Here is a 288,358-nt window from a genome sequence, read left to right as displayed (position 1 = left end):
CTTTCTGCTCTCTCTAAAAATAAATAAATAAAATCTTTTAAAAAATTAAAACATGCAATGATGAATCTCATAAATATAATGTTAGCAAAAAATAGATACTATATGATTCCATTAATATACAGATCAAAAACAGGCAAAACTAATTTATATGTTAGAAATCAGAATAATAGTTTTTTCTTAGGAAAGGGATTAGAACTGGAATAGGGCTCACGGGTTTCTGGGATGCTGGTAATGCTTGGTCTTGATTTGGGTATAAAAATTCATCAAGTTGAAGAACTGTTAAAACCCAACAGTAAGCAAACACTTAATTAAAAAATGGGCCAAGCATCTTATAAAACATCTCACCAGCAAAGTTACATGGTTGGCAAATCAACATAGGAAAAGACATTCCGTGTCATATGTCATCACGGAATTGCAAATTAAAGCAACAACAAGATACCATTAAAACCTATTAGAATGCCCCAAATCCAGAGCAATGTGCCATGGCCACTTGGAAGATAGTTTGGAGATTTCTTACAAAACTAAATACATTTGGCAATTGTGCTTCTTGGTATTTACTCAAAGAAACTGAAAATATACCCACACAAAAACTAGCACAAAGATGTTTCGAGCAACTTTACTCATGATTACCAAAATTTGAAAGCAGTCAGGATGTATGTACCCCAGAATGTGAATAGATAAATATGTGTGGTAGAGAACCTGAATAGACATTTCTCTCAAGAGGACATGCAGATGGCCAACAGACGTATGAAAAGATGCTTAATATCACTAACCATTGTAGAAATACAAATCAAAACCACAATGCGCTATCACCTCACATCTGTCAAGAGGGCTATTATCAATAAACCAACAGACAATGAGTGCTGGTGAGGATGTGAAGAAAACACTGTTGCACACGTGCTGTTGGTGGGAATGTCAATTAGTGTGATCACTGTGGAAAACAGTATGGAGTTTTCTCAAAAAAACTGAACTAAACTAAAATTAGAGTTGCTGTCCAATCCAGCAGTTCCACTTCTGTGTATTTATCTGAAGAAAATAAAAAACATTAATTGTTTTGTTTATGTACCCTCTTGTTCACTGCAGCCTTACTAGTAATAGCCAAGATATGGAGGCAACCCAGATGTCCACCAATACTTAAATGGATAAAGAATATGTGGTATATGTCTAAAATGAAATATTATTCAACAATAAAAAGAATGACATCTTGCCACTTGGGAAAACATGAATGGACGTAGAAGATATTATGCCAAGTGAAATTAGCCCGACAGCACAAGACAAGTAACATATGACTTCACTTCCATGTGAAATATTAAAAAAAATAATAATAAATGAATAAACAAAATAAAACAGAAATAGATCCAACAAGCTAATCACTGCTAAAGGCGAGAGATGGAGATGGGAATAAGAAATTATTTTTAAAATGTTCTTCAATCACTGAATAAATACCCTGTGGTCTACCCAGACAATATAATATTCAGGGCTAAAATGAAATGAGTTATCAAATCATGAAAAGACATGGAGAAATCTTAAATGCAGATGACTAAGTGGAAGAAGCCAATCTAAAAATGCTCCATCTTGTATGATTCACTGTATGACATTCTGGGAAAGCCAAAACTGTGGAAACAATGAAAAGATCAGTGGTTGCTGGGTTGGGCCGACAAATAAGCAGAGCTCAGAGAAGTTTTAGGTCCATGGTAACAGTCTGTACAAGGTTATAATGATGGATATGTGTCACTGTACTTTGTCCAAACTCATAGGACATACAGGAATGAACCATGGATTTTAGGTTGTGATGTTGTAGAGGTGTGTGCACCACTCTGGTGAGTGGTGTTGATAATCGGGGAGGTGCACATGTGTGAGGACAGGCACATGGGAGAAGTCTCTGCACCTTCCTCTCCATTTTGTTTTAATCCTATGACTTCTCTAAAGTAATAGTCATTTGAAAAATCAAGTTGTATATTTATAATTTTGCACCTCAAAATCAAAAAAATTTTCAAGAATTTAGGAAACCCCTAAAAATAGAACTTACTGTATTATTAAAATGCAGACTTTTTTTATGGATGAAGATGAAGCCCAAAAATAAATTAAAGAAAACACCGGGGAATAAAAACAATGGCAAATACAGTACAAGCATGATATGAAAAAAATAAGTCCAAACTTCCTAACAATAAAAAAATTGAATGGTTTAAATATAGTACATGTTTAAATAATAAATACTAAGGCCATTTAAAGTAATCTTTTGGAAGGAACTTAGGTAACTAAAACTCGAAAGCTTTGAGTCATTATTTGATAGACACCGATATGTTTTCTGTTGAGTATAAAATTATATTTATTCATTAGATTAAAGTCTCTTCCTCTCTGCTTAATTTTTAAAGATTACCAGAAATACAAATGTCTTAAATTTACCTTTTTTAAAATTTATTTTAATTGTTCAGTTATAGTTTTCTGTCTTTTACTCCCATCCCAGCCACCCCCCTGTGCCCCCCACCTCCCTCCCATTTTCACCCCCCCTTAGTTGTTGTCCATGTGTCCTTTATACTAGTTCCTGTAAATCCTTCCTCTTTTCCCCTGAAATTCCCTCCCCTCTCCCCTCTGGTCACTGTCAGCCTGTTCTTTTTTGAGTGTCTTTGGTTATATTTTGCTTGCTTATTTATTTTGTTGTTTAGGTTTCTGTTAAAGATGAGATCATATGGTATTTGTCTTTCAACACCTGACTTATTTCACTCAGCATAATGCTCACCAGTTCCATCCATGCTGTTGTGAAGGGTAGGAGCTCCTTCTTTCTTTCTGCTGCACAGTATTTTATTGTGTAAATGTACTAAGGTTTTTTTGATCCATGGGTTTACTGATGGGTATCTAGGTTGCTTCCAACACTTGGCTATTGTAAATTGTGCTGCTATGAACATTGCGGTGCATAGGTTCTTTTGGATTGGTGTTTCAGGGTTCTTAGGATATACTCCTACCAGTGGAGTTGCTGGGTCAAAAGGCAGATCCATTTTTAGTTTTCTGAGGAAATTCCACACTATTTTCCACAGTGGTTGTACGAGTCTGCAATCCCACCAACAATGGACTAGGGTCCCCTCTTCTCCACAACCTCTCCAATACTTGTTGTTTGTTGCTTTGTTTATAATGGATATTCTGACCGGTGTAAAGTGGTATTTCATTGTGCTTTTAATTTGCATCTCTCTGATAGCTAGTGATATTGAGCATTTTTTCATTTGTCTCTGGATCCTCTGTATATCCTCCTTAGAGAAGTGTCTGTTCAAATCCTTTGCCCACTTTGAATTGGGTTGGTTGTCTTCTTAGAGGGGAGTTGTATAAGTTCTTTGTATATTTTGGAAATTAAACCCTAACTTTAAAAAGACAGAAATTTTCAGGTACAGTTCAGTTTTTTAAATTTAGATTATGGGACTTATATAAGACAAACAAAATGAAATAAAATATGAAAAATGAAAATGAAAAAATCTGTGACAGATAAATATTAACAAAAAGAAATATGATGTATTAACATTTAATAGCAAAATCTCCTTCCAAAAAATTAAAAAGGACAAAGGCTAATACTTTAGATTATAGGGAAGTAATTCACCAAGAAGGATAAACAGACAAGTTATCTATTCATAAATCAATAGAAAGATTGACAAGACCATAATCATGTGAGGAAATTTTAATATGGACTCTTTCAAGTAGAAAGTACATATACTAATGGAAAACAAATGGAAAATTTATAAAATGTTATTAGTTTAATTTCAAGTCTTGTAAAAATAAAATGAAAAAACACCATACTAAAGATGAATACCCAAATCATCACATAGAGATGTGTATATATTAGTCACGAATGAACAACCCATCACTATAGCAATTGCATGTTTTTCTGTCATAACTTCAATCTGGTTTATTAAAGAGTAAAATTAAACAAGACCACAATTAAGATCTTATTATTGTTTAGGGATGTCTGTGTGAAAGAAAATATGAATGAATAGAAATATGACCTAAGTCACACCTTTTTTTTAAAAGTAGCCTGTAAGAGAATATTGGACTACATTGGTTTGCATATCAATCTTAGAAATCTCTAAATTCAAGTTTTACCATGTGAACTCAGGCAGCAGAGAGGAATCTCCGTATTACACTATGAAGATTATTCAGGCACAATAGATGCTAATGTCAGTTCATTCACACATTATCCAGTCTCAGTGCACATAACTGCTCTGGCAGTACATATGTGAAACTTGTAGTACCACCACCAACATGGACTCTTTACCTTCTCAGTGTAAAGAGTAGATATGATAAACACTCTTGCAAATGGAAACAATATAAGCTACAGCATTTGGAACAGTGTGCCTTGAGGCTAACTCTATACTGACAGAATAGTACTATAATTCTCTTGCTTTGCCAAGAAACATTGCCTCGTATTAAATGGGAATTGAGTCTAAGTTTGGTCTCCTTTTTGAGGCAAGAGGCAAGAAAGAGTCTTATAAGAAATTTCCCCAACAAAAACCCAGTTGCTCATAAATGGAGCCCTTGTTTAAGATAATAAACCACGTATTCATTTTCACAGAACATGTTTTCAATTGGGGAGAAAATCTAGAACTGTATGTTCTAAAACCAGTTTATAAATTTCTGACAAGACATTCATCTTTGCCTAGCCTTTATCTTTTTCTCCCAAGAATACAGTATGTTTGATTCACAACCTTATAGGAATTTTAATAGCCAATTAATGATGAATCACTGAAATTTTCACCCCTACCCACACCACATCACCGAGTGTGTGTGCACATACACACAAGCAGTGGTATGAGGGTTAATGTCAGAGAGCACTCTCAGTGGAGGAAGAAAAAGCTCTGATTTGTGATGTTTTCTGATTTCCATGGTACAAATACTCCCTTCATAATTTCAAGCTACCAGCATGATTCCTAAGAATTTAACAATCCACTCTGACAAGCCAGTGCAAGCCAGTGCTCGCACTAGGTGGGGGGAAGGAAAGGCTCGTGAACCATCAAAATTTAATTGGTGGCAGTGTCTGTATCTTGCTATTCTGAGTACGTACTTTAGGATAAATGACTTACGGTCAGTGTAATCTTTGATGTTCTACTCAATTACATTTGTACTTAGGCAAAAATTCTGCAGCAGAGCCTCAGTGAAAAAATGGTTGAATATAATAGTGAGAGGGAAAAAATCATAGCAGCAGTAATAGGTAATCCTGCAGAATAAAAGCAGATTTTTAAAGAAATATGAAAGGGCTTTTTACAGCAAAGCCTAAAGACAATAAGTAAGTCTTTGTGTTGGTTTGTTTCTTCTTTTTAAATGTGAGGTAGGTAATAATCATTACCTTCATGCTCTGTTCAGCCCCGAGAAGAGCTTTTCAGGCTGTATTTCAGATATGCAACATTAAAGTCACGCTGAGAGCTTCCCCTTTTAAAGCAGACAACAGCCTTTATAGATGGGAGGAGATGGCATTCAGCTGTACGCTGGCCTGTGTGACTCCGAAAAGCTTTGTATGATTTTCAAATAGGAGAAATGATCTCACTGACATTTTCTTCCAACCTAGAAGTAGGCTCATTTTAATTGGGAAACTAGAGGCCATGAAGCCTTATTTTTCCCCTAAGTTATGGTGCCATCTAATTGCTATTCAGATGTTTGAAATAAGACATCATGTGTCCAAACAGTGGTAAATTTTGTTCGAATCAGTTTTACGCATTATACCAAACAGCAAACACACACATACATATGCACAGAAAATAGTATTTTTTTTACTCCCAACATTAACTCTCCAAAGAAGCTGTAGTTCTTAAATAAAGAATTTGAAGAATGAAAGGAATCCAGATGATGCATCAGACAGTGATCAACACTGGCAGTTCAACTGACACCCCACGGACTTCCGGTAATTAGCACAGGGTTGCACCTGTGAGAAGAGCACGCAGCAAGCTGGGGTGATAACCAATGAAACGACACCACTCACTGAACACCAACACATACGAATTCACCTGAGGTTTTTTAGATTGTGTTTTATAAAGTTAATTAATGAAGGTTACATATCACCAGTAAGAATATTTCACGCTGTTGGTAATATTAATTATCTAAATGAAAGAAAATAGCTTACAGGTAATGGGTGTCCATCTTTTGTTTCACTGGGCCCTTTCATTCAACTAGTTTGAATGGCAGGTCATTCATTTTGTTATTCAAACAAGAATATACAAGACTAAATATAGCATCATAATGTCAAATATATGAAAATATGAACATCATAATAATAGTGTCGCATTAAAAAATGGTATTTACTTAATACTCTCGAAACTGTTATCTTTTCCTAAGTAAATGTGGACTTTGTCTCTGGACTTTCAAAATTTAATGGATATTGACATGAACCTTTTTGACAGTCCAATTCTGACATGGTAAACTTCTAACATATATAAAATAGCTTGTTGTTTAATACATTTATTTCCTGTGATCAATAGAAGGAGAAATGAAGTCTAACCCTACTGTGCTGTATATAACCCAGCCTCAGCCCCAGAGTAACATCTGTCTGAGATGCACAATACAAACTTGCAAAAAGATACACCAATAAAATCCATTCCCTAGATAAGCCTCTGTAAAGACAGTAAACAAAATTCATTTCTACGCACTCAGCAAACATGACGGTTAACCTGTCTTGTTATATAAAACTTTACTACTTGAGGTACTTTCAGGCTAACACAGATCTTCTTTTAAAGTCCAAACAGTCTTAGAAATTTATATTTAAATCAGATTTAAAGTATTTTTTATTGATTCTAGGGAGAGGAGAAGGGAAAGAGAAGGAGAAGGAGAAAATAATCCACGTGGGGGAGAAACACAGATTGGATTGCTGGGGACTGATCCATAGCCCAAGTATGTGCCATCACCTGGAATTGAACCAACGACCTTTTGGGTTGCAGGATGGTGCCCAACCAAGTGATCCACATGCATCAGGGCTAAATCAGATTGTTTTCTACAAAAATGTGATTGGGAAGAGTTTCAGATAACAAAGATTTCGTTTGAGAGGTTTGAAGAGTCTGGCTAGGGAACAAATACTGAATAGTGGAGCCAAGATGCCTTCGATGGAAAAGGCAGGTAAAAAGTCTACAGACGACCCTTGAACAATGCAGGGGTTAGGTGTGTTGACCCCAGTGCAGTTGAAAAAGCATGAATATCTCTTGACTACCCATAAGCTTAGTTGTGCCCTACTATCTGCAGGAGATTGGTCCCAGGACCCCGTGGACACCAAAATCCATGAGTGTTTGAGTCCTCTACATGAAACGGCATAGATCAATTCACACATTCAGCCCTCTGCATCTCTGGATTCCCAACCATCGATCAAAAACATTTCTGTTATTTGTTGAAGAAGAAATAGAAGTGGGGGGATAATGGTGGCAGGAAGAGGAAGGGACTAGTCAAAGAACATGTATGAATGACCCATGGACATGGACGACAGTGTGGGGATTGGCTGTGGGACCGTGGGGGGTAAGGTGGTGGTGGGTGGAGGAGGGAAAGGGGGAAAATTGGGACAACTGTAATAGAATAACAATAAAAAGAAAAAAAATACATGTAGAAGAGGACCTGTGCAGTTCAAACTTGTGTTATTCGGAGGTCAACTGTATAGTTACAAACCTAAGAAAGTACTGGAGAGAGTCCCGAATATGTCGAAAAGAAGTATAAATAGGAAGGAAGGTAGGATACAAAAGATACTGGTGAGTAGAGTAGATTTGCCTAGGACCACTGTTTTACCCAGGAAAAGAGAAAAAATACCTCTCAAGAGTGAATATCACTCTCACTTTCTCTCTGTGGACTAGCCCTCCTCCTTCCAAACTTCTGTTCAGTTGTTCGCTTGTCTGTCATTTATGCAGAGTCCTGTGTTTATACATTACAGGAGAAGTTAAATGGCTTTTAGGGGGACTGGTTAAGCAGCAAATCATCATTTAGAGCTCTGCTATAAAGGAAAATGTATATCAAGTACCACAAAACATGAACTTGATGTGTTCTAAGAAATTCATGTGAGAAACATAGAATCTTTAAACATTATTTTCCTTTTTAAATCTGATATTTTTCCTTCTTGATTCTTACCTAATACTATTGCCAGAAAAGAATGGTTTTGGGGGGAGGGAGGGTGAAACTGAAGCAGGAAAAAATTATTTTGCAGCATGGATCACTTTTGGGGCTCTATGAGCTGAGATATAGAGATGCAGAGAAAAACAAAACAAATAAACAAAAAACTTGGTGTAGTATAAAATTCAAAGGTCTACTGAAGACCCAACAGGAACTCAATTATGTTTTTGGACAAACCTGATTAACTCAGGAGTTAAAGGTGAAGTAGTGATAGTCTCCCAGCTCTTCATTTGGGAGGCGCTGCTCTACAGAGAAGAGCAAAGAACATCTGCGGGGAGGGAGGAAGCTAGCTGGTGAGTCCAAGGAGGAGGTACTATGGGGAGGGGTGGGAAAGGTGCAGATTTCTGCCTGATGCGCTGACCTAGACAGGGCAATAGAATCACACAGAGCAGAGCAGAGGTGAGAGGATTTTTACACACATATTTCTTAAAGTAATTCAATACTAGCATTAGGACTTTAAAGAATCTTGTTCTTGCAGGGAATAAGAAACTGAATCATAAAAATATGCACTTCACACCCTGAGCTAGGCAGGACTCTTATTTTAGACCGATTGTATATCCCTGAGTTTATCTCCATTTATAGGCAGGAGAACATACTGAATTAAGTCATTACCAAGACACACCCACAGCAGCATAAAGCCATAAAAATTCCTTCTGAGGAAAGTAACCAGGTCCTTTGACATTTCTGTTGTTGGATGTTGTGCCGGATTAGATTGCAAAGATTACATAATCTCTCTGAGGGCTGCGGGCTTTCATCCTCTGAGCTGGCATAGAAACAGTTATGCACTGTCAAACAAAGCTGGAACAAATATGTGGGTATGTTCTATCACTTCATTTATACCACAAATCCTTGGCTTTTAAAAAATGAACTTGATTTATCCTTCCTCCAAGTAATGTCCTCCAAGGAGTGTTCTCTCATGACCTGAGACTGGGGGAAGTAGGCTCTGATTTCAAAAATGTTTAATCTCTTGAAAGAAGAATTCTTCAACAAGATCGGAATTGTAGAATATCAGAGTTCAATAGGTCTTGGGAGTTTTTTCAGTACAAGCCCCACTGTTTACATGTGAACCTACTGAAAACCAGAAAATTACTTCTCCAAGATCAAATGTGTAGCCAGTGGAAGAGTATAAACTAGATCTACTCCTTTTGCATCTTCGGTTTAGAAATATTTGTATACTAAAATTAAAATAGTTAAGCTCAAGCAATGGTGTTATAATGTCAAACCTGGCTATGCAATAGAATTGCCAAAAGGATATTTTTACAGTGCAATTCCCAGATCATATCCTAGACAATTCAATCGAAATCTCTAGGTGGAGAGACCTGGCTTCTAAAATATTTTTAAAGTCTCCCAGGAAAATACAAGGTGGAATCAGTTTGAAAACTACTAGTTTAGAGAAAGAGACAGTACCATCTTTGGCTAGAATGCCCATATAGCCTTCTGCTCCCAGCATGCCCTTGTAACCTGATGTCCCAGGTCTGATTAACGGAGGCCCTTTTCACTCTCAAATGTGTCCCAGTGTATATGACAAGCTACACACTCTCTCTAATCAATGTGACTTGTAAGCACTGAAATAACATCTCTGGTGGCAAAGGCAAAATTCCCACAAAGTGTTAATAAGCGAAAGCCAGGGCTCATGATGCCTTGCAAGAACAGACCTGTTCAACTTCTCTGGAGCTCTCCCCTGAAAAAAGAGACATTTTCATATCCACAATGACTTTTGGCTTCCAGATCTTAAGGTGACAGTGTGTCCAGTTTGTGAAGGAACTTGGGAAGAAATTTGCTTCACCTTAGTGGGTTCCCTATTTCCCTGGTCAAGAAATAGCAATTTACTAATGTTGTATGTGTGAGGGGCAAACATTCCAGATACAAAACAAGTTTTAGAGGAAAATGACACGGCCAGTAATGTAACCAACAAACTCATGTACACAAGCAAAGGGGTTACTCAGTTCCGGAACATTTCACATTTCCATCGCGGGTTTTTGCTGCTGTGGTTGTTGTTCCTTATTTTCGTCCAGACATTTTTAGTTGCAAATAGCAAAAAAAATTAACTAGCTTAGGTAAAACAGGAAAAAAAATTATTGGCTTGTATAGCTGGGAAGGGAAAGAGTGGCCCCTGCATCAAGTTTAAATATGGCCAGGACCAGATCACTAAGACCCTTTGTCTCATGTTATCAGCTATGTCTCCAATCTGAGCAGGCATAGCTGCCCCCATTTTCTCTTAACATTGGCAGACTCCATTCACATAATGAGAAGGGTAGTTGCCAGTGGCCTCAGATTCATATCCTTCCAGCAACAGGATAACAAAGCAAGAGAAAAAAGTTTTCTCTTGTTTCAATAGAAATATCCTAAGGAGTCTGATTGGCTGGCTGATGTCATAAAGTCACTTCAGAACTAAATGGTATATCCAGGGAAATGGACACTCCTATTGGACAAAACTTCAGTCTCTTTTTTTGTCCACGAATATTGGGGTGGGTAGAGAAAGGGCCCATTGCCTGAAGTTGGGAGGAGCACCTGGGACCACTCGCTATGGGGCTAAAAATAGTAACTGTCACATGACTATGTCAATATCCTTGTAGATCCTCACAAAGTACATGCTTCATTTCAATAGGTCAGCAGAAAATCTCACAAAAGCTTTTGGGGAAGATTTGCTTGCTTTAAAATGGAAAGTAAGAGGGTATGCTGTGTGTAAAGTGTAAAGTTATTCTCCTAACTGCATTATTCCAAGTTCACGATGTAATGACCTTTTTATCCTATAAGCACCTACACTTCCATTGGGAAGGTGCTTTTAGAAACAGTTACCAGTGAAAGAAAACTATTGGAGTCTGTCTCTTATTCTACTAGAACCCTGAGTGCAGATGGAGGGCAGGAAAATTGCACAGGAAGTTCAGAAAAGAATGAAACCCAGACTCAGAATGCTCTATCTAACCCTTCCCTGACCCCTAAAAATAAACACTTGCCAATTGACACTTCAGTGCTTTATATTCAAGTATCAAGTGATAGCAAGAGTTTGTGGATTATTGAAATGGAGCCTGAAGAAAATGGAAGAGGCATGAGTTTCGGTAGTTAATTATCTGATTCATTTTGCAATATATTTCTTAGCGCTTTGTCTTCAAGTCAGGACTACATTCAAATGTGAAAAGAAATAAATATTGATTCAACACAGATGGTGAGCATTTTAATATTACAGGTCCAATGCAAGCCCATGAGCTCCCCCACTCCAGTATAATCTCTATTTATACCAAATGTTTTAATGCATTCAGTCCTGCTCCAGAAATGCACTTTCAGCACATTGGAAATATGAAATAGTGTGAGTCCATAATTAATTCACAGAGAAGGAAACTGGAGCATTAAGAAGCCAGGCTTTTTCTGGGAATTCCAGTAAATTATTATGGAAGTTATAAACTGAAGACGGCTATGTACCGGTCAGTGTAATCACAACAGTCAGAGAAGGACTCAACTACTAATTACTCATTCCCATGCTTTGGGGGCAGACAGTGATTCTTTAGACCAAGATTTCTCCAAGCTGAGATGTTAGTGAAAATGTACTTTACTGAGCATCACTGCATCCTTGCTGACTTAGAATCTCTCGAGAAAGAGACTGTCCAGAAACCTTTATTTTGTTATGTACACTAGGTAATTCTTAAACAAGCTAAACTTTAATAACTACTTGCTTTAATATTTGTTAATTATAAGTATAATATTTACTAGCTCCACAAGAACTGTTTTCCCTTTGCACTTGAATGTTATTGACATATAATATATAATTCTAACCAAGAACGCATAACCAGAATATATTAAAAGCTTCTGCAAACCAATATGAAAGAAAGATGACTACAGAAGAAAAATGGACAAAAGACTTGAACAGGAAATTTAATTTTAAAAAATACGTCCAAATGGTCAGTAAACAGAAAAAAGGGAGATTCTCAACCTCATTAGTAATCTGGGAAATACAAACTGAAGGCGCAATGAGTTCTCACTGGGTACTTATCACAATAGCTAAAATAAAAACAAAGTTCGCATGCTTTGCTGATATGAATATAAATTTGTCAGCAGTTTGCAAAAATCACTTGGCATTAACTAGCAAAGTTGAACATATACATACATATCCTGTTATGAGCAATTTCACTCTGGTCTAGGTCTGTCTTGAACATATGCTTCAGGATACAAGTTCCATTATTCACAATAGTCAAATACTGAAAACAGCTCAAGCATCAGTTAGAAGTAAATGGATGGGTAGGTCAGATTGTCTTCATTCAAATGAATATCAAAAAGTAAGGAATATGAAAAGCTATAGAAACAATTAAGATTACATGTACTAAAACTCCAAAGACAGAAGCGTCCTTTCTAGGGAAGATTTGATCGTGGCCACTGGCTATTTTCTTCTTGGGGGGCATTTGCCAGCTCCTGGTAGGAGCGGAGAATGAAGCCTGATTCAGAGAGACTCTCTGAGAAAAGACACAAACAGAGAAAGAAACCAGGAAAGGCTTGGTTGTCCCATGTGGCTCCTGCAACAGGTTGAAGACCACAGACGTCCGAGTTTTAGGAGAGGATATTGACTGTTAGGATCTATCCAACCTGAACATGTTTTTGTATTTTTGCACGATGTTTTTTGCTTTGTCAGACTCTGTTCGCTAATATTTTTTAATGTTTTTGAATGCATGCTTTTGAATGAGATTGTCCTGTAATTTTCTTTCATTATAATATCCTAGTCTGGTTTTAGTTTCAAAATTCACGAGTCTCATAAAACAAATTGGAGAGCGTTCACTCTTGTTATGGTCTCTGGAAAAGTTTTAAAGCATTGCAATTGAACTCCTTCATGAAGCCTTTTTTACTCAGTAGTAAAAGTGGCAATGCCTACTATTTTCTTTGTGAAGATATTTTAAACTACTGCTTTAATGTTTTCATAGTTATGTGAGTACTGAGATTTATTATTCCTGATTGAATTTTGCCAAGTTCTATTTTCTGGGAAATTTTTCCTTTCATCTATGGTTCTCCATTCATGGAATTAGATTTGTTCACAGAAATCTCTTTTTGTGTTTTAAAATACTTATCATTCCTCCACTGATAGCCCTTTTCTCTGACTTGCCTTTTTATTATAGATGTTTATAAACATAGACAAAAGTGTAAGACATTAGTATGTCTTGGAGACATTTGCCTAAACCAGGATAGTCAGTCACCTTAGAACATTTCTTTTGCTTTGATCTTCTTCAGTCTCTTTGCTCCTGAAATCCCTTGGAGAGGGCACACGCTGGGCCCCCTTTTTTCACCCAAGATGACAGCGTCTGTCTTCCAAGGGACTTTGGTCTCTTCCCTCTTTCTTCTTTTGCAAGTTTAACTTTGTAATTCCAGTTTTTCTTTGTACAGTTTTTAAAAGTACATATGCTATTTTAAGTCATTTAATTGTTCATCTTAAGATTTCAACATGCAAAATTTTTCTGTATTTTAAACCTCTTCCAAAATATTTTACCTTTAATGCCTATCATTTTCCCTTCATCTTACACATTACTTTTACTGAATATTTATGTTCTATCTTAATTTAACTACACAAATCAAGTATTATTTATACCATCAAATTATTTCTTCTGGGCTTACCCATAGAGTTCCAAAGTCCCTTGTTCATCAGTCCTTGCTTCCAAGAATTTCTTCTTGGACAATCTAGTCTCTCCTTCAAGAGTATCATACCCAGAACTTCGGCTTTAGTGAGACATACTTTGGGTGTTGTATTCATTTTCTAGGGCTGTTGTAACAAATCACCACAAATGTGTTGACTTAAAACACTGGAAATGTACACTCTCACAGTTGCTGAGGCCACAAGTTTAAAATCAAGGTGTCGGCAGGGCCAAACTCTCTTCAAAGACGAAAGGGGAGAATCTTTATTTGCCTGTCCCAATCTCCAAAGGCTTGTGGCATCCCCTGGTTTGCAGCAACATAACTGATTCCCAGCCTCCATCCTTAGATATCATCTCCCTAAGTCTGTGTTTCTCTTCTTATGAGGACACCAGTCATTGGATTTGAAGCCTATCTGAAATCCAGGATACTTTCTTCTTGAGATCCTCATCTAGTTACATGCAGAAAGACCTATTTTTAAATAAGGTCACATTTTGAGGTTCCAGGTGGACATGAATTTCAGGGAGACGGTATTCAATCCTCTACACACACCATACGATTCACTCTTTTGTAGGCAATAAAATGTAAAATACAATGGTTTTAGGATATTCAGAATTTTATGACCATGACAATTAATTTTATAACATTTTATCACCCCCCTATTCTCAAGCATGTTGTCTAAGTTTTCCTTCAGTGAGTACCTAGTAGCTGCACATTTTTCAGGTTTTTACATCTGAAAGCATCTTTATCTTGTATTTATTCCTAAGAATTTCGCAAAGGTTACAATTCTGGAGTAACTATTTTTCCCCCTCAATAATTAAATAAATTATCCCACCATTCTCTGGATCTGTTATTAAGTCTGCTATTCATCTAACTGCCATTTTTATAGCACCTGTCTTTCTGTTTTTAAAATCTTCTTTTTACTTTCATATTTCTGTAGAGCCAACATGATGTATCCAAGTATGATTGGAATTTGTTATAATTAATTACTGGATCTTTAAATTTCTGTATTTCATCACATCTAGGAAATGATCAGCCATTATCTTTTTCCATGTGACTTCTTTTCATTATTTCTACTCTGTCCTTCAGGAGATTAACATCGGGGGGAAATTGACATCTGGTTAGCTTAGGAGATTTCTGTGTCTGGTCCCTGTTTTAGTGGAGGTGCTCTCTGGGACACCACTATGACCAGCAGTCAGCCAACTGACAGACACATACAATTAGACGCCAGGGAGGCTGTGGCAAAACAATTTCCTCAGTAAGAAGCCTTTTCCATGCCACTGAGGGAAATCTCAAAGCCCATGCTTTACTGAGAGTGGTGGATACGTTAGGCTATCATTTCAGATTAGGGACTGCATTGCTATATCATAAATAAAGAGAAGTGTATTCATTATTAAAGATGACTGCATATAATTGTTCAGCCTCTAGATAAATATTAGGGTTTGGCAACTGATCTGTATTGATTATTCCCCTAAACATTTTAGAGACAAATTGCTACAGAAATCTGATCAATCATACTTTGCTCTTTTCAAAGAAAACACACAATATTAATTGAGCAATTACTGTAGCCAATATCCCAGTAAATAATTCCAGTTAATTGCTGCCAGTTAATTATGGTTTTGACAATATTTCTCTTTCAGTGAGCAAAACCCAGGCTCAGATAAGAAATTATCATATTCATGATGCCAGAAATGAATGCCTAAAATAGATGATTAAAATAAACGACTGCAAATCCAACTGTCTAAATGGAAGTTATGTCTTTGTCATAAACCTTACTCAGGATATTTGGAAACTATAATTTGAAAAGCAGAAATCAAATGCACCCCAGGACAATGGTCCATTCATCAGAATGTTTCTTTAATTTGTTCTCCCAAAGTAATAAAAGATATTTACATATGTTTGGCAGAGGTTAGTGCTGTATTAACGTGTTTTTTTCTTCTGTATTTCCCTTCCCCCTTTCCAAGAAGGTAGACAGGCTCTTTCTAATATCTTTCCCTCAGTGCGGCGGTCATTGCCAGGCCTGACCACAGAAAGTCCTAAAGTGGACTTAAATGGGAAACTCAGATAAAGAGAGAAAGTCACCATGCTGGCAAAGCAATAATTTCAAGGCCTGAAACACAGACTTTATCTGGTTCACATGGCTTCCTAAAGGGGTTGAAGTATTGCCTTTCATAGTTACATGTTATTTCTGGGTGCCAATGTGGCTGGAAATATAAAAGGCCGTGTCCCTACCACCAAACTAGAGAACACTTCCCTTTTCAGGGGTTGTTGAGACCCCAGAGACTAGCTGTGCATCTGTCAGATATGAGGGAGGCCGTGAGGAGCTGATCCTACACCTGTATCCTTGTCTTTGTGTGTTTATGCTTTGCTTTTATTGTTCTTCAGAGTGAACAGAGTTCAAGTTATAGTTCTTATCTGTCCTCAAACCTGAACCAGAGTCCATGGGGGTATTTGTAGGGCTCTAAGCAAAAGCTGTTCAAAGATCACCTTTCATTAAAGTCTGTAACTCATCAGATAGGCTAGTTCTGGAGTCCCATTGAAGGTGTGCGTGTGAGTCTGTCTGTGTTAAGGAGTGGGAAATGGATTTGGTGGGGTAGTTTGGAAGGAGAGCAATATCTAAAAGATTTACTTTCTGCTCCCTGGAAAAGCCCCAGGGCCAGTAGCAAACCCACAGAACAGTTGTGTTCAACACGTGGCACTAAAGCACAGAACAACTGACTTTCAAGGCTCCTTGGGCGCTGGGGTCACGAGGGTATCAGCAGCAACTACAATGGTGACCAGACATTCGAAACTCTGCCTTTGTTTCCTAAACACTAAATACAGCTCTGGATTTGTGTGCAAGGGGAGAGAGTGACAGTCAGGACTGATACCACATTTCTCAAAATGGAGAAACCAGGCTAGGGGCTAAGTTGATTTAAAGTACACAAAGTATTCCCCTGACTGGCGTGGCTCAGTTGCTTGTCATCCTGCAAACCAAGAGGTCTCCAGTTCAACCCCTGGTTGCGGGCGCTGTGCTCCCCACCCCCATTTGGGACAGTTCAGGAGGCAGTTGGTCACATTGATATTTCTTTCCCTCTCTTTCTCCCTCCCTTCTACTCTCTCCAAAATAAAATAAAAATATTTTAAAATAATAATAAAGAAAATAAAGTATTGTATTATTTCTTACAGACCTGTGTGGCTTAAGAATACTTACTGTATACTATAAATATTTATAATTCATCTTTCAAAAGGACAAAAGTTCAAAAATATTATTTGTATACACACAAGGATATATTTCCCTACATATATGTGTGTGTGGGTATGTGGACTATTTTTACATTTTTTTTCAGGGCATCAGATCAAGTATGATCTTCACCTCTATGATTTTAATTCTCTTATCTGCCTACCTTTTCCTCTTTCTTTGAAGTGGAATCTTTACAAACTCCTTGCAGATGTGCTTTATCCACCCTGCCCTTCACCTCCACCTCCTTCACCTCAAGAACCGTGGCCAGCTGGCCCCACTGTCCTCATCTTTGCTGAGGGACAAGTCAGATCGCTATGTCTCCTCCTCTGTGTGATTTTCTTTTCTTTTGAAGGGCTATACTTTCTTTTTCTGCCTTAAAACTTTAAATATTTAACTTGAGGGTTGAAAAAATGTTCCTTTTGCAGGAAGCTTAGTAATAAAAATTATAAAATAAAAATGTACAGTTTGTTGTATTTGTACATAGAGGGATAAAAATGTTTTCAGCACAGTAGAGCTGTGAAACTGCTTCTCGGAAGAAGGCGGGAGAGTAGGAACTGCTGAAGGTGTGAAAAAGAAATGGATGATTGAAGAGCCAGTTCCTTCAGGAAGCCAGAGGAAAGGGCACCAAAGGTACCTGGAAGAAGAAAAGACATTTAAATTTGGAATGAGGAAGAGATAATTACTAAATACACAGACAATGTGATGTAAAGTTGAAAGAAGTTAATGAATTCCTATCACTTGCTTCATTGTTCTTGGTAGAGTCAGGGATATTGTCGCTGGCTGAAAATAAGATTGCACAATAGCTGAGAGAGCGGGAAAAGTTTGAAATAACTGCCCTTGGAAATTACAGAGAAGTAACAATAATCATAATAATAACCACAACGATAAAAGTAATAATGGCAATGTAATGTATTTGTAATGTTCTCTTTTGTGTCTCCAATAAACCTCAGCTGTCACAGACTCCCACTTCCCCCAGTTGGGTTCCCATGTAGGCTCTTTGTTCTCTCTGCCACAAGCCTGTCGGCCTTATTTGTTTTGGTCTTCCATGCGTTGGTTCCTCTGTACTGTCCCCCACTCTTACTTTTCTCCTCCGCTCACAGAGCTAAGTTCCACTGTTTCTTTTTGACCACAAGAGCTTCCTTTTTGTTTTCCACTACACCTCACATGTGATTCACCTTCACTTTCTCCCACATGCATTCCAAAGTCTGTCATTAATCTTTATTAATCCTTGAAGCTGAAACTACTGTTTGACCTCTCCTTTTCAAGACTCAAGTAGCTTCTCTCTACTCATGGGGTAGCTGTTAGCATCTCAGTTCTTTCATGTTACCTTGTATTTTACATTCCTAAAGCCAAACCAGACCTTCCCACTGCCTCCTCTCTTCCCAGGGTCACCATGAGCATTTACAAAACTAGACCTCTTTTCTCAGAAGCTACCACCATCTCACCCCTTAAAGACGACACTGGAATATAACTTTCAGCTATCCCAAAGGCTCAGTACTTGACAGCTATGTAATTTCTTAAGCCACAGTAAAAGAACATGTAACCTTAAACCTTTTCTGCCCTAAAATGATCTCTCTCTTGCTCTTCTGCCCTTGACCCAGTTATGTTATTCAAACTGGTCTCCCACTTTTTCTGAGACTAGTGATTTCTTTAAACAGACTCTAGCAGCGCCCATATTCAGCCTTCCCTTCCCAAGATAAAGAACAATCTTCACCCTTGGATGACTAAATGAATTGCCTCACAAATGCTCTAGCATATTGTAATTCCATCACTCCCTAGACCAGAAGGGGAAAATATGAATCCAGACTGCAGCCCATCGTGTTGGCTGCCTGCTGCCTTTGCCGACAGACTTCTTTCCCAGAGCCTGTGGCAGATTAAAGATAGCCTCACATTCTCTGGCATTCCCCTTGTCAAAAGGTTGGATTTATATCCTTGTCCCTTGAATGTGGGAGGGTCTGTGACAGCTGCAACTGTGGCAGGAGCGGCACTGTGTCTGTTTCTGGGTCTAGGCTTCAGAGACTCACGGCTTCCACTTTCTCTCCTAGAAGACTCACGCTTGGCCCCCTGCACCACTGGGTACAAAAGGCGGTCAGCCTGGCAGAGAGATGGAGTGGAAAGGCTGGAGGCTGCACTGAGGAGAAGGACCCAAGGCAGACCTGTCAGTAAAGCCTGTAGTCTGGATCAGGCACCAGCTGCATCACGCCAAGTCCCCAACTCAAGACCAAGTGCAACAGAAGAGTCACCTAGCTGCGGCTTGCCCAAATTCCCAAACCACAAAGTCGTGTGACATATGATGATGGTATTACATATGACACAGAGTTTGGGGGTAATCTGTGATGCAGTAATAAAGCAACAAGATCTGTCTGGGCACACCCAGTGGACCACTGCTCATGTGCAAAGAGATAAAGCTCATATGTTTTCCAGTGACCTTAGATTATGGTATTTTCCCCATTGCACAGATAGAAAACATAGGAATGACACTGCTGAGTCAGTGTGGAGTGAGGTATGGAGTCAGTATGGGCTGTGGAGGCAGACGGCCTGGCACCGAAGCCCACCTTTGTCCTCACCAGGTATGTCATCTTTTCGCTGACTTCCTCCAAACGAGTGTCTCACACTGAGTTGCAGAACATTCAAAGAAGGGATCTGGGGACCACCGAGCCCAGCGCTTGTCGAACCAAGCTCTTGGGAGCCCCGTCAAAGGGAGGGAGGAAGGGAAGTGGGTGGAGCCCAACCTGCCCCTCACTCTGTTGATCAGAGCAACCAGCCCTTTCGGTGTTTGGCGTATGAGGCTTCCAGACAAAATTTCCTTTTAAAAACAAATGCTGCTAAAACAAAATAAAAGCGCTAAAGTATATACACATATGCTAAACTAGTCCCCAAATCCCATGCATCAAAGATAGGAAAATGTCAAGGAAAGTGACTTTTCTGCCTGGAACCATCTTTCCCACGCTCTTCAGAAGCTCCTGCCCCCTTTCGGTTCTCAGAGGAGACCTCGCTTCCTTTAGAAAGGCTTCTTCCACTTGGAGCATCGGTGCCCACGACTGTCACCGTGTCTTTCCCAACGTCTTTATCGAAGCGCTTGCTGCTGTGGTTCATAAAGTCCAAGATGACCATTTTCCATATTTTAATATTTTTGAAATGAAGACGTGTCATATCATTCATAGCGTCATACAGTTGTTGCCAGCCAGGTGGCAGTCATGACACAGTTGTGTGAAAACGTCCTGCTGGGAGCTCCTGGGACGACCAAAAAGCATCAAAGCCTCAGGAGTCATTGAAATGCAGGTACTTTGTAATGTAACTGCGTGTTTATATGTTTGTTTTCTCTACTGGATGAGAAGCTACAGAGTCATCACCCATGTCTTTCTCATCCATCATTATAACTCCAATCCCTAACTACATTCTTAGTGTATGTTTGTGGAATTGTCCAAGTAGGTTTTACACCTCATTCTAAGAACGCAGAAAAAAAAAAGATAGAATGTTTAAATAGAAACAACAATAACAATTTTCTCTTTTTACAATTTAGTCTTACATTTGCAGAGAACCAAAATTTTTATAAATTAAATATAATTACTTTAAGATTAGTTTAGTATTTGACATAAAAATTTGCAATCAAGTACAGAAAAACTGGCATCTAAAAACAGTGCTAGTGATTTTCAAAATTGGTGCCAACTTTCATAAAAGAATTTTGCAAACTTGATTAATAAGAATCATTTGGACTGCAACTATTAAAAACTGATTCTAATCAATTAAGCAAAAAAAAGACAGAATAATTGTTGAGGAAATAGCTGAACTACAGGACTGAGGATGTATATATGCCAGAGTCGAGGGGAAACAGACTGTGGAGCATAGAGCTAGTCACAGAGAGGGGCAGGGGAGGAAGAGTCCTTCTGTGATACTCAGAAAAGGATGTTCTTTAGTGAATGGCAGCTAATAGAGAAGCAACGCTAGACTTAGAAAAGCACAATTTTGTAACCCACAGGTTTTAAATTCATTCAGGCAAGGCTCATGAGTTGTTACTAAAACCATTTTTAATAATCCTGTTGGAGGAGACTATAGTCATCAATCTCAAGTAATATTCCCACAAACTATTTAGTAACAACAGAAACACAAATATTTTTACAATGGAGAAATCTGGCAGACAACAATTTAAGCAGGTAATCAAATTTAGCTTCACTAATAATAGCACAGGACATTTTCGTTCAAGTGTGATAGAATAAGAAATATAAAATATTACCTATGCAGTATTCTCGACAAAAATGTTATTTTGCTTTTATAGTTGAAAATTTTTAAGTAGGAAAAAGACATAGTTCTTTTTTTTTTACTTTAAAGTGTCACCAGTTGGTCACAACAACAATATAAACTATTTCAATAATTTTATATAACCCTTCCCTGAAAATATATTAACACATCTGAAAATATTTGTCTTTTTATAGCTCCTTTCCTCTAAATTACTTTATTCATCATCATCTGCATATATGCTTTGGAAAAATGTTTGCAAAATAACAAACCCAGTTGGCACTGAACTAGCCATTTTTACTTTAATAAAAAAATTACCAAATAGTAATAAATAAGTATTTCTCTCAAATTATAGTATTTATTTTGAAATGATGCATGTGTCCTTTGTGGAGTCACAGTCTGAACAATTTAATAAAAGTGTTCTTTTTAAAGTTCTATATCCAAGCAATGATTAACCAAGTTGTTTTGGACAAACCTACCCACTGAGAACAGCTAGAAAAACTAAATTAAATAAAAAAATCTATTTTTGAGGCACCAAATAACTAACAAGGCAATAAGAAACTTAAGAACTGAGATCTGGATTAAAAGAAAGTCCAGGAAAAAATCTGGCATCTAAGTTTGCTTTTTCCTTACAGGAGACTGATGATTTTTAAAGTGCCAGCTAAGAGTCTGAGAAACTGAGCATGCCTTTGGACCAATTCCAGGGACCATGGGGACAGAAAAAAATGACATTCTGGACCTCACCAGGGAAAAGAGGCCTTGAAAAATACCCAGGGTGTTGACTGGGATATGGAAGGGCAGCATCCTAGGAGTCAGTGTGGACAAGAAATAGACCAGTCCTCCCAAGGACCGAAGCCCGGTTTTGAATCATGACTGTCCCTGATGGAATAAACATTTATCTGGGGCTGTGAATGCCCCTGCCAGAGCTGCCTGGCAGAAGCAAAGGTGAACTTCTCTAGAAGAAGATAACATTACCCATAAACTTAAAATAGCTCCAAAAGTTTTTACATATACCACTTGGCACTCAAAAAACATAATAATAGTAGAAAACAAGAAGTGACCATAAGAAATCAAGAAGAAAAATAAGAGACAGACCTAAGGTGACAGAGTTATCTGATGTAATTTTATTTAAGTGTCAGTTTTTCAAGGAATGAGAAGACAGTTTAAGAATTTAGAGATTTGAAAACTATCAAAAAGAATTTAATGGGTAGATTTAAGAGCAAATTAGACAAAGGTAAAAAGATAATTACTGAACTGAAAGGCAAGTAACATGTTACATATATACATAAAATGTCATTCATATATACACATTATATACCACATATACATATGTGATGTGTACATATCACATATACATATATGTTATGTCCTATATACATATGTGTACATATGCATATCCTATATATACATATATGTACATTTTCCAAAATATAGGGGAAAAGTTTGAGAAATAAAGAGATATATGGGATAGGAATTCCAGAAAGAAAAAAAATAAGTAATTCAGCAGAAGCAACACTTGAAAACATAATAACTAAGAATTTTCCAAAGTTGACAAAACACATAAGGCCACAGACTTAAGAATCCCTGCAAATCTCAAGAAGACAAAAATAAAAAGAAAACCACACAAAATACAGCACTATAAAGCTACTAAAATATATACATGACATGAAAATCTTAAAATCAGTGAGAAAAACCCTACTATCTTCAACAGAGCAACATGAGACTGATGATAACTGACTTCTCTATGAAAACAATGGTAACTTGGAGGCAATAAAACTATATCTTCAAAAAGATTTTTAACTAACAACTTAGAATTCTATAGCCAAACAAAAATCCTTCAAAAATGAAAAGGAAATAGGGCTTTTCAAACAAAAAATAAGATAATTTTTACCAACAAAATCATCCAAAAGGAAATACCAAAGAAACCTTAAAGATACATAATTCCAGATGAAAGCTGAAAATGCAGGAAGAAATAAAGAATAACAGAGAGAGTAAATAAAATCTGTGGATATATCTAAAATATTAATTGACTAAAGTAAAATTAATTTTACTTTAAAATTAATTTTTAAATTAATAATATAATAATTATAATACTTATTCACTCATAATTAATAATAAAATTAATATTTTGCATGGTTCAAAATATATAGGGAATTAAAATACATGAAAACAATAGCATATAAATTATGAGTGAAGTAAATGACATTCAAGAGTATTCTAAGGTTTTTGGATTACCCGGAAAGTGTCAAAAATACTAATTTTAATAAATTTTAATAACTCAAGACTGTCAGCTGATTTCTCAAAAGAGACCTTACAGGCAAGAAGGGGCTGGAAAGAGGTATTCCAAGTCATGAAATCCAGAGACCTACAACCAAGATTGCTCTATCCAGCAAAACTTTCATTTAGAATGGAAGGACAGATAAAGTGCTTCTCAGATAAGATCAAATTCAAGGAGTTCATCATCACCAAGCCCTTATTATATGAAATGTTAAAGGGACTTATCTAAGAAAAAGAAGTTAAAAAAACATGAACAGTGAAAGGACAGCAAACTCACAGTTATTAACAACCACACCTAAAACAAAAGCAAACTAAAAGGACAGCTAGATCAGGAGTGGAAACATAGAAATGAAGATCTCAAGGAGGGTTAGCAACAGGGGAGTGGGAGGAGGAGAAGGGGGGAGAAGGTACAGAAAATAAGTAGCATAGACAGTAGATAGAAAATTGATGGGGGGGGGCAAGAATAGTATGGGAAATATAGAATCTAAAGAACCTGAGACACATGGTCATAAACTAAAGGGGGAGTAATGGTGGGGACGGGGGGGGCGGTAGGGTGGAGGGGACTGAAGGGGGAATAGAACAACTGTAATGGCATAATCAATAAAAAATAAATTAAAAAATAGAATCTTAAAAAATGATTCAAAAGATCAATAAATTGAATAGCTGTTTTATTTTTAAAAAGATTAAAAAAAGAATGCATGTTGAAATCTTTTTTTTGTTGTAACTACAAAAAATAATAAATGATTTATAACTACAAAGATTACACAGAAGGAAATAGATGAATATAAAACAACTGATAAAAGATAAGACAAGAAAATGAAAAGAAAGATGGAATGGAGAGGAGATAAGACAAAAACAAGGCATACTGAAAGGTGGTAAATTCAGTCAGTAAATTCCACCCCAAATGCATCGATAGTTATAGGAAATGTAAACAATCTACATAGTTCAATTTAGAGACAAAAGTGGTCAGAGTCAATTAAAAAGGGGAAAATCATTGTAAGCTACCTACAATAAACTCACTTTCCACATGAAGACACAGAAAGATGAGATGTGAAAGGAGAGGAAACTGTGTACCATGCAGACACTGACCAGAAGGAAAACCCAGTGTCCAGTGGGGCCTTCAAGGCAAAACCCATCACCAGAGATAAAAAGGAAATTTTGTAACAACAAAGGTTGCAATGACAAAAGGTAGTGATCTCACTCACAGGCACCTAAAAAGACTTTAAGAGACAAAACATATAAATCATATTTAAAATATAAAATATATAAAACCATTGAAAAATGAAACTTTTGAGAAAACTCAGTTTATTAAAATTGGTCAAAAATGAATACTTTCTACATTTTATTGCTTTAGTAACTATAAACCACTGAGGGGAAATCTCATTTAAATTATTAAAAAGAGGACAGCCAACTTCAAGATTTTGCATCTTAAATTTGAAGTTATATTTCAATCTGTGCCCATTATACTGGTGCCTTCATAGAAAAAAACCCCCACAATTTGTCAAAATAATAAATGGATGGAAAACATTTACTTGCCTTATTATAATAACACACTCGAAGCCATATTTACCTTCTTCATGAAGAAATTTTAAGAACAAATACATGTTTATAGCCCATAATATGTGGAATGAGGCCATCCCCATAAACTGAAAGAAAGTGTATCTTGAGTCTCCTACTTGATATTTTTTAAGCTTTGGCTGAAGGTCTTCAGGCAATAACTTATGTTAATTTGTTTATAAGCTTTATGCATATAGGGATCATGTCCATAAGTGAGGATAATAGAACCATATGTCAACTATTATCAATAATCATGTTTATTCATCTGCTTTAATGTGCTGATGTACCGTTCAATTTCATCCAAAACTCAGTGTCTTTCCGTGATGTCATACGGTCTCGCCAGTGCCATACAGGATGTGTCCAGGGTCAGGACTGGTTATGAAGGGTCCATACTGAGAACTTCAACAAATTAGAGTGGACATGATTGGGTTTGGGGTAGATGAGTAACAGAATCTAGCTAGAGTGTCTCAGCTAATGCAGAGCTGTCAGGAAGCAGACACCAGGGCAGAGTGGAATTCAGGCCATGGGTGAGCAAGAATGGAAGCAGGATGGGAATTTCCGATCCAGATCTACAGACTGTGTTCCCCCTCTCTTTCTAGGTGGCCTTGGGCCCACAGGCTTTCGCCATAATAAGAAGCCCTGACGACATAAAATTTACTAGGGCTGAAGAATTTGGCATTGGAATCATTCAGATTTGACTTCTAATCTTGTCTTAAGCTTTTTCTGCACCTTTGCTAGTTAAAACTCCTTTGTATGTGTCTAAATTTTGGTCTTGAAATCACCCACATGGTTCTAAAACAGTTAAACTCCTGTGTTTCCGCATTCAGGAAAGTTGTTTAACAGACTGAAACAGGAATTGCTGGGGCATTACTGTTCTTACCCAATGGGGGATCTTTTTTCAGCTCAGACTCACACTGCAAATTACTTTCCCATTACAAAATAAGTGAAATAAATCCCCTCACATTGCAATGTGCAGATAGAAAACAAGGCAATAGACAGTATTCAAAAAGAGGCTAAAAGTTGCAATCCAGCAAATGAGAAGGGAAGCCATTTCCAGGGGAATACATAGAATTAGCAGAAGGTATTTAGCAGAAAGCCCTGAATAGAAGGCATCTCCCTTTAAAGACAGTTAATAGTGTTTCTATACTTAAAGTGAACTCAGAGCAATAATAATTTTTAAACCTTCTGTAATTAGTAATTAAGGCACAGATTCAAAAACATCATATGGTAGAAGGTGCCAAGGAACTCTCCGAAATATTTTTTTATAAGAGGACTAATCCCCTTCCTGAGAGTCTCGTCCTCATGACCGAATCACCTCTCAAAGGCACCACCAGCAAACACTGGGGTTTAAGCTTTAACAAATGAATTTGGGGGGACATAAACAATAAATCTATAACAGTGACCAGCGGACGTATTTGTTAAGTGACAGTATGGGTGGACAACTGGATAAGTGAATAAATAAATGAAAGGAAGTAGTCAATGCTCACCCTGCAGCTGGGAGGTCTAGGGTGGAGGCTAATAAATAATAAAGACAAAGACGTGCAGTAGAATATAGAAACTGAATTTTTAATGATCTCAAGATTTGTGAAAATTAGAAAGTCTATTCAAGCAATCCCTTGTGGGGACTCTTGTCCCAAGGCATCCTGGGACCTCTGCACCCCAGGTCAGTAGTAAAGGGGAGGAACCCAGGGCCTGAGAGAATCTTGCCTGCCTACAGAGACCAGTAGTGCAGGGCCTGCTGGAGCTGAGGAGCTCAGGAAAACAGTCCACGCTGCTTCAGATCAATGCTTGAGTCCTCGAAGTTGACAGAGAGGTTAACATGGAGCTCAGTTTCTATTACAAAGAGCTTTCCTGCAGGGGGTTGCCATACCTGTCCATCTGTTGCAAAAATTTTCCAATCAGATAATGCACATGAGAGCCTGCACAGGTGAAGAAAAAAGAAACTGGCCAAACTGGCTGCCTTTACATGGCCGAGTGCCCTGGTGCCAAGGAACCATCCTGTGCATGTTAATGTTCCCACATGAATGCCAGCACTTTCTTCCCACTTCCAAAGCATTTGGGACCTGCCCTGTAAACCCAGCCTGTAATTCACAATAATCAGCAAAATCGTTTTGGGAAAGAAAACGCTCTGCTCATTATTTAGTCTAAAGTGAATAAAATTAATTAAGAAATGTACCCTGGCTGTTGCAGCTCAGTTGGTTGGAGCATAGCCCTGCACACCGAAAGGTCGCAGGTGGATTCCGGTTAGGGCACGTGCCTGGTTGCAGGTTCAGTCCTTGACCAGGTGTATGTGAGAAGCAACAGATCAATATTTCTCTCCCTTCCTCTCCCTCTAGAATCAATAAATACATCATCGAGTGAGGATTAAAAATAAAAGTAAATAAAATAAAATAAAAATAATTAAGAAACATGTTTTAGAACCAGTATATCTCTTCTGTATCAAAATATAACATAGTACCATGGTAAGAGACAAACTCACAGCTATAAACTATAATATAAAGGGTTGAACTGTTAGCCTGAGGCGATCCCAAGTATATGTAGAATTAGAAATCAACTTAATTGTCATGACAGCTGGTATTCTCCAACATCAGATACATTGTGTTTTATCTATCATCAGGAAATATCAAGTCGAAAACTCTCTGGCAAGTTGGTATTGTTTGTTGGATGTTTGTTTAACCCTTAAAGCTTCTCTCCATTTGTTAATGTGAGTGGTATTCCCCCTGATGCAGCCAATCTCAGTTACTCGCAGAGCCAACTGGACACATGCAGCATGCATACAGAGTGACGGAAAGAAAGAGCAGACCCAAGAAGTGCTTCCCCCACCCCCGAGCCAGGATAATGCCAAGGCTCAGACCTGACTGCAGTTTTCCAAACTTGTCTCTGTTTCCAAGGGCAACTGTGAAATACAACTAGCAGTGTGTTTCACATTTAGATTGCTTTTGTCAGTAGGTTGCATAATTAGATTGAATGTGCTTAATCTCCCTTAGAGCTAAAACATGGAAAGATTTCACTTGCTGAAGAAAGAAAAAAGGGGGGTGAGCATTTGAACCTGAAGCATTTGTGGATTTCTAACGTCAATACATAATATCCTTTCCGGCTTTGGTTTCAGAGGTTGCAGCCTGGAACTGCTACATCTCAATGGTGAGGTTTATAGAAAAATTTGTTGTGGTTGCTTGTTATAATCAGAGCCAGAATGGAAAAGGATTGCCTCATAATACCTTTCATCATAGGGCTAGGGAAAGAAAACAAAGGTACCCCATTCTACAAACCCTTTATTTTTATTAAATGTGTCGGGGTGCCATTGGTTAATAAGATCATATAAGTTAAGAAAGAATGTACATCTCTATGACATGTGATTTGTATATTGCATTGTGTGCCCACTACCCACAAATTGTCTTTTGTCACCATATATTTGGCCCCCTTTACCCTTTACTGCCCATCCAACCCCCTTCCCTCCGGTAATCACCGTACTCTTGTCTGTGTCTATGAGTTTCCGTTCTATATCCCACATGTGAGTGAAATCATATGGTTCTTGGCTTTTTCTGCTGGACTTCACTTAGCCTACTATTCCCAAGGTCCATCCTTATTGTCACAAACAGCAGCGGTGTTTTTTTTGTTTCACAGCTGAGTGGTTAGTATACCATAGTACACAAGAATATGCACCACATTCTCGTTATCCAATCCTCTGCCACAGAGAACCGATGCTGCTGCTGAGGCTTCGTGTTTAACCTGGCGTGGGGGACATGGGCCAGACAAAGTCCTGCCTCTGTGAGTTTGCAACAAATTAAGGAGAATTTTACCATCGAAATAATAATCACTACAACGCAAAGTGACCACATTACACGTCTTAAGATCGTTAAATTCCTTTCTGTTGACAGGATCCAAGAAGACTTCTTAGGAGAAAATGTATGTTCAGCTGAGCCTTAAAAGAAACGAGCAAAGGCACAGAAGCAACAAGCACAAAATGCTGCCATTCAGCTGCTGCCCCAGGATGAAGTCTCACTGAAGCAACCATCTGAGTACCCACTTTGAACACAGCGAGTGCTGAGCAGGTTCCAACGTGTGATGGTTGGCACTAGGGACTATGGACACAGCAAGTGGCTTTTCTGAGTGTTTGTACCCCTCAGGTTTGCCTCCAAGGACTTTATTTATTTGTTTGTTTGTTTATTCCTTCTTTCTTTTCTTTTCTTTATTTACTTATTTAGTATTTCCAAGTAATTTTAAATACCAGGATTGGTTCTAACAGAAAAAAACCCTGGAAAGCACCTCAGCTAATGTGGAGATTCCCATCCTTCAAAATGAGTAGAGAGATTGTACTTTTAAATTTCAGTATGTGGTATATATTTTTTACCCAGATAAGACTTAGATTTAGCTCAAAAATGTTAGTTTTAACAGCTTGACTAGTCAAACTTTTATCTAACTCCACCATCCCAACACCTCAAATGCTTCCTCTTCTAATATCTAATATGTAGCTACTTACTGCCTACTAGGTAGCATTTCTGCCAAGAAATTAAGAGGCTCTTACTCTTTTTTATTTATCCTTCCCCCTATATGGACTTTACTGCACACATACACACTCACACACAGATATTGTGGGAGAAAGAATAAAATTCTGTCCCCACATATGTCCTCATTGTCATAAAACTTCCTCAAAAGCCCAAAGAAAAGTGCATTATCAAGAGAAAGTGTGTGTTCAGTTCAGACACTTATAATAAGTTCAGACTTATAAAATCAACCCCTGGTGATGGACTCCAAAAAGAAAAGAAAACACATACAATCAGACATAATAACAGTTGCCCAATTCTCTTCGACTGCCTTGGCCACAAAGAAATAAATGCATTTCAAATGAGCCTTTTTGCGAGGACTAATTTATATAATCTTTTTATTTTTTATACTTATATTGTTTTTATTCATATATTATTTTTTACTGCTACTACTTTAGCACAAGTTTATTGGATATTTCAGAAGATACAGCTAAGAAAAGAAGAATAGAAGTCTACAATTCAGCCATCACTCTCTGTTCTATAATAGTTTGTTAGCGCCTTTTTTCTTTTGGGTTATAATTTCTCTGGAGCTAGAGAACATATTTTGTTTATCTTTTCAGGCTTCAAATATATGCACATAATTAGAAGTTTATAAATATTTAAAACATGAATTTCCACCTGGCTGGTGATAGGGTGTAGAAAAGTATATGAGAAATTCTTCTAAACCACAGAGCCTGCCACAGATCCTTCATCCATATGATACCCTTTGCTGGGAAATTCTAGAACAGTGATTTGCAAACTTAGCTGCACACTAAAATCAGCAGGCCAAATCTTAGACTGGCGTCTCAGCCTCGGCACTACTGTCAATTTGCACTGGATGATTCTTTGTTGTGGGGGCTGGGCTGGGCATTGTTTAGCAGCATCCCTGACTTCTATCCACCAGATGCCAGAGGCACCCCTCTCCCCAGCTGTGATATTCAGAAATGTCTCCAGATGCTTTGCCTCTGGGGGATATAGTTTCATTTGAGAACCATGGTTCTAAATCACTTATATCAGATTCTCTGGGGGTGGGGTCCAAAGGCATCAATATTTTAAAAGTCCCAGGGAGACTCTAATGTGTAACCCAGGAAGCTCCAAGAGAATGACATTATATCTGCCACCAGGTCCCAGCACAATGCCTGGTCATGATTGGCTCTTTAAAAAGCAACAATTAACTAATTCAACAAATGGTAATTAATTGAAATGGGACATGATTAATTAATAGTAATTAATCAATTAATGTGATGGAAAAAATCTCAGTGGGGTAGGAACAATCATTTATAAAGTCTCATAATCTAATTCTCATAACACAATCAATTCACACTCCCTTACAGATGCAGCTGAAAATCACTGGGTTGGACTCCACAGTGAAAGAACTGAAAGAGACTTACAGATGACTTAGTCATTGGCCTTTAGACTGTGCTCTGCCAGGTCCTAGATTTTCTTGGTAGGACCTCAAGGGTGGCTCAGAGGGATGAAAAGAACGCCATGCAAGTGGGGGTCCAAACTTCATGTTATCATCCCAACACAAGCATTCTGCTGTTATTAATTCAGCAACTATTTCCTGAGTACATACATTTGCCAGGTTTGTGGTAGTGCTAAGGATATAGAAATAAGGAAAACGATTACCTTTCTTATAATTCATAATTATATGTATTTTATTTTGGGGGGTTCAGCATAAGATTTCTTCTGAATAAGGGTTCTGCTTCAATAGATAGATAGATAGATGGATAAACCCACTAAATGCCCCTTCTCCATTTTATAGATAGAGAAATTGAGATGACATGAATTACATAATTTATTTCATCAAAAAAAGTAAGATTATTTTGGCGGAGTCTATAGGGTTTTCTATGTACACTATCATGTCATCTGCAAACAATGACCATTTTACTTTTTCCTTTCCAATTTGGATGCCTTTTATTTCTTTTTCTTTTCTAATAGCTGTGAGCTTCCAATACTATGTTGAATAGAACTGGTGAAAGTGGACAGCCCACTCTTCGCAACAGCATGGATGGAATTGGTGGATGGAACTGGAGAGCATTATTCTAAGTGAAATAAGCCAGGTGGGGAAAGACAAATACCATACGATCTCACCTATAAGCAGAACCTCATCAACAAAACAAACAAACAAGCAAAACATAACCAGAGACATGAAAATAAAAAACAAACTGATGGTGACCAGCAGGGAGGGGGAAGGGGGATAACAGCAGAAAGAAGGGGAAGGATCAAGTCCAGGAACATGTATAAAGGACCCATGAACAAACCAGAACAGAGTCGGGGTGGGGAGGATTGAAGGTGGGAGGTAAGGGTGGGCAGGGCAGGGGAGAGTAATGGGGGAAAAATGGGGACTACTGTATTTGAACAATAAAAATGATTAAATTTAAAAAATAAATTTAAAAAATAGAAATAGGAACCACCCACCCCCAAAAAATGTAAGAGCCAAAACCAAAGCCTCTTTCTTCTAAAACCAAGCATAGTGGTCTGTCCACATAACATTCTACATTTTAAAGCAGTGTTCCATGCAAAAGCTGAGACTACACGCGGAAACAGGAAATCCAGTCATCCCAACTCTCTCATGCAGCTGAGAGTCATGTGCAAATGAAATTGCACACATCTTGGTATATTGGTCGAGACGACTTTGGTTACAAGTAACAGTAAATCCATCTTAAACTGCATTAAACAATACAAAAAACTTAAAGACTGAAATAACTAAAAAGTCCAAAGGAGGTTTTGTTTCTGAAGACTGATCCAGTGAATAAAACACTGTGACTGAAATGTAGCTACTACCCCGCATTCCTCAGCAGTATTTCCTTAGTCATTGCTTCATTCCCAGTAGCCATTCTTCTTGAAGTTCTAAGAATATCAAAACTTCCTGCAAGAAGTAAGTCTTAAGTTTTATAGATTCTTCCTTCCTTCAAGGAGTAGTAAGTTTTAAGTGTTTTAAAACTTCTTCCATCCTTTCTCCAACTAGTAATAAATTTTAACTGTTTTAAAATTTCTACCTACCTTGAAGTAGTAAGTTGTGTTTTAAAACTTCATCCTTCCTTCAAGTAGCAGTAAGTTTTAAGTGTCTTTCAACTTCTTTCCTTCAAGAAGTAGTAAGTTTTGAGTATTTTAAAACATCTTCCTTCCTTGCTTCAAGTAATAACTTTTAAGTGTTTTTGAAATGTCTTCCTTCCTTCAAGAAGTAGTAAGTTTTAAAACTTCTTCCTTCCTTCAAAAGACTTAAAACTTACTTCAAGAAGAAGTTTAAAGATATCTCCAGGCTACATATTTCCAGCAGAAAAAAAGAAACTCTTTGGAACCCCAGAACACAGACTCATTGATCCTAATTGGCTTAGTTATCAGCAATCATCTGGGCAAATATGATAATTGGCTTAAGGTGACTAAGCACCACAAGAATCCATATATGGATGGGAAATTTGAAGTATCTTTTATAAAATAGGAAGGGAGGGAGGGAGGCAACCAACAACGAACGTACTAATCTGGTTATTCTAAGGTATTGTATCTGTATCTGAGTAGCCCAGTAAGCCAGTGAGAATGGCAATGAGTCAATGAGAATGATAATGAGAGATATCAACTTCTAGAGTTTATTAAACATTCAGATATGAACACCAAACATTAATGGCAGTGGGGTTCCTGGTTATGTCTATCTTTGTTACAATGTTATGTATATTTCAAATTATTTATAAATATACAAATTATTTGAGTAAAACAAAGCACTTTTGACTCTTGCATATTCAGTGGTACTTTGTTCTGTTATGCAGTAGGTAGCAAATAAAAATTGTAGACTTATAATTTTTCCTCAAAAGTAAAATACACTTCATTTGTTTGTTTGTCCCTGAATGCTGAATAACAACAAACAAGATATGCTATTTTTTGCTTTAAATATAATTGACACCATGGCATATTGGTGTGGATGCTGGTTGTCCTTCTAATTATAAATATTCGTACTTTAGGTTAGATTTCTCGGTGTGTTGATTTGATGTAAAAACAATGTTTTCATGAAGCCAAAATTCAGCCTACACAGACACCACTAACAGTACCTGTCATGTCTTCTTCACTTCTGAACTTATAATGGATCTGAAATTGTATAAATTAATAGAAATTATTCTACATGTATAATGCAATAGTAAGGGATCTTTCCATTTTATTTCTTCCATCTTATTTCTTAGAAAATTAAGAAAGATATTTCTTAAGCAATGTGGTGATTGACTGATGGATTTTTAGTTATTTGATTTGTGGGTAAGGTCTGGCTCTTTGAATGGCTCCTTCAAGCTCTCCCATTCACTCCCGCTGGCCTTGCAGAAAAGCTGGCCTTTGATCCTCTCGCTGTTTACACATTTTAACACTCATTCTCTTGATCTTAGTTCTTCCCAACCCCTTCCTGTTGTGCTATCAAACTCACTTCCTGCTTACTGCCCTGACCTCCTCCAGACCTGATGCGCAGCTCCACTATGACCTCCCCGTCTCTTCCTGTTACTTGTGCTGTCTCTCCAGCTCACTGCCTTCAGTTGCCCCTGGTAAACATTGCTCCCACTTCCTGACCTCTGTCGCAGCCTATCCATGGACAGTGTTTACCTGGGATCAACATTCTCCTGGCAGTGGGACTGCAATTCAAAAGGTAAAGTCTCAGCTTTCCCATCGTCCCAGGTGACAGTTCTGAGGCATGTTCCACGTGGTTGCTCTGAAGGCCCCCAATGGAACTGCACTCCTGTTGCCTATAATGGTAGCTCTTCCTGGTTCTCCTTTGCCTGCCTCACTTTCCTGCTCCCTTACTTGGCGGTCTTAGTTCACATCCCAAATATCCACCTTTACCCAAGTCTTTATCACAGGATCAGCTTTAGGAGGAGCCCACAGGCAGATAACCAGGATATGTATTCGATTTGCCAAACAGTTGCACTAGATACTGAGAATGTAACAATATATGGAATAGATACAGTCTCTCTGGGAGAAGATAGCTAAGACTTTTAACCTCTAATTGTAATTGCCATCATCATATTATTACGTGCATTTTTGTGCCAATTAAAATAGACAATAGTAACATAAATTTGCCTCACTTATTGGGATAGATGTTGGCTGTAAAGAAAACTTACTTTTAAATATTTATTTAATTAATTTATTTATGGTATTTATGTTTTCCTTTGTGCTACCTTATAAAATTAGGGTTTAGGTCCTACTCAAAAACTTTGTCCCAATTCCAAGAAAAAAAAATTAAAGTTAGGAGTGCTATAAATAGACTCAGGCACAGCCTGTTTCTTAGCTGACCTTCCCCTGTCAAATGCGTTGCTCATCTACAGGCTCAAGATTGGCCTGAAATTCCAGAACCAATCCTAAAATTTGACAAAAGAAATATAAATAGCTCTTGCCCAGAACCTTAAGGTTCAATATTAGGTCACCTTTTACCTCAAGTCACCCCAAATTATAACACAATTTTTTGTCCTATTCCTGAGACTTGGTGCCCACACCATGAATTGTCTTCTAAAAACTGAACTTCTTCCTTATTCTTGGTCAACATCTAATGTATCAGATGGTTTCGATCCCAAGTGACAAAAAAAGCAACTCAAATAACTGTAATAAGAAAAGAATGCATTGCTTCAAGTAACTAAAAGGTCCGGGCGCAAGGCTGTCTTTAGGCATTACAAGATCCGAGGTTTAGTGTATACTTAGGGCTTTGTCTTCATTTCCCTACCGATGTCCAGCTCTGCCCATCTCCTTAAATCAGCGTTTTCTTCAGTACGGCTCCCTTTATGACATTATAACTGGCTGCCACAGCACCAAAGAAAGAAGACAGCATATGCATTGCTGCAGTCTTAGTAGAAGTCCTGACACTCGCTATGATTGACCCATTTTAGTCATGAGCAATATGCTGCTTGGCTTGTCATCCACCGTTCACCCAAGGAGCTGGCGGGGTCAATTCCAAGCTCACCATAGGGCTGTGGAAGGAGATCTGTGGAAGAATAAAGGGAATGGAGGCTGGGCCCCATGGGCAAGTGTCTGCTACACTTACATTGCAGTTCTGTGACTCAGTGTTTCCCACACTGATTCCTAGACCTTAGTCTTTTAGTCTATGTCACCCGCCTTCTTGCACATGCTATTTAGCACTGGTTCTTGCCTTGTTCTTTCCCACAACCCTCCTGGGAATCTGGGCATGGAGGTCTACTAACATCATGGAAGTTGAATGTCTGGGCTCCTGACCAATAAGCATCACTTTGTTTCTTCTTACTCTGCCCCACTAATATTCCAGAATGCTCTTCTGAAATCCCAACACTTCGGTTTCCTTACACCATCCCATTCTGACTACCGTAACTTGCTCATTAGGTTGATACCACTGAGCATCTGTGACGAGCTCTGTTCACAGGCCAACTGCCAGGTCTGTCTCTAATTTCATACTGGACTCCCCAGTTTGTGCTGTAGTTTGTCAGGGCACTGCTGGGCCAGACCCAAGGTATGTTATTTAAAGATAAATAAATAAATTTTTAACCCTAAAATTATATATTAGAAAGTGAGAAAATCTAATGAAAACACAAATAAGGCTATTCAAAATATTGTTTTGAAAAACATTGATTTAGACTCTTCTGAAAAGAAGAGTGGAGATTACAGAGTGCTTCAAGAAAAGTAATTTTATTGCTTACCAGTGACATTTTAAGCAAAGTATTTTCAAATAAAGATTTCTACAGTGGTGAAACTAGAATGCCACTGAATAATCTTTTCAGTTCCTTCCAAATATGACAGGATTTAGAATAGGTTTTAATAATTTGTACATGGCTCATCTGTTTACTTAAATACATATTTCTAAAGTGTTTGAGAATAGTCTACCCTTTTTTCATCATCCTAAACTTCTCATCTGCAGACTTACTGATAACATTAAGATGCTCTAAAATGTTTTTGTCCTCTTTTAAATGGTTCAGAAACAAATTTTACCCCATGTCTCATCTGGTTTATTAAATTATTAATTAGCCAAATCCTGAATTTCCAATATTTTATGGTACCAGGAACTAGCCCTTAGAACCAGAATTCTGTGAGTGGCCAAGGCACATAAGACAGTTTCCAGTCCTGAAGATTGTCTCTCCCCATCAGGTAACTATTCCCATCTCACACATCACTGGTACATCTCTTACTGAGAGAAAGAAAGAAAAATAAACAGAATTTAAAATAATATGCTGTATTTTATTTTAGAAGGATTCCAAAGAATGCAATCCTTTCATTTCAAATCCTTCATATTGCTCACGTTCGTGATTAATTAAATGCTAATTAAACTAATTTAGCAAGATGGATTATACGTGTATTCAGGTTTCCTTTTAATGGAACATACACGTATCAAGAATAAACTTTGCACCCTGGCCAGTGTGGCTCATCTGGTTGGAGCACAGTCCTGTAACCAAAAGTTGTGGATTCATTTCCCAGTGGGTTAGATTTCTAGGCACTAGATTACGGGTCCAGTCCCTGGTCTGGGCATATACGGGGAGGCAGCCAATCAGTGTGTCTCTCTCACATTCATTTTTCTCAATCTCCCTTCCTTCTTCTCTCTCTGAAAAGGAATAAAAAGAAAAATGCCCTCAGGTGAGGAGATATAGATATAGATATAGATAGAGATAGAGATAGAGATAGAGATAGAGATAGAGATAGAGATAGAGATAGAGATAGAGATAGAGATATAGAGATAGATACACATATGCGTGTACATATATATATATATATATATATGTGTGTGTGTGTGTGTGTATGTGTGTGTGTGTATGTGTGTGTGTGTGTATGTGTTTGTGTAAATGAAATGGTCTGTCCAAAAAGGTCCAGCCATTGTTATATAACAAGAGCAGTTTTCATGACATTGATGTAACCTGGCAGCCAAAGAGAGTGGACTGCAATGCACGTGTGTGAACAATAACAACTTCACTGCACCGGTCAGTGGGGAAGATTGATGTTCTTGAGGGAGCTTGTGTACAGTGTGGCTGTCGCATTCAAAATGACCGAGTGAGTAGAACAATGAATCTGCATCAAATTCTGCATTAAGCTTCAATATTCCTCTGGGGAAACTATCTGGATGATTCAAAAGGGACATCCTTCTGAACATCCTTTGAAAGGGTGTTCCTTGCACCCATCCTTTCAGGGACAATTCAAGGAGTGTAGTGCAAATAAAAATGTGGCACAAATGTTTCAAAGATGATTGAGAAGGTCTGTAAAAAGCAGGACACCTGAGAATGTTGAACATGTACAGCTGCAGTCAATGAAGATCAGCGACTGACAGTGTGAGAAATACAAGCCAATCCGGGGATTCCCAAAACTACTGTGATGCAGGATCTTGGCGTGAAACATGTCGTAGCAAAATATGTTCTGTGGCTTCTGCTACTAAAGCAGAGGAAACATCGTGCTGCAGCTCCTAATGATGCTGGGAGAACTGTGTGAGGTCCCAAGGTGCCCACTGTGAAGGGGACTGAGGTGTCATTGTCTTATGTACACTTCTTGTATCTTCATTAAATGTCTCTATTTTTCATATTACATGGCTGGACATCTTCTGAACAGACTATTACTCATAAAAAATAGAATTTAAGATTTCAAAAAGATCTTAAAAATCTTCAAATACAATCATACACCTAGGTAATTTTCAAGGGTATTTCTAAAAAATTTAGTTATTTCACTGCTAAACTATACATACAAAAGTTCTCTATTGTCTCCTGAAGATAAAATCTGTGTCTCTCAGGAAAGAAAAGTCAGTCTTATCTGATGATAAGATGAAGGCCCACTGCCTTTTCCGAGTCTGAGAAGTACCTAAGAGAATAAATACAATGTTGATCCTCTTTAATGTTAGCATAACAGGAATTATTATAATTTTGAAATGATTTTTCCTGTCAGAAGACATAGTTATTTCCTAAGGAAATAAAATATTTCTTCATTTGGCATTTTCTTTTGCTTCCCCAAACATTTTCTCTCCTCTGTGAAAATATTAATGCATTTATTGTTTTCCATAGCATGAAGCTCAATGAGGTAGACAAATTACTAAGTGATAATTAAAACAATTATTGACCAAAAATATGTCTAACCTTCTTAGGTTTTTTTTATTACTATTTAACAGTCTTATGTCATCTCCTTCCAAGAAGTCTTGTTGGAATTAGGCTTCCTTAACTAACTGTCTTACCTCTGATAATACCTTGGACACATCTCTGTCATTGTATTTGTCACGCTGTATTGTAACTAAGTGCTCCTGTGTCTGTCTCCTGCCTGGACTGTCAGGGAAGGATTATCTTACTGACGCCTGTGCCGGGAGGTACTGTAAATGCTGTACATACATACATCAGTATTGTTAATAATTCACATACAGATATCAGTACTGTTAATGCCACACGTACGGACATCAGTACTGTTAATGCTGCACATACAGACATCAGTATTGTTAATGCCGCATGTACGGACATCGGTACTGTTAATGCCGCACATAGACATCAGTACTGTTAATGCTGCACACACAGACATCGGTACTGTTGATGCCGCACACACAGACATCGGTACTGTTGATGCCGCACATACAGACATCAGTACTGTTAATGCCGCAGGTACGGACATCGGTACTGTTAATGCTGCACACAGACATCGGTACTGTTAATGTTGCACGTATGGACATCGGTACTGTTAATGCTGCACATACAGACATCAGTACTGTTAATGCCACACGTACGGACATCAGTACTGTTAATGCCACACAAACAGACATCGGTACTGTTAATGCTGCACATAGACATCAGTACTGTTAATGCTGCACCTAGACAGCGGTACTGTTAATGCTGCACCTAGACATCAGTACTGTTAATGCTGCACCTAGACAGCGGTACTGTTAATGCTGCACATAGACATCAGTACTGTTAATGCTGCACCTAGACAGCGGTACTGTTAATGCCGCACCTAGACATCGGTACTGTTAATGCTGCACATACAGACATCAGTACCATACGGGTCCTGCGCTCTGGGAGGTCACAGGGTTATAATCTGGCTTCTGTGCCCTCCCCACTAGGCACAGAGATTGCAGATGAACAACTAAGGCTTACGAAAAGCCTATGGATAGTTTTCTTTGACTCATAATATTTTAGAAAACTTTGAACCAACACGTAAAATGTGAGTAATTTTATACAGATCTCAAAATTTCAGCTACTCTGTAAATAGCAGAAGACCTGGCAGCACTCAGTCTGATTTCTCAAATGACCTGAATTAACGGCTGCCAAGCGATCATGACCCCTTCACATGCGGTCTGTACTCTCCAGGTGCCCGCAGACCCCGCTGCTCCTCATTTCTCCTTGATAACAAGACAGGGATCAGTCGCCTGATGTTCTTTTGGTATAAATTTTCCTGTGCACATTTTTTTTAATTAAAAAAAATAGATCTAGAAGAGCAAATGATTTTTTAAAAATCTACTGACCTGTTTTATTTATCTGCTCAACTGAACTCTTTCAACAGTGTTCTGATGAATGCATTCAATATACTCAAATGTGTGCTCCTGGATCTCACTGGTTTCCTTATCTCCACTTTCTCCCCCATTCTAACCCCCATAGGTGTACCCCCATAGGTACACCTATGTACCTCCATGGTGTCATTACTCTTTTCTAAGACCTTTAATAGTAGTAGTACCAGTGGTGGGAGTAGCAGTAGTAACAAAAAAACAGTTAATACTACCAAATTCTAACTAGTTGTCCCACACTGTTCTGTGTACCTTACTTGCACTAACATTTAATACTTGTATTGACCATGTGAGGTGGGTTCCATTATTATGAACTCTGCATGGACTCAGGTCGATGGCACACAGACACAACTCAGTGGCGTCTCACTTCATGCCTGCACCACACACTTTGCTTCTCCTGCCCGAGGCTTCTCTGTGGTTGCTCATATTGTGGAAAACTACGTGGTGCAACTCAGAAGAGAATCAATGCCTCATCAGGCAAACTTTTGACCATTAGGAGGTAAGAGTCAGTGGATAAATCCCCCCCTCCAGAAGTTAGAGGGATCATGTGTACTTAATACTAGTGGTGGCCAGCTCAGTAACACATGTGTATTATGTCCACCCCCCTCTCCTGTCTCAGTCCCCTTTCTGTCATCCTGCCCCCTAGGACTGTGTGGATAAAGTCCTAGCATGGTCACATCTGCCTCAGGCTCTGCTCTCTGGGAAACCCAGACTGAGAGAATCTTCGCTATTTCTTCCTTCTTTCCTCTGTCTCTCTCTCTCTCCTTTGGGGGGGAATGTTGTTGTTGTTGTTAGTAAGTGATGGAAAAACCAACTTGAACTAAATCAAGGGAATGAAAGGATCCTGTAGTATTTCCCATAGCATGGTAAGACAGGGGAATAGCGATACGGTTGGGCCTTGGGAAAACTGGAAACAACTCTCTCTCCCCCACCCGTTTTCTTTCTCTCTCTCTTTCTCCCCCTGCCCAACACACCTCCCTCCCTCATGTATACACATTCTCATTCTCATTTCTGCTCTTACTGGCATTTCAACATCATTTTCTCTACTATGGCCTAGCTTCTTCACACGGTGGGGAACATGCCCAGAGAGGGTTCCCAGTGCACACACATCTCCCACAGCTCCTACACACCAAGTCTGATTGCTTCTGTTTCTTACCATCCAGCTTCAGATTCTCAAGAAAGGATTCTAGCTGACCTGGCTTAGGCCGGCTCGGCCAGGAGGGAAGGAAGGCCCCGGAGCACTGATAGGACGGGAAACTCTACCGCACAGGACCCCTGCTCGGAACACAGTGTGTGAAGCCGAGCACCAACGTCACCCTCCCCAGAAACCTCCTGTGATTCTGAAAGCTGTCATGTGGTCACTAAAAGAGCTCCAGGAATCCAAGCACCAAGTGACAGCTCTGACTTCCTCACATGTGTGTCTTTCCGAGCCTTCATTTCATCATCTGTGAGGCAGGTGTAATCATAGTTTTTCAAGTGCCTGGCATGTAATAGGTATGTAATAAACTTAATAAATTCCATCAACCAAAATTAGTATCTTCTTTGAACATTGACAAAACATAACAAAAACATAGGAAAACTTTACATCACTCTTTGTCTTGGTCACTATTTGCTGTGTTTATTTTAGTCTTTCCTAAGGGCAAGGAGGGTCTTATTTCTCTTCTTGGCTATGTTAGCCCAAGTACATTATCCAGCCCGCTGGAGTCATAGAATAAACCTTTGTTCAAAGAGCAATTTCAACTGTACTCAATAAAATGATCTGGTTTTTATTTGGGGATTTTACCACTTTTTAAAAATGATTAGATCTTCCTCTGATTCAAGCAAAGCAGCCTTTCCACAACTGTTTCATGAAGAAAAACAACTTTTTTTCTTAAAATGTACCAAATGCCTTTTGGATAGCAAGTGTGGTTGGAAGTACTAAGAATTAAAAAATGAATGAGACTATCACGTTCCTGAAAGAGCTAAATGTTAACTTATTCATGTAGTTATTTAATTCTCAGATGTATATTTCTATATAGTTAGTTCCATATGTTCTTCATATGCTGAAAAATACAAACATCTTTAAAGTTGGCTCCTTCTCTATTCCATGTTGTCTTCAAATCCATGTCCATGATGCAAGTGGAAACTGTTCATGTGTGTTTGATTACATGAAAATAACTTATGTATTTCCTTCTATTAATTACAATGACTCTAAACTTCATAAACTATTTCCTTCTCCACCCCATTTGCCATATTCTCACAATATTGGTTACATATCCTCGATGGAACATAGCACAAAAATATTTGGGATGCGGGGCTAAAGACAGGGCTTCAGTCACACTCACTTGGGATTTTATGCCTAAAACTGATTTCTCCAAATTAAAAAACAGATTTGTTTAAATGAACAACTTAAAGAACTCACTTTAAGTAAAGAGCATCAAAGCTAAGTCTTTCCATCAAACTAAATGAAACAGGTCATTCGGTTCCATTCTTTTGCTCTTTAAAGCCTAGACATGTTTTTTGTTGGATTCTATTGCGGTGGATTCGCTGCTGTTCAGCCAATTGTGTGATTGAAGGAGCTGCATGAAGTAACAAGCCCCACTCACTCTGAACACCTTAAACCAAATGGGCCTCATGCCACTCACCAAAATACAGAGTCTGCTCGAAGCTGGGACCAGCACACCAGCGTCTTGTTTTCTCCTCTCTTTTGTCAAGACGGTCTTTATCGTTTCTGATTGTCAGCGCTGGTACTGAGAAGACATGCCCAGCAGCTGGCCAATGAGAATGACCGAGCTGTTGGAAGGTCTCCCGTTAGTGGAATGTTCGTTTCTCCTCTGTTAGTGGAATATTCATTCTGCTCACTTTTCCCTCGTGAGGAGCCAATTCAAGGATGCAGCCTAGAGAGAGTAATGTGTTCTTGAGACCATCTGGACTGCATATATGACTGAACCTCATTAAGGTTTCTATATTAACTCTTAAAATTTTGGCAGGCAGGTGTGAAGATCTGCTTGTCTTTTACAGCCCAAGACAAGCCTTGTTTGTAAGTTCCCTTGGTTATTGTAACAGCCACCTACCAATCTGGAGTGCTCTGCTTTTCACTTTGGTCTCTTCTTGCCCTCTGTGTGAGGCGGGGGAAGTTTTGAATTTCATCTGTGGAACTTCTGAGGTTGCAAACTAAAAGTGCTAAACAATCATTCCAAACATCCGGTCTGGACGTCACAGGAGTCCCCCGGATGCCATCTAGAAACACATACCTACAGAGCTGGAAGAAATCGTAGAGATCGAGAAGTTCAGGGCCTTTACTTTGTAGATGAAAATAAAGTTCTGGCAAGATGGACATGCAAATGAACTGAGTGACTTGACAAGGTGTGCGTACAAGTTAGTGAAGGGGCCTGGATGAATGACCGCATCCTCTGCTCTAGGAGAAGTACCTACAAACCTGTCTTTGGTTCACACTCACTCCCCACTCAAGGCAAAATTGTGAAATAAAGAGAAGATGGCTTGGGGTCTCTGTTCTTGACGTCCCTGAGTGTTTTCATGCAGCCCCACACCGATGCAGGCCTGTTTTTCCAGGTAGTGCCCAACGATTTACATTCTGTTATTTCTATCATCAGAAGACCCTGCTTTTCTAGTCCTCCCAGCCATATCAATTAAACCAATCCATCCTTCACTGTACATCACTGATGGATCCTTACAAGAGAGTTTCTTGTTAAGACAGGAGTTGTGTTCACCCTGAGGAATGGCTCTAATGGCAGCACCAGGTCAAGATCGGTTTGGGACTTGGCAGCAGCTTTCTAGCTTCTGGGAGATGAGTTTTAGCTGCTGGCTGCTCCACAATTTTTATGCAGAAGGTGCTCAGAGGAGTCATTCTATTGGAAGGGGGTGCTGTGGGGCTTTTTGTGAACGCGCATCTGCCTGGTAAAGCCACTGCTTTTATATTTTATATCTACTTCACCAAAAAATGTACTTGGAGTGGCTTTGGAGACATTGATGGAAATATCAGCTTGGACACATCAATTGATACTTTTCAAAACTGGTCAGTATTAGGTCAACAGAGCTGATCCAAAATCTGATCTCACTTTCTCTCAAATTCTTGCCTTCCATATCCTGGTCACAGGTATCTTAACCTTTCCCTTAAATAAAAAACAGCATAAACCATGAGTACTGCCACAAATCACTCTATATACTTTTAACAGCACTTTTAACAGAAGTAGAGAGTATGGCCAGTAAATGCAGAGCTGCTAAATTATTTTCCACTTTGTGAACTGATTCAAAAACCAGAAATTTAATATTATAACTTACATGTATTTTGCACACTTTGGAAAGGAGTGAAAAACTTTGCTTAATACATGAGACTAGAGATGGACCATCAGCCCAGGATTCTGCCTGATTCCATCCTGACATAGGGCATATAGTATCAGGTAAATAGGGGGTGGTACTCTGGAGCAGTAGGTCATCCCACACTCAGGACATAGTGCACAAAGATGCTCTTAAACAAATCTATTACCATTCCCACCCAACTCCACTTCGGAACATATGTATGTGAGAATTACAGAATCACAAGATTTACAGTTGGAAGGAACCAAAAAACCCCATACCTCCAAACAGCCAAACTGACAGTCACCGTTGCCAGGCCTCTGATAGCTGGAGCAGATTATAAATTCTCACCTAGGTGGCAGCACAGAATAAGAGCTCAATAATGTTTCCTAGTGAAAAATAAAAGAGTTCTGAACTTAGTTTATTATCAGTTCTTCCAAAAACATGTCATAGCAGATAAGCCATTTCTTTAATCCCTAGTGCAATCAATCCAGATATTATAAAGGGTATCTTTTCCAATTTTATGTGTATATATGCTCCATTTACCTCTTATTGATGACATAATTTTCATAGTTTTCCATAACTATTTTTCTCATAAAAGGAATAAAGAAGAGGAGAAATTAAAATTATAATAATAAAGAAGAAAAATGCTTACATATATGTTTTTAAGGAAAATATGCCCCTTTTAGTTTCATATTTAAGCTTTTCCTTATTGGTCATCAAGATTGCGAACACTTATGTACATTTTCCTTATTCTGTTAAAATGTGTTATGTATATTTTAGATTCCATAGTTAATAAGCCAGCAATTTAAAGTAGTTCTTAAGCCCTCCCTGTAACTCCTTTGCCCAGTACACTCTGAATCATCTTGTCAAAACAACTTGCTCACCCTAGTTTGTAAACTTGATTTGATAGATATATAACAGCATCTCACCTCCTCGGCCCCCACTCTAACTCCTGAGCGCGGTGTTACAGCATCTTGGCAGAAGAAAAGGACTAGCACGTGTCTGACTTCACCATCCACCCTAAGCTGTCACTCTGGATTCCACTCTTCCCTTAATTCTTAAATTCTCTCAAAAGCCCTGCCTCTGTGCTTCATTGCACTGAGGGCTGCATTGGGTCTCTTTTTCCCAATAATTTAAAATCACAACAGCTACAGACTCTCACTCCTATGCCTAAAGTACCGGCATCATGATCATTTTCATCCCCTTCACGTCCACAAGGATAACACTGACCATCATCCTCCCATAGACCTAGAACCAACTCGCCTTTCTCTAAAATTCACTGACCTTCCCACTGAAGATCTCAGTGGCTTAGAAGCATTATCTGTAGAGTCAAAATGTTGAGTTCAAATCTTGGTATACCATTTAGTAGCCATATGACTTTGGGCAAATTAGCCTGTCTAGGCCTTTGTTTTTCACTTGTAACATAAAGATAATGATCTAAATAATATGGATGCCAAACCATTGTTTTAAAGATTAAGTGAGATAATATATGTGAAACACATCCTTCAGTGCACAGAAGGAACACTTAAACTTATCTATTATTATTACCCTTTTCCCCACATTTTTAAAGATATATATATATATATATATATATATATATATATATACATATATATGAATGAGAGTTACTGAATGACAAGATTTACAAATGGAAGAAACTAAAAAATCAAATAGTCTGGGGCTAAAAATATTTAAATGCCTACAGTAGGGCCCAGACAGACAATAAGGATTGATACGATTGATATGATTGATATGACTGAAGCAAATCTGAGCGATGGGGAGATGAGGAGGCAGGTGACCTTGCTAGAGAGACAGCTGCTACTCAGGGTGAAGCTCATGTGAGATCCGGAACCTGGTTTCACCAGATATTCCAGTTTTTAAAGAAAAGCTAGAAATCCAGATTTCTAGCTTTTGATATTCAAAGAATGTGAATGTGTGTTTGATATTCAAAGAATGGCAGTTAATTCAAATTTTTATTTAAAAGCTTTATTGTCTTTTTTAAATAAAAAAAAACGAACAAAGCACGGTGTCTTCTACTTTAGAGCCTCTACTCTAATTGCATTTCACTTGAAAAGTGAGCAAATGGTATTAAGAGGAGAAGTGTCCTTCGTAAAGGTGCACAAACTAGTTCATGGCAGAACTCTGATAAAGCTCACGTCTCCCAGGCCTGGTCCGGAGACCTCTGGCGTCCTTCCCAAAGGTGCTTTTGTCCTCTTTCCATCTGTCTGTGATCTGTCACTGAGCGCTGTTATGCTGCACTTTCTGGTCTATCCTCATGGCCACCATGCTCCCTGGGCCCCCACTGCCTCACAGTCTCCTCACTTGAGGCTCTCCTAATCTGACCCACCTGCCGGTTTGCTAAAATCATACTGATCTTAATATTTGATCATACCCCTGCTCTAAATTTTTCAGAAACTCTGCGTCAGAGCCAAGTGAAGTAGCCTGTCATTTAATCATCTAACCTTCAGCAGATTTCCTTTTGCTGGCCTGCCTCCCACCGTTCCTCCATGAACAAGCTGTACCGCCCATGGCGAGTTCATCCCTTTACCTCAGTCTTCCCAAAGCAAGAGAAAAATGATAGGAGAGCATGATAGTAACACTCACGCACAGTGCTGTTACAGATACGAAAGGAGTTAATCTGTGTAAAGCACTTCACACATAGCAAGCACTTTAAAATGCTTGTGATTTATGAATGTTACCTATGTTATCTCTCCTACCAGATTCTGAGTGTCTTTAGAAGAGAAACTATGTGTAACTGGTATGTTAGGCATGTATTATGCCTATATTAAGCATATATTGTAAGCTCATTAAATACAAAAAAAGTGAATGAATACGTGAGTAAATGAAGAATCTGTATAATCAGATAAACATGTCCATGGGCCACAAGTGGAGAAGAACTTAAAAGCAATGAGTGAATTCAAGGTCCTTTGAGCTCCTGTAATTGAAGCCGGCAGAGACCATAGGAAAATTATCTCCTGCCAGCTATGATCACTCAAAAACTTCATGTAAGTAATAAGTCAGGGTTCTCTTCTTGAATAAGTGCCATTGATAGAATTCCTTTACTCATAAAAGCAGGTTTTAAAAAGTTATTTTGCTGCCTAACATTATAGCTTAGCCGGAAGTAGAAAGGTGAGAGAATGCAGGCACAGCCTAATGGGTGGGGACAGAACCAAGCCACTTGCTATTTCTGTGGCTGGACCTCTGGGCTGCTCTAGAGCAGTGAAGAGCACAGTCCCAAAGCACCGTTAGAAAACCTAGCTCTGGACGAACACAAAAAAGCCATCGGAGATTTTCAATAGGAGAATCCCATCATCTGATCCCTAGATGGTTGAAGATAAGTAAAGATCAGTTCTTTGTCTTTTGTTTTCAAAAGTTTAATTATGGTGTGTCTTACAGTGGATGTCTTCGAATTTATCCTGTTTAAGTTTGATTCATCTTCTCGAATCTTTAAGTTCACATCTTTTGCCAGCTTGGGGAGTTTTAAGCCATTATTTCTTCACATGCTTTTCAGTCCCACGCTCTCCTCTCTCTGGGACTCCAGTGACATACCTGTTAGTTCTATTGTGACTGTCCCCGGGGCCTCTGAGGCTGTGTTTTTTCTTCCCTTTCCCCGTCAGTTTTCTCTTTGATGTTTAGATTTGGTAAATTCTATGACTCTGTCCTCAGTTTCACTGAGTTTATCCTCTGCCATTGCTAATTCACTGTTGACCCCATTCAAGGAGTTCCTTCTTTCAGTCGTATTTTTCATGTGTGTTTTCCATCTGGTTCTTTTGTTAAGACTTCTATTTCTTTGTTAATATTTTCTAAGTTTCCTTTGTTTTGAGAACATTTGCTATTGTTTGTTAAGACATTTCTGTGGTGGCTGTTGGGAAATGTGTGTCAGATAATCCTAATGTCTAATTCCTCTTGGGGTTCCCATCTGTCGACTTTCTTTTCCTGTTCAAGTTATGATTTGTTGTTATGACAAGTGACTCATTTTCAGGTATATCCTGGACATTTTGGACATTATATTATGAGACTCCAGATCCTACTTAATCCTCTTTTTCAGCAAGCAGTCACCCTGTTGAGACGTAGTGCCAAGGTTGAGTGCTTATGCATTCTCAGCTTTTCTCTGGGGCCTGAAAAAAGCACCCCCCCAAAAAAGTGGAGGACTGATTTACATGACCTTGTTGCAGATGAGTGAATACAAGTTCAACTCCCCCACTGAGTCCTGCTCACACCTTCCAGTTGAAAGCAAGGCACCAAAGTGCTGTCTCATTGCATCTGAGTGGAGGTGTAAACTCAGCTTCCCTTTAAGTCCTGCTGACACCAGGGAGCCAGGAGGCAGAGGACACAGTCACACTGCCTTGCTCCTCCAGGATCTGGGCAGAAAACTTGGCTCCCCTCTGAGCTCTGCTAATCCCTGGGGTGGGGGATAAGGAAATACTGACTCATTCAGTCTCCTGTCTGATGGGAGTAGAAGCTGGACACTAGCCTGGCAGGAGAATCAGAGCAGTGCCTGCTTCTGGTGGAAACATCAGCTCCTTTTTCAGTCCCGCCAGAACAATCCAGGCAGGAGAATCAGAGCACCAATGCTTCTGCTGAGCGGGAGATGGAAGGTCAGCTCCCCACTCGGTCTCGCTGACTTTATCCTGGCAAGAGAATTGGAGCACCTCTGTCTGCTTCTGTAGAGGTAGGGATAAAAGAGGGATCGAAGATTAGCTTCCTGTTTGTCCCCACTAACACTGCTAGGAGAGGGTAGCTTTTCTGTTAGTGTTTGACTGGAGTAAGGCAGATATTACCCAAAAGGTTTCCTGTTATTAGTCCATCTAATAACAGAAATTGGCTGATCCATTGGCTGTAGAAACAGACTTTTCTTGGTTTTGTTTATTTTTGTTCATTTGGTTTTTTGCCTGTTGGCAATTCCAGTTTGGAGGTTATGACCTGTCTGGAACATGTGAGAGGCAGTGAAGACACTCAAGGAACTCACGGCTGTGTTCCTCGAGTCCTGAGGTCCCGAGACCGTCTGCCTTCTTTCTACCACTCCACATCTTCCCATGCATTTTTTGTTCTGTTATCTCCAGGATTTTTTTAGTTGTAAGGGCAAGGACCTGGCAAGCAAGAATAGGGCTACTTCATCTTGGCTAGAATATGATCCATTATTGTAACAAAGTACCAGAAGACAGTTTTTGAGCTGTCTTTAGACAGCTCAAGCTGTCAAATTAAAGAAATTGAATGTGAACCGAGAATTAATTCATATCGAGAAATTATTAGTTTGATGTAACCATGGTATTATCACTATACAAGACCATATTCTTAGTCTTTATTCTTTATAGATTAAAGATTAATCTATAGATAAATCTGTAGATTAAAGAAAAATACAGATGTATTTAAAGTATTTAGAGGTAAAATTATGTGATGTCAGGAATTTTATAAAAAAATGCATCTACAAAAATAAAAGAGAGAGAGAGAGTGAGGAAAGTAGGAAAAATGAAAGGAAGAAGGAAGGGAGAAAAGGTGAGAGGGAGGGAAGATGCAGAAAAAGAAGGAACAGAATAGGCAACAAAATAACTATGGCAAGATGCTGATAATCATTGAATTTAGTGGCTGGATATATAGGGTCATTATAATATGTGTTCAATTTGAGGTATGGCTAAAAATCATAATAAAAAGTTCTTTGTTTATTTGTGCGTTTGTCTGTCTAAAAATCACCCTAGATATATGAAGAGTAGGTTGGAGAAGACAAAATAAGAATTGAGAATAGAAGTTAGGAGCAAATACAATCAATCAACCAAGTGAGAGATGGTGAAGTTCGTGACTAGGACGGTGGCAGCAGAAAGAGACGGAAGACTGCAAGAGTAAGCAGAAGATAACGTGATCTGTGGTGATGGTTTAGAAAGGACAGTTTGAAAAAAGATGAAATATCAGGTATGACTGGCAGGATTGACTTGAGCCATCTGTGATGAAAAACATGGGAGAAGGTCTCATTTTGAGTGGAGGTAGGTAAATAGTGGGGAATGAAAATTTGGTTTTGAATATATAAAACAACCAAGTAGAGATGTAACAGGCATGGAACAAGGTTCAGAATGGGGTGTCTGAGCTAGGGGTCTCCCCAAACTAGAGAAGCCCCCCATAACCCTAGGATTATTTAAATAACAAACTATCATGGCTTGGGGGATGGCAAAGCCAATTTTGCATCACTGTGGCACCTTGGCCTGCTTCCTAGTTATGCAGAAAAGCTGTGCTGCCAGGGAGATGGTGTGACTTTGACTGGAGCTGTAGCTGGGAAGCAGTTCCCCCATGGCTGTGACTGCATAGGAGGCTTGCAGGCAGTTCTTCCACATCACAAGGCCGTGCCTGCTCCGTCTAACAATGGCAGCTGGAGAAAGAAAGGCAGAATATACCGGAGGACTGGCAGATGTAGCCAATTGTGGGAGGAGTCAGAAATGGAGTTACAGAGGAAGCTTCGGGTAAGGATTTAAACTGAAGCATGGCAGCCATCCACTCTCTTGACCATGCGGCTTGAGAAGGAGAAGGGCCCTTGCTCCCAGGGGGAGTGGTAGTGAGAGAAGAGACAAGGTATCTATAGTAAGGGATTTTTGCCGTGTGATTTGACAGAGCAGTGAGAAGGGAGAAGTGAGCAAGCAGCTGTGCAGTTTACAGTGAGGAAGGAGCCTGGACCAATGAGAAAGGAGATGTTGCTGCTGTGATCCTGCCTGCTCTAGCCGACCCTGGAGCTTCCTTGCAAGATCCTGATTTGCTGCACCTGGATTTTACCTGGACTTTGAAGATTTGTGCCTTTCCTGCCATGATTCAGCATAACACGGCACATGGTTTTCTGGAGCATTAAATTAAAGGAGGCTGATGGCAGCATACCCCAGATCCTGAAGGACAGAGCTGCTGCATGAGGATGGTGACTTCAGTACATTCCAGGGGCACCGGAGAGCTGTTTGCGCAGCTGGATTAAGATAAGGACATGAGGAAGTTCTACTTTTTGGTGCTTCTGGTTTTTAGTATAGTGGGGAGCATGGGAAGTGCTGGGTCTTGTGGGAAAGGAGGGCACCAAGCTGAGGTGCTCTGAGCACCGCCCACCCCCCAAGGTTGGAATGTTGTAAATAAAGACCTGCTTCTTTCAGCATGAATTGTTGGGTCATTCACCAAAGCACCACGTCGATGGGCCCCAGTCTGCTTGGTAACAGAGATACATATGTAGCATGTGATATAAAACCTGAAGCTTAGGAGAGAGGTTTAGGTTAATATGGCACTAGAACTTGTTATAGAGATGTCACATGAAATCATGCAAATGCTTGAGAACATTAAAGATAAAGAAGAAAAGGTCTCAGCCCTGGCTGGTGTAGCTCAGTGGATTGAGTGCGGGCCTGTGAACTAAAGGATCGAGGTTCAATTCCCAGTCTGGGCACATGCCTGGGTTGCGGTCAGGTCCCAGCAGGGGATGCATGAAAGGCAACCACACATTGATGTTTCTCTCCCTCTCTCCTTCCCTTTCCCTCTAAAGATAAATAAATAAAATCTTTAAAAAGAAGAAGAAGAAGAAGAAAAGATCTCAAGACAGAGCCCTATGGAACCTCAGCAACTGACTACATGTCAGATAGAGGAGACTTTTTATAAAAGCGGCCAAATCACCAGATTTGTGTTTCTAACTACACTTCATTCATTCATTCACTCATTTGTTCATTCATTGATTAACTAGACACAATTAGTAAGTTGGTAAGTAGAGCTGGCCCTTACTCCATTATAAAGGGATTGTGAGAACGGAAGAAAAACACAGACACACAGAGTGAATGCCATGTGATGACAGAAACAGAGATTGGAGTTTTGCAACTGAAAGGCCATGATCATAAGCCAAGAAGAGGCAAGGAGGGACCCTGCCCCTCGGGCCTTCAGAAAGAGCAAGTTTTTGCTGACATCCTGATTTCAGACTTTTAGCCCCCAGAACTGTGAGACAGCACATTTCTCTTGCTTTACACCAGCCAGTATGTGGCAATTTGTTACAACGTTCCCAGGACACAGATACACCATTCATTCATTCATTCATTCATTCATTCATTCATTCAAACACATGTAAAGAACAAAAGAGAAAAGCTCCTCTTCCCTTTCTTTTCTTTCCTGAAATTTCAGTCCTACTGCTCTAGGGGCCATTACTGTCCCTCTTACCAACCACAGGATATAGGAGCCCAAGGAGTGGGAGGAGGACATCCCCTAGGAAGACCTTGGAAGAGGATGTGAGGGTCTGAGCAAAGTGAGCAGGGCTTGCACTTCAGGGGGCAACTCTCATGGGAAGCCAGAGTGCCACCCATGTGAAGAGGCTATCCATATACAGGGGCAGCCCTGCGCGGAGTGGCAGAGTGGGGTGAGGAAAGCAAACGTGCATAGGGCTGCTGGATGAAGAGCATCAACCTGTGTGCAGTGTCAGGGAAAGGTGCCTTGGTAACATTTAGGTAAACTGATCAGGTATGCTCAGGAGAACAAGGGCCAAGTTTCTGACTCTCGGGGAGAGAATTACAAAAAAAGAGAAAAGACAACTAGAATGAACTCTGTGAGGGACCAGAATTGGATGTATCAAGATGAACTCATGGTTTTGAATGAATATAGAGATAGAAATAAATATAAATGTAAATGTGTGTGTGTGTAAATACATCTACTTCCTAGCTGTTTTCTGAGAGGCCAGTGAGTGTCCAATGTCCAGACTTTGGTTTCTAAATGCTATTCTCTCCTGAAAGGATCCAGAAACTCTAGAAAAATGACTGATTTCCAGGGCTGGGTCTGGAACAGTATAAGGTGATCAACACTAAACTAACCCCTGCAAAAACCTCAAAACACAACAGAAACATGTCAGAAGAACAGAAAGGTCAATTTTCAGGGATTCCTATTGGCCAAACTGGAGAAACTTTGAACAAAATAAATGGTGATAACAGATCACTGAATAGAAGTAATTCAGTTGAAAATATCAGAATCATAAATATAAAGATATAAGTAAATGAATAAATTAAGAGTTTGATCAAAAACAGAATATTTACAGAGTCTAAAAGAACTCCCGACAAAGCACTTCTAAATTGCAAGTGAAAAGAGTAACTTTTACAGCAGAGAAAATTGACAGATGCTACTTTAATCAAGCGATGAGGGTGAAAATCATTAATAATGTGATCACTTGAAATCATGTGTCACCTGATAGAATATAGTTAGAAGAACAGAGCATCATTACTGTGATATTTCCATTAATAATGTATAACCTAAACCAAATTATCAGACAAAGTGAGGAATATTCTACAAGATAACTGGCTGGTAATCTTTTGAAGTTATCAAGAGCATGAAAATAAAATAAGACTGAAAACTATTCTAGAATGAAGGAGACCAAAGAGAAATGCAATGCAACAAGTGATCCCTTGCTATAAAAGAAATTATTGGGGTAATTGGCAAAACTTGAATGCGTTCTGAGGTTTGGGTTTATTAATATATTAATGCTGATTTTAATGATTGCAATTATGTAGGAGAATGTTATTTATTTGTAGGAAATACATTGAAATATTTAGCAGAGACTGGCATTTTATATGCAACTTCTTAAGTGGTTCAGAAAAAAAGTATTTGCAACTATTATGTAAATGTGGTTGTTTCAAAAAAATGTTTTAAACTTTTTGTATGCAAGGCTCACTTTAGATACAGTGCAAAATACCAAGCTCTGGAATTACAAGACCTACACACAAGGAATTTACAAGTGAGCAAAGCTGACACACGTACATATATATTTCTGGTAAATGAAATTGAGTCAAGTATCAAATTTGATGGAAAATTTCTCCACCCTGACAGAATTCTTTTCATACCACATATCACAACAAGTATTAAAGAAGGTTAATACCCCTTTAAAAAATGATTGTCCCAACCCGATACAGCTTATTCGCAACATTGGGTTTGTAAAGAACACTTTCAGCTTAAATGAAATTCCCTGGTAACTGGCCAGTGTGGAGTTTCACCAATGGTCCACATTTATAGAGGAATTTATAAGTGAAAAGAAATGGAGCTCCAGAGCACAAAAATAAAGAACTTCTTGTTTCACACACACTATATGTTTCCAGAGTAGCATTTGTCCACAAGTCACCCAGAGTCCATTTGTTTTGTTGTTTTTCAAGTCTCCTAGTAAATAGACAGGGCAGCAAGATCACTAGCAGGCACAACCGCTTTGTTCCAAGGCATGTGTGTACAGGGGATTTCTCCAATTTTATATTTAAAAAAGAGTAAATGCTATCACTTCATCTTTAAAACACAATCGCAAATGAGTTCATTTCCAAGTAGTTGCCTTGCCTGATGCAGATGATTGAGTGGCAAGAAAAAAAATGCTTGCTCTCACAAATTACAATACTCTCTCACTTCTGGATGATAGTATTATATAAGCTTTTCATATGTATTATGTTGCAGTATTTAAAATAAGATAATAGAGGAACAAGTATAAAGGACACAGGGACAACAACTAAGGGGGTGGAAATGGGAGGGAGGTGGGGAGCACGGGGCGGGGTGGGCCGGGATGGAAATAATAGACAAAAAAACTGTACTTGAAAAATAATTAAATAAAAAATTAAAAATAATAAAAAATAATAATGTAAAACAATGTGGTAAAGAAAAATAAATAAATAAAATAATGTGTCCCTTTGTTTTCCATAACTCTATTCCACACTGCGGTTAACCAGTTTCTTGTTGTTAACTGTCTATTTATTTTAGCTTTCAACGTTTTTACTGGGAATTAATATTGAAGGATTTTTGAAAGGCATTCCCCAGTCATTTATAGTAATAGCTTCTATGTCATTCTTGCTACTGGATAATATAGCTTTGAGATTTTAGTGCCTCATTTTAGGTAGAAGTTTCTCTTTTCAATTGGCTACTCCTGTCATGTTGAACAAGCAGCTGGGCACATAGTCTTCTCCATGGTTAGGACCAGGCTCAGCGGCCCGTGGTGTGTGGTAAGTTGAGTGGGCAGAGTGCATGCCCATTGTCAACGCTGTGGGGTCTCACCCCCACCTGCCCAGCACCTCTCCATCCCTGCCTCTGCACCCTCCTGGGCACAGCTTTCTTTGGTGCTTCTCCAAAAATAATCTAGCCAAAAACATTTGCTAAGCCTGTGAACAATGTATGGGAAGATAGAAAAAAATAATAAATCACGTGGTATGTAAGAACATTACTATCTAGCTAGAAGGACAAAGCATAAAACTAGGAAAAAATGTCAATGATACAAGATTATCTGACTATTAATGATTTAATAGCTGTGTACTCTAAATTCTCTAAAGCAGCATCAACTTAAAATATTCTTATGCAATGTCACTTTATGTTTTCAAATAGATCTTAGCATAGTTTAGCTGTAACACTGTTGAGCGATCTGAAGATGTGGATTAGAATATGAGTTGTGCCCTCCTCCACCCAGGACCCCCAACTCCCTCGGGCGATCCCCACACTATTGTTCATGTCCATGGGTCATGTACACAAGGGGCATGTGTACAAGTTCTTTGGCTACTCCATTGTTTATACTGTACTGGACATCCCCATGGCTATTCTGTAACTACCTCTTTGTACTTCTTAATCCCCTCACCTCTTCACCCATTCCCCCACCCCATTCCCATCTGTCAACAATCAAAACAGTCTCTGTATCCATGATTTTGTCTCCATTCTTCTTGTTTGCTTAGTTTGATTTTTAGATCCAATTGTTGATAAATCTGTATTATTGCCATTTTACTGATCATAAATTTGATTTTCTTTTTCTTAAATAAGTCCCTTTAACATTTCATATAACAATGGCATGGTGATGATGAACTCCTTCAGTTTTTTTCTTGTCTGGGAAGCTCTTTATCTGCCCTTCCATTCCAAATGATATCTTTGCTGGGTAGAGCAGTCTTGGCTGTAGGTCCCTGCTTCTCATGACTTTGAATATTTCTTGCCAATCCCTTCAAGACAATTTTTGCAATAGCATAATCAATAAGATATCATTTTTAAGAAAAGAATATGGGTTTTGCCACTTATCATCTATTTGAGTCATTCTTAATTCCCTTTAACTTCAGACTCCTCACCAGTAAAATGGGAAAAGTAGTGTCTACTTCTTAGAGTTAATATGTACTTACATTTTCTGGTATAATATACAGCAAGTGTCTAACTATAATGGATAATTATATCATCACGTGTGAAAGTGTATGTTCAAAATTTTTATTCTGTTGCCATAGCATGTATCAGGTTCTGTGCTAAGCACTAAATGAAGATGATACACAGCCATGTCCCCCAAGGGGTTGGCATTAATACTAACATTAGCATTATAAATATATAATAAGTATACTTATAGTGTAGCATATTAAGTATAAATAAATAAAAATTACATATAGAAGAGACTGCCCCGGTGTTTTGGACAATAGAGTGCATAACCAGCAAAATTTAGAGACATTGACAGATTCATTAACAAGTAATTATAATAGTTATTATAGAGTTATTATTATATTAAAGCAAGCCTGCAGTGCTGGTGAGAATTAAGTGTGCTGGGAGCCCAGAGACTCATGGTAAATCTTGACTGTCTTCAGTGTGGTTGGGGATTCTGCACTCAGGAAAAGACAGGAAGACAATTTCAGGCAGAGGCGATGAGCCCATGGGCTTTTGTAAGACAGAGCTGTGTTGAAACACTGACTCCATCGCTTTCTGACTGTGCCCTCAGTCTCCTGGTGTGTGTATGTGGAGATCCCACCCCCCACCCGAGGGTTGAGGACCAATACTTTTTAATTAAATGAGAAAATACTCACTAGTGTAATGCAGTTTTCTCATTCTGGGTCTCCTCTCTCCTCCTCGTCTCAGGAAGATGCTCCCGAGAAGACCTCTGCACACACCGGGCAGGTAAGGCATGGAAGGGTTACTGGAGTTCGGTACTCTTTTGTCACTGCTGCGCAAACATTTACCTGCCGTTCGTGCCTGGATTTTAGTCCCTCACGCCCACTCTCTTTCATGGGGTTCTGGGGCCTGCTGTCTGCCTATATGAACCTCTGCCCCCTGTCTGACTCTGAATTATTGCTAATTCTAATGGACATTTCTTGATTATTTTGTATACCCATGTCTTTCTCCTTACTACTGGTGGCAGTTCTCAGGTTTCCCTTGGCAACCCATCTATTTCTCATTTAGCCAATAGGATTCTGGGAATTCTGGCCAGTCATAGCAACTTGTGCCCCTGGCTGGAGCAGTTAGAACCAAGATGGAGCACAATGTGTGTCCAAGAAAGCCTGTCCCCTGACACCGGCATTTACTGGAACTTGGCGAGAGAGACCTTCTCTTTCTTCCAGTTGTGAAGCTTTAGTTGTCAGAGGCCACCATTAAAGGAATAGCTGGCTGAGGGTGAAGCCAGTATCATCAAGTATAACTGAAAGACAGAAATAAACAATTTTCTAGGACTCTGTTGAGCACCTGGATCCAGCAGTGCCTGAAGTCTAAGTAGATCTACTACTGAATCTTTCTGTATGCCCGTTAATTCTCCTTTCTTTTAGCCTAGTTCTGATTTTCAGTCACCTATAACTGGAAGTCTCAATACCTCTGAAGTTTGTCAGCCAATCCAGTCTTTTGACTCAGTTTTTCTGACTCAGTTTCTCTTTTAGTATTGACTGACTTCCAAGACCAAATTTCTATCTTTATTGATAGCATCCATATTTGAGTATACTATGAAGTACAGACTAAACCCACCTGCCTTCTTAGATCTGCTACATTAATAGTAATTTGGGCAATTTACCATGTGTTTGTAGACTACTTCCACACTCTAAAGCACATGGTAAAATCCAAGCAAGTTGAATCTGCCACTTCCTGATGGTTTTTGAAGGACACTGCCTTTAACCTCCTCTCCTCAAAGTCTCCATGCTGCTGCTGCCGCCACTACTACTGATAATGTTGATAATGTCAGCAGTAATATAACAGCCGTTTATTGAGCATCTACTAAGTACCAGGCACTACACTATTAGCGAGTTGTGTTTGGTAGGTTATAGCCATAAGAATAGAAAACCATGGAATAGAACCCAGTATATCAAAATAGAAAGAATCCAAATTGTACAGAAAAGAAAATATCAGAATGCATCCAAAGTGGTTTATCTCTCCCGACTGGGTACAGGCTTGTATGATTCAATTCAAGAAGTTAGAAAAAGAACAAAACAAATAAACAAAACCAAAAAAAGCTAAACAAAAGACATTACTAAATAAAAAGGAGAATTTAATAAATTAGAAAACAGAAAGTCAGAATTGAAAAAGAAATTGAGAAGCATTTGGAAAACAATGCCACAGTAAAATACACAAGCCTGTGTGGGCACGTTAAATAAAAAAGGCACCAATGCAGAATGTTAGAAGTGGGAGAGAACATATACCTGACCTAGAAACAGGAGATTAAGGCAGTTAAGAGAAAAATTACATGAATCTAGGAAAATGTAAAAACAAAACCAGACTCCGGAAAAACTACAAAACCCAAAGAGGTGAACAACCGTTAAAGAACTGCGCTCCCCCAAAGCCTCGTTCAGGCAGCTCCTCTGTTAACTTCTCCACCTTTCAAAATGCTGGTCGTGTGCTACTTAAACTGTTTCAAAGGATAGAGGAAAGGGGGAAAAAGCTATTCATTTTCAGACTCTCTAGTTCTCATAGGGAAGTACAGAAAACAATACCTGATGAGGTGGTAAGAGTTCATGGAACAGCTGGTTCAGGGATTTCTGCCCTGTGAGAGGAAAGGAGGGAAACAAACATGTGTTGAGGTCCCTGTTACTCGTGCCAAAACTCCCACTGTAAATCGTGCCTCTGGCTGTAAGTGTCCCAGAAGAAAATGTGGGTCACTTTTTAATAATTGTAAAACAAGATAGGCCTTTCTAAGTATGATGTCAAAGAAAATACTGAAACATTTTATTTAGATCCATATAGGGATGAACGCATAAACATAGTCAAAAGGCAATAAACTGGAAAAGTATTTGCAGAACATATAATCAACAAATTACTACTTTTCCACATATGCAAGGAGCTCAAATAAGAAAAGGACCAGCCACTCAATATAAAAATGCACAAAGGACATAAACAATTAGTTCATGAAAGAAATATATGTATATGTACATGCACACATATACACGTTAGAACTTTGGCTAGGAAAATCTCCTGTTTTTGCTTGTTTAAATTCTATTTATTGTGTCCCCAAGAAAGCTTTCCAGTCTTCCCAGAGAACTCCTTTTGCATCCCTAACTTGATACTCAATATTAATATCCCCTCTATTTATATGTAAATACCAAGGATTTCTCTTAACAAATAATACCTTCATTTGAAGCTCACATTTTCTCAAAGTGCGGTCTGAGGCCCACGTGTAGCAGAATCACCTGGATGTGTTCCAAAAGCAAATTCATGGCCTCTGTTGCAGACCAAGGAATGAAAATCTTCTGAAGACCAGAGGATAAGGGTGGCCTACACAGGAGCTGACTTGGAGTGCTTTGAAAATGCTTCTCAAATGAGTCAGACTTGCACTTGACTCTGAAAATGCTGCACCTATGAGTTGATAACAGAACACTTGCCTTTGTTTTCTATAGAACTTACAAGGTGTTTTCCACAAGCACTTTCTAATTCCTTGCTCCCCCTGAATCTGGGTGATTGTCAAGTCTAGTTTATCAGCCCCATTTAAAACAAAGGAAAGAAAACTCAAGGAGATTTAGGGACTTGCTCAGAGACTCACCTAGCTTGACTGAGTTCACATTTGATTGTCTTTGCACAACTAAAAACTCCGTCTCCATCCCACTCATGAAACCCCCTACAATTCACATGTCTTGCTCCAGAACTCAGGGCTCTTCAGAGAAGGAGCCAGTCTCGCAGATGTGGAAACGAACAGCTGGAGGTGCGTGATGGCACTGCTGTTCCTAAAAGAGGGCAGGGCCAGGAACAGGTAACAGGAGATGCCAACAGTGAGAGAAAAGCTTTGAGAAAATGAGCTAGCTGACTTGTAAAGAAAGGGAGGCACTGGCTAAAACACTCAGCCTGAACTGAGCACCAGTTCAAGGACAACCAGGCCACAGACACTCTGGCACAAACAGCAGCGGTTGTAAGAAGAGCAACTGTGACCCCAGGCCAGAGACAAGGAACCACACACATCACCCAGAGCCTGGGCCTCCCCAGATTCCTTCACCTGAAAGATCACAAACTTCTGCAGCCCCTTTCTGTCCACCTCCTTGAAAAATCTCTGCGGTAGCTGAACTTGCTCCCAGCTTAACGTGATTCACAGCCAGGCGTAGGAGTCTCAGCACAGAGACCCTGGAGACTTCTGGTAGCCTCAGCCTCAGACGTGCCCCATCATCTCTGTGTCAGGGACTTCATGCCACTGTCTGAATGTTTCCCTGGCTTCACAGTCTACCCGTTACCCGCGAAGCCTTTTAGTGACCCTATGTGCATCTGTCCCCACGAGTCCCCTACGCCTTGCCCCTCTGGTGTCTAGATGTGAACTATCCCAGGCCTGGGACATTTCCAAATGGCTGCAAGAGTCTGAAAGCCGAAATGACGTACAGATCACCTAGGGAAACCTTGCCAAAACCCTATTACATACGACTGGGTGTTGGTGAGATTCAGCCATATTTTTGTCTGAAGACATGGTTTGTTTGTTTTCACTGCTGGGTAGAATTCCATAGTGGGACTAGACCATAATTTTAAATTCATTCTTCTGTTGGTAGGTAATTGGTTAGTTTCTCATTTAGCCATGTTACAAATATTTCTGCTATGTTAATGAATTTCCATTGGATGCCTAGCAGTGAAATTGCTGGGTATTCCACTTTAGAAAATAATGCCAAGGACTTACCTACACTGGATTAACCATTGTACCACTCACAGACAGTATCAGAGAGTTCCTGTCATTCAGGGTCCTTATGAACATTTCAGCGAGGCTCCAACATTCTGCCCCTTTGTTGACTGTGTGGTTTTAATTTTCATTTCTCTTCTGACTATATGTGAGAGCACTTTTCATATGAAGTGTGTCTTCAAGTGTTTTGCCAGTTTTTCTCACTGATTGGAATGGGTTCTTCACATGTTTTAGATACCAATCCTTTGCCAGTTATACATATCATGAACATTTTCTCAAATTCGATTACGTGTCTCTCATTCTTTGTGGTATCATTTAACTAATTAAAGAGCATATGTACAATGAAACTTTTACTCTTCAGAAAATAAATGATTTTTTTTTCACTTTAAGAGACCAGAAAGTGATTGTTTGAAGGAAAAAGATTAAAGAAGATTACACATTCTGTATCATATTTTTCTGTAATGTTTGAATGTTTATAATAACCATGCATTCCTTTATTTAAAAAATACTTATTGAGGACCTAATATGTGCTAAGAACTGTTTTATATCCTAGGGGTCTATTACTGAACAAAAGAGACAAAGACTTCTGGTTCCACAAATTTTACAAGGTGAGATTCAATATTGCTTCAATTTAAAAATATACATAAGCCCTGGCTGGTGTAGCTCGATAGGGGGGGATGAAGTTATTTTCTCTCCCTCTCTCCTTCCCTTTCCTTAGATAAATTTAAAAAAAAAAAAAATACATACATAAAATATATTTTTATTTAGTTTCTATCAGACTTACATTTTGAGCCTTTCACTATCTGTATTTAAAATCAACACAGCCTAAAACTCACAGTAAAACCTTTTTGTCAAAGGTTACTATTGATTTGTCATTGATTTTAGCAGCAAATTTTCCAGAAAGCAAGCCAAAATGTCAGATCTCTCTTAGATACACATTATGTAAAACTATAGAAAGAAATGCATCGAAAAACACCTTAGTATAATGAGCCCTCTTAAATTAAAGATGTAAACAGTTTAAACATGAGTTAGATTCTGAACTGAACCTGACGCAGCTGTAATTGGAAAACATTTGTGTCAGTAATGCACACACAGCAAAAAAACCAGGGGTGCACAGTGTGTGCAAATAAGCACCCCTCTCTCTCATTCTGGACCAGCTCACTCTGGTCCTCTTCCCCCCAGGTAGCCACAGCTAGCGGCTTCTTGTGTGTTTTTCAGATGTTCATTCATGTGCAGACACATAGGAATGATGTGTGCCTTCTATGTTTTAAATATTTGGTGCTGCTAGGCAACATTAATAAGAAGGGACTGTAGGTTTCTGGCATGGGGATGAGGAGCAGCGATCTGCATCGAAGACAAAGTGACAGCCTCTCCCACACTCAGACCTAGGCCCTGGGAAGCTGCAAGGCAGGAGCGTGACAAAGTCTCGGCAGTCCCAGGAGGCTCTTCGTTCTGGAGCAAGCGACCTGAGCACTGTTTGGCAGGTGCAAGCCAGTGGCCAAGCCCTCCAGTGGAGAGCAGATTGCACCCCTCCCGCCTCAGCCCAAGCTTCGGAACAAACTTTTACGTATAGAGAGGGCTTCACTTCCCCTCCTTCTCCCTTTAAAAATAAAACTTCTGTGGATGTCATGCCACTCCACTTGCTCCCGGGTTTCTAGGCGCTTCCCTGTCCTCTCCACACATCATTACATTCTTGGGCAACCCCACTCCTTCCCCTGTCCTCGTCTCAATTCAGTTTTTCTGGGTGCAGCCTTTGGGTGATTTCGTACCCACTGCCATTAGCTCCTACCTGTCTACAGCTTTAGTTTTCTATGCTTCCGGCTCACTCCTAGGCTCACTAGCCAGTACTCTGGGGAAGGTATTTTAGATCCATAAAACCAGCAGCCTTGGAAAGATCAAGTTAACATACAAAATCTGTGGTACATATTTTGTAAATATTCCTCGGTTCTGCACTTCAAAAGTCTCTCTAAAATAGGGTTGCCAGATTTTGCAAATAAAAACACAGGATGCCCAGTTCAATTTGAATTTCAGATCATGAATAATTCATGAGTGTAGTATATCTGATGCAATCTTTAATCTGTATTTAATCTGCCAACCTTATTCCAAAACCAGTTGAGCAGTTAAATGAAACAATCCTTCAAATCTGCACGTGTTTGCCCTAAAAACAAAGTTCTAATCTTCCCTTTAATGACCGTGGCTCAAGCACAGCAAAGCCCTCCACCAATCTCTAAACTGATCATTTGGAGGAGTCTTGGGCCAGCGCAGGAGATATTTCAAAGTGGTTGCTAGGTGGCAGATCTCAACCCTGGGAAGCATTTTTAAAATTCTATCAGTACTGCTTGGTCAGAGTTGCTTGGTAAGGAGCCCAAACGTGCGTGATTTATAAAGATTTACTCTGTTACCGTTTTTTCTTTCAATTTAAAATCTATGGTAAAACAAGGTTTAAATAACATTTCTAAAAAGCTTTGTCTCTTGAGCCAAGTGCCAGAATGTCTAGGTAAACACAGAATTAAGTAATCGCAGGCCTAATTTATTTCAGCTATTTTTCCCTGCTGAATTTTTGAGATAGGTAAGCCTGGACCTTTTCCAAACCAATCCGGGCAGGGGAAAACTTGAACATATTGGCTAGTTGTAAGTATACCCACATGGTTCCTAATACGGTTTTAGCTGGAAAATGGAGTGTGACGCAGCAGAATATTTTATTTCTACTTCTTTTGCAATCAATCACCAGCTCTACAGACAAAAGAAACAGAGGGGCCTATTCAGATACATCTGTGTTCAAATTACTTATATTTTGTGAAGCGAGTTGTGATTCTACTCACTGTCCTCATAATCCAGAGAAAGAGCAGGATCCAGGAACTAACAAAAGAGAGGTGAATAGACACTGGAAAATAATCACCAAAGGACAGTGCTGAAAGTGCTGGTGGCCCCCCAATCCCACGTCTCCCCAGAGAAACAGAGTTCTCTTTAAAGCGTGTTCATGCATGATTTCACCATTAAGACTGTATTAAGAGCAGACTTAAATTCCACAGAATTAAACCACACCTGCACCTTTGTTCAAGAACATGTTCTCTTTTTACTACCTTACTTTTCCCAGGCATGAACGAATGGGAACACAGCAAAGAATTATAGAAATTGAGAGAGGAAAGGACCTCTTCTTATTAGTGCTCAGATTCTGCAAAAAAATTATTTTTAAACATGTATCAACAGGTAAATGGTTCCTAACTTATGTAATATTTTGCAAGGTAGAGGTGTATGAACTTGCCAGCATTTGGCTACTTTTGACTTCCATGATTTTACCTCATGCTATGAAGCCATTAACAACCACATGGTAGTTCTATGAATGTTGCCATGGAACGATATCCAACGAAAATCATCATGTACAGAAGACTGTCGCAGAATGCTAGAATATGGTTGTGTGTGTGTAGTATATGCGGGGATGTGTACGCTGTCTACACTCACCGTAAATCTGAAAATTTGTAAAACACAATGCACTGTTAACAATGGATGCCTCTAGGGGGCCAAGCAGGAAACTGGAGACATGTGTGGGCCATGCTTTTACTTTTGTACAACCCTAGTTCTTATGTCAAACTAGAACCTATCCCCAAAGAGTGGCAGCTTGATTGCTTTAACTCATCCCTACAATGCAAAGGACAATTGTGAACAGTAAGCTCCTGGACCTGACCAGTTCTGTGAGCCACTCCGCACACTGGTCTCATGGTTTACCTGGGATTGTCCTCACTCCAGCTGAATGAAGAACTTCCTGTCAAAATATGGTGTCCCTGGAGGTTCAGTGTATCAAACGTCAACCAGTACTGCCTCTCTTGTGGACCAGCAGATTGGATGTTGCCTGCAAGGACTGGGAGCAAGAAAGAAGCTCTTCCTTTCCTGAGCAAGGCTTCTTCTCATCTCCCTCGGTCCTGCCAAGGAGACTACTCTGAGCCATTTTCAACAAATTCTTACTCTTTCTAATTACATTCTTTTTTTTCACCCTAGAGTTAGAACCAAATTTTATTATAATTATTTGCTGTTCAAGATAGGGGAGAAGTTACTTAAAAATTCTCTCTCGATCTTTACCCCACTTCTGTGTCCTGTGTTTCTCCAACCAATGGACCAGCCGCATCAGATTATTCTAATGTCTGAGGGCTTCTCAGACTGTGCCGCGGAGGCGCAGCAACTTCACTTTGCAGTTGAAGAAACCGTGGTCTTACAGATTAAGTAGTTTGCCCTCATTCCCACAGTGAGAAAGAGGCAGGCCCAAACATTGAATGAAACCCGGTTTCCTGACTTCCAGCCAAGTGTCCCCAGTCTTGAAATAAAATTGCTTTCTTCCTCTCCCTCCAGGGACTGCCCTATTTTTCTCTTCCCTTTCACTGTCACAATTCCCACACTTGTACTTAACTGCCCAGACTGAGTTTTCACACTGCCTGCTTTCTCCGGAATCCTGAAAGTTGGATCCCATGCCAACCAACACTGAAGGTGCTGCTCGAAATGGCACTAAGTGAGCAACAGCATTAGCATTAGATGTCATAGAAGATTTGTGTTTAATGATGACTCTCAGCAGGACCATGGTCAGGATCCGGTCTACTCTCGTTACCACTACAGCGAGCCCTGGGACTGACACCAACCAGGAGCTAAATCAATATCAGCCGACTAACAGGATTGCTGAGTTGACTTTCCTTGCAGGAACCCTTCTTTTCTAAGGCTTTGTGCTTCTCTTCCCAGTTGGATGACCCATGCTTCTCTTCTTTCTGCTGTTAACTCAGGGAATGAGTTAACACCAATTGATCAATCTGTTCACGACTGAAACATTATAGGAGATAAAGAGCCAGTTTGACATTGGAGTTCTTAAGTTTGGCTTGCAAGAAATATGGATGCAAATTAATAAATAGTATACAAATAAATATCATAAATAGTATAACAATGGTGTTACAGTTATGAGCCAGACTGGAGCTAGATTACATGGGTCCTTAATCTGTGTTTAGTTTTCTCATCTGTAAAATGGAGACAATATTAGTTCCTACCTCATGAGGTTATTGTGAAGATTAAGTTCTTTAATACATTAGAAACATTTCAAAGAGAACTGATATATCCTAAGTGTTCCAAAAGTGTTTTAAAAAACACAGAATTATATATAAATCACTTTATAAGTGTTGTAGAAAGTCCCATTTTAAGACCGTTTTTTCCCAGTGAGAACTAATCAATTCTCAAACTTTTTTCCAACTATTTTTTTCCAGATTGCTCTGTCAGTTTGACTTATCACTTCATTATGCAGGGAATAGCAGGGATACTAAGTTTGTCCCGGGTGTTTAAGGCCTGAGAAAGGGAGAATTGCAGAGACCCGGGTAGCAGCCAGCACCAACCACCAGACACGTGAGTAAGGCCCTCTGCGCCCTTGTAATCCACCTGCGCCATAGCTGCCTACAGGAAGACCGGAAGAAGAACCGCTGCCACACCCCGACAATAAATAATAAGTTGCTGTTTTCGGCCATTAAGTGTTGGAGTGGTTCGTTTCATAGCAAAACATAACTGAAATGCCACCTTTAAGTTTGCTATGCAGAGGTAGATATGCTAACAATTCAAATATTTCAAATCTAGGTATTAAGTATATATACATAACTATTTGGATTTTTGAAAACTCAAAGAAGGACATTGTATATAATGTATTTAAATCAGGTTTTTAAAAAATCATTTAATATATTTTGAACTTTTGTATGATTATTTATATATTTACATTAATATTTTTGAAGGTTGCATTGTGCATCATAATTTATTTACTGGTCCCCTACCAATAAATTCTTAGTTTGCTTCTTAATTTTTTTGCCATGATAGGAAATGGTCTGATGTATATCCTTGAACATACTTCTTTGCACAAAACAAAGGTTTCCTCAGGATTATTTCCTGTGCATCAAATTACTACGTTGAAGATGTGCTTGTTTCCAAGGTTTTGCTATCATCTAATTGCTCTACAGAAAGGTGGTACCTTTTTATATCCTCACCAACAATGAGGATTCAGACTCTCTTTCCCTGCACTTTTACCAACAGTGGATACAAATCTCTTTCTCTCTTAAAAAAATAAAACTTTGTCAACCTAGTAGAGGAAAAATTATAATTTGAAAACTGTTCTAATTTTGTCTTTACTAATGAGGTTGAGTATATTTTTAAGTATAGTGGATACGTGTGTCTTTTCTAATACGTGTATTCTCATTTGTTGCTCCTTTTTTCCATTCTTAATCTTTTCTCTATTATTTTATGAACAATATAGATATTAATGCTATGTGGCTTTTGTTAATGCACAAAGATTACATGTTTTTTCGTTGCCACACCTGTTTTTTTTTTACATTTAAAAAAAAATTTCTAGCCCTGGCTGGTGTAGCTCAGTGGATTGAGCGTGGGCCTGCGAACCAGACAATTGCGGTTCGATTCCCAGTCAGGGCACATGCCGGGGTTGCAGGCCGGTTCCCTGTAGGCCAGTTCCCAGCAGGGGACCCACGAAAGGCAACCATACATTGATGTTTCTCTCCCTCTCTCCTTCCCTTCTCCTCTAAAGATAAATAAATAAATAAATAAAATCTTTAAAAAAAATTTCTGACACTGGTGTCATCAGATTCATTATTTTATTTTTTAAAAGATTTTATTTATCTTTAGAGAGGAAGGGAAGGAGAGAGGGAGAGAAATATCAATGTGTGGTTGCTTCTCATGCACCCCCTGCTGGGAACTAGCCTACAGGCATGTGCCCTAACTGGGAATTGAACCTCGATCCTTTGTTTCGAAGGCCCGTGCTCAATCCACTGAGCTACACCAGCCAGGGCAGATTCATTATTGTAAAAGATAAGAAAGTTTAAATATCTTGAAAGAGTGAGTGTCAGTTACCATCCAGGTAACATCCAGACCCCTCAGTCTATCACGCCCCCTGCTCTATTCTCACCATAGCAAGTCAAATTAACCCCCCACATCTTCCAAATGCAAACTTGGGTTTTGGTTTAGGAAGCACATGGGCTCTGGGGTTGTCAGACCTGAGTTGAGATGCTGACTCAACCACTGACCAACAGAAGAGCTTTGTGAGCCTCAGCTTCTTCATAGTTAAATTGAGACAGGATTAATGTGAGATTAAATTATGTGTAATGAATAATAGTGATTGCCACGTAATTGGCATTTAATAAATATCTCCAGCTACTCCCTTGTGTTTTTGCTCATGTTGGGAAATCTCTTACCTTTCTTTTCTTTTCCAGCTCACAACACCTACTCTTCTGGCCAAGTTCTATCAAAACTCCTTCATAAAGGCTTTCAGAGAATAGGGAGCTTACCATGTATCTTAGTTGGCTTGGGTGTCTTGTTATTATTTTAATGTTTCATATGTAGTTAATCAGCCAGGTTGTAAGTTTCAGGAAGGCCTAGCCCAGTGCTTGCCACTTAAATGCATCCAGTGAAAATTTGTGGAAATAAATAAGTAAATAAAGAATGCATTAGCTATAACTGCAAGGTAATAATACAAGTTAAATTGTACATGTGTATTAGCCCCATTATTATGACAGACACATAATTGTTGATAAGTGCAAATTTGTTTAGTGAATGTAGCAATAAATATCTCAGCCTCTGGTATGCTGCAAACTTAAAATTATAAGATAAGTAAGTTCTAGGGATGTAAGTTACAGCATGGTGATTATAGTTAACAATGCTGTATATTTGAAAGTTGTGAAGAGAAAATTATAAAAGTTCTCAGGGAAAATATAATTTATTACTATGTAAGGTAATGGATGGTAAACTTACTGTGGTAATTATTTTCCAATATATATGTACATCAAATCATTATGTTATGCACCTTAAACTAATACAATGTTACACGTTAATTATGTCTCAGAAACAGAAAAAAATTAAAAGTAAAAAATTAAACATAGGAAATACACATCATTGGAATATACCAATGGAATACTGTATATCATTCCTAATGGTTTAATATCCTATATTTCTTCAGCTCTAAGAAACACTTTGGTGCACATTTTAACATTTCTGAAGGTGGAATATGTTTTATTATCAAAGAAATAGCCCTTGGCCAGGCGGCAGTCATGACATAGTTGGCATCGCCTCTGTTTTTGTGAATGCAGTCATAACTATTTGAATTCTCGTCATTTCAATAAGATCAAAGCAATTTAGTACTATATGTGTAAAATTTATATGCCAAGAAATGCAAGCAAAGGCAGCTGAAATGGCCAGATCTGCCATATTAGGTGAAAGACATTCTAAAGCAAGAAGATGCTGACACAACCAATTCATGTATCATTCAGGACTAGAGTGAAAGTATTGAACTTCAATTTGTCAGAAACTTTTTGTTGACCATTAACAAAAACTTGCATAGTTTGTTCAACAGAACAAGAAAACTGTGCTCTTAGTCAAATAAGATAGTGCCAGCATCAAACTTGCAGAATGAGTGTCTGTGGCTGGGAAGCAAATCTCAGAGACAAGACAAGAATACTCTTTCAGGAAATGCTACCTTGGCTGGTGTGGCTCAGTGGATTGAGTGTTGCCCTACAAGCTGAAGGGTTGCTGGTTCTGGTTCCATTCCCCATCAGGGCACATGCCTGAGTTACGGGCCAGGTCCCCGGTTGTGTGCGAAAGGCAACCACATATTGATGTTCTGCTTCCTCTTTCTCTCTTTCTTCCCTTCTCTCTCTTAAAAAAAAAAAGGCTACACTATCATTGACAGTGTACAACATACAGAGATTGATGTTCTGGGTAAAAGGGATTAAGATGAATTAGACTCAGTGTACATAATTTTGAGAAACACTTTAATCAATTTATGTTGCTTATATTTTTTCTATACATGCGATTAGTGAAAAATCAATATCTAAGTCTAAAAACACCATTTCAATGAGTATAAAATGCAAATCCTTTGTGATTACACATATGTCATAGTTTAATTGGAAGCACTTTTCCTTTCTTGGTAGTACATGCAATCAAAGATGTTTTAGATTTCAACAGATATAATAAATTGAACAGAGGCCAAAATAGGCAGTATGTCTACGAATTTCCAAGTTACCCTTGGTGAAGGAACAGAACTTGGTGTTTTGTTTCTGTTGTTTTAGTGGGCATGTATGATGCTTCGGAATGAGGAAGGAAAAAACTGATTTCTTCATAATCATCATTTGCTTGTAGAAGCAACATGATTTGAAGTTAGTTTCTCACATCACCGTGTAAAACTTATCACATCACAGATTGCATTCTGTACTTCAGTAACATTTCATTTGTCATTAGTTAAGCATATTTTAACTTAAATTTGTTATATTTTCCCAATATCAAAATGAAATGTGTTAGCATGGACAATGTCCTATGGTAAAAATGGGATATGTGTGAGCATGTAATCAACCATATTGCTTCCAAATGAAATATTTGGTAAATTTCTTTCTAAAATTTTCTTATAAAATTTTGGTGACATTTCTTCTAGTTGACAAAACCATCTCAGATCAAAGTAATATATATTCGGTGTACAGCATTTGATAAGTACAAAAAAGTATAAATAAGCACAAAAAACAATGCTTCTTCTCACCACCCAGAGATTTTCTCTTAATATTTTTGGCCATTACACCCCATGTAGCCAGGGAAAAAACAAGCAGCCCAACTTGTATACAGTCGCTGCTCATTACATCCCTGCTGAATGCATGAATACTGAAAGAGAACTTGGAGAAATGCCCATTTGTTTTGCTAATAGATCATTTATAAAGATCTTATGGTCTAAAAATCATTTGTCTCCTCTAGTTTGCTCTATTCCTCTCACATAGCAGAAGCTTGGCCAGGACAGAACCAACTTTCTATTATTTGGCCACAGAGCACTCTGGTGGGGACCGTCATGGTCCTCACTTCATTCCTCAGTCATTCAACAAGTATTTATTAATTGCCCACTACCTGCCTGAAACACGGAGGGGCAAAAAATAAGTATGACCCCTGCCCTCTTGCAGCATTCAATTTAAAGAAGATAAAACAGACAAATATAAACACAAAAATATATGTATACATATACAGGGGTGGGTGAAAGTAGGTTTATAGGTGTGAGTACACAAAATAGAGTTTATTTTTGTATTATCATGTTTTATTGTATTGTTTATTTGTGTTACAACTGTAAACCAACTTTTGTCTACCCCAGCATGCGCAAACTGTGGTAAATGTAAAAAAGGAAGAGAACAGGTGTCTGGGAAAATGAGTAAGTGGGGCCAGTATCTGATGTAGGAGGAGTCCGGGAAGGCCTCTGATGGAGCGACAAGACGACAGAACAGGTCGAAGAGGAACAAAAGGGAAGATTCTCTGAGGCTGTAAAACTTTAAGTGGGTGTAGACTAAGATAAGTGAAGGAAAAGTGATGGGGAAAAGACTGGGCTGCAGAGGTAGGCAAGTCGTGCAAGGGGCCTCGTAAGTTAAGGAGAGAATTTTGAATTTTATTCTACGTATAATTGGAAACCAATCATTTTTTTTCGTATTCAATTGCGGTTATTTTTAATAGTAACTCTACCATCAAAGGATGCCAAATAACTCCCCCTCCCTCTCCTTTGCTAGCCACCCAGTTCTCCTTTCCGAGGCTGCCTGTGTATGCCTCCGGAAATACTCTAGGCACAAACCAGCGAATCTGTGAGTCTGTGCTATAAGACACAGTAAGTATTTTAAGCCGGGAAGCGAGGTCATCGGGTTTGTTTTAAGATCACCCGAACGCTGAGAGGGGACAGGCTCTTGGCATTTACAGCTACGCGCTCCAGCTCACCTATTTCATAAACCCCACTCTGCCTCTCATTCTCGATTTCTGCACAGGAGATTCCAAGGGGCCCAGGGCCTCGTAAACTGCATTTCAGCAACGCTCCCACGCTGTTTCCCACGCTGTGCTCCGGGCAACTACCCGGCGCTCCTGCAGTTCTTCTGCAGCCGCTGCCGTCTCCAGCCACATTTTCTATCCTCCAACTCCATAGCTCCGCACCCAGCCTTGGTGTTCTAGTTTGTTTTTAAACAGACACCCACACCCAGCCGGATCAATCGCACCCCGCGGCCGGAAGGTAGTGGCAGCGCCTGGCAGCGAAGGGGGCGGATCTGAGCCGGGCCAAGATGGGGGCGGGGACCAAGGCTGAGGGCGGGGTCAGGGTTGGGGGCGGAGCCGATGCTTCGGTCGGCTGCCGAGCTTTCCAGAGCTCCCGGAGCGGCCCCTCCGTGCGGTAACCCGGCCAGCCACTGGCCGGTGGTCCCTCCTAGATATCACCACTTCTGCAAAGCCCCGAAGGTAAATCCTCCCAGGATCCGGGCAGTTTGAGCGCGAGGGAACCAACGACAGAGGCGGGCGGCTGGATGGCGGCGGAGGGTAACGTCCCGCGGCAAGTTTCCCAAGAAAGCTGAACTTGCCCCAAGTTTCTTGTGCATCAGTTTGCACCCGGCGAATAGGTGGCGGACTTTTTCCGTGCGGGTGGTCGTTGGGTGCGGGAGAGACGAGGAGGTAATTGGGTTAATCCGTTTGGGCACAGCCCAGATTTCTGTGTCCGACTGCGCAGCGTGGTCCGCGCAGTTTTTGCCGGAGAAAGAGCGGGTAAGTGACACGCAGTTGTGTCCCGCGCAGCAGCGGGTGACCGCTGGCTCAGAGCGCCCGTGTCTGCAAGGCGTGCCGGGTGGCCTGGAGTCAAAGTTCCATGACTCCTTTCTTCTTTAAGCAAGTCTAACTGAGTACTGACCCTCGCGGGGCTCACCCCCGAGGCTTCGCTATGGACGGCGAGAGCGAATTGAATTTTTCCAGCAACAGTTTAACCCCTTTGTGGCGGAGGCGGTCGACCCCTCAACCCCAGCTGCTGGGCCGGAGCAAGCCGAGACCTCAGTCTTACCAGAGTCCCAGCGGGTTGCTTATCACAGATTTCCCGGTGGAGGACCTAGGAACGCTTCCCGCAGCGCAGACTCCCGACCGGGTGCCCACCGCTTCGGATGGTAGGACTGTCCAGAGGAGCCCCCTGCTTCTCTGCACCCATCGGAAGGCGGTGACCAATGGGAGGACGGTCTCCCCGGAGTACAGGGCTGTCTCTCCTCGGCTCCGACGGCCCAAGTCACCCCAGACTCCCAAAGGAGCGTCGGGCGGTTCCCCGAAACCCCCAGCGAATGGTACGGTGACTTCTCCCGCGCCTCAGCGGCTGCGCCCCCCGCGGACTCCTAACGCATCCGCCCCCTGCAGCCCAGAGGGAGACCGGCTCAAATTGATTGCCAGCCCCCTGCCTTCCCCCGCTGCAAATGGGCTTACTCCTAATATCGACTCCCCAGGCTCCCGTTTGCAATCCGGCCAGACAGCTAAGGACTCTGAGCGGGCATCCTCGCCCCAGAATACATCTTTGGAACAAAAACTCCCCCTCCAAAGGCTGCCCTCAAAGGAGAATGAGCTCCCGGAGAATCCTTCAGTGGTTTTGAGCACAAACAGCCCTGCTGCCCTCAAAGTGGGGAAGCAGCAGATTATTCCTAAGAGCCTGGCCTCGGAAATTAAAATAAGTAAAAGTAACAGTCAGAATGTGGAGCCCCACAAGAGACTCCTAAAGGTGCGCAGCATGGTGGAGGGCCTCGGGGCGCCCCTGGGCCCCTCAGAGGACGAAGGCGAGGTCGAGAACGACCTAGACAGCCCTGGGTCTCTGCGGAGGGGCTTGAGGTCCACGTCCTATCGCAGGGCGGTGGTTAGTGGCGTTGATTTTGACAGTCCTACCACCTCGAAGAAGAAGAACAGAATGTCCCAACCGGTTCTGAAAGCAGTGATGGAAGACAAGGAGAAGTTTTCCAGCCTTGGAAGGATAAAGGTAAGAGTGGTCAGGAGTGTCACATGTCACTGACTAAGCCAGGCATTCACTAATTCCAAGGTAAAGGTGTTGGGGGTGGAGAGGAAGGATGCAGAGAAAACCAGACGTTATTGTTCTTTTTAATTCTGCTGTTTGTTGACCAAGCCTGTGCTCATCTATCTCTTGGCCATTCTGTTGCTGGCAGGCAGAGCCCAGGTTAAGGCAGTTTTGTGGGAGGAAGTGAAATTCGTATGCCTGTGTTAACTTTCTAAGCTCAGGCAAAATCTGGGAACAAACGGGGGAAAAGGACAGCAAATTAGATATGGGCTGTGTTTGAGTCCTGAACACTATCAAACTGCAAAGTGTTTGCAACCAGTAAACTGCAAAGGAAGTGTAGGGCAGGTCTGGATTTGCACTCTTCACTGTGGTCAAGTTGTCTGGTGCTTGTTCAGAGGTGTCAGTTTGTGGTTGCTGGCTGATTCATCACAGCTGATTAGGGAAAATACTGCTATCATTTGCGCCTACTGATTATTTTAATTATTTATGTGAATTATTTAATTTTTTTGAGTGGTGATCGATCACTCACGAGATACGTGAATTTTAAAATTGGGTGACAGAATTACAAAAGGCACAAAGAGTCTGTCATCTTTGTTGTTTCTTGTTTTTGTCAACTTGACTTTTGGTTATATTTTATTTCCATTTTGTGACTATTTGTCCTTTAGTTTATTTAACAAATTGGTAGCTCAAAACTTAAGTTTCCAGCAAACTCGGTGTAAAGGCCTAAAAGCTGCACCTGGTAAAATATTGCCAAATATGACTTAAAGAACTCCGGGAAACTAGAGAAGGGTTTTTTGGAGTGTACATGGACTGCCTTCTCCACAAATACGACGGATCTCAGTAACAGGGCAGAAAGTCATTTTAGCAGCCACATCTAATCAAAGAACTGGAATCAGTCTATCTAAATGTCACATATGTAATACACAACCAAGCATTTTGTATTTTAGATCCTATTGCCTTAGAGAAATTACATAATATTTTATGTCTCCCCCCTCCCCACCCCAGTCTGGACGTAGAGCACAGTTCAATTTAACAGTGATGGTGAGTCAAAACTAGTGAACTGGCGGGGCATTTGAGGATCCTCAAACCCTTTGACAGGCTGTGAGGGACATTGTACATTTTATTTCACTGTTTTAGTGCGTTGTAGTAGTCGTATTAGTGAACCACTGCAGGGATCATCTGCTCTATGCTTTGGGGAATCTAATGAATGTAGCAACAAAATAAGTACTTTTTCTTAAAATAGTTGTATTTTCTGTTTGGCTCATTCATACATAGTTTGCTTTGCCTTTTCCTTTTTTGCTTTTCTTCTTTCTTAGAAAAAAATGCTGAAAGGACAAGGACCATTTGATGGGGAAGGTAAGCATTTGATTTTCCAGACTTTTATTGCTGTTTCAATGTGGAATATCAATTATAAGTTGCAATCCAATTGCAGTGACAAAAACACTTAAGACGGGAAAAATGTCCAACTTCTCCAAATTGTGCAGCACAAAACTCTTCACTGAGCTAAATTTTCATCTAGTAATACCAGTAGTGAATAAAGAGAATAGCTTTCTTTGTAAGCTGATAACTCTGTCAGCCAATGCTCTGGGATTTTTCATTCTTTTTCACTCTGGCTCCATCCCCACCTCCCTCAAAAAATGGAGAAAGACCAAGGGCAAGCCCTAGCTCTTTAGTTAAAAAATTCTGAGAGTTCGGCTGTTTAGATCTTAAGCCTTCCCCCCCCCCACAAAGACTTTAATACTCTTTCCCTGGCTTTAGTATCATTTTTGACTTCCTGTTCCCTTACCAGGTTTCAGTTTGGGGGCTCTCTAACCCTGATGGCCAATGGAAACATATTCCTAAGAATTTGTAACCCATACAGTATTTTTGTTAAGGGTCTTAAAAACAAAAGCAGCTTCAACCAGGTGTTCAAACCCTCATCAGATCAGTGGGCTCTGTGTAAATAGGTGGGTCAAGTGTCAGCCAACTGGAAAAGCATGAAAGGAGCAGCAGCCCCGGCTGCAACCTTTGCAGGGCTGCTAGAACGTGGTAGACGTGAGGGATGACTCTTAGGTTTTCCAACTTTTAAAGAATAAAGACGAAAGGTATGCCCCTCTATAAGTAATCTAATGTAAAACCATCTGGAGTTATAAAACATATAACTCCAGATGATTATAAATCATTTCTCTATCTAAAAGTCATCCCCACTGGAGCACTTAAACCTGACTGGTTTGTAAAAACTTATTCATTGCACCAATCATAGGAAACTTTCTGTATGGAAAAAAAACCCGGATGCAGTTTTTAGTTGGTTGGAATAAAGTCGTCTCCCCTGGAGCTCTGAGAGGTTCAGTACCTGTCTGCTGTCACGACACAGCCAGGATGGGCACAGAGGCTGGCTCTCGGGCCACTTTGCTTCCTCTTGTACCACTTTTTGACCATGAAGTGATCAGAGCATCCACTTAAGATGTATTTAGAGAGGTGTTTTGCATCTTCTGGAGTTTGACATTGACTCTGGGGCTTTTTCCTCAAACGGTTAAAAATGTGGAGCTTTTAAGCCAGAGGACAGGTCACCCCCCAGACTTGGTCACACTCTTCTGTAACTAGTTTTACATTGTTTCCTTTTTATAAGGAGCTGTTTCTGTGCACGCTCTCATCTCTTTTTGAATATGATGACCTAGAAATTCTTTTTCACATATACGTACAAGAGGATTGCAGGATTCCTATAGTTAATCATTCATTAACAAGAATGTAACTTGGGAAGCAGTGCTATCGAGTGGTGAGAACCTGTAAAGTTGGAGCCAGGGACCTGGGTTCCTATCCTACTGCTTTATTCATCATTTGACTGATACTGAGCACGTGTCTTAACCTCACCAAGGCCTGATTTTATCATGTGTAAAATGAAGGGAATACTACTATTGCCAATGTTGTGGGAAGTGAGTGAGCAATCATTTCAACAATGTATGCATGTGTTTTGTGCCAACCACTAACTACTTTAAAGGGTGCTAGAGATGGAGAAAACTCAGTCTTTACCCTTGCTATCTGTTGTACACATGTAAATCAATCAGGGACCAGTGGAATCTTGCATAGCCTTCAGTATTCCTTTATCATATTTATGTAGAACATGCAATAGTTGATGAGAGAAGAGGCAGATGTTATCTTGCTCCAGTAGATGGAAGGCATTTCAAACTCAGTGTGTCCCAAACCAGACTCCTAACCTCCCCTTCGAAAGCCAAATCTCTGCTGGTGTTCTCTTCCCCCGCTGTCTAGTTGTGGGCCTTGCAGACCTTGGAAGCACCCGAACCACCTCCCTTTCTCAGAGCCCATATTCTAGTCCGTGCCCAGTTCTTTCTAAGTTGCACAGCCCGAAATCCATTACCTTTCACTGACCACTTGGCAGCATCCTCATTAGTTTCCTAAGCAGTCAATGTCTTCCTCCTCGAATCTAGTCAAATCTTTGCTTTCAGTGAATCCCCATGGCAATCAGGATAAAATACAGTCTTTACAGTGTGGAAGAAAATCATTCCTTTTGTACTCAGGATGAAAATTCAGTTAACGTTGCTTGCAAAATTCTGCTTGATTTGGGCTGTTGGCTCATTTCCCTAAACTCACCCTGCACCCTTTGTTCTCAGACATCCGCACTCGGGCTCACTGACCTGCCTTTGCTCATCTGAGCCACTGTATTTCCACTCTGGGCTGTTGAATAGGCCTTTTCCTGTAGCTCTGTGCATCTGAGCTGGAAGATCTTAGATTTTCCTCACTGACACCTCCCTGACCCCTCCCTGACCCCTCCCACACCCTGCTGGTGGGCTGTTCCAGTGCACCTGTACATAAACTGTTCCGTGTGTAGATGTGTATTTGTGCAGGATCATTGTGTCCTCAGTCCTACATGACTTGCCCTCTCACTTGGAGAAAAAACAAACTTCTTTCAATGGCTTTGTGGCGAGGCCCTGTATGAGCTGCCCTTTATTCATCTCCAGTCTCCATCCCCTATACTTTCTCTCCCCTCCCTCGCTCTGTTCCGGCCACACAGGCCTCCATGCTGATTTGTACACATGGACATACCAAGCAGACTCCTGACCCAGGGTCTTTGTACTTACCGTTCGTTCTGATGGGATATTCTTTCCCCACTTGTACAGGTGGCTTACTTTTTCACCTTTTTCAGGTCTTTGAATGTCACCTCTGTGAAGCCTTCAGGAACTACAATGTTTAAAATCTGCACACCTCCTTTGTAACATTCCCCTCCTTTCCTTTCATTTTTTCCCATGACACTTATCAGCATCTGACACGTTTTTAGGTGATTTATTTATTATCACTGTCCCCTCATTCGGATGTCAGCTCCATGAAGGTGGAGATTTTAGTCTTTTTTGTTTATTGCTGTATCGCCAGTGCCTAGCAATTACTGGCTTCTGGTAGGCATTTTCTAAATATTAGTTGAATCACCTGGCTGGCATAGCTCAGTGGATTGAGCGCGGGCCTGCAAACCAGAGTATTGAGGTTCGATTCCCAGTCAGGGCACATGCCTGGGTTGCAGGCCAATTCCCAGCAGGGGACTCACCAGAGGCAACCATACATTGATGTTTCTCTCCCACTCTTTCTCCTTCCTTTTCCCCTCTCTCGAAAAATAAATAAATAAAATATTTTAAAAAATAAATAAATATTAGTTGAATCAATAAATGTATGAGTGGCTGACTATTTTTCTCATTTTAAAATTTAAAATTTTAAATTAAGTTTGAGTACACAAAGTGTCTTTTATTTTCTCTTTACTCCCATTCCTTGGCACATAGTAGATGTACAATAAATTTTGTTAAGCAGATAAATGAATGGCAATGGACTTTGAAGTAAAGGTAGGGTGTGGATTCAGTTTAATCTAAGAAACAGTTTAACAGCTATGATTGCTCTTCACGGGTGGCAGGCAGAGAGATGGGGATGTTGCTTTCATTGGCATTTCATGTATGGGCCCCTCTCCTTCCTCTGTGGGTGAATTTGGGACAGAGCTGTGTGAGTGAGAAAATCACTTTTTGGTCATTGGAATACACTTCAGTGACAAGATCCATTTGCCTCTGTGTTTATTAACCTGGGAACCAAACATCATCTACATATGGATGTTTGTTTAGAGCAGGTAGCTTAATGACGGGGTCAGTTACTGACATGTACGGTTTGTTTTTCTCGCAGAAAATGCTGTCCTATACCAGAACTACAAAGAAAAGGCCTTGGACATTGACTCTGATGAAGAGTCCGAGCCCAAAGAACAGAAGTCGGACGAAAAAATCGTGGTTCAGCACAAGCCGCTGCGATCCACATGGAGCCAGCTCTCTGCGGTGAGGGTTTACCTTCCTCTCTCTCTGCAGGGTGAAAACCCCAGGTTGGGACAATCGTGCTGGTGCAGTTTTAAATTTTCCTGCCAATGATCTTGCAACCCTAAGGTTTAAGACTCTATTTCTTCGAGTATGCAGTGTTTCTTGAAACTCCACAGGTGCATGTGAGAATAGGAACTTTGGTACTTCTGGTTAGGGAAAATAGGTTTTGGTAAAGTAAAGTGCCTTGTGACTGAGGGAGTATAAACTTTGGAAACTCTTCCTATCCAGCATCTTTTTCTTATTTTTTACATAGTGTACATGTAGTGATAACGTAATATATCGTGAACTTTGTCATAAGTATGCCTATACATACATATGTGTGTACGTATATATCTCTCTACACATTAGGGTGCTTATGGTTCTTCCTAGGAAATTTCATTTGATACAGGCACATTTGTGTTCTCTTGAGACTGATTAATGAATGGTGTTCTGTTCCATCTTTCTCTGCACATCTTTTGTGTACGAGTGTCTGACACTTTTGTCTTGAGTAATTTCTCCTCTTTGCAACAAACATCCTTTTTTTTTTAGCTGTAATTGCTTTTTCTCCTGGCTTAACAAACGTCACCGTATATGCTTCCTTCACTTGCTGTGGGTTTGGGCACAGCATTTGTAGGCATCTGATGCATTACCAAGTGGAAAGGAATTCCCATGGCTTGGGGGTTGTGAGCCTTGCAACAAGAGACAAGCCGGCACACCTCTGTGAGTCCTTGGGCAATGTGGGAGCAGAGGTGATTCCCTTTTTAGCTGCACTGAGCACTTGTCAGAGTCAGGGGCTGTAGGTATTCGGGGAACCCAGCAGCGTAAGAGAAGGAGTTGTGTGTGCTGAAGCTCAGAAACAAGACTGTTGAGATGGGTCCATGCCGATGGTAGGGGTAACTCCTGGTTTAGGCTCTTCTTCCCTCTTCCATCCTGCGTTGGAAGTCATAGTCCCAGACAGCAAGCCCTCTCTCCTTGTCTCCGCCCCACCCCCTAATTCAGTTCTAATGAGGATCTATTCATTTCCAGTGTCTCCAAGGCATGGCACTCTTAACATTAAGTCACAGGTTAACGTGTCTGCAGATGCAGGACCAATAGTGTGGATACATGATGGTGGCGTGTGGCTCGGGGAGCAGAGGAGTTGTGGCAAACACACTTGCACAAACTGAGCAGCTGCCACTTAGCTCACACCAGTCCAGTGTTGCCAGATCTTATGATACTGAGAAAAAGGAAATCCAGATTTTTATAATCTTTATCCTAATACAAGTTTTTTTTTTTAATGTATGAGCCCAACAAAGTATTTACGAGCCCAACTTGGCTCCTGTGCAAATGGTTTGCAACTTCTGTGGTGTTTGCCTGTGGTGAGGTGGTAACACCTAGCCACACAACTGGCATATGGTAGGCTTATTCCCCAATCTAATGATCGCATGGCAGGTATACACCAAAGTAGGGACCTAGAAAAACGGGACAAGGCTGCAGAGGCCACGTGGGCACTAAACGGCTGTCACTGCATTGCCCGTACAGACCATTTGGTAGCAGATCCTCGAGAAGACACCTGTGGATTTTCTTCAGTTCTCCCTCTGTGGCAGCACAGGCTTAACTCCTGCTGTTTTTCTCTGGACCCTAAACAGAAATGCGACACGTATGCTTTGATCCCACTTAGTGTCAGTACTAAAAAATAGACAGCCATATTTCAGCCTCCCTCAGTTTGGTTTCCATTTAGATTAAAAAGTGTGCATTAAACTAACGCTATTTAGTCCTTCAGTATAACTTCAAGTATGTGCAGGCATTTTATTGGGCAAAAGGTAAATGTAACAATGCTTCTTTTTAAATAATTTTATTTAGTTATTTTTCAAGTACAGTTTTTTGTCTATTTCTCCCCCCCCCACCCCATGCTCCCCACCTCCCTCCCATTTCCACCCCCCTTAGTTCTCGTCCCTGTGTCCTTCCTATTTGTTCCTCCAAATCCCTCCCCCTTTTGTCCCCTTAAATTCCCTTCCCTCTTCCTTCTGGTCACTGTCCCCTGGTTCTCTATTTCAGTGTCTTTGTTTTTATTCTTCTTGCTTGTTTGTTTTGTTCTTTAGCTTCCTGTTAAAGGCGAGATCATATGGTATTTGTCTTTCAACACCTGGCCTATTTCACTCAGCATAATGCTTTCCAGTTCCATCCATGTTTTTGCAAAGGGTAGTAGCTCCTTCTTTCTCTCTGCTGCATAGAATTCCATTGTGTATATGTACCACAATTTTTTGATCCATTCATTTACTGACGGGCACCTAGGTTGCTTCCAACTCTTGGCTATTGTAAATTGTGCTGCTATGAACATTGTGCTGCATAGGTTCTTTGAAATTGATGTTTTAGGATTCTTGGGATATAATCCTAGCAGTGGAATTGCTGCGTCAAAAGGCAGGTCGGTTTTTATTTTTCTGAGAAAATTCCATACTGTTTTCCATAATGGTTGTACCAGTCTGCAATCCCACCAACAGTGAACTAAGGACCCCTTTTCCCCACAACCTCTCCAACATTTGTTGTTTGTTGCTTTGTTTATGATAGCCATCCTGACTGGTGTAAAGTGGTATCTCATTGTGGTTTTAATTTGCATCGCTCTGATAGCTAACGATATTGAGCATCTCTTCATGTGTTTCTGAATATTCTGTATGTCCTCCTTGGAGAAGTGTCTGTTCAAGTCCTTTTCCCATTTTTTAATTGAGTTAGATGTCTTCTTAGAGTGGAGTCGTGTAAGTTCTTTGTATATTTTGGAGATTAAACCTTTGTCTGAGGTATCATTGGCAAATATGTTTTCCCATACAGTTGGTTGTCTTTTTATTTTAATACTGTTTTCTTTAGCCATGCAGAAGCTTTTTATTTTGATGAGATCCCATTTGTTTATTCTTTCCTTTATATTCCTTGCTCTAGGGGACATATCAGTAAAAATGTTGCTGCATGAAATATCTGAGATTTTCTTGCCGATGTTTTCCTCTAGGATTTTAATGGAGTCATGGCTTATATTTAAGTCTTTTATCCACCTTGAATTTATTTTAGTGTATGGTGTAAGTCTGTGCTCAAGTTTCATTTTTTTGCACATAGCTGTCCAGTTCTCCCAACACCATTTGTTGAAGAGGCTATCTTTACTCCATTTTATTTTACTGCCCCCCTTGTAGAATATTAATTGACTGTAGAGAGTTGGGTTGATTTCTGGGCTCTCTGTTCTGTTCCATTGGTCTATGTGCCTGTTTTTATGCCAGTACCAGGCTGTTTTGATTACAGTGGCCTTGTAATACAGTTTGATATCAGGTATTGTGATCCCTCCTACTTTGTTCTTCTTTCTCAAAAGTGCAGCTGCTATTCAGGGTCGTTTATGGTTCCACATAAATTTTTGAAGTGTTTGTTCTATGTCTGTGAAATATGCCATTGGTACTTTAATAGGTATTGCATTGAATCTGTATATTGCTTTGGGTAGTATGGACCTTTTGAAGATGTTAATTCTTCCAATCCATGAACAAGGTATATGTTTCCATTTGTTTGTGTCTTCCCTGATTTCTTTCTTCAGTGCTGTGTAGTTTTCTGCATACAGGTCTTTCCCTCCTTGGTTAGGTTTATTCCCAGATATTTTATTTTTCATTTTGCTATATCGAATGGGATTTTTTTTCTGGATTTCTGCTTCTGCTGATTCATTGTTAGTATACAAAAATGCCTTTGATTTCTGTATATTGACTTTGTATCCTGCTGTTTTGCCAAATTCATTAGTGAGTTCGAGCAGTTTTTTGGTAGAGTCCATAGGATTTTCCATGTACACTATCATGTCATGTGCAAAAAGTGACAGTTTTGTTTCCTCCTTTCCTGTTTGGATGCCTTTTATTTCCTTTTCTTGCCTAATCGCTGTGGCCAAAACTTCCAAAACTATATTGAATAGAAGTGGTGAAAGTAGACATTCTTGTCTTGTTCCTGATCTTCGTGGAAAAGCTTTTAATTTTTGCCCACTGAGTATGATATTGACTGTAGTTCTCTCATATGTGGCCTTTATTATATTGAGGAATGTTCCCTCTATTCCCATTTTGCTGAGTGTTTTTATCATAAATGCGTGTTGTACCTTATCAAAAGCTTTTTCTGCGTCTATTGATATGATCATGTGGTTTTTGTCTTTGCTTTTGTTTATGTGATGTATTAACATTTACTGATTTGCGAATTTTGAGCCATCCTTGCATCCCTGGGGTGAATCCCACTTGGTCATGGTGTATGATCTTTTAGATATATTGTTGGATGCGATTTGCCAATATTTTGTTGAGGATTTTAGCGTCTATGTTCATCAGCGATATTGGCCTGAAGTTCTCTTTCTTTGTTGTGTCTCTCTCTGGTTTTGGAATTAGGATGATGCTGGCTTCATAAAAAGAATTTGGGAGTTTTCCATCCTTCTGGATTTTTTGGAATAGTCTGTGAAGAATAGGGGTTAGCTCTTCCTTAAATGCTTTGTAGAATTCTCCTGTGAAACCATCTGGTCCAGGGCTTTTGTATGATGGGAGTTTTTTTATTACTGCTTCAATTTCTTTTGCTGTTATTGGTGTGTTCAGATTTTCTGCTTCTTTTTCATTAAGTTTTGGAAGATTATATTTTTCTAGAAATGTGTCCATTTCCCCCAGGTTTTCAAATTTCTTGGCATACAGTTCTTCATAGTAATTTCTTACAATCCTCTCTATTTCTGTGGTATCAGTTGTAATCTCTCCTCTTTCATTTCTGATTGTGTTTATTTGAGTCCTCTCTCTTCTTTTCTTGATGAGCCTACTTAAAGACTTATCTATTTTGTTTATCTTTTCAAAGAACCAACTCCTGAATTCATTGATCCTTAGGATTGTGCTTTTAGTCTCTATGTCATTTAATTCTGCTCTAATCTTGGTTACTTCCTTCCTCCTGCTTGCTCTGGGCTGTCTTTGTTGTTGTTCCTCGAGTTCTTGCAGGTGTAGGGTTAGGTTGTTTGTTTGAAATGTTTCTATCTTCTTTAGGTAGGCCTATATTGCTATAAACTTCCCTCTCAGGACTGCCTTTGCCGTGTCCCATACGTTTTGGGTTATTTTGAGTTCGTTTTCATTTGTTTCCAGAAACTTTTTGATTTCTTCCCTAATTTCATTCTTGACCCATTCATTGTTTAATAGCATACCATTCAGTCCCCATGATTTTGGGTGCTTTGGGTTTTTTCCTTTGGGGTTGGTTTCCAATTTCAGTCCCTTGTGGTCAGAGAAAATGCTTGGTATGATTTCAATTTTCTTGAATTTATTGAGGCTTGTTTTGTGTCCTATCATGTGGTCTGTTTTTGAAAATGTTCCATGTGCATTTGAAAAGAATGTGTATTTGGCTTCTTTGGGATGAAGGGTTCTCTATATATCAGTTAAGTACATTTCCTCTAGGGTATTGTTTAATGCCACAATATCTTTGTTGATATTTTGTTTGGAAGATCTGTCCATTTTTTTATAGTGGGGTGTTAAAATCCCCTACTATAATTGTGTTGCTGTCAATATCTTTCTTGAAGTCCTCTAAGATTTTCTTGGTGTATTTTGGTGCTCCTATGCTTGGTACATATATATTTACGATGTTAATGTCTTCTTGGTGGATTCTTCCCTTGAGTATTATGAAGTGACCTTCTGGGTCTCTCTTTATGGCCCTCTTTTTGAAGTCTATTTTGTCTGATATGAGAATTGCTACCTCAGCTTTTTTTTCTTGTTAGTTTGCTTGGTAAATTTGTTTCCAGCCTTTCACTTTTAGTCTGTGTAGGTCTTTTGTCCTGAGGTGGGTCTCTTGTAGGCAACATATGTGAGGGTCATGCTTTCTTATCCATTCAGCTATTCTATGTCTTTTGATTGGAGCATTTAATCCATTTACATTTAAGGTTATTATTGATAGGTACTTATTCGTTGCCATTTTTGTACCCGTCTTCCTCTCTGTCTCTCACTTTTCCTTCCTTTCCTTAAAGCAGTCCTTTTAGTATTTCTTGTAAGACTGGTTTGGTGGAGGCATATTCTTTTAGACTTCTTTTGTCTTCGAAGCTCTTTATTTGGCTTTCTATCTTGATTGAGAGCCTTGCTGGGTAAAGTAGCCTTGGTTGTAGGCCTCTGATTCTCATTACTTAGAATATTTCTTGCCATTCTCTTCTTGCTTGGAGTGTTTCCATTGAGAAGTCAGTAGCTAACCTTATTGGGGCTCCCTTGTATGTTACTTCTTTTTTCTCCCTTGCTGCCTTTAAGATTCTCTCTTTGTCTTGGAATTTTGCCATTTTGATGATGATGTGTCTTAAAATGGGCCTCCTTGGGTTCCTCTTGATTGGGACTCTCTGTGATTCCTGGATTTGTGAGACTTTTTCTCTCATCAAATTAGGGAAATTTTCTCTTATTACTCTTTCAAATATGTTTTCTATCCCTTGTTCTTCTTCTTCTCCTTCTGGTATCCCTATTATTTGGATATTATTACGTTTCATATTGTCTTGTATTTCTCTTAGTCCCTCTTCATTCTTTCTGACTTTCTTTTCATTTTCCTGCTCTTTCTGTGAGATGCTTTCTACTTTGTCCTCCAGCTCGGTAATCTGATCTTCTGTCTCATCAACTCTACTTTTAATATTTTCTACTGTGTTCTTTAATTCAGAAATTGTATTCTTCATTTCCTCTTGTCCCTTGCTGATAGTTTCTATTTCCTTTTTCATGTCGTATAGTTTGTGGTGAGATCATTGTAGCTCCCCTGTAGTTTCTGGTAGCTCATTGTGAGCTCTTTGAACTTCGTGATAACCAGTGCTTTGAATTCACTATCTGATAGTTGATTAGCCTCTATTTCATCTAACATTCTTTCTGAAATTTCTGCTTTTTCTTTCATTTGGGGATTGTTTCTTTGTCTTCCCATTGTTTGTGAGACTCTTCTTGTTAGCCTCAGCTTCTAAAATTGATCTGTTCTGACTCCCTGGGTTTATGTTGTGAACCTCTGTGGTATAATACCTGTGAATTTCAGTGGTGCAGACTCCTTCAGGTATCTTGATGTTCTCCATTTCCACCTACTCCTTTTATCATGTATGTGTAATCAGTTGGAGGGGGAAGTAAAATGGTTTATGACAGCAGAAGAGTTTTTTATGATATTTACAGTCACAGCCAGTAGAGAGGAGATAGGCGATCTTTAGACTATATATAGTGTTACCCGTATTCTTCAGCCCAACTTGCCACTTTTACGAGAGGATGGACAAAAGATAAGCCTCTTGTTGGGGAGGGAAGGCTTGTTAGTTGGAACTAGAAAGCAGTGAGGTTTCAGACGGTCAGATTTTGAGGTAAGTCGAGTGTAAGGAACAGTAAATAGATGTAGCGTGTGAGCAAATAGAGTTAATCACTACAGTGATAGAATTCAGGGACCTGTACAATGGGCTAAGATCTGTGAGATGTGTTGTGAAGTATTTACCGTTGTATAGATCAGCTATTATTTGCACTAATATTAGAGCAGCACTCGTATAACAAACTCTATGTGATCTGTCTGAGTAGGGGGTATAGAGCTTTAGATAGTGTGCTAAGGGAAAACAAGTGGAGTGGAGTTTAGAGGATTAGCAAAGCACTGTGGAGGAAAGGACAGGGAGAGCCTGTCTAATAATACAATATATCTACTCGAGACTAAGAAGCCTCTACAGAAAGAGGAGGAATACAGAGATATTATTAAAATATAAAAGAGGTGCAAATAATGAAAAAAATATACATCTCCTCGTGGCTTCTCTGCTATAGGAAGGTGAAGTTTGTTTCTCTGTCTCTACTGTTGAGATGCCCCCACTTAGGGTCCCATTCTGGTCCTTTCATAGTTCCTAGTTGTTTGTGTCTCTTGTGGGTAAAAGGAAACGAAGCAACAAACAAATAAACAATCAAACAAAAAGGCAGGAGAAGGGAGGCAAAAGTGATGAGTTTAAGAGGAAAGGAAGAAGGACTAAAACGGGAAAAGGAAGGAGAGGAACAAAGTATAGAAAGATAAAGCAGTGATAAAATTAAAAATATATAAGATTACTAAACAAACGCACAAAAAAGTTACTAAAAAAAGGAAAAAACCAAAAACAAACAAACAACAACAAAAAACAATAATAACAACAACAGAGAAACCCTGCCCTTGTTGGTTTCAAACTGTCCAGACTGGTTTTTCTGGTTGCAGCAGGATCTCTTTGTGGGCTGGGATGCCGGTGCAAGTGCACGCACCAGCCAGGCTACCAGATTGGGGTGTGGGTGCCCGCACACTCGCCAAGCTGCTTGGGACCCACAGGTTCTGGTAGTGTCCTTCCCAGTCCTGTGGTGGGACTCAACTGCTTCTGCACCTGTGCACACCGGCCAGTTGAAACCCGCAAGGCGCTTCCCAGTCCTGTGTGGGGGACTCAGAGGCTTCTGCGCCTGTGTGCACCCACCAAGCTGTCTGGGATCTGAGAAACCAGCAAGGTGCCTCCCAGCCCTGTGGTGGCGACCCCGAAGTCTCCTCGCCCGCGTGTGCCTGCTGGGCATTCCGGACCCTGGAAACCTGCAGGGCGCTTCCGAGTCCTGTGGCAAGTCCCCAAATGCCTCCGCTTTCCCCCTGGCTCGCTGCAAGGCCGGGTGGGAAGCAAGCCAAGCTGTCCTGGCTGGAGAACACCTCAGTCCACTTTCAAAAAAAATAAAACAAAACAAAACTCTCCAGACAGCCTGCCTCTCAGCCCAGCCCAGTTCCCAGCGAGACCAGTGAGGCCAATGCGTCTCTCCATTCTCCCAGGCTTGCGACCACAGAGTCTGCAGTGGAACAGGGCCCTGTGTCTTTGTAACCCTCCCTGATAATGCAAGCCGGCAAGCAGACAGGTCTCTGCCCGGTGTTGTCCAGTTTTGCTTATACGGGGAACGGGGGAGCTGCTGGCTCGAGCTGGTGGCCACTGGGGCTGCTGGGTGCCCAGGCTCCTGTGGCAGACACCTCTGGTGTTGGTCTCAGACTGATGGCTCTGGTTCCTGTCCGTAGAGGCAGCACCAGGGCCACCTGGCTGGGGGTGCTGGCCCCCGCCGCCGCTTTGTCTTTACTCCGGTCCCTGAGACCCCACTGACCTGCCGCTTTCTGGTGTTTCAGCGTCCGTCACAATCTCTGTTCTTTTAATTTCACAAATGCTGGATAACCGATGGCTTAGTGCCCTGCTTCTCTATAGATCTGCCAGGATTTTCCCCCACAAGTATGGGAGCTAGAATCCGCTCCGTCCTACTCCGTCGCCATCCTCCCAGCACCTCCAATGCTTCTTTTGTTAATAATATCAATATCAAAAGACTATTGGGTAATAAAGTGTAAAACTACAAAGAGGATTCTAACTTTATTACGTATCTTGGATTTGAGTGTTCTCAGGACGCCTGTGTGTGCCGGTATTTATTGTTTTGCTTGGCAGTTACATTTAATCAAAGAAGTGTGATTGGACTTTGACACCGTAGGGCTCAGGCACCAGCCTGCATTTTCTTTGTGCCTTCTGTGCCTCCTTCTCACATGTACAACATTTTATTTTCATTTGTGTATTGCAAAGCGTTGCAGACATGCAGGAAAATTAACAAAATATTTACATGTACTCGATGTCCAGGTACCCCCCTCACAGACTGAGCAAAGTTAACGTATTCACTTCAGGCTGTTCTGCTTGCGCACCCTCCTCTCCAGCTCTTTTTGTCCTTCTGCCTCCCCAGGGGTAATCACTGTCCTTGAGTGCTCTTCTGTTTGTCCCACGTGGGTTTTCTGTCCACCAAAAAGATGGGAGCAGCTTTGGCTTTTAGGAAAGTAGATATTTTAACAGGGAAGAGCTGCCGTTATTTGTTTAGAAGCCCAGCCGTTGGTTTGTTGAAGCTGCATTTAGGACCCTAGAGAAAGGAGGCTTCAGGAATTAGGAACAATGTCAGGATGTTTTCCATAAGGATTGGGACCTCCACTTCTCTGTCTGACATCGTGTCACCATCCCTCCCTGTGAAGGGGGTGGCATGTTTGTGGCAGGTCTTGGAACATGTGTTTTTCCCCTATATCTTTATATCACCTTTCCCTGCTTAGCTTTTACTGTACCACATTAGTAGGGTAACCCCAACTGATCTCACTAACTCTAAACTCTTCTTTAGTAAGGCCTCCCTCCCAGGAAGAGAGTGGCATGAAGGGTGTGCTGGCAAAGGGTTAGGTCTCAAGTTGGCATCTGCCTTGATTTTCTACTTGGGAGGGGTGTGTGGGAGTACTGGCTGCCGCTGATTGTTTTGTTTTCTAGAAATCTTTTATCTTTGTTGCAAACACCTGCCTGCCTCTTGGATGAAAGTTTTCTTATCAGTTGGCTGTAAGAAGAGTTCAGTATGTGAAAGGCTTGTTAGAAGTGGCGCAGTTGGCAGTCATTCGTGGCTGTTCCATAAGGTGTTTCGGCCTTCGGTCTGTAATGTCACTCGGATTACTGTGTTTGCTTAGGATACGTCTTCCTTGGCTTGATTGGATGGCCGCACGGTGACAGGCGGTTCTGCCCTACAGCCTTGGGGCGGGTTTAACCTGTCCTGTCGTGGTCATCTAGGAATAGGGGAGAATTAGAACTGCTTCTGAGAAGCCTTTAATGGGGCCACAGCAGAATCATGACAGTTTAGGCTGCCATGGACTTCTGTCAGATAAGTCAGTCATGATGAATTTCTGTAGCAGTGGTGGTTCTACCTGCAGGTTGTCCAGGTGGGGGGGGGGCGTTCTCTTAGAGTGAGGAACACGGCCTGGGCTCTTCAGAAGATGGGAACAGGCTTGCTCTTCCACCACTGGATTGTCAGAGAATGTAGATCTGTTCTTTTTTTAATCCTCACCCAAGGACACGCTTATTAATTTTAGAGGGGGAGGGTGGGAGAGAAACTTCGACATGAGAGAGAAACATCGATCAGGTGCCCCCTATACACGCCGCAACTGGGGGCTGAACCTGCAACCCAGCGTGTGCCCTGACTGGGAGTCTAACCTACAGCCTTTTTGTTTGTGGGACAATGCTGCAACCAACTGAGCCACACCAGCCAGGGCATAGATCTGATCTTAATTGGAACTGTGTACAGGAGTTCTTCATTCAACAAACTATAGCTTTGTGCTGCTCTTCAGGGTCTGGGAAACACTAACATATGAGAACTTATTTAAATGGTTATGGTTCCCAGGTTTTGGTTGGTCATAAGTGAACAGGATTTGAGGTTTTGAACTTGAAAAGGCTTTTTTGATCTTTAGAAATCTATAAACAGAGATGAGGAACCTGCCACACGGACAAATTTGCTCAGCAAGGCACCTAAAACAGCAGTGTGAATAATAAGCCCAGAGTTCCTGGATCTCTGCGAAAAGCCTGTGGATTTGAAGGAAGATATTGATTGTACTGTCTGTCTGGGGCGGAACGTGAAGTACTTGTTAGGGTCAGTGCCAGGTGTGTGGCAGCTGAGACCTGGATGCAGAGTGAGCGGCAGGTTTTTCAGGTTTCAGCCTTTTGTGGGGGCCTAGAAGCAGTTGAGTATTGCAGAAAATAAAAGATCTATCTTGACTGAAGTCTATTTTTCCTTTTCATCATAACTTACCCTGCCCCCCGTCATGCACTGTACATTCACCAAAAAATGACAGTTGCAAAACCAGTGTTTGTATTGTCAACTTGCGTCACAGCACCAAAACCGCACTCACCAGTCGTACCCTGACCCCATCTATTTGCCATGGTGCATGTTTGTGTAATTTCCATCACCTTGACATGCCTTGTGCTTCTGAAAAGGGCACTCAGGCTCCAGAGGCAAAAACAAGCACATGGGCAGACTTCCCACTGAATTCAACACCTAATATAGTCATCTTGGCTGGACTCTTCATTCGAGCTTGCTGACAGGTGGATTTATCTGTCATCTTAAATCACTCTGAGTATTTCTTCGGTTTGCTCAATGATTTCAAACTCTTTAGTCAGGAACTGGTTTTATATTTTCATCAAAGTATTTACCTAGTTGCGCTTAGTGTGGCTAAGACTTTAGTGGGAGACCCAGAATTAGGATGTGAGACTCTTCATGGCTGGGCTTGGCTCTTCAGGCCTGTAGTTTGCCCCTGGACAGCTTTCCCACCTGCTGAACGAGAAAGGGTGATTTGAAAAATGGCAATTTTATGATAAATGTAATTTCATTCATTTGACAGTAAACAGACGTGTTGGAGTCTTAGCAGTTCGACTGCTAGAACTTAATCTTTTTGAATTACACTGTTTAGTTGAATCATACCTTTTCTACTAAAAGAGCTCAACAGATGTAATAAACCTATATGTTACTTTGTTTGCAGAAATGCTTAATACATTTAGGGGTCATAGACAGTTTCACTCTTTTTTCCTTAAATTTTCACACTTGTCCGAAATAATTTTCAGTTGCTCAGTAACTTGCTGCCTAAATAATCTCTTGTGTCATAATTTTTCCATTTATGTTTTTGCAAGATATCAGTCTCATAAAATTACTTTTTACCTTAGATGGTGATCAATACCTTTTACCATTTTTATCCTTTGTGTTTAAAAGACAGAGAAGCATTCTCATTTTTCATTGTTGGCTTACTTATAGTATTCATAGTGTAAACAGTGAATGCTTTAGAAACATATTCATCCACACTGTTAAGGTGAACAGCTTTTTTATAAACAGAAGAAGAGCTCCATGTGCCCAGACTTGAAACCTAAGCAGAGGTCCTACTCCAGCTGCCGAGCTGGAGCTGGGGGCCTGCTCGGCCCAGGCCTGGGCCTGGGCTGTGTGCTCTTGCCATTTTAGTGCATGTAGATGATAGTGTTCTTGTAACACCTTCGAAAATTACCTTTGACTTATGTGAGCAATACATAACACATTCTCTGTGGGAAAAGGGATTTAAACATTTCAGATAAGACTAAGCCTTATGGAGATCGTATCTGCCACTTCAGCCCCTTCCCTCTTCTCTGGAGGCCGTGCTGTTCTCAGTCTGGTAACAGCCATCTCCAAATCCACATGTACACATTAAAAAAAAGATTGTGTGTGTGTTTATATGAATAATATGCTTTATAGATTTTATAACTTGCTTTTTAACCGAATGAGGTGTCTTACAAACCATGTTATGTCTGTGCATGACGACCTTTAGTGTTCTTCCTAACCGCTACGCTGTTCTTTAGGATGGGTGTGGGTTTTGCCGTCTTTCCTTCTGGGGTAGGGCTTTGAGAATCTGGTTAAATCTCTGAGCCCTGCACCTTCTCTTTAGAAAAATGCACACACAAGTGTTAGGTGTAAATATTTGTGTGCAGTTTTTGCTTTTTCATTTCAGTTTGCAGGCAGTTACTTTCTTGACTCCAAATATTGGGAGCACCTTATGTCTGTGCCAAGTACAGCTTTCACGTTGTTCATATTGTTTACAAGTTTCTCTGAACGTCTGCAGTGTTGAAACTTGAACTGTGTAACCCCATCTGAATAATGTATGTAGGTTGGGAACAAAACTACTCTGGTTGGAGCTGAGTAATTAAAGAGCAACAGTGATAGACAATATTTATGTTAACTGATTCTCCCCGGAGAACAATGGATGTGAAAATGCGGAGGTGTGGGCACCAGGCCCCGAAGGGAAGGCAGAGAGGAGAGGACTCAGGTGCTCCCAGAAAGTGGAGGAGGTGAGTGCAGGGATGTTGAATTTTGGTTGGCATAAGGACAAAAGGAACACTTCAACCAGACAGCTAGACATGGGACCTAGACAGAGAGGGCATTGTGTTCCATCGAGCAGAAAACTGAGGCGAGAGATTCCTTCATATATCTAGTCTTTACGGAGAGCCTGGCCAACGCCAGGCTCTGTCCTGGACACGGGACATGGAGCTAAAGCAGACTCCACTTTGCTTTCTTGCCCTTATAGCCATTCTGCATCATCTAGTAAATGCAGATTACTGCTGTGCTCGTGCCCTGAAGGACATGCTTGTGCTGCTCTGAGACCCTGTGGGGGAGGGTCCCTGTCTGGGCCAGGTGCTGTCGGTCTGTCATTTGAGGGAAGGTGGCAAAGGAGGTGACAAGAACTGCCATCTTGGGAGTGCTCAGATAGGTGTCTGGGCAAAGCTGGGGGACTGGGGGCTGGGAGCAGGGTGGAGGCACCCCAGGCAGAGAAAATGCCATGGACGTGGACCCTTTTGTACACTGTGGGGCGATAGTGGATGAGAGGAGTTAGAATGAAACCAGTGCCACTGGAACTTTTTGATCTGCTTTGTGGACTCCTCCACTTTCTTCTGATCTCTAAATGTTGGAGGGTCCCTCGGCTCCCTCCTTGGGCCATTTGTCTCATCTGTACTCACTTGGTGATGTCATCCGATCATGTGGCATTAAATACCTCGTATGCCCTGATGACTTCCAAGTTTCTCTCTCTAGATGAGAACTTTCCTTGAACTTGAGATAAGGACATCCAGCTTCTTTTCCAGCACCTAATCGGCATCCCAAGGTTAACCTGTCCAAAAGTGTACTTCTTCTGACCACTCCCTTCTCTCCCACCCAAACCTGCTTCTCCCACAATATCCTTTTTTCCTTCCTAGCAAATAACAGCTCCATTTCTCCAGTTGCAGAGATCAAAAACCTTGGAGTTCTGCCTCACTCTCCACTTTCTCCCATAACCTACTTACAATTGGGCCCAAAGCCTGTTGCCTTGACCTTCAGAACAGGACCACTCTGCCGCTTCCTCCCTGTCCAGCGCAGGAGTGGATGACCCCACTTGCTTCCCACATCACTCCTCTGTCTACCTGTGTGCCTTTTAGTCCCTTCTCTATATGGCAGCTACATAAGTATATTGTTGATTTGTGAGCCTGTTAAAATATACTGAGATACTGTCTCTTCGGTCTGAACCCCCAAGTGATTTCTCTCCACTCAAAGAGTAAAGGCCAAGGCTTGCAGGGGCCTGGGGGGCTGTGCCATTTGGCCCCTGGTTATCTTTCTGGACTTATTACCTGCTTTTCTGTCCTGCTTGTTGCTAGTCACACTGATGTTCCCCAAATGCAAGTTGTTTTCTGCTGCAGGGCCTTTGCATTTGCTTCTCCTCGGCTTATAATAGCTCTTCTTTCAGAGAGCCACGTGGCTTTCCCCCGACACCCCTCAGCATATCCCACCCTCTCTGTGCCATTTAGTCCTCCAACACACTACGGGAACTACTTTTTCTTTTTGTTCATCATCCATCTGCTCCCGCTGGAATGAAAGCTGCATGAAGGCAGAGATTTTTGTCCATTTTGTTTCTTGCTGTATCCCTGACACGCGACATAGTGCCTGACTTATAGGAGGCGTGCACTAAATATGCAGTGAACTTACAAAAGAATGCATGAGTGGGTGAATAAATGCAGAGACCTAATCTCACAGGTGAACATAACAGAAAGTTACCCAGCAGTAAAAGCAGCCAGGAAGTTTCCCATTTAGGGGCCATTTGGAGGCTATTCCTAATTTTTATTGTACAAGAATAATTCTCGATGTTCTTTGGCTATATCCTGGATTTAACAGGTGTCTTTGAAATGTTGGGGAACTTGGCATTGTCGTACTTTTGGACTATGTTGGCCCACTGCATACTATGAATACCCATTGCAGATATTTGCATACGATGAAATCAAATCAAGTGAAAACCTCCTTCCCCATCCGGGTCTCTTTTGGGCACGTGGATGGGTGCATTCAAGGGTAATAGCAATCAGTGGGAATACAGTGGAACTAGGTAAAAGGAGGGAAGGCTGAATTATTTGGAGGGGTTCTGAGTAACTGTGGGGAAAGGAAGGCTCTTTACTGCTGAGCTTTGGATTATGGAAATCATCAGTCAGATTCTGGTATTTGTCATTTTGACTTTAAGATGTCCCCTTGTGGCATCTCGTCCCTTAGTCCAGTGATGGGGCTGTTTCTCAGGGCCACATCCACACAGTGATTTGTTTTCACAATGACTAGACAAGTCGTCACCATCAAAATTACTGGCAAAGTTTTTCTATATGGAACTAAGGCTTAGAAATATGTTTCTCAAATTTTGTTCATCTATCCAGAGTACTTACAGCCTGCTGATTTTCTGCACCATTAGTCTGCACTCGAATGTCTGAAGATTATTAGGGTATTTATAATCTGTGTGTGTGTTATTTGAAGAGATAAGGCCGATAGACCCAGAGCACAGCATCTGCCGAAGGAAGTGTTGTTACCAGGGAAAGGAAATTGCAGATTATTTTTCCCTTTGGTGTAGGAGATAAACTGCCACCCCTCCAACTGCAATAACACAAACACTGGAGCCGTTCCCGTTCTGGGTGGCAGGAAACCCTGCTTCTGGCAGTGAGGTGCGGAGGAGCATGTTGTTGGCCTGTCGTTGTCTGTGGAACTTAGCAACAGAGTCCTGACACCCACCTGGAGGTATCAGGCAGGAGAGTGGGAGCTCTGGGACCTGCCATTGGGTCGTAGTGGTATTAATCTGTTTGCATGCGGGTAAATTATTGACCGAATATTTGCAGAGGCCTTACCAGGCACTCTGCTAGATTCTCTCACTGCAGTTTATATAGTTCTCGTGACAATAACACAAGAATGAACCCTGTTTTTCTACCTACTTTATATCTAGGCAGCTGACATTCTGAGATGTTCAATATGGTTACTCTTACTGTTTTTTTTAGAAAGGTCTTGATATTACCTGCAACAGAGCCTCTCAAATTTCCCCAAGTAGTGGATATAAGTGCCTAGGGCTTTGGAAGAGCAGGAACCATATTGCCCTCTGATACGCAGCCAGTATTGTGACTCAGTGACTGTCTGCCTTTGGCTCTCTTCTTCTCATGAATTGGCTTGTTTTTTCTCTTTACTCTGTCTGTCTTTTCTCCTGAAAGCTCCTGCGTACTCAGAGTTTCTGAGTTCTTGTAACTTAGACTTGGGGTTACCCAATACCGTCCTACCCCAACTCATGCTATCCTTTCGGTTTTTGTATGTAATTACCCTATTCAAATTATCAAGAGAATCACATTGGATCATATTGGCTCAGCCACTTTCCCTCCAATAAAGTTAATAGGTCACTTTATTGCCACTTGGCCCAGCGCCTAACTAGCTCTCTTCTGGTCAGCTTTGGCCTCCATGATGCATTATAGTGAGAAACGTGACCGTTCTGGGCTACTTCTTTGGCAGAAGCTGGGGGTGGAACAGCTTTTCTTGAGAAGCCTGTGAGGGTGTTAAACGATATGATGGGCACAGATGACGTAAACCTGCACGTGCTGGAGCTGAGATGGCGACCATGTGTCAGTGGCCTGAGACAATGAGCGATGCACTTCACCTTGGAGCTGTACAGTCTGTTTGGTGTGTGTGCATGTGCGTGAGTGTGTGTGTGTCTCTCGAACAAAAGCTCGACAAAGCAGAAGATAGCTCTAATACATTCAGTCCACTACGGTATTTTCTGTTTTATCCTCTCTGTTTTGCTACATTTAAATAGATGAAGATCGTAAATTTATGACTATCCTCCATTGACTTAAGAGCATAGAACTTGTAGTTTGAAAAGCTGGTAATCGGACTGCCAGTGCGCTTGTCCCTCACTGCATCACGGGGACGGGGCAGAGAAAACAAGCCCAACACCCACCACCGTCACTGCAGGTTTTCAATGCTGGTTTGGTGGACAATAGAAATGAAATGTCCACATGATGTTTTTTGGAAGAATGTAGGACACCATGTCAAAATGAGTGACACCAAAGTCAGAGAACCGTTAAGGTCAGGATATTTCTTTCTAGAAAGTGTGACCAAAACCTGATGGGCTAGATGGGCAAAAGAATAGGAAATAAAAGCAATAGACGTGTAACATGTGGCTTGAATGAAGTTTGGTATGTAGGGGAACGGAATGCTCGTTCTGTGCGTGGTTTTCAGACCTCCTCCATACAATAGGGTCATTCATGTCCACTGAAACTGCCACATGCTTTGTAAATCCCATAGAAAACATCAGTTCCCCTTATTGCTCATTTTTCCAGAACAGTTTTTGCACAGGTTAGATTCTTATTGCAAATCTAAGAAATTAACTTCAGGGTCAGTGTCGTTCTAAGGAACTTAGCTATTTTGGAGTTGACCATTCCTGTTCTCCTGCCACTTTGCAGAAATAACAAACAAAAATAACATAGCGTTCAACATCTGGGCATCCCCTTTACAAACCGGTGTTGTCCTCTGCAAGACGAGCCCCTCAGACCTGCCCTGTCGGCCCCGTCTTGACTCACGCCTTCACTCTGCCACAACGGCGTCCTTCTGCAGGACGCGGACACCAGCCCACCCTCCTCCTTGCACGCTCACGCTCGCCCACCTGCCTGTCAGCACTCATTTTCAACACTGCCTCGTAAGCGCTGCTTACTTTGGGCTTGACTGAAACCTTTCTTTCTCATTGCCTCCCCTTACCTCAGTCCCTTTCTTTCTCTCATCTGCTGTGGTCACGTGTCATTTCTCTAACTTTCCCTGTGGGCGATGAAGAAATGCCGGTCTTGTTGGCAGCCTTGACAATTTCATCTGTCTTCCCATATTACTTTATTTTATTTTTTTTTGAGAGAGGACATTGAAACCTATGTTAGTTTTTATTAAAAACAATGCTTTTATTACAAAACCAAGGCATGTTCATGTTAGAAAAACTAAAAAGTACCAATAGCAAAAGAGAGCAAAATAAAAATGAGTTGACTCCCTTCCCCTGTATCAACATTTTGGTATATAACTTTTTAGACCATTTGAAAAAATGTGTACATGCAAGTTTTCTTTTCTTTCGAGCAAAAGAAAATTAATAATAAAATAATATGGTCTTGTTACTCATATTTTCCCCTTAGGAGTGTTCCAAATATCTTTTCATGTCATTCAACCTGCTGTTTTGTAACCCATTTTTTCTCTTAACAATGCTGTGAATGACTTTCTGCATCATTAAACTTTCTTCCACAACAACCTTTTGAAGAGCCTGTATTGCATTTCATCAGGTAGGCGGGTCTTGGGTTCTTTTAACCAATTCCGCGTTGTTAGTTGGTCAGTTTGTTCCTAGTTTTTCAGTTTCCAAATTCAAAATTCACTGCAGTCGCCGTGTGTTGTATTGGTCGGGCTGCCGTCCTGCATGGGCTGTGTGCGTTCTGAGTTTATTAAAGTAGAAGTTGACCAGCACAGTCAAAAAAATTCAAAATATTCAACATGTAAAGCTGATTCAGTTCTTTAAAGCCATTGTTTTTTAATTACAGAGTAATACAGATGCACTCTTCTCATTACAGAGTTAAACATAAAAGTGTGGACCGCAGTCTGCTTTGATTTACCACTGTCCCCAGGCCCCTCCACTGCCATCCACTGTCAACGTGGGTCTGCTCCTCAGTGTTTGATTAAATATTCCTTTAAAACATGCTCATCTCATATTAAAGAATTCTGTAAAATCACACTTTCCCCCTGAAGTCATTTTCCCTTTCATCCTTTTGACTATTGTGCCATTAGCTCTGGATGTATTTTTTAACTTCATTTTCTCCCCTTATTTGTTGATCGGTGAAGGAGACCTCCTCTTGCCCAGGTGGAGGATAGAGAACAAGTAAGTTTGGGCCCAGGCTCAGTAGCCCACAGGGGAGTGATGGCCAGCTGGTAAGAGCTGCAAGTCAAAGACGGGCATTCCTTTAGCGAGAGAAATGTCAGGACTGATGAGTTCAGTCACCAGGCTGCCCCATTGACAGTTCGGCTTTCACTGCAGCAGAAGCAGGAATCCGGTGAGAGATGCGGTTTCTGGGGCATCCAGCCGGAGGATCTTGGTGAAGGGGAAGAGTAGCTGCAGGTTGCAACTCTGGGAGATTCAGGGGTGTTCAGGAAGGCAGTGTGCTGTGGGGTCGAGGCCTCAGCCTTTGAGGACAAGCAGGCAGGCCTGGGTTTGAATCCCAGCTTTGCCTCTTCATCAGGGCTAATGACTTAACTTGTCTGATTCTGTCTCCTTGCTTGTAGAGTTGTTGTGAGGTTTAGAAGTTACAAGGGTCTGGTGCATGGCAAGCGTTTGATACAGTAGTTTGGGAGATAAGTGAAGGATGAACAAGAACTTGGAATCGAGGGTTGACTGGATAAGGGTAGCTAGCTAGCGAGGCTGGCTTTGGTGAGGTAATGCACGCTTACCTCCTAAATTGTACAGAGCACAGCAGTTTATTTTTGTATGTTTAATTACCTGTTTGTGCTTTGTACTCTCAACCTCATATCTGTATTGAAATAATCTGAGTTCATTCAGGAATCTTGGCTCTGTCTGCAGCGGGTGACGCAGGCCACAGGGGAGCAAAGACCTCAAGCCCTGGCCTGCCCTCTTGAGTTTGCCACCCTTTTAGTAGACCTGAGATTCCCTGGAGGGAGGGCAGAGAGGAGAGCTGAGAGGCCTGCTGTTTCCTGAGATCCAAGAACCTTGGTTGGGATTATAGGATTAAGGTCAACCACAGTCGAGGAGAGGAGATCAGTTTTTTGAACAAATGAGTTGGGAGGTTCCTAGCATGTTACTTGATAATGTTTTCAAATTAAGCATATGATTTTATTAAATGGGCCATTATCTTCTACCTCTCATTTTTTAAAAAAAGTTTTCTATCTAGTTTCCCACCCTCCTTAAAATATGACCCCGTCTTGACCTTTATCTGACCCTTGGCCCTACATGTCTCTGGCTTTTGAGATGGGTGTTGTGTGGTGGCTCTTAGCTCAGTGACACCTCAGGACCTTTCTCCTGGACCAGGTGGGGAGAGAGCCTGCGGGGCCCGCTGCAGAGGACAAGATTTCTGGACCCTGGGAGATTTTTCAGCGTAGGAACTTCAAACATACTCTTTTTTTTAAAGATTTTGTTTTATTTTTTATTTTTAGAGGGGAAGGGAAGGAGAGAGGGAGAGAAATATCAATGTATGGTTGCTTCTCATGTGTCCCCTGCTAGGAACTGGCCTGCAACCCAGGCATGTGCCCTGACTGGGAATTGAACTGAGACCCTTTGGTTCCCAGGCTCGAACTCAGTCCACTGAGCTACACCAGCCAGGGCAGCAAACATACTCTTAAAGAGCTGCTATTCCCATGAATTTTCCGTGGAAGAACTCAGGCTCGTTTATAATTTGGGAACCACTGGGATTGTGTGAAGTCTGTAGGAAAGACCTGAGAGAGACTGTGTCCTGTGGTTTAATTTTGCTGTGTGATTCATACCCTTCCCACATGAGCTTTTAAGAACAGAAGCTGGTGAATAGGAAATGACCAAGAAGCATAGATAACCAGCTAATTTACAGCAAGCAGGTAAACTCTGGCAAAGTATATATATAAAAGGTCTTAGCTCAGGTGGGTAGTCAGTGTGCATTAGTACTTGATGGAGCTCAAGGGATCTTAGATTTTAAATTTCTGATCTAATGTTTCACTGGTTTATATTTTGGTCAGTCAGTCTTTGAGGGCCCTTCCATCTGGTCTCCCTGGCTGGTGGAAAAAAATGAAAGAAATGTGAGCCCATCTTTTCTAAAAATAATAGCAAGTCTTGGTGGACCTGAGAACTTAGCCTAGTTACCCCGGTTAACCAAGAGACCGGTGTTATTAATTGGCTGTCTCCACATGGTCTGCTCGGTCCTGCAGATAGGCTGTGCGTAAGTGGCAGTGTTGGGCTTCTGTTTGGGCCTTGGTGAACTTGGCTCATCCCTATTCCAGTCAGTGGAGTAAAGGCCAAGGAATGCAGCACAGAGTTTATAGATTTCCTGACATGTCCTGTGAAGATGCCCGTGACTTGTTGAGTGTAGGAGTGTCATCTGAGAAAGTCAGACTTGCAAGCTGTCAAGAAGAATATGGGCATGAATTTTAGATGAAGTATCTAACAGTTAGCTGCTGGGTTTCTAGGGGCTTTACTGTTTTCTAAATTTCAAAGACTTGGGTCTAAGTAGACATCTATGGAGTATCTTGTACTATTCTTTATTAGTCTCAGCTAATTGTTCATTTCTGTCTCGTTTGGACGCAGGACACGTATCAGTTACAAAGGTCATGGGTGAAGAATTTCAATACCTATACAGCAGTAAAAATCTAATTACGATTTAGAAACTATTATAATATTACTGAGTTCTCTGCCTTTGCTATCTTGTTAAGCCACATACATATATTCATATTTTTTAAACTTAGCTCAGGACTGTGGTCTTGAGCTATAATTCTGTTTTTTTATTTGAATTAATTTTTATCCACTTAAAATGTTGAAGACACTGACATGCATTCATGTTTTCTCCCTCAAGTCTAAAATCTGCCATGGTGAGATTGAAACAGTCCTGTGTGTTGCTTACAGCCCAAAACTGAATTCAGGGCTTAGTGTTTCATTAGACTACTTTTGCTCTTCTACTTACCGATGACATAGTTGAATAAAAAAATTAAACTAGGACGAGACAGTGAGGAATAAGAAAGTTCTAGCAAGGTCAGCAGAGGCCTCAAAGGAATGTTGCTTTGACCAAGTGTTTCTGTTTGTACTCAGCCAGAACTATCATTACAAAATATGTATTTTTAAAAAAGGAGCCTGGACAATTTTAATTATTCATGTAGATGGCAAAATGGCAATCAGCTCTAGAAGCTTGCAAATTATTTCTTTTTCTTTTCTACACATGGAAACGAGGGGAACACTTGAAAAGATGCTATGTACGTCATATTTTAGATTCTTTTAGCAAAAAATGTACAGACTGCAAAAAGCATGTAAGTTTTACATTATAGGTGTAAACATATCTTTTACCACATTTTTTTAAAATACAAAAAAAGCCTGGGCCTTCTAGTGGTTTTCCTTTCCTTCACTCATAAGGTCACTGTTTTTGAATTAGAAAATGTCCAGAGGTAGTTTCTATTGAACACTCGGTGCATTCTCTTTTTTCCTTCCTTGTTCCTTTCTGGTTGATGTTTGCTCCTGTTTTTCATTCTTCTGTTAACTTTCTCTCTTCTGCCTTTCGAGCCTTTGTGGGGCCCTCTTTTTATATCACTCTCTCCCCCTCTTCCTCTGGTTTAATTTCTCTGGGCTCCATAGTCTCTGCAGTCATCTTGCCCGCTCTTGACATTCCACCCGCGGGCACCTGCTGTCAGGTACTACTTACTTTAGAGTCGCATGGGGAAGGAGTCCTCAGGTGGACAAACGATCCTTCTCCACTGAGGAGGAGGAACCTGTTCAGCTGGCCCAGGAGGGTGCGAAGGGGCTGAGACGGAAGGCCAGGCCCTGGAGCAGTGGCGTGGCCGCCAGCCAGGAGGAACTGGTGTGTCATAATTCCCCCAGAGCAAAAGTTCATGCTCCCCGAACATATCGCACTTCGGTTTTCTTAGGACCCGATAATGTTTACTGCAATCTTTTTTTTTCCTCTGGCAGTAGTTTTGTTTTGGGCTGCTGGTTTCTTACTGATGACTTTTTGGTTAAAGGAATATTTCTTCATTTTTTGATTATTAGTAAGTAAAGAGGTAATTCTGTATGTTGGTACCTTGCCCTTTTCAAAACTACCTTCTCCTCCTCCATGAAAAGCAACTACTTTAGATAGGGATCTTTTTGTTTTGTTTTTATGATCAGATGAAGTACTCTTCATCCCTCAGTAAACTAGCCGTCACCTGTCTAGGTCTCTAAGCCCACGTTTCGTTCTCTTCCCCTGAAGATTTCCGGGTCTGAACTCATCAGTAGCTTTGGATGCAGATGGCAGTGGCGTGGAAACGCTTGCTGATGACCTCACCTGCGGAGATTGTGGGCACGGAGCCTGGGTATCCATCTGCCCGGACTCTGTGTCAGGCAGGAAATCCTGTGAAATTCTTGTTCAGGGTTAACCAAGTGGGAGAAGCTCTGAACGGTTTCCTTCTGACCGGTCTTCCCCCTTAGTCGTTTGTGTGAAGGAGCATTTTCAGCCATGCATTCTTGCTGACAGGCTGACCCAGGGTCGGGTGGTGGGTAAAGCTAAGAACATTCCATGATATGGGTGGATGAAATAAAACACACAGAGACTTGGTACAGAGAACTCACGTGAGAAGGAGTCTCCCCCAACCCTGGAAATGGGGGGGGCTGTCATAGAGGGCAGGGGAAAGGGGTCCCTAACCCATAATAGGCAATCATGATAAAGAGCATGAGCCCTGGAGTTGGACGGGCATGGACGCAGATTCTGTCTTTGCTGCCTACTTAGTCTGTGATCTTGGATCCTCAGCCTCAGTTGTGATCCTCCTCTGTGAAATGGGGATAAGAATAGTACCAACTTTCTCGAGATTTTATGAGGATTCAGTGAGAGAACAGGTGTAAAATGCTCAGCACATTTCCTGGCATACAGTAAATGTTCAGTAAATGATGGCTCACTTTAGTATTACTTCAGGACTCTATTCTTATACGGCTTGCTAACTTTTCCAAAAATTACGTTAAAGACAGTAACAAGTGATTGTCTTGGTTTCCATGACAGCACAATGTAGGGAACTCTGCGGAGCCGTCTTCACACTGGGGTGTCCGTGGTCGCCGTGAGCACCAACTGTGGCAGGTGGACAGGCATCCGTGGAGGCCTACCACTTCCCAGGTCCTCAACCTCAAGTTACTCTCCTTCGTAAAACGGACACTGCACCTGCAGTTAAACAGTTACTCCAGGTCTTTTTTCCAGTCTCCCCTTTCACAATTCCCCTTCGCCATGTCTTTAAAAGGATTGTATTTATTTATTTTTAGCAAGAGGGGGAGGAAGGGAGAAAGATGGGGAGAGAAACATTGATTGGTTGCCTCTTGCATGTCCCGCCCCCATCTAGGGACCTGGCCTACAACCCAGGCAGGTGTCTTGACTGGGAATTGAACCAATGACCTTTCTGATGATGCCCAACCCCCTGCGCCACACCAGTCAGGGCTGCTTTTTGCCATTTTAGTAAAGAAAGGCATCTCTCTTGCCCATCTCAACTCCCTCTATGGTGTATTGCCCGAAGGTGTCAGAGACCGCTGGGGCACAAAATGAAAGGGGGTCACTGTAGTATATTTTCAGTGAAGTCTTCTTTAATTAAGCCACCATAACCCAGCCACACTCATCTTTCCTAAAAGTTGCATTCTCAGTAACATTTTATTCTTAAGACTTAATTTACTAAACTTGGAAGTCATTATGTTGCTTTGATCATAGGTTATTAAGAATATTTGTGGTGGTTGTGTAGTCCATGAGAATCTCTTATCTTCAAAGCTCAATAGTCACAGGGAATTTCAGAAAATTACATTTAAAAACATTTTTGCTTCCAAGTATACTAGTAGGGCTTATAAGATACTCTAACATACAGAATTACATTACACTAGGAAATTTGGGGGTGCAACAGTGACATAGAAATGTGGTTTCCAGGAGAAAGGAGAATAGTGTAAAAGCACCAACTGCTAAGGGAAGCTTGTTTTTAAATGGATGGTGGTGGATATGAGATCATTATGGTTTTTATACTCCATCGAATGCATTTCAAAGACCCTGGTAGCACACATTTCAAATGTCTGGGTTGACTATTAGCAGGAAAACACATCTTTAAAGTTGTTTTTCTTGGGATGAACATCTGAGATGTGAGCTTAAAAACAGGTCTAGGAAAACATGGTGTCAAAAAAAATCACGAGTGATAGGAAAAACCTGCATTTGAGGACCTTTCTATTTTCTTGCTGTTAATATTGAACACAGTGTTTCGGGGGGACTGTTTTTCTTGCTGCTCTTCTTTTTCTTCAGGGCAGGGTTTCATTGGGAGGTATTTTTACGTATGCCTTATCTTTTGCTAAATTAATCTTTGACTGGAAAACATGAATGTCTTTCGCATGCTAGACTGAGTGCCAGGTGAAGAGGCACCAGGTCCCGCCTTCCTGGAGTTCAGAGTTCAGAGTTCAGAGTTCAGAGTTATGGCAGGAACTGCAACAACTGGATAGAAGTGCGTGGTAATTGAGGTAGCAATTGTACTGACTCCACCAGTGATACAGGTGCGTTGCTCCAAGTGTGGGGCTGATACTCTCGGTTCTCGTAGGTACTGTTGCTTCTCCAAATCAGGGCAGCGACCTTATGTATCAAAAGTAACTGTGCTGAAAAGACTGCTGAAATTGGGGCCGAGGGGACTTTGTTTTCTTCTTTGGGGTTTTATAAAGAGCATTGGTTTTCCTTGGAATCCATATGAAAAACGGTGTAAAAATTACTCTTTCGTTTTATGATCCTGGACAGTAAACTCTCAGAGCAGTGGCTTCGTTTCTTTCTCATGAGAGTTCTGCATTTGTGATTTGGGAGATCGATACGAGATGTATTTTCGGAATATCCAGAACTAAGAAAAGAACAGACTGACAACCTGGTAGGATAGTGTTTTACACAGTGGTCACTTCTTCAGTGTGGAACTTAGCTCGTTTGTTAATGGGATTAAATATTGAGGGGCTTGTGAGACAGAATTCAACATTTTTCATAAATTTCTCTGATTTGTGAATTGCAGAGTGTTATACCTTACATAATAAAGAAATTGTTAAAATGAATAATTTCAAAACTCTTCTTCCCCGCAGGTGAAAAGAAATGGATTATCTCAGGCAGTCAGCCAGGAGGAAAGAAAGAGGCAAGAGGTATGTTTTCTGCAAGCTGATGCGTTAGCGCTCTGAAGCATGTGTGTGCTTCACCTACTGTGTGCGCTTATTCCAGTGTTCTTTACGAATGTAAAAAGTAAATATGTGTATGAAAAGAATAAAATGAGTTTGTTACAAAAGACATATGTGATCATTGTCAAACAAAAGTACACATAAGCCCCCAGAAAAGACAAAAATTAAAATATCTCAGTGTTTACCTAAATAGCAAAGCACCTGGTCTGCATATTTAAACTGGAAGAAATATGTTGAAAAAATGAAACAGACATCTACTCTGAAACTGAAAAAGGATGTTCGTGGGAAAACTGGTGAGGTCTGAATGAAGTCCGTGTATTTGTCTGTAGACAAAATGCAATGTACTCTGGTTATAATCAGTACCCTGGTCGGGAGAGCTGGGCGAAGGAACACAGAACTCCTAACCCTCCTGGAGCGATTTTGGAAATCTAAAATTATGTCAAAATAAACCTTTGCTTAATAAAAAGTAAAACATAGCAATAGGGTTTCACAACTTGAAGTTCAAATAACTGCATTTTAAGAAAGTTGCTCAATATGATAATATTGTGAAAATAAAACATTTTCCTGTCTTATGTGTATTATTATATATAGACATATACAGACATATATACACACACACATATATAAGTTTGTATGTATACATGCGTATAAATTAAATCCACAAAGGTTATGAGGTATCCTTTTCTTATTTCATTATAAGAAATGGAATAATACAAAAATATGAGGGTATGTTATAGTGCCATTTTTTTAAGTTTAAATAAATGAATAGCATTTAACATTGGTATACCCATCACTGAGAACTAACAAATGTATTACATTTATACTTTTTTCCTCATATTTAAAAATTTATTTATTTACTTTTAGAGCGAGGGGAAAGGAGGGAGAGACAGACACATCAACGTGTGGTTGCCTCTCCAGCGCCTTCATCCGAGGTCCAGGCCCACAACCCAGGCATGTGCCCTGACTGGGAATTGAACCAGTGACCTTTTGGTTTGTAGTATGGTGCCCAGCCCATTGAGCCAACCAGTCAGGGCTCTTCATGTTTTTTAAAGTAAAGAAAATAAGACTTTCCGTCAAGTCCTATATTCTCTTTCTCAGTCCCATTCCCTTGTTCCTAACCCCAGAGGAAACTGTAGTTATGAATTAATATACATCTGTCCAATTTGTGTTTTTAAATCACATATTATGTATATTTATACATATGTATCTGTGTTTGTGTGTTAAAATGTATGTAAATGATATGATTCTGGACATATTTTTGGTTCCCTTTTACATGTAACATTGTTTTTAAGATTTATCCACGTTAATGCCCATTAATCTAGATTATTCATTCAGACTATGATACAGTGTTCCATTCTATAAATACCACCTTTTTAAAATCTGTTTCCCAAATCATGGACAGTAGGTGATATTTTTTTCCTATTTTGTTAACATTGTGGTGTAGACAACGTTTCTCGCTCTTTGTGGACAAATGTAAGAGCTTCTCCAGAGGCCTAATTACATTTGAACATTTCTGCTCCTTTAAACTTTTTCTATTTGAAGCTTTTTAATTTCCTTTATATTTTGAAAATGTTTATTCAGATTTATGGTATAAAACAGTAAATGACAGCAAAATATCTTACTTTATGGTTTCTTTTTATTCCTATGCAGCTATTTTAGCAGGTGCAACCTGATTTGCTTTTTAGACGTTGAGGGATTTTTGGCAATTATTACATTAAACCTGTTCATTAAAGTGCCACTTAATCCGTCTTTTTCTGTGATCTGTTCTGTGTTGTTCATTATATCTTTTAGTTCAAATCTTAGTATTTTAGATTTGATTGTAAAAGCCTTTTGAAAATATTTTAAGTCATTCCAAGTCACCATGTCCATCAATAACTTGAAATCCACTATTTTTGGCTAGGAAGTGACAGTTTTCTTTCGTGTGTATTGCATTTCCCCAGTATGATTGTACGGACTGATGATTGTGTAGTAGAAATACGCAAGATACAGTTTAAGTGAGATTCTGAATGGTCTTACTCTTTGGTTTTTAGAATGTTATGTGACTTAAATCCCTGAGTACAACCAAGGCTAGACTAACACATTTAAGTAAGACTCTCCTAAAAGCTTGTGGATGCTAAATTGGGAGGTGCATATTGAGATCAGCGTCACTGATCTGGCTTACAAATATGGCCCGCCCATCAGCCGCTGGGCGTCCACCTGCCTGGCCTGCTCTCCTCCCACCCAGCCTTCCTAGCGGCACAGGGAGTGGTGGGAAGCATCTTCTGAGCCGAGGGCTTGCTGGGAGGAGCCCTGGAGGACGGACGGGGTGATGATGGCAGAGTTACTGGGGAGGTCTCCAGGAAGGCTGTGAATCTCAGGCCTGCAAGGAAGTTCACCATCCCTCCCTGAGGAGGAATTTTCCCTGTGTTGCCTTTCTTGGGGGATCTGAAGTTGATTTTGTTACCGGGCTGGACGAATTCCTTACATAGCGCGTTGGTGTTCATCCACCTGTGTGTTGGCATTTCATCATTGATGAGCGCTTATCAGGAAAACCACTGTGTGCCTGACACCGAGCGTTTCTGCTGAGGGTCCTTCGCTCCTTCTTGAGACACTGACAAGAGCAGGGGTGGTGGTGTGTTGAACAAACAGAATTACTCTCAATTTGTTTATATGAAAGAATTCCTGTGGCTGGTAAGAGCCTTTTGAGGGTAGGTACAGTCAAGTCTCTTATTACACCCTGAATATTTGCCGTTATTGACTGCAGATTATTCAGATGAAAACACAGGGAGAGAAGGGGCCTGCAGAGCTGTAGTGAAGGGGTGTATTTGTGAGACATTTTCTCTGAATCCTCAGTGATGACTAAATCCGTACTGTCCCTGAGAAGCATGCTTCGAAAGCAGGGCCAGCGGAGTTGGCCCCTGAGATTAATTAGTGTCACACTGGGATTTTATCACATGCCCTGACTCTCTAACACAGATTCCCCCCACTTGGCAAAGTGTGACCTCCGATGCAATCATCCAGATGATTTCATTTTTTCATATTTACACTAAGGCCAGTAACTTTATATAAAGATACTAGTTTGGTGATGCAGTTTCCTTAATGCTTACCTTTTTGTACTTTTTTAAATTTTTTAAATTTTATTTGTTTATTTTTAAAAAGAGGGAAAGGGGAGGAGGAGGAGGAGAGAAACATCAGTGTGTGGTTGCCTCTCACACGCCCCCTACTGCAATCCAGGCAAGTGCCCTGACTGGGAACCAAACCAGCAGCCCTTTGGTTCACAGGCTGGCAGTCAGGCCCCTGAGCCACACTACCCAAGGCTGTACTTCTCAAGATATTACATCATCCATACAGCAGAATTATGGGAGCTATATTTAGTTCTTCAGTTAATAGAATTAACAATACATTTCTCTTTCCTCCTTACCAGGCTATCTTTGAAGTTATATCCTCAGAACATTCCTATTTACTCAGCTTGGAGATCTTGATACGGATGTTTAAAAATTCTAAAGAACTGAGTGATACGATGACGAAAACAGAGAGTCACCATCTCTTCTCCAACATCACAGACGTCTGCGAGGCGAGCAAAAAGTAAGTGCCCTTCAGTTTGCCTTTGGCTGCGCCAGGTCACCATTTACTAACCAACACCTGGGTTTTCTCAAATGGAAGATGTTGAGAGGCATGAAATCTCTCACTTGCTCATCATTGCGCCACACAAATGCAAAAATCATTTTGTTAATGTTTTCATATTCTTGTCTCTGTTCACGCGTTGTTATTTTTTCATATAAGTATTGTTATCGAGATGCAGTTTCAGGGACCGTAATGATTTCTGTAGGTTTTCCATATTGAACGTTCCACAAGCACGGTCAGGCGAGTTTTCATGATCCTCTTCCATGAGTGCAGGAGCTCAGCCTACACCGCAGCCGTGAGCTTTTAGTCCCTCCTAACGAACGGCACAGCCTGCACTGCTGCGGTGTGCCGGAAGTGTGCCGAAGCGAACCGTGTGAAGTTGCCATTTGGGGAGGTCAAGATGGATTGAATATGGCAGTTTTATGTGTTGGCTCAAAGGTGGGTTCACTATAGAACTAATAAAGTTTAAGCATCAAGGCTTCTTGCTTATAAGGGCACATTTTAAATATTTGCTTTGTGCCCAATTATTTTGTAGATAGAGGGCATTCAAACTGTACAGTCTTCAGCGTGCTCTGTTGCTGGTGTGAGAATCCCTTATGAATCTGGCCATTGCTCTTGCATCACTCGGGGCAGCGCCAAGGAGACAGCAGTGATACCGGGTTTGTGTATGTCTGCCGGCTCCATCTCTGTGTGCAGGTGCGCATTCCTTTTGAGCTCCAAGACTGAACATCCGTGCCACACAAATCAGCATGGGAGTCGAGGCAACCCCAGAGGGATCGAATTAGTGCTCAGATCACTGAGGTCTTCAAATATTTCACGATGGTGGCACAACTTCAGAAGCCAATTTTTGGCATGAGAAAAGATCCTGGCAATCTTGCTGTTGACATAAGTACTTAAAATGAATGTTCGGAGGAGCCACTGGGCTGGAGGGAATAGTGGGCCTGTGGTGGTGGTGGCCAGAGGCACCGCTGGGAAGTCCCCTTACAGAAGCTGCGTTGTTGCTTGTGGTCAACTCATTGGTCCTTTAGTACCAGTTTTGGCAGTTTTGGTAAGAGAAATGAAGATTTCTCCTCTCCCTTCAGTGAAGAGGGCAAAACAAGAGCTTTACATAGTGTCCCTGTTCAAAAGGTATTTAGACTTCAAAGTGAGTCTCTTTTAATTTGAACTTGTACTTCGGTTGAATGAAAACAAAGCTTAGAGTTAGCTACATCACTATAAATAATTATTACTGTTTTGATTACTGTACATTGTAAGCCATGATTTTAATTAGAATACATTTTCTGAAAACCCTGGCGGCGTGTTTTTATTCCACTGTGGAATTGCATTTTGAATCATGTGTCTGTGGGTCAGTGTCTTACAGTGCGTAAACGACCCAGGGAAAGCCTTTAGTAATAACTTCTGGTTGTGGAACAACAACGGTCCTTCTTGCCCTGAGGATGCTTCAGGTCCCCAAGTCTTTGGGTCTTGACAGCCTGCCCGTAACCAGCGTGGTCCAGAAGGAGCCTGGGCTCCCGCAGCCGTCCGTCCTCTCGGTGACTGGTTAACTTCGAGCAGGTTGCTGCCTCTTCTGGTCGTTTCTCATCTGTAAGAGGCAGATTAAAAAACCCATCATTGGTTAACCCTGACATAAGTCATCTCATTTAAGTTATAGATTTAAATTTTATTTTAATTTTAATCGTTAACAAAATTTAAATCATTTATGATTTTATTAAAAATGCTTTAGTTCTATGGTAGCTTACAAGAATGGGTTATTCTGGACCTTGGTTTTCTATTTTTTTAATTAAAATCAAAATTCAGAAACTTCTGAGCCTCCATTAAAGATAAAGAAAAATATCCTCTCCTTTACATTTGTTTTTTGGGTTTTTTTTTACTTGAAATGCAATGCTATAATTTGGATAGCTGCCTGTGTGATATCTGATGGGCATTATATTTCAACTAGAACCTGCTTCTTCGTGATAATCCTGTCTGTTTCATAATAACATAGTACATGAGTTTATTTAATTCAATTTGAAAACCCATTTATGTGTCTGAAACACTCAGATAGAGCCTTTTAAAAATTCAGAGTGCTCAGAATGTTTGCAAACATTTGTACATAATGCCTACTTGTTGAATTTCCAGCATTTGGTCTCCAAGAGTGACTCTCAAGTGGTAACTGTTTAATGTGTTACCCACCAAAGAGTCCCCAGTTCTAAGAAAACATACAACAGAATCTTGAATAAAACACATGGCCCGAGTCTGAGTCGGGTATTGTGGATTAAGCGTGGCATTGTTAAGTGTGGCCTAATCAAGACTGTCTTTGTTGTTTTACTTCCCCCTAATGAGAAATTGTAGCTCTGGGTGATACGATATTCAGTGTAGGCTGAGGCTAGTATGTGCTCAACATGCAGTTAAACAAGGTGGCGTCTGGTCTTCTTTATGGTGGTTCACAGTCTTCACTGCCCATAAATAACAGGTAGAAGCCCGTACATGGAAGATGGCATTATTTGAAAATAGATCATCCTGGTTCTGACAGTGTGGGTGTTTGTTAGTGACATGTCCCACCGAGTTCTTTTCTTCTTTATAAAAAGAATTGTTCATTTCAGTCAACAGTTTATGGAACTTTCTATGCTGCAAAGTGCCTGGGGTCTAGAGCACTTTAGCTAGTGGCGTCTGCCCAGCGTCTCTTGGTCACCAGGGACCAATGGAACGTCCACAGTGTGTGTGCAGAGGTGTCCTACTGCAGGGCACTTCTCTCGAAATGGGCAGATTTGGTTCTGGCTGGAGGTTGGGGCTGAAGGGGCCTGGTGGAAATGAAAGCCGAGGAAGCAAAGTCCTGCGTGTGCCCTGCTGAGGCATTTTCAGTTTCCTGGGGGCTGTGTGGAAACATCGAGCCATTAAGTAAGGGACTGAAGTGGTGACCTGGGAGGTAACTGTACCGTGCTTGCCTTGGAGAGGTTGGGAGGATGGTGGAAGATTTGGGGCCGTTCTAGTAACACAGCCAGAGGTTTTGGGGACCTGATAGGGGGCTGAAAAGAGAAGACCTGAGGGATATTTAAGCCTAGGATCCTGAGGGCCTGGTGAGAAAGAGGGAGGGGTCACGTCTGCCAGTCAGGTTTCTGTCTGGTTAGCTGTGGATGGCGGTTGTACTGGCTCGGAAGGAAGAGAAACAGGTTGGGGCTTAGTGAGGGAGATAAGGAATTCAAATTTGGCAGGTTGGAAGTGATTGTGAAGCCTCAGGGGATGCTGTTTAGTAAAGGAGAAAAACAGATTAGAACTAGAGAAAAATGTTGCTAGAGATGTCGATCTGAGTCCTAGGGGCGGCTCTCCACACTGCGGGTTTAAACAAGATAGGAGAGTTTGTAACAGTGGTTGATAAGTGGGGGCGGCTGTACGGGTTCCCGAGGGGCGTTGGGAAATGCATATTTGTTACTCCAGTAACGTTTGAGGGTTCTGTTGGAATTAGTAGGCGAGGGGTCGGAGATGCCAGATACCCTGCAGTTGGTGTGACAGTCGCAAACCAAACATGAATTGTCCCACTCAAAGACCATAAGGCCCTGCTCCCTGAGATGCACCCCTGTGGGCTGGGGCAGAAGTGAAGGGGCCCAGAGGAACTGCCCAGACTTTTCTCAAAGCTCCTTGGCCAGGGAAGCTTAGCTGTCTCCTTCAGGACCAGCCCCCCTAGCGGCAGTGCTTGGCAACTGTTTTCTTTGTAACCCTCGTTAACGGTGTACTTGGGGGGGTTGCCAGAATCCTGCAGGTTCTGTGTTTGTCCCCATCTTCTTTTTTCATGGAATGATTAGAACTAGATCCTTTAATTTGCGGCAGTGCCGGTATGCCTTTGGGTCAATGCCCGGCCAGGGCCTTTGACCTCCCAAATCTGGACCTACAGCTTAACTGTGTTAACTTCCTGAAGATTCAAACTCATGGAATCTCCCTGGATTCATGATCTTCCTGTCTCGGAAGGACCAAAGATGTGCTAAAAGCTTAAGCACCCCATGAAAGAGGAGTATTAGACATTTGGTTTAGAAATGAATGGGCTTAAATCATAACTAAACATCATACATAGTGTATGTTTTGCATATTTGTACGTATCCTTTGATGATTCTTTTTTGTGTCTTGCCTTCATTTAGAATAAGTTATAGATAATTCCATATTAATAGAAAGAGATTTAGAAATGATTATATGTTCATTTGTAAGAGAATATGACCTACTTCCCATTGTTTTTAAACTTAAGATATATTAATATAAAAGCCTGATACCATCAGGAAAGGAAATCATCTTTTCTATAAGGCTGAATATTAATGCCCCTTCTGTATTTAGAAACTCAAGGTTTTTTGTATTGAAAGTTTTCTACTTTCACATTTCTACAAAAAGAAAATTGGATGAGCTTTTGTTTTGATGTTTTATAAAATAATGTTTTAACCTCAACTCTTAGTTTTCACTCTAAATACGTAGGATATGCTATTTCAGTTAAATTTTTTTTCAAGAATATAATGTACTATTATTTGTACCCTACAAAAATTGCTGCAAAACAACCTTTCAAGATGCCTGCCTTTTTTCTCGTTTCAAAATTAACACACTCATATTTCTTTAGAAAGTAATACAAAGCTAAGACTATGCTTGTCTCCAGTTTCTACAGAGTAAAATAAAATTCCCATTGCTGTGCTTCTGTGTCCTGCAGAACTGATTTTTCCCTGTGCTTCTGTGTCCTGCAGAACTGAGTTTTCCCTGTACCTCTGTGTCCTGCAGAACTGATTTTTCCCTGTGCTTCTGTGTCCTGCAGAACTGAGTTTTCCCTGTGCTTCTGTGTCCTGCAGAACTGATTTTTCCCTGTGCTTCTGTGTCCTGCAGAACTGAATTCTTCCCTGTGCTTCTGTGTCCTGCAGAACTGAATTTTTCCCTGTGCCTGTGTGTCCTGCAGAACTGATATTTCCTTGTGCTTCTGTGTCCTGCAGAACTGAATTCTTCCCTGTGCTTCTGTGTCCTGCAGAACTGAATTTTTCCCTGTGCTTCTGTGTCCTGCAGAACTGATATTTCCTTGTGCTTCTGTGTCCTGCAGAACTGAATTTTTCCCTGTGCTTCTGTGTCCTGCAGAACTGAATTTTTCCCTGTGCTTCTATGTCCTGCAGAACTGATATTTCCTTGTGCTTCTGTGTCCTGCAGAACTGAATTTTTCCCTGTGCTTCTGTGTCCTGCAGAACTGAATTTTTCCCTGTGCTTCTGTGTCCTGCAGAACTGAATTTTTCCCTGTGCTTCTGTGTCCTGCAGAACTGAATTTTTCCCTGTGCTTCTATGTCCTGCAGAACTGATATTTCCTTGTGCTTCTGTGTCCTGCAGAACTGATTTTTCCCTGTGCTTCTGTGTCCTGCAGAACTGAATTTTTCCTCACGTTCCATGAGTAGCTAAGTTTCCGCTCTGTGTGGGGGAGTGAGTTACAGTAACACTGCACATGAGGGGGGAGGGGTCTCACCCAACATTTGCTTCTCCAGAAGAATTTCTCCCCTAATTTTAATCGGGTTATATTAAAATTGAAATATCATAGGATAATAAATACTACTTTAAATGCCCATGTTTTAATATTTCATGAAATGCCTTCATGTTACAAACTAATTACCTCTTCCTCAAATAATGACTCAGTATGGCTGCATTGTGAAGTGTTTTCTGATCATTAAAATTCTAAGTGTTAATGCCTTGATACTGAACCTTCAGAAGTTTTATAGTACTAATATTAGCATTTTATCCTTCCTAATTCTTAAAGCTAAATTTTGAAAAGAAAACCTATTACATTTAACTAGTCCAGACACTATGGATCTGTTTACATGGCAGGAGCCTGTTTAATTTTTGCCCTGAAGTAGGGGCTCTTGCCATAGTTTTTCATCAGTGAGTGCTCCTTCCTCACCCCTTACACAATATAAGTGTACCGCAGACTCTGTGATAAACAAAGCAATTAATTGCCGTGTTCCCCTTTATATAACAAAGAAGCTTTATTCTTTCTAAAACCGAACTTCTTCAGCTGACAGTTGAAAGACAGTGACTTTCCAAAGCTACTTTTTATGACATTCTGTGGCTTTTTCTTTTTGCTGAGAGGAGTGGACAGAGAAGTTCACATGAAATTCACCTCCAGTACTCAGCAATGACGCACATATTTTAGTCCACGTTGTTCAGCTTTTATCTATAACCTGTGTCTGAAGTAATAGTAAAAGAAATAAGGAAGTTCTTATTTATTTATGTATCATTTCAAATAAAGAAGTGAAGTCCACAGGTGTCTTAATAATAGGTGCATTCCTTTCAGTTAAGTTTGCAGAAAAGCAGCGGGGGAATCGGAGAGCTTGGCGAGGGAGATCCCACCAATTAAAGATCCCACTTGCATTCATTCCTGTGGGAAAGTTCATCAAAATGACAGGAAGGTCAATGCACTAACGCACAGGAGAGAAAGAGAGAGAGAATGACAGAGCAGCAACAACACGTGGGAACCTGAGAAACAGATGGACGCTCAGTGACTATTTCGGGCAAAGCCGAGAAAGTTTAAACTGGGAGTGAGGAGAGCAAGACAGAAGCAGATTTAAAGCCCACATTTCTGGGAGGTGCAGCGATTGCTAACGAAGTTGGGGCAAAGGGTGCCAGAAAGCAGGAGATCTGTGAGAGCCTGTGGGAGAAGGAGCCAGAGCCCAGGCCTTCCGGCAGGTTTCCACAGATGGATGACACTCCACGCCCTGCGACAGGGCGAAACAGGTGAGCTCTGGATGCGGACCCCCGGCCCCGGGGGAACTAGGTGTGCGGCACAGGACGTAGACATGGTTAGACATAGAAGCTTTCTGTCCCCACCCTCTTTTGGAACACTGGTAACCAGGTATATGTGTACCCTGCACCTTGTTTTTGTCAATGGTGATTGGGGTAATTTGAGTTAAGTGACACTTTATAATTTTTATCAATATAGTTATGCACAAATACGTTATTATCATCATTATTATTTTTTTCTTTTAACTTTAACAAATTTATTGGGGTAACATTGGTTAATAGGATCATACACTGTAGATTTCAAGTGTACACCTTCATGACACACGATCTGTATATTGCACTGGGTTCCTGCCACCCAAAGTCAGATTATCTTTCATCACCGTGTGTTTGCCCCCCTTTACTCTCCGCTACCCTCCCATCCCCTTCCCTCTGGTAACCACCATACTGTTGTCTGTGTCTATGAGTTTCAATTTTATATCCCACATGTGAGTGAAATGCTATGGTTCTTGGCTTTTACTGACTGGCATATTTTGCTTAGCATAATATCCTCAAGGTCCACCCATGTTGTCATAAATGGCAGTATTTCATCTCTTCCTACTCCTGAACAGTATTCCATAGTAGATATGAGGTCTATCCAGAAGGTATTCAGCCATATAATATGAAAAATAGACACATTATAATATGAAAAGGAGATACAAGCTACAAGAAACATTGTACATAGGACAATAATACCTCAGTCCCCTTCAAAGCAGGCACCTTGGGACCTCACACAATTCTCCCAGTCACCATCGGCTGCCCCATCGTATTTTCCTGAATCTCAGTGACGGCCTGAAATCTCTTCCTTTTCAAAGGTAATTTTAGTTTTGGGAAAAGCCAGAAGTCATAAAGCACTAAATCTGGGCTGTAGGGGGGACGAGTCACCTGGGATTTGATGTTTTGCCAGAAAACTCTGCATAAGATGTGGTACATGCGTGGGCATGTTATCATGATGAAGCTGTCAATCACAGGTTGTCCGTAGCTGCAGCCTCTGAATCATCCAAATGGTTTCTGAGGAGGAGTGTCCAAGCTTCACACAAAATTTGATGCAGATTCATTGCTCTACTCATTCAATCATTTTGAATGTGACGGCTGCACAGTACACATGCTCACTCAATGGCATCTACCACCCCCACTGACCAGTACAGTGAAGTCGTCATTGTTCACATGTGCACATTCCAGTCCACTCTCCTTGGCTGCCAGGTTACATCGATGTCGTGCAGACTGGTTGGACTTTTTCCAGACAAACCTTGTGTGTACCACATCACCTTTATCCAGTCATCTATCAAAGGGCACTTTTGTTGTCTCCACGTCTTGGCCACTGTGAATAATGCTGCAGTGAACTTGGGGGTGTATTTGTGCATCTTCATGAACAAATGGGTTCGAGTTTTTCAGATAGATTCCCAGGAGAGGGATAGCTGGGTCATGTGGATCCTTATCATTGAGTTCTGCAGGAAGCAACAAAATGAAGGTTATGGCATAAATATATAAAGCCTTAAATTAAAAAAAAATTTCTTTCAGTAAATGGCAGGCAAATACTTACTGATTCTAAATCTTCACTTCTTCCTCTGTCTAGTGGGGATGAGGTTATAGCTGGGTTGTTAGGAGAATGAAGTGAGATGATGAATATGGAGCAGCACATTTATTATCTATGCTTAGCGTAGCACTATGTAAGCCCTCAGATAGCAACGATTTTATTGGTACTGTTACTGTTGTTTTCATCATCTGATGAAATGTGTCTGATGTTCTGAAATGTGTCTGGGTTTGGTATTTATTGACTCTGTACATCCTCTCTGTCTCTGCCAGTCTTGGTCTAAGACTAAGTTATAGAACAGTCTTGTTTTGGATAAAATCCACAATGATTTGCATGAGTGTGTTTTACATCATGGCAGTGCCTCTATTTTGACATTGAATGAAGTCAAAAGAGACTGATCCTTCCCTACTCCTGCAGTGTGTTAGCTGTGTGTTAGGTTTGGACTAAAATCTGAGCTCTTCACTCCCTCCCTGCCTGGTGTTCACCTTGCGAGGGGTAGAATCCTTGGAACAGTGCTTCCCAAAAGGCTGTGACGTGCTTTAGTTGCCAATTACACTGTTCTGGTTATTTTTTTCCCCCAAACATTCAGGGAACTACACACTTTTTTTTGCCTTTTTGCATTGCTTTTGCAAGCTCTGAGAGTCTGTGGATTCTGAGTTGTTACATGGAGATTTAAACTTGGATAATGATCCCGGTTGGGACAGATGAAAGTGTTACCATGCGGAGTCATTAGATGTTATCAATCTTAAACTAGGGTAGAATTTGGTGGAAAAAGAAACAACGACTGGGGTTTAGTTGCAGTGTTTCATCTGCATTACATTTACAGCTGTGGATTTTGAACCATTACATGGGTTTTTGACGCTGCCAGTTGTGAGTTAAACAAGCCGGACCACACAGTTCTTCTGGCCCATGGAAGGGATTTTAATGTAAACTTTGTGATCCAGCCAAGTTAAATCTAGCACTTGATTTAAGCACAAGGAAAATTGATGAATTGAGTTTCAAAAGCAAGCTTTTTTAAAGCTTTTAGATTACTTGTTTACCATGGGCCGCTGCCTCTATTGTTATGCATTAATTATTAGCATCTGGGCCTCTATTTTGTCTTTTCCCAACACTTCTCATTTCATCTGATTTAATTCTTCATAGCATCTTGTGAAGTTCCAGCATTTTTGTTTTGCAGCTCAGGAGACTTAGACCTAAATTAATTATGTAAATTTGCTTAATTCATTCATTCCTTTAAATAGAATTGAAACTAGTGAATTTTTCGATTCTCCAGAACGCATTCCCCTAGACCACTGGTTCAAAAATAATGCATATATTTTAAGTGTAGTTAAGGGTTCCATCTGAAGAATTGAATTTCATTTTAGGCCTCTTCTGGGGGTTACCTGTGTGGAAAACTATTAGAAGTTTCTCTTCGTGGTACCCATCACCCGTGGAGTAGTCCTAGAGAGGGATGAGGTTTTCACCCTGTTTTGAATGTCATGACTGCATGAAGTGTGGAGACCTTAAAAGCAAAGAACGGCTGCTTTTCTGACGTAGCCCTGTGGCATGCCATAGACATCATCAGCTTGTCATTCCCCTGTGGCTCTCATTCCCTGAGTGGCTATTGCCCACTGTCTTTATCATGCACGGCCTCGGAATAGGTGCCTGGTTAAAGTGTTGCAGTAGCCTCTAGAAAGAAGCTCGTCTATTATAAAAGTGGCCTAGGCTTCCCATGTCATCAGATGCCCCAACATGCCACAATACAATGAAGTTAAAAAGACATCCAAGTAGCTTACGTGAAATTCCTTAAACTACTTTTACAGTGATTTGAGGAAGAAAAACTTTGGAAAATGCTGACTGAGTTTCAGATGATACTTTTCTGCTTCTTCGTCTGAAAAATCTAATGTTTCCAAACTAAACATTCATAGAAAATGAGTTTGCAAGTTTTTCTTAAGACTTAAATGAAAGAATTTTCCATCCCTTAGGTGGTAATGTAAATATTGAGCAGTCTAACAGCAAAATATTTTAATTTTTCAAAATGTCAGTTTTGTGTAAAACCTGTGAAAATATGATTTTCTTTAAAAAATTCTGAAAATATTTTCTGTATGCTAAGACAGGTGAATACTGTTTTAAATATTAATTCAGTATATTATTACTACATTCTTGGGTCTAATATTTTTTGAGCTTATGGATTAAATCATTACAAGCCTTGACGCTTTAGATTTTATGAGTATATTTATAGAAAAATGTCTTGAGAAAAATCATGCATGGTATTTGTTTAAGAACTTAGCTGATACTTTATCTATACAGAGTTTTCTTTGGATCTCAAAAAGGTTTCGGGAAATGATTTGAATTTGGAAAAAATTTGGTGGAAAGTTTCCATAAAAATGTCAAGATTGGCTAAGATTGACCTTGTCACTTGTGGGGGATTCAAACAAAGGTCCCTTTGTGCCAAGAAAACGGCCTCTGTATTGGGAGTGCATCGGAGTTCTTTCCTGGCAGAGAAGAGGGATGTGAACAGCCAGGGCACAATGGCCGCATTTGTGTTGGCGCCGAGCTCTCCTGAAGGAACGCCCACGTATGGTCTTGCATCTTGCGTGTATGTGGGGCCCGCCACTTAGTTCGGCATCTTTACGTGTTTGTGCACGTGTGTGGACATCTCAGAGAAATCTGCTAGAAATGAGATGTTTTCCAAGACATCTTCGATAGCCGTTCCCTCAAGTAGAAATTTTACTGGAATCTGTTCTATTGGAAAGGCGGCAGGAAGGATTAAGGCATAAAGTTATTCTCTTGGATTTCACTAAAGCAGCATTAAGTTAAAGATCTTTAGGCAGACTTTTTCAAAACTGTATAATGGATTTAGCTTTCTTTTCCTTAAGTTTAGAATGTCCAATAGAATCATTTGAGAATTCATGTTTTATGGGTTCTGAAACACGGTCTGTATGGGCGAAGGATTTGGTTCCCTTGTTTGTGCTCCGGACAGTCCAGGGTCGCTCTCATGAAGTGCCTGTTTGAACCTTCACTCACCTCTGTATTCCTTTTTCTCGTTCTGTCTTTCTGGCCAATATCCTGTTTACTTCCACAAGACAGCTTTTGGGGTCAGAATGTAATTTTATTATGTCAGAATATCAGAATGCCATTTCACCAACTTATTAATAAATTTAGAGATTACGATATCATTTTATAAACATTTCTGAGACGCACACACGAAGTGATGTGTATGTCTGAGTTTTTGCTCAGGAAGTATCCTTTCCAACTTAGAGTGGGGAAAATGTGTCATTACTGAGGCTCCAAACACTCTTCCCCTTCACACTGTTGAACAACACATATTCTTGTGGACTCTTTGAAGCACTTTCTACTTGGAAACTCAGATGTCCAAGCTGGAGAAACTTTGGCTTGCCTCTGCCTGTTTTATTGTAGACTTTCCTGGCATGAACTGATTCCTGACTTTGAAGACTAGTGTTTTATTGATCATTTCCCTGTCCTCTGAGACCGCAGCAAGGCATCCTGCTTCGTCTTAGGCAGATGGCGTCATTCCTCCTTATGTCACTGCTAAGTGAGGTTTCCATTAGCACGAGCTAACATTTATCAGAATAACTAAGGAATCTAAAACCAGGTGCTGACGTCCACTCCTGCTGCGACTGTTATCACTAGCTCACAGTGGAGAGTTACTTATTCCCGCCAGTGGTTTTTTTTTTATTATTTTTTAGAGAGTGTGCACTCCCATGGCATGTGGATCCGGGAAAGTTGGTCTCACAGAGGGTGGGCTTTGCAAACGTTACCTTAGGCTCAGAAGTCTGACTTCCATTAGGGCCTGGATGTGGCAAGAGCTCTTTAGGAATGATGGTATGAAAAATGAAAACACATTGGCAGTATTTTTTTAACATGAGAAAGATTGGCTACAGTAAGGATGTGAATAGCCTACTAATAGGAGGATAATATGTAAAAACGGTTTTCTGAGCGTGAACGTCTCAGCTATGCCAAACAGATGGATGGGGTTGCGGGCTCCAGGGGCGGAGCTGACCTCTCCTTTCCTCTACTACCAGGCAAACACCCTATTGGAGGAAAACGTGCCATCACGTTTTTATAATCGTAGTGGATGTGTTTCTTTCAACAAGCCTGGAATTGAGCTGTAGGCAAAGTTTGACATGGGAAAAGTGTGACTCGTCCAGAAACTGCTTTGGTCCAAGAGAAATGCCTGCCGTTTCCCTGGTAGGCCCAGTGCGTCCCCGTCAGGGCGTGGCCCACTGTTGATTCATCTCCAGGAGGCCACCGGGCTTTAATCCAAGAAACAGTGGGTGAGCGGGCCCGCCCACTACCGCCCAGGATCATACACAAGCCTGGCGAAAAATCCACATTCTGCCAAAGGCTCTGCAGTGAGAAGTCCCCAGTACAACTGGTTTGTGGTGTAGCTTCCCGAGGTTTGTTCTGCTTATATAGTATGATCTTTTAAATACAGTAATCTCCCAGACCACTGTTATGCACCACTGACTAGATACTTTTCTTTCACTCTGCAAATAGCCAGAGTCTTAAATGAAGAATAACACTGGGTATTTTTTTCTTAATCCTATACTCCCCAAGTAAGTCAGGGCTTCCTCTCTCTATATTTTTTCTATTCAAAAACTTTAAATAAAAGCTTTCACATGAGTTATGAAACTTATCTTTTTGGGGAGAGAGTCATTACTCTGAATATGAGATTTTTCTTGACTGTGGCACCTTATTCTTTGATAAATTATTTGGGGTAAGGGTTTTTTTTTAAAATTTACACAGCAGCTACTGTGTGCCAGGCAATGTTCTAGACATTGACAGGCAAGATATCAGGTAAACACACGTGCAGCAGGTGCCTGACCAGCAGGGTACAAGGTGAAGCCAGATTTCAGCTTGGCCCCTGGAACTGGGGAAGTGACCTTTCTCTAACCCTTAATTACTCTTCTTTCCTCAGAGGCTGCCCCTTCGGGTTAATCTCATGGACTAATTGTCTTTAATAGATGTTTTAATTCAAATATAATTAATCGAGTTTCTAACTATGTAGAGAGAAATACAATAATAGTCATATGTTATTGTTTTGTATTTGCAAGTAACTTTATTCAGTGGGCAATGGGGATATATGGAATTGAGCTTAATAAAACAACATTTCTGCAATGTGATTAAGTGATAATTTACAGCATGGAGATTTTTATTTGAAGATTAACAGCCTAGATTATGTCACTAAATCAAAATACTAAACATACTTCTAGTTCGAATGCATAATTCTTCAATTTCCTTTCCTCTGAACGTTTTATACATCTGGGAATGTGGATACTGTCTAGCTTAAGGAAATAGCATGTGATTTATGCTTCCAGTTCACTAGAAGGTCTTTTATATCATATTCTTAGGTAATATATAGTTTTGTTAAAATTTCTGAAACTCATGATTTTATTTTCCAAGCTTCCCGATGATTTTTTTGTAATTGGAAATAGAAGTTATAAAAGTTATCAGTCACATTAGAGCATTAGTTTGACTAAGATACAGCTATTAATTTGCTGTTAATTTGTTTCTCATAGTAAACACTGTATAGTACATCTGAGCTTGGTTTCCTCTTCTACTTTGTTTTTGTGATTAATAAACTATTTCCATGGAATTTGGGGATTGAGAGCCATCTGAGTTCGCATTCTGGAACTTGCAGACGGTACCCCGGGCCCTGTAGCTCGTTAGAGTCAGAGCTAAGCCTAGAGCCCAGGCCTTCTGACCTAGGCTCACTATTTTACAGGAAGGGGTATTCCACTGTGTTTTAGTAAGTTATTTATTTACATAGTTTAAAAGTGTAAACAGTGTCAGGCACTGACATGCCTTGCCTCTACTCCTACCTCCCTCACCTTCTGTTAATTCATTAGGTGTCTTGTTTCTCCTTCTAGAATGTCTTTATGCAAATACAGGCAAGCACAAATGGTATTCTTACTGCCCCTCTGTTTAAAAAAAGTAACATACTGCCCCGGCTGGTGTAGCTCAGTGGATTGAGCATGGGCCTGCGAACCAGACAATTGCGGTTCGATTCCCAGTCAGGGCACATACTGGGGTTGCAGGCCGGTTCCCTGCAGGCCAGTTCCCAGCAGGGGATGCACGAAAGCCAACCATACATTGATGTTTATCTCCCTCCCTCCTTCCCTTCCCCTCTAAAGATAAATAAATAAAAACTAAAAAAAGTAACATACTGATTATGTGCACTATTCTGCATCTCTTCTCTCTCACTGGAGTAAAAATTTAAACTCCTGAGAAGAGCCATTGTGTCTACGGATCCCACTGGATTTGCTCCTGTGGGGCTGGAACCAGGTCGCTCATCTTAGCCTTACTCCGTAGCATAGGAGAACGCTGGAAGCTTCACTGCATAAAGACTATGTTGTGAAAAACGGTTAGCAATGGAAAGCAAAACTCAGAGTGAAAAGTTACTGAAATTGCTGTTATTTGACCCAAAGAAGAGAAGGTTTGGGCATTATTACTGAATGGGTAAGAAAAGGAACACTCATTCAAAGGGGGAGTAAAGGGAGTTATGGTCCCCCAACCAGTGGGTGTCTGAGTGGGGACTTCACACTCCGGTGTCAAGGTCCCTATGCCCCTCCTGCTTGACATCGCTGTGAGTGCCATCTAGAGTTGATACTCAGCATCTATGGATGTAATATTTGCGAATTTCCCGACTGCGAAAATTGGCTGAAAAACCCTGAATCAATACTTGCTTGTGTTTGCATTCAGACACGTGCTTAATTTAAAGCCACGTTTTTTGCACTTTTTTGATGGTGCTTTTGCAGTTTATTTTAATTTTATTTAAAAAATATTTTATTGTCTATGTTCTTAGAGTTTTCCCATTTTTTCTCCCCTTGCCCCTGATTTTGCTGTTTGAAATAGCCCCCAGTGCAGCAGTGAGATGCTGCTGGGGTTCCAAAGAGCAGGACCTCTGGGCTGTGTCTGATGGAGAAAATGTGTATATCGGGTAGTGTTTCATCAGGCATGCGTTACAGTGTTGTTGGCCATGAGGTCCATGCTAAGGAATCAACCGTAGTATTAAATAAAGTGTCTTTAAACAGAAACACACATGAAACAAGGTTATGTATACCTGGATCAGTTGATGAAACTGCTGTGGCCAGAGGCTCGTGGGAACCTAATGCTGTATTTCCACTCTGAGCAGCGGTTCGGGGCCCGTGATTCAGGGTCAGCAGTAACTTTATAGAACACAACTGCCACAAATAACAGGAATGAACAATAAGTGCAAAACTCCTTGGTAGCTCTAGGTGGGTTGCTTTCTTCTTGTTCTACCCCAAGGTACAGCAGGAAAAACTTGGATTAGATGTAAGAGAAAAAAGTTCCCAGTAATGAAATAACTCAGGACTGTGAAAGACTACAATTAAGTTTTAATTGCTTGCTCTAAAATGCTGTAAAAATAGAAACTTTTAGAATGTTGCTCAGGGTGGTGTTACTGACGCTACAGCAGGTGATTGAGAGTGTCATCAGTTTGCCTGGGTTCCACCTGCTCTACCCCTTGTCCTGTGTGACCTTGGACAAGCTTCCTAACATGTTTGTGCCTTAGTATTCCTGCGTGCAAAATGGAGGTGGTAGAAGTAGCTGCTTCTTTGGGTTGTTGTGGAAATTAAATTAGTCAATACATGACAACCAGTTAGATTAGTCGCTATGTACCATTAGCGCTCTGGGTGTCATTAGGGTAATTGCACATCCTCATTTGTCCAGGATAACTTCAGTTTTAGGGGTATAATTAGTCGCCATCAACTAATACCTAATTAGTTGGCTACTCCTGAAAAGCTAACTTGGGGTGATTGATTAATTCATTTATTCTCTCCAAGTACCAAGTACCGCCCTCTCCCAGTTTTGAAGGACTGCTCAGAGAAAAGGAAATGAAGAGGAACCGGCTGAGAATTCGGATGTGGCGTGAAGCTGTGTGGCCTTCACTCCTTTTGGCTCCTCCTCCGTGGAAAGAGTAGGGCAGAGTCTAGGTCCGGTACAGACATAGAGAGGGCCTGCCGTTCCCACTGGTCAGCTCTCTCTCCAGTAAAGACTGGGAAACACCACGCAGGGAATCTAAGAAAGAGATCAGGTTTTGTTGAGAAAGTTCCCGAGAAACTCTCCTTCAGTTTCCGCCTCCTGAGAAGAGTCAGGGTACCTGTGGACTCCATGTGGTGTAAGCAAGTGTGAACTGGCGTTTGCTGTCACCGCCGCAGGCGGACGGCAGGGACCCTCCTATTTCCAGAGACCCTTAGGGAAAGCTTCATCCGTTTTTCTAGCTGGGAAGCAGTTTGTACACGTGGATCCAGAGGAACAGACATTGAGCAACCTACTCTTGTAGGTTTCCCTCTTCTCATTGTTCCTTCACTGGTGAGGTTTTCATTTGTTTAACGTACTTTATTTTCTAGAACAGTTTTAGGTTACAGCAGAAATGACTGGAATGTGCAGAGATTCCCCGTATGCTCCTTGACCCCCTGCAAGCGCGGCCTCTCTCACTGTCAGCACCCACACAGTGAATGAACCTGCCCCAACACGGTGTTATCCCCCGAAGTCCAAGTTCACAGTAGGGTTCACTCTGGGTGTCCTACACGCTGCGTTTCGACAGATGTGTGATTGGCAGGTACCCATCATTACAGTGACTTGCGGAACAGTTTCATTGCCCTGAAAGTCCTCCGTGTATTCTCTGTGTTCTGTGTCTGTGCGGTCTGTTCATCCCTCCCTCTCTCTAGGCTCCTGGCAGCCACTGATCTACCGTCTCCATGTCTGCATAGGGTTGGCTTTAACCAGTGTTGAGTTCTGAGTGGTCATTTGCCCCATATGCTCCGTACAACAGGAGATGGCTGTGGGACATTGAGGGACACTGCTGAGCAGGCACTTAGATGTGTGAGTCTGGATTCGGGCAGTTTGAAGGGTGAAGGATATTTGGGAGTAGCTGACTTATAGATGGAATTTTAAGCAATGGTACTGGGAGAAAGAATGGAGACAGAGAAGAAAATGCTGAGTGCCAAAGACAGGGACCTTCCAACACTGTGGGCTTGGGAAGATTACGGGGAGGGGGCAAGAAAGGAGTCTCAGAAGGAGCAGCACGTGGGGCTACAGGAAACCAGGAGAATGGTGTGCTCTAGAAGCTTTCTTTTTATTTGTGTAGTTACAAAGGGAAAAATCAACATACCTTAAGAATGACTTTAATCTTGACGGAACGCTTTGAAGGACTTGTGTTTTGTACAATGCCTGTGAGATCCGGAGTTCTACTGGAGATGCACGAGGGTCCCTTCGCTGTGGGTGGATGGATGTTAGCGCCTTCAGAGCCGCTTAGTCTGGGCCTGGCTTTTGCGACCTAAGAGGATTATCAGAATAAGTGGCGTCTTTTCCATGTAGGACACGGAGGGTGGAGCTCTTCATTCCCAGTGGCAGTGGGGCTGTTCTCGAAGCTCCACTGTGACGGTTGGACACAGATGTGTCTTCCTGGTGTCATTTGTCTTCTAATGCAGGGGGAACAGGTGACATTTAGAGACAGGACTGCCTGAGATCCAGACATACAGAGCCAGGTGTGTTCTCAGGGAGACGTTTCCATCCCAAAATGCCATTATTTTTTTCCTTCTACGAAGTGAACCATCCAAGGGGGTTTTGTTGTTGTTGTTGTTTTTCTTTCTTTTTTTTGTCATCGGTGGTTGGTTTACAAAAATACCAGTTTTATAAAAACACCAGTTGCATAAACATGGTACCTGTTTTTATAGCTTTGCATTGTTGTTGTGTAAGGGGCACACTGTACTTTACTAACACTGACTTTGGAGTAAAGCGCTTGTGAGGATTATGATTTAGTCTTTGCTTGTACCAGTTTTTACATATATGATAGCTAGAAATCAACACTGGAGAGATCGTTGAGGCTTTACAGCACAGTGTGCTCATCAGAATAAAATGTGTTCAGCCAGGTGCTGTGCATACCTTGTTATAACCTTAAATATGTCATTTCAAGAGAATTTACTGGTAAGGTTTCCATGGGTTCTTTTTCCCTCCCTCCCCAAACCCCACTAAAAATCCATTTTGGTACTGCTCTGGACTTTTGCCAGCATGCTATAAATAATTGGACTTAGTTTCTCATCTAGTTTCTTCTGGCTCAGATTGTAATATAAGTTGATGAGACTTTTTTTACCGATTTCAGTTCACCAAGATTGCATTAAGTTTATAAGGAAATGGCTGAGTGTAGTTTTTATTCCTTTCTTCCTTCTGTAATTGAACTGTAAAAGTTTCCAATTAATTACATTTCTTACAGAGATATCAGTCATTGCAGCTTTGAATTCCAAAGCCTTTATAACGAAAGACATTTTACAACCATCCATTTGTTAAAACTGGGTGCTAACTACAGCAGTTAATTCTTCCTCACAGTTTAAATAACATGTTGTGGGTTAATAAAACTTGTATTCTTTCTTTTTGTATGAATATGAGAAACTTTTGGGGGATAAGGAGCGGATTGATGAAACTGTTTCTGATGAACCATATATTTCTTTTTTAAGGAATTGAATGAAAACTAGAGGTTGCAAAGGTTTGGGCTTTTTTTTTTTTTGCCACATATGTGGAGTTTGGGCTTGCAGGTTCCTGGCAAATGGAAAAAGCAAAAGTTTAATGAGCTCCTAATGACTCAGTTTGCTTCTAAATAATGCATAACTTTGGGGGGGTAGAAATAGTGACTTCAGAAACATTTTTTATTTGGACAGAAATTAACATCTTCTCAAGTATTTCTTGGAGGCTTTGTTGTTTGATGATGATAATAACGATAATAATAACACCGACCACCATTTACTTGGCCCCATGTTCCAGTATCTGCTGAGTCCTTGCTGTACTTTGGGCTGCTTGATCCTTGCTGTGACCTGTGCAGGAGATAGTGCTTCATCTTTCTTTGCAGGAAGAGAGAGGTTAAGTTGCATTCAAGTAGTAGATATGCATATGCAAAGTGATAAGCCAGAGTTCAGACCCAAATCTGACTGCTGAGCCTTCTCCAGCAGGAGACAAATTCAGTCTTCACCTTGGCAGCCGGTTACAAGATGGGCGTGAGTTCTGAGTGTGTGGGGGTCACTGTGCTTGGGGGTGTGAGTGCAGCCCCGACCACAGAGGCTGTTGTGGCAATAGGAGCACAGGGTTGTGACCTTTGGATAGCTCAAGAAAAGCGGGAAATCTGTGTGGTGTAGTCCCTTGATTTTTCAACCTCGGGAGCTCATTCAGGTTTTTAAATGCACATGTGCAGGGCAGCGTCAACTTGGCAGCCACCTGTTGAAAGCTCCGGTGCTCACTGTGTCCATTAGATCATCTGGTCAGAATTAGCCTGACGAAATCCGTGGGCCTTGTGCCCGTGCACAGAGTCACACTCCCGAAGTCCCTTGGAGACCCTCTCTATAAATTTAGCAAGTGTTAAGGGACAGGGGAAGGGAGAGCGTGTTTAATGAATGCAGGTGGGTGCTATCTCTGGACTTAGGGAAATTAAGCATAAAGACCTTGAAATACCTTTCTTTCTGCTATGATGTAATTTGGGCACGAATACAGCTGTGTAATTTTTAATCACACATTTATCTTTCTTTCACTTGTCTCCTCTGAAAATTAGGTGGGCACTCAGTTAACTAATACTTCCATGTCAGATTTTTGACATTACAGCGACTAGATGATCAGGAGGATTTGCTTTTTCATAGTATTAACGTGGACGTAAAAGCAGTGTTCTTTGTGAAAATAGAACAGGGAAATGTCTATTACAGTCATTTGTTCGCATTTTTTCTAATTAAAAAGTTAATAAGCCTGCCCTGGCTGGGGTGGCTCAGTGGACTGAGAGCTGGACTGTGAATCAAAGGGTCGCCAGTTCAATTCCCAGTCAGGGCACGTACCTGGGTTGCGGGCCAGGTCCCCAGTAGGGAGCATGGGGATGCAACCACACATTGATGTTTATCACCCTCTCTTTCTCTCCCACCCCTAAAAACAAATAAATAAAATTCTTAAAAAACATTAAGAAACTTGAGTTGGTTCTCAGGTATTATCTGGCAAGAAGGCAGAGTAATACTACAGGAAACTGAGAAATGCTTAAAGTGAGAAAATGTATACAGAGAAGAAAGAAATCTATCTTGTATAAGCAGAGGAGAACGGTGATGGAGGACACTGTTTTTATGCCGCATCCTGGCGGTGTTAGATGTAGCGATCATGTCCCTGGCAGTGCCCACGCCCTGACTTTGCAGTGCAGGGAGGTCTGCTCACAGCGCTTTTAGCATCTGCGTTTTAAACATTGGATTAACCACTCTGGGTCACAGAGTGGAGAGTAAAGTTCAGGTCTGAAAGGCTATGATACAGTAATGGCAACCCTTTCATAAAAGGTGACGGTGAGAGTTTTGACCTCTGCCCCTCCACCTGCAGCTGCACTTAAACCGTTCAGGTTCCACTTGGCCTGCACCTGGATCTGCACCTGGGGCTTGGAGTGTGAAAGCCGCGTGTGACACCCCATTGCGACCATCGTGGTAGCTCCTCTTACTTAGAACTTCACCTGCCCATTAACTTTCCAAGGAAATGAAGTGCTTTCTTCTTCTTTTTTTTTGCTATTGTGTATCTTCAGGCTAACTGTAAAAGAAAAGTATCAGGAATGAATATACAGAAACCTGAAGATTTGTAAAAGAAAAGCAAGCCGGAACAAACTGATTTTGTTTCCAAAAGCCTGGAGTCGTTTTTAAATTCCTAGAGATAAAATAGTAAAGATAGATTCTGCATATTTTAAATAAAGCTAGTATACCACTGATTACTACCAATAATATAATCTGTAAATGACTTTTTGTGCCAGAGACCACTTACGTAATAATTATTTATAACTGAATTATAGTTTTACAGTTAGCGAGAGAGAGAGAGGGGGGAAGAGGAAGAAGAAGGAGAAGAAGGGGAGGAAGAAGGAGAAGGGAAGGGAGCAGAAGAAGGGAAGGGAGGAAGGAAGGAAGGAAGGAAGGAAGGAAGGAAGGAAGGAAGGAAGGAAGGAAGGAAGGAAGGAAGGAAAAAAGAAAATAAACGAAAAGAAAGAATTTATATTGTGTGTCTTGTTTAGTGTTGTTTTAGAAAGAAGCTGGTGGGCATTTATTTGCCGTAATGACCTCTAAGGACAGGCCTTGGAAAAGGAACTGCTCTTGCATGGAAAGGTGTATAAAACCACTTGGAAACTGTAAAACACTGTACAGGGTCCAGGGAAGCTATCAGGTCTAAAAACTAATAATTAATTCTGTACTTGAGATTCATGCGGGCCTTGTTAGCACCGGTGTCTGATGTACTGAGGAGAGTGGAAGAGCTGTTGACAGCCTGAGCACTTCGTCATGAGCTTTGTCAGGGCCTGGACCTTGCAGTCAGTCCGGCTCCCTAGTAACACCCCATTCCCCCCACAGGCGTAGCCTCTGTGCTCTTTTTAAACTGAAGACTGTGCCCTTGCGAAAGGGTCCACAGTGCAACTCTCCCGAGTAAACTACAAGTACGCCGTTGCTTTAGTTTTCCTCTCATTTTTGCAACTAGTAGGGAGTCAGCTGTGCTTCTGTGGCAGAAAGCGAGGACAGAGGGTGGAGAATATGGTTGAGAGCCACTTTTTTTTTAGAAGTGACCAAATGCTATATGTATGGGCCAAAATCCAAGTTAGCTTTTTGCAGTAGTTTCCACCACAATTATTAAGATGTCAATTAAAACACACACACACAAAAAACAGCAACAGAGGAAAGTTAGGGAATGATGAACTCTCTGCAAACTGCAAGTGGTCCTGTCTGGGCAATCCAGCCACAGCGTATCCTGATGAATGACATAGAATGACATGGCTGTGGGATCTGGTGTCAGCATCCTCAGCAAGCAGTAAGAGAAGATTCTGTAACGACACGGTCCTTTCGCAGTGCGTGGCGGGTGCAGGCACGTGGCTGGCTTTATAAAGTGGCTCAGAGCTGGCTGGGAAGGAAGCCAGAGGAGGTGAGCCTCCGTGGGCTTTTCTTAGAGGAAGCTGTGTGGTTAGAGGCCAGCGCTTAGGAATTTGGCTTGGACAGCTGGGTCCTGTGGATGGTTCCCAGGAAGGAGATGGTGGTTCCAGAGTTTTTAGAAGAGGTTTCGGTAGGTGCTTTACAAGTGGATTGATGCAGGAAGACAAAAGTGGGGTGGGGGAGCCACAAAGAGCAAAGTACCGTTAGGAGATGTGCGTTTGGGTGGAGAAACTGGAAAAGGATGGGGTGCGTGTGTATGAAACAGCAAACCTTGGTGAAATCTGACTGCTCGTGGTTTATAAGTTACTGACTGACACCAGGAAATGTAGATTTAAGAAGTGCATATGCTACAGAGACTTTTTCTAAAGGAATACATAACATATTTTGTCATTCTGAATTCATTTATTAAACTTAAAAACCGCCATCATCTTGGTTGTGGGTGAATGCTAGGTAAGATTTTTGGAACATGTTGACTCTTCTGGACTAGTTACCGTCGTTGGGCCTCTCTGGAAGCCTATGGGAGGACGTAAAAAGAAATCTTTCTTAGGTTTCTCTATAAATGAAAGCGTTACTCACTCTTACTGGGGAATCGTGCATGGCGAAGAAGCTGAGGCCTCGCAGTTGTTACTTGGGTTGGGGGCCCGTGGGGTGGGGCGGGCCTGCTGTGGTGGGGACTTGCTGTCTCCGATCCCCTGGTGTGACCAGGCAGATCTTGGATGGATTCCCTGCCCCTGACCCCACGGAGATGCCTAACATTTCCACATGTTGCAGCCCTGTGGATCTGCAGCACAGGTTCAGATCGCGTTCCAGGGGGCCCGGAATTCCCTGAAGGCACGTGAGAGTCGGGCTGTTTGGGTGTCAGGGAAGCCAAACAGCTGGGCTCTGGGCCTCCTGACCCTGCTTCCACCAGAACAGCTCTCCTTCATTGTTTCAGTCTTGGGGCTTTTCCTAAGAGTCATTTGACAAGAGATGAAACAAATGCACAATCCATGTTCCGGCAAAGTAGGAAAAGAGACAGCTCTATCCGTGGACAGAATTGGTAGATAATCAACTTTTACCCCTTCTGGCCATTTCCCTGGTGCTGCTCTTTTTCTTAACGAGCTTTATTGAGAAAATGATACAAATAACGCATGTAAGGAATGTCATTTGGTGTTGTTTCAGTATATTTATAAATCAAGCAAGCATCAATTTTATAACATTTTCATTATCTCAGAAAGTAACACTGTAGGCATTATTAGTACACACTTCCCAGTTCCCCCAAACTCTCTCAGCTCTGGGCATCCACCAACCTACTTTTCCATGGGTTTGACTGTTCTGGACATTTCTTAGTGATGGAGTCATGCCATGTGTGGGCTTCTGTGACCAGCTTCTTTTACCAGTCATGTTTTCGAGGTTCATCTAAATTGTAACATGTGCCGGTACTTCATGCTGAGTAGTATTCCATTCTATGGATATATACCACATTTTATTTACCCATTCATTAGTGAGTGGAAATTGGGCTGTTTCTTCTTTTCGCGGTTATAAATTATGCTGTGTCCAGGTGTTTGTGTGAACATGTGTTTTCATTTCTCTTGGGCGTGTACCTAGGGGTGGGATTGCTGGGTCAGGTGGTAGCTCTGTGTTTACCGTTCTGAGAAACCACAGGCCTCTTTTACTCGTAAGTGGATTACGTGGGTGCATTGTGGCTGGTCTTCTTGCCTTCTCTGCACCTCAGAGCAGCCTTCAGCCCAACATCCTACCTCTCGAGTTACTTTCCTACACCAGAAACCTCAGTGGTTCTCTGTTACTTAAGGAAGGGATTGAAATCGTTTTACGTGGCATTCGGAGTTCTTCACAGGCTAGGGTGAGGCTGTGTTTATAATTTCATTTTACAGTAATTTCCCAGTATCTTTCTGTGTTTGGCGTTTTCATTACGCTAAGCCAGTGGTCCTGAAACTTTTTTGTGTGTCACGGACCCCTTTGAAAGTTGACCGTTAACAGACCCTGCAGTTCACCACACGTCGGACAGAACCTGCAAGTTCCCATCTTTGCTCCTACTGCCCCTCACCTCCCCCATCCCTGCCTCCTCCCCGGTGGTCGCCCAGTGTGAAAGCCTTCTGCCTTTTAAAGTGTCTTTCAGTGGACCTAGAAGCAAAAGTGTTTTGTTTCATTCCAGCAGGGGCACTAAGAGTTTTGCGTGTGTCCTTCCAGCTGGGCCCCAGGGGAGCAGAATGAGAGGACCCACCTCCCTAGTGCTAGAGTGTCAGGGCCATGAAGGCGGGGATTTTTGTTGGAGTTGCTCTGGGTTGAGTGTTCCGTGTGCTGGAATGAGCGTGGAGCATGGTACGTGTTCACTGAAGAGGCACTGAGTGAATGAGTAGACGGGGAGCTGGGTCTGGAACGTCCAGCCTTCTGGAACTGGGGCAGCTCCAGAGTCTGGCCCACGAGTAATCCAGGGGCTGGTGCGCGGGTACCAGATATGGGATATTACAGAGGGAACAGATGTTGTGGGGGATGGGGGGGGGAGGCAGAGAGAGCAAGAGAGAGAAATCTAAAATGGATTACGGGGATGTAATAGTTTCCTATTGCTGTTGTAAAAAATGACTACGAATTTAGTGGATTAAAACAATGGAAATTTAATGCCCTTAGCATTCTGGAGTCAGGACTCTGAGGTCCATGCCACTGGGCTGGAATCCGGTGTCGGCAAGGCTGACTCCTGCAGGTCCTAGAGGATGGGTTGCCTGCACTCCTTGTCTCCTGACCCTCCCTTCCCTCCTCAAAGCCAGCGGCATGACATCTTCTTTCCTCTCTGACTTCCATTTCCATCCTTACATCTTCCCTTGGGTTCTGGTCCTTCTGCCTCCTGCTTAGAAGGACCCTGCTGACTGCCTTGGGCCCACCTGGGTAATCCAGGATGCCTTCCCCATCTCGAGATCCTTAATCACGTCTGCAGGGTGGTGTTTACCATAAGACAACATAGTCACAAGATGTGGACATCTTTAGGGGCCTTTAGCCTCCCACAGGGGGCTCTAAAAATAAACACGGTGCCCTCTGTGTTTTTGCCAAGTGTGTCAAGTGCCTTGCCTGGCTTAAAGCCTCTTAACTGTGACGTGACTTAGTCCTCCCAATGATCAGGAGGCCAAGGCCAAGAACAGAACTTACAAGTGCAGAAGTACCCCACCACTTCTCGGCAGAAGATTGCTAGTGTGCGCTGTTTCATTGCTTTCCCAGCTGTAACTCACCGTGGAGGTGCCAACACATGGGCCCCAAAAAGGACTGAGCTAGACCTTCCCCTCATTTCGTCGTGACAAGTACCTATGCACACATTTTAGAAGCAGGTGAGAAAGCGCAGGCCGTGGTTTTGAGAGGGTTTGGTGTGCGGCAGAATCAACGGATGGAAACAGAGGAGCTGGACGTGCTGTCCTTGAACTGAGTGGGTGGGAGAAGTGCAAGAGAGCCTCCCGGCATCCTTCAAGAGACATGTGGATTGTGTGAGTTCTGTAGGAGACAAAGGCATTTTATTGCACTTTAAATGATAATTAACGTTTGCGAGCAGGTACCATGTGCCAGACTGTGTTCTAAGCACATAACGTGTTTTAATCCACCCAGTCACCGTGAGAGCCATATGAGGTCATACCATCATTATCCGCATTTTACAAACCAGGAACTAGGGCATGGAGACATTAAGCAAGTTGCCTAAGGTTACGTGGCTAATAAAAGAGGGGGCTGGGACTTGAACCCAAGCCATCTGGCTCCCGAGCCCATACCCTTGGCCAATGTCCTGCATACATTTTCCAGAGGTGTGATGTCATGGCACATGATTTGCCTTGGGACAGGAGATGCAGTGTGAAATGGCCTTTATCTGGACATGCATAGTTATTAATTGTAGTTATTATTAATCTAATCCTGAGGCAAGAGATCACTGTCACTGAAGTCAAATGAAAGCATGGCATAGTGGAGGTGGTGGAGGCTTAATACTCTCCCCTCTGTGGTTTTATCCCTTCACGCGCCCCTGCCCCGTCCGGTGGGGACTTTTCTGCACCTCCCAGTGTGTTTCCCTCTCACTGTGTTGTCCGTGGTCTTTCCCGAGCTGATGACTGCGTGTAGCAAGACTGAGGGCTGCTGGTCTTCTCCACTCCGTTGTTCATTGTTTTCTTAAAACTTTTTTAGTTACAGTTTACTTTCAATATTATTTTGTATGGGTTTCAGGTGTACAGCCTAGTGGCTAGATAATCATACAGTTTACAAAGCCTTCCCCTTGATCTTTTCAGTACCCGCCTGGCACCATCCGTAGCTATTCCGGTGCTGTGGACTGTATTCCCTGGGCTGTACTTCGCATCCCGTGACTGTTCTGTGACTGCCAATCTGCACTTCTTCATCCTTAACCTCTTCTACCCGGTCCCCTCCCTTCTGGCAGCCGTCACTCTGTTCTGTGTCTACGCGTCTGTGTCTGTTTTGTTTGTTCCTTTATTTTGTCCTTTAGTTTCCACATGTAAGTGAAATCATATGGTGCTTGCCTTTCTCTGTCTGACTTACTTCCCTGAGCAGAATCTACTCTAGGTCCGTCCGTGCTGTCACAGCAGTAAGATTTCGTTCTTTTTTATGGCTGAGAGTGAAACAACAGATTCATCATTATCCCCAATGCACTTAAAACCAGGCAGAGACCTTGTTCTCCCCGTGGGTCCTGTGCTCCTGGACCTTGCTAAGCAGTATTAGTAACCATCTAACCAGATTCAGAAACCCCTTGATGAGGGGGAAGAGGAGGGCCGTGTGAAAAGAGCAGACCGGCCCTGGCCGCTGGGGGACCTGGAGCAGGTTCGGGAACTGCCAGAGGGGACGTGGAACTCTCCTTCTGTCATGCAGACACACATCGTTTTTCTTGGAATATTATGGACATTTATTATTCCGTTTCTTATTTTAAATTTATTATTTGAAAACTGACTTCCAGAGTTTTCAAAATTCGGAATTTTGATTCTTTTTTTTTTAAATGAATCTGATGGGAGCCATAGAAACCATTCTTTTCTTTTGGGAAGATAACTTTCTTTGAGCATATTCAACAAAAAAACCACAATGCAAAGATTTATGACTTACTTTATATGTTTTCCTCCTTGTGGGTTGAAGTCTGACTTGAAATATCACGGGGGCTACCTAAAAAAGGTCTGGAAATAGTGCCTGAAGAGAAATGTGTCTTCCCCATGCTGATTTTATTCCAGAACAACCAACCCACAATAAAAACTGGGGCTTCAAGAAAAGACTTTTTTGTTGTGCTTGATTTTGTTCCAGTCGTCTATAAATTTATTCCTGGTGCTGTTTCCAAGCAGTGACCAAGAATCCACATTTTCCTGGTTTGTTTATAATTTACAATGTAGACTCCAACTGCATTCAGAAAAGGCTCAAGGCAACTTACAGTAAATGGCGTGGGCATAATGAGGCTGTTTAGGGAACAGAAGATGGGCCCGGGGGGATGAAGGGAGACGACATGCCCGGCCACCTCTCCTGGTGGAGTGACTGTGAGTGAAGGTCGGGCGCAGCCGTGCGCTTTCATGCCACCGAGGTGACAGAGTCGCAGAATTGGTTATGTAATTACCATCTAATAGTTCCTCAGAAATCATAAACCTTTGCTAGGTTTTGCTTTCCCAGAATATTTGCCAGGCAGTCAATGTGTTAGCAACACACTATTCTTAAGTTTACAAGCCCTGCATTTTGAATTGCATGGAAGGAGCATAAACACCCACCTTTGAAATCTGCCAACCAGCAGAGCCGTGCACTGCCGCCTGACCCCAGCCCGGCTCCATCGTGAGGACCCTGATGACTTGGTAGGGTCATTAAGTCAGGCCTGCTAGATACTTGCTTCCCGTTACCACTCACTGTTCCTCGCCCTGGAAGAGGGCACTTGGACAGTGGGGTGAGGAGTGATAGGTATCCAGTATGGGTTCATTCAACACATTTATTGAGAGCTTGTTCTTTGCTGGGTCCTGGAGAGCCAGTGGTGAACCGGGCACACTTGGTTTCGGCCTTCAAGGTCATATATAAAATTGGGGGTAGGGAGCATTTTCCATTAGCTGTAAATTAATATTGTGCTCAAAGAAAAAAATTAAAAACTGTAGAACTGTCCATAATAACCCAGAGCATCCCAGGCCCATGCACACACACAGGCTTTCATCTCTTCAAAGGACATTGTGATAAAGGGTGCTGGCACTTGCTTTCTGGCGTTCATTGATGTTATCCTCCTCTCTGGGAGAAATCCAAATGTCGGTGAATGCATGTGAGTGGCACAGAAACAAAGAACCAAGCATGCAAAAGGTTACCATGGGAACAAGGCCCTTTCTTCAATTTATTTTTGTCTGGCAGATTCACATGATACTTTAAATTCCCATTGTAAGTAAAAACAGTCTCATGGTATTAAAATTGCAGGGAGTTTTAAAATATTGTTTTCCTATCTTTGTGGGGTCTTGTTTATATTCCTTCCAGCCTGGGCATTATCAGTGAGAGTGAGGATTAAGGGCACCAGAACCTGAACTGGTACGGCGGAGTCTTGGGGCACTCCGTTCTGTAGTCCTTCTCTGCTGCTTCCTTCCTGGACCACAGCTCCACCCAACTCCTTGGGATTTGCTGTGTGCCTTGAACTGAACGTGCCTGTGGGCAGGGAGCTGGATTTAAACCTGGAAGGCTCTGTGTCTTGTGATACTGAGAATAAGAAAACCCTTGGTTTATCTCTTTCACCTTAATCTCTTCTGTCACGTGCCCAGGCTGATCTTAAAGGCATGATAAGAATCTCTTAACAAAAACCACGCTAGAGATTTTTAAGGATCAAACAGTAGCTATCAGGATGGGAATGTGGGCTGCCAGAACATTTGTGTTTAGAATGGTTTTTTCCCCACATTCCCAAACACTTTTGATTTAAACCATTATCCCAGTACTGTCAATCCAGAGATAAAATTTCCAGAAGAAAAAGTAAAAGTAGAATGGGAGAAGACATGGAGTCTGTTAAGGAAGAAACCTGGTGAGATCTTGACCAGATTGAGATGTAGGGTACACTCATTGAGAAAACAGTTCTGTATTTTTGTGATATTAAATGGATTTCCTGTCAGTGTTAGTCTGGGGAAGGATTCATAGGTGCACTTCATGAACACTTACCTAACAAAGACAAGTCTGTTTTAGTCAGTCAACTGCAAAATCTCCTTCCATGTGTCTAGCACAGGACAACAGGCTTTGGAGGATGTCAAGGAGCAAATAATAATTATTTCACCATTTCCTGTACTAAGCGTAGCAGGTCCGGCTGGGTGCTGATTGCTGCTGGAGCGCCAGTTCTGCGCCCAGGCGGTGCCACGCTGCGTCAGTGGGGCCTGCCGTGGGGCAGTGGCGGTGCTCTCGCCATGCATTTGCATTCAAAGAAATTCCAAGAAATAGATGCTGATCTTGAGTGTCAACCTAACTACCAACAACATCCCCGAAGAAGCCCTGAATCTCAGTTCTGCACAGCAGAATGCAAATTCGTCTTGGTAGAGTACAGAATGTTCTGCTGCTATTCTGTTGGGAAAGTGTTTCCAGCAGCTCATAGTTTGCTGCCACTTAACCGGAATGTTTCTTTATTTAGTGAAGACATTGCATTACATAACAGCAACTTAGACATGCGAAACCTGCCCGGTGTGTTTCGCGTCTGCAGCCTGAGTGGATGGGATACTGCAGCCTCCGAGCCTGATAACTCATCCAGGTGAGGAGGAAGTCCAGGGATGACCTGAGTTTGCTTCAGGCAGATGGATATTAATGAAGACGAAGCACCTTGAACGGGTGCCGTGCGGAGAAGGGCACCAGACAGCGCTGATTATAACCAGAGCTCTGCTCTCTGGACTTCCCGAGAGAGCGGAGAGCTGTGCTGCCCAGCCTACCGGGAATCCTCACTACAGCAGGGGGGAGGGGTGGTCTTCAAAGTTTTAGTTAAGTGCAGCTGAAGAAATTTGGTCGTTTTAGTGACCTTACTTGACAGGATTGTGAAAGCGTGTGCTGGGAGTTTGTGTCTTCGCCGGTGCACCTGGCATCGCCCTGGGACCTGGACTGTGGTCAGAAAATACACTGTGGCTTCATTTACCAGTGAGTAAAGCAAGGTGGATACTGACCAGTTTGTGGGTGTTCTACTCTTGGTAAAACAGAAGTAGAACAAAATTCCTTGAATAGATTTCCTCTTTCTAGTTTTCAGATTAAAACACAAGTTTGATTTTTTTCACATCAAATATATGACTTTCTCTTATGTTCCAGGTACTATGGCCAGGGTATAATAGTGTCGTACAAAACACACATGGCCCCTGTCCTCTAGTCCTTGCTAAGAGAGACAAATGCAAACAAAATCAAAATATAATTAATCACGATCATAGAAGGGTTACCGAAGGATAAGCACAGGGGTGTATAAAGACATAAAATAAGGGCGCGTAACCCAGGCCTCCGGGGTCAGAGAAAGCTTCCTGGAGGAGAAGAAATACAATTCAAGGTTTGAAGGATGAGGGAGAGAAAGAGGAGGGCAGCAGCGAACAGGGAGGACCAAAGCGAATGACTCCCAGCGTTTCACAGGGCTCCTGTAATCCCGTAACTGCTCACACTGTGCCGAGCAAGACCAGAAGGCACCACGGGCCGCGACCATGCTGATCGACTCCCCAGGAACCTTGGGTAGCTGTTCACCTGCTGGTCTTGCTGCAGCATAAATCTGCTGTGAGAGTCTTTCCTGTGGGTGTCCATAATTTACTTGCTGAGACGATGCAACAGCTGGTCTTCTTGGAAAGTAATAATACTTTTTTTTCTGCTCAGCTGTTCATCTTCTTGCTGGATGTCCAGTTCGAGGGCTGGCCAGTAGAAACAGACAGACAGTAGCAGCAGACACCTGTGAGCAGAGGCCAGAGGTGTTCATGGGTTCGGGGCTCAGAGAGGCTCTGGCTGTGGGTTCACCCTGAGGCTCAGTCATTTTGAGTTTTGACATGAGGTCCCATGGTTTTCTTATCTATAATATGGGTGTAGTGGCCGTTTCATAATACAGGCTTGATTAAATTAAGTGAGGTGGTATATGGGAAGTGTATACTGCTACGCTTAGTACAGGAAATGGTGAAATAATTATTATTTGCTCCTTGACATCCTCCAAAGCCTGTTGTCCTGTGCTAGACACATGGAAGGAGATTTTGCAGTTGACTGACTAAAACAGACTTGTTGTCTTTGTTAGGTAAGTGTTCATGTTCTCTGTGGGTTGGCGAATTTACCTGAAAGTTTTCAGGAGCCGCCAGGAGCGTTTGTATCTGACATGTCAGTTACACTGCCAGTTGCATCGGAAGAAGGTTGTAAGTGATGGTGTGGAGCGTGTCTGCCTCACGTCTGCACACCTACCGATGGGGTTTCTGCCCAGTGCGTACGGGAGAAAGTGAAGCTCCCAGAACTGCATGCACTGAGCGTGTCAGAAGCGGCCACCTCGCTGTCAACTTTGTTTTTTCCTCCCAAATGCAGTGCCACTTTTAAGACTATTGCTCGATAAAGCAACACAAAAAGCCTAAGGAACATACAGCCTCTACAGTTCTGGGAAATGCTGGAGAAGAGGTTATAGGCCATGAGCAAGCTCTTCAAACCTGGGCTTGCAGTTATTACCCTGAAGCCCCGCCTCCTGGTCTGACCATCGTCGGCCAAGGGAGAAGGTCACCCAGCAGGCTGCGGCCATTGGAAGCACTCCTGTGAAGTCTGGGTGTGATTGCTGATGACGGTGAATCGGCAGACTGGGCTCACTTGGGTTGCTGGTTAGGAGGCAGTGTTTTCAGGAAGCCTTTTCAGGTTATCAGAGTTTCCCCCAAATCCAGACTCTAGGGATGAGATTAGAATTTTGGTAGAAAAAAACCAGGGAGAGGTGGTGTAACATGATTGGTTGTAAAACATGGTCATCTTGGTAATGCTACAAAGAGGGAAAAATAAAGGAATGTATTGTCCCAGGGAAGAAAGTTGTAGCACTGAAATGTATTTCCATGAAACAGTTATTCTTCTAGTTAGCCAGATAACTCACAAATTCACTTAGGCTTCATCCAGGGAACCAGAATGCTTCAACTTGCACCTCAGATGTGATGTGCACCAGCAGCATTCGTGGTTAAGGGAACAGTGCCTCATTCTTCAGTAATGACTTTCTTGGTCTTTTTGTAGCTCCACTTACTTAGTAAAATATGCAAATTTGCCAAAATAACCAACAGATAGTTTAACACACAAAGCTTTGAATTGTGTCTTAATTGTGCTAATGTCGAAATAAAAGATGAGTGACTTGGTTTGTATTAAAGTAAGTAGCGTAAACATTTTGTTTTGAATCTTGTACTTTGGCAAACCTTGTACTGTGATAAATGAATTTTCCTTTCATTGGGAAAAGCCAAGTCACTGTTGTTTTTGGTTATATAGTTGCATTCTTTCAGATTGTAACACTTCGCTAAAGACAAGAAACTAAAAGATATTTGCCTCTTAGATTTACATGATAATGACCTTATAAATAGTTTCTTGTGTTTTTTTTTTTTTAGTTTTCTTTGAACATTTTCTTCAGAGATGCTTGGAATTAAAATAAAGTGCAAATAGTTTGCATTTACAGGAAAACCAGCTAAGAATGAACTAGCCTTGACTACATACTCCTTAGAATTGCTGTGGCTCAGAATTCTCACAGATGTGCATTTTCAGCTGTCCACTTGGCATCTCCAAGACGAAATCAAGCTGCTTCCTTCTACTGGACCCCCTTCTTCTAAAGCCCTGTTAACAACCCACCTTGATTCCCAGGAAGAAACCTTAGCCAGAAATCCCAGCATCTTCCTCCCTGACTTCCCCCTCTAATGAGTTTCTCCATTCTCTTAACTTTCCCTCCAAACTGTTACCCGAATCTGTGTCCTCTCTGTCATTTCTCACATCACTTGCCTGAATTTGCCATCTCACTGGCATGCTTGTAGGTCCATCTCTCCCCGCTTGCAGTCCACCCCTGCAGTGTCCCAGTTTCCCCTGTGTGATTGGGTGACTTACTGGCTTCAGTACCTCTAGCAGATTCTCACTGTCCACTGATTAAGCCCAACCCCCTCAGCATCCAGTCAAACCTCTGCCGTCAATCTCTGACCCGCTTTTCAGCCTTAGTCTCTGCCCATGTTCCTCCTCTGGTCCACACCTCAGCCTCACTCCCCGAGTCACATGTTCTTGAGTGAGAGTCACGTCCGGGCCCACGATGTTTCTCCTGCCCAAAGGGCTTCACCCTCTGCTCCAGTACCGACATCCTCATCTCTGAAGACCTGCCTCACACCCTTCCTCACCCGCGATTGCTCTCAGCCACCCTGCCTTCAGGACTTCTCGCTGTGCGCCTCTGTTACAGGTCTCGTACTGTAATTAATTGGTTCCTACCCTCCATGGGCCACTCAGGAGGGAAGGCTGCTTTCTTACTCAACTTTCATGTAATGAAATAATTTCCCTCTGGCAGTAACTCAGCAGCTTCTGTATTACTTCTCGGTATTGTACTCTCTTTTCTTGATACATACTGATGTTGGCAGAGACAGTAAGGTTGAAATTTCATCTCTTTGTCTATACCCAACCCACAGATTTGAAAACAGGCACTCGAACAGATATTTGCACACTAATGTTCATAGCAGCGTTATTCACAACAACCAGAAAGTAGAAGCTGCCCAAGTGTCTATCAACAAATGAATGGATAAACAAAATATAGTGTCCGCATCTAAAGGAATACTATTCAGCCACAAAGAGGAATAAAGTTCTGATGTATGCCTCAACAGAGTTGAACTTAGAAAATATTATACTAGATGAAATTAGCCAGACAAAGAGCACAGATGTGGTGTGATTCCAATTATACGAATTGTCTAGAATAGACCATTCATAGAGACAGAATGTAGGTCAGAGGTTATCGGAAGCTGAGGAAGGAGGGAAATGGGGAGTTATTGCCTAAGGGGTGCAGCCCTTCTATTTAAGGTGATGGAAATATTTTGGAAATAGATCATGGTGATGGTTGCACGACATTGTGAATTGTACATTAAAAATAGTTAAAATGGCAAATTTTGTGTTATGTATATTGTACCACAATAAAAATGTATAGTTTATGTAACTACAGAAAAGAAACTACTACCAATACCCTTATGCACATAGGTCCCAACCTGCAGTTATAAACAAGAATGTTGTCTTTCTCTCTGATCTATGTCTATCATTCTTCTCTTTCTATTATATCATAAACTTCTTGAAGTCAGGGACCAGTCTATATAGAAAATATCCTTTAAGAAACACAGCTTTTGTTTGGGAGTTTGGAGTTGGTCGTTTTTGAAATTGCTGGCAGTTTCAGGATGGAAGTTTTTTTACTTGAATATTCGTAGACCCAGTCCTGACCCAGTGACAGGAAGCTGCTGACTGGGACCTGGAACACAGGGGCGTGGCTTCGGGCCTCCTCTCTGAGAACTGTGCAAAGTGACTCTGGCGCCCTGGAAAGGGAAGGCGAACGGTCCAGCGAAGTCTGCTGTAGGTTTCCCCCTGCGGTTTTAAACAAGGGGCTTGGATGACTTGGCCCGTTATAGTCTGTGAGTGGGAATCATATTGATTATTTTCTCTAAGTTATTTGTTAAAGGAAATGGAAATGTAGGTGGTTTCTCAGAGTAAAATGATTTTACCCTTCAGGAAGTTAAAACGTATTTGTATTTAAGCTCCTACGGAAACTTTAAAAGACAAAATAGGTAGTGATGAAAAGCTAATAATACAGTTTAAACCGAAATGAGTTTGATGTACATGTAAGTCTATAAAAACAAAGCCTCTTAGTGTCTTGATTCTTTTATTTCCGAGTACCAGGATTTTCTTTGGAAATAACTGAGATATAAATGTAAGAAAATGTTAGCCCATATTTACTATTATCTTGTATACATTTCTGTTCTCTCATTCACTGTCCCCTCGAATTTTGTATGAGGGAGTCCGACCAGCAAACTGGTGAGGAGAGGTGATGTGCTTACTGCCCAAGAACTTGCTGAAAACTGAGTTTCCCTTGCACTGCTGTTCCAGAAGCCAGCGTTAGAAATTGCTGTTGATTTCTTCATTACATTTTTTTGGAAAATCATTTAGTCCTTGTGTGATAGTTATTTCTAATAGATTTTCCCACCGTTCTAAACTCGGACAGGACGTGGGCTCTAGGGCAGCTCTCACACGTTAGTGTGCGTTGGAATCATCTGGAGAGCTTGCTGAAATGCCCGCTTGGGGAGGTGGCTGGTGAGACTGTGCATGTCTGATAGGGGCTTAGGTGATACCAGCGCTGCTGGTCGGGGGGCTGCGTTTGGAGCAGCAGCGCTCTGGGTGCGAACCTGTTTCAGATGCCTGATTTCGAGGATCTGTTAAAATTGGAAGTGATCCTTGGTTGCCAGATAAAATACAAGATGCTCATGCAGTATTTGACACATATGTCTACTGAAAAATGGTTCATTATTTATCTGAACTTTAATTTGGACTGGACTGGACACAGTATCTGCACATACAAATACACACCTCTCCAAAGTCCACCAGCCCTCAGTTGCAACCTGAGTTTTTCATGAAGACACCGAAATGTCATGCATGTTATTACATTTAAAATAATACAGTTACTTTTATTTTGAGAGAAAGGACACTTAGAATTAGGTTTATTTCAGACTTGTTTTTTAAGCATTTATTTAGGTGTTTTGCTCTTATGCTTTTCAACATAATAAAACACTTAAACATCAACCTCCCCTCCCCCAATATCTAGAGAATGTTTGAAAAATAGTGAAATCTGTGTATTCTAAAATACACTAGACAGCATAGACATGAACTGGATCATCACTGATTTAAACCGGCTACTTGAAGTTATAAAGTGTTGGGACAGGTTTAAATTTAGATAATTTTTGTCGTTTTTGGCTTGTGTCTTTTTGAATCGGTACTGGTACTGTTGATTTTTTTTAAACCTTATATGAATGCATCCCCAAGGACAGTCTGTTATTAAAGCACAGGGAAGAAGGCATAAATGCTCATCTTTGTTCTGTTTTGTTCTTCAGATTCTTTATGGAGTTGGAAGCAAGGCACCAGAATAACATCTTCATCGACGACATAAGTGACATTGTGGAGAAGCACACGACGTCCACGTTTGACCCGTACGTGAAATACTGCACCAACGAAGTCTACCAACAGCGGACGCTGCAAAAGTTGTTGTAAGCTGTGTCGAATATTACAGTCTTCGTTGTCTGAAATTAATTGATCTCTTAAATCCTATTTACAAACGCCTTGCGATGGGCCGTTTTCCAGGAAGAAACTTTTGAGACAGTCACTTTTCCGGGACGAGCGTGTTTGAGTAGAAAAGTCTCATCTGTGGAGAATTTTCTCTCTAAATCAATGACGAAATTAGAGTCTGTTGTTTTTCTTACTTTTGCTTTGAATTGTTGTCATCATCGTTTCAAATGCCCCAGTTTTCTAAATCTTTAGTTAACTAGCTATTAGGTATTTTGCCTGAGGCCGAGAAGGAGTTTTGCAGTAGGGTGAATTAGTGTCTAGGGTCCCGGGTTTTCTCTGGCACTCTAATCTCCCTCCATTCAAATGACAGTGCTATTATTACTGCCTTATTTAGAGGAGTTGCTGATTGTCCCCTTGGGTAGTGTGAGAAGGGAGGATCTGAGGGAAACCAGTGGGGGAAAAGTTCTTCAAGACTTTAATTATGAAACAAAAAACAATTAACCTGTGTATTCCCTCCACACCTTTCTTTGTCCTATTTCAGTTCCTGTGAATTTTGGTGTGATACATATTCCATCTCTGTCCTTAAAAGACTCAGTAGTTGTTCAGTAATGTCCGTGTTGTTTTGTTTTGGGGGGCCTTGTTTATCGCACTGGTTTTACAGTGCAGTTGTGCACCACTGTAAACTCAGTTTGGGGCCTCCTGGCTGTGACCGTTCCTGTCCCCTCCTATGGGTTGTGGCATTTGGGAACTTTGCACGGAAGTCTGGCCCACTTCTCTGCGATGTGTGGGAGCCTGTGGAGAGGTCGGGCTTGGTGACGAGCGATCATCTCTTGGCTGCTTGGAGAAGCAGCTCCCTTGTTGGTGAGAAAGGGCTGATATGCCCCCTCCCCCTCCCCATCCTCGTGAAACTCTTGGATAGGAAGTTGGGAAATCCCACTGCCAACTCCAAATGAGGTTTCCAGAACAAAGCAGGGTTTGTGGGCACTACTGATGTTTGGAGCTGAGTATCTCTGTGTTGTGGGGACCGTCCCGCACGGTGTAGCCTGTTCAACAGGACCCCTGGCCCTGCCCAGAAGATGCTGGCAGCACGCTCTCACCCCAGCTGTGACAGCTGAAATGCCTGCAGACGTTGCTGAATGTCCCTTGTGGGGAACTCACGCCCCTCATTTTTCATGCCCCCCACCCCTGCCGAGAACTGCTGATGCCACAGTTGCTCTGTAGCGATTACAACGTGCAAGTTACATGTTTGAAAACAGAGCCTGAAATTAGAGCTAAATTTGAACTTGTTCTCATTTTTTTTACAGAATTAAAAAAAATGTGAGTAGGAAGTGCTGTATGTTATGTAACTCTTAAGAAATTAAGGTTTTATTGAAATTAGCTTAATGATGCCATCCTTTGAGCTTTCACCTGGGAAATCAGTAGCTGTTTTCAGGAGCTTTGTCGCAGTTGCTGTGAATGTACTTTTAGGACAGTGACGTTCAACTTCAGCTGCACTTTGGAAACTCCTGGGAATCTGAAAACAAGCAAACACAGAGCCCAGCACCCATTCCAGACTCTTTACTCAGACTCTTTGGGAGGGGGTGGGAGACTAAGTGATTTAAAGATGCAAGTGGTTTTGAATATGATTCTTTTTCTTTTAACTTCCTAAAAATCATTTCAAACTAGCAGGAAGGAAAACTTAAAACTCCACATTTTGAGAAAATGCGATTCAAATGTTTCTGTGATTTTTTTATTTGCTATTCTGGGTATTTCCTAATTTATTTTTAGCAGACTTGAACCAAATCATTTAATTATTTAATTTTAAAAAAAAGGTATCTATGTAAAAAGGTCACACCTGCCACTACTCTGCCTCTTGGCCTGGTCCCTGCCCTTCAGCGTGGCGACGCCACACGCGGGACCATCCCTCCTGCCTCTGCAAGTCCCAGTGGGGGTCCCAGAAGCTCCTCTCGGGGTGAAGTGAGGTGAGAGCAGGAGACATGGAGTGAAGGCACCCACTGAAAGTCAGTTCGACTTGGTTTGACTTCTGTCTTTACCAAATACTGTTATTTGGCAAGTTTGGGACCTTTCTGAGGCTCCATTCTTTTTGGAATCCCCTCTTGACCTACCTTAAAACTTATGTGGGTGGTTCCACATAAGGTCATGTATGTCAGTATTTCTTGCTAAATTCCATAAAAGTGTTGGGACAGTATTATTACTGTTTTTATGTCACTGGGAGAGAAGAAATACTCTGGCTGACGATAGTCTGGAGATTTTCTGTCTTACACGCTTTGAGAAAGTCTAAAAGCCTCCTAGTTAATAAATCCAGTCTGACATTTCTTTCTTACATTATTATCTAGGGCTAGAGAATTGACTTAAAACAAACCATCTGTTATCTTTTTAGGGAATATTTCTAGGCTATCGGGCACGAGGTCTAGTCTGTGTACTCATTCGAAATCCATGTGGCCACCATCACGATACCATTGCCTCCTCATTTACTTCCCACTCCTATAAATTTCTAGCTTAGCATGTTTGTACAGCTACATTAAACCCATATCCTCTGTTCAGTGTTACTGTAAAAGGCAGAGAAGTCTTCTATGTCTACCTACGTAATTATGTTGTTCCATATATTTAAAAATCATTGATAATATATGAATTTATCACAGCATTTTATACTCCATGTCTAACTGCTTCTTGACTTGACGAGATAGTGCACTGAAGTTTCTTCTTTGTTTTTCATCAGAGCCACCAACCCGTCTTTCAAGGAAGTGCTGTCAAGAATCGAGTCCCATGAAGACTGTAGGAACCTGCCCATGATCTCGTTCCTCATTCTGCCCATGCAGAGGGTGACTCGCCTTCCCCTGCTGATGGACGTAAGGCCTGAGTGGTGCTGTGGACCTGATTAAGAAAATCATTCTTCTTTCCCTTAAATTGATGCATAACCCCTTCTATAAAATCTCCTGATTAAGTGAGAAGGTGCTGTTCGGTTGGAAAGTCTCTCTCTTGTCTTATATCTTTGGAAATCATCTTCAATTTAGGCTTGTGAGGTCACTAAAGAATTTAGATTGTAGGACTTACTCAACATTGAAATGGCAGGAATATTGACTTCTCGAATCAGGAGTCCTGGATTCCTGTTCAGGCTGAGCCGCTAGACCTGTGACCTAGGGCAGCTAATTCATTTGATCTCTCTGGGCCTCAGTCTCCTGGGGTCAGTCACTAAGACCCCTTTTCTGTGGTGTTCAAGGTGCTTCCCGGGGATGAGACTTCAGCACACAAGGCATAAACTTGCCCCTGCTTTGCGTTGTACAAAGTGGGTGTGGAAGTCCAGCTTCCTTCTTATTTCAGAGAACATCCATGAGGAAAACAAGTATTGGTGTTGAATAGTGGCTGGGAGGAGTGAGTGAAGCCTGCCTGGGGTAGAGCGCAGCTGGGAGAGCAGGGGGCTGGTGGGCTGAGGGGCCTGCGCACTAGACGGGCTGGATCTGCAGTGGCATCGATGAGAGCAGAACAGGGCGTCCAACACAGCTGCCGTGCAGCCACCGGGGCAAAGAGCGTTCATGGTCAGATTGGAGTATTTGTCATAGTTCTGTTTTAAAATTGACCATGTTAATATGGCAGTTTTAGCTTATTTGAAACCCAGGATAAAAATATAGTAAAAATCATGACTAAATAAGGTTACAAAACACATTGTATTTTCTCTGTCTCCTTACCAATTCTAAGATATGTTCTGAAAGAGCATTGGGCTTTTCACAGTGAGTCACTTTGTTGGCTCTTCTGCGTGGTGTTGCGGAGGCTTCAGTGATCTTCTCAGAATTCCCAGCACCCACTGCTCTCCGAGTTCACCTCAGTCTACTTACCACCCCCCTTCCCATCCACCACTTGTAACTTAGAAACGTCTTGTGAGTGTTGAAAAACTGGCAGAATTTTGAAAATTTAGCTCTCTAATTTTTTTTAGATTAATCCTTATCAAGGACAGAATGCAGCCAGGTGATCAAACCCAAGTTTTGACTTAGAAAAGGTGTCTTTTCAGGTTTCATCCTAATTTGTTCCTTCCCCACGCACGTGCCGACCTTCCCACTCTGCGTCCTCGTTCACACTGTTCTTGGCCTCCACTTCTTGATCTTCCATTTCTCCACGAGCAGAGCAAGTGCATCTCTGAAGCACTAGCCCCAGTGTGTCTTCTCTCAGGGCCTTCCTCGGGGCCCCTCCAGCCAGAGGGGGCTTCCTCCCCGTCTCATCACCCCCAGCACTTTGGGGGAGGGGACTCTGACGTGGAAACGGGGTGCAGAGAAGTCCTTCGGCTACGGAGTAGGACAGATCTGGGGACAGACTCTCTCTCTCTGCCACTTGCTATGTGATTCGAAACAAAACGTTTAACTGCATCTGAAAATAAGGATAATGGGTACCTGCACGTTTGGCATGGAAACAAATTAAATAGTAAATGTTAAGCCTGACAGTAGACGATGTTTCTTGACTAAATTAATAAAATAGTGTAATAGCTTGTGCTGAGTTATATTGTGTTTCAAACCTTGCTTCCAGAAGCAAGTACTGTGCTTTCTTCTGTAAGATTTATCAGAAGTAAGGAGTCACTTAAAAAAGGGTTTGTGTTGTGTGAGTTATAAAGCTTTTATAAAAATATTAAGTGTTTTACGAATTTTCAGGGTCCTTTTTTTTCTTCTGAAAATGCATTTTAGCTATATTTCCTTAAAGTTACACAGGGAAATATTTTAAGCTTTACTATTTTAAAATAAGAAATGGGTGCTATCCAAATGTGAAATTTCTTGTTACGAATTTTCAGGGTCCTTTTTTTCTTCTGAAAATGCATTTTAGCTATATTTCCTTAAAGTCCATGTGCCTCAACCCCTCAGCCCCTTGCGTTCTCCCTCTGCTTCCTTTTGAAAGCTTTGCCTGGATAGATTAGACCCACAGAATCTCACACACCTGTGGGAGCCTTACTCCCTCACTGTCCAGGGGGCTCTGAACGTTTGGGGTCAGAGGCCGTTTTGAGATTCTGAGTAAAACTGTAGTCATTCTCCCTAGAAAATTCCATATGCACAAAATTTACATGTGCCTGCTCTCAGGAACAGAAGCCAGTGTTTTTCAAACTGCTTTTAAACCCATTAGTGGGTCATAAAATTGATTTTTGAAAAACGAGCAGTTAAAAAAATTAGAATAGAACATACAGTACATAATGTGTACCTGGTTCATCATGTAGTTAAATAGAATTTCATAATGTAGTTAAATATAATTTCAAAAAAACTCATTTCAGTTTTGTTTGTATGGGTACTGGTTGTGGTATTAAATATATTTAACACCACTGTCAAGTGGGTCATAGTCAGGAAAATCCGAGAACCATTAATATAAACCCACAGATGGCTCTCCTTGTGTTTGTTCTGACATCCCACATATAACAGCCTGACACCTGAGCTCAGGTTTACGGGCCTGGTACTCGTCTGTTTTCAGGTGCCAGTGGTTTGCTAGGTCCCAGCCACCTTCCACCTTCGCTCGATGCCTGTTGTCTTAATGTGCTCTCACGTATCGGAATCTCGCCACCGAGGCAGAATGTACATGTCCTTAAAATGTTGTCTCTTCCATTTTACTTCATTTGGAGATTTAGTTAAACTTGTTTTGAGATGATTTAAGCCTAATTGAGTGAACATTTTAAACAATTAAAATGGTTTTGTTGGTTTTGAATGACTATAGCTTCAAAAGTTATAGGTAATTCAGTTTATCTTGAATTGACCTCTTTGAGCTCAGTTTTATCCTCACAGAAATTGCAGCATAAATATATCAAGGGAAAATTTAGCAGCCTTTATATCTTCATCTTTTATTTAATTGTGTCATCTACAAAACCAGTTAATTTTTAATGAGGATGATGATGACAAAGTAATCTTGTTATTTATTGAGGTCCTACTGTGTGCCAGACACTATAAAGGACTTCACTTGTGTTATCATACAACCCTTACACCCACACCTGGTGGCGTGGTTGGCGTTGTCCTGAATTTACCGATGAAGAAACTGAGGCTTACACAGGAAGGAGTCATGACCTGCCCAAGGTCAAATACCTAGGAAGAGACAGAACTCAAATCTGAAGTCAGGTTCATCCGCCTCCAAAGTCTATCCTCTTATTTAACCACTTCCTGGATGGCCTAGGATTCTGTATATTTAATGACCGTTTCCTGGTTTTCTAATTGGATTTTATTGTCTTCGTCACACCTATCCACAGTATTGTGTTCAGCATTGGTAAATCTGCTATGAGTAAGAGGTTATGTCTAGGTATTGGTTTTATTGTACTTAATAAAATAAATCAGTTGATTTTTTTCTTCTTGTATTTCATTGCAGACTATCTGCCAAAAAACACCTAAAGACTCTCCGAAGTATGAAGTTTGTAAAAGAGCCTTAAAGGAAGTAAGCAAGGTAGGTGTGGAGAAGCTCATCGGACAGGAAACTATTCAAATAGCTAGGGAGAGAGTGCATCCGGCTTTGATGCTGAAAATTTGTAGATTCTCATAGCCATTTGCACAGCATTCTTTATGTAGCTGAAAAACAAAATGATGTCTGCTATACTCAAATGAAATGTGCATTTTTACTGTGTCAGCCAGTCTTGCTTTGAGGGCCTATAGACATCTCATTTTCTTGTGGTGTCTGAATAACTGTTTATTCATTCTCTCATTAAATAAATATTTATTGCCTCTCAACTACTGTGCCAGGCATAATGCCAGCCCTTGAAAATACAGTGATGAACGAGACAGTTGTGGTTCCAGCCCTCATGAAATGTGCCGTGTAAAGGGGAAGGCGGATGGTAAATAGGAATTACAATAAAGGGTGGTGAGTGACAAGACAGGGAAGAAATAGTAATGTTTAAGCTAAACTTAAAGCAAGAGTAGCTATAAGCCAGGAATGAGGAAAAGAGAATGTCTCAGATATAGAGAGAAACCCAAAGGCAAGAAAGTGTTTAGAGAATGTGAAGACCTGGAATGTTCTCCATGTGACTGGAGAGCCCAGTCCCAAGTCTAGGAGAGAGGACTGGGGAGCCATGCTGGGAATTCTCGACCTCATCCTAAGATGCAGCAGCTGTAAATTCCTGGGTTGTGAAGGTGACCAATTATGAGGGGTTTTTTATAGTTGATTAGGCTAGACATGACAATGATGCATACCGACAGGACAGAAAGATGGAAAGAAGCAAACCTATAATTTGGGGGAGGCAAGCATGGAGATTGAAGGGGTGAGCATACTGGGGTCAGAGGTCAAGGAATGTAGCCTCTGGCTTGGGCAACTAGGTAGATGCTCTTACTTGTCTCTGCAGTAGAAATATGGGAGAAGCTGATGAGTTCCATTGGGGATATGGGTATGTATTGAGATTCCTGTGGGATATCCAAATGGGCTGAATAAATAAGTCAGGAGCTCAGTGGAGAGTCTGGAATTGGACGTACAAATTTGGGAGTCATCAGCGTATGGAGGGCTTTCGAACCGGGGAGAGTGGCTGAGAATACCCAGAAAGAGTGTGTAGAAGAAGAAAAGTAGTGAGTCTGAGATACGACCGTGAACAGCAGCAACATTTGTCTTGTTTAGAGAAAAGGAAACTTGCAAATCAAAACAGAACATACCAAAGAAGGAGGGAAACCATAAAGGTCTGGCAAAATAGCAGATGGTTTGGTGGGAGGAAGGTCAGCCCTATTCAGTGCTCCTGAAACATAAAGTGCGATAGTGTATTGGGTTTGTCATCAGGTGGGTGTGACTCTGCAGTGACGGGTGAGGGAGCAGGTTGGAGTGCATTAAGGGATGAGTAGGGGGTGTGAACCTGCAGCCAGCCAGCAAGGGTAGCTAGCTCTTTCAGCAATGGGGCTGTGAGTGGAAAGAGAGAGAGCTCAGCTGACAGGGAAGTGAGTGAGGGTGTTTTGTTGTTTGTTTAAAGACCAGACAAATAGAGGTATATTTAACTGCTGATAGGAATATCCAGATGAGAGAAAGCAATAAAGGTAAGTCGGCGAGGATACTGAGTGGGCGAGGCATAGAGGCAAAGACGATGATGGCATCAGAAGCTCCCTAAACCTAACGATGCTGCGTGTGTACCACCTTCGAGTTCGGTGTGTCTTTGTACCACTTTCCTGCACAATACTGCTGAATCTTCTTAAAACTGGCTCAATTTTATTTATCCTCATCCTCGCCAATAATTTTAAAAAATCACAGGATTTATGAGCTACTTATTTTTCTGACATACGTTTTTGCATTAAAAATAAGTTTATTTTTGTCTTAGTTCATTTGAGAACAAAATACTGTAGATCTGGTGGCTTATAAACAACAGAAAGTTCTTTCTCCCAATTCTGGAGGTTGAAAAGTCCAAGATCGAGGTGCCAGCGTGGTCATTTGAGCACCTTCTTCCAGACTGCTGACTCCTTCTTGTGTCCTCACAGGACAGCAGGGGCAAGGAGGGTCTCTGCAGCCTCTATTATAAAACATGTAAAATCCCATTCATGAGGGCTATACCTAGTACCATCATCCTTGGGGCTTAAGATTTCAACATCTGTATTCAGAAGAGATACAAACATTCAAACCATGGCAACCTGTCGGCCACTGAAATTCACTTCTTGCCCCATCGGTGGTCTGCACATCCCACTTTGGGAAGCGGTGGAGCAAAGAAACTGCCTGACAGGTGTGAAGTCACCTGCGGCCCTGCTGCCAGTGGGTCTCTACTCCGGGAACCCAAATCCTGTGCTGCCTCCCTGCAGGAGTCGGGGAGGGGAGTGTCTCTGGGAGGAGCTACTAGAGTAGTTTAGCCTTGAACATGCAAGAGATTTGTCAAATTTGATGTGGCTGCTCTTGAGAAGTTGAATTCACACAGAAGAGAGAAGAGAGAGGTAGGCGTTGAACTGAACTAGGAGTGGTAGTGAATTTTTTCAAGCTTTCGCATCCCAGTTACAGTAGACTGCTGCAGTCCTTCAGGTATCTATTATTAACTTGATTCGATACTGATACTTTTAGGAAAGGTTGGCAGAATGCAGGAGACCAGTGAATTGCCTTACCTGGATCCTGGAAGTGTATAAAAGGCTCTCTGTAAAGAAAAGCTGTTCCAGTGACTTATTTTCTTATAGGGCAGCATTTCTTTCTTAGTTATGAGTCATGAATATCAGAATTATCCCCCTAGTCTCTTGGTGTTATGTGAAGAGGGAAATTACTGATATACCCAGCTCAGGAAGTAATTCTTTCATTTGTGAAGGTCACTGCTGAAAGCCTACTGGTGGCTTCTCTGCGCACTTAAGACTACAGTCCAGATGCCTTACCGGCTTGCATGCTTTGACCCTGGCCCATCTCTCTAGCTTCATCTTGTGTCAGCTTCCTGTGTCAGGTTCTTTTACTTTCTCGGGCACACCAGCACTTCCCCATCATTGGCCCTTTGCTCATGGTGTCCCCTCTGCCTGGCCCGCCGCTCCTTCTCTCTTTTCCTTTAGCTTTCAGTGTAGGTGACCTCTCCGGAGAGACCTCCTTCTCCACCTTCCTCTTCCCGATTCCCCTGGTTTTTGTTTTTTTTACGTTCAGATCTCAGTCTGTAATGATTGTATCTCCCTTCCGCTCACCCATGAGAATAGAGATTGTGTAAGCACTTTCAGACGCTTACAGAGGATAGCTCTTTGCTGCTGCAGCTAAATGTAGCAGGGCCATTTGTCACATTTGTCAAAGTGGGTGAGGTCCCTTTTCGGCTGGATGTCTTACTACTGTGATTTTTATAGAGGTTTCATTATGTAGGCATGACTGATTAAGTAAATCATTAGCCATTACTGATCAAGTCGATTTCTAGCCGCTGCCCCACCCCCGAGAAGCTTAGGGGATGGGGCTAAAAGTCTGAACCCACTTTCTCATCTCGTGGCTGCTTCCCCTGTCAGCCAGCCTCATCTCCTGTTAAGGGATTTCCCAAAGTTACCTCATTAACATAAACACTGGTGCTGTTGAAATGGGCTTGTTATAAATAAATATCCTATTATAACTAAAGATGCCCCTATGGCTCCTACTAAGAAATTACAAGGGTTTTAGATGCTATGTGCTGGGTAGTATGAACAGAGACTAACTGTATTTCTTATTATAAATCACAGCATCACGGGGGTTCACCAAAGGACTATATGCATTTCGGTTGTAGACAATTCATTAGTTCTAATTAAAGAGAATTTCCCTTAGCTTGACCTTCCTTGAAGAATCATCAACCATCGGGTTTCACCTGAATAAAGGCTTCCCTCTTTCATTATTCTGTTTGCTGGTCATATGCATTGCACGTCCCATTCTGTTGAGAATTTGCCTTTGATGTGGGTAGTCTGCCTGCAGCTGCTCAGACTAGGAAATGAGGAGGAAGGTGCACATTCCCTGAGGCTGCGTGAGGAGGTTCCCTTGGGTAGAGGTCAGGAGGGGGGAGGGGCAGAGGGAAGGGGCAGGAAGCACAGGGACCTGACCTGTGGGAGGGACCTGTGTGTGGAGGGCGGGCGTGATGGAATAGGAACACTTGAAGGACATTTGTCCCTGAAAATTTCCAGGATAATTTTTCCCTCTGTCTTCACGAACTAATGATGCCATTTCTAACTGAGTACAAAGGCTTCACTGTGTAAAACAGAACTTGAACTGTCAGAAATGAGTCTCTGGAGCTTCCCAAGTGCTAATTATTTCCTGCGAGAGATCTGCTTTTGAAAGTGAGGTCTCTCTCCTTGACCTCTCAGCCCTCCTATGTCTCTGTCTTCCCAGTTGGTCCGTCTGTGCAATGAAGGCGCCCGGAAGATGGAGAGGACGGAAATGATGTACACAATTAACTCACAGCTGGAATTTAAAATTAAGGTATTCTCACACTTTTACGTAAACAGATTTATTACTGCTCTTGCTTAAGTCTTCAGAAAATAGAGAGGCAAGTTGAGGGCAACAAAGTGGATAGGATTTGACTTTTCAAAGAAGGGCCATAAATTGATTAGAAAGAGGCTGACAGAGGGAGCAGCGGATGCCGGGTGCAACTCCGTTCTTGCTCCTGCCAGACCAGGTGACCTCTCTGCAGGCCACAGAGTTGGGGGTTATCCAACTAGAGCATCTGTGCCCCCCGTCCCCAAGGAAGACACCAAACTTGGGAACAGGCCAGTTAAAAATAATAGAATTTTAGAGTGGAAAGGAGAGTTCTTCAGTGTACTCAAAGTGTCCTGCAAACCAGCTGTATCCCAGAAGCTGGACTACAGTGTTCTCCCAAATCAAATGAGGACGCTCCTTGTCTGGTTTGCAAAACAAGATTGTTTGTGGATTGTTCTTTGCAAATTTATTTTTCTCCCATAAATCTTTATTGACTGTGCGCTGCCTGTTTCTGCTTGTCAGAGCAGGTGACGAGGTGAACAAAAAAGAAAGTGACAATTTCTGACAAATCTGGGCCACGCTCAGTCCTTGGTTGGTGGATAGCTGAGTTCTGAAAGGATGCAAATGCTCGAAATTGTGATTTTGTCTTACCACCTGTGAATTTCACTGAGCAACTTAAAATGACAGGTCATGTTTTTTTTATAGTAAAAGTGTTCCTAATCGTGCAGTGGTTAATGATCAGCATTTCATGGCCCACTGCAGAGAGCAGATCACTGGCCTGTTGTACAGTGTGAGGACCAGTACAGCTATATATACCCTCTTATTTTACAGATGAGGAAACGAACACCCAAAGAAAAATTCATTGTTAACAGGTTTTCTTGGTGAGTGGTGGTAGAATCAGGGCTGGGGTCCTGATGTCCTGGCTTGTAGATCAGGGTAAATTCTTCACCACCACATCTTGACTATAAAGGTTTAGTGGCAGAAACAGGATCCATAATTCTGCTTAGAATAGATGATGATGGGCACTTGTAAACCCAACACAAATACATACATACCCTTTAAATAGTTACAGTGTCCTCATACAGAAATTCACAGCAATTTCAAAACCCATCTTTCTCCCATCACCCCCAAAGAATCTTGTCCTTCTCTGTAATTGGTTTCTAATTGTTTTAGGAAAATATATCTGGTCATTGAGAAATGCCATCAGCAGCGAAAGTAAAATGAGCCTTGACTTACCAAATTTCTCCTGGGAAATGCTGGTGTCACCCCACAGCAAGCAAGGCACCCGTCAGTAGCGCTTGGCTAAAATCACCAACACGTCAGACTGGACCACCAGCACTTCTTCCTTTGCATGCTTCACCCACACTAGCCCCATCCATCAGATCTCAGGCATGAGTTACAGCACAGCAGAATCTTTCTTCTGCCACCAGGGCCCTCAACCTCCCTGAAAATTTTGGAGTAGCTTAGAGTTGTGCCATGTTGCAGCCAACATGACCTTTGAGACAGTTTTATTCAGGACGGGATGCAGCATGTAGAAGACAGCTTGGCAGTTCCTCAAAAAGCCAACCAGAATTACTGTGTGACCCAGCCGTCGCCCCCCCCCCAGGTGCATACCCGAGAGAACTGAAGGCGGTTGTTCAAAAAACCCCTTTACATCAATGGGCATGGCAGCATTATTTATTATTGCCAAATTGTGGAAACAACCCAGATATCCATTAACAAAATTGGGGAAGTGATAAAAATGTGGTATATCCATCCAGTGAAACTGTATTTGGTCACAGAAAGGAATGAAGTCCTGGTACATGCTACAATGTGCATGAGCATCGAAAACGTTATGCTTGAGTGAAAGCAAACAGACTCAATAGGTCATGTATTGCATAATTCCATTGATGTGACATGTCCAGAATAAAGGAATCCATGGAGATAGAAAGTAGAATTGTGATTGCCAGGATCCTGGCGGAGGCAGAGTGGAGAGTGAATCCTAACGCATTTGGGGCTTCCTTTTGGCGTCATGAACATGTTCTGGAATTAGGTCGCTATGATCATCACACAGCATTATGAATGCACTGAAGCCACTGACTGAATCATATACATACTTTTAAATGGTTCAATTATTAACTTTACATCAGTTTTAAAATATTTGCTCTTCAGTGTCTCTTCCTTGTCTTGCTGGCCCACAAAATCAGTTGAGTCTTATGCTGAGGCTAGTTTTCTAGGATGCCAAGGAACACAAAAGTCTTTTCTCCGTGGGAATTGTATCAGTACCGTTAGGGACATATTTTTGTTCGTGGATTCCTTTTCTGGGTTTTGAGGTACACCTGGATTCTAGTCTTAGGGTTTCCGAACTCCAGGATTGCCCACTGAGGCTTGTTCAGATTTTTTTGTGGTCATTTTCATAGTTGCTGTTCCTCCCTCTCCACCAACACTGAATGAGTTTTATCTTCTAACAAATCAATTCTGAAACAAAAAAGCACATAACATTAGATTTTTGTTCTCAACAGAAGCAGACCTATTGAAAGCCACTCTCAGTTTTAGATATTCATTAGAAATTTATTTTTATCTGGTGGAGTATGAGGAGTCCATAAAAATCAATCTATTTTAAAGACAGCCCAGTAATTTGAAAAACTTCCTTTCCGGTCCCTAAACTAAGAGCAGCCATAAGGATGTGGCAGGTACACTGGAACTTAAAACCGTCCTTGGTTGGCCAGGTCGGTTCCATGCAAGAGCAGGATAGGATAGCTCTGTGTTCCAGCAATTACGTACCCTCAGCAAGACCAACCCGGACTCTCAGTTCTCTGTGGTGACCTCTTGTGTGCTGATGGGTTCACCAGTCACCTAAGCACTCTCTTCACCTGTTGGCATTTTAAGTTCAGCCATTCCTGTTGGGTAATCGTCTGATTGGAGATCTGGGGGTTGGAAACTCAATGTACTCACTTAATAGCAAGTTTTGAAAGTTTGAGGTCAACCATAATCTTTCATTCTTTGTAAACCTCCAGGAAAGCAGTACATAACTGATGAGGAACCTGCTTATAGAAGTCTTTTATAAAGTTTCAAAAAATTAAATTCTTTCTTAGCTTACTTTATTTCCTTCCTAATATCCCCAATTTCCTATAGCTATTTTTAATCATTATTCCCTGAAAAGGGTGACATTTGGTTGCACTACATTTCCACAGTTACACAGTTATGTTTTGTGTGTCCGAGAACTTCAGCTTATTTTATGGATCTAGTTTTGTAAGTCAGCTTTTTGGCAGTAAGCATTTCTGGTAACTTAAAAAAAGAGAGAGAGATCTCAAGGGTAAGGATTATTCTGTGGTTTTGAGAGTTTTTCAGTTGGAAACTGGAAACTGAAAATTTTTTTTAAACTATGTAATTTCTTGTATCCAGCCTTTTCTGTGGGATTAAGATGGATTATTTGGCGAAAACTTTGTTTTTCCAACCAGAAAATAGCATGATGCTTTCAGGGGTGAATCTCTATGAGGAAAACTAGCACAAACTTAAGAACAGGTGTTCTTCAGAATATGGCTAAGAATTAGTAGACAAATCACACATTTGAGAGGACTTTTTTTTCTTTTGAATAAAGTCTGTTTAGTTCATAAAGTAAATGTAGACTTTTATATTTGTTCCTTAACTATAGTTATCTATATTTTCCTGTATGTTTAGATTCTGACTTGTGAAATATAAGAGACCTGCCGTTGTTACTGGTAGATTTCTTTCTGAGGCTTTTTGGTTTTAAGCGACTCCTTATCCATCTTCTTTCTCAGTTGAGAGTTAATAGAAAGAGTTAATATAATACTTACTTTCTTGTTGACCCAATAGCAGTTTCATATTGAGTTTTAGTTCCATATAGGCAAATTAGTGTTTTTTAATATTGGGAAATAAAAATGTTCTTTTTCATGTTGAATTGGAGAATTACTATACTTCTCTGTTTCACCATAATATACCTAAAAATAATGATGCATGCCATAATATGTATAATCTGTTTGTTTGTAAGGTTTATATTTTATGTATAATAACTTTAAAAGTACTGTCGTTTGGCTTTGGGTGCTGAGCTTTTCTCTTCTCGCAGCCTTTTCCTCTGGTCTCCTCCTCCCGGTGGTTGGTGAAGAGGGGCGAACTGACAGCCTACGTAGAAGACACTGTGCTTTTCTCAAGAAGGACGTCCAAACAGCAAGTGTACTTCTTCCTCTTTAACGACGTGCTCATTATCACCAAGAAGAAGAGGTACGCCTTTCCGGGTGCTGCTTGCTGTGTGTCCAATTTCAAAGCGCTGCCGTTCAGATGCTTGTTAGAGGTGATCACTGTTTAAAAGCTGGAGGTGTTAGATGTGTAGCTTCTACACACGGAACCACAGCAGCGTCTGGGCTTCGTTTTCTTTAAATTACCTGCACAGCTGAGACTTGAATCGTTAGCAGCACCAGCATTCTAGCCAGGCTGTGTGGAGCTTTTGGAGTGTGCAAACCCACGTTCTGAGCATTTTATACATTCATATTACTGAGTTCTCGTGACATCCCTTGGGAGGGAATGCTCTTATTATTCTCAATCAGCAGTTTTCAAACCTCTTCTCTGTAGAACCTTTCCCCCGATTGAGAACAAGCTGGGGCGCACGTCTAGTGCTCCTGGTAATTTAATTTAAAATCCACTGCTCTTCGTGACTGGTAGTCTAAAAGGTTTCCCCGTGACTGGGAAGATGTTCACGACCCTCTAATACTCTCTTCTTAAGGGAATATAAAGTAAATCGGCTGGTTGGCAGAGTGTTATGACTCTAACTTCAGACTTCTGGTTGTGTACTCATGAACTGCTCTGGGGAGACATCCAGGAAGAATACTGTACGAGCATGTGTGTGCTCACACACACACGTACACACACACTCCCCTCAGCTCTGCTGTTCCCTAGGGAACGTTCTAACTATACTCAGTATAGTAAAGGATTTTCCTGCTGGTCCTTCATGAATAGTCCATCTTTCCCAGAACGCAAACTTAACCATGAATCTGTGCTGTGTTATTTCCACATAGGAAGGCAATGCTAGTGAGGAGAACTGCTGGCATGTAATAGAAGTAGGGGTAGTTCATAGGGTACGGTTCTGACAAGGTGAAGAGACTCATGGAAACAGGCTTCTAGGAATATGTAAAATATGCATTGAAATTTACCGTAAGATATTTATTTAAATTCCACTTCTGACTTGCTGACATGTTGGCTCGAGTAGTCAAACTCGGTTGAAACAGAGGTTGAGCTTCTCTTTTCGCTCCTTTTAGTCAGACTGTGTTATGAATGGTTTCAGCTGTTTGGCTGCCTGGCTGAACTGACAGCTTTGCATGGTCTGTCCTGAAAAGCCGTAATACAATGATGAGGGTTATTTTTCATACTTAGGAAAAGAGTGTTTCCGTAACTTTAGGAAGAAATGATTCCTCTTACCTTGGGTCCATTTAAATAGTTCTAGGAGTTAAGTCGATTTTATAAATAAAGGATGGGAGAGACAGTACAGTTTTTGTATTTTTGTGTTTTGTTGGTTTCCTATGAGATAGCATGTTTTCTTGGCATTCTTCAAGATGTTTTGTTTTTTGGGAAGAATAATTATATATATATGCTCTTCAAATGCCAGAACCCTGGACTTTTAACATCTTCCAGCTGTTGGAATATTGGCTCTGTCTCAGTGGGCCCAAAGCTTTATCTCAGCTTTTGATTTAACAGTAAAGTATATTAAACTGATTTTAAACAAAATGTAGTTTTGATTTTGATATCTTCAGTGACTTGGTGAAACCATTAAGGGTATTTAAGCCAGGATAGTACAACTTTTATTCTTGGACTTGCATAGAACTACCCAATAAATACAGACTTTGAAAGTTTGAATTAAGGTATATGCTGTTCTACTAACTGGAATACTTTTCCCTCCATGGGAGATTTTGCCATTACATTTCAAGTTGCTTTCCTAGCTACCCCACACGTATTTTCTCAGGTAAATTTGAACTTATATTATAATAAAAGGAACAGCAAAATATACAGCTCCAATGGAGAGGGCAACCTGAGTACCTAACTTTGCCCTTAACTGAAACTGGAATTTTCTTGCCCTCACCATGAGCTCATCCTGCTTCAAAGGTGCTCTTGACTCAGAATGGCACTGGCGCTCAAGTTGTCTAACCTGACTGTGTGGTGAGAGTGACAAGCAGAACACAGAGGCTGGATAAACAGGCCTGGTTAAAAATGTACAGTGTGCACAGCCATGTTTACTCTGCAGCTTCAAGGAGGCAGCTATAAATGCTTCGCATGCCAGAGGCAGCAGCGAAGGAGATTCGGAGATTCGACAGCTTTCAACAAGGCAGTAATTTAGGCTTGGCCAAGAGGTACAGATAAAGGATTACTACCTGCGCCAGCTCTGCAGGACTGATCCAGCCACCCACCGCCTAATCGTAATTCCAGGGACTAGTCAAGGAGCCTAGCTTCTGCATCTCCAATGTTTTCAGCGTCAGGGAGGCTCCGGGCTCCCGGCAGAGACGGCCTGGGAGGAGAGTTACTCTTTCTCCTCCCCCAGTGTGGCAGCTGTTCTGTGCCGAGCACGGCCGCAGATGCCTAGGGTGTGTGGCTGCCTCCGCTGTGCAGGGGCCTTCTTACTGCTAGTACTTGCAGAGTGTCCGTGACCACGGCTGTCTTCTAGGACAGGAATTTTCACTTATTTTTTTTTTTAGAATATCAAAAAAGAAGTTTAAAGTTTCCTTTAGCTTTGGACTGTTCATGAGTCACTGTGTTAATAGTCTCTTCCACCACATTTCAAAAGGATACACGATCAGCTTGACTGTTTTGAATGAGGAAGGGAGATCTTTGGCAGTGGAAGCTTTCCTCACAGATTACTTGGGCACTTCTGGAGCCGAGTTCACCTCGGCTCATCCGGAGACCTGACAGCTCCTTGGCCTGGGGCTGCTGCGTGCTCTGTAGGGTGTTTTAGCAGCTTCCCAGTTTCTGGTAGCACTGTCCTCCCAGGTGTGACAACCCGAAATATCTCCAAACACTGTCACATGTTCTCCTGGGGCCACATTGCCTCCAGCTGAGAACCATCGTCCCAGAGTGGTGGTGAAGTGTCCGCCGGCGCTGCCTTCACAGTCGTGACAGTGTGAAAATCTGTCCGTCCTGACACAGCAATAATCGATTGCAGTGTTGTGCTCATAGCTTAGTGGACAGTAACTTCTTATACTGTGCAGTCCGTGCCTAGGAATAACTTATTTATCATCATCCGTTACAGCGTATAGACTATGTGCCCTGTACAACCTTAGGTATTAAATACTGTGCTTCCCAGTTCTGCAGTGTGAATACTGAAATCAAGACCTAAATAAGTTCAAACTCTCAAAAGACTTATTTTGTAAGGTAGTTAACTATCTTACTATTTTCATATACCAGCCTTGTATCTGGCGTAGGTCTTCCCTTCCGATTTAGTCTTTAGATAAAAAGTTTTTCTCCCCAGCTGCTGTAGCGAAGTACCACGCACTAGGTGGCTTAAAGCAGTAGCACTCCATCCTCTTGCAGTTCTGGAGGCAGAGGTTTGAAGTCCAGATATCGGCAGGCCGTACCTGCTCCGAAGGCTCTGGGAACGAACCCTGCCTTGCCCCTTCCAGCTCCTGCTCACTCCTGAGGTTCCTTGGCTTGTAGCAGCCTAACTCCAGTCTCTGCCTCTGTCTTCACATGGCTTCTTCTCTCCTGTGATTTCATGTCTCTAAATCTGCCCCCCTGCCACCATATAAGCACACAGGTTACTGCATATAGGAGCCACCCTGCTCCAGAATCATCTCATCCTAACTTGATTACATCTGCAAAGACCTTATTTCCAAATACGGTCAAATGCACAGGTACTGAAGGTGAGGGCTTTGACGTATTTTTTAGAGGGCACAGTTCAACTCAGTCTCCTCTCCCAGCCCTTGGTCACTAATGTTTTAAGCTAGTTCTTTAGGCTAGAACACACCTTTATTTTTCGAACACTGATGGATACCATTTTTCATAGTTTAGGAGGGTCGTCACAGTTATGTGACTTCCACATCTCTACTGGGTGGTCATGTAAGGTTATCTTCATTCAAGTCTTCTCCTTCAAACATGGTCCTTCTCCAGGGTCTGTTCCAGGGCTTCTGTCTAGCTGGTTGCTCCACAGTGAACCTGAAAGATGACTTTGACTCCCTGTTCTTCAGTGCACTTCCCTATTCAGCCAGTCTCCATTCTTCTGAGCATCCCATGAAATTGCTTCTCTCATGTTGCCACTGCCCTGGGACCCCACCTCGAATCTGCCGTTGAGATACATCTGACTGGCTTCATGCCACCATCCCTCCACCCATTTTTCATTGCACAGCCAGAGTGTGCTTTTCAAAAGACAGACCTACGCAGCTTATCTCTTGCAAACTGCCCTTCTGTGGTCTTACCTTGACTTGGTATAAAACTTCACTGAAGCACCTTCCTGGCCAGCAGGACCTGGCACATGTCTCTTTCTCTGCTTAGACCAGGGTGTCCCTCCTGCGACCCACGGGCCACGTGCAGCCCAGGATGGCCATGAATTTGGCCCAACACAAAATTGTAAATTTACTTAAAATATTCTGAGATTTTTGTGTGTGTGATTATGTGTCACAGTGTATTTAATGTGTGGCCCAAGACAATTCTTCTTCCAGAGACGCCAAAAAATTAGGCATCCCTGGCATTCTCTCTGCCCCCCAGTTCCTCTCCACCCCAGACCTTTTCTAGGCAAAGTCCTTTTCATTGTTTAGGCCTTAGATTAATTGTCAAACCCATTGGGAGTTCTTCTCCATTGCTCTAGAGCGGGTTTATTCTGGCTACTTTGTGATCCCACGAAACCCTGCATTTTCTTCACCATAACGTTTGTGTTACCGTGTGTTCATCTCTTGTTGACCTTTGCATCCTCGGTGCATAGCCCAGTGCCTATCCCATAAAGTTCGTTTGTAAATATCTGTTAAATGTCAACTGTTAGTGGCAAATGGCGCCAGATGTTAGACCTTGGTTCTTGAGTTACACTCAGAAAAGAATTCAGCACCAAAACTCAAATAATAGTGACAGTTTGAGACAGTCACAGGGGCAGAAGAAGTGAACCAGCGTGGCTGTGTAGACCAGGAAATGAGTTGCAGAGGTAAAAGAAGGGCCTTTGGAGCTTAGGAGAAAGGCTGCCATAGATGACATGCCTGGGAGAAGGAGAGGAAGGCGTGGCGTGCTCCAGAGAGACAGGGAGAGTGCAAGAGTGCAAGTGCAAGTGCACAACGGTCTTGCGTCTGAAGAGCTGCTGTCTGTCTTCCACAGGTGGGGATCTGGGGGGAGGTCTCAGGGGAGGATCTCAGTAGAATATTCATCAGCTTTCCAGGTGTGTCTTTTCACGGTTGTGGTCTCTACTGATTGGGCGGTGCCAGGGCAGGGGGCCATTAGTCATGGCAGCGGGCCCAGGTGTCAGTCATGGCATCGCTTCCTCTGGCTTTGCTGCTTTTCTGAGCCTGGAGCTGAAACACCACTGAGGCCTGTGTGTTATCTCTAGTTTGACCAAACTCTGTCACTGTGGTCAACAGACCCAAGGCTTTGTCTTAAGAGGCTATTTGATGTGGACTAGAGCCTCCTTGTCTTGGGAACTTAATGCTTAAGGAAATGGTCATTCAAGGGGCTGGTATGGGAGTTGTCTGAGGCCATTCTACAGCCCCCTTGTTCCTTTTCCAAGGGGGTCTACCACACGACTAGCCACATGCCAGGGGAGAAAAGGTCAGGAGAAGGTCTGAACGATGTGATCAGCAATATGAAAGGTCAGGGGGTCTGAACTGCATGGCCAGCAAAATGCTAGAAGAGAAAAGATTGCCCTGGGAGGTGAGGTCCCACCCCAGTTTTGCCCATCGCTAGGTACTTGGGGCTTTCTCCCCTGGGTAACCTTAGTACCTGGCGTGTTATTCCTACTCCGTGCAGTTAGACTCTGCCTGTCTAACTATATCAAACCAATCATGTGAATGATTAAATATAAACAGTTCAAATGAATTGGACAGCCTCCTCTCATTCCACCCTCAAGCTAAAATTTCTTTGAATGTTCTTTTATGTGATTTTTGCATTCTACTCCATTATGTAATCCTTCTTAAGTAAACATTTTAAATTAATTTTGGCAAAAAAAAAATCTGGAACTTGGTTTATCCTGGGACCTCTGGAGTTTCACCTGCAGAATACAACCGGACTGTTAGGACTGTGTTTCCAAAGCTGTGCTCTGTAGAGGAGGTGTTCGGGGCTTGCTTTTGTTTTGTGCTGTTGTGCCAACTAATGGTTTGAGCTACAGGTAAAAGTGCACTCACACAGGAGGGCTAAGCAATAAAAAGTTGAACTATCACACACACGAACAATAAGAAGTCGGGTGATTTGGAGAAACCCTCCCTGTTGTATTCCTCTCAGGGAAATTTACTTTTCCACTGTTAGAAAGCTTTTGGCTGTATGTGCAGAATTCCCAAGTAACAGTGGCTCAAACACGAAAGGCGTTGCACTCGCTTCTCTCTCCAGACAGGGAGCCTGAGGGGGTCAGCGGGGCCCAGAGGTCACCGGGAACCCAGCTCCGTCCCACTCCTCAGCTGCTCTGAGTGTGGAGCTTCCCGGCTGCAGGCGGTTCCTGCAGGCGGCATGATTTCATTCAGGATCACAGACAGGAGGCTGGGGTGAACACCAGAGGCCGAGCCAAGGGGCTCTGTCCTCAGGCGGCTTTTCTTTTTTATCAGCAGAGGAAAACCTTTGCCAGCCAGTCCCCGGAGGACTTCTTATATGTCATGGGTGAGTCTTGGGTCACAGGACTCATTATAAGGGAGGCCGGGAAAGCCGGCCGGTGATAAAGGGGAACAGGAGAACCAGGATTGCTTTGGCTCCGCCATGAAGGGGCCGGCACACGGGGGCTGGATGGACAAGAATGTGTGTGGGGTGGGGGGCTGGCAGCGGATTAGGTCCTATTTCCACTCACAACAAGAAAATCCTTCTTCCCACAGAGCACCACTTAACATACGAGTAGTTTGGGAAGTGCCAAGAGCTCTTTAAAAGAACTAGCACTTTGCCTTTAGGATAAATGGGGTGGGGTGTATTCAGTTTGGCGGAGAAAGAAGTGATTGGAGGTTTCGAAACCGCTTCTTTTGGCCGGCCTTCCTCCTCCAGCTGGGATTCTGGGGTTGGAGGGAGTGTGTTCAGGCAGTGCCTTTGGCTCTCACAAGCAGAGGTGCGCCCCTCGGCACATTTGGGGCAGATGGGTGGGAGTGGTCTAGGAGTTGGGCACAACACCAAAAGAATGCTGAAATCCAGTCTAGGCTTGTTACCTCTAAGAGTAATCGTGTTTGGATTTGTTGTCTTGTCCTGAGTTCTCTATCCATACATAAATGACTTAACTGTGATGGTTTTGGGTAGCCCCTGTAGTGACATGAGTAAGTAATTGAAATAGTAATAAGGGCGATGAGAACCTGTGTTATTGGGCTTGCCGTTCACTGAGCTCAGCGTGTATGTGCCATGTATCACTGAGTTATCAGAGCAGCCTTGCATTACCTCCATTTCACAGATGAACACACTGAGGTGGGGAAAGAAGGACTCTTTTCCAACGTCTCAGCAAAGCTGAAATTCTCTTTAGAGCCTCGTCTCTAAACAATTTATTTCTTGACTTCATTTTTTTTTAATTTTATTTATTTATCTTTAGAAGGGAATGGGAGAAATACCAATGTATGGTTGCTTCCGGTGTATCCCCTGCTGGGAATTGGCCTGCAACCCAGGCATGTGCCCTGACTGGGAATCGAACCGCGATGTTTTGGTTCACAGGCTCGTGCTCAATCCACTGAGCTACACCAGCCAGGGTTTCTTGACTTCATTTTTGTAGAATATTTTCATCATTCTCCATCATTCATTGTCATCAGGAAAAACATCTTAGAAGCTCACACCTTTTTGGGTCATTTTGGTAAATACGTATTCCAAAGCAAGTTTTGTTGTTAAGTGAGTATTTTTATGGTTGTGCAGGTTGTAGGAGGAGATTAGAGCTTGTACTGAATTGCATTTGTGAGCTTTCCTCTACCTCTAGCTACTCTAGCTTCAGAGTATAAGGAAAAGATTGTTCCTCTCACAACATTCCCTTCCTGAAGATAGTTAAGCCAGTAGGTTTCCATTTCCTCATTCCTCTTCCATAAATATTGTGTATATTGACATAACTCGAACTTTGTGACACATTATGAATCCTCGGGGTTTAAAGAAAGGGTTTTCTCTAGTAGAATACTACCAGATTAGTATCATAAATTCAGGGAGTTCAGTTACAACTTGCATTTCCCCGAGTAGTTTGAATGCCCGGTGGCTTAAAGCTGTGCACGCCCCGTGGAAAGGGTCAGGGCCTGGTTTGTGCATTTTTCCATTTTGAAGCCTTGCCCGTTACAGAAATGGAGTCACCTGACATTGCCTCTCTTCCTCTGCAGAGTAAACCCCTTCCTCGGGAAATCAACTTAAAGAGTATCTTGAATAAAGGAAAGACCGTAAGACTGACTCAAAGCTCTTTTATTCCTGCAGCATAAAACATGGTTATTTCTGACTACTGTGATAGTGGGTTCTAAATTCGAGGTGGTGAGATGAGGTGAGGGAGAAATGAGAGCCCCCTTTGCTTTTTTCTCCCCCTCTTTATCTCTGGTCTCCCCACATGCCCTTGATTTCTCTATGTGATGAGCAGTAAGGGTATCTATCGTGTCCTCTGTTCTGTAAGAAGAGTTAATGTTGCCATTCAATGTTGAAAGTTGACTGGGGAGCACAATATCAGTGTCTGGAATCAGACAGAACTGGGCTGGAATCCTGGCCATGGGATCTTGGGCAAATTCCTCTTAACCTCTCAGAGCCTCAGTATTCTCATCTGTAAAATGGGAATAATAATTCATCTTCTTCGTGGAATTTCTGTGAGAATTAAATGACCTAATGCGCATAAAGCTCTCACCACTGTGAGCAGTTTCTACTGAGTGGCATTATTCCCAGCATTATGCTTCTCACTCTCAAGATTAAATTATTGCTCTCGGCTTCTAGAATATTTTATTGTTTAAGAAAATAGTTTGAAACCTTTAGCCATTGAGATTCATCTGAAGGTCGTGGTGTACTCTGGGGTCAGACCTAGATTGGTGGCCTGAGGAGCAAATGTACTGAACTCCATCCCCTCCCTTCCCCCCGCCCCAGGTCAGAGATCCATGTCAGATGGCAAGTGAGCAGGGGAAAACCATTGACCTACTTTGCGTTATTTAGCGAGTCGCTGTGAATGGTGCACACTTTCGTGGCAGTGGTTTTCTTGCAACGTCCCTCAACTGATTAGGAGACACTATAACTTTGTGGCAGAAAAAGTAAATCCAGTATATTTTCCCCTTTCAAGTTGGAATGTGGAGGTTACTCGGTAAATTGGAATAAGTTTGTTGCCGATTTAAGAAGGTGCCTACTTTCTCTTCAGAGCTTCTTCAGGTCTCATTACACCAGGGGGAAAGTTTCAGTACGATGCCAGCAGCCTCTCGGACCTGCCCCGCTCCTCTCTGTCAGGACCATGGGTTCAGGGCATCCTGCGGGCAGCTGGCGAGGTCCCAGGGTGTGGAATCTGGGGACCTGTGGTGACAGGAATAGGGGCTTGGTGGTTCTGGTGTGGGCCACTGCCATCTTTGGTGCCAGTGAGTCACAACAGATCCTCATCTTACCAATGAATGTGATTCTCATCTCTATTACTTGTTATATCCTTGACAATGAAATAGGAAGCATGGGGCATGTTTGTTAGTCTTCAGACTTATTTTGAGGAGCTGAGCAAGAAAGGCCATTTGAACTCAGTTTCTGGATAAACATCACGCCTTGTTTTGCTGGTTGGAGCACTTGGTCAAATTATTAATTTAGCTCTAATTATGCTGTAATAGCTAACATTTATTGGCTGTGAGCCAGGCATGAGTTTAGGAGCTTTGCATATAATAATAAATCTTCACAACAATCCAAAGAGATTGGTATTATTATCCCCATTTTGCAGATGAGAAAACTGAAAACAGAGAGGCTTAGTCACTTGCTCAAATCACTGAGTGATTGATAGAATTGGGATTTTTACAGATTGATAGAATTGGAATTTTCAAAATCAAGTCTGTACTTTAAACTGCTACCCAGGGCTGATTACTTTAAAATTGTATATTATTTCACTAAAAACTTGTTTGCATAATTCCAACACAAACCTTTAAAACTGAAATTAAAACTTCAGTCATGTGAAAAGTGTTTTGATTTCTTCACTCAAAATACGTTTTAGTATAGGCCAATATTCTCTATCCCAGTAATGTTTGACCGGCGTATTTTTATTCCAGTTAAGCACAAGATCAAATATGGGGATTTAGAAATCACATTTGCAGATGGAAAAGGGAAACAAGTTAACATCCGCAGAGGAAGAATTCTCATATGTGTCTTGAAGGACGGCAGGAAGAGTGCTCTTTGATCTTGTAAAACCCTGTGTACTCCCTCATTTCAGTGCACTGGGAGAATGGCAGAGGCCAAATAAGTCCCTGAGAGAAAAGCCAGAGGGCCTTGGAGAGGATCTTAGAGAATGACCCCAAAGTAGGATGACTTAGCCATGTTACAGAGGCATTAGAAGAGGAAGATAGAATTTCAGGAGGTCACAGGGGCTCGACACCATCAAATGTAATAGTGCAGATGCCAAGAGCAGTGAGACCCGCCCATCGTTGGGTTTGGAGGGCTGTGGGCCACGACGACCTTGGGGAGCAGTTTCCCTAGCGAATAGGCACAGGGTCTGAGACAGTGACAAGTCACGCAGCTGCTGGCTGAGGAGACATTTGTCTTGACACCAGCAGGTGCAAGTAAAGGCCTTTTCAAGATAGGGAAGCTGTGTAACCGTTTTATAGAGAACCTGGGGAAAGGAAGCTACGGCAGAGGTTAACAAGAACGAACCTCGCTCAGCGACATGCGCAGAAAAATGTGTTTTGTTTTGGACAATTCTTGATAGCATCTTTTCTTTTAAACTTAATTCTTTTATAAAAGGGAGTATTGGGGGTGCTGGTTGGGTTTTCACCTGGGAGATTTCAGCTATAAAAGAAAGTTCCAGAACAACGCCAAGGAGGAATGTGGGATGAATGACCCCGGGTTGTGGGAAAGCTGGCCTCTGCGATCTCCCCTTCCCCTCACGCCCCACTCCCATCGGTCCTTGCATGCTCCTGGCTCTGTCTGGGTCAGCTAGCCTATTTCCCACTCTTGGTCATTCTTAATATGCACTTAAGGCGTTTGCTAATCAGGATTATGGGGGAAACTCTCCCTAAGACATTTGGGTGTTTCAAAGCGCCTCTCTGGTCGCAAGGCCGGCCGGGTGGACCTGAGCCCGGCCAGCAGGGCCTGTTCTGTCTCCACCCCTTTTTTGGGACTCGTGGACCCAGAGCCTGGGTGCCAGCAGACACTTTGGTTTACAGAGTGAGACTGGGACCCAGATCTGAATATTCTCCAGACATCGTCCCCAGATGTCTCAGTATTTGTTGACTAGCCCGCACGTTCCCCACAGATTTGAAATGGCACCTGTGTCATGTCCTAAAAAGTGTTTGGTGTCACTTCATGAGCACGCTGTTCTGCTTTGCTAATGCACCTGTCAGCTCTTGCCCCGATCTGTCTTTGGATTTCTGTAGATTTACAGTATGTTTGCACTCGGTCATAAGGCCAGTTCACGCTTACTCTTTCTCACGACCTGACTGTTCTTACGTGTTTATTTGTGTGCGCGTGTGTTTTAAAATCAGCTTGATCCTGTCCCCTCCACACCGCCTCCCACCCTGCAAGAAAACCCTGTTTGTATTTTTGTTTGGATTGTGTTAAAAGTAACATATTAATTTAAGAAGAATTGATACCTGTATAACATCAAACTTTCTTAGTGATTCAGGCCTTCTTCTGAAGTACAGCATTAGAAGGCTATCTTTTAATAACAGAAACCAGTTAAGTTTAATTCTAAATATTTTACACATTTTATGGCTATGATAAGATTACATCTTCTGTTATTCTTCTGAGTGTCATTAACAGGAGAGCCTTTTTTCTAACCCAGTCACTTTACTGAATTTACTCTCTGTCACCTTGTAATGTATTTTCAGTCACTGGTGTCTCTGAAAATTATCAGTTGTTTGTAGGGGAAAATTTTCCATTGTTTCATAGTCACTGTATCTACACCAGTAGGTATGCACAGACACCTAGAGTAATGGTAGCCTTCACAATTCCACGTCTATTATTTTTAAATTAAAAACTTTTAATATGCATTTGTGCCTTGAATTGTGAAATATTTTAGACGTACATAAAATTATTAAATCCTAACATGCCTATCGTCCGTATCTGACAGGTACTAACTTTTTGTCATATTAATCAGGTCTTTGCTTTTTAAACAGAAAACCCGGTCTAATACTGCAGATACACCTAAAGTCTCTTTGCCCTTATTCCAGCTTCCTCCTCCTCCTCCTTCCAGAGTAGGTCCTGTGCCGGGGTTGGTGTCTGTCACCTACACTCCCTACTCTAAATAAGTATATATGGAGTTTTGCCATTTTTAAAATGCATGTTGCATGCACTTGTCAAGTGTGGTTCTGATTGAAAAGTAGTAAGTACATGCCCGTTACAGATAATTCCAACCTTTACAGAAATTTATAAGTGCTCTACAATACTCACTTTAAGAAAGCCACTGTTCACCATAGAGTATATCATTTTTCAACCCATGCTGTAAAGTTGTGTTTAGTAGAACCCAAAACTATCTGAGCTGCTTAGCAAAAACACTTCCCGAGGGAAGAGTAATGAAGTAGTATTTACCATCATATCCTGTTCTGTATCAATAGTTCTTTATCTTCTTTAGAGAAGAAAGGATTCTCCACAAAAGAGTTGAGACTTACGGGACTCTCAGTGGGTTTTAACCGGGAGACCAATCCTTGTTTATACCTCAGAGCAACAGGCCGACATGGACTTGATCCCTGCACCCGATAGCAGGCCCGGCTTGCACAGAGCAGACAGCCTTGAAGAGCAGCTGGTAAACTTGGAGCACGTATAAGACAATCAAAGGAAGTCTACATATAAACTTCTGTATGCGAGGAAAGGTGGTTTTTCCATTTGCCTTTTTCTGAGCAATTTAACTTCCTAATTACATGATTCAAATTGTTTCAGAGACTATGTAAACCATACGTTTGCTGAATGCTGGAGACAAACATGGGGAAGTGTGATTAGCATCAACTTCCCTCAGGAAAGGGGTTTCTTGCCCAGCCCAGCCAAGCCTATGTTCTGCTTATTGGACATGGTGAGTAAGCAGCGGAGGGAAAGAAGCTTGGGCAGCGCTGCATCTGGCTGTGGATTCCCCCTGGTCCTCCTGCCTGAGCACATATTTTAACACATATTTTATTCTCTGTATCAGCATGAAAGAGATAGTGGGTGCTGACTGACATTAGGAGAAGGAATTTCATTCATACTAGGCAGATCTGAAGAGGGGAAAATATGATTATGTGGAATCTTTATGAGAATAAGTGTGTGTGTATGTGTGAGAGAGAGCACGAACAGTAAGCAGGCTAGCAAGAGTGAGTTGCTTTTCAGTATTTGTTTTATTGGGTTTGAATAATGCCTGACAAGGACAGATATTAAATCCAATTATTTTATATTAAATTTATTAGAAGAGCAGTGAAGAAGTTATACATGTTATATTCTATGTGATGAAGATGTTTAGAGGTCTAGGTAAAATAAATGATATTGGGTGATTGCTGTTGAATCAGTTAAAAAAAAAAGCAGACACATCCTGCTTTTTATTTCGGACTCCGGACTCACAAACAGTGGGCACGCTCCCTGCTCAGGTATATTCAGTGACACAGATGTGCAGATGTGTAGGAACAGACACCCCTAGGTGACCCTTCAAAGCTACGAGTAAAGTGGCTGCGATTCGTGATCCAAACTGGAATTTGAGAAAATCGGCATAAACTGGATCAACAGTCACCCTAGCTCTTAATGGCCTTGAGGTTGTTATCGTTTAAGAGAACAATGAAAAACATTCTATTATAGTTTATCTACTTCTCCTGTCTCTAATTACCCCTGCAGACAAAGATTCAAAGCATTGATGAAACACAATAGCTGGTATTATTTGTTTTTAGGCAAACACTGGAGGAAATAAATAGAAACTCTAAAAATTAAGAGGGAAAAAACATTTAGGTAGTTTATTCATATTAGTTTACATTAGTTTTCTGAGAACTCTTGGTCTTGAATTCTACCGGGGACTACCTAATAGGCAAAACTAGTTTATGCTAAAGACTTCTTGGAATGTGAGTCATCTTGAGTGATTGCTTTAGTGCATATACATTTCTTGGCCCTTTGTCTCTTTGGAAATGCAAAGAATACCTATTCATTGTCATTGTTTAGGGTACTCCCTAAACACCCATTTGCATGGCATCAGAGGGCTTGGATTTTTCTGTCAGAACCATATTATTTAAAGTGGAAATGAGTATCTTTGACTACTGGGTAGTGTTTTTGCCTTGTGAGTTGGACCAAGAGTAACTGGAAGATACAGAGAGGATTATAGCAGGAAGCCTTCCTTCATCTTATGTTTGCTCTTGTTGTTGGGTTGTGCTTTTATTTGTTTATTATATCTTATGTCCTGGCACACTACATCCCTGTCTGAGATATCTAAATAAGCATTATAAACTTTTTCTGCTCTTCCAAAAAAACTGTTCCTGGTAAGCATGGTCTTTTAAACATATAACCTTATTTGTCTGTGAAGTGTTTCATTCTCTTTTCTCCTTTCATAAAAGTTGTCGTGAGCTGTGCTAAGCCTCTGTGGGCTGTGAGAAAAACTGTTCTGTATCCTGAGTGTTTGTGGGCAGTTTCAGGAGAACTTTGGGGATGACCTCGCCATGGGAACTTTCCATAATACAGACTGTTACCCTAGCAACAAAGGGCTTGATCAGAACACAATATTCTGCTTTTCTGGATTACTGTGTTTGCTGGTTTTGGTTTTTGTTTTTTTCAGGGGACAATCTATCAAACTGAATTTTAGAAAAGATGATAAAGTTACAAGGGAGTGGTTGACAGGCAGCTGTCCAGCACTGAATGAAAGAAATTCTAAGAAATCTTGAACAAATGCCTTACTCTGAAATTTCTTGTACAGTTGACTGGGCATATGAATTTTTCCTTTCTCTTTATATCCCTAACTTCATACATTTATGCTTACTATTAATTAAGACAGCAACCTGATATTGTTCTCAAATTTATTGCATAGTCGTCCATTTATGCACCAGTTACTTACTGAGCTCTCCCACATTCAACTGCAAGGGTATGTATTCACGTACCCTTGAGTACATAGAGGGAAAGCTGTATCTGAGCAGGGTTGGGATTTTTCAAGGAGTGGAAGGTGCATGCAAGGAGCAATTATAACTAGGTACCAAGAAATCCAAGTGGCTAAGGCAATAAGCATGAATGAAAGGACACAAAGGGGTTAAGGATGGGAGAAAGGTGGCAGAGTCAATGGGTTGTAGGCCCAGGTGTGTTGAAGAATTGCTGTGGTTGATTAGAAGAGGTGATTCGGTGAGACAGGCAGTGCTGGTTAGTCGTGCTTGACCTCAGGATCACAGAGAGGTTGCAGTTTACAGCAATGACAAGGTCTGCGCTGTGACGATGTGGAGGGGTGGCGGAAGTATGGTGGAAGACAAGGTCTTTAGAGGAAAAGTCAGGAGGCCAGGCTAATGGGAGGCTCTGCTACCTGGAAATTCAAGAAAGAAGTAATGCTGGCAAAAGGGAATCAGCAACTACACTCACGAAGGAGGTTGAAGACTGGCCCAGGGGTCTGTGAATGGCTGTGACTCTCAGGGGGCAAGTGAGAGCACGAGCTTCAAAGCTGAGGACTTTTGGGGAGGAGGAAGTGCCATTGTCCAGAAGCAGCAACGAGATGCAAGCAGACTGAGAGCCTTTCCGGTGAGATGGCGTTCTCTAGGGACAGTCAAGTTTCTTTTGAGGCAAGAGGGCAAAGGGAGGGTTTAGAGAGGAGGCTGAGGATTCAGGAGGTTTAGCTGTATTCCCTAAATGAGGGACATTATCGGGGGGCACAGAGCATGGGGTTCAGGAACCAGCCAGGGAGCTCAGGGAGGCAGGGCCAGGTTAGGCACGTTCATGGTTCTAGGGATGCGATTCCAGGCGACCGATGAACACTGGCAGAAGCAGGGATAGCGGGACTAGTCCTGCTGGTTTCTGAAGCAGTCGGTGAGGCCGTGTGTGTTGGAGAGAAGGATGTCTTGCCAGAAGCCAGCAGACCTCTGGGCCTCCTCTCCCTTCCTGAGCCTGGTGGTTTGGAGGCTGTGGGTGAGGCCTTGTTGTGTAGAACGTGGGTACGTTTAGGGATTCCCTCTACGTTCTTACGATGGAGGCAGGGTGGGAGTGCATTGACTTACTCAAGCATGATTGTGAAGCATGCGTGTGTCACTTTTCACAGTTCTAGGATACTCTAAAGTGAAAACCGGAGGGTTTATGTGTTTTCATACAATTTAATGTATTACAGAAAAATAGTAACTCATGGGTCTGATTGGGAGGGTCATACTGATTCATGATCAGCAGATATCATTTGGATTCCAATTCATCTTTTTTTATCTTTTCTTTTAATTTAATTATTGTTCAACTACAGTATTCTGTCTTTTACTCCCATCCCAGCCCACCACTCCCCCGTGCCCCCCACCTCCCTTCCATTTCCACCCCCCTTAGTTGTTGTCCATGTGTCCTTTATACTAGTTCCTGTAAATCCTTCCTCTTTTTTCCCTTTAAATTCCCTCCCCTCTCCCCTCCGGGACTGTCCCCCTGTTCTCTATTTCAGTGTCGTTGTTTTTATTTCGCTTGCTTGTTTGTTTTGTTGTTTAGCTTCCTGTTAAAGATGAGATCATATGGTATTTGTCTTTCACTGCCTGGCTTATCTCACTCAGCATAACAATTCATATTTTAAACTAAACCATTTTCTCCTTGCCTCCCACTCCACCCCCTTCCCCCCAAATGTGACTTGAGAAGTGACCAGGTGCCAGTCTTACCCACTGAATCATTATGTTCTCTTCCTTTTTCCGTACAGTGAGGAAAGTTACAACGTCAATGATTATGCCTTAAGAGATCAGCTAATGGTGGAATCCTGTGACAATGAAGAGCTCAACTCTTCTCCTGGGAAGAACAGTTCCACCATGCTTTATTCAAGACAGAACTCCGCCAGTCACCTCTTCACTCTGACAGTCCTCAGTAACCACGCGAGTGAGAAGGTGGAGATGCTGCTGGGGGCTGACACACAGTGAGTATGTGCGGGGGAATTGCCCTGGGGCCTGCGGACGCCCTGGAAACAGTGCACAGCAGCGACTGTTCTTTTTGTTGTTGAGTGCCTATTATGAGCCAAGCACTGGGTCTAGCTGCTTTGTACAGATGCTCGTCTTTTCATTATGAGCCTCTCATTGTTTGGAGAGATGGGCATTATTTTTGCCTCGTGAGTCCTGCTGGATGCATTGTACAGTAGTCTCCCCTTATCGGATATAAGCTCCAGGACCCCCAGTGGATGCTCGAATGATAACGTTTTAATTTATACATGAGACACAGTAAGAGAGAAACAACAACTAACAATAAATAAAATAGAACAGTTGTAACAATATACTGTAATAAAAGTTATGCGGGTGTGGTCTCTACCTCGAAATACCTTGCTGTACCGTACTCCCCCTCTCCCTCATGATGATGTGAGATCTCGGACACAAGGCCGACCCAGTGGGACGAGGTGAGCTGAATGGTGCGGGCATTGGGACATCGCACTGGCTGCTGTTGACCTTCTTACCATGCACCTACTGTGTGAGTCACTGGCAGGCAGCATGCACGGCGAGAACATGCTGGACAAAAGAGTGATCCGCGTCCAGGGCGGGACGGAGCAGAGCAGTGCGAGATGTCTTCTAGCTTCCCAGGACAGCGTGCAATGAAAAACCCATGAATTGTTTATTTCTAGAATTTTCTATTTAATATTTTCAGGCCTCGGTTGACCACAGGTAACTGAAACCACAGGAAGCGAAACTGCAGATAAAGGGGGACTGCTGTTCTCTAGGTGGTGTGCTTTCATGTTTAGGGTGCTTTAAAATGATTTTATTTTGCCCTGGCTGGTGTAGCTCAGTGGATTGAGTGTGGGCCTGAGAACTAAGGGATCGTGGTTCAATTCCCAGTCAGGGCACATGCCTGGGTTGCAGGCCAGTTCCCAGCAGGGGACACATGAGAGGCAACCATACACTGATATTTCTCTCCCTCTCTCCTTTCCTTCCCCTCTAAAGATAAATGAATAAAATCTTTTAAAAATTATATATTTTAATCATCGATAAAAAAATATGACCCATGGGTCCTAGGAATGTCGACTTACTTAAGTGGTAGTTTGAGTCTATAGGCCATACGTCTTCACTGATAATGAAATTGAAGTCATTTTTCAATCATCTTCCTTCATCCAGACAGCAAAAAGCCCAGCAGTTTCTCTCAGGAGACACTCAGTTGGGGGGATGTATTGAAGAATCCTCTTTCCTGTACAGTGTGTGTGGGGACCAACTGGTCACCTTATTTGTGCTCAGGGGTCCATCAGCAGTTACTGCTTAGTCCATCCTCACCTGGAATGAAGGGAGGGGCCTTTGTTTTCAAGTCCACCCTTGTGATTTGTTCTACTTCAAGATAGTTGACCAATTCATTTGTTTGGAAACTAGAGACCTGGTCTTGGAACACTTACTACAAGCAGGTATTCTGTTGAGTCAGAGGGTGGATCCATGGAGGGAAGGAGAAGCTCCCTGATTCTCTAGCCTCTAGTGCCACTACGCCCATCTCCCACCCATGTCTCCAAGGTTCCCACGTGCTATGATTGAAACAGATTAGCACCTGGTGGACAATCCCAAGACTTTGGTAAAACCCTAGCGCAACTAAAGCCAAAGAATATGTCCACTTTTTAAGTGTATTTAACAGTATGCCTGGGTCATGAGAGATGTACATTTAAAAAAATGGTTAAAATTAGAAAGCATTCATTTACATAAAATGTGAAAAAAATTGTACATCTCTTGGCACTAGAAGCATTTCAAAGGTTGGAGAAGCCCAAGAGGGACAGGTTTAGGTAAAGATATTTAAGGTTTGATGAAAACAGCCAAAATCAACAGTTCCAAATGAACTCGAGAGGTAATAGCGTGAATGAATAATAAGAAAAGGAGCTTCATCACATATGCTTGTTTGTAGGACAAAGGAACGCCTTTCTCTAAAGGTCCTGGAGTTCTTGCTCTGAAACTGCTGAAAAGCCCTGAGACACGAGCACTCATGCCCTCTCTGTTCGCCCCTCTGGGGAGGGGATGCTGGGGGGGTGATTGCTTGTGTGTGCAGGTGTCCAGCAGGACACAGGTGTATACCCAAGGCTGAAGAAGGCATTTCTTCAACTTAAAACAGGGATTAGACCCCTTGGCCAGTGAAGACAGTGCTAGACTTCTTTTGGGCAAGCCTCTTTTTTAAAAAGTCTAATACTCAAGTGTCTGAGCTTTGGATTTTAAAAGACTTTAAAGATAAAAATGTTTTAAATATTTTGAAGGTCAGTGCTTGTCCAGATGTTCTAGAAAATTCTCAGAAACTAGAGATTTTTTTTTCATCTTTTTCAGTTAGTAATGTTGAAAGTATTGGTTTTGCTTTGCGTTTTCCTTTTCTTTGTGTTTATAAGGACTGTTTGTTTTTTATTCAGGCCTTGCCAACATTATCAGCAGAGTTCTTCCTGACTGTCTTGTTTATAATTTACATAATCTTCACCACTTGTCTCTGAGATTGCTTGAAAGGAGTAGGGAGTGAAGTGACACATTCACTTCCTTTACACCAACTCTGTATCGTTTCCTGGGACCCTCCACCTGCCTTCTGATCATTTCATGGGCTGAATGGGTGTTCATTTCCTTTTCGAGAAATGTTCTCAGAATATCTAGTTATGCCACCCGTAAACTCATGGGTATGACTCATATTTGTAGTGCTTTAATTAATAGGGACAGGACATTCCAGAAAGGGCATAGGGGCAGATGTCTCGTTGGGTACAGAGGGAGTGATTCCCTCCCCCTCCCCCACTACCAACTCTATTACAGTTCAAAAGTAAATAACTGTACAAATACTTTTAAGGTCAAAGACATAAAATAGCCACTGGCGTTGAAAGAAAATAAATTACAGGCACATGCACTTTCCTTTAAAAATAATAGGGTATTTTAAAAGTCTAGCAAATTGTTGTACCTCATATTTGGAAATGTACAGGTCATGTTTGGGCTACTTGGTTTTGAGCAATCAGAGTTTGGGTCTATGTATAATGTTTTCTTTGTTTCTGAGATCTGCAAAATGTACAGGAGTTTACGTTTTGTCTCTTTTATACATGGTTAATGTGGTTCAGTAGTAATCTAGTAGAGGGTGTTTACTACCACACTGGCTTTGAGTAATTGTAGGACTTCAGGCCAGTCACGTGTATCCATTGGCTATTCATTCTTTGATTTGAAAAAGAATAGGATTCACTTCTGGCCAAGGTGACAGTATAGACAAACATGGCTCACCTCTTCACACAACCACATCAAAATTACAACCAAAACGTAGAACAACCATCACACACAAACGTCGGAAATTGAGTAGAATGGAAGTCTTACAGCTGTGGAAATCACATAGCTGTAAGAAATCACAATTAAAGAAATCACGTCCATCCAGGCTGGTAGGAGGGGCACAAACATGGAACGTGCTGGTCCCTCACCCGTGTGCGGTGGGTAAAAATTCAGGAGGGATACCTCGGAAGCAAGGAGTCCTAGACCCACACCAGGCCCCCAAACCCAGGGTTCCAGAGCCAGGAAAATAAGTCTCCACAACTTCTGGATGTAAAAACCAGCAGGGATTGAGTAAGTGGAAAAAATTATTGGAGCCCCAAGCAGTTCCTCTTAACCCACAAATGGACTCACCTACTCAGACTCACTTCCTCTGAGCTCTAGCACCAGGGTAGCAGCTTGAAAGGCACCAGTGGTATACAGGGAGAAATTGAAGTGTCTAGCATCAAGGTGAACAGAGGCCATTGTAAACCCTCCCCCACCAATGGACCCAGCAGGCTCCTTTCATATCTGAGACTCCATCAACCTGGCTAACACTTTTTTGACCCACCTTGAAGATCCCCAAGACTCCGCCCCACCCAGCTTATGGGCCCGCCCAAGCTGCTTTTCCATATGAATGGCTGGTCTTGGCTCAGGCAGAACTACATCTTAAATCTTCTCAAAAGAGTAACAGCTGGTCTAGAGCACCAGGCCTCGCACTAGCAGCAGCCAGCCTAGATTCACAGCTTGGCTTTGTCTGGGAATCTCCAGCACAAGTAGCAGCCATCACAGATTGTTTTATAATTCAGGCAGAGTATGGCCCCAGGCAAAACACAGGTGGGGCTGACCTTGGCCTGCACCACCCAGGAAACTGAAGGGCCAGGACAGCTCTAGACCACCTTGGAGCACCACCAACCTTCTCTTCTACAGCTGATCCTCCATGGAGGGTAGAGGGTGGTAATAAGTGGCCACAGTCAATCTTTGCAGCTGACCGGCCTGGGTAAATCCCTCCCATTGATCTGCCAACAGCAATCAAGGTTTAACTACAGGAGGAGGGTATATTCAGCCCACATGGATGGCACACCTCTAGAACCCAGCCTAGGTGACAGGGGCAGCTGTGCCACTGGACCCTACAGGACACCTATTACATTAGGCCAGCTACCAAGACAAGGAGTGATAGCAGCTCTACATAATACATAGAAACAAATACAAAAGGCTGTCAAAACAAGGAGACAGAGCAACATTACCCAAATGAAAGAACAGAACAAAACTCCAGAAACAGAACGAAACAAAAAGGAGATAAGCAACCTATTAGAGGCAGAATTCAAAACACTGGTTATAAGGATGCTCAAGGAACTTAGTGGATCTCAACAACATAAAAAAGATCCAGTCAGAAGCAAAAGATACATCAATTGAAATAAAGCACAATAAAGAACACGGAAACAATAGTAAAGTGGATGAAGCTAAGATCCCAATAAATTATTTGGAATATAAGCAAAAAACAACCAATCAGAACAGGAAGAAAAAATAATTTAAAAAAAACAAGGATAGTGTAAGCAGCCTACAGGAAAACTTCAAGAGGTCCAACATTTGCATCATAGGGGTGCCAGAAGGAGAAGAGAAAGAGCAAGAAATTGGAAACCTATTTGAAAGAATAGTGGAAGAAAACGTCCCTAATTTGGTGAAGGAAATAGACGTGCAAGTCCAGGAAGCACAGAGGGTCCCAAAGAAGATGGATGCAAAGAGGCCCACTTCAAGGCACTTCATAATTAAAATGCCAAAGGTTAAAGATAAACAGAGAATCCTAAAGGCAGAAAGAGGAAATCAATTAGTTACCTACAGGGGAGTTCCCACAAGACTATCAGCTGATTTCTCAGAAGAAACTTAGCAGGCTAGAAGGGATTGGCAAGAAATATTCAAAGCCATGAAAAGCGGGAACCTACAGCCAAGATTGCTCTACCCTACAAAGCTATCATTTAGAATTGAAGGGCAGATAAAGAGCTTCCCAGACAAGAAAACACTAAAGGAGTTCATCATGACCAAAGCATTATTATATGAAATGTTAAAAGGACTCATTTAAGGAAAAGAAAATCAAAACTATGAACAATAAAATGGCAAAAAATACAAATCTATAAGCAATCAAATCTAAAAAACTAAGCAAACAGGAAGAACAGAGACAGAATCATGGATATGGAGAGCATTTTGATGGTTTCCAGGTGTGAAGGGGGTGGGGGAATGGGTGAAGAGGTGAGGGGATTAAGAAGTACAGATAGGTAGGTACAGAGTAGTCACGGGGCTGTAAAGTCCAGTATAGGAAATGGAGCAGCCAAAGAACTTACGCATATGACCCATGGACATGAACAGTGGTGTGGGGGTTGTCTGAGGGAGTGGGGGGGGGGGGGGTCCTGGGTGGAGAGGGGCCAAAGGAAGAAAATCAGGACACCTATTATAGCATAATTAATACAATGTAATTTTTTAAACAGAAGAAAGAATAGGGTTCATACCTAAATATTTACCTTTGGAAAACTTCCTAGTAGAGGCCACTTGGGGATGCGCACAGTGCAGTGTAGCGTCCGTAGTGGGAGGGCGCCGCTGTCTGGCACAGGACAGTTCGACAGCCGTGATGACATACAGCACACAGAGAAGCTCACCCAAAGGGAGCAGGGCAAACCCTTGGTGAGCATCTGGGTGTGCCAGGCACCAGGCCAGCCATCAGACTTGAACGAGGACCTGTGAGTGTTTCAGAGAAAGGGAGACCCTAGGGGGAGGAAGCATCTAAGTGAGGGGACGGTAAATCTCGTTTCCCCAGGATCAGTATTACAACTGCTCTGGCAAACTTAGGAATACTATCCTCTTGGAATCTCGAAAGTGTTTATTTAGATGATATAATATGTGGCGCCCCTGCCCTGACTGGTGTGACTCAGTTGGTTGGGCGTTTTCCTGCAAAGGGAAAGGTTGCTGGTTTGATTCCCTGTCAGGGCACAGGCCTGGGTTATGGGTTCTGTCCCAGGTCCAGGTGCATATGAGAGTCACTCAATCAATGATTCTCTCTCACATCGATCTTTCTCCTCCTCACTTTCTTTCTTCCTTCCTCTCTCTCTCTCTAAAAGAAAATAAATAAAATATTTAGAAAAAATATGTGACCCTACGTATAGGTCCGTGGTCCAACTCCCTTTTTTCCCCCAGAGGTAAAATGAGACTCACAGAGGTGACGTGATTTGCCTGCAGGAAGTGAGTCGCTGCCAAAGCTGGGACCAGACCTTGACCTTCCTCAATGCAGAGTTCTTCCTAGTAACAAAGATTAATCTTCTTACCAAGAACACAACTCTGCCAGCCAGAGTAGATGGCCCAGCCCCCCCACCTTGCCACGAAAGACGCCTTGTTCTGGATCTGGAAGGAACACCAGGAGCCAGTTGCTATTAAATGTGAGAAACCACTAAAATGCAGATTTTTTTTTTTTTTAAAGAACGTAGACCATAAAAAAGAAAAAGTTTGTGGAAACTTAGATGGTAAATTTTAAAAAACTTTATGCCTTGAAATATTTTATAATAAAATGCTGAATAAATGTTGCATCCCCTAAATTATTTTCTGCTTAAAATTACCTTCTTTGTCCCTTTGTGTCTTTCCCACTTCCTGGAATGCCCTTCTCGAATCACCAAGTGTCTCCCCTCTCAGGACGTGCGCCAAGTCTGTCCCTCTGCGAGGACACCTCTCGTCGCTGCTCATGGTGACGTTGTCCCCAGGAATTCCGAGTGCTTGTGGCGTGAGCCACTCTTGTTCGTTCATTTTTCTCCTTATGTTTTCTGTCTCACCCACCCTCCACCATCTTACTGCCGTCCCCACCCAGCCCCAAATCTCTCCTTGCCGTTACAGCTCTACCTTCCCAAGAGGAAGGTCTTCATTCCCCCTGTTAACTCAGTGGTTTTGATTGGGCATCTGCATTCTCTCAGAGCTATTCTAAGTGCTGGGATGTAGCGGCAAACAATGCAGAGGCCAGATCCTGCCCTTTGAGGCTTCTGTTCACGGGAGCAACTTACGTCTGCGTGCTTCCTGCCCTCGCGGACGTGACTTCGGCCTGGGCCACTGGCCTGCAATGAGCTGGGACGATGGGAAAGCAGTTCTTGATCCAGCTCAAAATAAATAGAAAGTACAGTGAGAACAGCAAAGCCAGGAGGTGTGATTTGGAGTGAATGTTAAGTGCTGGGGTTATGGACTCTAAATTAGATGGTGCAGGAAGACTTGTGAGGTGACATTTGAACTGAGCCCTGAGTGACAAGAGGAAGTTATCTTACAGGAAAAATGCAGATCCAGGTGTTCTATGTCAAGGAAATAGCCGGTGCAAAACTCCTAAGGAGTTAGGTGTCATCAAACTTGGCTTGAATGTAGTGAATGTAGGTAGATTAGAGTAAACCAGGGAGAGAGGGTGGGTGGTCGAAAGGCTGGTGGGAACCAGAACATTTCAGATCAGAGCTATTCCAGTGCATTCTGTGGGCAAACCATTACCAGCCTGGTGTGAGGGTAGCGGTTAAAAACAGAGTAATTTGCCATTTCTGCAGCATCAAAGCATGTAATCATTTTAACAGCAATTCATTTTTATTGGATTTCTGAGGACACTTGGTTCACCATGGATTGGGTGCCGAGGACCATCTCTTCACCACAGATATTTTGAGGAGCACTCATCCAAAGCCTTAAGCGGCCAGGGAGGGTTTCCCGGAAGACTGGAGGGCAGGCAGAAGTCTCCAGGAGGAGACCAATGCAGGCCTCGTTGGAGTGGCCCGGAGATTGCGGTGTCGTATTTGGGAGGCAGAGACAACAGGGCTGACTATGATGAGACAGAGTGCCAGTGAGTTAAAGAGAGAGGTCAGTGATGCTCTGGATTTGGGACCTTCTGTGGAGTCACTCCTTCACCGTTCCTATGTGGCGTCCCCTGCTTCCCTGCTGAGGCTGCACCATCCAAAGATCAGCCGTGGCTTCCTTGTTCCCACACCCAGCAGTCCCTTCTTTCTTTACTTCTAACGCCATTTAATGCTGTTGACCACCAGACCTCTCAGGCAAACCCCCTTTCGGAGATGCTTTCTCAACCTGTTCTTTGCGATCTCTTAGCCTTATGTCCGTGTTGAACCTTCCCTCTTCGCTTGCCCTCCAGAAAAGCAGCCGGTCTGAAGCCAGGCGTCCGCCCTGCCCGCTGCCTCTCCAACTCGCACTGTCTGTGCATGGCATCACCAGTGCCTTCTCAGAGTTATCCGCTCTGGAGACTTGGTGCCATTTCTGAGGCTGTCCAGTCTGAACAGATCCGTCACTCCCCGGTTCTTTCTGTACTGAAGTCGCTGCAGTTTTCTGCATGTCTCCATTCCACTATCTCCTTCCCAGTACAGCCCCTGTGCCACTTGGATCCCAGCCGAGAGACAGCCTCCTAACCATTCTTCCCCCCAGTCAGTTCTGCGTGGGGTTATTCCTGGCTCCCACACTCAGCTCTGGTTTGTCCTTGTCACACTTTGTACGTAGCAAGTCCCCAACACATATTTTTGGAATTGACCCACAATGAATAGAATTAGCTTTTTTTTATTCAAGTCAGGGTAGAATAGTAGCCACATAAAGGGAAATCGTGCCTCTCTATCAGTCTTTGTTCACTGTCCTTTTATTGCTGCTGGGCCAAGTTCTCTCTAAATTCCACTGATTTTTCAACATTTGCTTAGTAAGGATATGGTTAAACATTTTTTTAGGATGTGCATCTAAGCCATGTATACTGTTCTATCTGTTTGCCTGTTAAAGATCTTAAGTCATTGTATTGTTAATGAGATAGTAGTCTGTGAAAAATAGAAAGCTCACCCTTTATGAAAGGACAAAGGAAGAATGTTTTACTACTGTCATTTCTCTTCCCTCTGGGCCTTTCAAGAGGCATGTGGGAGCCGAGAGCCCCTTTGTCTGCCTTCATTAAAATGAAGCCCAGGCAGCCTCTGCTGGCACAGCCCAGAGGCCGCAGAGTCCCCTGTTCACAGTGGATTTGGAGGCGTTTGCGCCCAGTGTGCGCAGCAACGGGACGTCAGGGCAGGTTCTAGTGGTGAACGCAAGCTGTCTTTACCCTTTACGTTTAGCTGTAGGATAAGGTCACCTTACACTGCAGTCAAAGCTCCGTCTCAGAACTTCTCTCACGAAAAGGAGGAGGAGCCTAATGAATGTGGTTGTCTCTCAGCCACGCAGACACCAATTCCTGGGCCAGCTGATAAAGGGACATTGTTTGCCAGGAGTCTCTTGCGCCCTTTCTGCTTTTTAATTAACAGCAGGAAGTGAATGGGATGGAATACAATGGTAAATAGCATGACTGCCATACTCTTACACATCCTTTAAGAATTATCCACAATATAGGGACGACAGTTTATTCGCAACAGTGTATGTATTATAGGTTGCAGTATTTTCCCGTTTTACTTGTACGGTGCCCATCAGACTTTCTGATCTTTTGTGATCCTCCTTACTGACCCCAGTCGAACGGGGTGGGGGAGGGGGGCGGGTGACAGTGTGGGTCTTTCATTATCCAGGAAACAAAGAGATAATTGACCCACTTTCCGTTAACTCGAACCAGAGTGGGACCAAACTAGGTCTCACGAGCTATTAGATACACTAAACAAGAAATAATTGGTTTAACTTTATTGCACGTCACAAGCCTAAGTTTCAGAACTCCATCCGTGGCTGCAGTGACTCCTGGGCGTTGGTTAGATGTTTTAAATTCGGGGAGCGGAGCCGGAGCCCCGCTGTGTCAGGCTTTGTCACGTGGCATTCATAATGACACCTCTCGCCCCGTGGGTTTTCTTTCATGGAGCAGTTTATTGAACTCAGCTAGTTGAATTGGATGTTAAGGCGAACAAAACAACATCTCCAGTATCCTACTTGTTATGAAGGCTTGGAGGACTTTGTACCAGAGGCCCTGGGTACCGGAATTTCAAAAGGAACCACAGGTATTTTTATAGGCTGTGAGAAGGAACAGCAAAGGTATCTGGTCAAATGCCATCGTAGGAAGGATAAAAGGAAGGCTAGACCGCAGCCCAGGCCTCGTGGCTTCTATGGAAGCGTCAGGAAGACTGGGCAAGAGGTGAGGTCCTCAGTGGGCGCTCCGTTCGGTTCAGCCCCCTCCACAGCCCGGCCTCTTTGTTTCAAAGCCAACTCTCCACTTTCTCCATCTTTTCCAGCAGATGCCTGGTATTCAAGGAAAAGTCCAGCTTTGCTGTATCTTCGACCTTTGCACAATTAAGTTTCACTCGGTTGTGTTTATAATTAAGCGTATGAGAGGCAGGACGAGGTACTGCCACAGTAGACTTCTGCACGGGGAACTGCAGTTGCACCTTGCGTAGAGAGTGCAGGTGGCATTCACAGATATTTGTGTGAACAGCATCTCTTCTCAACTCAGTCTCCAGCCCCCGCCCGGGTCACACGTGTTTTGCGTAGAGCATGTCGCCCCAGCACATTGCACGCTGCGTTGGGTTTTGTGTGTGTTTGATGTCTGCCCCGTCTGCCCCTTCACGCTGAGGGCTGTGCGGAGCAGGAGGTCCCATTTTACTCCCTGGGCGGCCTCACCTGGGCACAGCACCCCCCCCCGCCCTGCAAAGGCAGGCGCTCCGTGAAAGTGGAGGAAAGGAGTGGTCGGAGAGTCTTAGAAGCTGATGTGCTCAGCCCGACATGAACTAACTGGGTGCGGGGTGCGCTGAAACCTCCTGCCAATATTTTCCCATTGTCCCCAGAGAAAATAGCTGTCTGACATGAGCCCCAGATTCGATATCTAAATTTCATAATGGCTATGTCTGGGCCCTGGTGGTTCTTGTTCTTACCGAGCGTCTCCTCCCTGCTGTGGAGGTGCCGCGCTTTCTGCTTGCGGAGGGAGGGAGCTTCTTGGCAGCAGTCTCGGCCCCGGGGGACGTCCTGGGGTTCTGACAGCATCTGGCTCAACTGAAGCCATTTCGAGAAGGGGCCCCTTTCAGCGAGGGCAACAAGGAGTGTCTTGTTCTGTCCTCTGGAGTCCCTGCGAGGGGCCGCTGCGTCTAAGAGATGCCATTAGCATCCAGGCAGCATGCCACAGGAGTGAAAGATTTCATCTGGACTTCTGGAAACTAGCTGCAGGGGGAGGCCGCCGCCAGAGCCGGCCACTCGAGGCCGGACCGTGCCAGGGAACTCTTGCATGAGGGACTGCAGACGGCAGGAAGGGCCGTGGCAACGGCCGTGGCAAGCTCGGCGACTCTGACTTGTGGGTGTGGCCTCTGGAGACTGCGTAGGCCATTCTCAGGCTTCTCCTGGTGAACAACTTTTCCATCCCTAAGACACTTCATTTTCAGTTGCCTTTTTACTTTTCAAATTCTAGTTGAGCCTGAGTTAAAAAAAAAAAACAAAAACAAAACACCTCACCCAACAAAGAGCTGATATAAAAGATTTAAATGTTTGTTTGGGATTATTTTAAAGGAAATTGTGCTTCAGTTGTTCCTGATGGAACCGTCCTAAAGCCCTTTGTCCTGTGTTAGGGAGCCACAACGTGTTTTTTTAAGGTATTTATTTATTTATTTTTAGAGAGAGGGGAAGGGAGGGGAAAAAGAGAGAAACATCAATGTGTGGTTGCCTCTCATGCACCCCCACTGCAGGCCTGGCCCACAATCCAGGCATGTGCCCTGACTAGGAATCAAACCAGCAACCCTTTGGTTCACAGGCCGGCACTCCATCCACTGAGCCACAGCAGCCAGGGTTGGGGGAACAAAGTTCTTAAAAGCAAGACAGTCATCTATTGAAATGTGTGTGTACTGCTACGTGACACACCAGCTCGACCAGCACCCCGGCTCCTCTGCTTCTCAGGAAGTCTTGTCTTTCAGCACTCGGCCATTCCCTGCTCCCGCGTTATTTTATCAGGACCTGCCAGGCACCAGCGCGTCTGGGCCCCGGCCCCAGGCCCCGTTCGTGCTCCGACTGCACCACTTGGCTGTTCTGCTGTAGGCAGGCACTTAACACGCCAGCTTCAGCTTTGTCCTCTGGGAAATAGGCGTGGTGATATTTTGTTCCAAGACTGTTGTAAAGGTTAGGTGAGGTGGAACTCACAAAATACCACAAAGTGCCGTGCCTGGCACCTAAGTGCTCCATGAAACCGTTTAGGACAAAGCCCAGTTCCTACCCTCCTGGAGTTTACAGCCTGGTGAGAGAAGCAGGCAAGTCAGTAAATGGGGGATCGGAGCGAGAGAGATGAGTGATAATGAGTCCCCGTTCTGTGCCAGGCAGGGAGCCTTATAGACGAGACCTGCCTGTCTCCACGAGGCCACAGCTGACTAGGAGTGTGCGGAGGGGTGTGTGGGAGCAGGATCCTCAGACTGGGATGGGAACAGAGAATGGGCTCACACATCAGGGGAGGCTACCTGGAGGAGGTGAGGCCTGTGTTCTCAATATGCAGTGATGTGTTGAACCAAAGTCAGATACGGAAGTGGACACAGTACAGGATTCCATTTCCATAAAGAACAAGATAGGCAAAACAAGTCGATGGCGATGGAAATCAGAGCAGTGGTTACATTTGCAGTGGGGGCGGTCATTGAAAAGGAAGCCTCTGGCGTGCGTCTCCCGACTTCGCAGCCTGTGTACACAGGTGCATCTGAGTAATCACTCACAGAGCTGTCTACACACACACAAGACCAGTGCAGCCTTTTAGTCCACGTGTTCGTCAATTTAAAAATTTTAAATAGCGATTATGAGCGGGCCTCTCTTGGTAAAGATGGAGGTCGGGAGGTTGTTCTCGAGAGTGAGGATTGCTGACGGAAAGGTGTGGGGCAGCGTGAGGTGTTCCCGTGCTGTGGACGTCGGGATGGAAGGACAGGTACCAGGGGTAGAGAAGGGGTGGCAGTGAGAAGCATCTTTTAGGTGCAAGCTCTTATGGGAGACAAGACATCCTATTGCAAGAAGGTAGAGTGGCCCTGTAGAAACTGATGTTGGTTGCAACCGTACATGTTAGAACTTACCTGTCTGTGTGCTCATCCTTCTCACGGGCTTTTGGGAGGATTCTGTGAGATGACGGGTGCCATTGCTTTTGTGTCTGCCACGTGGTAGGGGCTTAATAAATGCTTCTGAAGAGATTTCAGAGTCTACGTGTGTGTGAGTTTCATTTGATTGCAATCCCGATATTTGACTTTCCAAATCATAAGCTGTATTATTTCAGGGCAGTGCTTGCTTCTCTGAAACTTTTGATCCTTTAGTTAAATAATTATTTTATTGCAATGTAATTAGAGTTTAATAGTGTATAAAAAAGTCTTGGTTCTTCTTTTTTCTCTTGAATTATTTTTGGCTGTACTCATTAAGCCATTTTAAGCCTCTGAGAGCAGTCTGAAAAAGGCCAAAGGTTTTCCGTTTCAATGAAGCTCATATTTGGCAATTCCAGTTGTATGGGGAACAAAACAACTTCAAGTATGTCAATTTCTCATTGTTTCCAACATGGTTTGAGCAGGGAAGAGGAAAGAGAGGGAGTGGAGACAGATTGATTTACTGGGATATTTTCTTGTTTAAGGAAATGTACTTTTCTGAAATGTGAAACATTAGATTACTAGTGTACGGAACATCTTTTTGTGACTGCAGCATGTAAGTGTAATCAGCCCCTTATTACATGTTAACCTGTCACGTGAGAAACTCCACTAAGGCAAGAGCTAGCCACGTTTATTCAGAATCTTTTGACAATGGCTTGTTTTCAGTGTTACCGTGTTAACACTCCTACCCTTGTTTGGAAGGCCAGCCCCTCGCCTCTCCAGATCATCTCTTCCACCTCCTGGTGTTTGGGGGATGGCTTTGCATCCTAGGGCATACTTCGTTCTGTGTCCGAACAACTGGCTTGAATCTCTCAACCGGATGTGCTGTCTGTGTTTAGGAGCGAGCGAGCCCGCTGGATAACGGCCCTGGGACACAGCAGCGGGAAGCAGCCTCTGGACCGAACCTGTAAGTACCTCTGCCGCTGGGGCTCTGGAACTTGAAACGTGGAGAGACTCTGCCCCCTGCTGGACGCTAGGCTGTTAATGCTCCCCCAAGGTTTCCTTCCTGCTGCCCTCCATCAGAACTGGGTGATCCCTGCTCTGGAAGTGAGGGGGCCTGAATTCTAATTCGAGGTGCAGTTCTTTATGGCGTAAACGTGGTAAATTGTTGCATATCCACCCTGGCCTGTTTAACCTTCTGCGAGTCAGGGGCATCATGATGACATAGAACACAGGGTTTTCGTGAGGGTGGAGTTAAAGAACACACATGCAAAGCCCTGCTAGGACTGCAAAGCTCAGAGAATTTTAGCTGTTAAGTGTAGTCAGCTGCATGTTTGAGGCATACTGACAGCCTAAAGCAATGCTGAAATGTGTTTTTAACCTCAAAGAAAATTGCTTTACCATCCCTTTGACTTTTTTATTTAAGTGATAATGTTAATAAAATGTATTTTATTCTTCCAGAGAACTAGGAACTGGTGAGGTACAGGGTGATGTATGAGCACCTTAATGTCGAGGGGATGCTTCTCTGGATGGTTCTGGCCAGAAGGTCAGAGCCACAGAATAAGGGCAATGAAACCGGTTGTCCAAACACTCAGAAATCATAGCTGTAAGCTTAGAGCCAAAGCTGATGGGATTGGTGTAAGAGTTCCTAGTATCAAGCTGTGTATGAAAAAGCAAATTGAGATGTCTCATCAGTCCATGCCAAGTAACTCTAAAGTGTTTTCTAACTTTGGGTTGGAGATCTTTTTGCTTCTGAACCTCTTCGGCAGCTTCCAGGTGCTGCCGTGATGGGCTGGGGGAGCTGCTGCCATGATGAGAGCCTGGGAAGCTGTGTGCACTGCGATTTTACCAACAGTTGCAGGCTCTTGGCACATCATCTAACCCTTCTCACCTCAGTGCTGTTTTCTGTACCATTATGTGACATGACTAATGACTCCTTATTACAACTGTCACTGAGGGGATTCATACATCATAAAAGGTCTCTCACAACCCCGAGCTGCTAAAATTATAAAGCTCTTAGTCAACTGAGAGTTCTCAGAAATGATTTTCTGCTTCTTGCTAGAAGCCTGGCTGGCTCTTGTCGGGGCCGGCCCTGAATTGCACAGGAAGCCTGGGCAGATGCTTGCTACTGCTTTGTACCTCATTTGTTTTTCCTCCGCTGCCTGAAGCTCAGTGGGTTCCCTTTCCTCCCCAGCACTGACCCAGGTAGAAATCATTAGATCCTTCACCGCCAAGCAGCCGGACGAGCTCTCCCTGCAGGTGGCAGACGTGGTCCTCATTTACCAGCGCGTCAGTGATGGTGAGTGGGAGTCTTCTCACGGGGCACCGGGGGCCCCACATGCAGGGTGTGAAGAACCAAGGAGTCTCCCTTTTGTTATTAATGCTCACATTCCATGTCCCTTCGGTTCTTCCATCTGCACAGGCCTCTCTCTTTGTACACTTTATTGCTTTTACGTTTTTCAAAAGGGACGAAGCCACATTGTTTATTATTCAAAAGGAACTGTGAAAGGTTGTCCTTTCTTCCCCTTGCCCCAGTGACCTAGTTCTCATCTCCAGAGTTTTTCCTTCTTTACTTAAACATAAAATTGTTTTCCTGCTGCCCCTACCCGAAGCACCCTCCTTCACAGCTTGGCCCGAGCTCCCACACCGTCTCAGCTGCCTCACCTCACGTTCTGGCCTTGGAATGCCACTCATTCCCCCTTAAACCCTTCCACTCGGCTCCACCTGCCTCTCCGCCCTTCATCATCTTTGATACCCAGTATCCTTCTCGGAGCCAAGCAGTCACGGTTCATGAGGTTCACGTGTTGCTTCATGAGGACTCCGTTCTTCTTTGCAGGCTGGTATGAAGGTGAGAGACTGCGAGATGGAGAAAAGGGCTGGTTTCCTATGGAATGTGCCAAGGAGATAACCTGCCAAGCCACCATTGATAAGAATGTGGAGAGGATGGGACGTTTGCTGGGACTGGAGACCAACGTGTAGCCTCTCTGGGGGCCTTCTGGGACTGCGAGATTTGCACGACGTCATGGCGGGCGGGCTGGTTTGGGCTGCCTTTCTTGTTCCCTTTAACGCAGCTGGTGTAATTAAAAGAAGGAAAACATTCACCTTAAGCTTGCCAGCTGGTTTTGCGCTCTCAGGAGAACCGCTCCTGGATACTGTTAGTGCACCAAGCTCAGTTAGTTAGTACACGGGGACCCTGTCACAGAACCTCTAGGTAGACAGAACAGCTGAGCGATCCACCCCAGGGATCAGGTGGCTTCAGCTTCCCCTCGTTGCACTGGGTCCGGCATCAAAAAATGCACACAAATGCTGTATCCCCATTTTCTCTATTCTCACTTAACAAAGAATGTGCTGATCTCTCTAAGCCTCTTCTTTATGTGGTTTTCCCAGCATTAGCAAGATTTTGTATCTTTAAGGAATACCCAGTTTTGTAAATATTTTCTTGCTCCTACATTTTAGATCTGATTAGGATGCTGTGCTGATTTAAAGGAACTGGTGGAGTTTTGAAGGTGAGCAAGGTTTTTTGGGACCTCTTCCCAGGAAAGGGAAATGGACACTTGAATTTTTGCTGCCTCTTTCCTCCTTAGCCAGGAAGTAAGATGGCCCTAAAGATTTTCGTAATCCATCTCGCTCAGCATTGGTCTTAAGTAAGGATAGCCTGAGAAAACTAAACTACTTCAACATGGAATTTAGGTGATTCACATATGTGAGAAAAAATCCTCAATACAGGCCTGGGCTCCTACTTTAAAAATCATCCCAAATAATGCTGATAAACTGACGCGAGGCTGCTTTGCCTCCAGTAATACAAGGTATTTGACTGTAACTGTTCTCCTTTGTTTCCAAATAGGGAATGGGCTGAAACACCCTTCAACACCCTCAAGCAGGACAAAATTAGGCCTTACAAGGTATCAGGAAGCCAGCATGGTACTTAATTGAAATGTAGCATTTTGCCCTTAATGGGAACCTAATTTATTTGCACTGAGGGCCTCACTGGCTGGATTTGGAGCCTCTCTTTCCTGCGGGTGTCTGCAGAGCTTTCTTTCGTTCCCTCATGCAAAGGGAGAGAAAAGACATTTTAAAAGTTATGTTCCATAAAGAGGGCCTGTGGGTTCAGAAGACCGAGAGGGGAGAGGTCATTTATACTGGCAGCTTTGTTCCTGCTCTGCTCCGACCTCTTCCACAAAGGGTTAAAACCTGGCCAAGGGTGCATCACTCAAGGGCACAGATCAATGTGTGACATGTCCCAGCTACCATCTGCCGGTCGGTTACCCAGATTGGGAGTCAGGCTGCAGAAGCCCAGTGCGGGAGGTCAGTATGCGTGGCTCACACACTCTGAGTCATGCCACCTCGGCTGTGAGCCAAGGTGGGCGCCCTGGGTCTTCGCCCCTGGATTGCTCTCCTTTACCTGTGCACATTGCTGAGTGTACACACCAGGCCGAGTTCCTTGACGTCCAGAAGTCATGGCAGTGGGCGTAGCGAGAGGTGTTTTGGAGTTAGCATGAAAGAAATCTGTCTCCTTCCTCTGTAACATCACAGGCTTTTTGGAGGAAAGGCTAACAAATTGTAGTCTAATCTAATGTGATGTTTTCATTTAGGAAGAAAAGTCAATTTGTTTGCCAAGGGATCATTTTGTATTATTTTTGCTAATAGCCAGAAGCTGAAAAGCAAGTATATGAGTCCTGTGAATTAATTTATAAGTAGAGGTGTTGAACAGTTTGGACATGGGTGCACCTGATAAATCAAAGCCTTGTTTAGCAAACAGGTCAATACTGTTATTAGGCAAAGTGTTGTTTGATGGCAGGTGTCTAATCTTCACAGTGTTTAAGTTCGACCGGGAATTACTGTTTTTACGTGACACAGCACTGTTTTCCAACTTAGTTCGGTTTCTAGAGTAGCTTCTCTGAATTGTACAATTTCACTCTGTGACCTGTGGAGAACAAAAATGATCATTTTCGTCCTAATGAATTGAGGCTGCTTGTACACTTTTGGTGAAATATGTGAATTTATAAAGATTTTGTATATACTCGTTCATTTGTTCTGCTGTGATTTAATTAAATCACACGGCACACGGCATCACTGCACAGAAAAAACGGACACACACAGGGACTCTAGATATTTCAGTCACATGAGACAATAACATAATTAGAATAGTTATGTTTATGGAGATAAAGACAAACTTTAAGACGCAATACAGAACTAACAACCACAAGTGTCAAGAGAAAAAACAACAGCCGGACATGGTGAAACTGGGTCTTTACAGAAGATGGTTAAAAGAGATACCGGTGAGCCTGCAAGGACACGTGGAGAGAAGAGGCATGTAGAATGCGAGGGCATTTATAAACGGAGTCCAGAGGGGAGTGGAGAGCGCACCTCAGCAAGGGGACTGCACCTTTATAAACCTGTTCTGACCACCCATGCAATGTAGACTGTCCCCAGAAAGAGGACGCAGCCTTGGGTAAGGTGACTTCCTACGCCTTCTGTAGAGGCTGATGGGTGAAGGCTGCCATCTTGACAGCACTTCCAGCAGCCGAAGGAGTAAGTCTATCTGGGCAAGAACATCGCAACGTTCACCCCAAGGAGCCGTGTCAGTATGAGATAAAACAGTCTTTAAGATAAAAGTTATGGCCAGGGGTAGTGAGTCTACATAATGATGAAAGTTTCCTTTAACCAGGAAGATAAGACAATTCTAAATACATATTCACTCAATGACATGATCTCAATATACATAAAGCAAAAATTGGCAGAAATGTAAGATCTAAAAATCACAGTATGAGACCTGAACATACCTCTCTCACTTGACAGGAAAAAGAGGTAGAAATAAAAGTGCAGAAGTAGATAAAAATCAAAAGTAGATACGAATAGCTGGTATAATAAGTCTATGCAGCAACTTCAGCATACACATTTTAAAAATACATAGAATATTTACATTTTGGGGGTCATACACAAGTTTCACCAAATATTAAAACTTCATTAAAGGACTGAAATTAATACAGAGTGAGTCCTCAGATTACAACCAAAGTAGGTTCAAATGAATCACAAAAGTAAAAGAAGTAAATATTTATCTGGAAACCTAAATGTAACATGAGAAACTATAAAACTCCTAGAAGATATCAAGAGAAAAATCGAGGTGATCTAGGGTTTGAGGGTGACTTTTTAAATACTGCACTGATCAAAAGCATGATCAATGAAACAAAAAAAATGGTAACTCGAACGCCATTAAAAGACAGAATAAAAAGACAATCCAGAGAAGGAAGTCTTGCAAAACATACCTGATAAGGGATCGGCATCTAAAATGTAAGAACAACTCTTAAAAGTAATTGGGAAACAACCTGACTTAATAATGGGCAAAGTTCTGGAGAACTCCCACAGCTATACCAATGGCAAATAAGCCTATGAAAAGATGCTAAAGATAATACATAATTTAAGAAGTTGTGCATTAATTAAAATGAGATTCCCATCACACACCTATTCGAATGGCAAACATCCAGGACCCAACAGGACCAACCTGGGTGAGGAGGAGGAGCAACAGGAACTGGCATTCACTGCTGGGGGAAGGCAGAAGCCCCGGGAAGACGGTTTGGCAGTTTCTCACGGAACTAAACAAACACCATGTAATGCAGCAATCGCAGTCCTTGGTGTTTACCCAAACGAATTGGAAACCATGTCCACACAAAAATCTGTACGCAAATGTTTACAGCAGTTTCATTCACAATGGCTAAAGCCTCGATAAACAACTTGACAGAAAGAAATTCAACAACTTTGCTAAAATGGGCCAGTGCATTGAAAACCACAAACTACCAGTACCTTAGTCTTGCAACTCCTAAGCACCATATTTTGCTGTGTATAATGCACTTTTTTGCCCAATTTTTTTAAGGGAAAATAAGGATGCACACTATACATGGGAAGAATGATTACTACATACCATGGGTATAATAATGGCGTCATAATCCCATGTATAGTGTGCATAAGATGTGTGCACGTTATACTCAGGAGTGCGTTGTACATGGCAAAATACAGTAAATAAAATTCTTAGTTTTAGCACTTCAGAAAAAAAAATATCCAGGTGCGCATGGTTTCACCGCAGTCTTCCACACACTTAAAGAATTAACACCAGTTTCATGCAATCTCCTCCAGAACTGAAAGAGGAAGTCAACACTGCCCAGCTTATCTTAGAGGTCTGCATTATCTCACAAAATCTATATACACTGGCACCTTTCATGAACAGAGTGGCAAAAATCTTAAAAGATACCCAGCAATATACAAAAATTATTACCCATTGCAGTCAAGTGGGGTTTATTCCCGGAATGCAAGACTGGCTTAATATCTGAATATCAACCAGTGCAATCCACCATTTTAACAGGTACAAAAACAGGAAAAAAACATGGCTGTATCATTATAAAAAGAATATTTGGAAAATGTTGAAATATTTGCTAATAGTCTCAAGCAAACTATGGCTAGACATCACCTTTGATACTTGGCTGACTCTGCTGTAGAAAACAAGGTTTCATCTGCCATTTCTTATTTTGTCGTTATAAATGTGTAATTGTCAGATCAGGACATATTTTATCCAAGACTTTTGGTATATGGCCTCCATTTTTCTTTGTATTCCAGACCCCACAAAAATGTCGTTAACTATCTGGTGTCTTAAAATCAAAAGTTGGTTTCCAGGAACAATGAAACAAAACTAAATAATTTAACACAAGAAAAGAGCTGTTAAAAAGAAAATGGGGTGAATGGAAGCATTAGAATACCTAAAAGGTATACAGCTAAAACGCCTAGAAAAATCAAAATCACCAAGGAATCAGTTTCATTAAAGGAAAGCTTTGCTAAAATGAATTTTATTCCTCAAGATGCCTTCGTTGTGTGAAGGTAACATAATACACTCTCCAAGGACTCAGAAATATGTCATTATCTTCTCCTTGAAAAAAAAAAAAAAACACTTGAAAATTCACCCTGGGCCACTAAGACATGAGACAGAATGAAGAACTAGAATGGTGGTCACAATTTAAAACGAGTAGAACAACTGTAATGGCATAATCAATAAAAAAATAAATTAAAAAAATAAAAATAAAAAAAGTAATAAAACGCGTCTCCTGACTCAGCAGGACCGACGGGATTGTCATCCAGAGGAAAGATCGACTCTGCGGTGCTTCCACGTCTGCCGTCTTCCTTAGCTCCCATGCCTACGTACACGTCACATCACATCGAGTGCCTACATACACGTCACGTCACGTCAAGAAATGCTGCCTCACGCCCCGTTCTTTATCAGGGTTGATATGCAGCCTCTTGACACCAGTCACCTGCCACTCATGCTCTTCTGGCATGCAGCTGACAATGACTTAATTCGTTACATCATACTAACCAGCTGAAGAGTGGCACATTTTGCCATTTTCTTTTTACTTATTTTTAGAAAGAGGGGGAAGGAGGAAGCAAGAGAGGAAGAGAAACATCAATGTGTGAAAGGCACTGCTGCCTCTCCCACACCCCCAGCTGGGGAACCCGGCCCGCAACCGAGGTGTGTGCCCTGACTGGAAACCGAACCAGGCTGGCGCTCAATCCACTGAGCCACACCAGCCAGGGCATTACCACTTTCAATATCAATGAATTAATAATTTTCTGCATCTCTAAAGTTAATAAAGAATCCTCTTTAGTCAGATATATCCCTAAAGCCCCAATTACTTACTTAACCTATGATGAGGTGGAAAATCAAAACATGAAGACAGCAAATAAGCACATGAAATATGCTCATCACTGATCGTTACAGAAATACAAAATGAACCCCAAGGACCTACAACCGCACATTCACTGTATGATAAAAGAGCCAAAGCCACAGCAAATTACAACCGAAAGTACCAGTGCCTGAGACACCTGGAACCATCACATGTTGCTGATGGGTGTGTAAAGTGCATGCATACCCACTTTGGAAATCAGTTGGCAGTTTTCTGTAAAGTTAACCACCCCATATGACACAACAACACTTATCAGACATTTACTGAAGAGAAATAAAAACTTCTACACACGAGACTCCTATACATGTTCATAGCAGCTTTATTTATAAGAGTAAATAAAAAACTGAACATGACTCAAAGGCCCATCAAGTGGTGAGGGAATAAACAAACTGGTACAATCACACAATGCAATTCTACTGAACATTAAAAAAAGAGCGGATCACTGATACATGCAACAACATCTATCTCAAAACCATTGTTTAGAGAAGCCAGACACAAGCGGCTACACATGGCTCCATTTATTTGAAATTCTAGAAAAGGCAAAACACTCATGACCAAAAGCAGATCAATGGGTGCCAATGGAGAGCTGGGGGGCAGGGCTGGGGGGCAGCAGGGGATTGACCACAGAAAGAAGAAAATTTTTTAGGTGACGGGAATGTTTTGTATCAAGATTCTGGTGGCAGCAATTACATGACTGTCATACATTTGACAAAAATCACAGAATCATATACTTAAATTGGCTAATTTTAATATATAATACCTTAATACATAAGAGTATGTAGATATATCAAAATGGGTAAAATGCTTGTTAAATTTCTAAATAGCCTGTAATGAGAATATATTGTTTTAAAATCAGAAAAATGCTATTTAAAAACAACATATTATAAATATGATTCTACCACATGATCCATCGCTAGTGCTTAGAAATATATGCAAACGCAGAGCTAACAAGTGGAAGGAAAATTATCATTTACTTCAGATAAGAGGGTACTAAAATAAAATCCTAAAGCTTTTCTATAATTTCTAACTTTTAGGGTGGACTGTTTCTAAAATGCGGTTGCAGCAAGAGAAAATAAATTGTAATAATTGGTATCATCAGCAATTTTCAACTGGTGAGCCACAAGATTTTTAAGATTTGTAATACCTACTTAGGAGCACTGACACCTTCCTCTGAATTGTTAAAAAAAAAAAAGAACAGCCAACACAATAGCTTTCTGGTGTGAATGAATCAAAATTGTACCTATTTTGGGGGTCAGTGGGTTTAAAAATTTTTTTGGTGTGCACAGAATTTTAGTAGTTTATATACGCCATGAGATGGAAAAGTCTGAAGTCGCTGGTATAAATAAATCCAGAGCTTTGCCCTACTCAATTAAGTTGGAAGGTGTCACATGGACTCACTCCTTAGACACTTTTTAACGATTATCCAGTTTTTTGTTTCCTTTTTTCCCCCCCGATAGTTTGTTTCAGGGTTCTCTGTTTAAGAGTTATCCTTGGATCACTCAAAATGGTAAGGCAAACAGATTTTCTTCTTTAATGCCTTATTCTTTAAAATTGCCAAATGACAAATAGTTCTCAGACCGGGAATACATTTTCAACCCAGTAACACGCTATTTTGTAAACAACAACAACAAAAAACAGAACAAAAATAGCACCTTCAATCAAAACTTCCTTCCTGATTGGCTGCAGAGAAGCCACAAACTGGGGGTGATAATCACTTAATCTCTTTGAATAGCTCATCTATTAAACAATTCATCAGGAACACTTTCCTCATATATAAGGAGACTCAATATTGGTTTGCAAACATGGAAATAATTAACTAGTAATCGTGTTTTAACAGATTTTTAAAAATGCTTTCTGCCAAGACCATTTTGGCCAACTGTGTATAAAAAAAGCAAAACAAAAACAAAAACAAGTCACCCTCTTTAGAACAAGGACCTAATGGTCACCTCAAGTTTAGGGGCAAAACCAACGTGCTACAACACTGTGACATGACTGAATGTAAGCATTCAGTGAGAGGCAGGTCACTTTTGAGAGACCAGCTGAAAGGATGGACTTGGGGCACAGGGGACCTTCGACACCCGGAAGGCGACGGCAGACTGCCGACACACACTCCCAAAGTAGAGCAGGACCTGAACCGGTGCTGTCAGCGGATCATTTCGGCACTCTCAGTAAATCCCAGTTGTCGCAAGATACTCTTTTCCTTTGGTTTCTTTGCATATATTGGAAGGCACAATAAAATGTGTAGCTTTTAGGGTACAGCAGGTTGGTCTTGATATGTTTCTTTGTCCAGTATATCCAGTACTTTTGTATCTTTTATCAAAACATATGGATCAAACCGTTAAATCACAGAATAACTAGAAAAAGACATTCAGCAAACAGTGCTCAGTGACGAGCAGTTTGTATTTCAACGACAGGTTTCCCGTGTCTCTGTACAGGAAAGGCAGTCTGGACAATTCTGCAGCTCAGCACTATCCAGGACGGAGGATTTCACCCGTCCCACTGAGCTAACCTTGGGACCACAAAACGGTGACAGCAGTCCTGATTCAGACAAGACAATCTCTGAAGATGGAGAGCACAATTTCCTCTTCTAAGTCTCTTAGTGGAGAAAATCTTTCCCAGATGCCCTTTGCAGGTCTCTTTTCAGTTGCCACTGCCCAGGATAGGCTCACATAGCCACGCCTTGTCAGTTTACTTACGTGGGGAGCGAGATCGTGCAAGGACTGACTTCCCGGGCACAAGGCCGCAGAGTGGGGGAGAACTTGAACAAACAAGGAGGGAGGGGCAAGACGGCTGTTGGATTAATAACCAGTACTCGTCACAGCCAGGTAGGGCTCATTACATTCACTACGTATCACACTAACTTCCACTGGCCAAGAGGATAAAAGAGCACGGAGTATTTAAAAAAAAAAAGTATCATAGAATGGACTAATAAAAAACATTTCAGGGACGAATAGTAAAGATTCAGTGAGTCTACTCTACATGCCAGGCACTATGTGTACATTAATACATTTAATCCTTAAAATTGTTACTATACTTTCCAGATAAGGAAATGTAAACAGAAGCAGAGTAACTGGCCCCAAACGTCTGGAAAGTGCGAGCTGAGCCTGAACTCGGGGTCGGACCCACGCGCCCAGGTTGCCAGCTGCTCCACTGCACTGCACAACGTGGTGGAAAAGGGCGTGAACAGTCTGCAGAGACTGCAAGCCGAGTAAGCCGAGGGGGGCGCTGGAGGTGTAGAAATCAAGCCAAAAATTTAGCTGAGATTTATACACAGTACATTTTATTAAATACTGCGTTTTATTAGAACAAATGAACCTCTGATAGATTTTTCGTTTAAAAAATGTGGCTGTGTTCAAATTCCTACTTGACACTGATTTTTGGCTAAGCATTCGACTTTTACTGGTTCTATACTCACTACTCATTATGGGCAGAAAAATCAGTTTCTTAGAACAAAGGAACTTCTCAAGTGGTGCAACACTCAATACACATAATAGAAATACTCAAAGTGTGGCCGTGACCACAACAGTGTGTGATCAGAGAGCACATTGTTTTTTATGGTGTATTTATAACAGCTACAGGTAACACAGCTAACTCATGCACAGTAAGTCTTCACTGCCTACTAAAGGTGCCCACCTTACACATGACAATTATTCACGTCCCAGGGTTTGGCCTTTAGCCAAAAGCTAAGCTATGGTGGAAAATCGCCATCAAGTTGGCTTTTCAGACCGCCACAGAAAAGCTGTCAGCTATAATATCCATCCTGCAATCGTGGCGGCAAGTTCCTGGAAGTGGTTTTTCCCTGTGTTTTGATCAAGTCTGTAATAGCTGAGAGCACTGCGCAGTCTCTGGATTTCGTGTCCTTCCAGTCTACAGGATGGGGACTTTCAATCTTCTCCTGCAGAAGGGTATCTAGTTCCTTTCTTAATTCCTAAGGTTGGAAAAATTACACAAGTTCAACAAAGACAGATAGATGCACAACAAAACAATGTAATAAATAAGTGACTAGCTGAAACAACTTAGCAAGCTATTATACAAAAAAAACCTGAAATATTTGGTAAAGATACAGTAAAATTAAAGAAACCAAACTTTGGTCTCAAGACACTTACAATGGTTGGTCTGTAACTAACTCAAAGAACAATTTGGAAAAACTATGAATAGATTTCTCAACATTATTTGCTCTGCTGAAAAATATCAAGCAACATTCCAAAATATGTGATACCTGTAAACAAAACCACAAACACTTAAAGTCGGTTACCTTAACGAGATGGGCAATTCTTGCTGGGGACTGAAAGACGATCCATTCGTCGACGGCAATCGTTTCCTGGTCATTATCCTTCTGGATGGAAATGTCTCCTCCGAAGAACAGGAGGCAGTACGGGGAGACCTCTGTGCAGTCATACAAGTATATCTGCAACGAGAAGGAAAGCAGATCAACACGCTGAAGAGTCTGAATGACTGCCACATTAACTCGATAATTATCACCAGTACCAATTTATTAGTATTAATCCTTCTAAAATAGGCATCCTACATACACTAGTACGTAGTTACATGCTAGTGTAACTACAGAGACTAGGTTTGAAAAAATACATTTTAAATGAACCATTCTTTATTAATTCAGAAATCAGTTTTATATTTGTTTCAATTCAAACAACAGTACTATTCTTTAAACAAAATATTTTCTGAGTGACAAAGCAAAACACTAATGTAGTTGAAATTATTTTTACAGAAATAAAAACAGAATCACACTTAACATTCTGACCAATATCTATAAGGTACACTAACATGCCAACAAAATTCTCTGTACAGTGTAAACTCCTGTACACCGGAAAATTCCAGTATTTCCTGAACACATGCTTTGAAAGAAAATTATGCAAATCAAATAACTCTCCCAATTAAAATACAAAAATGGATCATGACAGACCTGCATGCTAAAAGTAGATGTTACTTGCTTAAAGAAGTTATAATTCATGTCATAAATTTTTTATAGAACAAATTTTGTTTAAAATTATAAAAACTATATAATTATAGACACACAGCACTGACATTCATATCCATGATTATTTTAAATATTTACTTACACTACTCGTTCTCATCTTTAGGTGATAGATAAGCCAGTTGTAGTGAAAATCTGTCTGCTCCACATTAACGGACTTAGGATGAATAGAAACGAGTCCATCATTTTTTGTGTAAACTTTCACCCTTTAAAAAAGTTCAAATGTAGTTGTTACCAAAAAAATTCTGGGAAATTCCACACCAATCCCAAATTTAAAAAAGCTCCACAGGTTAGGTTCGGTTTATTTTTGCAATATAAATTTATAAATTTATTGAGGGAGTAATTTTTTGTTTTACTAAAATATCAGCTCACTGTGAATACATCAAATCCTTATAATCATGTATCAAATCCTCTTCTTGAAGGTATAAATTAGTCGACACATTAGAAAGGTGACAAAATATTTAATTATGTTTCTACTGAAGGACAAAGAATAAACTGAAGGACAAAGAATAAACAGCTAAAGTAGTTCAAAATGACTCAGACCAAAGGAGCAAGATATGTAATACTGTCAATAATGATACTAATAGCCCTCAATTTAAAAATAACTTTGTGAAAGGATTAAAACATTTCACAGGTTAAATATAAACCAGATGAATACAAAATAAAAAACTACAAGCATTACTTACAAGGGGTTTTAGCCACAACTGACTTTTACAAACCTAAACTACGTCTAAGCGGTCTCGCGTTCCCTCCAACGCCCCCTTCAGAAGAGGGGCACCTGGAGCACGTGCGCTTTGACACAGCTCTACGCCAGTCTCTTCAGTCCCAGGGTCCTTTCCTCTGACAGCCATAAAATTTTCATATCGATTTGTAGGGGTTTTTAATATTATTCAACGGGGAGATGGGTGGTGTTTTATTTTTAAATACTCAAGACTAATGACCTGTATTAGGTGACATAAAAGCTGCTGATCCACTGATCATATTTGGTTTTTTTTTCAGATGTTAGTTTTATTTTATTTTTCAATTGTAGTTTTCTTTCAATATTATTTTGTAGTGGTTTCAAGTGTACAGCTTAGTGGTTAGATAATCACACACTTTACGCCATTCCCCTTCAATATTTCCAGTACCACCTGGCAGCAGACAGTGACTGCGGCATTACTGACCCCATTCCCAAGCTGTCCTTGACACCCCGGTGACGGCCAGTCTCTGCCTGGTAACCCCTTCCCCTTTTTCACCCAGTCCCCCAACCCCTCTCCTCACCTCTGGCAACCACCAGTCCAGTCGGCTCTCTGTGTCTAGGAGTCTGTTTCAATTTTATTGATTTATTTTGTTCTTTAGACTTCACATGTAAGTGAAATCATGGGAAAGTTTCTTTTTTGTGCTTCTAGGAACTCGCAATACTTCTATCAATATCATAGCCGTTACTCAGAATAAACTCAGACATCACTTTTCCTCCCTGCACTTAACCAAAGCCGCCCTGCAGCCCTACTGCAGTCCAGGAGCGGAGCCTCACAGACTTGCCCGTTCGGGAGCAGAGAGAATGTTCCGGGCTTTGTGGGCCCTGTGATCTCCGGCATGACTCCAGGCCGCCAGGGAAGCAGAGGCAGACACAGACAACAGGTACAAACAGGCACGGCCATGTTCCAGTACAAATGTGCACAACTAGGGTTTGGCCAGCATGCCAAAATATGCCGGCCCCTGGTCTGGACCAAAATAAAGCACCAATCCAAAGAGGACTTTCTAAAAAAATTTTCATAAAGCCTTCCAAGGATGGCAGAGGGATATATAAAATATTTATATTTCAAAGAGTTTCTCTGATACAGTACCTGTCAAGTTAGGGATACACATGAAGAACTTGACAAAGTACTGATGTTGAAACATACCTGAACACTAAAAAACTGTGTATAATCCAGACACAATGGTTAAAATTCCCGTTACCCACAATCTTACATGTGAGAGTAGGGTTTCTGAGCCTCAGCGTTTTTAACACACCGGACTCTTTGCTGTGGAGGACGCCCCTACACTGTGGAACGCCTTACAGCACCCTCGGCCTCAGTCTATCAGCACCGCCACAATTACAACAGCCACGAGGTCCCCACTGCCGGATCTCCCCAGGGGCAAAAACTAATGCCCGGGCACAATGCCTGTGCTTTATCTTTGAGGTCTATGTTTTCATAATCACAGGGAATACAGTTTCTGCATTTAATGTCACTTCAAATATTCCATGTTACTACACAATGGCTACTTTATATGCCCACCTACCAGAAAAATATAATATGGCATCATAAAACCGTAATTTCCCCACTGCTATTCGACATTGTTGTTGTTTAAAATAGAGTTTTGTGGGGTTTTTTTAAAATCTAGAACTACTTCCTTAGGCCATATACCTCCAGTTAAAATTCTCACTTATGGATCCACTGGGCCGGTGACTGTTTTAATGACTGCTGACCTAGAGCACCCTTCAAAAGGATGGCAACGACTCACTGACACTGGCCATTTGTGACTTTGACTTTCTCTCTTTCCTCACTAGCTTTTATTAGGCAAAAATAGACCATGTTCTCTCCAATTACTACTATTTGTATATGTATTTAAAAGTCATTACTTTATTTTTCACAATAGTAAAATCACCATTTTATTCAGAGACAAATTACAAAATTACCTACTTTGTAAGAGGAAAAAAACCCCTGAAATCTATTCTAAGCAATGTTTATCTGGCATTGTTTTTCTTCTCTTTTCAGGCACTTAAAAAGTTTTACGTTTATTCAAGTTTAACATGGCTGTCTTACTCAGAGTTTGATACAGTATGACTGCAAATGTCCACTGCTCACATCAGGTCCTTGAACTTCTGGAATGAGTTTAGCTTTCTCATGTTTAAACTATTATACTTACTAATATGCTTTGCGAATAATGGGTGATGGACAGCTGATGCCAGGGGTATGCTGTGAGGGAAAGTGATGCCTCTGCTTACAGTTTGCCTTCTCTTAAATGATCAAAAGTAAAAAGAACGAGAATTCGGCCCCGGTGTGAGTAGGAACAAATGTACAATATGAGCCCTATTGCATTATAGGATTTCAAAAGTTTAAGGAGACAATTACAATTCATAATAATCTTCAATGCTTACATTTTTCTTTTTTTACCCAAATTTAGTCGAATTTTAGCAACTTTGGGATATAAACCAGCACAGATGACAGCTTTAATTATCTTCTCATTATCTATTAGGGATGGGGAGGCAGAGAACAAAGAGTAAAATACTGACACAACAGACAAGAGCAGCAAGTTGTTGACACTGTGTTTTCTGCTTTACCTGAATTTATATTAGATTTTGGATCCTTGGGGTTTCTACTGTTTACAAATCCCGCTCCAAGGAGATGCTCAGCAAACTGCCCCTTCATGTTATGCAGCATCTAGAGAGCAACAAACAGAACTAGAAAACCTTCCACAGATTTATGGGCATTATAAAGCACATATTCATAAATAAACTTAGCTGTAAGCTTTCCGGCTTTATAAAGTACTTTTGCAAAAACGTGATGTTTAAGAGCAGAGGATGGCAGATTACAAAATTTATAGAAACCTGTTTTTGTCAACAGTGTTTTACTGGAACACGGCCACACCCATTCACCTACATATTATCCATGGTTGCTTGGCACCACATGGCAGAGATGAGTGGTTGCAAAAGAGACCGCATGGCCTATGAGGCTAACAGTCATCATCCAATCTTCTACAGAAAAGGTCTGCCTGTGGTAGGAAATGACCACTGATGTTTAAGGATTATTCCATTTTGCAAAAAGACTAGTGTCTTCGAAATTGCTCTGTAGCCCGTATTTTGAAAGAAATAGAGAAAAAGTACAAAGAAAATAGCCAACATCCATCCACATTTCTACCACTGAAAATTAACTACTGTAGCTTACTGGCACAAAAGTGAAGGCCATTTTTTATTTTTAAGGAAAATCACTATGTGGATAAAATGATGCATGGCTCATTATAAAGCATCAAGTAATAATGAGAACTATGAGTGAACAAACTTTTCTAAACAATACTGTCAGAAAAGTCATCTACCAAGAAAGAGTACTGCAAACACTTATGTAGATCCAAGGCAGAAGAGGTAGAAAAGAAACACTATCTCAACAATGGGATAACTGTGTAGAAACTACTTTTTAAATTAATTCTAGTTCAATGTTGTAAAAGAACAGAAATGACACTGAACTAGATGAGTTCTACACTGGTCATATTTAAGTGTATCTTCCTTTTACTGATTGTGTGTGACTTGAGTTTCCCCACCTAATTTCTCTTACAGCTGACTTTCTGGTCACCTCCTAGTTTTCATTACCATTATGTTTTTACTGTTCAGGGTAATAACCTTTACATCCTATTCTATATCCACAATTCCTGTCCCTGTTTTGTACTCGGTGCCGCTTAAATGATTTCAGTGTACAGCCCCACTGATGGAGCATTCTCTCTCTCTCTTAATTGGCAGCATTTCAGTGCCAGTGAATTTTATAAGAACAGCTCATGGGCGCAGTATTTCAAGTGCTCTCTTGAATGCCTATCCCTTGTCTTTATATTTTAGTATCTTTACTGAATATAGTATTTTCAAGCAACACTTGGATTCAGCCACATTCTCGTATTCGGCGGTTCATTTCATTTTTTCTTTTTCAGGAAAATGTTTTTACACATCTCTCAAATAGATATTTAATCTCACTTGAATTTTCCATGTACAGACATTTATTATCTTTATGATGAATCGGTCCTGTCTTCCTGCCTATGAGCTTTTCACTCATTAACATTTTCCTTCTGCAGCTGCATCCATAAACTGTGATTACTTTAAGCCTCCTCTTCTATGGCAATCATTTGCTTTTAGGGCTGTCCATTTTGTTCCTTATAGTTCTTTTGGTCTTTTTCTTAGTGCAGCAGTCTTCTCACTCATCCCATGGGTTTATTTTCTTACAGTAGTTTCACTGAATTCATATTCTGCAACTGTTCTTTACTATGAAGCAGTTGTGAGGCATTTTCTGCTGAGATGTGCTGTGTTCCACTCCTTTTGTCCTTTGACTATAGCATCTTTCAGAGCTGCCACTATCCTTCTTTTCATTTGGTTAAGGCCTGGGCACTCTGGGGTAAATATGCTGGATTCCCGACTCTCTTACCCTCTTGCAGATGTGCTCAACGTCCAGTACGCAGAGCTGGAGTGTACCCGTAACGGGGAAAAGTGAGGACATTCCTATTCCTATTGGCTTGCGATCACTTCTCCACTCAGTGCATCTGCCCTATTTATAGATTACTTTCCTCTGTTTCACAGATGCTCCTGTCCAGTGTTCTCTCACTACACGAAATCAGCTAAAGATACCTACCCTCAGAGTTTAAGATATTCACCCTATTTGATATTAAAAATAAAATTTAGGAGTATTTGTGAAAATGTTCAGGTTGAGTTATCAAAATGTCAACTAGAGGGTAAGTGCCAGAACAGTAACTGAGCCTTGCTGTGTTTTTTTTGCTATAATCTAGACCCTTGCATCTTTTCTCAGCCATTAGCTTTTTGTTTATTATATTATACATCTTTTCCTGTTTTGTTGCAGTTGATTTAATAAAAATTTTGAATGAACCAACTTCATGAGAAAAATTCACACAATCAATTAACCTTTTGCTACTAATCTAATTGTACAAAATGCATACATGTATTCTCTAATCTAATATGTATAACAATCACTCCAAAACATTCGCCATTACCTGCAATGTGTTTGAAGACAGAAAATATTCCCAGCAATAGTCTTTTTCATATCTGTAACCACGTCGCCTAGCTTCTTCCCAGCCCTGTGGGGCAAAGAAATGAAGGAAACCATTTATATATTTTCCCCAAAGACTACTTGTCTGTCTTCATTTTGATAAAAGTTTAATCTTCCACTGATGTTTTCTGTGTAAAAAGGTCACAGAATTTTGAAATTTATAAACTAAACAAATGAAACAAAAAACACCTCCCCATGGTCCCAATTTTTGTGGTAACCAGCACTGAATTTTCTGAACTTTGTACAAGTTACCAAGTAATATATTGCGTATTTTGTACAAAATGGCATCATACTGTACATAATGTAGTAAATGAGAACTGTTAAAAATTTCAATGCTATCAAATGTTTTTCAACTTCACAAATATGACTTTTATTTTTTAGCTAGAGAAGGAGAAAGGGGAAAAGTAATACTGAATTAGCTCAAAGAAAAAAACTTTTCCATACCATGTAGTACAAAACTGAGTCTAGACGTTGCTGTCGCTATAAACCAAATTACATTTAAATTTTGTAAAGATGGCTAATAAATGTTTATCCTCTGATACACCTGGCTTTTGAGAACAGAAAATGTCTGTCTTCTGAGTAATGTATATGATTATAATGCTCTAACTAAATATTAAGTCAGAATATAGGTATAGTTTATTAATGAACAGAGAGACCTTCTCTCATGAAATGTCAGTAAGACAGATACAAGTGAATAGCAAATAAAATATTAAAATAAATTGTTCATTTGCTCAATTGTTATCAAATCAAAAAGAGACTTCTTTTCCAAAAGTGTAAAAATTTAAAAAGCTATTAAACTTAAAAATGAAATGTTTTAAAATGTTCAACTCATTTGAAACATTCTCACTTAGCAATTTATTCCTCATACCTATGAAATATAGATTTAAAAAGCTAAATAGGTTCCTATTCTATCATCAGCTTTTCATGTGAATAAACTGTCACAAGTTATTTTTTACCTCAAACGCATTCACTACTGTCAGATGGTCACTTTTAGAATCCTTTGCCAATTCCTTTCTTCTTGCATCTGCAACCTTTTCTTTCCCCTTAAAAAAATACAGACCAAGGAAAATTAAATAGTTCTGACTACATATTAGAACGTTCTAATGATAAACGCTAATAAAAAAACATTATCTAAGCCACCACTATCATGTGTACATAAAAATCCCTAGCCTTTCTCTTGTCTCTTACCAATGGAATGACAAAGGGATCCTTGAAGCTGAGACTAGCAGCAATGGTAAGTACTGGGTCTAAGCAACAGAACAGAGCTCCAAAAAGAATCATCTTTCCAATGTGTGGCTCAACTGGTAATCGTGCTAAATGGACTCCAAGAGGTGTCAATTCTTCTTCTTTATCCAAAGCGTTCTGTAGAGGACGAGTTTATGTTTAAAACAGACATTATTAAGCATCACAATTAAACCTAATTTTAGTTTGCTTAGAAAAAAAGGAACCTCACTCTGAAGCCCAAATACCCTAATACTGTTCAGTGCCTGTAGAAGTTATCTTGGGACTGAGGGGCAGTGACGGGATTGGGAGAGGGTGGGAGGCAGGCATTACATTAGGATACTGGAATGTTCTTACTTCTCGACAAGAGTAATGATGACAAAGTGCTCACTTTGTGGTACATCATTAACCTGGCCATTTTTGTTTTGCTCTTTTATCCTGTATGGGAATGCTATAATTCACAAAAATTTTGTTTTTAAATGTGGGCTCCAGCCCCTACTCCTGTCAAGGATTTGCTGGCCTTTTCAAGATTTTGTTGCCTGCAAATGATTACATAAAGACTGACTCTCAATTTCATTTGGGACAGGACACATCATCCTGCTGAGGGCTTAAGGCCCTCTGCTTGTCCATCTCTACCGTAAACAGGCCAATTTCCTGAGCACCACACAACTCTCCACAGCTATGTCCCAGTAGACAGAAATAGGGGAAACAGGTCGTTGGTAGAACTGTCCTGTCTCCTACAGACCAGTGACCTCACTAAACCTAACCTACACTCCACCAAAGAAGGGTAGACAGCAACGCAATGCTTTTTCACTTAAACCACTTCCGACTCTCCATGAAGTTATTGCAGTGTTCTGACATGGGCCAAATTCTCAAAATAATCTGCATGACTCACTCAAATAAAACTGAAATATGTAAAATATACCTTGGCATCCTCTAACTAGCACCCATCAACAGAACTTGCAGTGATGACAGACACGCTCCATTTCTGGGCCGCCCAGTAACACGGCAGTGGCTGCTGTTCCGACTACACAGCTCTAACCGCTTTTCCCCCACTCTGGGCTCTAACTCACAGCTAGTTCTGAGCTTCTCAACACCGTCTTGTGCAGGGACGGCTACCAAGAGATCACTTGACTAAGATACTAAAACGAGTTTCTCAAAACACTGATTGCATGAAAAGAAACAAGGAAAACAAGCTGTAAGAATAAAACGGCACGTAGGGGAATATGACATTTTGGAGAAAAGTCATCCATTAGTATTCCCTCAACAAACAAGAGTTACCCTTTATAAAACACCCATTCAAAGATTTCAAAATTGTAATTTTAAATCAAGCCTACAATGAAAAAAAAACTGTGTGACAAGGACTTGGTACAAGAACATAATGAAGGTTTCATTTTTATAGCTTCCTAACTCATAATTTATACACCAAGGTGAGCAGCCAAATAGTGCATAAAGTTGGGCACCATGAATTCACTGGTGTAGCTTGCAGTACGAGAGTAAGATTATAATTATCTGGCCTTTAGATGCTCTAATGCTCTTTAGGTAAGCATTTTTTAAAAAGCCCAGCTTACCAGTTCCATCAGGTGTTTTATGGAGAGTGACACTGCTTCATTTGATGGTGGGTCCATCAACCTGCTCAGAAAATGAGCAATCCCACCAAGCCGTAAGATCTGGGAAGGACAAATACAGTTAAACGTAGATCGTTTATTGACGTAATAGTCCTGCCCGTCACTCAGTCGAGGAACACATCAAACCTACCCATGATTTTCAAGTCAGTTATTTCATCAGAGTAAGTTGCAATTACATTTGTGATTCTATAAAAATATGTTTAAAGGCTGAAATACTACTTTTTATTATCCACCAACTTATTATTGAGAAAAGTAGTTGGTTAAAATCTCAACAAGTCAATTACCAATTATTTTAGAAATAAATTATATGAAAATATATAAAATGCTGGGGGGAAAAAAAGGTAAGTACTTTATAAAAATCTTAAGATGTAGTAATACCTCTGGCCAGTGAGGCTTACCTGGCTATAGCGTCATTCTGTAAACCGAAAGGTCATGGGTTCAATTCCCAGACAGGGCACATGCCTAGGTTGCAGGCTCAATTCCCAGTCAAGGTGCACACCAGAGGCAATCCATCAATATTTCTCCCTCAAGGTCAACGTTTCCCCTCCCTCCACCTTTCTCCTTTCTCTAAATTCAATAAGCATGTCCTCAGGTGAGGATTTTAAAAAATGATGTAATAACAGTAGCTAACATTTACTGAATGCTTACTATGTAGTAAGAAACTTGTATGAGTTTAACTTAAATAACTTGTCCAAAGTACCAAAAGTGGCTTGTGAGGAGAGGTGGTGGGCTTCAAACACAGACACTCTGGCTTCAGGGCAATACGTAATTAAATACTTTTAAACAAGCATTCAGAGGAAGTTTCAAAACATCGTTTACTAACACACACAGAAAACAAACGTGTGGTAAACATTAGAATGCCATCCCCATTTAATTTTTTAAACATGCACTGATTTACCTTTATTTGTAAACAAAGTTCTTCCAAAGGAGTTCTCAAGATCTCTGGCAGCTGATAGTCCTCTAGAAGGCTTGCTCGGAGACCATTATACAGATGATAGCAATGGCCAGGTTGAACTCTGAAAAGAAAAATAAAAACAAAACAAGGGGGGGGCAGAAAGGAAGCATTTGTCAGTGACTTTTCAGAACTCCAGAGAGAGTAGGCGGGGAAAGCAGTCAATATCTACTTCTTACAAGCCACAGCATAGCTAATTTACTTACTATTTCACTTTTATTAATCACATATTCTTTCTGCCCACCTATTTTGAAGAGCCTTAAATCCACTATCTGTATCCTATGTCCTGATTTTATGGAATAAAACACTTCCTCCCTGACCAAGAATTAGCTTCCCTATTTTTCTAGTGTGCTCAGTAACAGCAGTCTACTCCGCTTAACCTCCACATGGCTGTGAACATCTGATGTGACAAAGCCTGACATCGTGTCAACTTGTCTATATTATTTAAAATGCTTTTAGGTATGTGCTATTTAATGAGCTCTCAGAAGAATGTTGGAATTTTTTTTCCTTCACTGTTTGCTTTTAATGACATGAATGGTATTGTTCTTTGGACAATATTAAGGACAGAGGTGAAAAGGTGAGGATATGCATGCCATGTATTTTTAAAAAAACAACAAATAGTTCTATGGGCTCCTGCTGCAAGAGCAGGAGGACGTCCTTTTCCTGCAGGAATAAAAATAAATCTAAAAACCTTCCTATTTCTGTCCCAAGTTTACAAAAACCCACTGTTCATTACATAACATGCCTGCAGAAACTAAGAGTGCTTCCACCGAGGAGCACATAATATTGTTGCTCTGACCTTTGAAATAATTATCAAGCTAATTAGGCTTTGCCGAAGGACTTTACCTCTTTGGAGACTACAGAGGACTGTTTTTTATTGCTATTAAAACACTGTAATTCCATTTAACCTCCACTAGGAAAGTGGGGATTGAAGAGTTAGATAAAATTAATAGTTCATTCCTTGATTTTCTAACCGTTTCCAGATCAAATCTAGGACCTAGCATGTGTACTACTCATGTGCAGAAGTGCGCCAAAACCCGTTCACTATGAGGAATACCGTTTAAATCAGTATCCTGTGGTGACAGGTCTGTGTGGAGGAACCCGTCTTGCTGGGCCCCCAATCAAGTTATCCCCTAGTAACTGATGAGAAGGGTACATTCTTAGACTAAGCCATGCCCCTGGCTCAACAGCATGAATTGTGCAATACAATAAACTACCTAGAAGCCAAGTTATACTGGGATAACCTGCAAAGATAACAGCAAGTATGTCGGGGTTTTATAAACATATCACAAACTTAAGTAATGAAACAAAATGCATGAAAATGAACTGTAAGTTCAATTATTTGTGTTAAAGACAAATCACTTTCCTACCAATAAGACAGGGAAATTTTTATTTCTCATACTACCATTTACATCAATGGGAGAAAGGTACTTTCCTTGGGTTTTTGTTGGTAATTCATAGTGACAAACCAGCACAGATGTGAGTGTACAGGAATTCGGAGCCCAGACTGTGGAACCAAATGCCTGGAGAGTCAAGTCCTGCTACTTACAAAGCTGTGTGATTTTTAAAAAATTATTTTAAATAATCCATACCTAACTGTTCAATTTCTTGGTACCTTAATTTCCTTACCCTTAAAATAGAGGTAATAATCTACCTCACAGCACTGTACTGAGAATTAAGCAAGTTAATTTATATATGTATATACGAAGTGATTAGGAAATGACCTGACATTCAAATAGTATTAGCAGTTATTATTAGTAACATGTGCCTTTTTAAAAAGAAGTAAAATTATAGGCAGTACAACTAACGAGAAAAATAAAACATATTAATTTATATGAGCTGAATTAAGGAATAGGGTAGAAAAATCATAAAAAAGAATTCCAAAGAAACTATAATTAAAAGACTTTCTCGTTTAAAATGTGCTGTAGTAAATTTTAAAACACATGAAAGGTAACTCTTCTAAATAATATTTTCAATGCCAGTAACACTTTTTGCTACAGAAATCTTTCCTGTGTTTTTTAAAGGCTTCGGACGAGGTCCCCCCATCTTACCTTCCAGCTCGACCTTTCCTCTGTTTGGCATTGGCTTTACTGACCCACTCAGCAGACATTGTACTGATGTTGTTCTGCGTGTCAAAGTGTGTCTCCTTTATTTTTCCTCCATCTATCACATAAACTACATCATCTATGGTGATGCTATTTGGAAACAGGTATATAAAATATTAGAAACACATCAAAAGTGCACTTATCTATGAAAAGTCTACATGTGGGGAATGTAGAGCATTTCTATGGGATTAAATGGATTTTAGCAGTTCAGGGTTGCCGCCTCTCTTCCCACATTTACCAAAGGGACAGGACCCAGCGCCTCATCACAGGCAGCCTCAGCAGCTGCAGGGCAGCACAGTGCCAATTCTGCAGACATGTGTTCGGCTCTTACTCGCCTGCAGCCAAACTTCACAGCTTGTCTGTGACTTCTGTACCTATCTTTACCGCCCCCACCTGAGGGCCACAGTTTAGTATCAACCTCCGCAGAACAATGTTTCAGTGCTATACGCGTATATTACTACCTCCAAGAGAATACATACATTTTAAAGGCTGGAAATATCTAACTGCTGAATTACCAAACAATACACCATTCAAACATACAGGCACATAGAACAAAACTTGCATCGGCTCCAATGTGTCTTTAGGGAAGCTTTGAAAGAACACCTTAAAAGGTTGTTTTGGAAGAGGGCTAAAACATTAGTATAGGCTAAATAAAAATTTTAAAAACTAAACCTATGCCACTACCATGATTAAATTAAAAGATTTACTTCTGAGAAATTATAAAGTACTTTGTAGAGAAAAAAAGATGAAGAAGATATGTTAAAATAAGTTATTTGGCTTAAAACTAGTATAGTCACTAGCAGTTGACATGTAAAACAATCTTTACCTGGTCTCTGCGATGTTGGTAGCAATCACTATTTTCCGAACACCAGGAGGGGTTCTTTTAAATACCTATAAGAATAAATACATCAAAATCCCAAAACTACATTCATTTCTTATACATTATTCTTTCAGTTAAGAGAAATTACTTTAGATACTACCCATTTTTAACACTGTGTTTATTTGTTAACATATGTATGCATGTAACATTTATAAATGTATTTGTAGGTATACATCACTTTCAGTACCACAAATCCAGACTAAATCTCCCACAGATGTTAAAATCTTATCACAAACAAGAGTTTAAATGAAATACAGTAATTTATAGGATAGTTTTAAACAAAAACTGCAATGTTCCACATCTTACTGTGTAGTCAAACTTTTAAGGAAGAATTCTGTGTAAGAAGAGTTATGAATTACCCACAATTACTGGGTAAAAACAGCAAACAACCAGGCAGAGGCCCCAGTCGTGAGAATAAATATTAATGACTGTACCACCACATGCTAGCTTTTGAGATTAGACTGGATTTTTAAAAAGTCCTCTTCAAATGCTGAAACCTACCAACAACACAGCCTTGTGACAAAGTCACCCAAGTAGATGAAAGACACGCAATGCAGCCAAGTATCATTTGGCTGTAAGGCAAAAAAAAAATGCATAAATGTACCCCTTTATGCATAAAAGTAGTAATCGACAGAGAACATGGGGTTTCCCAATCTAGTCACAGACTCTGTGTCGACACTGGACGTGCCTCCACATTGGAGAGTCTGCCGACAGACAGCAGTCGGTCTCTGGAATCGAGAGCTCTCCCCCCTTCTCTTCCCTGGGTATGCACTCTGTAACCAACTCTGTGTCCAATCCTGAATTTGACACAGGGCAAAGGTCTCAGCAGAAAGAATATTAAAAGTCTCAAAAAAAGAAAAAAGTCTTGATAGTTTTTTACGACGTGTGAAAAAAACTAGGTGGGAAGACAGGGAGATCTTCTTGTCCATCTTGTTCTACCAAGGCCCACAAACACTGCAACCCAGACAATTACCTTGCCTTTGAGAATGTTCATTCTAACTCAGGAAATCTCGGAATATGGCTGAGCCAAAATATTCAAAACCGTAATACTACGTTATTGACAAAACAGGAAATCTCATACCTGTAAATATACTAATGCTGTAAATCAAATTTTCAAATATCAAGCTATAGTATGTCATTTTTATTGATACTCACACACTCTTTTTCTTTTACTCAGGAACACCAAACAAGTTATTGGTGAAAACAATCTTTATAAACTTTCCCCTAATGTTGACTGACTAATTTGATGTGCAGATTATTCTCTTATCCACATTTTTTTTAAAATCATCCCCTTGAAAACTCATCTGTGAGGTTCTCAAAGAAGTATTTTTTACCCGGATAACTATTTTAGAATATGTCTTAAAAATAAATAAATGAAATGCAGTAACAGTCCTTTAGGCTTGCCTCATTTTGAAAGACGCCGAATAAATTTAACAACATACCTGCGTCTGGTTAACTGTAGGCATCAGTGAATGTAAAGGTATAATAAGAAACTTGTCTGAAAATTAAAAATAAAATTAAACTTTAGGACAATTGCAGCTCCATCAGACACATACGGAACATAATTTTAAGAAATTACATTTATACATTTTAAGTTTCAAAATGAAATAGCTTAAGCCCGTCACGATTCTTAGCTAACAGAAAGTTTGCCATAGTATAGTGACGGGAAAGAGAGGGTGAGTGTTTAAGAAGCAAAGGCAAATTTCACATTTAGCTGTGGTTACGAAAAATGCAGTGCTGACTTAGGTTTCTAGCAACAGTGCCCAAGTGAATCAAGACAGTGATATTACCCCCAGAAAAGAGCTGTTGTTATTCAAAGGAGGTATGATGCTCCCCACACTCTGGTGACCCTCTGGACTTAAATAGTAGTAAATGCTGTCAAGTAATTAGTATTGCTAAGAAATGCTCCATTACTTCTCTGCGACATGACACAAAATACATCAACTCAATCCAAAGTCAAACCAGCCTACTTCACTCAGACCGAATCAAGCCTACAGATATAACTTCCTGTTCATAGAAAATTCAGGAAAAAAATAATCAAATGAAATGATACCATGAAGATTCAGACAAATCCAGAAAGTTGACCTAGCTTTTTCTGTAAGTCATCACCATGGGAAAAATAAGAGGAGAATGGGAGTGATGTTCTATCTAGAACTGGAGTTAGAGATTATCTGGTTTGACTTTGCTACAGTTGAACAAGCTCACCGTAAAGGACACTTTGGGGGCAAAATGGGGAAAACTGAATGTAGACTGGATTGTTTAGTGATGTTAATACTTAGGTAGGATAATGGCACTGTGGTTATAGAAGAAATTGTCTTTACTTTTTAGAGGTGTGTGCTTCTATATTTAAAGATCCCATGTAATAGCTACAACCTAAAAAGCAAAAAATTAGACCACTCTTGGAGTTGCAATAAAATATATTTCTGTAATACCTGATTTAAACATCACTTGTGACATCAAGAGATCATGTAAAGTGCTGATATTGTCCCAGCCTGGTAGAAAGACCAATATTGCACCATCCTGTATGGGGGAGAAATAATCATTACAAAGGATTACATAACAAAATACACTAAAAATCTGTACACACTTAATTCTTCATTAAAATTATACTACCTCAGGATAATTTTGGTTACAGATTATAAGTAAAAAGTAAAAGCTTGCTTTTTAAAAACAGAATTTATAAACCAGATTTTTTCATCTGTTCATTCTTTTCTTCAAATAGGTCAAATACCTAAACCATTTGGTATTTTGAGATTCTCATTCCTGGTGTCAAAAGCAATTTCTTCCATAGGTCGTTTTTAAAAGGCATTTAAGAGGCCCTGGCTGGGCAGCTCGGTTGCTGGGAGGGTCATCCCAATGTGCTAAGGTTGTGAGACCAACACCCAGTCAGAGCACCAACCAGAGGCAACCAGTGAGCACATGAATGTGTGGAACAACAAATGGGTATTTCTCTCTCCCTTCCTCTTCCTAAAAATCAATTACTTAAAAAAAAAAATGCATTTAAGGAATTGTATTTTTCTTTTTTCATGGCTTTGATATGAAAATAAAATTAAAATTATGTCACTTGAAGAAAACTAACCTCTTCTTCCAAAACAATGTATCGAATAAGGGCAGCAATCAAATTCAGATCAACTTTATCATCATCCATCATTTCTATAACATCTACGGTACTTGCAGAATACCTAGCAAAGTTAAACAGAAAGTCATGAAATAGTAACATTTCCTAATATTTAATGTGCTATAAAATCTAAAAGTTAATTCAACCTGCCAATAGGGGAACAATCAATAGATAGCAGAATTATTAGGAAAATAATAGTAGTTAGCAATCAAAATAGCATAGTATTCAGCTGGAATATGAGACTTGCAATAATCTCCTTAAATACTTACAAATTCAATATGATAATTGCTGCTTTTTGTTTTAGTCAGTTAGTCACTGTGTTCTGACTTTCAAACAAAATAAACTTACCTTTTCTGCAGTTCCCTTATGTAATCTGGCCAGCGATCTTTATAGATTGCTTCTTTTTCTTCTTTTTCTTGTCTATTTACATGCCCTTGCATGAAACTCCTCTTAAACTGGGATCTGTGTTCTTTTTGTTCTGGAACATATCTAAAACAAAAACATCCTTAAATAGCTTCACTTTTTGGAAACTCCTTGGTTTTAGCTATTATCTGTAACTTTTTACATTTAGGATTTTTAAAAGATTATAAAAAATAACTTCTAGTGAACACTAGAGTTAAATATCTAATTTGTAAGTGTTCATTGACATAAAACCTGACATTCTTGATGAAAACCATTCTTCTCTACCAAAGCACATAACAACTCTCAGTCATTATAAGCAGTCAAAATTAGAGTATGTTCACCTTCAATTTAAGTTTGCCCTAAAACAAAAGATAAACATTAAGTCCAAAATAATAGTTAATGTTGCCTAGCAGAAGACTCAGATTTTACATATAGGAGATTTCGAAAACTGAGTACACATAAGAATTCCCTGGAGAGTATATAAATTCTGAAATCCTATACCTTGTGATCTGGATTCAAGTCTGGCTGGTGTCTGCTAATTCAAGAATTTAATTGGTGGCCCAGGAGATTCAAAGAATGTGGTTATGAACACACAGTCCCATGCTTGAGAACTATTTCATTCTGCTCAGGCCCGCAGACACAGCTAATGGCAGAGCCAGAAGCAGCATTCGGACCTCTCGCCCGTCCAGAGCTCTGCTATGATGCCCCCGTGCTGAAGGGAGACGGCTCTAAGCTGGGCACATCTGCCCCAGGATCCCACCTATTAGTAAGTGGGTTCTGGGAATGTGGTGGTAGAAAGACAAAAATGAACCTGAACTCAAGCCCAAATCCCCTCACAGTTCGCCTGGGGGACAGCATCTAGATGGATCGGGGGGTTTGGAATGCGGTTTTTGTGAGTCAAATTATAGAATGATGTGCTTGTTCTGCCATTGACTACCTGTGTGACTTTGAAAAGGTGTAACTCGTGGATCTTTTGTTCCCTTATCTGAGAGATTAATATTGACAACAGCATTAGTATAAAAGTATGTGACAGAGTTAAAAAAAAAAAAAGCACGGTGCCTGACACACAGCAGACACCCAAAGAGTGTTAGCCCCCTTCCCTATTCAGTACCTGCGACCCGGGATCCCCCTAAGTCTTCGATACACACAGAGGCACAGACTTGAGGTAAGGCGACCTGAGACAGAGATCAGTCCTAGTCAGCAGGACGGACCCACGGCTGGCTCCCTTCCCAGCAGTTCCGCCACCAGAAGTCACCTTCGACCCCCACCCCAAGGGCCCAATCACAGCCTTCTGTCTCATCTCGCCCCACTTTCTTCCCTCCTTCTTCCCTGCAGCGCAGCTCTTCTGGAAGGTGAAAGCTGGAGTGTCTGCTCCAAACTTCTATCCAAGGACCACCCTCCTTCAACTCCCCTCTTAGGGATGGCTACATAGATACTATCCCTTTGCTTCAAGAGACCCGTTAGCTACGGTTCCTTGCACCTAACCTGCCTTCTGGACAGCTTAAGAAAGCAAGCCCTGCCCTGGCTGGTGTGGCTCAGTGGACTGACTGAGTGCCACCAGCCTGTGAACCAAAAGGTCACTGGATCGATTCCCAGTTAGGGCATATGCCTAGGTTGCGGGCCAGGTCCCCTGTAGGGGACATATGGGAGGCAACCATTTATCTCTGGAATACTCATGTTTCTCTCCTTTTCTTTTTCATTCCCCTTCCCCTCTCTCTAAAAAAGTAAATAAATAAAATCTTAAAAAAAGGGAAAGCATTCCATTTTGATATAATTTTAGATTACTGATCCTTGAAACTTAGTTTCATTATTGTCAAGCTGTTGATTAATATTCTCTTAGAAAACAAGTGGTAAATGTGCTGTGGTAGGAAGTAGACACATCGTGGAAAGTGGAATTGAGGAAGGGCATAAAAATTTTTGGACAACACCCTGACTGGTATGACTCAGTGGATTGAGTGCTAGCTAGCCTGTGAACCAAAGGGTTACTGGTTCAATTCCCAGTAAGGGCCGCCACCTGGGTCCCAGGCCAGGTCCCTGGCAGGGGGCGCACAAGAGGCAACCACACATTGATGTTCCACTCCGTTTCCCTCCTTTCCCCTCTTCATGCACATTGATAAAACCAGGGCGTGGAAGACCGATGCACCACCCTCTCTCGCTTCCAGCGTGCTCCATGCTCTCTGACATGCGCACTTCCTCTCTCTTCCTCTGAATGTCACTGCTGCCCTGCCCTGCCCATCCTGCCATCTATAAACTCACTGCCAACACAGTTTTCCCACACAGGTCAATCATACCTTAAATCAATAACGTGCATGCATCCCTGCCTGTAAGTTGTGAGGTATGTACCAAGTCTTTCCCAAGCTGTATGCTCAGACCCTAGCGCACAATCAAGACATAAAGTTCAAAATTCAGCTGACTTTTCTCCACGTAAAATACACAGCAGGATCTTTCTTCTCACCGTCCCGCTATTATCACCTTATTGTTTAAGGAGTGAACTGTGGAATCTTGAAAAAAATCTGTGTTTCTAAAACTGTCCACATCCTCATCCAGAGGTTTACTAGAGGCTAGGCACTGTGCTACATCCTAGTTACACAGATGAACAGGACTAAATCCTTGACCTCGAAAAATGTGGACTCTAGCACAAGAGGTAAATACAGACACACATTACATAGCAACAAGGTAAATGCTATAAGGGACATAAGCACTACAGGAGTCCCCATGAGAAAGCAAGTCATCCTGTGAGAGGTGTCACAGATGGCTTCATGGGCAATAAGGCTGGGATTTAGTTTTACATAATAGTTTATAGTCGAAAGGATGGAGAAGGTGGCAAACTAAGTCTAGAAGGAAATACCACGTAACAAAGCGAAATGTCACGAATGAAAGGGCAATCTGACTGGATGAGGACGGCTGGCATGGTAGGAAACACTGCATTTAAGATGGGCAGGCCATGGGACGCACGAGGCGACAGCAGGACTGGCCGAACTGTGCGGAGCCTTCAAACGACTAGCCTGGGGACTGGAAGCTGATCCTGTGGGGCTCTGCTGCCCCAGCCCTTTTCTGGTCAGAATACAAACACAATTCTGCACAGCTCCTTGCAGAAGGCGGCCAACAGCTAAGGGCCAGTGTTGAAGGGATCACTAACTTGAGCATACCAGCGAGATGCTCTGCTGTAGGCCATGATAACCCAATACAGGTTCTTAAACACGTTTTTAAAGGGAAATCTCAAGGACGCTGTCTAGGGGTAGAAAGGCACATGAGCAGATTTTTTTGGAAAAACATATGGCAGTATTTGAGAGAGAGAAAACCACAGTGCCAAAGGAGAAACTATTAAATTAACACAGAAGAGACATACAGATCTTAAGAAAAAGAAATAAAAGTGAGAAGACGTATATTCGAGGCAAAAGCTCTTAGGGTTTGCATTTTGGTGGGGGGGGGGGCGTAGGGGAGGAGTACGGAATGACTGAACGTAATTTGGTTACTAAACAAGTAAAGCAGCGAACTTATTCCAGTCCATAACTCCTTGATAAAACACTGGCTTTTTTTGATGTACAGCTTAGACAACTGGGCGGAGGATAACATCAGTACTCATTATAAGGCTTTTCTGGTGGAAGCATGGTGGGAATACGATGAAAGATGATTTCTGTTTTAAAAATGTGAGATTCAAGGTATCTGTGGTACTGAATGCTGCTGGGTAGAGTCAGACAGCAAGTTTAGAGTTCAGGAAGAGCTTCGGTTTTGAAGCTCTAGCTCATAGAACTACGAAAATACAGAAGTACAGCCATGGAAACAAAATTACACAGTGAAATCAAAACAGACTGAGAGACAAGGCCAGCAGAGAACTTAGGGGAAAATTATATTTAAAAGGTGGGGAATGGATGCCTGCAAAGGAGAAGGAAAAAAACTGGCAGGAGAATCAGAGCATCCTAAACTTTGCTGCCCAGGGATCTTTGTAAAAATACTGATTCCTGGCTATCATTGTAGTGTAATAGAGGCATGGGGTGTGATCATGCCATCTGGGTTTTAAAAGGCTGAGGGTCATTTTAATTTGCATTTGGGAATCCCTGATTTAAGAAAACACAATGTTTTAGAAGAAAATGGTTATGGTGAGTTTCTGAATTAAAGTCTGACAGAAAAGGTGACATTAGTATTTTTAATCTTCTTTATTTCCTAATATTCACTTACCTTATTTTTTCAATTATATCTTCCAAAAGATACTCCACAACCGGAAAAGTAAAACCAGGTATGTGTATCATTGGACAGTTACCTATTATGGTAAACAAAATACAAGTCTGTACTCAAATTTTCAAAGTAAAAATAAACAGTGTAAATAGAACAATCAGTCTGTTCCTTTTTTCAACTTCAGAAAATCGTCCTGAACTTTTACAGCTCAATCCTGTTTGTTCCCGTTACCTAGTTCCATAAAAAGCAGCAGTCCAGTCTTCACTCAGCCACTTCTTACTGCTACTGGAACATGTACATGTACCTGACAGTTCTAAAGTAACGCAGCATACCGAAGGATAAAGAATTTTAACTGGAACACAAAACCCTTAGTTTGAAGTCTACTTTCTCTTCATCAGCCAGGGCGGTGGCACCAGACCCCGCTTTACTGAGCACTGCCCCCCCCCGTGGCACACAGGGTTAGGAGGAGAAACAAGTAGTTAAAACAAGACCAAACCAAATACTACATTGTCACTTACTATTTTTAAATCATTGGTTAAAAAAAAGATTCTCAGAACTTTTTAAATGTTATTCATATTCTGCACCAAACAAACAGCACACGCTGTAAGCCAAGGACAACGGCGTGGCAGAGGTCACATCTGAGGTGGCGTCACAGCTCAGCCTCTGACCTTCCTAAGTCTGAGGAAGTCAGTGTGGTTCTGGACACCTAACAAAAAACACATAATCCACCCAAACCAATCTCACAAGGCTTGAGAGTCAGCCTGGCTAAATACAAGAACATGTATTAAATACGGCTCTACTCCATCTTAACTCCTTCCTTTTCCCCACCTTCCCCAATTCAAGCAGGAGGGAGTCACAATTTTAAAACAATAACTTTGCAGCTAGTCAAACTTAGTTTCAAATCCTCCTGACCTTCTGTTAATTAGACAACCTTGGGTAAGCTACTTAACTGTGCTGGGGCCGCTTTTCCATCTGTAAACATGGAAATAACAGCACGTACCTCACAACGCGTTATGAGAATTAATGAAGTGCCAAATATACTTACTGCCTGGCATACTGAAGGCATTTCATAGACTGTCGCTAGTATTGATGTTATTAGCAAACTGCCACTCTAGCCTATGACAGTACATAAAAGCCACAAAAGAATCACGAAAAGTTTATAAAGTTATTAACATTTGTGGTTTGCTTTCATTGATGCCAAGTTAATTATCTAAAGTAATAATCATAAATTTCACTCACCAAAATATTCCGAAAATTTCTCAGCATTCAGAGTCGCACTCATCAGTATGACCTTCAGGTCAGGTCGGTAACTGAGAAGATCTTTAACGACAGTCATGAGGACGTCCGACTGCAGATTTCTCTCATGGATTTCATCGAGCACGATGTGGCTGACACTGGACAAATGTCTAAAAGCAGAAGCGTGGTCAAGTGGGTAACTCAGTACAAAAATTAAAAATGGAACCAAAAATCAGTAACATCCAATTTAATAACTACATCTTTTGATCAGGCTTAACTAAATGTCCTGAATTTAAATAAACTCACGGGTCTGACTGGAGCCACTGAAGAATGATTCCTGTTGTACAGTATAAGATAGAACCCTGTTTCCTTGGCAACCGGCTGTGAATGAAAGACAAGTTAACGACACTTGGTTTTCTTTACTAGTAAAATACTAAGTTCCACAACCATTTAAAAGAAAAACTTCGATTTAAGAAACATTTAGTTTTAATGTCTACACGCTTTATTTCTTAGTTATAGGAATGCCTACCATGATAGGGTAATAAGAAACACTACATTCAAGTTCATCATACATTACTTTTGTTGTCATAACATTAATAATTTCTTTTTTAAGGCATAACCATTCACATTCAGAAAATGACCCATTACCTATGGCCCAAACTTGTGTTCAGTAATTGGAAAGCCAGTTGATTTAAAAAGGTAAATAGAACCTTGGCCTCTAGAGAAGAACTAAGAAATACAGTGAAGTGGGGTAGAGGGTTAAAGATGACGAGTTCAATAAAGCTGATCAGGGGCTGGGTGGTGGTACCCACATACAGGACAGCAACTCCTTTCAGGGCAAGTGATGGTCTACTGATATCTGATCGGAACTGAGTTATGTTTCTAATGATTCCGCAATACAGAAGACATTAAAATGGCAATCCAATTCTGAATTTGGGTTAAAAAATGACTGTGGGTCACAAGCCGCCTATGTTTATTACTTTAAATGTTAATTAATAGTAATAATCAGCAGAAAAATGGGCAAAATCTTTTTTTTTAATCTCCAGCTTCAAATTTTTACTAAAATCTACTTGTAAACAAGAATTGAACATTCTTTACCTCTGGAGACGAATTTGGTATCCAGTACTATTACCACTGCCACAAGATTCTGCCCTTTCTGCAGCCACTCTCTCTGCAACCTTTAATTAAAATACAGTTACAAATGCGATTTCCTTTCGTACAAGTATTCTGAAAATCCGTGAAAATCTGTGATTGCTAATTGCTAAAAGACTGTTCATCTGATTTTCCAGAGTTAAAAAGAGGTATTAAAATCTGAGCTAATGCTGTGTGAGTCCCTTAGGCGCTGCAGACTGCTTGTGTTTACTTTTCATTTCCTCTTAAGCTCTCCAAGGTCAAGTCCTCTCTCATCACTATTTTTAAAATGTCTTTCTATAGCCATCCTCTCATTATTTTCTCTCCTTTCATACAAAACTTGCGTGGAATTTGAGAGTAAATATATATTATTATATTCTTTTTGTTTGTTTCTTTTCATTAGAGATTGGTGTTTCTTAATTCCTAGTATCTTAATATCGGATTGTGTTCTCAAAGTTATGGCTGCCAAAAGCAAGCTCTGGATAGATGAAATGTTATAATCGACACTGATTTGAGTAACTGAAAGTCCCAACAGTCATCTTGTGACAGACGGTTAGAAACAGAAAATGACATGATTAATTTTTAAGAAATAATACTTCAAAACTAAAACTTCACAATCAATATATCCCATATACACCATTATTTCACTTTATACTACTTATTGGACTATTCAAAACCAGGAGATTTCAGAAAAAAATTTTTTAAGCTATTATCAACATTACCCTAAAGGAAAATGAAAAATAAAATGAAGGACTTCATTTCGAAAGTGAGAGGTAACTTACTGAAATGGCGCTGATTCTTCTGGGCTGAGTACAAACTATCCTGCACGCAGATCCTTTGCCTCTTTCAATGTAATTATCCAAAATGAACTGGGTAACCTGAGTGGTTTTTCCACAGCCAGTTTCACCACTAATTACCGTCACCTGGTTATTATCAATCATATTTACCAATTCCTATTACAAAAGGAAAAAATAAGTGAACGACATCGCATGTTAAAGTCTAAAAAGACAGTTACTGAAATTCTATGAAACTGAAGTTAACTGCTTCTAACAAACACTAAAGCTTTTTAAATTTTGTTATGTAGAGTGCTGGTAGTTTGGGTATCTGGATCTACCAGTTTGCAAGAGCTAAGAAGCACTAAATTATTAAAAAAACAGAGCCAAGGCAGCGTTAAATAAAAATACACTGGTAAAAACAAGAAAGGAATGGTTTGTAAATTCCAGGCATAAGAATTAAAATTAATTAAAAACAATGTTGATGAGGGATTATTGAGTATAAGGCAAATATCCCCAATACCTAAATAACTACTAAAGACATTAAGGATTTATATAATAACTCATAAGTATGGCTTTAGACATAAATATTCATAAATATGTCTGTAGAATAAGTTATATATTGTTTTAAAATAAGAGTATAAAGACATTTCTTTCAAACAATTAAAGATTTTGAACATCTAAGTTACCAAAAAACATTTTGAGAAAATTAGTTTTTAAACTCTAAAGATTTCAATTATGGGCATAATATGAGCAAACTTCAGATATCATTTCACAACCATTTTTTATTTTTGTTTTTCAACAATTCAAAAGAATAAAATGAACTTCCAAGAAAATCCTTTAGAAAACGGTTCATTAATTTACATCTCTTAGTGTAACCCTTCGTACAAAAAAAAAAAAAAAACTTGTACTTTTAAGTATTTTGCAAATCAGACAGTGCATAATCATTTACCTTTTGCATTCCAAATGAAGGCAGCTTTTCCCTGAAATGCTAAAATTAAAACAAAATGTTACAAATTTTCACCAAAAAACAGAAATTATAACCTAATACATCAAAATATATCAATATGCTAGAATACAAAAGTATTTTTATTCCCCCACAGCTTATGGGAAACATTAGGACTCAAAAAAGATTTTACTAAAAACAAAAACAACAACAACAAAATTTAACTGTTATCCCTTTGTTTTCGAAATATTGAAAAGTAAAATTCTATTACATCCAACAGAGTGGAGAGGCCTTCTTGGAGTTATTGACAATGAAATCTATCGACTAATAGCATTCTTTCAGGCTCTATGTTACTTTTATATTTTTTCTTTCTTTTACATATTCATCTCAGATTTGATTTTTATGTCAGATTCTTTTCCTATGCATAGATCCACACCATTTATTAATGCGCTAAGCACTGGAATATATTGAAAGATTATTCCTGAGTACTTGTCTTTGAGTATAAAAGCTTAAAACAGTCTCAGCAATTATAAAATGTGGTACTGTCATTTAAGAACTGTAATCTTAAGTCAAACTTGGAGTCTCAAGGTTTTATCTCTGGGCTACCACAGATTTGAATGAAAAATCTTTACATAAAAAACAAGTAGCTGTTTCTGACACATATAAGCTACTCAACAAGATTTTGATGAATTACAATTAGAACACAAAGGAGAGGAATGATGGATTCTTTTCTGTAACTTTTATGTGATAATTTCTTTCTAGTTTTGAAAACTTTTATGGATCCCCATGCCTTCACTATATAAAAATGACATACACTAAGCAGCAGCACTATGGTTTACAATGAACTAGGTATATATCACATGAGAACCTTCAGTGGTATAAAAAAATTGACCGATTATGACAAGCCCTATTTATTGAAAAGAAAATCTGCAAAATTACAACAATCCGAGGTAATCTAGTATATTATTGCCATGCTTACTTTTTAATTTCATGAAACATCATCCTTGTTAATTTTTGCCTACTTGATTTGTCAGGATGGAGAAAGTGTTAAAGTCCCCTAATACTATTTTATTGAGATAACAGTTGACATACAACTTTGTATTAGTTTCAGGAGTACAACATAATAATCCGTTATCTGTATATATTGTAAGATAATCACAATAAATCTGATATCCATCACTGTACATAGTTACAAACGTTTTTTCTCGTGATGAAAACTTGAAGATCTACTCTCTTTGCCATGTTCAAATACACAACATCCAGCATTATCACTGACCACGCTGCACATGCCCTGCTTGTCATGGTCAGGTGAGTGGTTCCAGTGCTGGAAAACTGAGTCGGTATGTGACTTCAATAATGTCTAGTGCTTTGAGATAACAAGTCACCATACTTTTCTTTGTAATTCCTTTGATTATAATTTATATATTTTTTAAAAATTCTGAATAATTTCTAAAAATAGTAGTATCCCAAGTAGTTAAATGCAGCCATCTTATTAGTATATACAAGCCATCTTGTGAAATTTGAAACTAGCATTAAACATATTTGACTTCTATATACATAAACACTGCTAAAGAGAGAATTATAACCCAGTGTTCTGTCTCAAAGCAAGTACACCTTCTATTTCCTAATTTCTAGCTGTAACCCTGAGATGAGGTGATGGGAATATAAACTGAGGTCAAGGAGTGTCTTATGAGCCTTTGGACAACACAGCACAATGACAGGCATGCAAGCAAATGGAAAATTGGTGTTTAGTAAATAAATCGTGAAATAAATAAAAATATAGCATATCACACCAAGAAGAATTAAAGAGTTGAACTCAGATGTGTTTTAAACACATCTGAATTTCAGACCGGATTCTGTTTCTAGCTATGCACCTCAGGTCACTTTCTCTAAACAAGTAGAATCCCACACAGGGCTATTGGGAGATTTAATGATGTAGTACATGTAAAGCTTTTACAACAAATGTACTACTTTCTCTTGTACTACTTTAAACATTTGAGTTCTGTCCCCTATACAAAGTAAGTAGAGAGTAGCTAATTCTCCTTGTTCCTAAGGCAATAAAAGTTCTACTCTCAACCATGTGATGAATGAATTCACTTGAACTCTCCTCTGTCCTTACATTTTCACTCAATAGGAATAAAAAACACTACACAATTTGGCTCCTCGACAACCTCAGCTACCTGTTCTGAACAGGATATCCGATCTTCATCAGCAACTGTGAGTGTACCCTTTCTTTTCCACAGGAAATGTGACTGATATTCTGCCTTTGTCTAAAACAGCAGTATGTACATATTAAAGATATGGCCCTCAGAATTTTCACCTTAAAAAAAAAAACCCCACACAAGTAAGAACATTTTTTTACATCTATCTCTAGAACATCCACAAAGCATACAACTTTATGTTTAAGTAGGAAGGACCTTAAAACATCCTGCCTAACAAGAAAAGAAAGTACTGGGGAAAAAAAAAAAAGGTCAGGACAATTTTAGAGAGAACAGCCAATTTCAGTTCTTGTCACAGTCCTATCTTTAAAATGTTGAACATAAGCAAATCATGTAACTTGAGGCATTTAACATTACCATCAGTAAAAGGATTAAAAAGAAACTTCAGAATTCTAATTACCTTGTCTTTTATGATATCTCCCTAAACTGGCCTAGAAAAGTTAAACTTTTAAGAGTGATTTTTTCATTTGAATCACCATTTTCAAATACTTCTTCTCCTCACCATATAAACTACCACGGATGAGATAGGCTGCTGTAGGCTATGTGTTATTCCAGTCCTGTTGCTTTTCTCTATTTTATGGGAGGGAAAAAATTCTCTGAGGAAGGCCTGTTGAGGAATCTCACTGATCTATTCCATGAAACTAGTGCTAACCATAAATATAGTTTAGAAGTTTGAGAAGACAAGCAAAAATTTTTCCCGTATCTTGCTTCCCATTACCTGCATTTCAATATACCGAGGGTCAGTTTTTTTCTTTTGTAAATCTTCCAATAACTGTTGGTCTACAGTGACATCTGGTTTATTTTCTTGCAAGAGATACTCAGAATCTCGGTCAATATATTTGTCCCTGATTCTAAATGTCCTCTTTTCTTGATTTATCAATTTTTTTTCCTGATCCTCAAACTTCTTCTCTGAGTGTGGTTTGTTTTCAGCAGGAGCTTCAGTACCGTATCTATTTTGACCAAAAAAAAAAGGACAAAGGGTTAAATACCCACACAAGCCCTGAAACAGAACAATATGCTGTTGAATTATTTCCAAAATCACCAAAATCAAAAGCTTTTCTTTTTTTCTCTTTAGTAGAGCAATTATTAAAACACTTGCATTCTTAAAATACACTAAAATTTTTCCTCCTTCCAAATAGATAATGCCAGGTAAGTTATTCCCCATAGTAATTAAAATACTTTTAAATTCACACAAGTCACTCCTCCTTTGCAATGGCGTGTTTTTATGAGCCTTGTTGTATTTTACAACTTCATTTCTTCCTGCTACCTTTTCTGAGCACTAAATGAGATGCTACCTTACACAGTCCCAGAAAAACTTTTACTAGTTCTCTCTAAACGATGCAGTTACTGTGATTTTCTTAAAACTGCCCCAATATAACTTCTTGCAGGTCTCCCCCAAATAAGAATTTTGGAACTACAAAGATGATGGGGATGAAAAACAATAAATAATAACTTAACAAATCTCATATGCAGATAAACTATTCCCATCATTTAGCTCTTCTGTAGGAATGAATATGCCATCTAATTTTTACCCTTTCAACAAATTTGCTCCATCTACATAAGGAAAAAAAATACTTTAAGGCTAAATTTCACTTAGTAAAATAAGTCTAAAGATGTAATTTTTATGATCATTTTTCTTCTAGCCAATGCTATGAAGTAAGAGTCACTCTTTGCCCATCTTTTAAAAGAATACTTTTGTTTTACCCATGATCCTCAGGAGCAAACCAGGATATCTGTGACTCCGAATCCTTCTCATTCTTAGCTTGGACAGAGTGCAGGAGCTGCACGATCTGCTCTTCTCGGTGTTCGTCCATGTGCACCACGGCTCTCTATTCCATGCAAAGAAAAGGCATCCCCATCAACATGAGAAGGCACGTGCGAAATTATCAGACAAAAAAATAAAGGTAAATACATGTTCAACAAACATATAAAAAAGAAAGTTAAGTTTCCCCACACTTGCCCTCTTACCCAATTCCTAGATCTAGTGCTAATATTTTCATTCATATCCCTCAAGACCTTTTTTCTACCATATATGTATATAATTAGCTGTAATGTAACTGTCAAAAAAAAGATATTTATCTTCCTTCCTAGAACTTTGGTTTCCCTTACCTCCTACCCTCACATTTTATGATTTTGTTCTCTTAAATTTTCAGATACCCACAATTAAAGTTAAAGAAACCAAACACTCTGTTTAAAAAAAAAAAAACTATGTTAAAAACTGGAAATACTACTTTGGCTGCAATGAGCATTTTAAGAGCCTTTTAAACCTCTTACACTAAAAAGAGGAATAAATTGGGAAGAAGGCTGAGCTGAGAGAAAACGAAATGATCACTGTTCACAAAGGTGACAGTAATATATGGCAAATGATTCAGTTTCTTCACAGAATGAGAATGATTTAAAAAACCACACCAGCCCTGGCCGAGTGGCTCAGTTGGTGGAAGCATCACCCCATGTGCCAAAAGTCTGCAGGCTCGATTTCCAGTCAGGGCATATACCTAGGGTGGGGGTTCAATCCCCAGTTGAAGCACATGCCTAAGGTTGTAGGTTTTAATTCCAAGTCAGGCATGTATGAGAGGCACCTGCTCAACGTAACTCACATCTATGTTTCTTTCTCTCTCTCTCTCCCTCCCTCCAATAAACATATCTTTGGGTGAGGATAAAATATACACATGTACTTGACACACACACACATACTGTGTGTGTGTGTGTGCATTCCCTTATGTGAGAAGTGACCAACAAGTTTGAAAGCCACCGTCTACTTCTACCCTCCACACCTCACCACACTCCACAACCACGCTCTTCCTGGCCTTTACCTCTGCCTGAAAATCCCGCTCCAAACCTCAAATCCCAAATACATACATATTCTGCTATCTTTCAAGTTTCAGCTGAAGGGTTATATCCTCTTGAAATCTTCCTGATCCTCCTGGAGTTAGGTAACAGCCCACACTCTCTTTATTGTAATGCTTTAACATTGTATTCTAACCATCTATAACATCTAATACACCACTATCTCAGTAAGGTAAGAACCTCTGTAAGGTAAGGTTATCTGCCATATTAACACAGTGCCTAAGATATTATCTCAAACATATTAGATCCTCAGTAAATATCTGTTGAAAGAGTAAGAGTATCATTATAATACATTCACCTGGTAAACACAGAAAGTACTTAAAAAAGTAAAACTTATGCAAATGGCTAAAAGTAATCAAAGGCAGGATGAGCTAATTATTAAATAATGCTCATATGTAGATATGGAAAACGGAGACATTTTAGAGAGTGGAATGGTATGAGAATGGTAAGAAAAAAAGCAAAAATAACAGTATGTTTACAAAAGTCATAATTACATCAGATTGCTGAATGAGCTCCAAAAGACCAGTACGTAGAGGGAGACCTGGTATATTGAGGCTAGATTTCCAAGGTCTCTGGAACACATGTGAGGATGCCACCGAAATGAATTAGATTGAGTCAGATGGAAACTTGCTTCTAATCTCCAGCTGAGAGCTAGAGAATGAGAAGACTTACTTTTTGCTTTTAAAAGATCACCATGAGTGTGGCTCTACAAAGGACAACTAGTGGAAGCTAGAAGACCAGGAAGGAGGCCAGGAACAAAAAACAAAATGGCTCAACCTATGGTAATGGCTGTGGTTCGACTGGGATACATAAAGTAGGCAGGACAAATTTGCTGAAATAAAAGAGAAGAATCACAGATAAATCCCATTTTGGCCTTGGCAAGTGAATAAACTGTAGTGGCATTTACTAAAATGGAGATCTGCGAAGACTGGAAATCAAAAGTTCCATATGATGCATCACACAATTGGTTTCAGGTGGAAATAACAATGAAGAATTATTCCGGATTTACTTAACTTCTCATCCGTTAAAGTCTTATTTCCCCAATTAAGACTGTAAGTTTCTTGAATTCCCCATAACGACGTAAGAGCTCGTGTAAAACAAGTAAATGGAATTCGATAGGGAGTTCCTGGAAAGTTACTGTGGGTTTGTGGTTGTTTTAAAAGTTAAAACAAAAGCTGGTCTACTCTGAACGCTCTACACGCAAACAGTGCTTGGCAGTTTTTGTTCCCGGAAACCCTGTATCTAATGCAGAAGATCGCTGGTTTAGACTCCATCGGGCAAAAATTTTCAATAAAAATGGCCAAAATTATTTTAAGGGAAAGGTCTGCCAAAGATACAATGGTAATGTCACCCCACACCGAATTTATTTTCGGTCGGAAGCTGGAATTAACATTTGCTTTGTCCACAGTTCCCTCGACCTTAAGCAAAGTATTCAGCCTACAAATATCCTAACAGCTTCAGGTAAGAGGCGCATGGCTAACGTCTACTGTATCTACCATACAGTATCTTCTGCAGGAAGCTTTAGCATAATACCTTTGCACTTCATGTTAACTACACAAAGCGCACCAGTTAAAAAACCAAGAAAGAAGAATAAAACCAGGGGAGGCAAGAGAGAAATGAGAAGCCCTTGCATGATCGAATCTCGGGTTACCTCCTGCCTCTCGGCTTCCTTGTTCTTCTGCCCCTGTTTCTTCGCGTACCACAAGCCGATTTCGCGGCCTTTCAGGTGTCCGGGATGTCGGCCCCGGCCTCCTCGACCACCCCCTCCTCCGCCGCCGCCGCCTCCGGAGCCTCGGTTCCCTCCGTGGCCACCTCCGTGACTTCCTCCACAGCTCCCGCCGGAGCTTCGGGGCCCACCATCGCGGCCCCAGTTCTGATGGTAGTCATAGCTCATTGTCCCAGCGCACTACAAGGCATGAGAACCTGTAACCGATAGAAATGGCGACGGGACCGGAAGCGAATGTAGGACCACTTCCGCTTTGCTTCCGGCGCCCTGAGCGCGAGGGAGGATCCCAGAGCGTCACAAGGAGCCATTTCTGGTGGCGTCACCGGCAAACGGGAGATCTGCTAAAATTGAAGTCTGCTGGATGTTCCCTTTGTTGTCTACCTATGTGCGTTGTGTGGGGAAGCGGGCGGAAGCCCACAAGTTTTATTTTCCTATCCCCAGCATGTAAAGAAATGGGTTCTACTTTCTTACTGTTAAAATCCAGAGTCTGCGTTCAATTAGTAAATACAGACACAATAAAAGAACCTGTAGACAGAATAAAAGAACCTATAGGATGAAGCATTCTCTCCTAAAAGTCCCTAAAGAAATGAATTTATCATATTTTTTTTCTAGTGGTACGGCTTGGAAACAGACTGGTGCAAGTTTCAAATATTTAATTAAGTAAAACAATGTCCCTGCCTTTTTCAAATTATCACTATTTGCTACTACCTTTAGCCAACAGCGTAAGATGAGCATGTCTAGTCAAATTCAGTGCACAGCAGTTAGGCAATTAAATAAAACATCAGTTGAAGAGTTATACGTTCATATGAAATTATCCATTGTTGATTGACTAGGTCACTAAATGTCCAGCTGTGATCAAACAAGGGACTAAGCCACACAGGTTGGATGTTCACCGGGGTATATCAGTTTATTTACAGATGTAACTGATTTAAACGCACTAGGGATACTCACTGATAAGACAAGCAGGACGTGGGCTTTCAATTGTGTACCATCTTGAGAAGATAAAGGTTAAAGAAATTAGTCTGCAGCGAGACAAGAAAGGGAAATGCTATATGCTGGAAAGGGGTTCAGCATACTAAAAAATATTGTAAGAGAGGCATTTGGTTTCCTGAAATTGCTTATCTGCCTAAAAGCAGAGCCACCCTTTGGCTCCTGTGAGTAGAAAGGAATGGAGGTGGCAAGAGTGGACGGAGAGACACTAGTTACCAGCTTGTGATATAGGGTGGCAAATGGGATGACAGATCAAGATGGGATATGGGAAAGACTGGAATTAAGAGATATTAGGAGATAAAATTGTTAAGATTTGATGAGTCATTTAATATGGAAAATTAGAGGAAAAGGTCAGATGACTTTAAGGTTTGAAAGTCTATCAAATGAGTCAATACCATATCCTGAAATGAGGAACGTAGGATGAGGAGGATTATTTTGGTTGGAGGGAGAGTTAAGTTAATGTGTTTACATTGTGTATGTAGAGTTCCAGGAGCCTATGAAACATACAAATTGAGATGTCTAGAAAGCAGTTGGTTATATGAGTTTCAAGTGCAGAGAAAGCAAACTGAGATGATGCATTTGGGGAGTTCTCAGCTAATATTAAGAGTACAGGAATGAACAGTTCCAATGAAAGCACCCTTTGGGCTCACCTGATATGACAATATATGAATTGTTCAATAGGTAAGAGAGCTAGGCATATTGGAGATGGTAGGGGGAAAGAGTGTGGGCTGTTGGGTGAGAGAGTGTTATGGATTACATGTGTCCCCTCAAAATTCATGTGTTGAAACCCTAACCTCTCAGTGTAATGGCATTTGGGACATAGCCTTAAAGAAGTAATTAAATTAGACCATAAGTGTGGTACCCAATCCAATAGGATTAGTGTCCATTAAAGAAAAAACAAACAAACAAACAAACAAACAAACAAACAAAAAACAGAGCTTGTTCTCTGTCCCCAGAAGAAAGGTCATGTGAGAGCAGCTGTCACAAAGCCAGGAATGGAGCTCTCACAAGGAACAGCAGGCATCTTGATCTTCGATTACACAGCCTCCGGAGCTGTGAGAAATAAGTTTCTGTTGTTTATGTCACTGAGGCTTAAACCTGCAGCGTTATGTTAGGGCAGCCTGAGCAGAGTAATAAAGAGACTAAGTGGGGAAAAGAACTACTAATTTTTGCTCACTTAGGATTTGCCAGGTAGTGGGCTAGTTGATTCATATCTGTGATTAGGAGAATGATGACCCCCAAAGATTTCACATCCTAATTTCTGGAATCTATGAATATGTTGCATTACGTGGCCAAGGGAATTTAAAATTGCTAATCAGATGACCATAAAATGGGGATAGTATCCTGGATCATCTGGATGAGCCCCGTAGCTATAAGAGCCCTTAAAAGTGGAAGAGAAAGGCAGAAGAAAAGTTCATAGTGATGTGATAGGAGAACTCAACCAGCTTTTACTGACTTTGAAGATGGAGGAAAGTGACTAGGAGCCAAGGAGTGCGGGCAGCTTCCAGAACCGAAAAAGGAAATGGATTCTCCCTTAGGGCCTCGGGAAAGGAGTATCCTGACAATGCAAACAGAGACCCTTGTCAAACTCTTATGCTACAGAACTGTAAAGTAATACATTTGTGTTAGTTAAGATTCTGAGTTTGTGGTAATTTATTGTGCCAACAATGGAAAAATAATGACAGTCCATATTTTACACAATCCTCCTGAAAAACCCAGAGAGAGGTAGTGTTATTTTTTCAGATGAATTATTTTTCTTCATTTCATGTTTTTCGATCCTAAGCAGAATCTTAGTTATGAATTTAAAATCACTAAGTTTTCCTGATGTCTTCAGCATACAGTACAGCACTGATTAAGGTTATCACTTTTGGCAGACACTTAGCACAAATGTCATTGTAGTAAAAATCTGCACAGAAGGGGGATTTTTGAAGAAAGATAAGAAGGATATTGGTAAGAAGAAAAGCGTCATTTGTTATTGGGTTTTGGGTTTTTTTCCAGCCTCAGTTGAAACCACAATAATTTTTAGGTTATCTAGTGCCAGAAAACAAATGGTGGGACTGATTCATTATAATCGACATTGTTACTCTAACCGATGCTCTGCCACTTATTGTGCAAGCTACAAGTTGTCCTTTCCACTGGTCTCAAGTGTCCTCCCACCAATCTTTTGGTTGCAAACCCACGGTGTTTGACATCTAACTCTCCCAGTCATCCACCTCCCAGTCCAGCCACCTATGAGTGAGCCACAGGAGACTGGCAAACTATCACAGTTTTCCCAGTCTCAGGGAATCTCTTATTCTTCATCTTCCTTACCTCAACCCTGTGAAACAACTCATGTAATTTTTCACGGGCTTAAGATTCATGAAGACCTGGGTGGGAATTTTTTTAGTGTTCCCCTTGGAAAATAGAACCCTTAATTGATTCATGCTTCCTCTTGGAGTTTGGATAGGAGGGAATATGTTGATATAAGTAATCTTAGACCTCTATAGAATATAAAGTCTAGCTGTTAAGGATGAAAAATGGAAAAAATGTAGAAAACATTTATTTTTCTCTTATGTCAGAAAATATGGAAGAACATATTAAATAATGCAATAGAGTATCTTGTCATATAAAAATTTTGAACTGAAACTGGAAAAGTTTAATTAGACTGAAGATATTGGAATTTGTAGGGAATGACTCATCTTAACTATAACTTACAATGAAATCACAAATTTACTTAAAATACCACTCATATCAGCAAAGAAAATGTCAGGCGTTTCTTGCTTTGTTTATTACTGGTCTAATGCCTGGATTCACTCCTTGCTAGGCAATAAAGAAATAAAGGGAACATCACAAAATTGTCAGCTCATTTTTTTCAAGTAATTATGAAGTTCCACTCTCTATTAGGTCTTTTTCATCTTTCTAATGGGAGGTCTTTATAGCTGAGGGCTGGAATCATTTGCAGACATCTTCAAACCTCTGCTAGTTAATGCTGGTTTGTAGCTGAAACTTTGTCAGGCCACGGGCTGGAACATCTACACATAGCCTCTCTGTTTCATTTCTGTGTGTGGCATAGTTTCAGCCTCCTCACAGAATAGCAGCTGGGTTCCAAGAACAAGTGTCACAGAGCAAGGTGGCATTTTTATTAACTAGCCACAGAAGTCCTGAGCTCTATACGTTATTGGTTGAGTCAGTTACAGATGTCCAATCAGGTTACAAGGCAATTAGGCTTTTCCATACTGCAGGAGGTGAGCCAAGGTCACATTATAAGAAAAGCATGTGGTATTGGCGATATTGTACAATCTGCTCTAAGTGCTAGCTCAGATCCTCTCCAAAGCCATGTTACACCACCATTATGACAGTTTCACAGACGTTTCATGTTGCATCACAGTCACTCTTGCTATAGTCCATGTGACAACCAAAAGTTGGAAATGGAGTGATAATACTGTAAGTAGCATTTAATAAGTGCTTATTTTATGTCAGTTACTATAAGTAGGTACTCTTCTTTTTCTTTATTTTAATACAGTTAGGACAAGAAACTCAAGAAATAGAAAAAGTAAAGAATGGGGCCCCTCCAAGAAAAGAATACCACTATCACTGATAGAGTTTATAAAAAATAAAATAGTCTTAACAAAAGCTAGAAAAAAAACTAGGTGTCTGCACATTACTTATGTTGTCTTGCTTTATAAAGCTTCTGTTTTCAATCATTAAAACTTCATTGATCTATTTACCAGAGATATTATAAAAATACTAAATGGACATATTTCCAACCCTGCACCCATAAACCAATATTCCCCAATATTTCACAATTATAACTCCAGAGAAGAGAGTGAAGGTGGCCTGGGGAAGGGTGATAGGAAGAAATGGAAATCCTTGGCATATACGAAGTAGAACATGAAGGTCTTACTATCAGGAGAATGTGGAGGGCATTTTTCCCTGTCTCAGCTTTTGCCACATTTCCTGCTTATGGGTTTCATGGTTATAGATTTCACTATATCCGGTGTTTATGCTAAAGAGAAAAATTACTCATTGAAGCTTTGTATGCCCCTGGAATTCTGGGAGATTTTACTTTTCTAATTATGTCAAGTTGATCTGTTTCCCTTTATGTCACTTTCTTCCACCGGTTTCTCTCGCTGTACCTTTGGGGAGTCTTTTAGACATATCCGGGTTTTTCCTGGTCTTAATTGCTGAATATTAAGGTCTCTTGATTCAAAAATATTAGATCTTTGCTCTTACCCAAATCCATCAAGGTCATTGTTTTCACATGAAGAGAAGAATCAGGTTTTCGTATAACACAGGAAGACTGAAAGAGTCATGGCTTTCATTTAGTATCTAAGAGTGGCTAAAAAGTTTTAGTAAGAATCTAATCTACCTGAGCTCTTGTCTTCCTTACTCTTTCTGATTCTGCTGTAAAATAAACTTGAGTTCTGAAGAGTTTAAGTGTGGTCACGCAATGGTAGAGTCAGAATCAGAATCAGAGATCGAAATTAAGCCTCTGATTCCCAGCCCAGTGTTCTCTCCGATTACGGCTGAAATAGTCACGCACACTGATGACAGGGGTGCTCCCCATGACTCCTTAGGAAGAGGACGACAGGAGCTTCATAATTAGAGTATTTCCAGATCTGCTGGATGTGTTTCTTCTCCAGGTTGATTTCAGCCTGTATTCTTTCGCCATAATACTTCACCATGAGGATAGAGCTTTCAGTGAGTTCCGTGAGTCCTTCTGGTGAATTACTGAAACTGATAGTGGTTTGGGGGACATTCTGAACACACAATTGGTGTCACAAGTGAGGGAAGTTTTGTGTGGACTTTGTTCTCTTGATTTTCACTTGGTTCAGACACACGATATATTTATATTTCCTTTGTTTTTGTTCACAGTTATAATTCTAACTACCTAGAACAATATTTAGCATGTAAATAGGCATTCATTAAATAGTATAATAAGTAAATGAATGAAAAAAGCTGACTAGTATGAGAAATTAAAGGACTACTTATGAAATGCAATACTACAGAACCACGTTGAGAAAAGCTTCCAAAAAATGCCCACCAGATCCTTTTGTATTATATTTTGAGTAATGCTGTGTTATTTGCAGTTTTCAAAATGGTTAATCTCTGCCAGTTACAGCTCTTGGAAGTTTTGGAATTGTGTGTTTATATTAACCAGGGAGTTTTAGGGATCACGTTTTTTCAGTTTATAGGAGTCACCACCAGGTGGTGATCTTTTTATTAGATAACAAGGGTTTTTTGCCTTCAGATAAATAATTTATAAAGAAAAGAGATAAATGATATGAAACATAGTATTTATTAATAAGAAGAACAATATAATAATGCAAGGGTAAGATATTTAAATATGGTACAAGATATCTATAAGGGCATTATATAATTTCCTATTATACCAGAAATGCATTTTACAACCACAATCACATTAAAGAGTAGGTAAGTTTTATTCCAGTATAGCTTAACCTTCCCCTCTCTTAACAAGGCTTAGAACCAGTCATGCTTACGCACTACCCCATAGAGGGTTTTTGTACGTTCTACTACTGTTGGTTCAGAATTTGAAGTGTTAATAGGTTAGTAATGTGATGCTGATTAGCCTTTCAAACTATGGCTTTAGGCTAAGTTATCCAGGTATTGTCTAATACAGCAGGGATTTTAAGTGCATCTATTGTATAGTTAGTTCAACAACCAAGTTCTTTTCTTTTTTTTCTTCAGTTGCCCAAGCATACGCCCAACTCCAATGGGAGAAAAAAATAGAACACAGAAAGGACAAAGATGTTAGTGTTTTCCAATCCAACTCTTGTGTTCTTTAAATCTTGATTTTTATTAATCTTGAAATATGTACCTCACATTTATTTAATAAAACATATTTAATTGTTTCTTTGCTTAAGATACACATATCTTTGGGAAAGAAATTAAAAAGCAGCTAAAATTATTTGAACTAAAATTTTCTGTGCTTCAAGAATGGCTAAGAAAGAGTGTCAAATCTGCAACTTTAGAAATGGATACTTTTGTTTTGGATTTAGAAGGTTTTCCTCTGCTTTACCCAGAAGTTTGTTACTCTACTCGGGAGCACCTCACCGACTTAATCTGTCAGTGTTTTCATCAACTTCCATTTAAAGAAACAAAACAATTCTAAAAATGATGGAGTTTGCACTTACAACCTTTCCCAATAATGTTTCAGTTAAGGATTATTTCTGATTCCATTTGTAACAAAAAAGATTTGTTTTAAAGGCAGTTTTATACTGAAAGGGTGAAAGCAAAACACTGTTAAAGAAAGAAAGAAAAAACTTCAGTAAGTAATCTGTATTTTATAGAAATGAAGGAAACAACTATTTAGAGATTGCGGACATGCATGGTTTGACGTTGGAAGTTAATTTGCCATTTTTCAGAAGAATAAACTTTCTAGACATCAGTGCAAAGCTAACGCTGTAACTTCAGTGAGCTTGCTCTGCTAGCCCCGTTTGGTAAGCATCTACAAATACAGCTCAGAGTTCTGCTACATTTCTTCCACTCCCCAATGTCTCTTTTTCCCCCTTGCAGTTTAAAGACTAATATTATATATAGAAACATGTGCATGGGAACAGTATACTTACTCAGTTTATACAATTGTTGTTGACTCTGAGGTTGACAAGCATAGGCAAAATATTAGTAAACCAGCCCAAGATTTGATTTAGAAAAGATTTTCAGAGATTGGGTAAGAAACACATTTTTTAATTACCACAATGTGTGATCTACAGGTGACACATCAGAAGCACGTGTTTGCACTAGTTCCAGCTGTTTGCGCTAAAAATAATGAAGTAGCGAATCTGTAAAGCACATGTTGACCAACAAGTGAAAAATGAAATCACAGGGCCGAGGAACGGAGGTGTCAGTTTAGCAGTCGGAAGTTGCGGAAGCATCCTTGCCTGTACTGGACAAGTGATCACTAGCTGTCCTTGCTTTCTTCCTCCCTTTTCCTGTAAGCTTTATTTAACAACTGGATTTCCTCTTGATAGCCATCTCTGTCCTGATGCTGCCTTTTACTATTCTGCCTGTGTGCTTCCACGGTGTCCGGGATGGAGATGTTGATGTCACCGTCCGGATTACTCGTGGGCAAAAAGAGAGAATATGAGGCTGTTTCTCCCAAATCACATGAAACAAATCTGTTTTCTTTCCGTGAGTAACGAAGGGATGGAGATCTGACCTGCGCGGAGGACTGGCTGATGTTGCTAATGATCGACACCGTGTCCAAGGCCTCTTCATTGTCACAAATTTCAAGAACCTCCAAGTGTATTTTGACACTGGTGTCTGCAAATGTGGACGGAGAATCTTCTGAGTTTGGTTCATGGCCAACGCTTTTGGATCGATAGACTTCTATTTTCTTAGAGGCCGGAGTTATTTTTTGTCCTTCGGCGCTTACCTCGTAGGTAGAAAGGGACAGCGTTTTCCCTGTGGGCGCTTGGAGAGACACCATCCCCTGGAATGCGCACAGGGGAATGGCGAGGGCACCACCGGCTCGCTGGGGAGAAAACAAAGCAGTTATTACTGAAAACTCGTGTCTGGGATTAGGCCATTTACCAAGTCATTTTATCCACCAAAATGGTAAAATGTTTCTATTTCAGGCTCATTTCCCTAGCAACCTTTCACAGATAAGGGGTTTCAATTCTGCCATCAAAGTGCCGTTGTACAATTTCTCCTAGGTCAAATACAACATCTGAATGAGGGCAGGTAGGAAACTTTCTTTGAATGTACGAGGCAGATCCACTGCTGAAGGCAAGATTTGGGCAGCAGGTGTTTCCGAGAGCAGAATATGAGTGTGAAATTGGGTGTATATTTATAACCTGGAATTGCTTTTATATTCTTGTTACATATTCAGTTACATGAAGAAGTTTACGTAGGTTTAAAGAAATGTAAACTTTGTTATCAAAATGTTTACTATGCCAGAGAGAATGACAATTGTCAAAGTATAATTCAGGTTAAGAACAAAAAATACTTCAACTGTTAGTGGCTTTGAGCACACAGAAGAGGGACCACGTTACTGGAACTGTGCTACAGTGTGCTCACTTTCCACAGAGAAATCTCAGTCATTAAAGGAAACTCAGTGATGCAGAACTCCCTGTGTGTCTGCAAAAACTTGCCTACATCTTTTAACTTTCTATATCATATGTAAAACTTTGTGTATTAATTTTTTTAAATTGTACTCATCACTGAGAAATACTTAAGAAATAAAGAAAATAATACCAGTTTTTATAATAATCGATGCTCTGTATTGTTGATTTATGCCTTTATACTTTCAATGGGCTTCTTTTTTTATTACATGTTAGTGTACTATCCAAGAAGATAGTAATATGCCAGACTTCTAGAGCAGTGGTTCTCAAACCTAGGTCTCATCATTAGCATTGCCTTGTAACTTGTAAGAAATGGGATTTAAAAAAAAGAGATTTTATTTATTTTCAGAGATAGAGGAAGGGAGAAAGAGAGGGGAAAAAACACCGATGTGTGAGAGAAGCAGATTGGCCACTTCCCGCACACCCCCAACCAGGGACCCGGCCCACAGTCCAGGTGTGCACCCCGACCAGGGATCAAACCGGCAACCTTCTGGTTCCCATTCCTGCACTCAACCCACTGAGCCAAACCAGCTGGGGCAGAAATGTGACTTTTTGACCTCTACTGCAAACCTACTGACATAGAAACTATGAGGGTGGGATTCAGCAATCTGTATTTTAAACTAGCGTTCCTTCCAGGTGCTTCTGTTGCATGTTAAGGTTTGGAATTTATTACTGTAACTTAAAGAATTGTCATAGCCCAGAAAAGTGAGGGGGCAGGGCATGGTTAATCTGCACACTTTATCCATGTGCCACCTACGAAGCCAGGAGCTACTAACTACATTGGCTTAAGAGTGTTTTTTCCACAGAGGGACCGGCACGAGGGCTCATGGTGTTTTGCCAACTTAGGACGATCAGCCTTCTCAGTGTGCCTATGGCTGTCCCAAGTGTTAGCACCAAAATTTTCGTATCCCAGGAAATCTCTCAGTTCCAAGGAAACCAGCATGTTTGGTCGCCCTGTTAGCCGTGGACATTTTGCATATGGACCTAAGAGTGGCTAGAGGAAGCCCAGGACCAGGATCCCACTTTTGTGGAACAATATGGATTCTCACCTACTTGACAAATTTTAATGGGAGGGTGCATCAGGAGCTTCGTTTGCTGTGCCATTGTGCCTCCTCTAATTTAGGGACCATAAAAAGTACAGTCTAAGACCTGTGAGACATGTCATCAGGCTTTCCACTTATTCTCTATGGAGAAGTCTTGAACTCTCTTTATCTATAAGGAGACCCAGGGACATAACTTTAGGGCCTTGCACCTTAAGAGCCATAAACTTTGAAAACATGTGCAGTAAAGTTCAGTTTACTCTTCTGCTGAGGCAAAGAACTTCATCATGTGTTTTGATGTTGACTGAAGCAGGAGAGACAGAGGGACAATACCTAGGTTCATTGCTGTACCTGAGCTTTGTCTGAGTGTCCGCAACTTTTGACAAAGAAGTGACTTCTATTTTTTTTATACATTTGTTCATTAAACATTTACTGAGAACCTATTATGTGCAAAAGTCTGAGCTTAAATTGGACATACAGGTATGCTATACATTATACATATAATGTGTATAATATAATATACAAATGTCTGTCCAGAGAAAGTCCAGCCATTGTTAATGTAACAAGAGTGGTTTGGGCAACATCGATGTAACCTGGCAGCCAAGGAGAGTGGACTGGAATGTGTGCATGCATAAACTGTGACTTCATTGTACTAGTCAGTGGGGGTGGTAGATGTAGAGTGAGCACCTGTACTATGTGACTGTCACATTCAAAATGACTGAGTAGAGCAATAAATCTGCATCACGTTTTGCACTAAACTTGAACATTCCCCTGCAAGTGTTCAAGTTATTCAGGTGATTCAGAATGCTGCAGCTATAGGCAACTGGTGATTGGCAGCTTCATCATGACAATATTCCTGCTCATGCATCACATTTTGTGCACAGTTTTTTGGTGAAATGTCAGATCACCCAGGTGACTCAGCCCCTCTACAGCCCAGATTTGGTGCTTTGCAACTTCTGGCTTTTCCCAAAACTGAAATCACCTTTGGAAAGGAAGAGATTTCAGACTGTTGATGAGATTCAGGAAAATATAATGGGGTAGTTGATGGTGTTTGGGAGAACTGTGTGAGGTCCCAAGGTGCCTACTTTGAAGGGGACTGAAGCATCATTGTCCTAAATACAATGTTTCTTGCATCTTGTATCACCTTCAGTAAATATTTCTATTTTTTTTGTATTACACGGTGGGATACCTTCTGGACAGAACTCGTATAATTTTTTATGCAAAATATTATTAAAACATATGTAAATAGATAATTTGCAGAGTCTAATGACTGCTCATTCTCTTCTGGAGACTGGAACTGCGTGATATTTCTGTCAAATCCACATAGAATGTAATCTCAAGAGAAGGGAACTCTTCCTTGTTACTCTTTATTTTTTTCTGCCATTTATCACAGTGGCTGGCACATTACAATTCCTTAATATATTTGTTAGGTGAATAAATGTGTGTGGGCATGAATGAACTGAAACACTGACTTTGTAGGCTTCTTAGATTCCATATTTTAACTTTCTACACCATATAAATAAGGTCATCTCTTAAAAATATTGCTGTTTAAAATTGATTTTTTATGTTTTAAACAGCCCTATGTAATAAATAATCATAGTCACAAGTACATTAAAAGTACATATCAAAATATATATATATTTTTTAATTTTCACCCAAGGATATGTTCACTGATTTTAAAAAGAGAGGAAGGGTGGGGCATAAAAGAGAAAGAGAGAGAGAGAAAGAGAGAAATCAATGGAAGAAACATCAATCAGTTGCCTTCCTTATGCACCTGGACCAGGGATCTAATCTGCAACCCAGGTATGTGCCCTGACTGGTGATTGAGCCCACAACCTTTTGGTGTATGGGGCAACATTCCAACCAACTGAGCCAGAGCAGAACATATTTTTAATAAAAATGAAATGAAATATTATGGGACTGAATTGTGTGTGAAAGTGTAGTGCATGCTAAAAAATTGATAGATTCAGAGAATGTAAAACTACTTATTTAGTAGTCTTTGCTTTCTTTTCATTTGCAAGTCAATGAATAAGCATAAGCTGTTAGGAATAATGATAATCCATTATTGCTGTATTCTTGAGAGTAGGTGGCTGGGAGCTTTTTTGTTTGGAAATGAAAAGCAGTCTCTAAACCTCAGAAATGCTTCAAGAGGAGAAAGCATGCCATGTAAATACATTAGCACAAATAATCTGTTGTGATAATTGACTCAGACTTGCTGACCTTGGGTATGTTGAATTTTCTCTTCACTGCAAACCTCTAGGTGAATTCAGGGTGAACTTACTATCTAAAAGAGTCGCTCCAAATTCTTCTAACAAGGTGAAGTATTCTGTTGATTATCTGAATTATTTAAGAAAGACATATAGCAGATAGGATCGTAGCACTCACCAGAGACCATGGAGTTCCAATTTCCCATAATACAGTGGGAGAACTGACAGCCAGGGACATGAAATTACGTGCCCAGTGTCACACAGGTAATAATAGCAGGACTGGCTCGAAGTCTCAGGTTTCTTAACTCCCCAGGTGGGTGCTCCTTCCCCTGTATCACGTTGCCCCTTTATAAGAAATCTGCCTCAGTCAGGAGTGTATCATGGGTTTTTTGCCCTAGAAGCTAGAATTCTGGCATTAAATCATAAATAATTCAAGTGACTGACAATTTTTAACATAAATTACAATCATTTAAATTATCTTTAGATGATTTGGGTGACTTTTACACATGTAAAAAAAGTACAATACATTGAGGACTAAGTCAGGTCAACCACCTTACACAGTTTGGGGAAAAGAGACAGGAACCCTTCAAAAATAGCAGGGAGGACGTGAACTTAGTGAAAAAAAGCAAACTAGATTTCTTTATCATTTACATTTGGAGTTTTATTGAAAACTATGTGCTTACTATATTTTCATATATTCAACCCCCAGATATTTTTGTGCCATTATGTCATCTTCATTTCAATGTTTATTGTGTCAAAATAAAGGAGAAACATGAGTAAGGGCAAGAAAATGCAAGCCTTTATAAAGAGCCTACTGTGTGGCATACTATTTTTACCCATTACTCATTTAATCCTCACCAACTTTGGAACTACAAATTAGGCTGAGTAATGAATTTATAATTGATATTCGTCATAGCAAATATTTACTGAACCTGCTGGACAAAAGCCACACATCAGACTATTCACTAAGCACTGCATTTATGGCATATGACAAAATAAGGTTTACTGTTGTGAGTGCGTGAAACACAGAGTTTATTCTTGTATTATCATTTATTAATTATTGTATTGTTTTCCATACAAACAACAGGAAACCTACTTTTTCCCTACTCTGTTCATTTTCTTGTAAACTTTTCACATTGAACCTTAGAAATTAGAAACATTCATTATCCCCATTTTATACATGACATAATTAAGCCACAGGTAAATAAATAACTCAAGTTAGTAAATATCATAGTCAAATCCCAGTCAAAGATAATCTGTCTCAAACCCTCTGCTCTTAGTTGTTCTGCTACTTCAAGGCACAGTGACAGCAGATAAAATATTAAGAGCAAACACCTCACTGTCCTAATCCAGTGAAAACCCACAATATCCTAGGGGAATAAGGGAGAGTGGGGATTTATTCATATTAGAAAGTGAAGCTTTTTGAATAGAGCCCTAAAAGATCCTTTCAGTAGGCAGAGAAGTAGGAGAAATGTATTCCGGGGTGAGGGAACAATAAGAGCAAAGGCAAACGGGATTTAGGAAGATCAACACAGAGGGGAAAACGAGACTGGAGACAGGCAGGGCTCAGGGCTGAGTCCTGTGCACCAGGACGAGAAGTTTTGATTATATCTCGTAGGCAAGGCGGAAGATTTTCACTTTCACATTTACAGAAAGGAAGGACATTAAGATGTATGGAGCACCTTTTGTGTGCAGGCACAACACTTAGTACTTCACATGCGAAATCTAATTTAATATAATAACCCATAAGGGAGGTAAAATTATTTCTACTTTACGGATAGTAAATTGGAATGTGAAGAGTTTAACTAACTCGCTTAGGTTACATAGGAAGTTAAGTTTTGAACTGCACTCTAAATTCAGGTCAGATGTCCAATGCATTGCGACGTGCAGTCTGAGAAAATAATTGGGAACCCCTTGGAAGAAGTTTGGAGGCAGGGGGCAGGGAGACAAAATAGGAAGTTTTAAAAATAACCGTGGGCAAAGAAAAGGTGATGTGTACTTCAGTATCAGTAGTAGAAATGGCACATGCGGGGTGGACCATAGGGGAATTGCGGAGACAACACTCTTGAGATCGGAGGGTTATAGGGAAGCACTGCTGTGGGGTCACATACGCCTAGCGGAGTCGCCACTTCTGCAGTCCTTACTGCTCTAAGCCTCACTTATCTCACTTGCAAAATAAGAAGAATAAATGAGTTAGTGCATGTTCAATGCTTAAGCTGGGTGCCTCACACAAAGTAAGTGATCCGTAAGTATTATCTACCATTGAGAGGTAAGAGAGGAATCCCTGATGTTTTTGAGATTTCTAGTGCTAGTGTCTAGTACAAGTATTTGATACAGGAGCTTAGGAGGATATAGATAATGTAATGTTACTTTTAAAATCTCCATCTCCTATTCAGGCTCATATTCCTCTGCCCTATTACATTCTAATGGTCTAAATATGCTAAATAAAAGCCAGTGATTACTAGAGTTGATTTAAAACATGACTTGTCTGTATACTGTCTACACAGAACTTGCTTCAAATATAATAGTTTAGAAAGGCTGAAGTAAAATGATGGGAAAAGGTATAGCATATTAACAGCAACCAAAGGAAAGCAAAAATGACCATATTAATATCAGATAAAATAGACTACAGAGCAAAGAAAATTACTAGAGATTGGAAGGATTGTTATATAATGATAAAAGGATCTACCTTCCAAGAAGACAGCAATTCTGTGTATACATCAAACAACAGAGCTGCAAAACATATAAAGCAAACTGATACAATTGAAATAAGAAATAGCTAAGTTCACAGTTATAGCTACAGATTTCACCACCTTTTTGTCAATAACTGATAGAACAACAAGACAGAAAACCTGCAAGTATATGGAGGGATACAGTTAACTAGGATCTAATCAACATTCATAGAAAATTTTAGCCCTGGCTGGTGCACCTCAGTGGATTGAGCACAGGCCTGCGAACTGGAGGGTAACCAGTTCAACTCCCAGTCAGGGCACATGCCTGGGTTGCGGTCCAGGTCCTCAGTAAGGAGCATGAGAAAGGCAACCACGCATTGATGTTTCTCTCCTTCTCTTTCTCCTTCCCTTCCCCTCTCTCTAAAACTAAGTAAGTAAAATCTTTAAAAAAGAGAAAAGAAAATTTTATAGAAAGAAAACCTCTTATTTATAGAAAATTCCATCTGACAAGAGCAGAATACATATTATTTTCAAGTTCCATGAAATGTATACCAAGAAATGTCATATCAAGGCATTAAAATAAGCCTCAATAAACTTAAAAGAATTAAAATTATATAGAGTGTGTTCCCCAGCCACAAATGGATTCAAGGTAGAAATAAGTAACAAAAAGATAACAGGAGCATCTCCAAATTCTTGGAAACAAAACACTTCTAAATAATCCATGAGTCAAACAGAAAGCCTCAAGAGAAATAAAATACATTGAACTGAATGAAAAAGAAAATACACATATCAAAATTTGTGGGACACAGCTAAAGCAGTGCTGAGCCCTAATAAATGAATTTGACAAAATAATGGGACACAAATTTAATATTCAGAAATGATGACTTTTTTGTACACCAACAATGAAATATCAGAAACAGAAATCAGGAGGAGAAATACCATTTATTATAGCAACAAGAAAAATAAAGTACCTAGGAATAAATTTAATTAAGGACATAAAGGACCTGTACTTGAAAAACTGTAGAACCCTGAAGAAAGAAATTAAAGAAAATACAAATAAATGGAAGCATATACTGTGTTCATAGATTAGAGGAATGAACATCATTAAAATGTCCATACTACCAAGAGCAATCTATAGATTCAACACAATTCTTATTAAAATACCAATGGCATAGTTCACAGATCTAGAGCAAGTATTTCAAAAATTTATATAAAACAAAAAAGATTCCAAATATAGCCTCAGCAAACTTGAGACAGAGAACAAAGTAGGAGGGATCACAATACCCTATGTTGAAATACTATACTACCCTATACTACAAGGCCACTGTAATAAAAACAGTCTGGTACTGACATAATAACAGACCCATAGATCAACAGAACAGGACAGAGAACCCAGAAATAAACCCAAGTCTCTGCAGCCAATTAATGTTTGACAAAAAAGGCATGAGCTTGCAGTAAAGTAAAGATAGCCTCTTCAGTAAATAAGATTGGGAGAACTGGACTGGTACACGCAAAAAAAATTAAACTACATCACTAACTTATACCGCACAACAAAATAAACTCAAAATGAATAAGACTTAAATATAAGTCATGACACCATAAAAATCCTAGAGGAAATCACAGGCAGGAAAGTTTGAGATATCCCACGTAGCAATATTTTTGCTGATGTATCTCCTAGGGCAAGGGAAGTAAAGGAAAAAAATAACCAAATGGTACTACATCAAACGAAAAACCTTCTGCATGGCTACAGAAACTATCATCAAAGTGAAAAGGGAACCAACTATATGGGAGAACATATTTGCTAATGATGCATGAGATGAGGGTTTGATCTCTGAAATATATAAAGAATTCATATGACTCAACACCAGGAAGATAAACCAATCAAAAAGTGGACAAAGAATCTGAATAGACACTTCTCCAAGGAGGACATATAGATGGCCCATAGACATATGAAAAGGTACTCAACATCACTAGCCATCAGAGAGATGCAAATTAAAACCAAAAGGAGATATCACCTTACACCTGTCAGAATTGCCATCATTAATAAATCAACAAACAACAAGTGCTGGTGAGGATTTGGAGAAAAGGGAACCCTTCTTTTTCTTAAAAAGATCCCTTTAACATTTTATATAATAATGGTCTGGTGATGATAAACTCCTTTACTTTCTTTGTTTGTTTTTGTCTGGGAAGCTCTTTATCTGCTATTTGATTCTAAATGATAGCTTTGCTGGGTAGAGTAATCTTGGCCACAGGTCCTTGCTTTTCATGACTTTGAATATTTCTTTCCAATCCCTTCTGGCCTGCAGAGTTTCATGTGAGAAATCAGCTCATAGTCTTATGGAAACTCCCCTGTAGGTAACTAACTTCTGCTTTCTTGATACTTTTAAGATGGTCTCTTTATCATTCACCTTTGGCATTTTAATTATGATGTGCCTTGGAGCGTGCCTCTTTGTTTCCATCTTGTTTGGGACTCTCTGTGCTTCCTGGACTTGCATGTCTACTTCCTTCCCCAAATTAGGAAATTTTTCTTTCATTATTCTTTCAAACAGATTTTCAATTTCTTGTTCTTTCTCTTCTTTTTCTGGCACCATTATGATGTGAATGTTGGGGCACTTGAAGTTGTCCCATAGACTGCTTACACTATCTACATTTTTTGTATTCTCTTTTCTTCTTCTTGTTCTCATTAGTTGTTCTTTGCTTTTTTATGTTCCGAATCATTGATTGGATTCTCAGCTTCATCCATTTTACTGTTGTTTCCCTATAAATTGTTATTTCAATTAATGTATACTTTGTTTCTGACTGGATCTTTTTTATGCCATTTATGTCCTCACTAAGTCCCCTGAGCATCCTTATAACCAGTGTTTAGAACTCTGCATCTGATAGGTGAGAGTTCCGCTTATCTTCATTTTGCTTAGTTTTTTTTTCTGGAGTTTTAATCTGTTCTTTCATTTGGGCCATGTTTCTTCATCTGTTCATTTTGGCAGCCTCCCTGTGTTTGTTTCTGTGTATTAGATAGAGCTGCTTTTACCTTGTGTCTTGCTTTTACTTTGAGCCTACAGGATACATACTACATTTGTATCCTTCTACAAATGTAGTATGTATCCTGTAGGCTCCAGTGGCACAGCTTCCTCCATCACACAAGCTGGGTACTTGAGGTGCACCCTGCATGTGGGCTGAGTACACCCTCTTCTTGTAGCTGAGCCTTGGTTGCTGTTGGTAGGTCAATTCAAGGGATTTACCCAGGCCAATTCGCTTTAAGAACTGGCTGGGACCACTGATCACCACCCTCTGCCCTTCTGAATGATCAGCTGTGCAGGGGCAGGATGGTGGTGTTCTGACATGGTCTGTAGCTGCCCACTGAGTGCACAGGCTCTGGGGTTTCCCGGGTGATACAAGGCAAGGTCAGCCCCAAGTGTTTTGCCTAGGCCCACTCTGCCTGAGTTATAAAACAATCTTCGATATCTGCTACTTGGGATGGGCTTAGAGATTCACCAGGCAAAGCTAAACTGTGAATCTAGACTGGCTTCTGCTAGTGCTGGGCCTGGGGCTCACTGAGGCCTGCTGTTGCTTGTTTGGGAGTATTTTAGGAAGTTAGGAAGCATGAGCCAAGACCAGCCATTCATATGCAAAAGGAGCTTGGGTGGACCCATAAGTTGGGTGGGGTAAAGTCTGAGGTGATCTCTATGGCAGGGCAAACAGTGTTAGCCAGTTTGAGGGGGTCTCAGATATGGCACCTGCCTGCTAGCTCTGTGGCTTTGTTGGAGGAGGGCTCAGAAAAGAGACAATTGTCTCTGCTCACCTTTCTGTCTGGGAGAAAACTGTCCCCTAACTCCTGTCTTGATGCCAGATACTTCAGTTCCTTCTTGTATGCCACTGGTGCCTTTCCAGCTGCTACCCTGGTCCTGGAGCTCAGAGGGTGAGTCTGGGTAAGTTCATGTGTGAATTCTTAAAGGTAAACTACTTGGGACTCCAGAAGTTTCTTCTACTAACTCAATCCCCACTAGTTTTTGCAACCAGAAGTTATAGGGACTTACCTTCCTGGCATTGAAGTCCTGGTACGGGGCTGGAACTCCTTCTTCCTGGGATATCCTCACTAATTTTTACCTACCATGTGTGGGTGAGTGACCAGCCCATTCTTTGTTTTTTTCTCTCCTACCAGTATGGATGGATGTGTTTTTTTTTTAATTCCATAGTTGTCAGACTTCATCAACTTGATTTCTGATGGTGTGGAGTGGTGGTCGTTCCATAGTCTACCTGTAATTTTGATGTGGTTTGTGGGAGGAGGTGAGTCATGTCTGCCTATGCCACAATCTTGACTGGAAATCTGAGAACCCCTCCTTTTTAATCAATAAAGAATTGTTGCTGATGAACAGTTTTTATGCTTTCAAAATATATGAAATCTAAGCAACTATGTGCCCTGTACAATGAAAATGTTTGTGGTAGAAAGATTAAAAAAAACAAGAAAACAGTGAAGCAGTTTATAACCAATGTTTAGAAAGAAACCTGTAAGGACAATTCAAAGATGCTTATAGTTCTAATTTAAATCTTTAATCAGAAAACATTTGTTGAACACATCTATAAGTAATAGACTCTTGCATAGAATCTTGCAATATGAGTATATATGAGTGTGTATATATTATATGTGCATGCATAATAGTTTATAGTTAAATTTCCCTGACTATAAAAATGACACATTACCACCTAATTTTTGCAGTTAAAATACCATCTGAAGAATATGCACCAAACATACTAGGTTAACTAAGTTAACCTAGTTATCCTTAAAAAATTAAGGATAACTTCCATGTTATCCTTATATAATTATCCTATATAATGTTATATAGTTATATGTTAATGTAATGTGTTCTAATGTTATCCTATATAATTTAAAGAATTTTAATCCCTTTTGAAGAAAAGAATTATTCAACTCTATATAGCCCATATAGATATTATTAGCTATGTAAATCAATGAGATTTTCTTCTAATTTTTTACAAAGTTAGTTTTTTGCAAAGTAGAGGCAAAATTCTCTAGCTTTCTTTTATACTTTTTTATCTGGAAAATTATTTGAAAAGCTTAATATTTATACCTTTTAAAGAAGACAGTACATGCCATTAGAAACTGGTGGTGTTTAGTGAGCACAGCCAAGCTGGGAAACACATTCTTCAGAATCCCCTTCCTTGTATGCTTCCTGGTGAGAATCGATCAGGGCGGGACTTGCTCAATACTCGAAAGGTGGAAACAAGTCAGTGGCCATAACTACCTGAAACTCTTTTCACAGGCAGATTCAGAGACAGAAGAGGAGGTACCTAGTAGGTGCTATCTTGTCATCTCCCTCTCAGCTCCTCATCCAGCTTTTCTTCCTGACTACTGGTATTGTGGACCAATGGTGGCCTTGATCTACAACCCAGATGCTTGGCTCTGGACCCAGAGAGGTTGTGGTTCCTTCAGAGACAACACTTTTCCATGGATGACTACACAAATTCCCCCTTCATATTTCTACTTTGGGGGCTAGACATACTTGGCTTCTCAAGTTCACCGATTAGTACCCTCACCTCTCACCCTCCAACTTCTCATTCAGACCTCACTTCCCCAGCTTTGCCTACAATTCTAAGGAAGTTTCTTGTCCCATAACAGCCATCCTGTTTCTGCTTCCCTAAGTACAAAATCTCATTCGATGGAAGGAAAAACCCAAACTTAATAGTAGAAAAAAAGGCAGACAGCAATTTTTAATTAATTCAAAAACCCAAACACGCTTATGGATTGAGGTGGTAGAATATAGTTCAACCACATAATCTCTCTCATTCAGTAATAAAATGAAGAAAAAAAAAGGTCAGCCATGGATTCAAGCAGCTACCAAATAAAGAGAGCACTTAGCCTCATGCATAATCTTCTAAAAGTAATACTACAAAAAGAAACAAAAGATTCACCCACTTCCATAAGCAGTTCTACAGGAAGAAGATGACTTGAAAATATCCAAAAATTCTGGCACGTGGACTCCATTTTGGCAAGAAGTGATCTGAAGCATTGGTTCTCAAAATAAAGGGATCTATATTGTCAAAACTATTTTCATAATAATACTAAGGCTTTATTTTCCATTTGCACTGTGTTGACAGAAGCAATGATGAGTAAAACTGCTGGTACTTCAACATGAATCTCGGCAGAAGCACCAAATTCTATTAGTAGGCATTGTGCATTTCACCACTGCACGTGTGCATGCACACACACAATCTAACTTCACTTAAGAATGTCTTTGAGGTGATTATTATTATTATCTCTGTTTTGTCGATAAGATAACTGAAATATAGAGGCTTTAAGTACCTTTTTCAATGCCAGAGAGATGCTAAGTGGTAGAAATGAGATTCTAATCTGGGCAGTATGGCTCCTGAAAAAATTATGCAATGTAATTTATTCACTTACTCCATTTTTTATTGATCCCCTAGTATAAGCCAGACACTATTTCAGGGACTGGGATAATAAAGTGTTTTTTCTTCCTTTCTTCCTTCCTTCTACCCACCTAACTACCCATCTTTCTCTCTGTATATTTGCATAGAGAGCTATCATTCTGTCTGGGTAGTATAATTTTATGTTATTTGTCTCTCTCTTCTTCCTTATTTTCTGTATTGCTTGAACTTTAAAAATAATGAATATATGTTATTTTTGTAAAAACAATAAAGTCATTATTCTTAAGACAAAACCTAATGCAATTCATTTCTCTATTGAAGAAAATACCAAGTAAATTATCAAATCTTAAACTCAAAGGAGTTTATTTAAAAAGACGGCTTTGTTCTTCCTTCTCACATTTAAATTTTCTTTCTTCTCACTACTTACAAAGCAATAGAACATGTCATGTGGAAATTGTTTTCTAAGATTGATTTAGAAGGCAAGGTCTCCAAAATCTTCCCATCCCACACAGAAAATACTAGAGCAGTTCTTTTGCAAATATTATTATAAAGGACTTTTAGAAAAAATTAACTAAAAATCACAGTGATATTTTCGAATCTTATAAAAGGAAAATGCTAATGATGCAGTTACACACAGAACACGACTCCTATGCACATGCTTTGGAAACTAACTACTTGCCCTCAGGGAAATGAGTTCTGTGAGAGTAAAATGCTATATGTGACTGGGGAGAGAATAATAAACACATGTGTAACAGAATCAAGAATAAAATTTACAGGCTTGTAACCTGCCTAACAGTGTTTTTTAATTCATGGAATTACTAAGATACTGACATTTAAGTTAGTTTCTTAAATGTTTTTGTTTTTGTTTTTAATTTTGGTTTTTGTTTACATTTTGTTTTTAATTTACATTAGTTATTTGTGTACTGGATAGGGTAATCATGTGCAAAATGCATGCTGTAACTTCACAGGGTGAAAACTGATGATGCTCCAAAGTCTTTTTAAAAAAAATATGGGCCAGTGCATGGTGGTTTTTCCTTTTCCTTGTTAATAATTATTAAGGTTTCAGAATAAGTTGGCTGTTCTAATGTGGTAGTTCTGGGAATGTGCAATAGGGCATTTAGTTTCCTAGAAAAACTGATTTTCTATACTATGAACATATTCGAAGAAAATTAAATCCACTGATTAGGACTATTTGTTTTTTAATGTGTCAGGCCCACGACTCGACTTCTTTTGTTCTTGAGATCAATTGTTTCCAAACGCCAGTCTTAGAATGGTGCTGAATTGACCAGGTAAGAATCACCAGAAAATTTCATTAAAAATACAGATTTTTGGTCTCACTGCATGTGGGAGATTCTCACTCAGGTTTAGAATTGGAAACCAATTATTTATATTTGCAAAGAGATTTTCAGATGATTCTTGTTTGTAGCTATATTTGGGAAATGCTGACTTAGAGTATATCAGAAAATAAAGATAGAGCAGCAATATCACACATAGTACATCATTTCCTGGTTAATCTACCAAACATCTCAGGAAAGGACATCAAGAAATATCTTGCTATTGTACATGCCCATATTTCTTAATTTCCCAAGCTTAATGAGAAATTACAGCTAAAGAAGCAAATGTACCTTTGCATTAGCTGGGACAGTTCAAACTATTGAAAAATACCAAAACCTTGGGTGGAAAACAAATTTATCAAAAAGAAGTTAAAAGTTGAGAGCCACTCCCAAGCATGGACTCCTCTAAGTGCGGTTACAGTTGGAAGCTATAGTGTTGTGAACAAGGAGGGGAGGCCAGGTTGCAGTCAGAAAGCATTTCTAGGTCCGTGTATGGTCTAAAGAAATCTTTAAAGAAAGATGTCCAAATCTTCAAGGCACCATTGCATTCACTGTGATTTATTTTCTTGTTCTAAATAATATTTATGTTTATAACTAATTTTCTATTCATGATTCTTAGACTTTAAAAACATATACCCTTAAAGAATACAACTGTATGCACACTTGTTTCAAGGGTCACTGTTTAGAAATCAGAGCAGAATTATCAGGCTTATTTAGAGACAACACTGGAAAAGCATTAGACATGAGATCACACTTGATAACCTTTGAAGAATCCTCTGAGAGGGACCTGAATAGACAGGAGGTAAAGTTCTGGTGGAAGGAAAAAAACATGTCATATTTAAAGAAGGAGTGTTAATAGTTAAAAGAACCAGAGCAAAGAGTTTAGGGGGAGGTTGAAGAGAATGGGATGACATCAAACTAAAAAGTTCATGAGCAGTAATGGCAACTATCAGAAAACAAAAAACAAAAAATCAAGAGACAACTTACTAAATAAAAGAATATATTTGCCAGTGACATATCTAAGATATAGAAGGTGTTAATATCCAAAATTTATTAAAAAATTAACTGAAAGAACTCCAAACAATTCAATTAAAAGATGGGCAGTGGATCTAAATAGACACTTCTCCAAAAAGGAAATACAGAAGGCCAATAAACATAAAAAGATGCTCAGTGTTACTAATTGTCAGAGAAATGCAAATTAAAACCACAATAAGATATGACCTCACACCTATCAGAATGGTTATCATCATTAAATCAATAAATGACAAGCTTTAAAGAGGATGTGGCAAAAAGAGAACCCTAGTGTACTGTTGGTGGGAATTCAGATTGGTGCAGCCACTATGGAAAACATAATGGAGTTTCCTCAAAAGATTAAAAATAGATCATGGCCATAAAAAAAGAATGAATTCTTACCATTTGTGACAAAATGGATTGACCTAGAGGGTATTATGCTAAGTGAAATAAGTCGGTCAGAGAAAGACAGGAAAAACCATATGATTTCACTCATACGTGGAATTTGAAGAACAGTATAAATGAACAATCAAAACTGAGACAGACTCATAGATACAGAGAGAGAATTGGTGGTTGCCAGAGGGAGGGGAGAAGCTTGGGGCACTGGGTGAAAGGGGTGAAGAGACTAAGAAGCACAAATTGGTAGCTACAAAAAATAGTCACATGTAAGTAAGTAAAGCTTGGGAAATATAGTCAATAATACTATGGTAACTGTGTGTGGTGCCAATTGGGGTACTGGAAATATTGTGGGAAACCCTATGTAAAATATATGATTATCTAACCACTGAGCTCTCCATCACCCCAAACCAACACATAATATAAAAAAGAAGTTAAAGAAAGATAAAGCCACAGAAACCAATCACTTAAATCACATTAAAGATTTTCAACTTTTTCCTGAATGAGGAGAGAACCACCTAAATATTTCAAACAGGGGGTCAACATGACAAAAAATATATCTTTGTAAATTTATTCTGGGCAGTAAAACAGATTGAGGAAGTTCAAACCTGGAGGCAGGAGGACCAGAAAAGAGGCCATTGAGAGGGAATGCTTATTTAAATGAGGGGGAAAACAATGGCTATGGTGAGACATGGGAACAGCAAGATGTATTTAAGTTGTAAGATCTGGTGACTGATTTGATGTTGAGTGATGTTAGGAAAAAAAGGAGTCAAGGATGTTGACCAAGTACTTGGCTTGAGCAGCTACATGGGTGATGGTGTTATTAACTCCAGAGAGGTGGAACACAGAGGAGAAACAGCTTTGGAGGGACATGGGAGGCAAGGGTTCGGTATTGGAAAGCTAAAATTGGGGTGCCTGTTGCTGGTCCAACTGGAGAAATTCAGCAAGTGGTTGGATATTAGAGGCTGGGGCTCAGGGGAGATTTGACCTGAACTATATGTTTAGGTATATATTTGAGAGAGAATTGAATCAGGAGAGTTCAAAATGAGAAGTGGACCCCAAAGATCATAGACATTTAAGGAATGGATACAGAGATACAGTAGATCATAAAGGAGCCCAGAAGTGTGAGCCAAAAGAGGTGGAAAAATACTAAGAAATGTAAAATGTAATGGAAACCAAGGGAAGCATAGAAGCGAGATACAAGAGTTTCATGTGCTACTGAGATGTCAAGTAGAATAAAGACTGAGAAGTTCATTGATCCTTGGACAGGTTGGGAATACCACAGAGTCAATGCAAAGATGCATATGTATGCCATATTCTCTTAGGTGCCAATACAGGGACAAGTGGCTGATGAAAGCCATGTGGAGAAGCCCTTGGGAAATTTTAAAAGTGGCCCATGATATTTGGAAAGAAGTCTGTGAGCCTTCATCAGTGATTGCCAAATACTTTGACCAAATAGCCTGGGATTTTCCCAGTTTATAAAATTCTTTCTTGTCATATGTGTTTGTATTTGTCAGAATCGATAATCAGATTTCTTGTTGCTCAAAGAAATATGGTCACTGTATATCTTAGAAATGGACATGATGAGAACAAGAGATCATCCTGCCTTCCCCCTTCTTGCATATCAAAGGCTAAAGAGAATGTACGTGACTTGGCTCTAGAATTCTTTATCGTTTTCTGCTTCTCTCTGGACTCTCGGTTTTAGGCATCTGCACTTTTACTCTTCTGCACCAGTTTGATGTGTGGGATTTCAGGTAGCAGTAATACTCTAGGAAAAGAAGTAGATATTTATTCATTGATACATTCTTAGTGCCTAAGAGTGTTTGGCATTTAGCAGTCCCTTAATAAACACTTATCATATGAATGAATAAAAAGGGAAGAAACAACTTTTTATATTTTATAGAAGAGTGGGGAAAACTACTATAGAAAATAACTTTGGGGGATGATTAGAGTTGTTTGACGAGTTTAAAAAATACTAGCTCTTTGAGAACTTAGCCACGTGGCCAAAGTGGTTCCCACAAGTCTTAACATTCTCGAAGGGTCCCCCAAATGGCCAGTGATTGGGGTTGAGGGCTTTAGTTCCCCAGAACACCCATGAATGAAGGGTGTTCCAGACTCAAATGAGGTTTGGTCAAAATGTACAAAAGTGAGTATCCTAATATTTTTAATAGCAAAGGAGAGGCACACTGACATGTCAAATTTGTTTGGATTAGTGTATACAGCCCCAGGGGGCATGCTTTAGTAGAAGAAACAATTCTCAGCAAATCTTAGGAAGCTAGGAAAGATGGAAAAGCAGTTAACTGTTGACTTATCTCTTACTTTTATGATGCCATCATTGGAAATGTAGCTTCAGTCCTCAGAGAAGCTCTTGGAATGGGATGAGCAAGTTCATTGGCATTTCCAACAAACCACCAAACATTTCTAACAGAATACTGTTGCAACAGCACTTAATGGACTTGTTCACTCTGGTTAGCCTTCCATGTCTTATAGTGTGTGGTACAGTTTCAGCAAAGATAAGTATTTAGAACTGGCTATATAACAGTTTTAGACAGAGGTTTGTTCTGTTCCTAGGAATTCAAATACCCTTTGCTCCTTCGGAAATATTCCATATGAAATTTTAATCCAAATGTCCACCCAAGAGTCACTTTTTAACATTGTTTCCTTCCTTTCATTTTTGTGGTAGAGGTGAAACATCTGTGTTTATATGCAACTTCATTCGTGTTATGTAGGAAACATTAACTTACAAATTAGTAAATGATTTAAGAACATTCCGTCTTCAATTGTTCCATGCCAAAATATTACATTGTGTAAATGTTGTGTTTTTTCATATGACTTTCACCTTTTTAAAAAGTTTTTTCTCTCCATGGAGCTCAGTTCAGCACTACCATCCACACTCCCTACACGGCATCTTTATAATTATTAAATTTGTACAGATTTCTGTCAAAACCACCTTGAGGCTGTTTTGTCAACTTGAAACTAGGACATTATTTTTACCAGAGGATTAGCTGTGTAAGAATGTTAATTTTTAACATGGTACATGGATCCTAATACTGAAAATTATCATCACTCTTTTTATATATTCTCATAACTCATAATCCATAGTGGCAGCCTAAATAAAAATTATGGAAATTGGGTCTATGTCTATAATCCTGATTATGAAAAGCATAAAGTAATTTTCTGCTTTTATAATTTGCTTCTCAATTATCCAAACCTTTAATTATTGGAAGAGGCATTTCTTACAATATTCATCTCATTGTCTATAAAAAAGTCACCTAGTCAGGCCTCCAATTTTCTTAAGAGACTCATTTCTTCTGCTGTGATCAAAGCTTCTAAAATGTATCTATAGTAGTGTTTTTATAAATCAATTCTCTTCAAGATATTCTTCCTTATACACATTATACATGTCAGGATGAAGCAATGTGTATAAAGAGATTAGTTATTAGGATTAAATTCAAAGCTCTACCATGAAGTGACATAAACAATGTTCAACTGAGCGTGCGTGTTTATATTGTATGTAGGTGATGTTATAAATTTTCTCAATTATTAATACTACACAAGTGTTCTTTTGAAGGAATGGATGGCAAATTCACATAATGTGTGCACACATTTCATGGTGTATCTTGGGGAAGCTGGAGGGAAGGAGCAATGTATACTTTACAAAGTATTCCTGTTTTAGAATTTTATCTAAAAATACACAAGGCAACAAGGCTATTGTAATAAAAAAGAAAGAAGATGAGACATGCATATGGGCTCCCTTTCTTGAAATACTCCTAAAGGGACCATTCAGCTAAGTGGCTAGGCAGCTGGGCCTGGGGCTCACATCCTGGTTGTACCACCTTAGATATAGATGACCTTAGGGAACTTCTCTGTGCCTCAGTTTCCTTAATGTAACAGAAGGCTAACAATAGTGCCCACTTCCTAGGGTTATTTTGAGAAGGAAGTAACATGTGCAAAGTATTTAGAAGAGTGTCTGTTTTAAATAATGTTAACTGTTATTGTAAGCTTTGAGCATTGATAGTCCTGAATTTTTAAAAAACCCAATGAAGATAACAGTCAGTAAAATACATAGGGTAGAAGTAGGTAGGAAATTGTGGCAGCTATTTAGAAAGTAAAAAGATGTGAATTGGCAGTGGAACATAATTGTAAAGTGAGTATGAAGTGATGTGTTGTACAATTGTTTGATGAATATTTGACAATATGTTTTTTAATAGACTGTACATGCATTTTAAAAATTTAGAACAGGTTTCTCCACTCAAAAGAATACAGTGCTGAATACAGTGGGCAAAAGGCTTGTTCTACTTCAAAAGTAATTATTATAATGTAAGTCCACTCATACTTTTAAAGTAACAAATGTAGTTTCTTGGTAACTATTTAAAAGAACTACTAATCATTTGCAAATATTGAAGAACACGGTGTTTATGTAGTTTTGCAGGCATATACTTAAGAAACTTAATGCTAAATCTATTTCAACTTCAAGCCAAACACTACTTTCAACTTTTCCCTACAGTACAACTACTGTACTGCAAACTGAACTTTAATACAGAACTGACATCAAATATTACAGCAAACATGGTTTTTGAACAAGACTAAAGTATTCAAAGGAAAGAGAGATTTTAGGTAAAGGATTTTTTTGTAATTTGTAAAGCGTATCAGTGTAAACCAACGTGAGTAGTGTGCTCTGGGCTAGAACACCTCTGTGCTCTGCTCTGTAATTATTTTATTATTTTAACAGGTTTATTCGAGTATAATTTTATATACTGATGAACTCACACACTGTAAATGTGGAGAGCAATGACTTCTGGTAAATGTAGAGTTGTGCAGCCATCGCCACAATCCAGTTTTAGGAAAAAACCATTTTCTTATGCTCACTTTCAGTTAGTCCCTGTTCTGGCTCCCACCCCTGGAAAACCACTGATCTCCTTTCTGTCTGTATAGACTTAAATCTTATGAACACTGCGCACAAATGAAACCATGTAATATGGCTTCTGTCACTTCCCGTAACATTTTTGAAGTTTTTAGATGTGGTAATATGTTTTGGTAGTTCATTCGTTTTTATTGCTGAATAGCATCCCATTGTATGGGTATATCACTGCATCTTTTATTCATTCTCTACTTTTTGTATGGTTTGCAGGTTTGTTTGTTTTTTGTTTTTGTTTTTTGGCCATTGCAAATAGTGCAGGAACATGTGTTTCCCTTTCTCTTGGGCATCGTCCTAGAGGTGGAATTGCTGGGCTGTGTAAATTTATGTTTAATGCTTTTGGAAACCACCAAACTCTCTTCCAAAGGAGGTAAACAATTTTACATTCTATCAGCAATGTTCCAGTTTCTTTACATCCATGCCTACACTTATTAACGTCTGTCCTCTTGATTGCAGCCGTTTTAGTGGATGTGTAGTGGTATCTTACTGTGGTTTTAATCTGAATTTGTCTAATGATATTGAGCGTATTTTCATGTGCTATCTATCAGTGCCAACAAAATAGGGTTTTATTGTTTGAATTACCATATTTTCAAGTTAATTAAGTTCTGTTGGTCTTCAAGTTTTTTATAACCAGTTATTATTCTGAAATGTCCTCTACCATACCAGAAATGTTTAATTGCTGTGAAATATTTAATACAAAGTCATTATATTTGGTGGGGTGGGGTAAAAAACCAAGAGATAAAACAAAATTTGCAATGTATAAGAACTTACTAAGATCTAATCACAGAAATAAAGGTAATGATTTGAAATCCATTTATGCAAGGGCAGGGAAGTCATATGTTGTTAAGTTATAGCACTCAGAATTATATTCGGTGAGATACACTATTTTTCTTAAAAGTCGTGATCAATTCCAGGCACAAACTTCTTAGAAATATGCATTTGCCTGTACAAGGGAGTAAAGGGAAATATTATTCTCAATTTAAATGAGTCAAATTAATGCCATAATTGCTTATTTTGCTGCCCAACTACTTCTATCATACACCAAACAATAAGAAATCTCCCAACACAGGTAATTTTGCTAAAAATGAGAAAACTTTTTTCAAGATTTGGAGTTACATATTTCCCCGTCAGTTTTCAAGTTCCCATATAACTCCAGCATTTTCTAAGAGACTAGGAAAATTTAAAGAACAGAGTCTCTGAAAGGCCCAACAGGAAGAAGAAGGGGGGGAGCAGCTGAGTCTCAGCCCCATATGGCTCCACTTGGGTGAGACGGGATAGTCGGCAATAGCATTTCAGTCACTGTTAAGGCCCTGCTACATCAGGCTGAGGCACTGTCCAGTCAAGACCCGGGACCACTGGTGGGGTGGGCTGGCATGGGAGTAAGACAGAAAACAGTACTTGAACAATAACTGAATTTAAAAAAGTATATATAAAAAAAGACCCAGGACCAGAGGTAGCAGAGCTCAGCCAGGACTGAATGGAGTGGGAAATACCCAGAAATCCAGCGAGGCTGCCCACTGGTATGGCAGACCTGTCCGTGGAAGCCCAGACACGGCACCCATCTGGCTCTAGGTCCCTTTGCCAAAATCATTTTGCAGACAGCCAACTTCTTAAAAGATCGATTTGTCATGTGACTTTTTGATCACATTTACCACTTATAAAAACCTCATACAAGAGAAATAGTCCTCTCAAATATATTCAATTAATATATTTTAAAATTTAGTAAATGCTGAGGGTCATAATGTTCATTACATTCACTAGTAGATTCATAAAAAGAGTATTCATATTAATATATTCAAGAAGAATATATTCTTGATACTATTTAGGTAAAACATATTTTTAAATACATCCTCAGTAACAATATATCCAAAGTAATTTAATATATTTTTTAAATGTTTCTTAAAACAAATTGTTGTTATATTGATACTTTTATTAAATTCAGTGAATGAATAATTCAGAAAATTGCCCCTTCAGGAAACTGATGGTTGGTGAATTGCTCTGGCTTCTATGTGGATTCTCTAATTGGGTGGTAGGATTAGGACTGAGATGGGGTGTTAAGAACTAGAAAGAGTAGAAAATGTAGCTTAGATCACAGTGAGAGCAGCCCAGGACACGGTGTCTGTGCCCGCGAGCTGGTGCCAGCCTGCAGAGAAAGAGATGCTATAATAAGCCTGAATGAATGGAGACATTGGACCTGAGGCTACTTATTTATAGCCTCCTAAAACCCAATTGCTCTGAAAATAAATAGTGTGGCTGGATGTGCAGAACAGGGAATTAGTTGACTCAGCTGTAGGAGAACTGAGATAAGTGGAAACTCTGAAAACAGGCACGTGCCTTGAAGCAGGGCCACCTCTACACCGTCTCCGACCGCAGGCCCTCACGTCTGCTCCTCCAGGTCATGGGTGGTTCCAAGACAGGAGACGATTCAAACAGGGTTTGGCTGAGGCTGTGAGTACCTGCTTTCATGCAGATTTCTTTTCTTAAAAAGCAGTGGCATTTTCCATTGTTTTTTTTTCAGTGCATGGCAATGAATATGAAGTATAGTATGGGCACCCTGAAAGGTTGAAAACTGCTTGTTGACCAGGTATAGTTATCTGTGGATTCTGGGAAACTCTTGTCCATTCATGCAGGCTTTTCTCACGGCCAAGTTCTAATCAATACTGTGTGTGGCAAATTCCCCAGTCCTCAAGTGTCCTGAAATGCACAGGCACGTGCTTGAGAAACAGGTGCTGCAGCTGCACCTGATCGCTGGGGAGGGAAGAAAATAAATGTATAAAAGAAATACCAACTGAGGCAGTTATATAGGGTAGGCCATGGAAGACTAAAGGCTGGCATAGAGAAAACCCTAATCCTCTGGACAGAGAAGCTTTATGAAGTCAAATTCGGGGGCAGTGCAATGCATGAAAGAATTATAGATCATAGTATCTTAAGGCTGGAAAAGACCTAAGGGTTACTTGTTCCAAATTTTCTGTTTTTCTTGAATTTTCTGTTTTGTCTCATTTTTCAGGTGAGAAAACAACGGCAAAGGGCCTGACCAGGCTCACATGATCAGTCCCAGAGCCAGAGCTGGAGTCCAAATTCTGCCCAACAGCAAGAAAATCACCCAGGGCTCTAGGGGCTTGCAAGTATAATTACTCCTGTGTGTCAGGGTAGAGCTAACCTAGTTTGATGCTTGGAATTCCATCACCAACATGACTGCTCTGTTTAGCTGTAGCATAATTATAGAATAGTTACAGTACTTCTCCTGTGCAGAAGAGGGGTGATACATAAGATATTGCTGACTCTTCTTCACCTTCTCTTCTACCCAATTCTCCTATGGGCTTCCCCCAGATAGACATGTATATAACCTACAGCCTCAAATGCATATTAGTGGTTTTGTTAGTGTGGTTGTATGCATGCCTGTGTTTTGAGAAATAGTATATCTTGAAGGGTATAAGTGTATTTCTCAAAGGATGTAAGTATATAGCGCATAATGGAGCTTATAGGTTATACATGGGTCAGTCTGTGTCTGGAGATTTGGGGTTTAGAGGTAGTTAGGTAGAGAAGCTATTTACTGAAAAGAAACTTGAAGTATTCCTGCTACAGGGAAGGGAAAGTTTGGTGACTTTGGAGGTTATTCCAGTCCCTGGGGACCTTGGGGAGATGGAAAATCCAGAGTAGGCATCAACATTTTACGTACTAGTGGTGAGTAAGTACTAAGAAACAAAACTCAGAAGAGGAACTCTTCCTGGAAGTATGACACACGTGGGTACTAACTCTTAAACTTTTAATAAATCAGCCATTTGTCCTCTGTAAAATTTTGATAAACCAATCACTGGCCTCTCTCCATGACTGCCTAGTCCTCTCATAGCTACTGGGCGGAGTGGGCAGGGCAAGAAGAGAGGTAAAAGAGAACCGAGGAGTCCGACAGTCTGGGCAGAACTTGACCGGACAGCTTACCAACTGTGTAATTTTAGGGCAGCCCCTTTTTGTATTCACAGCCCATCACGCCTTCACGTGGACTATATGCCCATAGGAACTGGTTGAGGGACAGACCTAAATCTAAAGTTCTCTGATGCAGTAACTTTCACAAACTTCTGTAACTTTCTGACTTTCTGGTGCAGATAAGGAGGAATGACTAATGGTTCTTAACAAATATTAGTTGAATGAATACATGAATAAATACATATTTAATGAATAACAAATGAATACTATTTGAAAGATGCTTCATTGTTTCAGTTTGTGTCACCTTAATGCCCTGTGAGGTGAATATTTTTATTCCCTCTCAGTTGAGGAAACTGAGGGTCAAAAAGAGGTCACACAATAGTCACAGATCAGTAGGAAGCGCCCGGCTCTGCCTCCAGAGGCCCACAGTTACAAACTAACACAGCTGCGAAGAGGCAGACACTGTGTCTGCAGACCCAGTGACACCTGTCTGCCCTTGTTCGCAACCCTACAGACGCAGCCTGGTCAGTTCCCACCGAAAAGATTCAGACCAGACCTCCAGGAAATACTCCGGGGAGGGAGGAGGGGTGCTGTTTCAGGATGGGACTGCTGATCACAGGAAGGGGGCTGTGTGTGCAGACGTTTAAAAAGAGATCAGAATTCCACAGTTGAGCCTGCATTCATCTCCCTGACTGTGCAGAGAGGTGCTTTCTCCTGTAAACCAGCTCCTCAAGGCAACATTCATCCGGTCCTCAGGAGAGACCATCTATCACCCTGTGAGTCCACCTACGGCTTGCCTTAGAGAGACTGCATTCCAGGTGGGCAAGAAATCCCTGTGAAAGACGTAGCTGAAGAAATCACAGGACTAGAAACAAAAAAGGAGGCACAGCCAATGTAATCCTCATGGAGCTAACACTAAGATTTGTCATCTAAAATATTAATTTATAATTGTTCTTGCAAAGGCAATTTTATAATTAATTGAGGATGTCTGAATAGTAAATATTTTATTTTGTTTCATAATTAATTGATTAATTCTTTTTTAGAGAGAGGGCAAGGAGGGAAAAAGAAAAGGAGAGAAACACCAATGTGAGAAATGCTGATCAGTTGCCTCTCACATGAGCCTGAACAGGAACCAAACCCACGACCTAGGTGTGTGCTCTGACTGGGAATCGAACTGGCAACCTTTCACTTTGCGACCTGTTGCCCAAAGAGGCCATACTGGACAGGGTGAGAGTCGATATTTTTAAAGTATTATAACAATTTGTATATTTACCTCCTGTTCATCTGGGATGAATTCACTTTTTTCTTTTGGAAGAAGGGTTGAAGTGTACTTTTCTCTTTCTCTCTTTAAAAGCAATACCCGACAGAACCCCAGGATTACGCATACTCAGAACCTTAGCACTAAAATGCTATTTTTAAAAGTATCATTGAATATATATAAACAATACCCGTCACTGTAATTTTTGAACAGAAATTTTATACCCAAATAAAATATGCGAAGTCCCTGGACTCCCCATGCCCCTGTGTGCTGAAGCAGGCTCTCCTCCCCCCACCCCTCTGCGAGGTGAACTGCTGCAGACAGCATAGTACATCTTTGTTGTTTCACTGTCGTCTTACTCATTAATGTGTAAAAATATGAACCAGCCTTCATATCAGAACTATATCTATTTGCCGGTTGCAACTGTAGGTTGGCTATGAATTTAAGAACTTGCCAAAATCAATGAAAGCATTCTGTGAGAATCAAGTGGCTATGTGGAATTTACAATAAAAAGCAATGCCTTTATCAGGAAGCTAAACAACAAAACAGACAAGCAAGCAAAATAAAAACAAAGACACTGAAATAGAGAACAGGGGGACAGCGACCAGAGGTGAGAGAGGAGGAAATTTCAGGGGAAAAATGGGAAGGATTTACAGGAACTAGTATAAAGGACACAGGGACAATAACTAAGGGGGGTGGAAATGGGAGGGAGGTGGGGAGCACGGGGCGGGGCGGGCTGGGATGGGACAAATAAACAGAAAATAACAACAACAACAACAATAAAAAGTAATGTCTATTTTAACATTATTTGTAAATCGTGTGCTACATGTCTTTTATATCAGTAAAATTTATAATAAACATGTAGTTTTATGTACCTACATAAAATCCTAGGTATATATGCACACCAGTGGAATGTTAGTCTCATTTCATTTCACTTGTTTCTCAAAGCAAATGAAAACATCTTCCATGACTGTCTAGAGGGAAGTTTAGATTAAGCAATATATGTGAAAGTTCTTATACATGGCTAACTGCTACACAAATAACAGTTGCAATAATGATTAAAGCACCTTCTTCCTTCTGATTCAGACATTTTCAAAGGCTTTAAAAGGAAAGGATGTTTACTCTTTGAAGTAAAGACTCATGAGGAAAGTAAGTTGTTTTGTGGGGCTACTAGAGTTGTGTCAATTTCATCAGTCTCTGATATTTTTCTTGCTTATCTGTATGGCCTTTTATCCTAAACTAAAAAATGGGTCATTTAGAATGGTTATTTCTATTTGTATCTGAATTGAAACCATTATGTTTTCCAAATATACACAGTTGAGAATGGGAAGCTTTGAGTGTAATTTTTCTAAAACAGAAAAGGCAACATTGAAACATCATGGGAAAATGAGGTAAGCAGATTATAATTACTAAAACTGAAATTTGGCTCGAATGACAAGTTCAAAAGTCCAACTATTTCTGTATATGCTTTTGGGTCTTAAATAATTAAAAGTGGCCATTACTCATCAATGTGGGGACTGACTCAGAGGAAGCAATACCATTTGTTCGGTGATGCTCACAGTTATTACCACTTGATTGAGTTGGCAGGCAGAGGAATGGATCGAGTCACCCCTGCTTAGCTTTCACTATTAGTTCAGATTCAAGTATGAAATGATGTCTCATCTCCATCATAGAGTTGAATGGGACTCCAGTATAAAAATAAAGGTGGAGGAAGGGATCTGAGTTTAAGTGGGGCAAATTTTCTTATTACTTTATAATTTTTATTTATAAATTATAGATTAGTAGTGCTCAACCAAAGTTTCTCATTGGAATCATTGATTTAGAAAGTGTCAAACACTAGAGACGAGCAGCTGAGACCCTCCTTTGGTTGGTCTGAAGTGGGGTATGAGTACTGGTACCTCTTCCCAGCAATTCATGTAATTGTTCAATTCAGAAGAGTGGAGAACAACTGGCTGGATTTAGGATCTTTTCCTTTATAAGATATACTCCTCCAAATATCTGGCTGATTAAGCATATGTCAAAGCTTATATCCATAATGTGAATATCTTGTCAAAGATTCAGGCAACAATGATTTTTTCCCTCACCCTTGTGCAAAACTATAGTTCTCATCTTAATGTATAGCCTAAGCAACAATGAAAAGTGAATAAACGCTACTATAAGGTTAATATTTTAAAGATAAGAAAAATCAGTTAGAACTAATGTTTTACCACAATTGTTTAAAATAGTCAATCATCATTTAGTGTAATAACTATCACCTTTATTCTTAGACTAGTCTTTGGACTCTTCCTTTCTAATTACTCTGAATTTTGTTTTCAATGCGAATCCCTTCTAGTATTTAACTCTCTACATGGGAATCAAAATTCTTGTAGCGTGTTCTCAGAATTGTTGGCAGCTTCCCTCTGGCTCAGAGATAGATGGTCCATTTACCCAGGTGTGATGGTTGGAAGTGTTTGGCCTGCTGTACCTTTGTGGCACTACTAAGAAATTCTTGCCATCTGCAGCAGAAAGAAGAAGGAGCTCCTACCCTTTGCAACAGCATGGATGGAACTGGAAAGCATTATGCTAAGTGAAATAAGCCAGGTGGTGAAAGACAAATACCATATGATCTCACCTTTAAGAGGAATCTGATCAACAAAACAAACAAACAAGCAAAATATAACCAAAGACACTGAAATTCAGAACAGGCTGACAGTGACCAGAGGGGAAAGGGGAGGGAATTTCAGGGGAAGGGGGGAAAGGGTTTGAAGGAACTAGTATAAAGGACACATAGACAATAACAAGAGTGGGTGGAAATGGGAGGGAGGAGGGGAGGGTTGGAGGTGGGCTCGGATGGTGGTAAAGAGCAGAAAAAACTGTACTTGAACAACAATTAAAATTTAAAAAAAGAAATTCTTGCCATCTGACACCTGAGTTCTTTTTACCAGACAGAAGAAAAATAACTATTACAAATACCTAAGTCACCTCCACACTCCAGGTTGAAATACACAATTGCTTTCACAGACATTTGTTCATTAACTCAACAGTATATTAGAGTCCCTACTATGTGACATACATATCTAAAGTTTTCTCTGCTTGTTCCTATATTTTAATATTGTGTAAATGATTTAATATGTGTAAATGATTTTATATATTTGAAATCATGTACATTACAATGTTGAACACTCATAGCAGTCCTATTAGCGTACTAAGGACCAGAGAGGTTACATTACTTGACTTAGATGATAGTTCACATGATATGTAGTGGCTGTGCTCCATGGGCAGTCTAGGGGAGGGTCTTCATGTCCTCCCCAGTGCTCTTCCTTGGTGCTCCCCAAATCACTGGAGTCTGCATTTTAATGGACACCAGTGAGTTCAATACCACTTTAGGATAAGTCCTCTAGATGTCCCTTCTGCAAGGTCGTCATCCCAATGCTCCTGTATGAAACCATGGAGCCCCCCCTGGGGATATGGCTCTATATGCTATTGAACTAGGTGACATTATTTCTGAGTGATTCCTGCCACATTTTTACTGCAATGAATCAGATGGTGTAAAACCACCTTCCTAGGATCATGAAATTAAGTTAAATTTAGTTGATAAGTTCTTCATAAGTAATTTTAAATACCTTTGAGAGAAATTTCAAGATATCGAGTAAACTTGGAGAAATGAATCTATATTGTCTGTTTATCTTCCTTCTTTTTTATTATAAGACTGTAGAGATGAAGGGATTATACAAAGAAGATAGACTTTGAAGGCTGACAGATCTTTTACTCGATGTGTTTTCTTTTTATTTTGCATGGCTAAATTCTGTTTGTTCTTCGGTGTCAATTTAAATACCTGGTACTCTGCAAAGCCTTTAGTAAGTTTCCAGTTTGACATACAAATACCCTCTACTTATTACACACTCATTTATTTATTTTTTTCTCTTCTGTGTTATGATTTAAATTTATGATGACAGAATGTCTGCTTTTTTAACTGCTCTATCTACCACCAACACTGAGCATTGTGCCTGGCACCTAGCATGGATTGAAAGAATAAATAATGAGTAAATGACTAAGACTCTCAGATGCAGTGTGTGTATTATGCATTGTACACTGAAATAAGTATTTGATATGCATTACCTAACTAATCTTCATGATACTTTCCCCGTATTATCAATGAGGATACAGGGGTACAAAAAAGTGGAGGTGATACTGAGCTCCAGCCTGTTTCCAAAACCAAGCACCAGTCTCAACGTGCTGTAAGAGACTAGAATGAAAATACATCATAATCTATTATTTTAAAAAAGTGTTTTAAATATCATTTTGTCCAGGGTAATGTTTGCTCCCAATATATAGACATTGGTAAGATACTTACTGGATTTTGACACTAAAATACTATAGACATTTTGCTATTTCACAGGATGATGAATGTGCTTGAGTCCTGGTTTTACCACGTATAACTATATGATGCATGGGAGGAAAGGGCGGGCTGGTTCAAGGAGTATCTTCAAAGGATAAAATTTTTAAAAATGCTCTTTTCTAAAATTCTTAAATTTTTTCCCTTTTATTTTATAACTGCTTAAAATTGGCGGCTATTATCAACTGATGACTTGTTAGTAAGTGCTATTAATTTACTGGTTGTTTCGAAACTTTTCTAGTTTTGCAGGTGGTGTCAGTGAACTGAAATTAGATTTCTAAATCATGGCTTAGGCTCTTGGATCTAGATATAGTCATGAAGGCAGAATCTATGTTTGCTGAGAGGCAAGGCAGTATTTTCTAGTGACTGCTTGAAGGTGTATTTCACTACAAAGTAGATTGTTTAGCATATTTTTGCCTTGCTTTGTTAACACTGTTGTCTCATAGAAAGAATAGGAGGTAAAAAGGAACAGTTTCTTAGAATCTAATTCTGAACAATAAGAAGAAATGACTGGCAAAATTGGAAAAGTTGGGCACATAAGGAAAAAAATAACCATGTCTAGAATTCACACTATGTGGAATGGAAATTAGATAAAGTTTACACTTTTAAACTTTCAGAGGAAAAATGTAAAAAAAAAAGACAGATATGAGTGCCAAGGCTATAATCCTGGCTATATAATTGTAAGTAATGAAGTTAGGGAAGAAAAAAATATTGTATTCTGTAATTCAGTATAGGTCAGGTCAGGCTTAATGGGGATCTATAGAACAAATGACTCATTGCCAAAGAGAGAATCACTGGTATTAGGAAGGCTAAATTAAGATAATGATCTGTGGCTTATGGAAATAGTAAGGGCATCGAAGAGGGCCTTTGGAAACATGTTCAGATCAGAAGATCAAGGAAACGGACAGGCCCATTCCTTATAGCAAACACCATGAAGTCAGAGGAGGATGCAGAAAAGCAGATATCCTCAGTCCTAATTTCCTCATGGGTCCTTTGTAAAAAAATCTTAGAATATATAAAAGTCTTACATAGCTCAACACCAAACAGAAAGTCCAATTAAAAACTGGGCCCTGGCTGGTGTAGCTCAGCGGATTGAGCGCAGGCCTGCAAACCAGGCGATCGCGGTTCGATTCCCAGTCAGGGCACATGCCTGGGTTGCAGGCCAGTTCCCAGTGGGGGACACATGAGAGGCAACCACACACTGATGTTTCTCTCTCTCTTTCTCCTTTCCTTCCCCTCTCTCTGAAAATAAATAAATAAAATATTTAAAAAAAACTGGGCAGAGGACCTGAACAAATGGACAACAGATAACTACGAAGATGTTCAACTTTATTCACTTTTAGGGAAATGCAGATCAAAAGTACAAGGAGATACTACTTCACACCTGTTAGAATAGCTATTATCAACAAGACAGGTAATGAGTGTTGGACAGGTAATAAGTGTTGTAGAGAAAAAGGAAACTTCATTCATTGCTGGTGGGACTGTAAACTGGTATACTCACTAAAAAAAGCACGGAGATTCTTTAAAAAAATAAGAATAGAGTTACCATATAACTCAGTAACCTCTCTTCTGGGTATCTCCCCCCTGCAAATTTTAAAATATTTATTTGCAAAGATATGCACCCTATGTTCATTGTAGCATGATTTACAGTGGCCAACACATGGAAACAACCAAATTGTTCTTCAGTCTATGATTGGATTTAAAAAACATGGTATATAGCTATGCAATGGAGTACTACTCAGCCATAAGAAAAGGCAAAATAGTGTTATTTGTGACAATATAGATGGATCTTGAGACTATCATGCTAAGTGAGCTGAAAACACTCAAGTACTATATCATTTCACCCATATGTGGGATATAAAATTGAAAGCCACAAATGAACAGACGAGAAAAACCAAACAAAACTCATAGTATGGTGATTATCAGAGGGAAGGGAGTTGGAGAAAACAGTAAAGGGTAAAGGGGGTCGAATATATGGTTGTGGAAGAAGATTTGACCTTGGGTGATGGGCACACAATGCAATATATAGGTGATGTATCACAGAATTGTACACTTGGAACCTATATAAACTTATTAACCAATGTCACCCAATCAATCTAATAAAAATAAAGGAAATGCTTATGAGGGTAAAGGAAGTACGATTTAATTTAAAACAAAAAATAATAAGAGAGAACCTTACTACTGCAAGAGAGTTCAAAATTTCTCTCTCAGAAGAGTTGGACTCCAGTAATGAGGACAAGTTGCTCTGTACACATGGCTGATGATCTTTAAGCTCATGGGAAATTGAGCACTGGAAATACACAAATATTTCTCATTTTTCAAGTGGAAAGAAGTAAAATCAATAAAGTAGGCAAATGATATTTACAACTATTCCTGGAAAGGTTCTAAGATCCACTGATGAAAGTTTGAGAACCAAGAAAAAGCAGTTTTAAGATGATGACACAGTATGAGTTCACTAGGACCATGTCTAATTAGACCAAATGCTTTCTTCCTTATGGCTAGGCCTTATCACTCTATCTTCTATGGTCTAAAAGTGCATTGTGTATGTTCTATGTGCTGCCCTCAGGGAGAGTACACCTTTTAAGAGGTATCTTTGAAAGTCTACTTTCTGCACTTGGCAGTGAAGGCAGGGAGCTTACATTTTTTATATCTATATTGTTCCTACGAATAATATGTATTGACTAAATAAACTAATTAACAGCTGATAAATTAAATGCTTTAGAAAATTTTATTTTAGTACTTCATTAAAACATTTCATCATATCCTAATGATAACCATATTAACAAATGGAGGAAAATATATTTATTGCAAAGGCAAGTAACAAGATTAATAATTATCGGAACAAAAAATTTAAAGGTGTTTTTAAGTAAACCAAAATGAACAAGGGACTTGTTTCTAACAATGCATAGTAGGCCTCTGTCTTTAGCCTTGCCTTGCTGAACATCTATAATCAACAGTTAGATACAAATATTAAGGGTGACTTATTAAACCATGAGTGATACAAATTTGGGAAGACATTATACAAGTCAGATCTTAGAATTATATTCCAAAACCATTTTCAGTAATATTAGAAAAAGCTATTGAAAGAAATGGAAAATGGGCTAACCAGAACAAGAGAAAATGAAGAGAGATATAATTGGGTCCGAAGAATAGTCTACGAATGTACAAAATGGCTAAGCAGCAGCATGAACAAAAGAGCTTAAGGGTGATAGGTGATGTTAAAAACACCAGCAGTACAATAGCTGCTGAGTAAGTGAATGTGATCTTAAGATTCATACAGGGGTGTCCAACCTTTTGGCATCTCTGGGCCACACTGGAAGAAGAAGGGCTGTCTTAGGCCACACATTAAATACATTGTGACATGTAATCACAAAAAAAATCTCATAATGCTTTAAGCATATTTATGATTTTGTGTTAGGCCACCTTCACAGCCATCCTGGGCTGCGTGTGGCCCGTGGGCCATGGGTTAGACACTCCTGCAAGAGAAGTACAGCTCATAGAGTGAAGGAGGAAAGACAACTTGAATGTTTTGTTTGATTCTGGGTTTTATGTAATTAAAAGGGTAGGGGCTACTGCAAGTGAAGCTGAGGAAAGTAACAATATTTAGTGAGCAGAGATGAGAAATAATGTAAAGACTGGATACCATATTCCATTAAGTTAATGGCAAGTGAAAGAGGATGGTCTGGATGGACCCAAGAGGCAAACAGAGGACATGATGGGGATCATCGAAATAATCTGGTCAACCTTTATTTTTAACTTCTTTAAAACTTTGAAATATTTAAGATAGCATTAAGGAGAGATGCATAGTATAAAAAGCTATAATCACTGTAAGATGAGAAAGTAAACTATTGCCAACACCCCAGTGTACCCCACATATGCTTTTTCAATTATTCTCTCTCTAAAAGCAAACACTGCTCAGACTTCTGTGATAATTATCTCCAAGCTATTTTAAAATGGTTTTACCATTTTCCATATATTCCTAAACCATTTAATTTAGTTGGTATTATTATATGGTCATATAATGAATGCATTATTTCTAGCAGATATTTCTAGAATTATGGTTTTGATTCCAGAGTCTAGGTGCAAATGGACTTTGAGTTGTATTAAATCATGTAGGAAAATGCTTCTGTTTCTAGCAAATCAATAGTGTGGAAAGCAAGCACAAATTTAATTCCCAGATATAAAGTTTTGGAGAAAAGAACAATCTTATATCAATAATACATGATAATTTCAATAAAATAAAAAGTATCTCTCATGATTCTAGGCAGGTAAGAATCTGAGATAAAATGGGATGTGATTACTAGTACAAATTCTTTCACTTTTATAGAAATCATGAAAACTTGCCCTGGCTGGTTTGGCTCAATGGATTGAGTGCCAGCCTGCAAACCAGAGGATTGCCAGTTTGATTCCCAGTCAGGGCACATGCCTGGGTTGTGGGCCAGGTCCCCAGTAGGGGGAGTGTGAGAGGCAACCACACATTGATGTTTCTCTTTCTATCTCTCTCCTGTCCCCTCTCTCTAAAAATAAATAAATAAAATCTTTAAAAAATGTATGAAAACTTGCTTTCATCCTTAAAGAAGTGGAATATTCAGCAGGGCTTGCAAAGGCTTACTTGGGTGTATTCTGGAATAGGTCTTTATTTCAGTGCTGAATAGTTGAGGGACTAGTTCTAGCACAATTAACAGGCAAGATGTCTCTTATAGTTGCAGCAGGACTATCCTCCTCACCACTAATTGTATAAATATTTGCCTTTATGTTAGAAAAAAGAAAATACCTCTTGGGGACTTGTGGAATACTTTTGGGGTAAAGGAAAAATAAAACCTATAAGTCAACTAATTTGAAACAAGTTCTATGGCTCTGGTCTGAATTTAGAGAGATTGCTTAACCTACAATTATCAAAGAGCCTATTTAACTCTGCCAATCTCCAAGTATATAGATTTTTGAGTGAAAATGTAAAACTAATTTTTAAAAAATCAAAAGACAGCTTGAAATAAAATTTAGTATTGTAAGAATTAACTGAGGCAAGTGTAATTAGCCTCGGACTTGATTGAATTGAATGAGCAACCAATACTTTTTTTCATGCCTATCATAATCGGTTTCACTTTAATTTCACACAAACAACAATCTTTACTGTACCTGACGAGGGGTTCTTTCTGATTTACTCCTACACCATTCCCAGTCTGAAAGGTCTGGTTTCTGACTCTCCTCATGAGAAAGTCTTCTTTCTGGCCCTTCCAAAAAGGTAGTTTCTTCATAGTGAATATCACCTTCTGATTTTTTAAAGAGCAGTGGATCAACACCCTTTTCACTGTGGGAGTCTTCTTTAGCCTCTGGGCTATCAGTGTTGGTGCTTTTGTTAATGCCTTTTAACGCGGAGCTGTCCAAAGAGGGGGTGGTGCTGACTTCTACTTTTATGGCATTGAAGATATTCCGAGCGCCTCTCTGAGAGTCTTTTGTAGTTTTGCACTCACAGTTCATGAGATTGTGATAGGATGTAGAATTCCCATCATCATCATAGTAATCTCCATGTGCTATTTTATAAATTCCATAAGTTCGCTCAAATGATATATTGAATTCAAAGCCTCGTCTGTTGGCTAAGTGAAAAAAAAATTCCATGGTTAAGGCAGTAGATATAAACAACAATTGAATATACATAGCAAATAAAATTAAGAAAGTGTATTCAACCTCACTACTATGAATTTAAAAACTATCTTCATTTACTTCTTGTCGATATGCAAAGTAATTATGCCTCACAAATTCAAGTCATTTTTTTTAACTCTGTGCCTAATTTTTCTCACTCGCATAATGAGGGGCTTGAAATACATACAGTGCCAAGAACCCTGCAGTCTTTAAAGCAGTTTTACGTATCAAAAATTAAGCATAAATTAGCAAATTGTCATACACATTCAATTTTAGTTTTAGCCTTTCGGTATACCAATTATCTGTACATTTCTTTACTTGGGGATAAATATAGTTTATAAATTTTATTTGCTAAAATGAATTATTAAATAGTTCTTAATATTATGTGAGTTATTCATCTTACACCTTCAATAGATGTAACTGCTCTAAATATTTTGATGTATAACATTCCTGACATTTGTTTATAAATACACACATTAAAAATTAAGGAATGCTGTAACACAGTTTTTAAACTTTGACAAACAACAGGTACATTTTTGATAGAAATAAATTTGGAATCAATTGTTTAAAAAAGACATATTTCTGTGAACTGAAGCACTTTACAATATGTCTATAAACCTGATGAATTACAACACAAAGTTTATTAGGAACACATAAAAATTTTGTGGTTTAAATCAGGTGAAATATGATGATATTCTAGATATAGTACTACTATTGGTAGATATGGTACAAAATCTTACCAGAATAACAAGGGAGAATATGACACAGAAAGTGATACAATATTTTTGTGCAAATGTCATTAAATACTACATAATTTTAATATATTAAGATGGTAGACAAAATGCAATTTAATGTTTGGTTTTTCATTTTTCAAAACATGGCCCATTTCAAAAAATTTTCCACTTGGATAATTCTACTTACTTTTTCTAGTAATATAATTCAGTAAAATCCAATCAGGGTTTTTAACTCACTTTAGTAGTGTGAAAGCTGAAGGGACTAAAATGATGTTTCAATTATTGGTGGGTTTCCCTTTTCTCTAAAAATGATGTAAAGTTACATTTTGTCAATTTAGAAACATTAAGCAATAAAAATTGTCATTAAAATCCCAATTTATTGGCCTGGCTGGTGTAGCTTAGTGGATTGAGTGCTGGCCTGCGAATCACAGGGTTGCCAGCTCGATTCCCACTCAGGGCACATGCCTGGGGTGCCAGCTAGGTCCCCAGTAAGGGGCGTGCAAGAGGCACCCACACATTTATGTTTCTCTCCTTCTCTTTCCTCTTCCTTTCCCTTCTCTCAAAAAGTAATAATAAATAAATAAATTAATTAAAAATCCCAATTTATCACATAAAACATTAAAATTGATGTCTGTGGCTATATATTTTATTACCTGAATATTATAACTGAAATATATGAAGTAAAAATTAGTCATGTTTTTGAAGAAATATTCAGAATTTAATGATGTGCCAATGAAAAACCAGGTTCTCTGCCATGAGAACCCCTTGTAAAGCAAGAGGTGAACTGAGGTAGGTTACGAGAAGAAAGTGAGATGGTGATAGACACCACAGGGCAATAGAAGGCCAAGTTTTGCATGTAGGCCGTGATTTAACCCAGCAACAATCCTGCATGATAAAAAAGCTTACTGGTGCTATTTTACAGTTGAGAAAACTGAGGCTGATAGAATAAATCCACCTAAGCTTACTTACCTAGTGAACAGATTTGAATTTAAAGCTAACTGAGTTCAGAACTGGAGTTATTAATTCTATGTGAAGTTGCTTTACTGCTAATCAGAGACATGAGAGAAGTTATGTTAATAAAAGCATAATGTCTCAGTTGTGCTGTCATTAAGTCACAGGAAGTACATTAATTATAAAGTAAAGCCAATAAAAACAATTTCTTGTTAGTGACTTTCCTTAGTGTTACAGATAAATTCTGGCCGAGTTGCCTAAAGTAGATAATAGGCTATAACAATATATCAGAGTTAACAGTATTTGAATAATAACTTACAAGAAACTTAAAGACTATCAGAACATAGTCAGGATCTGTTGAAGTCTACATTACACTTACAAAAGAGAGATATAATGTTGTATTTATTCCCAAAGCAAACTTCTGGATAAAGCATGATTATTAGCTCTAGTCTTTTACTTTAATCGCACCTTACCAATTACAATTTATACATATGTAATTGTATCAGCTTATAAAAAATAATTCTTCAGAGAAACTCATCATCAGATACTCTGATTTTGTCAAAAAATTAAAGTCGAAATCTGATTTTATATGAAGTATTTCACTTTAACTATTTAATTAAAAAGAAAATATGCCATGGGAACCAAATGAGTCTGAAAGCCGTACCCAACACCTGTGTCTGCCACCTGAGACCTCTCTGTTAAAACCATTTTTGATACTTTTGTTTTGAGACATAAACAATAACAGATTATTGTTGGAAGGTGAAATTATTATTTCTGCAAAGTGTTTTTAACTAGTGTAATTCATTGTTAAGTTGCACCTCTCGGTTTCAATTCAGTAAACCTGACATACAGAATTATATTTACATCTGCAAAATGAACCACTGGTAAACATGAGTTAGGAAATTTTTTTTCTTGCTTGCTTCTGGAGTTTACTGGTAAGCATTTAAAGGGGAGGATCTTAGTTTGTTAAGGAGGAAAAGATTAAAAGTGAAATCAGAACCACATGCCCCAAAACTACACCTGATGAAGCAGCTGCCTAGTTATGGAGGAGCTCACTTTGGGGTCTCAGAGTTCTGCTTGTGTGGTCCTAGCCATAGGAAAATGTGTGCGGGGTTCTCAGAGAGGTCATCTCTGTTATTCAGAGAATGTCCCTATGGCAGAAACTGAGATGATAAAAATGAATTGAGTAATTTGAGTGATAAGTATTTTAAACTAATATTTCTCACAGTGGTTTTTTAGCAACCATGCCTCTTTCTGTATGCCTACATATTTCTGTGCCTTCCCTGAATTTTAAAATTAATGCAAATAAAAGCAATGGTAATTTTAGAGGTAAAGTACAATCTTGATCTTCAAAGGCATGGTAGATATCAAACATGAGATGTGAATGTTATTGTTGATTCTGGTAGCCCACCTTAGGTTCTTCTTTCTTGGTCGTACAAGATAGCACACTTCCTAGACCATTTGCAGTGATATCTCTGTTGCATTGCTTCATTTTCAGCTCTGATATGGGTGTTCTTTACTTCTTAAAACGACTCCCCTAAACCACTTCATTAAGCCTTTCTGTTTCTGCTGGCACTGGACACTTTTTGTCTCTCTCACAATCTTAAATACTATAAGATTGGGCTAGTTCACTAATTTAGTGGCAAAAGGTTAACATTCGAGAGACTGTGAGAATTTTCAGACTTAGTGATTTTGTAAGCTATATGTTCTTCTATGTGGCCTGAAAATTATTTAGCATTAATATTCTCTATAATTTTTGCTCTGGATATTAATTTTCATAAGTACATAGTTATTTTTAAGTTCTACAGCTATTTTAGTTAAGATATAATTTGAGCATTTATCAACAACAAAACTTATGGCACCCTTAACACTGAAAAAATCTTCCGGTTTTGTGAAAAATATTTAGATAGACTAAAATTTAAATGTTAATAATACATGGAAATTGACCAGATCTTGACTGTTTGTCAATGACTATAAAATATTTATGAAATGACCCTGTTGCAGAATTGGTTACAGAATATACTTCTTAATATTCTCTAGTTTTTACACTCCTAAAATTGTCTGATATGAATTGTTTACCCTTTCTTCTTTATTAAAAAATAATATTTTTGCTCATTCCAAGCAAAGGACAATGACTAGGACAGGTACTTAAGCACGCATTGGTGCATTCTTAGATTTCTTAAATGACACAACATCCTATCTTTGTCTGTAATGATGAAACAGTATCTAAGTATCTTTTTCTTCTAAGCAGAATCAAAATCCCTGGGCCATCCGTCAGCTTTTCCTGTCTCACATGGGAACAGTCGCACCCTAGTGAGTTTTATCATCAGCTCACTCCCATGCCTGGTTACTCTTTAAGACATAGTTGTTTTCTTAAAGTAAATAGCACGGCTAGATTCATACACAACATACATGGACAAACTCTGCCACCTTTTCCCTTTTTAAAAACTCGTGTGCTTTGTGTGTATGTGTGTGTGTGTGTGTGTGTGTGTTTTCCAAAAGCATATATTAAATTGTGTTTTGGAACTGTTTTCAGGCATTTACTGCTTACATTGAAAACTCTCCAAAACTCCTGGAAGAATACAAACAGCAAAATAATGAAAATGCTTTTCTTTACTGTTCCAGTAAATAAAAATGGTCTATAACAGAATGAGTTTTTAACTCATTAGAGAGTTCATCTCTTTTCAGGCACAGGCTTCTTAATGCAGATTTGGAAGATGGATTTATTTTCTACTCTGTGCTAAGAGCTACACTGAATCTAACACCTAACAACCTTTGTTGACTTTATGCTATTTTGAATAAATTCTTTCTCTTCATTTCTTACCTAAAATCATTATTCAGTATATAAGTACTTCGCAGAGTTGTTTTAAACCTGTCTCATTTTAAACTTCCTTTCAACACTGTGCCAAGAAATTATAATGTCTTCCCCCTATTTACCATTTATATTGTTCTCAGACTCTTCATCTCTACTCAGGCAACTTTCTCAACAGATCGCTGTTCTGCGTTTGACCATATGCATGTTGCTGCCAGTTGCTGCCCCATTGAGGACTTACATTTTTTCCCGTCTGGTGCCACTGCATACGCATCCTGCTTGCAGTTGATGATGCAGCCACAAGGCAAGTGGGTCCAATGTTTGGACAAGACAAACACCGGGGTTACAGTGGTGGCCAGCAGTGTTAGTAGAAAGCTGAGTGACTCGAAGGGAAGGCTCTGAAAACCCACCACGTGTTGGACCACCATGTGGATCTGCAAAGGCAGAGAGGTTCAGACATAGCCCAGCAATGCATTTTTTACTTCCCGGGCCTTCCCCCCAAGCATGCTGCCCAGACCTCTTCTCCCGGCCCCTTCACTGCCTGGGAGTGAAGGCACCCCTGGCTTTAGTGGTGGACTGCTGGGATCTCTGAGGCTTCAGGTGGAACAGGACTTTGAAGGGTTACACTCCTGAGTCCCCAGTGTGTGCCTGCTGCCAGCTCAGGTCTCCACCAGGGAAGCGCGGTCCACAATGTGGAGAAGGCTACTGGGAACACAGGCAGACCCTGTGTGTGAAAGCTGAACTTGGTACTCCAGACGGCCCTTGGTCACATGCCTGGACCTTCACCTCCATCCAGGCCTGCTTGTCATAGCAGGATGACGGACCTGCCACCTCTCAACTGAAATCCCTCATGGAGACTTGAACAAAAGCCAATTTGGTCCCCTCTGTACTTCTGGTTGTGCTTCTCCTCCCTTCCTGCTGGGATGGGCGTTTCCTCCCCCGGGGCAGGACAGGAGTGGAGAGAAGGGAAGAGCAACAGAAGACTGTGGACAAAAATAACAACAAAACAACAACAATAACCCCCTCTTTTAAAAATATAATAACTACCTCCCTTTTTGAATACTCCCAGGTATTGCTATAAAAGAGAACACCCGTGGCTGCACACATCTAGTAAAACTAAGTATCTGATGCCCATACTCTCTCCCCTCCCCAATTTTAATTTTGAAAGCAGAAGCCTCTGGTATCAGAGGCTTCTCTGAGAATCCGCGCTAGCCTTCAACTGCCTCACTACATGTGCGTCTTCGAAACCATGCGAGCCACAACTGGAAGCGGACTTAACAGTGCTGTCTCTTGGTGACTCCAAATCAGGGACGCTGGTCCCAACACGCACTCACACAGTCTAGCACACACACCCCACCCGCGCGCAGTGAGCAACTGTACTTTTACCATCATGGGAAGCCAGAGAATGACTTTTGTCAGCGCTAGGATCAAAGAGAAGCGCTTTTGCGCTATGCTCACGGTGAAGCTTCTGGTGCCATAGAGGGTCCCGGGGTTCTCATGCCTGCTGGCTCCAGCCCCAGAGGCGGCACTGCGCCCCGGGCCGCGCCCGTACTCAGCCCCCGCGGGCGGAACCTGCCCAAACGCAGTATCCGAGCTCGGGGAGCATCCCGCAAAGCAACGCAGAGCAGGGCCCAGAGCATCATCTGGGGACAGGGAAAGCGCTCTCTCTCCAGCTGATGGGGTCCCAGGAGTGGAAGTTCCGCGGGAGATTTCCTGGTAGTTGGCATAGAGTCTCAGCGGCTCATCTGAACACAGCAGCTGGGGAATGAGCGGGACCGAGAGACCGGCGAGCAGTCCGAAGGCTGAAGAGTACACAGCAAAGAGGAGCAGCACGTAGGAGCTGGAGCAGTCTGCCAGGCAGCCCCAAGGCGTGCGCACGAAGGCGCCCCAGCCACACAGTGGGAGCGCCGAGAGCAGCAGACTGGCTGCCCACACGGTCAGAGCCACGCCGAGCACCTGGCTGGATCTTCTGGAGGCTGCCTGGCTCCCTCCAGTCCTGTGCATCGTGTAAAAGTTGTAGGAGACTAGGAGAGTCGCCTTCAAGTTGCTTGAGAGGCCCTGGCATAAATAGAGTAAGGCAGAGGTGGTGCATAGAGACTGGAAGTAGTCGGGGACCTCGTTTAGCCACTGCAAAAGCATGAAGATGGTCACCGACAGGACGCTCATGAGATCATCCCCAGACCAGGAAGCCACGAGCATGGACACAACGGTTCTGTTCTGCATTTTCAGCAGGGAAACTAGTGAGTAAATGCTGCCTGCCAGGGCGGCCAGAGTCATGAAGCATGTCAGGCAAAAAAGATAGATATTCAGAGTTCCTGGCGAATTTAAAAGGTCTGTCGAGTTAAGATTTTCTTTCCATAGGCTAGAGTCATTTGTTGATAAGTTACTGAGAAATACAGACATTGTCCTTGGTCAATATTTAATTTCCCTTTGAAAGCACAGCATGGCTGTCAGTTGCAAATCAGATCTCATTTTCTTCTACTAAGTTTCCCTGTAGATGTTCCCCAGTCAGCCGAGCAGAAAAATGGTCAGGCATGTCTCCTTTGGATCTGACTCAACCCACATTTAAAAATTGAATTCCATTTAAAGCATCAGTAAGAAACTTTTCAACATTTCAATTAAAAACACACCAACCAAAACCTCCTTCCCGAAACCATCAAGTTTCAGGCGTGAAAGCAAAAGCTCCTCAGGCAGAATGAAAACCCTGCTGTCTGCATCCTTTCAGGTCCTTCTCAGGGAGCAGAGCAGTTTGTAGCTTGAGAGAGTCAAACTCTATTCACTTTTTAAGAGCAGTAAAATGATGCATTCGCTTCCAGAGCCGGATTCAGAGGAGGCAGAGAGATTATCAGACAGACTTCAGCTTTGCCGATTCAGAGAGGGGTGGGGGCGGGGTGGAGGACGAAAGGGGGGGGCGGAGAACGAGAGACACAGAGCACAGCTCCCTTTCTGAACCTCGGTGTTCTTCAGTCTGCGATCTTCAGAGCTGCAGGAAGGAGGGAGGAGTCAGCTCTGAGCAGGAGAGAAGCTGGAACAAAAGGGAGGGGAGTTCAGTGAACGAGCAAAATGATAGCCATCTTCTCCGCTTTCCTCATTCAAAACAAGAAACAGTGTCCTGGCTAAGCCTTCCCCTTTGGTTTAACATGTAAAACTAACCCAAACGTTTGCTCGGGTTTGATGTGAGTGGCAAATGCCACCTCTGAGAAGTCCAAGTTACCCCAAGAAGGGGCTACTTTTATTCTTCCCTAGACCTCTCTGATTCATAATTCATCGGAGGAAGAATATTATTAATGCCATTAAAAATAGGTTTTTTTTTTACCAGCTCTGTTTTTCTTTTTTGAAAAGAACATACATTACGCTTCATAATAAAAATGTTATTGTGGTCCTCATTACACTAAACAAGATTTTTGGATAGAGCCATATTAGCTTTAAGCATGTAACTATTTTTTGTCAATGCCATTAAATTAAAGAAGCTACCATTTGAATAAATAATATGTCTACTTATTAAAGTCAGATGATATCATATAGGGCTTGAAAGGGAGGTTACCTCACAAGGCATGTTTAGTCAGAATGTTGCCAGGACTGTTATGGGGAATAATTGCATCCCTGAACTCATTTATAAAAACTGTCAGTTTTGCAAGATGAGCTGCTTGGCAGAGAAGAACTGACAGCAGTAGTTCTGGTCAGCTGTTTCCCAGGATGCTTTGGGGTAGCTACCCTGCAGCATTCCTGTTTAGCTCAGCCTCACAACCTGAGGGTGGCCTGCCCCCACCTGGTGCTGGGGTCTGAATGGAAGCAAGGTGAGAGGAAGGAGAAAGTTGA

General features: G+C 40.7%; 3 protein-coding genes across 3 annotated transcripts; 1 reads left to right on the top strand and 2 right to left on the bottom strand.

Moving 5' to 3' along the window:
* Positions 1 to 72,216: 72,216 nt before the first annotated feature.
* On the top strand, positions 72,217 to 196,161 carry ARHGEF26 (Rho guanine nucleotide exchange factor 26). Its single transcript, XM_053657603.1, has 14 exons — positions 72,217 to 73,872; positions 75,225 to 75,264; positions 79,060 to 79,205; positions 105,573 to 105,629; positions 109,066 to 109,226; positions 145,487 to 145,639; positions 148,378 to 148,507; positions 151,977 to 152,051; positions 156,360 to 156,449; positions 160,513 to 160,667; positions 177,487 to 177,696; positions 191,856 to 191,923; positions 193,151 to 193,255; positions 193,793 to 196,161. Exons 1-14 carry the CDS (start codon positions 72,808 to 72,810, stop codon positions 193,933 to 193,935), a joined length of 2,598 nt encoding a protein of 865 aa, XP_053513578.1. The 5' UTR covers positions 72,217 to 72,807; the 3' UTR covers positions 193,936 to 196,161.
* Positions 196,162 to 199,983: 3,822 nt separating this feature from the next.
* On the bottom strand, positions 199,984 to 236,032 carry DHX36 (DEAH-box helicase 36). Its single transcript, XM_037140035.2, has 25 exons — positions 235,741 to 236,032; positions 232,947 to 233,071; positions 231,961 to 232,192; positions 229,030 to 229,068; positions 228,087 to 228,257; positions 227,272 to 227,351; positions 226,480 to 226,554; positions 226,177 to 226,343; positions 224,941 to 225,022; positions 220,708 to 220,848; positions 220,321 to 220,423; positions 219,674 to 219,761; positions 218,684 to 218,739; positions 217,188 to 217,252; positions 216,308 to 216,451; positions 214,203 to 214,320; positions 213,248 to 213,346; positions 211,644 to 211,817; positions 211,412 to 211,498; positions 210,400 to 210,483; positions 207,980 to 208,079; positions 207,797 to 207,887; positions 204,761 to 204,881; positions 203,938 to 204,090; positions 199,984 to 203,610 (listed from the first exon to the last, which is right to left on the bottom strand). Exons 1-25 carry the CDS (start codon positions 235,981 to 235,983, stop codon positions 203,425 to 203,427), a joined length of 3,024 nt encoding a protein of 1,007 aa, XP_036995930.2. The 5' UTR covers positions 235,984 to 236,032; the 3' UTR covers positions 199,984 to 203,424.
* A 7,674-nt stretch (positions 236,033 to 243,706) lies between these two features.
* Positions 243,707 to 286,942, bottom strand: GPR149 (G protein-coupled receptor 149). Its single transcript, XM_037140013.2, has 4 exons — positions 285,926 to 286,942; positions 284,781 to 284,973; positions 279,539 to 279,996; positions 243,707 to 244,279 (listed from the first exon to the last, which is right to left on the bottom strand). The coding sequence occupies exons 1-4, from the start codon at positions 286,940 to 286,942 to the stop codon at positions 243,707 to 243,709; spliced, it is 2,241 nt and encodes a 746-aa protein (XP_036995908.2).
* Positions 286,943 to 288,358: the final 1,416 nt, after the last annotated feature.

The sequence above is a fragment of the Artibeus jamaicensis genome, unplaced genomic scaffold (genome assembly GCF_021234435.1).
Source record: "Artibeus jamaicensis isolate MK-2021 breed Jamaican fruit bat unplaced genomic scaffold, CSHL_Jam_final scaffold_474, whole genome shotgun sequence".
Lineage (NCBI taxonomy): Eukaryota > Metazoa > Chordata > Mammalia > Chiroptera > Phyllostomidae > Artibeus > Artibeus jamaicensis.
This window is presented reverse-complemented; position numbering and strand designations above follow the sequence as displayed.

Excerpts from the sequence above, each read along its gene's own strand:
- ARHGEF26 (XM_053657603.1), top strand. The coding sequence starts at position 72,808 with ATGGACGGCGAGAGCGAATTGAATTTTTCCAGCAACAGTTTAACCCCT. Across the intron at positions 177,697-191,855 it reads CTGCTGGGGGCTGACACACA|GAGCGAGCGAGCCCGCTGGA; the intron begins GTGAGTATGTGC and ends GTCTGTGTTTAG. Across the intron at positions 193,256-193,792 it reads TTACCAGCGCGTCAGTGATG|GCTGGTATGAAGGTGAGAGA; the intron begins GTGAGTGGGAGT and ends TCTTCTTTGCAG.
- DHX36 (XM_037140035.2), bottom strand. The coding sequence starts at position 235,983 with ATGAGCTATGACTACCATCAGAACTGGGGCCGCGATGGTGGGCCCCGA. Across the intron at positions 232,193-232,946 it reads TTTGCTCCTGAGGATCATGG|ATACGGTACTGAAGCTCCTG; the intron begins GTAAAACAAAAG and ends TGGTCAAAATAG. Across the intron at positions 203,611-203,937 it reads GAATTGCCCATCTCGTTAAG|GAATTAAGAAAGGAACTAGA; the intron begins GTAACCGACTTT and ends TTCCAACCTTAG.
- GPR149 (XM_037140013.2), bottom strand. The coding sequence starts at position 286,942 with ATGTCTGTATTTCTCAGTAACTTATCAACAAATGACTCTAGCCTATGG. Across the intron at positions 279,997-284,780 it reads GGCACCAGACGGGAAAAAAT|CCAACAGACGAGGCTTTGAA; the intron begins GTAAGTCCTCAA and ends TTTTTCACTTAG. Across the intron at positions 244,280-279,538 it reads CAGAAAGAACCCCTCGTCAG|CGAGCCGGTGGTGCCCTCGC; the intron begins GTACAGTAAAGA and ends TTTTCTCCCCAG.